The sequence below is a fragment of the Dromaius novaehollandiae genome, chromosome 1, assembly GCF_036370855.1.
Source record: "Dromaius novaehollandiae isolate bDroNov1 chromosome 1, bDroNov1.hap1, whole genome shotgun sequence".
NCBI classification, from domain to species: Eukaryota; Metazoa; Chordata; class Aves; order Casuariiformes; family Dromaiidae; genus Dromaius; species Dromaius novaehollandiae.
Window position 1 is genome coordinate 210208231 of NC_088098.1, and position 288358 is coordinate 210496588.

General features: G+C 40.5%; 2 protein-coding genes across 4 annotated transcripts; one reads left to right on the top strand and one right to left on the bottom strand.

Annotated features, from left to right (window-relative positions):
* Positions 1-40525: 40525 nt before the first annotated feature.
* On the bottom strand, positions 40526-225362 carry TMEM135 (transmembrane protein 135). 3 transcript variants are annotated; one of them, XM_064505156.1, is made up of 16 exons: positions 225091-225197; positions 223537-223631; positions 209764-209891; positions 202998-203090; positions 182132-182165; positions 149435-149500; positions 107282-107328; positions 61913-61954; positions 60227-60373; positions 56488-56557; positions 51262-51429; positions 48444-48507; positions 47645-47721; positions 45878-45976; positions 44246-44313; positions 40526-42818 (listed from the first exon to the last, which is right to left on the bottom strand). In XM_064505156.1, the coding sequence occupies exons 3-16, from the start codon at positions 209841-209843 to the stop codon at positions 42686-42688; spliced, it is 1188 nt and encodes a 395-aa protein (XP_064361226.1). In that variant the 5' UTR covers positions 209844-209891; positions 223537-223631; positions 225091-225197; the 3' UTR covers positions 40526-42685. The 3 variants fall into 3 exon arrangements, with proteins under 3 accessions (XP_064361226.1, XP_064361224.1, XP_064361225.1); XM_064505154.1 differs by lacking the exon at positions 223537-223631 and having other exon boundaries at positions 225091-225362; XM_064505155.1 differs by lacking the exons at positions 149435-149500; positions 223537-223631 and having other exon boundaries at positions 225091-225362.
* Positions 225363-244071: 18709 nt separating this feature from the next.
* Positions 244072-249741, top strand: FZD4 (frizzled class receptor 4). The gene is made up of 2 exons (XM_026106086.2): positions 244072-244427; positions 245128-249741. The coding sequence occupies exons 1-2, from the start codon at positions 244182-244184 to the stop codon at positions 246454-246456; spliced, it is 1575 nt and encodes a 524-aa protein (XP_025961871.2). The 5' UTR covers positions 244072-244181; the 3' UTR covers positions 246457-249741.
* Positions 249742-288358: the final 38617 nt, after the last annotated feature.

Below are 288358 nucleotides of genomic sequence, written 5' to 3' on the forward strand. Positions count from 1 at the left end.
TGGTCTAAGCAATCTGTTTTGTTCTACTTTGGAAAAGCTCTTTCCCTTCAGCAAACGCCCATTCACCCAGGCTCAGTTTCCCTTTCGTTAGACACTTCTGCAGTTCTCCAGGGCCTGGGAGATTTTCTTTGTTGTCTGTTTCAAAAGGTCTTTGTTATTCTTTCAAGTGTTCACAGCTTACCTACTAAAAAAGATTTTTTTCTTTGACAAAATTCAATTGATCTTGAACAACATTTACAAAATCTTTGTTTAAAATAAACCTGGTAAGTGTGCATTACTGGATTTCATAGGAGTGGAAGCTGCTAGACACTCAGCACTTTGTAAAAACAGTCACACCATCAGCTCAGTGTCCTGAATATGCACTCTGCAGTCTACTTGCAAGGCTCCTATTTCTTAGGTCAAGCCATCTCTTCTTATTCCCATAAAGATATGTAATAATTCTGCAGAAAGTAAAGCCCTAAGGATTCAAATATATTACTTTGCCAAAAAATAAGTTAGATGGTTTAGTCCCGGAGGTGATTTCATTTTAACTAAGGAGAAGTTTCTTGTAGTATGGCTGGAAAAGCTATGTACTATTATTTTTCAGTCCATAAAATTTAACTCTAAAAGCTTCAGTTATAGTCAAAAGGCAGAGCATTTAGTGCCTTCTGTAATCCAAAACCCAGATCTACTAAATGAAAGAAGCCAAGAGATTTTTCAGTTGTGCTCACTCCAGTTTTCGTGGTCTCTATTCTCACTTTCTCAGCCCAGAAAGAATTTTGTAAAGGTATAGAAGTGAAGACAGAGAAACCAGACACAGCTTCACTGCACTGGCCTCCCAGAAGACCAAACTAATAGAGATGGGAAAAGTATGAAGAGGAAGAGAATGACTCCTGCTGTTTCTGGGACCGGCTGAGCAAATAGGGACTCTTGGCTACTACACTTGGCTATGAGGAATGATTACTGAGCCAAGCGATTATTTATAGGGGAGAACATTGGCTTCATTCAGTCACCTTCTTAAATAGCTAATGGCTGGCAAATGCTTGCATCCTAACAGCGTGGAGGCTTCCCTCTGTGCTTTGATTGCTCTACGCAGAAATGATGGCCAGGGCTGGCTGAAGTGCGTGCTGGAGAAAGTGCCAGATGTGGTTCACAGCTGCATGCAGCAAGACGAGTTGAAGGTATTCAGTAGTTGCCGCAGTTGTGGAGGGTCCAGTGCTGTGGACCCTCCAGGTGGGACCCTCTAGGTGGGAGCGGGAGCCTCATGGCCACTGCCACTCAGGCAACAGCCCCGTCCTTCTGGAGTGGCGGTGGTTGTTTCTCCCTCAAGCACAGGGTGAAAGGAAGACCATTCCTCATGCACCTTGTGTCACGAGCTCCCGCATACCTCTGAGAGAAAACCATACGATAGGGACCCTGTTCTTTCCCTTTCTGTCTCAGTATTCAAACGACAGTCCATGGAGCACCACTTAGAAACCAGGCTGTGTCTGTTCCGTATTCTTGCCGTGTGTCAGAAAAGCACACACAGGCTCTCGCGAAGGTGGTCTGACTTGTTCAGTCCCCAAACCGCTGTTTACATAAGGAGTCAACATTGTTTAGTGCTGGCTTCAGCCTCATTGACATTCATTGGTTCCACTGTGGCCTCAGTCGATCTCCAGATTTCAGATAACAGCTTCAGTGTCTGGCCAATAGCTAATGCTCATGTGAAGCCAAGCAATACCACATTAATATTCATGTTACAGATAGACTCAAGACACAGAGCCAGATATCTGCTGATAGGACACCTGCTTGGGAACGGTGTACAACATCCTCTTGGGGAAAAACCCTCTCCTGTACTGGAGTAAAAAGCTCAGGAGGTGACTGAAGACTGTAACAAATATACAAATTGGCTTTGCATTGCTGCAAACTTTTTAAAACTTTATCCTATTTTATCAGTGCATCGATTTTTGACTGTATCAGTTATGAAGCAGTCCTACTACTAGAAAAAGAAAGACCCCCATCAAGTGAAGCTTCTTGCAAAATACACGTGATATTCCCTGGCATTGTGTACTGTCCATTGCATCACAGGGTTATACTCCGATATCCACCCATGAGCTGATGCTGATTTTCATTCTTGTTTTCACACTTATTTTCATTCTTTCCAACGCCCTTCTGAAGCACCTATGAAGCCATGTTTGCTTGTAAGTCATCCTTCTATGAAAAGCGATATAATGACAACACGTAGTTTTGGCAACCCATTAGGAATACCTAGAAGGAAAAAGCTTGTCTTGAACCTTTAATAAAACTGCACATAACCACAACAGACTGAACAGAAGCTATTTCCTGTATTTCAGCTTGCTTTCTTCAGCTATCAATCAGCCTTTGATACTTATGCTTCAAGGAAGCATTAGATAATCCAGGTAAGCCTCCTGTAAATCACTGGCTTATTGTACCTTCACTGGGGTGAATAACTTCTGTTTGATGAAAAGGTTCTTCAAGTTTGGCTAAAACATGTTTTCCAAGAAGACACCGGTACATAGATTAGATGGTGTATAATCCACCCTCACTGGGGAAAATTTTTTCCTTCTCTTTTAATGTTTTTGTTGCTTGAATTATCTTGCTTTCAATTCTGGTCCTTGTGTTCTCCTTTTCCCCTCTTTGTCCTCTTCCTGTGAAGGCATCTGCACACTGCAGTGAAGTCTTTCTTTAGTCTTTCTTTTCATAAATAGATTAAGCTGTGTAAGCCACACGGTCGATGGTATTTTCCTCAGCCTTCATGTGTTTTCCATGGGACTTTTTTTCTGCATCAGCCCTAAATAGTTCTACAGAGTCCTTCATGCTCCTTTTGGGAGGTCAATAATTATGACAAAGGTTATTTTTTGTTTAATGTTTTGCTGACAAGCAGATAACACAACAGAAAAAATTCCAGTATCATCAACATATCGTAGTAATTACCATGGCAGTTAAACACATAACCATGCCAGGAAAAGCCCTGAACTGTGTAAGAGAAGATTGCCATATATTGTTTGCCCTGACTGGAGAAAAATGATATGATTAAAACTAAAATATTCTATGTCATCTATGTCTGAGGGCTCTGTGAAGGGCAGACATAGAAGCACTGGTGTGCATCTCACTCTTTTCAGAGGCCAAATGATGTTGCCTTTGCACCAGCTATGAATTCGAGGGGAGAAGCTCAGACAGCAGATATCTGTTGTTCAGCAGAAGGAAGGAAGAAAAAAAAAAAAACCTATGAGATAATAAAAAGACCGGTTTTGGTCTGTAAGGGTAGGATTTACCTCATCTCACCTTAAGTCTCTCAGAGTTATAGTTCTAGTCTTGGGTGGCCTCAATCCACCCCTACTGTCACTGGAGAAAGATGGACTAGTCCAGAGGTAGGTTCATTCCATTCATCTTAGACATCGACTCTAGATTAACTAACTCGGGGTCTGCAGATTCCTGCCTTTCTTCTCATTGACTTAAGTCTAAAAGCAATAGTTTTGTACTGAATGCTAATTTTTATATAGCTTATGTTAAATGAAATGAAATGTCCACTCAGGCTCCAATCCTGCAAAATGACCTTATCACATTATCCCATTTCCAAGTGAAATTTTATTAACACCCATGTCACTGTGCTTGGCAGAGACCAAAAACATGAGTAGAAGGATCATGACTTTGCCTTGATTCAAATCAGGGCAAGATTTGTCTTCCTGCTCCCCCCTCCCCCCCCAAAAAAAAATAAAAGGGGGACAGGGATCTTCTTGATTGCTTTTGAAGAGGTTCCTAGAGCTCAGTCACTTGTGTCCTAGAAAAAAGAAATGTGTTGAGACTCAATTGATTTTTTTATTGTCTTCAGTCCCATTTGGCAAAGATTGATTTAAATGAAGCTGAGTTATTAAGTAGGAAGTCTAGCTTTAAATCAGTGATTTTAATTCTCTTTTGATTTTTTTTTTGCTTTTTTGAATTTTCTTTTACATGCTACGAGGTGGACATTAAACTCTGTTCATTAATAGAGCCTTTATTCTAAATTTGGCACTTTTTTGCTAGCCAGGAAGAGAGTATTTAGGTATGTTCATATGTGCAATTATGTAACCAGACTTAATTCAGACTCTTAATAGTTTACATTTTTAATCAGGTTTTCTACGGAAAGGAAATCTAGGTGATCACACTTCTTATGCATGTCCATCTTACTGTCTGTGACCATCTCTGATAACTTTTGAACCCACTAATTTCAACAAAATCTGACAGAGACTCAAGCACATTATAGTCCTGCAGATTTCAGCACATCCAGAAGAGATAAAGCTCCTATCATTGCTCTCATTGACTGAAAGGTGGCAGCAAGAATTCAAAACTGTTCTAAAGACACTGGGGAGTCTGCACAGGAGAAAAACACCATGAGTGCTCTGAGACCAAGAGAAAGATTTAGTTACAGTCACATTCTTTCAAATACCACGGAATCTAATCATGGATGTCATCCATTTTGCTGCTTCTGGAACAACTTGTTATTACATTCAAAAATGATTTTTTTCAAGTTAATATGGGAGATTCTTTTTTGTTGGTGAGGTATGTTGATTCTATTTGGACAAAATTGCAACTGAATTTAAAATGCACAAAAGCAGTCTGTTCCATCTTGCTTTATCAACTGGCCTCCTATGCCACTATATTTGAACGCAGATCTGGGATTCTCTGGTGGGAAGGGTCTCCACTGTGGTAGAGGTATAGTGTATCCAGTACGACACCTCTGTGCCTAAAGCAAGCACTGTGACTCACAGTAGTAACTCCATGATCCAAGAACAAAACAATTTCCTTCAGTACATCCAGCTTGGTCACCTCTTGTTAGGCAGCTGTGGACAGCAGTAAGGTCTCTCTCCCCTTCCTGTCTCCAGGCTGAACAAGCCCTGGTCCCTCAGCCTCTCCTCACAGGGCAAGGGCTCCAGCTGTGACTGTCTTGGGGGCCCTCTCCTGAACTCTCTCCAGTTTATCAGTCTTTCCCGTACTGGGGCCCAAAACTGGACAAAATTCCCTCAGATATGGTCTCACAAGAGCTGGACAGGGGGGAGAACTACTTCCCTGGACCTGCTGGCTCCACTCTTGCTGCTGCAGCCCAGTGTGTGGTTAGCCTTCATCACTGTTTCCTCTCTTTTGAGAAAAATGGTCCAGTGAAGAATAAGTAACGTTTACCCATATCAGACTATCATATAACACATTATAAATAGAGTAGCACTAAGATCCAAAGGCCCAGTGTTAGAACAATTTCTTTTCAGTCCAGTCCAGTCCTATGAGTAATTGCTATTAAAAAAAATTTTAAAAAAGAATTATGACAAACCATTCCTTGATTTATGCATTCTTCCAAGCTAGCCATAATCACCTAGGAGACAAATAAATAAACAAAGCTTCACACTTCGATGGTCTAGACTAGAAACCCACAGACCTCACACCAAAGTGTGAGACAGGAGTCTCAGAAATAACAGTAAAATGTGACTCTCTTCTTTTTTTTTTAATTATACTTAGTCGGGTTACAACCAACAGCAAAACTTTCCAGTATAAGATACAGAGTGTGCAAAATAAAACTTTGGGCCAAAATTATTGCTAAATATCTTTTGATATAGAACTAGAATTCTATGAAAACTCTGTAAGAGATTATAGAACTGGAGAGGAAAGCTGAAGAAATACTTCCATTTCGCCCTGCTTTTCTATTCTTCGTTCCAGTTTATGGACATTCTAGTTAGAGCCTGTCTTGAGAGAGCTGTTACCGATGGCTGCAGAACAGTGCTTCTGGGTGCCCAGGACACAGCTCCTCTGTCCCCCTCCGGTGGCCACAGACCTGTGGACTTTCCTTCACACAAGCCATTCAGATGGAGCTGCAGACCCTGCACAAGACTGAAGGGTTGCCAGGGCATCCAGCTTTCCAGGCATGAAAGCAAATGAGGTATATGAGGCTTCTGGACCTGATATGGCCCAGAGCAGCCCAGCTCAGCCCCATCTCCTACCAGAGCATGGGATCCTCTGAGGAGCTATGCTAACCCTTGTCTGTAACCTTCTTCTGCATACCTCTCTCCTTATTCCCTAGCCCTTGGAGATACAATATATGTGTCTTACTGCTCTGGAACATATGAATATTTTTGGCACATGGCTCACACTGCTAGAAAAGTCAGGGCATCCCTCGCTTTTCAGGTCAATTCATTTTTCATATATGCTGGTAATCCCCCCAGGCTGTTCTCCCTGAAGTCAAAAGCAGAGCACAGAATTTGTCTCTCTGTGGCTGAGAAGATCAAATAACAAGTTTTATAATTACATGCAATGAGGAAAGAATTACCACTTCGCAGAGGTGGCAACCCCAAGGAAGAACTCCTTAATACAAATGTAATTTGTTTTTTTTGAGAAAGAGGAGGAGCTTAAAGTCTTTTCTTATCTCATGCTTTTCTCCTCTCCCTTTCAACAGTTAATGTAACAGACACATCAGTGTCTGTATTTGGCACCTAAATCTCTGTAGGGTCCTTTAAACCTACATTAGGTCAAATATTGGCTCTGCTGAAATCAGGAGTCAAGGTTTCAATCTGGATTTCTAGGTAACTTTCTAAGTTATCCAAATAACTGTTTTTCCTTTCTAAGTACATACTCACATTTTGAAATTAAATGCCTAAATATACTTTGCACATGACAGCACTAATTGCTTTGCTACTACCACCTAGTGAGGCAGGGAGATTGAATAAGAAGCTAAGAAAATGGGCCCATACAACAGATAGTTACCCCAGTTTAGACAGGGAAATCTTCTTGACCTACACCCTGATTCTGAGTAGGACCAGAATAAAAAAGTGAATCTAATGAGACAGCTTTCTCTAAGGTGAATTGGGGCCAAATTATTTGGGTTGAGAGGGACAGGGCATCTGGGGTTTGCCTGCGCTGGAGGCCGTGTGCAGTAAGGCAAGTTTTGCCAGAATGGGTGTATTTAAATCCTGCAGAGAAGCAGTCCACCCAGATCACACCTATTTATGACATATAGCTTAGTCACATTGTCCATTCATCACCTGTCAACTTTCTGATGCCTATCAGAATTTGACCTAAAGTCAAATCCTGTGCTTGTGTATTTCGACACCACAACAAAAGTGATCTGAAATTCTTCAGGTTTCAAGACAATTCCACTTTGTCTTTTGCACCATTTGCCTTTGAAACTTCAAAGTCATGTATTTCACAGATATCCCCAGGGGCAATTTGAGACACCTTTATACAGTGCTAGAGTAAAATTTATCCTCTTCAATGTATCTGAGATTTTCTTTTAAATTTCACTACAAACAAAATGATGCAGGAAAAGGAAGAGAAATTGAATTAGAGATTTTTCTTTTTGAAGATGATAAGAGCTGAATAATGTCATATTTTGTTTTCTATCATTAACTGTCTTGCTTTTTATTAGTTAATCCTGAGGATTTGGGGTTCTTGAGTCTTAAAATGGGATGTATTTGGTTTAACCTGGGTATAGGAGATGTAAGTTTGTACCTCAGGAGCAGAGATGGCTTTTGTTTTCCCTATCTGTTCGACATTTACGGAAGCCTCAGCTGCAACCATTCCAGAAATGTTTCTCGACCGTTCAGCCTTTGCCGAAAGCTTCGCAGTTCGCAGGCGGGTCCCCAGAAAGGGTGCCCGTCCCGGTGCCGGGCGGATGCTCCCGCTCAGAGCTGTGCTGCCCGCGCAGCCTTTCCCAAGGCGAACCGCAGTCTCAGATCCCACCTGGTGGCAGAAGATCAGTGTTTCAGCTGCAGCTTATTTGTTTATCCCTTGCACTTGGATCCCAATTCAATGTCACCTGATATTATTTTGCTGTTGAAATTACACTGCATGATCTTCACAAGTGTGTTTATGCGCGACTTTGTGTGTTGGCATTCTGTCTGTGAAGATTTTGAAGGAACAGCAGCTTTGCACAGCTCAGTAGCCCTGTGCCTTGACCTTCTTAAGCAAACAGATCTCCTTCCCAAGCTCCAAATACTCCGTGTGCCTCCTCTTCATCCTGTCATTTATTGTGGTAGCAGAAAAGAGGATCTCTGCACCCATTCTGCAGGCAGGGAAGCTGAGGCAAGAGGACTGCCCAAAGCTAGATAGCAGGAGAGCAGCTGGCCCCAGAGGCAACCCTGCTCTCCTCGCTGCCACCACCCCCACTGGCCCTCTTTGCTCAGATGTGTGCTACGGTTTTGTAGATTTTCTAGTGAAGTTTTGCCACTTCGGCTAAAACACCACACCAGCAATGCCTCAAAAATCCAGACACCAGTATTGAATCAGTTCAGGCTTTAGCAAAACAGCTTCTGTGGTTTTCTTTTTTTAAAATTTTTTGTTTGAAATTTTGAAACCTTAGAGTACATTAACAGTAATTGAGACTACAGAAATCCATGTGGTTGTATGAACCCATGAGCTTGAAATACCAAAAACTTTGATGCTTTCAGTTTGTGAGGTGCTGAGATAAATATCAGACAACAATGACAACCAAATATGAGTGTGTCCAAGCAGTCCAAAAGGTTTAGGTGTGTGTACCTGCTCTTAGGTGCATGTATTTTGTTACATTTATGGTCTACAGAATGGATCTGGAAAGTGTATTTTGTAAAGCAGCGGTTTTCCCCATTTGCGCAGCGAAGCATTGCAACATTTTCCTCTAGCTCACAAATCGCTGTGAATGGGGAATCTCAGTATCTGGCATCTGTTAGGAACATGTTACATACATTGAGTAGCAAAGCTGATCCATGGGTAGTTCATTTATCTAATAAATAATGTAAAGACAAAGACTTTACTAAGTTCCTCCTGCTGTAGCACTAAAATGGCAACCTCACTGCAGAACTATCTCAGCAATGCTTTTAACTCTTAGTCCAGAGGCCAGCACGTAGGCATTGAATTTTCTGCTCAGCTGGCTCTGTAACAGTCTAACTGCATTGTAGAACATATTCCTCTTTGCGTTGCACCAAGTTATCTCTGTACATTGTGCTAATGTTCAGAGAATAATCTCATTAATAATAAATTATACTATTCTTAAGCCACCCTTCTGCATCATGCTCTTTGCACTGAGTTTCAGCTATTAAAAATAGCCCATTCAAAGAAGCATTTGTTTTTGAAATGGAAGAGGATGTATAATTCTGGGATACCTCACCTCAGACATGCAGAAGTTACTATTAAAGCTTGATTATTAAAGTGAAAAATATACTGTCCTGCTTTGGAAGTAATCCCATTTGTTTAAATTGCTGCACACATCCATTAGCCACTTCAGCCCACTGCGGAGTAGTAGACCCTGCAAAATCAATTACCCAGTCCTCACACCTGGTAAAAGGAACTGGTCTTAAAACTAGGGCAAAATCCTCCTGGAACAGACTGGGATCCAGCCACACAATTACATGCATATTCAACTTTAAAATTATGGTAGTACAGCTACTTATTAGCTGTAACTCTGTAGAGCTATCAGGGAGCCACGGTTTCCTTTTCAGGATATTTTGCTATGTTAGACCCATCCATACTCTGTTAAATAAATCAAGGGAGTATATTGCAAAGGCTGTTCTAGCATATGAGCAGAGAGATGCCAGACTCTGAACGGCTGCAACTTAACTGCTTAGTGTTTGGGAGGTGATTGCTGTTAGGCAGTCATTTACACTTCCCTAGCATGCTGCAATTGTAAAATAAAATGACTTTTAGTTTAAATCAGGGAAGCTTAGTAACTCATATACTCAACAGTAAGCCACGAAGCCACATTAAGCAATTTTGTTGCAGTCATATGTGCACGCTTTTACACCACGACTCTCTGAGAGCATGTCAAGAGCTGTGTAAGAATATAAATCTACCTCCAGAGGGAAAAAAACACAAAACATATGGAAAAAACAACCCTCCAACCTACACCATCAGCAATAGATAATAAGTAAACAGACATTTGGCAATATTTTAGAAAAACAAAACACCAGAATGAATAGAAATAAAGGCAAAATTTTGACAAAGGAACAAATAACCAGGTACGAAGGCAGTGCAGGATGGAAGAACTTCATGTTACTGGAGAACTGGCCTTAAGAAAAGTGTTTTCTGGCTTTTCTTATCCAAGGAACAGAAGACTGACACTCCTATCTCAAATGCTCTGATGAGATTTCCTGTGGAGGTGGGTGGAGAGGGGTTAAGGTAAACATTAAAAGGATGAAGTGATGTCCCATAGCGCACAGCTGGACATTACAAACTAAGGAAGGCTGACAAGCATTGCATGAGATAAATTATATCCCAGAGATCTGCAGGAAGCCACAAGGGACAACAGAAAGTCTTAGGAGGAGTCTTTTTGATATAATATTTTGCATGGAGAGGGAGGAATTAAGTAACGGAGCCAGGGACATAATTCATTGGGGATGTGTTAAATGCTCTGAGAAGAAGGTTGGAAAAGCATCTATAGACTTAGAGGAAGAACAAATACCATGTTGAAGAGGTTCATCTCGAATTAACTTTTGTTTCTTAGCCCATATTCTGCCTGTATGCTGAGTGAGGCATTCACAGTGGGCACTGTGAGTTTTCTGAGGAAAAATTGGATTTGAAGTATGCGCTACCTATTTATAAATAAAACACTTGCAGTTGTCAAAATGGCTGCCTCTGCTAAAGATGTGCATCTGAATTCTCTAAGCAGCAACATACTGAGGAGCACCTAGCAGGGAGGGAAGCTGCAGAAGCACCATATTTCATAGTGGCAACGACAAACAGTCGCAGTGTCAAACTTTAGAAGCTTCTCCACCTGAAAAGCTCCTTATCTAGAAGGAGAGCTTCCAGAAGATCCTGAAGAAGACCTCAGTGGCCTGGCAGACTATGCTGGAGGAAGCTATGAGTATCTAGTCTTTTGGCAGTCCCATAGATCATGTACAGATCTTTTGGACTTTATGATACACTAGGTGAAGCAGAACTTGTTCACGACAAAGGAGGACCATTTTTGGCAAGCTGTTAAAGCCATCAGGATTAAGATGGCCTCCCCATGCTGTCAGGACCTCATCAGGGCCTGTAATGAGTTTGAGAGGCTGCCAAGCGCTCCATGAGACAAGACAGGAACCTGGGAAATAACATACCCTGACTGCACAGGTAGTTATAGAGTCTGATACGGGAATGGTCTTTTCCAATCTGCGAGAGCAAAGCATACGCAACAACACTTGGCATAATCAAGCCGTGGGAGAAACTACTGCTCCAGTCTCTGTGTGTCCTCTGGCTGCCCCCAACACAATGCATACCAAATCGGGCAGAAAAATGTAGACAAATTCTGATGACTCTGAGGATAAATACCCTATGCCTCAGGTGGACACTGCAAGAGTTCCCAAGCAACACGATCCCAGCTGAAATGGAGCTAGTTTAAGAATTTACCTGTGTCATTCATTGCTCTATCTTCAATCATGTGTCTAATCAGAATTCAAGATGATTCAGTGCATACTGGGGGGCAGCCATTGTGAAAATGCTCTTAGTATTCTCAGTTTAAATTGAATTAGACATTGCTTTATCAGGAAAGCTACTAATTTCTCCTCAGAAAACCAAATACCTAATTTTTGTAATGCTAAAAATCTTTCTGGCTCATCTGTAAGTAGGTGAGAAAAACAGTTGGACTGAAACAAAAGAAAACATCCAGGGAATTTCAGGGAACTCTACTGATTATTCCTCTGACCTCCCATCTTCTAGCACATACATATGCCTTGTCAATCACACTTAGTGCACCGGGTGCAAAATTTTATGAGATTAGGCCAATTCTGCATGCACAGGTAAATTTTAGGATTAAATACCTGCCTTTTTCACAAATGGCAGAACAAGAAAATGACACTTTTAAGCTATCAGCTTAGCAGACACACTGTCCACTACTCTTAAAATACAGCTGGTTTATTCTAACTGTCTCTAAAAGACCAAAAAAGCGTTCTGCAGTCATCCGTTCTGCTCAGGTCAGCAGCAATGAAATCCCAGCTCCCTACAAATATCATTTTTCATCTTCTTTATAAAATCTGCCAAGTTCTGAAAGAATTAAGTTCCTGCTTGGCTCTGGTCTGATTGCAAACAGATAGGAACGAACATCAGCAGCCAGGAGACCCCATCTGTTTGCATCAAATGTTTTTGTGTGAGCACAGAATATCAAAAGGCTCCTTCACTCATCCGTGTAATCATGAGGGTCTGAAAGACAAACTCTGCTCAGACTGCAAGGACTGAGAAGGAGAATATTTTAGCAGCGACAAACTCTGTTGCCGCCTGCACCAGTGTGAAGCTGGAACAACTTTCTTTGGCGCTGGATATAATGAGGATATATGCATTATTGGCCAGAGCCTTTTAATGTCCTTCTCACACTGGCTTTCCACACAGACCTCCATTGCAATCAGGTGGATTCATTAAATATGTATAAGTAGCAACGAGGAAGACTAAAATCATTTTCTACTTTTGGGTTATATAGGTGAGAATGACATGTTGTCTGGATTTTGACTTTCTGAGGCAAAATTGTTGAGTAATCATCAAACGCATAGAGCCTCGGGAGAAAGAATTACAGTAATACATTGGTCTCCATTATAATAAAATTTCTTTTAAACTGTATCGTACCAGACACCTGGCAGATCACTTGGGAACTCCTTATCAGCGAAATCTCCCTTCACGCAGAGCAGTCTGACAGAAACAGAAAAATAGTTCGATGGGTTCATCCAACTTGTTTTGTCATTTTAGATTGTATTTATTAAAAGGGAACAGTGTTTCTGCCAAAGGTAATATTAACATAAATTTAACAGTGCTTCCCTGCAATTAAATCTCCCTGAGAATCATTGTTAAGGAACATCCTTCTTCAGCGGTTTTAACCCAAAGGCACAGCAATCTGAAAGCAAAGCTGATTGGAAAGGAGAAGGTGATAAACCACTTGATTTCCACTCCCCAAACACTGAGAATAGCAGTAAAATAATTAGGAAACTGGACCAGCTCAAAGGAATGTAAGTGAACAAATCTGAAATTCTCTTTCAGCAGTGATATACCCACTGGGAGGGTTTCGTAGCTCCTTAAGACAAGGGCAGGCTGCGCGCAGAGCTGCAGGAGGAGGCTCGTGCTCACCCACGTGCAACCAGCCCATGCCAGTGTTGCAGTTCAGAGAGAATATTGTTTATTTCGGGATAAGGCGATTCAGACCCCCATCTCCCAGTCAAGACGACTGTTTTTGCTTGCATCAAAATCAAATTATAAAAGAAAATCCCAGCCAAAGCCACAAAACTCACCCGGGTTTTATGTTACAACTGGATAAAGACACCACTCCACTTTACATGGTTTCCACGCACACACATACACAAAATTATCCTCAAGTCTGGCAATATGAAGAAGAAAATATTCCCTGTTCAGGGTTTAAAGTGAATGAAGTCTGTGTGTTTATGGGTTTCCTCACTAAGCTTTTCCACAGCTGTATCTGTTTTATAAATAGAATTGGCCAAATTAGTTGTAGACTAATATCTATCACAAAAGTGGCCCCTCTGTATTTTTCCACAAATTCATACTCATTTCTTACATAAAAATCTACTCTTTGTTTGAAAATTTTGTTAATATCTTCAGTGAACAATCGTGTAGAAGAAGCCAGGATTCTTTCCAAATGGGCAATGCGATTATTCATCCTTTTTTGTCAGTGACTACCAAAATCATAAAGAGTTGTCTCCACTCACTGAGGCATAACTGAAACTCTAGATGGTAAAGAGTACTAAACTATGAACTGCTTTCTGGGTAACTTTTTGGATGAACTAGTCATGCAAAAATACACAAAACTTGCAGGACTTGTAAATCTTTTGAAATGCACAGAGCAGTTTTCTCAGTATTTGCAAATAACAAATAATATTTTCTTAAGCCAGTCTTGGCCTCATTGTTTGGAAGAATACTAAGGCATTCTTTTTACTATCAGATTAATTCTGTATGCAAGTGTGTTTATCCCTTCAAGTCAAAAAATGCTGTACTGTATCCTCTGGCTGATCGGGTGTTACAAGTAAGGACAGTGTTCTTTTTAAGTATTTATTGTGCTCTCTTTCCAATTTGAATTGTAAATAGAGAAAATGAGGGAACAGGGCAATAGGGCTCTTTAGCCAAAACCAGCAAGATATTCAGCAAGCTGATCTAGAAACACAAACAACTACATTGCATTCAAGTTCAATAAGGCAAAGTAGATACTGCACAGATCTGAGAGTTTTGGTGGGACTTCACTTGTGCCCTTGTGCTCACCCTTTGCGCCCTTTGAGTGATAAGCAAGATATAAAAACCAGCTCACCAGCAAAGGCAACGAGCCAAAAGGCCAGATGGATGACTCTGGATCAAGTGGCAAGGCTGCCAGCACAGGGAGCTTCGCACTCGCTTGAGATGGGATATCAGTCCTTGAGATCCCTTTTGATCCCAGGCCATCTAAAAGGGACATAACAGCATAAAGGAGAGAAACCATCATCTACTGAGCAAAAAGACCTGAGTCTCAGAAGGGCTGCTTAGATCTGCTTCAACCCAACTAATTTACAGCACTTCCCTTCTCTACAGAGAGCAGCTGTAAATTAGCCTCTATGGGCAAAGACCAAAGGAGCTGCCCAAACGAAGCGACTGGAGAAGGCTGTTCCAAACGAGCCCAAAGCATCCTCCTTATTCCCGAGCGGTGGGGCAGGGAACAAATTGCTGTTGCCAAAAGAAGCAGGAGAGGGCAGTCGCTTCTGCTTACTCTAGGAAAAGGCTTGCAGAACCAACGTTTGATCTGCTCTCTGTACAGCTGAAGCTGTTTAGTAACCCAGGTTGCCACACTGCATATTCAACAGACACAGGCTGGTGGAGGCCTCTTTGCACAGGGCTGATTAAGTGCATTAGGAGTTAATAGTGACTAGCCTGGCTGAGAGAACTACTGTAATCTTGCAGGGTAGCAATTGCTGTGGAGATGATATCTGTGCATAAGTGCTTCTCTTATTACTATTTGAGGGGTAGGCAAAGACATTGCTACCATATGTTTACCAAAAAGTTTCTCTGAGCTCTAAGCCTCTACACAAAAGCTGGGTAGCTGCAAAAGTCAGGGCAACAGGGCCATGGTATCACCAGAAAGAGGAACTTTTCTTTCTTAATTTGGATCATGTGCTACACATATCATCTACTCTTGCTTTTTGCAGTCTCCTGCAGCAGAAAATGCCACCAGGGAGTCAAGGAAAAGTTGATTCCTGGAAGGAATATCTCCCCATCAAAAAAAGTGTTGTGAGGGTCCCAATGGTCAGATAAAGGACCACTGAGCCAACAAGGCATGGGTAGAGATGGCAGTATGCCGGGCGAGAAATCCTGGAGGGTAGGCACTTGGGTTAGAGCAGCAGGCAAAGACGACAGTATTCTGAGAGTATTGACTGAGGAAGGGCAAAAACAAAAGAGAAACTGGAGCAATCACAGCGTGAGGCAAGGGTTTAGCTGCACAGGCAAACTAGAGCCTCAGCAGGTGGAAGGTAGAAATGAGGGTCCACAAAAGTCCAATCGCATGCTCCTGAGGAAAGAAAAGACCATTCCTGATTAAGGGAGGGAAGAATACAGAAATAATTGGCTCATATTAATTATGAAATTAATTAGAGCAATACTTTAATTCAGTTTCCAGCCAAAACAGCAAACACCTTGCTAAGGCAACTGAGAGGTGCCCTCAGAGTCTGCTCACTTGTACTTGCTCTGTGGCCCAGATTTCACAAGGAATATGGGAAGACAGAAGGGAAGCACCTTCCACCCTACACAGTGGTTCCTGCTCAGTTTTTTTACCATGCCAGAGGGTGTTATCGTATTACATAAAGGACATAAATGACTTAAAGGAACAACCCATTTCCCCAAGATGGGACATGTCTGTACACCAAGTGCAATGGTATTAGAAAAGAGCCTGATCAGAGAACACCAACTCCAGTTACATCCTACCTGGGTGAAAAAGGACACTTACCAGTAGTTAGCACTACTCATACACAGCTTGTTAAGTGCACACAGAGGGTGTAACATCAAGCAGTTGTTCATAATGGGCTATGACTAATTATTTTCACTCACCAGCACATTTGGTGCCTTATTTCTTAAATAGGAATTTCTCCAGTGGTAATGAGACCCGAGGGTACTTACCACACCATTTATCTGTTATTAGAGCACACTCCTAAAGTGTCTGTGGGCAGATGAGTATTAACTGAAGGGCTGGAATAAAAGGTCAGTCAAAGGCCAAGAAAAATGAAATTAATTACGTAAAGGTATAAAACAGTGCTGAATCAATCAAACACCAGAACACTAATAGAGACAAGATAGGCAGGTCGGCTGAGACAGTTGCTGCCCTCAGAGCAAATCCTGGATTTAGGGAGCATAATTAAACTCCTGCTCCCTGAGGTCCTAGGGGCCTGGATCCTCTCTCACTTATCCCACATAACAGCATGGCCAGACGTGCTGTATTGCCTGCAGCTGATTTGGTTTAAGAGATTACAGTCCCCAGCCACTTGCTCGCACCTCTCCCTCCCACCACTTCTGATGCCAGTCACTATCCATTCCAGAACCACCAGCAAAACTGTGCTCGTTTCCAGGTTTAAAAAACAATTTTCAGTAGGTTTTGCTTTGTCATTTAAAGAGGACATTCGGGCAGACAAGGCAAGGAAAAAATTATGCCAGTAAATCTATGAAGGCCATGAATCCAAGGACAAAGTGAGGAAGAACAGTCACCAGGACGGTGGGCTGAGGACCACAGTCTTTCACACTCAGTCATGGCCAAAGCAGCACATGGGACTGCTCATGGAAACAAGAATAACTCCTCAGATAGTGAACTTAGAGCATCACCAAAGAAAGGCAACACGAGCATCTTGTTTTCAAGCTTTGAGCCTGATTCTGTCTAATCAAGAACTCAGATGTTTTTTACCATTACTGTATTTCAGAGCCCTGAATGTCAAAGCACTTCTCTGTCTACCACCAAAGGAAAGGCACAGAGTTTGAGCTTTATTCTTGTTTTTGTGAGTTGACATACAAGCAATAAGACATCAGTCTGGGAAATCCAGCTGAAGAAGCAGGTTTAATATATGATGTTGAATACTATAGATTTAAGAGAATCTGCCATGAATGTCCTTCACTAGTCAAAATTACCCATAGAAGATCCTGGCTGGGAAGCACCAAACCAGAGCAGGGACAGCATGACAAAGTTGTCAAAGTTGCTGCTGTTATAAGGGATGGGGCAGTCCTTGCGCTACAGCTGAATGGCATTCAGGCACTCTCTTGTATTGCACTTCACTCCAGCACATAAAAAATGAGAAACAAAACTAAGAGCGAGCAAAGTACACACAACATCAGAAATGACTTTTTGAGACCTACTGTGCCAGTACCCTTGGGAAAGGTAATTGTTCTGTCAGTCTGCTGGGAAAACCAGCCTCATGCAGAGTTCAGGGTGAACACAACAGCAGAACCAAAGCAGAACCCAAAATTCCCTTTCCTGCTGCAACGTGCCACCTAGAAGGTGGTGCTGCTATTCAGCAGTGGCTAGTTCAGTGCAGTGCACAGATTTATGTAAGCATTTGCATATCACACAACCCATAGAGGATCCTGGAAACTCTCTATTTTGCACAGTAGAAATGTTAAATATGTTCTCCATTATAACTGTCTTGCACTGCATGTGAAAGACAGCTTGCTATTTGATTTGAGGAATGATACCTTTAATAACTAAAAAATGACTACTCCTTATCAAATCAGACACACACGCGCGCGCGCAAACACACACACACACCAATGCTCGTACTGCTGTAAATTGGTGATGTGACCCCAAAAGCAAAAGAATAAAATGGAAATACAGCCCAGATCACTCACAACTCTGGCTTTATCTAGAAGTAGAAACTTGCTACAGTAAAGATTAAAGGTACATCTATATTTTGTCGTGCTTCATGATACCAAGCAGAGCTGGCCAGACATAACAATATTGTTGTTGACTAGTACTCTGTCATGGGCAATTCTTATTCCTCATCTCTCCTCATCCTCACTGAAAATTCATACACTCCCATTTTCTTAATCGACATCCACAGAAGGCAGATATCAGTGCTGTGAGCATGGAAGCAAGGTGCAAATGCATCCTCGCTGGATGTGGCTATACTGTCATCGGTCGCAGGGACAGTGTAGGCACCATGTGATTTCCTAGCCTGTCATTGCTAAGCCTAAGTAACACATAGCATTTCTAAAACACTTAATCCCTTCAGAACGTGGTTTGTATCCACAGGGGGACAGTATCATTGTCTCAATTTTTACACCCAGCAGAAAACAAGGCACTAAGAGATCTGGGATCGTGAGGAATACCTGAAAGGCCCAGCTCTGTCCAGAAACTGTTCATCTTTAGAAATTTCAACATCAGTCCTGAAAACAAGGTGGCTTGTTTTGTCTTGTAACTACCAAAGACAATTAATTTGAAATAAACAGTTAACAAAGTCATTGTTAAGTGTCATTGCCCGCTTCCCTTGCAAGAGCAATCCCTTAGAGGAATTCCCTTAGAGGAATCACTTAGAGAACCCAGGACCCCTCATTTCTGCTCAAAGTGCCCTGGGAGGTTCCTTCTATTTTTGTAAGAAAAGAATCAGATATTGCAGTTATGGACAGCAGTAGAAGGCCCTCAAAAAGATAGGCAGAATATCCTGCAGGCAGAAAGGAATCCAACTTTGTCATATAAATGATTTATTATGAATTTTTGGCTCAGCTCTGCAACTCAGATGATTGAAATTCACCCCACCAGGCACTTTCCATATGTCAGAAATTGTGTGACGCTCTTTCTTTTTGGTACAATGCAATAATCACTAACTGGCTAAATACTTTCCATAGCTGCAAAGAACAGATGTTGCACCATTCCCTCTGGCTATTAAAAATCAAAATAATCAGTCTTTGTGTTAATATACTGACTTCTATTGCCGCATGACATCAACACAATTTCATACCCTTACTCTCTCTTACGAAATAGGAACAACGACCCATTAACATAGTAAAACAGGCTAAAAGTACATAGACAGGCAAGCACAGGAAGCTTTTCCTAGGCCAGTTCAGTTATTAAGGTCTGTTAATCCTTTCAGCATTCATTCTCTCCAGAGAACTCATGGCTAAGTTAGGCTTTTAAAAAGTCATGAAACTATGCGTGTGGAGTAGATCGTGTTTTACTTAGTTCAGCTTGACCAGAATTTTGTTTTTCAAAACACTTTATTTATTTTTATTTTCATCTTATGAAAATTGTACTGTAGATCACTACCTACCAAAGCCATTCTTCTACAACCACTGAAATGCTTAAAGACTTTGCTTTGTTTTAAGCTAATTTATATACTTTGAAAATACTATGAATTACAATCATGACACAATATTTTTTAACAGAGAATTTTTTGGAGTTTTCAAAACATGCATTGAAAAGATAATAGAATTGATCAGGAGAAAGACAATTCCTATTAAAAAAAAAAGTAAAAAACCTGAACCAGTCCTATACCCTGAAAATGTCCAGACTTATGTCTCATTATGCCTTATTACGTCTTTTTTCCGTTGCCCATTTAAGCCTCCTCCCATCTGAGCAATGTCATTGAGATAGGTGGGTCTGCCTCCGTAGGTCCCCTAGGGTCAGCAAAGACGGCTTGCCCCTAACACACGTGTGCAAGCTGCAATCCACATGCTTGTTCGCTAAGGTCCTGTGGCTCTACATCCACATCATTAGGATGATTTCCAGACAGCCTGCTGACTAAATAATCTAAAGACAAATAAATTTCCCATGTTTAACAGCAGTACTACTAACGTGCCATGGCGGTTCAATTATCAGACATGCTGTGCGGTTAGCCATCAAACCTTAAAATATTTCTTGTGTGAAATCACCCTAGCATGAGAAGTTTCAGTCAAAATATCAAAAATGTATTGAAGACCTAAAGCCAAATTCTCCTCTTTCTTAGACACTCCAGCATGACCAAAGATCTATATGCTAGCCTACTGCAATAAACTTAGCTCTGGTCATAACTAGGCTTTTCCCAAAAATGAAACTGCACACATCTGCCACTCCTCTTCCTAAGCAACAGGACACTGGTTTGGAGGCAGTCCTAGAGGGCACGATCACTCTTTTCTGCTCCAGCAACATAATTACACATGCTCATGAAATTGGAGGTCTGAGCGACAGGCTCAAGCCTAACTAAGGCCAGTGGAGAGGTTGCTGTTCGCAGAATCAAAGAATCACAGAATAGTTGAGGCTGGAAGGGTCTTCTGGAGATCACCCAGTCCAACCCTCTGCTCATGGCAGGGTCAGCTGGAGCAGGCTGCCCAGGACAATGTTCAGTTCAGTTTTGAATATCTCCGAAGATGGAAGCTCCACAACCTCTTTGGGCAACCTGTTCCAGTGCTCAACCACCCTACAGCAAAAAAATGTTTCTTCTTATGTTTAAATGGAATTATCTGTATCTCAGTTAGTGCCCATTGCCTCTTACCCTCTCACTGGGCACCACTAAGAAGCATGTGGATCCAGCTTCTTTACCTGTAAAATACCCTATCAGGTAATTACCCGCACTGCTCAGACCCACCCTGAGCCTTCTCTTCTCCAGGTCAAACAATCCCAGATCTCTCAGCCTCTCCTCATATTACAGAAGCTCCAGTCCCTTAATCATCTTAGAGGCCTTTCGCTGGACTCTCTCCGGTAGCTCCATGTCTCTCTTGTCCTGGGGAGCCCAGAACCAGACACAGCACTCCAGATGTGGTCTCACCAGTGCTGAGTAGAGGGGAAGATCACCTCCCTCAACCTGCCAGCAACACTACTCCTAATACAGCCCAGGATACCATCAGCCTTCTAAACTGCAAGGGCACATTGCTGGCTCTTGTTCAGCTTACTGGTCACCAGCACCCAGAGGTCCTTCTCTGCAAAGCTGCTTTCCAGCAGGTCATCCCCCAGCATCTCCACCAGCCTGTGGCTATTCCTCGCCAGGTGCAGGACTTGGCATTTCTCCATGTTGAACTTAATAAGGTTCCCATCGGCCTGTTTCTTCAGCCTATAGAGCTCCCTCTGAAAGGCAGCACAACCAACTGCTCCATCAGTCACTCCTCCCAGTTATGTATCATCTGCAAACTTGCTGGGGATGCTGCCTGTCCCATCACCCAGATCACTGATGAAGCCGCTAAAGAGTATTTGCCTCAGTGTCAGCCCCTGGAGTTCACCACTAGTGACTGGCCTCCAGCTAGACTTCATGCCACTGATCACAACTCTCTGAGCCTGGCAGTTCAGCCAGTTTTCAATCCACCTCACTGTCCACTTATCTAGTTCTGTACTTCATCAGTTTGTGAATGAGGATGTTATGCGAGACAGTGTTGAAAACCTCACTAAAGTCAAGCTAAATAACATCCACTGCTCTTTTCCTCATCTACCCAGCCAGTTATTTCACTGAAAAAGCTTATCAAGTTGGTCAGGCATGATTTCCCCTTTGTGAATTCATGGTGATTACTCCCAATCACATTCTTGTCCTTCATATGTTTGGAAGTGGTTTCCAGGATTATTTTCTCCACCACCTTCTCAGGAATCAAGGTGATGTTGACCATCTGACAGTGCCTCTTTCTCTCTACTGACTTTAAAAGGAGACCACAGTGCTTCACTCAGAGATAGCCTTCCACATTGCAGACCTCCAAAGTTTAGTGAGTTGAATTCTACTTTCTTCAAATGAAAAAAAATAGTGACAAAAATAATTATTTGCAGCTTTTTAAGTGAACTGTGTTAGCCAACAGACAGCTTATTCGTTACTAGCTAACATTAGAAAGACATCTGAGATATGTCTCAAATACTGAAATAATACTGTCTCCATTCTTAATAAGAATTGCTATATACTGGGCAGTGGTAGGACACAAATCGGAAATGCGGACAGGAAAATCAGAAAGAGCAGGAGCAAGAATTTCAATGAGTCAGCCAGTTAGAGAGTGGGAGAACTGCAGATTAACACCTAAAGAGTGAGGAGGAAGAAACCCTCAACTTCAACATCATACCCCTCCCAGCAAAGGTTCAGGATGCTGGCAGCTCGCCATATCCACCCCAAAACTGAAGCCATTGACCTTAGGACCCAGAGGGGCAGTGGAAAAGTGAGCGTAGCACCAGAGAGAAAGGGAGAGATGCTAGTGAGTGTGGTATAACAACTTTAACTGTGTTGTTACTGAGACTTTTTCAAGTAAGTGTTAATCGCTCTGCAATGATGAGATCTGGACTAAAAATAATTCTTTGATTGCACTAAGAATAAATTTTTGGTTTTGCATATAAGATGGATTTCCTTTTGCCCATTGTAAGAAATTCAGTGTCATATTGGACCACAGAAGAGGAGGTAGATGCAAACCAGTGAAATCTGTAGGTGACACAGAGCTGAGAGGCACTGCACATCTTAGGTAACCTGCCAGAAAGAACTGGATGGTCTTGTAAATGGAAGGACTAGAAATAGGAAGAAATGCAATAATATCGAAATTGAAAAGCCTGGAAACCTAACGAAAGAGTTTTTTGCTACAAGTTTAAGGCTTTGGGCTGGTGAAGGAGGCCAGGAACAAGGGGTATTGATTGATCATGGGTGATTGTGTGTCACCAATGGGCCATTGATGAGAAACAGCTGAGTGTAAATCTGCAGTGCATCGAAGAGAGTGAATTGCACTGTGATGCTAAAACCTCAGAGGCACTCCATCTAGGGTAGTCCTTGCAGTCCTAGTCATTTCTAGACTACCTAGATAAGCAATATAAAAATTAACAAAATCTGAGAGGTGCAGAGAAGAGCTCACAGGGTGAGTCAGAGAACAGCAACTCCATCCAGTGAGAAACGACTGAGCGAGTTTGGTGTGTAGATTCAAACAAGCAGTGTCTGAGACAGGTTATGAATACAGATCAAACTGAACTATGATTAATCCTTTCTACAGGCAATATGTCTGCAGAGGTTCAAGACAGAAGCTGCTAAATTCCTGGAAAGGGGGGTTATGACAACTGAAATATCTACTAAGTGTGCTTACAACACCCCTTGCATTGTATTTTTAGGGTATTTAATTAATTAACAAACCCCATGCTATGGGGTGTCTGTGGATCATATCCAATGCAAAATTTATATTTAAAGTGTGAGGTATTTCACAATCTCCTGGGACGGCATAAAAGGTCTGTAGGTAGAGCGAGGATACGAGGAGACCTCTTCTTCACCTGTGTGACACACGTCTTGTTCTCCAGGTGTGAGGTCAGGAAGCAACTTCACTCCATATAAGGTTGGCAGAGACTGATGGGAAGTTTAGTGGATGTAGGTTTTGTTTTCTTTACTTTTCTGTCCATTCACTTCTGCACGTATTTCACCTAACAAACGTAGTGCTGGTCTCTAGATGGTTCTCTCCAGTCTTCTGCTTTCACATCACTTAGTCACCAGCTGTGGTTGGCCTTAACAGTAAACAGCAGCAAAGTCAACATCATGGAAGCTAAAGCACTGGAACATAAAGCAGGGATCATGGATCATGTCTGCTTATCCTTGCTGGTCTTAGCACAAAAGGCTGATGATAAATATATACAATGAGTTGTTACAGCTCAGTTTAGAGTGGAGAAAAAGTTTCAACACTTCTGGATGTATCTAAGTCTGTATTTTCAAACCTTGGTGCCTGAGCTGAGTCGCAGATCTGAAGGGAACAGTGTAGCTGTACATACAAGAAGCGTAAATAAAAGATGGTTTCTGTTTCCTGATCTTTTGACTTCTGTTTCACTGGCTGTTGGGATTGTCACTTCTTATCCTGGGCATTGATTTAACAAAGCTGTTAAACATATGCTTAACACTCAAGAGCACTAACTGAAATCAAAGCTTGAAGTCAACAGGACTGAAGCAGAAGTTTAAGTACTTTGCTGGATTGAATGGATGGTTTATATAAAACATCGCAGCTCTGCAAAGCTTAACATAGTTTTGCAGTTCCTTCCTGATGAAGTATCATTCCAAATACAAGAATTACACTCTCCAAATGTATGTACATTTATGGACAAAACTTTAAAATACTTTTTTTTATTTACTAGAAGAATGATCTGTCTACACAGTTACACTGCATGCTCTATACCTACTCAGAAAATTATGGTCTTAGTCTAAATGTTTATGGTTTAAAAATCAGATGCCTAAAATATATACTCCGTAGTGCCAAGGACAAGCTTGTGCCTTAGAGAAATTCAATATCAAACTAGCCTTTTTCTGAGGATTTATTTATTTATGTGGATTTCTTTTCCTTTTAAAAGTGGGCTTTTCTCTCCTCAAGTCACTGCATTAGGGTTGCGTAGTTCCATTAGGCTGAATCCTGCTGTTGTGCCAGGCACAATCCGGGTGAAATGCTACTGCATCAGTATCTAGTGGCGTGAAAGGCATTTAAATGAGGCACAAATATGACTGATTTCAGTAGTCCTGGTTCACTGAAATTGAAAGGGCAATTGCTAATTTCTAGATTTCTAAGCCTTGTGCTTGTGAAGACACCAACATCAGTCTGTCTCTCCATGTTCAGACTGTGGCGGACAGATGAGTGAACTTTTTCCTTAAACATTTCTTGGTACATAAGGCGCAAGCAAACCATAACCCCGAACAAGCCATCTGTCCCCAGCAGAAACAGGACTAAGCTGCTGCAACCCCCGAGATGGTCTCCCTGCGACCACCCGGGACACACTGAGCCTGCACTGAACCAGACCACGATCGGGCAGAGACTTTGGGACCTGGACTGTAAATTATTGTCCGTTTTAGCACAACTTCTATAAAACTTGCTTGGCATGAGTGGCTAAATTTGCTGAAGCCTTAGGCCGTACTCCCTAGTTCGGTGAGAAAGGGCCCCAGAGCTGGTGCAGACGGGAACGATAAGGGAGATACCAGCAATTTGCATTCCTGTGCACTGCTGAAACAGTGCTAATTGCTGGAGTTACCACCTCTTTCTCAAGACCTTGAGAGATGATGGTGGGACCCGAGGAAGGAAGACACACCTATAGGAAGGAAGACACACCTATAGGAAGGAAGACACACCTATAGGAAGGAAGACACACCTGTCGGCAGAAACTGCAACAGAAAAGAGAAGGGAGAAAAGAAACAGCCTGCCTAGGAATAACGATGAGACCCAATAAGGAGCAGGAGACCCCAGACCCCAAAATTCCTATTGGTCTGAACTACCACGTGGGGGGGGGGGGGAACTTAATTTGAAAAAGCTATAATTGCCCAGGGATCTCTTTGTTCAGGGTCCCTCTTTGGAGGCACCCAACTCGAGCTGTAACCACTGCACGCGTGTCATTACCGAGGGTCGGACCCTGCTCGAGTTGTAATTACTGCACGCGCATCGCCAAAACTTACACCCAGGGTGAAGAGGACCCACATACCACCAGACGGGACCCCCCACCGCCAAGACTCCCAAAGGAAGAGGACCAGCGGGACAACGCTGGATCCACGGGTGGTGATATCTTTTTCTCTCTCTCTCTCTCTTTTTCTCTCTCTTTTGTTGAATGTTGGTAAGATCTGTTCAAAACGTGTGGCACGGGACTTGTCTAGCTAGCTGAAGTAACCGCCACTGAACTATCCTATTTGACCACATGCCTTATTTTTTGTGTTAATAAATCATAAAACTGGTTGGCTGGTGTCGTTTCACCTTAATTCAGTCCAAGGGCATCACAAACTTGGTCGTTGGTCCCAGTGGGAGGGAGGTCGTCCTGAACAACTCCTTTCGGACCGCTACACAGACGTAGGAATAAACTTCATGCATCGAATCCTGCACTGGCACAGTCTGACACAACTGCATCAACACCCACAGACAGAGCTCTCCCAGTTCATACCTGCTGAGAACTGGGTCCGGAGGCACTAATTCTACCTTGATAACAAATGAGACATCAGGTCTGTTCAACTATTTCACTGCTGATCGTTTTAGCTGTAAATTCAGCTGTTACGGGATTGGGAAGGTAGTGGGTGGGGAGGGAGCAATATGTCACCCCTTTGGGCTTTTTCCTAGCTGTTAAATTGCTGCCATTTGTCATGTGAATGTAATTATGCAGTACTAACCTTTGAGCTGTGCCTATTAATCCTCTAAAACATCATTTAAAGAAATTTCCATTTTGGACACATCCTAATCTTCTGACATCCTGGGATGACCAGTCATCAGTGGGTTGATAATGAACAAAAAGTAGGGCAATCCATCTCTTTTAGGCCAAGCAGTGCGAAAGGGACAAATTCTGTATTGCTCATATTAAAAATAAGCAAACTCGATTAACACAGGGTTTAGGTCTGACTATGTCATTACTTGTGCTAAGATTCTTCTGCCACACTCAGAGAATAGGAATATCTATTTCTACCTGTAGATGTCAGCTGTATAAAATAAAGGAAAATCAAGCATGGAAAAATCTAATCAAAAACAAAGAGGATGATTTATTACTACTGGCAAAAATTCATGGCCATCAGATGAACTGCTCTGAGCAAGGAGATGGACAAGATGACCTCCCAAGGTCTCTTCCAATCTAAATTATTCCACTATTCCACAGCTCCAGAGCCTCCTTCTATTGTACAATTGCATTATAAATCATCTTTAATCCAAAGAACTCTCATTCTCTAATCCCACATGCTTAAAGCTAAAATGAAATATCCTTTTGAATGAACAGGGCTTGACAGAATGTGACAGGCAATGAATGAAAGAGGAAACAGAATAAAAAGACTGAATAGCTTTGCCCAACGACACACAAGAGACTGAAAGCAGAACTGGAAAGAAAATGCTATGCACAAGTCAGAATAAAGAAGGAAATGGGAGTTTTGAATCACTAGATCAAGGGAGATTAAGGAATATGGTCACCGAGGAGGCAAAGTTTCCAGAAGTAGCATTCTACATGTGACAGTTTTTCCCTAATGCCTCTTACCAGACATGTGTCCAAAATCCCCTTAAAATCCCCATCTGCCCTGGAACAAGAACTGCCTCGCCATGACTAGCCATGGCTTGAGACCTGGTCACGTGCTGTAGAAATTCTCAGACAAGCCTGACTATGGAAAAAACTCACCTGACAGCTTGTCACTCCACAAGTGGAGAAAGAGGCTGACATTTAGTTCATTTGAGGATGCGTACTGGAGGATTTGTTTTCTCTTTCTTTAAAGAAAATAAAGATTTTCAGCACATCAATTTAAAACAAATTTCCACATCTGGCTACATTGTTGTCCACATTGACCAGAGCCTGGGAGAGGCCTTGACATTTCATTGACATCTTCGCTTCCAACAGGAGATTTTACAGGTTTTGCATAAATGAAGTATGAATCCATTCTTTCACATTCACGGTGTTTGCATGTGGGAGAGCCAGAACAAGCTGGGGTGTTCCTAAGCTCACATCAACACACAGCTGGGTCTAGTGTCTATACATAACCTTCCTTGTGTGGGACAGCTTTGATTTGTAGAGTAAGGAGACATCTGAACAGCAAACATCAGTGCTGAGGACAACAGGAAGGACACCTTGGCTAGTTAGGTTTCCTCAGGTCCTTTTTGGTATCCCTCTCACCCAGCATAAATGTCTGAGGAGTAAAAGCTCCAGCAGGCTACTCAGGGGCTTTGGTCCAGGGGCCGGGTAGGTCATGTCCACACTGGCGAGGAAAGAAGGAGCAGTGTCCACTCCCCCCGTGCTCCTTTACCCAGTAGTATGGACATATCCAGGAAGGGCAGCAGGGCACCAGATTTCTCCCCCTTGTGCCTGTGGACATTTCCACAACATGTAAATGCCCAACAGCCTACATAAATAAGCTCTTCCCCACTGTTGCCCTGGGGAAACCCAGAGCCTCATGGTACCCACCAGTGACATGGAGCAGATTTAAAAAATGATGTGCCTCAAGAAGAATGGACATTTAAAAGCAGCTCAGTGTTCAGCCCTGCCTACTTGTCCAAAGACATAAGGAAGCCTATGGCGGGACAGGTGTCTCAGTCTCTCATCAAAAAGGCTACTTGACTGCCACTGCCCCATCCACTACTGCACTCCCTGGGGCACCTGCAGGCCTGCAGCTGCTGCTCACTGTGTCTCCAGGGGCACTACAATGTGGGTGACAGCTGGCCGTCACTCAGGTGTGCGTTGCAAAAGGTGACATGAGGCACTGTGTCACGGATGGACTCTGTCCCGGGGACACCAGGAGCCTGGCTGTGCTCTGCCTATGGGGCACACTGGAGCCTGAACCTCACACCATGGCCCGTCTTCCTCCTGGTCGCCTTTGAGGGAACCCCAGAGAAAAGCAGACCCTGGGGAAGAACAGGGCTAGGAATGATTAGCAAAGCTTAAGAGAAGCTGTAAGTGCAGCACTTGGGAGGATGTTAAGCAAAGGAGGGTGGCTTGCAGTGACTACACCCCAGCATTTGAAAGGAGTGAAAGACGCTTTTGTTTAAGCATTACACAGTAAATTAGGGCGGACAAAGTTTGGCATGAGCATTACCCAGAAAAAGCCCCCGGCACAGTGTCAGCGTGCCTCCCAGCCCAGTCTTCTCAGAACCATGACTCAGGCAGCTCCTCCCGGCGCCTGCGGGGCTCTTGCTCCCCTCCGCGACGAGGAGAGCTTTGCCATCTCTTCGACATGCCGGCCTTCCTGCCTTCTTCGCTCCCCTGCACCCCTGAAACCTCTCCACCTCATCCCACTTAGGGCACATCCCTCCAAGCTCTGACATGCAGCAGAAGCCAAGGGAGAACGAAACGCAAGGCTGAGCACATCACATGGAGAGCCATTGACTTGGGCAGCTTTGCTTCTCGAGGTAAACACACTGCCCAGGGGTCTTGATTGCGCGTCTCACTTCACATCCAGTTCCCATTGAATAGTACGGCTTGAATCATTGCTGTTTGCAATTCTTTCCCTGGTGAAAGCTGGCTGTTTGTCCAAAGCCCGGGTACCTACTGCAAATATCTAATTTAACCTGATTTAAAAAAAAAAGTCAGTGACCAAAACCTTACCAATTTCCGGTTTCCTGATGAAAATTTAACACTTTCTGTAAAAAAAATAGACAAATATGTCATACTTGAAAATTATTTCAACAGAAGAATAAAAGAACATCTGGAGCTCTTCCAAACAGGAATGGGAAACAGGGCAAGTCCAAGACCTTTATCCAGCCTCCGGAGGCCCAGCTACTCTGCAGAAGCAGCAGATCCTGCAGAAGTTCTGGGTTGTCCCTGTGAGCTGAGGACTGGTCTCCTCCATAGTCCTTTTTCACTCTCTCACCTGGCGAAGACCAAGAGGATTTCTTCCTTAAAGCTTTACACAGCTCAGTACATTAAGCACTTGCAAACAAAACCAACTCAACAAACAGTGATGCCCGTGCAGGAAAAACTCATACATCAAATTATGCCTGTCAAAGTTGTTCTGCTTGCTGGCAGGACGCAGCGTTTTATAAACACTGCAGGGTGTAACCGAGAGCACTCCCGTTCCACCTGAAGGCTATTGAAGAGAGTGAGAACTTCCATAATGGGCTGTTGCAGACGGCGGTTCAGCTGCTCCTGGAGCCCACGCTCTCAGGCCGTCAGGCCCTGGTTCCTGTAACTCGGTACTCAGAGTCTTCTCAGAATAGCTGACACTGACAGCAACTGGCACGGCGTGTCCCTGCTCACGTTCCCACGGGAACCAGGAAATAATATCTTTCCAATTATTTCCAGACCGTATTTGCTTTTAATCTGGCTACATAGTGATTAAAACAAGAAAAGTTCCACGTCAGGGTTTGATTTGTCTCAGTGTCTGGGTGCTGAACATTTGTCTGAGTTGATTAGCACCTAGGAAAAGAAAGTTCACCTCTGTTGCATCTCCCTCGTCTGAAAGATTGCTCGCTCCTGGCCTGTCTGGTCTTGCCCTCCAAACCCTGACAGCAAAGGGCTGTTCTATTTCTATTTTTTTCTATGAGCTATTTCCACTTCTCCTCCTCCCCAAATACTACAAAGAATCACCTAAGCATTTCCAACTGGGTATAACAATTTGGGGCACATCACTGGTCGGCTGCTCAACTTCAGACACCTTCAGGGAGTGTGATGTCTAAGACGCAACAAATCAGCATTAATTGCCCCATTCTTTTTTAAAAAAGATCAGCCTTGGATTTTGTAGGAATCCACAAAGGAATCTGACCAGAGGCTTGGGGAGGGAGTTCATTGCTTGTTGCTGTTTCTTAATGTAAGTTTAGCTCTAGGAAAGCCGTTTGCTTCCCAGCTGCCGAATTGCGAAGGAGGCAGAGACAGCACAGATTGCCACAAAACACTTCCAGTCTCTTTTCCCGCTTTACCTCCAGGTCTGCTCTGACTTAGAGGGTGCAGATGATTCTCCAGACCTAGTTTAGTCTTTGATCCTCCTGGCAAAAATTGTAAAAGAGCCTCCGCCCTCTGGGTCATTATCTAAATCCTGCCTGGTGCCTTTTAACCCAGAGGCATAGTCTCTGCCTCAAGGATTTTATAAGTTCTCTAACACAGAACAAGACAGGGCAGGAAGTGGCTCCAGGAACAGGACTGGAAAATCTGGGAATAAGTAGATTCAGCAAATGCAGAGATAAGATAGCTTTTGTACTGTATGCCTTTGGCAGATCAGCCATTCTGCTTGATCTGGTGCTGCGCACAGTGCAGGACTTTGGAAATTCTCGGCAGTACTCAAGATTCTCCTCTCCCATGCAAGAGCGGCATATATATATATATGTATGTACATGTATATGTATAACCCATTAGGTTATATGGACCCACGGCCATATACATGTCACTGCTCAGCAAGTCACGTCGCTCGGGCCATCTGCACCTGGTACCTAGTGGGATGGGTGAGACCACCACCCCGTCCTGCAAGGGCCTGGCTGAAGCAGAGAGCAGAAGGGAGGCCATGGTAGGGATCTCGACGTGGAGCCTCAGCCAGCTGAGCACAGGAGAGGCTGAGATATATAGACCACTGTTGATTTGACATACATAATGTGCTTTTAACTACTTGATCTGTATTTACTGTTGTTCATTTTTAATAAAAACTTGTATCTTTACCAAAAATGATTGATATCAACAGTCAGTGATACACACTTTTATAGGGTATAGGTGGAAAAGAATATGTGCACACTTTATCGCTATTAAAAATGCACTTATTTTTTAATTTTCCTTTGATTAAAAGAGGAAATCAAATGTCCCTTCACACTGTATCATCACCTTAAATGACATGAGGCAAAACTAAGCAAAGTCTCAACCCTTCTGTATCACACACTGTGGTAATCTGTGTGTGTGTATGTGCCTGTGCCTGTGTGTGTGTGTGTGTGTGTGTATATATATATATATATGTGTGCGTGTGCATATGTATGTATATATACACACACACACATATATATATATGTATGAATCATCAACAGCTTCAGGACAATTAGGGATGTGAAGGATTCCTAGATGAGGAATTTTGGAACCATGTCTATTGACACGTAGGTATTTCTCGCCTTGGCATCTGAGCACTGCATGTGGTAAAAAGCTATTGCCTTCCACAGAGGAAGCCCAAGCAGAAAGGACAGTTGGATCTGAGCGTTCATGACTTTTACACATTCAAGAGGGCTGTGACTGGAGACTGTGAGCAAGCAAATATGAAATATGAAACTGTATTTTTTCTGAGTCCTTTCAACTGGAGGAAACCCTTAAAAGGAGAAGAGAGGCCAAACTCCATGGCTGTTGCAGGCCAAGATCTGAAGGGCAGGTTTCAAAATGTCTGGCTGAGAGATGGGTGATTTCCCAGAAAGGGGCAATCGCTCGGAAACAGCCATGACATGAGTATGACGTGAGCTTCCCTGACCTGCTTGAGAGATTCCCCCCTCTCCGTACAGGGGCTGCACTGCTGGGATCCACGCTCGCCCCATAGACCTTGGTGCCAAGTCTCCACTTGCTCGTGCATGATTACAAAGCCAGTTGCAGAGATTAAGACCTAATCCATGGAGCAGCATTTCCTTTGCTTCACACACCCCTGCACAAGGAGGAACCCCAGCCAATTAACAAGAGAAATTAGAAATGGAAAAGACTTATTAGGTCATCTTGCCCACTCCCTGGCAAATGCGCACACGCAATCTGCAGTTGGAGACAGCCCTTCCCCTCGCCTCGATTCCCTTTCTCTGACTGGGCTGCAGGATTTATACTGCCTCATGTTTCTGTTAGTACAAAATGTACGATCTTCCCTGCAGAGTTGAGCAAAGGTCCACCCAACCCATCAGCAACTTTTGGAAACCTTATATGCATGGGGAAGGGCTGCTGAGACGGGAGGGTGCTTTCTCCCACACAGTAATAACTTCTTTTCCTCCTTAATTTCTTGAGCTTAAAAGCAAAAGTATTTTTATTTAAAGAAGAACCATGGAAAGAGGAGAGCAGAGAAGACTGCTTGGAAAATCTATGGAAGTCAAAATATCACCAGACCCAGACCCGAGTGATCAGCCATTGCAATTCTTCTTCTTGGTGGACTGAAGATTTCCCTCTGGAAGATTAAAATGCTCCTTCTGTTCTGCAGGAGACATCTCTGCCCTCTGGACTCGGTGCGATCGAGTCGCACGGTTAGAAAGGCCCCTCCGGCTGACAAGGGCAGGCGAAGATGCTGCTCTCCTGCCCCGGGACACCAGCTACAGACGTGCCCCCACCGCCCTGGCTGGCAGCCTGGCTCTGGGGACACTCGCTGCTGTTCCCTGCAGCCTGTGTGCAGTGGGGATTGCGATTAGCACAGCTCTGTTCGCAAAATAAATGTAAGTCTGTAAACTTCCCAGTCAATGAGCAGTGATTTTTCAGAGACCAGACCGAGGGGTGAAAGAGAGGAAATGGGCACATTCATCTTCTCTCTGCACACATCCGGTTTCCTCCCCTTCTTTGTCCATGTAATAAATTCTGGAGGTTAGAGCTATAAAATGTGTATCACCCTGTCTAATCCTGGCTCTTGACAAGGCAGCACTGCTCCCACCTAGAATGATTGCCCACAAGGGAAACATATTTATGTCCATTCAGGCAATTAATTTGTAGTTGTGCTAATGAATCTGAGAGCTCTTTGCCCCATTTCTCCCTCGCTGCCAGGCGCTTTGCTGTCTGGGCAGAGTCCCTCGCAAGTAATTTCTCTGCATATCTCATCAGGCCAATAGGAAACTCCATGACTCATTTTCCTCCTTTGCAACAGCAATAACTGATGACTGGGAATCAGAAACTTCCTGTGAAAACAAAGGGACAAAGCACTGCCGTGACAAGTCCCATCAGGAATTAAATCTCTAAATCAAAATAAAATCATTAGAGATCAGCTGGTTAACTCTGGCTTACTTTTCTGCTGAGCCTCTCTTGCTGCTTTGTGCTCTGCAGCGAATGCAGTGAGAGCTCCAGCAGCACCAGCAACGGCCCGGGAAGAGCTGGACGAGCACCATGAGACAGCGGCCACGCAGAGCTGGAGCCACCAGGCTCTGCTGCCCATCACAGGCACTGCAGCTCCCTGTACCGCAGCTCCCTGCGCTTCCCACCACAAAAATGAGGCACCTCCGAACACAAGACACACAAGACCTCCCTCTTTCCCTAATATAATAAAGCAAAATACTTTCAAAGTAAGTCAAGGAATCAAAAAATAATCCCATGCTGAACAGTATTATGGTTGCTGGACCATGCAATAACTCCTGTCCAGCATCTCTATGTACAGACCAAAACCAGTGTCATGGTCAAACCCCAAAGCTCATCCTTGGCTGAGAAACCCAGTCCTACTGCAGCTCTGCCTAGCTGAGCCCAAAGGCTGAGCTTGCACTTTTGCTCATGTTTGGATTTTACACTCCCTGGAGCAGGGATGTAGATTGCTTCAGAGCCTGTAGGTTACTGGTTACTGCTGGGGTTCAACGATAACCGTGAGGTTGAAGAGGGGGCAGACAGGTGACCAGAAACTCTGGCTGGGGTGAGTGAGTGCTCAGCATACGACTACTAGCAGAAGCCCTGGAAGTGTTTTGTTCGGCTCCCTGTTCCCTGGAGCTGCAGACCAGAGAACATGAAGCCCGAGCCTGTGCTCACAAAGCAGCTGATCAGCAGCGACTGCATGGAGCCAAGTTTTCGGGAAGACTAACATGTGAACAGCACTATCAAAGGGCGAGGTTTTTTTAATCAGTGCAGCTTTGTTCTAAATGTTGCAAATTGCATATTACAGGAGGTCATTAGCAAATCCTCTGATGTGTAGCTCTGAACACTAAGCAGGAAGAATTCTGGCTCACTCCAGTTTTCTAGGACTGATCTGATCAGCCTGGTCCTTGATTCACTACAGTGTCTCCTTGAGAAATGGGCTCCAAAATGTCAAAGAAAGCCTGAGGTGGTGAGTGGCCTTGTGCTTAATGATCCTGAGTTTGCTCTTCCGGGCCTCTCTGGTTTCCTGCCCTGATTTTAGCAGACGATTGATGGTCAAATATAGCTGTTTTGCTGCTGGTCCCATCTAGCCAAAATTGCATGAAAGTTGATGATTTGTGCTCCTTATAAGCTTGCAAGCATGAAGAGGAGTTATCAAGTCATGTATCATCTTTTTCACTTCCCTGGTACTCCTAGACGAGCAACACAAGCTGGCTTTCGGGACCAAGAAGTGGGTGGGTGCAGAGCTTAGACTCCTTGGAAGGCTGCAGGACAGCTCCACCTTTCTAAAGGGATTTGATCTCCAGGCCTCTGCTAGACACCTCCACGCTGGCAATGGGAGCCTGCAGAGGCTTCAGTTGAGCTGCTGTAGAAACACACCTGGATGCTTGCATCACCCGTTATGTTGTCTGAGAATTCAGGGCCATTTGCCTTCAAAGATGCGATCAATCCAAAAGTCGATAATACATCTCAGAACATGCAGCTATAGAGAATGGGTTGGCACAGCCCACAGCAGTCATGCAGCTGGAATGAGCAAGACAGAGCTTGCTCTTATCCCAGGTGCCAAATCAGAATGGGTTTGAGCAATGGCAGGAGCATCAAACCCTTGTTGCTGTATAGACATGGGAGGGGTAGGGGCGGACATGACTTCTAATAGAGGAAAAAATACCTTAAAACTGTGTCAGTCCTAGAAACTGATAGTCTCCTTCAAATACAGCCAAGCAAAGTCCCACCCCAAATCACCCTGACGACAGACAGACACCTTGGCTGATGTTAAATACTGGATAATGACATGGGGAAACGTCTATTAATAATTAATTTGGGCCTGGAGCCAAGAGGCCCGGATCAGCTATGCATAGAGGACCTGTGCACTCCTGTAGGAGGTGAAGGGCAATGACATGGACACTTACCAGAACTGCTGCACTCTTGGCCACACTTGGAGAAAACAACTCAGTGCTACAACTGGATGAGGCTGAGTAATCGGGGCACCTTGGGGCGTCAGCAGCCATCTCACTCCAAACGCTTCTCTCCAGCCATAGCTGAGCATCCTGAATAGGAAGGTAACTGAGCTGTCAGAAGGCACCTTTAAAAACCGAGCAACCCCCCACGAGGACTGCTGAAATTTCCTTCAACCTCAGGGAAATAATATTCCCAGCAGGACAGGGATAACTCACAGCACTCGTTGTTGGGGTTGGGTGGCAGAAACACACAGAGACGGGACAGGTTGCCCAGAGAGGTTGTGGAGTCTCCATCCTTGCAGACATTCAAAACCCAACTGGACATGCTCTAGGGCAACCTGTTCTAGATGACCCCCTTTCAGCAGAAGTTGGACCGTATGATCTCCAGACATCCCTTCCAACAGCAGCGATTCAGTGGTTCTGTAAATGTCCTTCATATGTCTCCACGGATTTTTCTTCCATAAATGCATTTAGTCCCTTTTTCAACTCCTGTAAACTTCCAGCAGCCATAGGTGAGGAGTTCCCCAGCTGAATTACACATCATACAGCGAAAAAAGAGTTTATTTTTGCTTGTTTTAGCTTAAGTTTCATTTGGTGTTGATAGTCCTGATAGTGGAAGAAATGGTGAACACTTGTTCCCTATTCAGCCCTTCTCTACCATTCACAATTTCATAGACCTATATTGCACCTAACTCAGTTGACTCTTTTATGGTCTGAATAGTCCAAGGCTGCTTAGTTTTTGTCATATAGAAACTGTTCCGCATTTTTGATCATCCTTCCCAGCTCTGCTTCACTCTTTTTGAGCTAGGGAAAGGAGAGGTTGTCCTGCACATGGTGTTGAGGCATGTGAGACCTGTGATGTGATGATAAAATGCAGTCCTCCGTTTCGTTTCCTACTCAAAAAGAATGGCAACAGAAAAATAAACACCACAGTGGCAGTAATCTAAGTCTGGTACAAATTTTCATATTTAACTATCTGTAATTGTCAGGGACGACCCAGCAGAAAGCTGAGGCACTGCATGATGTTATAAATGAGGCCAAACCTCGCCTTTGTATATACAAATCGTGCCGTCAGCCTTGCGTTATCCCTTCTGACGGGGCTGAGGGCACCACCCAAAAGATGTAACGGATGACTCAGGGTGTCAGCTTCTGTCTCAGCTTCAAAGTGTTTACAGAATATTATTTTTGGTGTCCAAGGAGACGCAAAAGTATCTCGGCACAAGCGAGTTAGGCAAGTTAATTCCCTTTGTGTAAATAATCACAACCAACCTGTTTTGAAGCTTCCTGCTTCTTTATGGCCAGCAGACAAGGAGCAAAACATTTCTGGGTTGCTCAGGCCTTCAGCCACGTACGTGTGCATTACAGATGGTGCAAGCAGCAGCACTTCACTGTTGCGCTCCCCCACACCAGGCTCACCTCAGCCCAGTCCACCTTTCCTTCCTTACGCTGAGGGCTTTCATTGTTTGCAATGGGAAAGTAGGGCTTAACTCTTTAAAACGATCAGGAAACAGCGCTTTCAAAATGCAGGGAAAAGTCTTCTGTCCTTGACCCGGCCTGATCAGGTCTTCTGTAACCTTCAAGCAGTCTCCAGAATTCTCCCACTGGCTCTCACGGCCACGGTGACATTTTTATGCCTCTGCCGTAGCAGCTGAGGGGAAAAAACATCGATCGGATTCCACCAGCTTGAGGAGATTAATCGTGTGCCTGGATTTTAAGCCAGCCCCTTCTACTGTAGGCAAAGCCTTGGCATTAATATTTAAAATTCTTTTGACCTCTTCATGTTTTAATTAGCAAGCGGAAAACTCTGTGGCCCGCGCCAGGAAAAAAAAAAAAAAAAACAAACCTTAAGATCAAAGCAGACTCTAATTCACATTTATGCTTGTTACGTTCAAAGGAGCCTGTTAGTAAAATGAGGCTCGGATTTGATGCAGATGTAAGGGCATAATCTATCAGTTACGAAAGGTGAGTGCTTTGTCCTGAGCAAAATAATCACATTTCTACGTGCGTAAAGGTAAGGGAGGTATCGCTGATTTTGCCAGTATGTCAGCAATGGCAGTTTTAGCTTCCTTATGGGAGGAAAAATACTTTCCCCCCAAATCTTACTAAAAATTTATCTAGAGGAAGCTAAAGTAAAACATTCAGTATCTTCTATTAAATAATAAGAAAAAAATGTGAAACTGTGATGTAGCCCAAGAAACAGAATCAAGTTCTTCTGTGATATTTTCAAAGGAGTGGAAGGAAACAGCTGTTTTGTAAAAAGAGGCAACTTGTAAAAGTGAGACCCCCAAGTTGACAGTAGCTTGCAAATACCCATATACACACACACGATTCACCTTGGTGCAGAGCAGAGGACAAAGCGAGGGAAATACTAGTCTCCTTTGTGCACTATTTAGAAGCACAAATCTGGAAATAGAAAGGTCCAAACCAATCTTAAGGCACAAGGTGATATCCACCAAAATGACTCCATTTGCTCCAATTCTGATGAAAGAGGTTGGTGCCCTGTCCTCGCTCTATGTTAAAAGTAGTTATGGAAGAAAATCCTGAACAACAAAATAAAGGCTCAATTTAGGTGTCACTGGATTGTCTTGCTCTCTGCCTTTTTGTACCTCACCAGTTTACACCCACCTGGGGTGTCCTGAATTTTTAATTCACCAGGCACAGGACAAACAAAACCCTGGCACACCTCTGCTTTGGATTTCACCAAGCATCTGGAATGAAACCCTTTCCTTTTCTTCAAACAAATGCAAAAGCATAGTGAGCTGGGCCAAAGGAAGGAAACTGGCAGGAGAATGGGAAATACCCCAAAAGTTTTCTCAAAATTTTTTTGATGCTTCACTGACAGGTGTCAGAAAGGTCTCATCTAGGATGGCTGTACCATTAGGGATAAAAGGCTCCCAGGTTGGCAGATGAGAGCTTGTGGGAAGCTACTGGGAAAACAGGTTGTCCATATTATGGAAGGTGTTTTAGACTGCTGTTTGAGACATGATATACAGGACTGGAGTTTCATAGGCCACACAACAGAAAATAGTATTTTCTGAGAGCAACCTCACTGGGGAGGATGCCTCCTGCAGAAGGCAGTCCTGCTGAGATTGTCCTGGAGACCTAGGTCTGCAAGAATATGGGGGAGCTTGAGCTTTTACCCTCAGCAGTGAAATCACTGTGATTTCACCAAAGTCGTTCTGATATTTTACTCATCTTCCTCCTGAACTGAGAGGGCTGTATCCACACAAGCTAGAAAGGGCAGGTCTACATAGGTAGATAGACCTGAGCTTTCCATTCCCAAGACTGATGTTGGCTGGGTGCTGGGTTCTAGCAAGAGTAAGGAGTCACTTTGCATGGGAGCACTGCCTGGACTAATGTACTTGTCTCTCAGTCCTTAGCAACCATGTCACTAACATCAAAAGCTGTTGTTGGCCTAAACATATCCACACAGGCTTCTGAACCACTTTCTGCTCACCTTGAATGGGAAGATACGTGATCTGGGCAAAGGCAAATTCTAGACAGCAAATGCACCTTTAAAGAGCCAGTATCATCTGATACCATTTTTGAACATGCATCATATATACAAAGCTGGCAGAAGGATACCAACAGCAACCTTTCTGGGGTAGACTTTAGGCATCTACATGAGCAACTGGACACACCTTGAGTTGCATCTGGAACCTACCCAGCTTCATTAGTATGACACTGAACCTCAGCTCTGGATTTCAGGTATTTATCTAGGGTCCGTGCTACCAAGGCAGCAGTCTATGAGATGAAAATTTACCAATCTAGAATAGCAGAAAATTTCAGAAAAAATGCCACAGAAGTATTGCAGTTCTGGTTGTGCTACTGTCATTTTAGGCAGTTTATACTTCCATTAAAAGTCAAAACTTGTTTATGTCTTCATGTGCTCCCTGGTGGAAGTATCTGTGACCCATGAATATAATGAATCTGCAATATTTTCAGCCTAGTGCTAGAAGTAAAATGGTTCAGTAAAAAAAAATGTTAACATTTCCATCTGGCATCTTCTCCTCCAGCAAGGACTGGGAATACGTGATGGAGGTCTGCAAAAGGAGCAATCTCATACAGCCTGAAAACCAGCTGAAAGACAGCAAGCAAAGCATGGCAATGAGTACCCATCTATCAAGTTAGTAAGTACAATGAGGGCAATTTCTCTGAAGTATATGTAACACAACATTAAATACCAGAGAAGTCATAAAACAACAAAGAATGACCATGACCTTCACTTTGGGATTTTGTTCATCTATGTTAGTCATGGTCAGAGAGTCTCAGGTCAGGAGGGGACAAATAAATCCAGCCTGCGGAATCCTGCTGCTCCCCGAGCACCTCCGTCAAACCCGAGTGCGAGCGGTTACACTGCCTGAGGGCCACGCGGTTGGCCCTGGCCTTGGCGCATGTGCTCACCCAAGGGAAGCTGCAAAAGCATGGGGATACCTGAGGGCATCTCCCTGCCTGGACTGCTTCTGCAGGGAAGACTGCGGTGGGTACAGGCGTGGGAGAGATGACGAACTAAGATGGGTCAGGAAGTGGGGCAAAAGGCTGGGATCTGCTGCAGTGAGCATGGGGGTCCAGGCACAAGAAGGACTTACGTATCCATGGCGGTCTACAGCAGGGAGAGAGCGAGACAGAGAAGAAGGGTGGTGCAGTAGAGCAGTGGGGATGGGGATGCTGGATAACTCCCCAGCAGAGCCCTGCAGGCAGACACCACACGTAATTTTTTTGCCTCTCCTTGAGGGAAAAACTGCACCACACAAGCAGATCCGTTCCTGACTTCTGCGGGGCATGGCTGAGGCAGCTGCTCTCGGTGCACGCTCCTGCGATGCCTGCAGGGAACTTTAAGTAAGCACAGCCTTGCTGTGCAGCCTCGGTAAGGCCTTTCAAAACCTCTATCTGAAAGCACTGCGATATTTCACTATTTGACCCGCTGCTTCTCTTTATCCCTCCAGTCTCCCCCAGGATTCTTCTCTGCAAAATGTAAGCAGAAGCTGGATGTGATTAGGCAGTTGTGATCAAAAAACAGCGATGCCACATCAGGTGATAGGGAACTCTTGCCATTTTAGTCACATGAGGCCCAATTACCCGGCCACATGGCAAGGGAGGGCTGGAGGCATGCGACTTTCCACTGCCGTAACGACCGGTTATGTGGTTTTCTCTGTTTAAAGAACACACTCTGTAGTGTACGCTGATATTGTACAATTACATGGAAAAGGGCAGAGCTGAAGTTGTCAACTCATCACATGTTTTGCATTATCTCTTCATTTACATTGTGCCAGGACTTTAGAAAATATGTACAACTTAAAGGCTCGGTCACACTCCAAGCATTCATTAACCACAGAATATTACTTCTTCCATTCCTCCGGAGAGCTTACTAACAACAACCACCACCACCAGAAAGTGATTATTTTTCAAGCAGCAACTGTTTATTATCGGGAAAGACATTAGGACTTTATCTTTTTCTTTCTTACATATACTTGATTTGAATAAAAATAATTTAAAACGTTTTATTTTTTTATATTACATGAAAATAACTGGAAACAAGGCTTTTGGAAACAAGAACACTTAGACAAAACTGTTGTTTAGCTGCTGAGATGTAGCACTTGCAGGTTTTACCTCAAACAGAGAAACAATCACAATTGTCATTCCAGTGAAGAAAATTAATCCATTTATAAAATATTTTGAAGTTTGAGAATGGTATATAGTTATACGAGAAAGTATTCATAATATAGTGTGTGAGTTCTAACATATTACCTAAAATATATACTTCTCAGACTTTACAAGGTCAAATATTTTAGACCATATTCCAGTGGAAAAACACTACAAACGTATTACAATCCTTTTAAGGTCCTTATGGAATTAACTTTTATTTCCTTTTGAGGAATTTTAATTTAATATCTCAAGCAATAAAATATTGCATATAAACTAGCTTGCAAAACTCTACTCGCACTAACTTGGACAACTGCTATTTTAACAAAGGATAAAGCACCTTTAGTAACAATGATAAAGCATCATTGTTACAGTAGCTGATGAAAAAGCAGATTTTGTGCACAGACTGGTATGATTTTCATGACATTTCTGTAAATCTGATAAAAATTACTGCCTGTTCAGTAATAAGAAATTAAACTAATAGGAATTAAAATATGCTTAAGGCTGGGGTAGGATTACAGTTACAAGACAAAGATTCCACTAAGTAATCCAATTCACATTATCTGATAAAAACTTCCAGTATATAGACCATTTTCTTCTTTTCCTTTTTAAAATCCATGCAACATACTGTAAGCTCCACTCCCAGGCTTACCAGGTGTCTTTTTAGTTGAATGTGAGTATAGTTGAGCTTTTCATTAAGATGCAAGGGTAACGAACATCATTCAGCATGGCCTGAATGGACTCTTTTAAAAAAACAAAAAACAAAACACAACAAAACCCCCAAAGGTAATCAGCATGTCAAGGTCTCACTTTAGTGCACAAACTATTATCTGCAGCCATACGCAATGTAAAAATTAGATGGAATCTGAGAAGGTGTTTATTTGCACTGAGTACCATATTAAATTTAATGTAATTGTCACAGTCATGGCTGTCTGACAGACCAACGGAAAAGGACAAGGAAAAAATACTATTAATACGACTGCCAAAACTGTCTTCTTGTGACAGTTGAACCTCAGGGGTCAGTTCCCTTTTAAAGGCCACTGGAAACGCCGGCTGGTATTGCAGCCTGACAAACAAGCCAATCCCATCTAAAAAGACACTGTCGAGCCCTTTAAAAATAAACATTTAATTTCAGTATATTTTGGGCTTTTTTGTTTCGTTCTTGGCTTCTTTTATTTTTGTAACTGTCTGCTGCTTCCAGCGCCATCTGGCAGATGCTACCTACCCCACCCTGCTGCTCCTTACGGCGCGCGAGGCACTGCCCTTGCCTTTTTATGCTTCCCTGTCCGTTATCCGTAACATCGGTGGGATTTCCAGCCCTGGAATGTGCTTTAGAAACTAATACGCATTTTCTTTTACTAAGCAATGCCTTCTTTTGCCACCGTAGCCAGGTGAAAGTATTGTCATTTTAAATAGAGCGGGCAGTGTCTCTTTTAAGAAAAATCAGTGATATGATTTAGAAAGCCGAGGAGACATTTTCATCGGAATGCAATAGTTTTAAGATCAGGTAAAATTCTGGACCTAAACTATGCAATATGTCTTCCTTTCTAAATTCAGAGTTATTTTTAGCTTGATGACGAAATATTCTACTGGTATGAGATACAGAATTATATCTTACATACGTTTTGCTTCTCTTCTCTAGATATATTACTCATTAATTTAATTCACTCAGGAATCTACCATACTGTCAACCAACTACAGTGATCCAGAAATATTTCTTACGTACGGAAGGGGCTTCATCACTAAGCTGCACCTTCCTACAAAGCTTCGGTGGTTTTGATTGGTAAAAAGCATTTCTCATTGAAATAATACTGAAGTGGAGCCCAAGCCCTCCTCCATATGTATGACTGTTAAGTTAATTAACTTTTCAGGACAAAACGTTGATCACACTTAATGACAAGATATACTATCATTTTCAAGACAGCTCAAGTGGTAGCTCTGGTGGGACAACGGTGTATCTTGGGTCAAGCCTAGGTGTGAAATCCTTGAACTTCTTAGAGGCTTCAGTACCAAATACATCTAAAACTTTCCTGTTCATGAGAGCAAACCTGAAAAGAAAACAGACATGAGAAAGTGAACAAATTATTCATTTATTTATAAATCAATAAAATTACTATTAGAATGATTTCACTACACAAAAGGCTATCCATATCTTCAAAATACAAGCTTCAGCTTGCACTGTTTAGAGACTAAGGTTTTTATCTTGGGCAATATAAATTAAAAAATGTATATTGTACAAATCTGATTAATAGTGATTTGTGTAGATAGGCTTCATATAATAAAACTTGTAGGAAAGGGGGAAAGGAGAGAGCCCCATTCTACTTGCAGTGCCATCAAAAAACTCCAAACAAAATATATTAAACTTCTTTCCCATCCCAGCACAGAGCAAACTCTGGCCATGCCTGCCTATGTCTGTATGACAATTTTATGGGTGTTAAAACTTCTTTCTATTTCTTTACTTTCCAAAATTGTTGAGTGAAAGCCCTATGAAATGCCCAAAGAAACTGACCTTGTGGAGAAAGTACTAACATTACTACTACAGAAATTTCTTTCAAATAAAATAAATGAGCGGCAAGTCATGGAATTTCTTTCTCCCCTTCTTTTTCAACTAAAGCAATCTTAGGATTAGCACGAGAGGGGAAAAAAGGCAGCCAGAACTGGACATCTGCACTGACGCCATCCCCCACGTCATGTCCGTACAGCCCCAGAGGTTGCCTGCTCATTGCCTCCAGACGTCCCACGGAAAGCTTCCCACTATGTCTAGTAACATATTAAGTCATCTAATGTCCAGCTAACAGTGTACTATGCCACAGGGTGTGTAGGTTCAGTATGCTTCAGGCCTCTGAGTTCACTTCTATTTTTATAGGCTGGACAGAGAGCGAATCTAGTCTTAAAACTGCCCTTCAAGGACTGAAAGGATCTCCCTGGCTTCCTGCAATGCACTTTATTCACACGCTGATCAAAGTCAAGACTTGGATGCCTTCTTCTGCCTTATTGTACATCAGTATAATAATGTACACTTTATTAAAATAAATCGATTACTGTAAAATCTAGTTTAAAAGGAAGCATTTTAGATTCCCACAGCAAATAAGAATAAAATATATTCAATAAGATAGGACAGCCTAAGTTTATGGTTATAATAAGTGACAATTTTTCACTAGTTTTCCAAGAAAAAAACTCCTCTCCCAATCAAAATAGATGTTCTATAAAAAAACACTGAATCAAAGGAATTTTATTTTCATGGGAAATACTCTGACATTTCTATTAATACTTTTAAATGCATAATAATATCATGTTGCAAACCACGATACAACACTGATTTCTTTGACTTGTCTATTTTTTACTTGATACTTCACATAACACTAAAATCTGAAAGTATTCTACCTTTCCAGGTGAACTGAAGAAAATGATTTAGAAAGTTGGATGTGACCAATGGTATGTTTAGACAAGCTGTAACATACCCTCGTTTACTTACCTGCCATTTGTTAGTCGTAAAAGAAATTTCCAGTATGAAGGTCGCAGGTTCTGAACTTCCATCACAGCCTGCAAGGAGGAAACTCTGTCAGCACCAGCTGCACAGGACTAGGCAAAAGGCCCATCTTGTGTAGCATCTTGCCTCAAATAGTGACCATTAAAGGATGGTTAGAGAAGAATATATATATTAAACAAAAAAAAAATCCTATCACAATTCATGGACTGAAAGCAACTGTGATCACTTGCCAATGTACAGCACTCTCAGTAAATAAACCAGTCACAGCTGAACTGAATGCTTTCTCTGACTACCACCAGCACAGAGCGGCATTTCCAGAAGACTGTCTTTCAAGAGTGGTGGTAACTAATTTAGATACCACCGTTGTGCAGAGAAAACAAAAATAATCCTTATTAATCCTATGGACCCTGTTCTGCAGTTCTGGATGCCAAACTTCTGCTATTTTATCCCTCACTCATTCTGCATTGTGTGATCTATCACTTTGTGTACTCGCCTTCACATTTTACTACACCAAATAACGTTAGATAACCAAACCCCTTGCCTTCTCTCCAAATCTCTTATGAATGTGATGAAGAACAAACACCTCAGCATAGATCCGCTTGACAGTTTCCCCTTCTTTCCTCTTTACTAAACCAAGTAATTTATTTCCAGTTTTGGATTCCTATGTTTCAACTGATTATTAAGTAATTAAAAAAACCCTTCCCACTCTTCTCACAATAACTTAATTTCCTTTTAAGTATCATGTGATGGACCCTGACAATAGCATTTTGGAGATCTCAGTATTGCAGTCCTTCATATATACAGGCACATCTCATCTACTAAAATATCAGTTCATTTTGGTGTTAGAATAAGAGATATTCCAAAATATGTGGGAACGATGAAGAGGAGGAATAGCGGAGCTGCTTTCTCTTAGGCAGAGGACAGCAGAAGTCTTGCTCAGGGTCATTTTATATTTTCTTTATTGAGGGATTAAAAAAAAATATTTCATTATGGAATAAAAAAGGTCCACAAAACATTTGATGGGACATTTAGGCAGAAGAACTAGAAAGGGTGGGATGTAGTGCAATAATGCAGAGGAATTTAGTTACCACTGTAAAGGAGCTTTTACAGCTGATACACCAGATGGGAAAGGAACTGAGGATGAGGACATGGAATGGACTTGGAAAGGGCAAAAGATGAAAACTACAGCTTATTTCAAATTTAAAACTTTAGATTTCCCTGCTAAGTTCTCCAGATTCTTTCAAATATGCAATCCAATTGATTAGAAAATCGTAACGTATTACAGTTCATTGTTGGTCTCCTTGAGGAAAAAAAAACAAAACCACAGTTATGAAAGTCTCTACATTTATATCCATATTTTGGGTCATTGCATTTTGAGCTCCTTTCCAAACAAGTCTATATTCAGTTGTAAGTCTATGAGAAATCTGAGTCGTAGAAATGACCTTCCCCACACAGTAACATTCAAAAACGGGATGCAGGAGTCCTGATTCACAGCATTTTGCTTGACTCACTACACCATACCATCATTTCTATATCATTGTATCCTTACAATCCTCACTTCATTCAACATATTAAACAGAAAGAACTGTATCTTCTGTTAGAAGGCAATATACTTACTGCCTGAAAGCATATTGATGTGGAAATGGCATAGATGATGCTGTCTGCATGAGGAAAATAGGGAACTTTCCCTGCTTCAATGCCTTTGAAGTATATAGTCTATGAAAGTAAACAAAACATGCTCAACAAAACAGAGAAACAAATTACAAGTACCTTTTACTTTTTATCATATTCCCACTCTCAAAGTAGCATATTAACAGTACTATCATACACTCATATGTTTCTGTGTTATGTCCACATTGCAAACGTGGTATTGATTGAGCTAGCTTAAAGAACTTATCCAAGATCCCAGAATAAATGCCTGTAAATGCACAGAAAAGGACTTGGCAAAAGCTTGAGTATTAAAAGGGTAGTATAGCTCTTCAAGATAAAAAAAGAGAAAGTTTGCCATGTTAAATTCTGCTTTTTAAAAAAGCAAAAGAATAATGCAGTAACTAGTCCAACAGAGTGAATATTCACTGTTCTTAAACAGCTTGAAATCACATACTTTTCTTTCTGAGAAAACATGTACAGTTTATTTTCCTGAGCACAGCTTGACCTTCCAAAGCAGCACACACCTCTTTGGTCAGTTACCCTTGGCTTGCGCATGATGATAAAAGTAGTTAAAAAAGAAAAAAAAAGAAAAAGAAAGAACACAGAGCACTTTTCTTATTTCACTGCAGCCACAATGTCTCAAAGTCCAGAAAAAACCATCAGCAATACAAGATAATATTTTTTTTTAACAACTGACATTCTAAAATTCAATAGGGATAACTCAGAGTTGCTTTTATATAACCATTACGGGAACTACCTTCAGAACTTCAACTAGGATTACAAAGAACAAGAAAAAATAGAGTATATATCCCCTTTTTTATGTCTATTTTTCTGGGTTTTTTTTTTAAACATTCTTTTTTTAACTTCTTTAAAATGAATTCAGTGCTGGTAGTACAGATGGGTAAATATCATGAAGGAATGAAGTCCTAGAGGCCAGTGGGAGAAAGCTTGGTGATTCTGGGATGAAGCATGAGAGAGCAGTGTCAACTTATTCCAGTGGTGCTGTTGTGGAAACAGTCAGGACTAAATCCTGATTTCATGGAAAAATCAGTGAGAAACCAGAATCTGGTTAGTGATATATAATCAACATATCCAAAATCTACATTCTTAAATTTTATTGTTTTCAGGGCTCCTAATTTTAACCAGTTCATAGAAATAAGGAAGAACAGATTTTCAAACCTGAAAGACTGGTAGTTTGATTGAAGTTTTCTTCAAAGCTGGGCACTCAATCAGTTGACAAACAACTGCAGCTATAGACTAAAACCTAAGCTATTTTGAGTTATCTTAGACGGCTGAACACCAAAATTAGGGAACAAAGGCAGGAAGTTAAGCTGTAGCTTTTGGCAATAAATCTGCAATTAAGGGCTAGTTCTGATTTATGTTTCTGGCAGAATGGACAAAATCCACATTCCTGGAACTTTCAGATTTAAAAATCTGCAAAAGCTACAAGGCAAAGGGCTACCAAAAAAGGAGATAGCGAAAATGCGATGGAGAATATGCATGGAGACCAATGGATAAAGGATTTTTAAAGGGAGTCACAGAAAGGGGGTTAAGAAAGAAATGAGGCCACAGAGTGGAACTGCTGCTTGGCACATGCCTGCTCAAATACACCACTATTACGCAATCTCACATTACATGGGAATGTTCCGACAAAGCCTGTGAAGTTCATTGTCTTTTTCTGTTTTGAAAAAAACACCTGAAATAAAGAACTCTGGTACCAGGGTAATATCTTACCTCTACTAATTTGGAAGCCAGGTACATAGAGATAGTAGTACTTTTGTAAAACATCATAGAAATTCCTGCTAGAGCCCCTGTAATGATTAGAAAACACACTGATTTATCGTGGCTGTTGCAGTGTTAGCACAAGAGATGCTGCACAAGATTATGATTTCTACTGCTACACCACAGTTCAGAAATGTTCCTCTGCTGCCTATCAAAGTATGGTTTATATCATTCAGAAGAAAAACAGAGTTTTGAAAACTTGAAACAAATCTGCTGTTCAGTGACCAGAAGCAGAGACTTAAATTTCCTCTCTCATCCCACAAACAAGTGAGAACTTTTCAAACGTTCCACAGTGTGACAGATGCACAAGTAGCAGGGAAGGACCTGCGACACCGCACAAGTTTTGTGGCAGGGAAGGACCTGCGACACTGCACAAGTTTTGTGGCAAAAGGATCCTTCTTTGGATGCACAAATGCATATTCTGTCACGTGTGGAAGAGCCAGTATTAGAACCTCACATGACTAGGGCTTGGAAAATAAAGGGCATTTGTGCATACAGTAATTTATCGTCCTTGAAGCTGAACATGACAGACATATCATTTGACTAAATTTTCCTTTACAATTTTAAATGCAACTCTTCATTTGAAACCACTTGGAACACTACTGTTACACTGAGGCAGCCTTACTATATACAGCCCTATTTTCAACACAGAAGTCTGAAACAGGAATTGCAGGACAGACATCCAACCGTGTGCTCAATAGAAATACTTGCAGAACCCAACAGAGTCAATATTCACTTCATATGGACTCACCAGCTACAAGTGCATGCAGCTCATCATCTAGGTTTCGTACCCAGCGCAGAAAGCAGCTAGTACCCTGTAGTGAACAGAGAGAAGCACAGCCCTTGTTATTGCTCTTCCAGAATACACAGACTGAAGATATTCCACTGTAAGGTAGTAATATAGCTCATAGCATGAATAAAGAATATAGTGTGATAATATCTATAATCCACAGTACCTTGAATTTAGAACATCTTTATTTGCTATAGTTGCCTAGACTCTTTCCCATGCCAGCCTGTTTTCAACTACACACCAAACACCTTGAGATTCTTCCATACATCCAATAAATTCTGGGATCAGGAAATCACATTAATCTAAAAAGTTAGAACTGCATATGATTAAAAGTCACACTAAAATGCAGAATAACCTGTTTGTTGACACAAACAACAATTCACAGCTGTTAAGGCCAGAATGGACGTAAGTAATTGTGGCTTTGGCTGTATTAAAATATATTTTGTTTGGATGACTGCAGGTTACCAAATGATCCAGATTGTTCCATGTCTGTCACATCCTCTGTATTGTTCTTTTTCAGCTGTTCTGGAAATCCACACCTTGTCTACAAATTTTACCCCGTTAAATTTCTCTTTGCTTCCAAATAGCTTGATACTTGCTAAGTCGGGTCAGACCCACTGCTGATGGCACTGGGACCACATTATGTAATTCAATATGACGGCCCACTGACGTTTGCTTTGAGATATGTTAGTTCATTGCTAATCCACCTAATGCATACTTTTCATAGAATCAAAGAATAGTTTAGGTTGGCAGGCACCTCTGGAGATCATCTGGTCCAATCTCGTGCTCGAAGCAGGTCCGGTTAAAGCAGGTTACCCAGGGACTTGACCAGCTGAGCTCTGAGTATCTCCAAAGGCAGAGATCACACAACCTCTCTGGGCTACTGGTTCCAGCGTTTGGCCACAGTCATATGAAAACATATTCCTTTATATCTAATCAGAAACTCCCATACTTCAAATAGTGTATTTTGCCTTTCAACCTATCACTGTGCACCTCCAAAAAGAGTCTGTCTCTGTTATCTCTATATCCTCCCATCAGATGCAGACAGCAATAAAACCTCCCCTGAGCCTTTTCTTCTCCAGCCGAAACAAACACAGTTCTCCCAGCTTCTCCATGTGTATCATGTTATCCAGTGCCCTGATCATCTCGGTGCCCTCTGCTGAACTCACTCCAGTATTTCAATGTCTTTCTTGTACAAGTGAGCCCCAAAATGGACACACTACAACAGATGTGGTCTCACTAGTTATTTTACAGCATATATTTTTAATAATCAAATATTCTACAATGCCATTAATACATTGCACTTCTGACAGTCAGCTTTATCACTCAAACTTGTAACCTTATATAAAAAAGGAAACGAGGATACCATCACTGACTTATTTTCCATAAAACGATGTTTGCTGGTGTTAATTAATAATAAAGGAGAACTCAAAATATTAGTAACTACAGCTACTACAATTCTACATAGGCACTTTAGACTGCTTTTGGGACAAGATGAATTTTTTTAAAGTGGTCCATAATGGAATTCCTCCAGGCCAGAGCTGTATCAAGTGTTTCATTTATCCACTGCATGATTAGAATCTCTGCAGCTCTATATGGTTATCTCAAACTGAATAAAAAATATAATGCAACCTAAATCCATGTAAGTTATGGAATGCAAACGATAACAGAATGTACATGCTTAATGAACTATAAATAAATGTCAGAGTACATGTCACCCTCGTAAAATGACTATCCATAGAACTACATCATATTTTGCAGTCAGAGTTTTTAAAAGACTTCAAGGTCACTCCCGTTTCAGCACTTACAATTTAAATATTATTTTCTTTACAGGCACTTTTCTTAAAGCTTGAAATCTAATTATTAAATAAACTCTGAATAGACTGTTTGCACATTGCCACCAAATATTTTAAGCTCAGTAACCTGGCAATTCTTGTGTCTCAATCTGACTGTAATTAAAGTGAAATTCTGTTTTGCTTATAAATAAGACCTGTGGTTTTTTTGCTTTTCAGTAGGCAGTATTTACCCTGAATAATAAATAATTACCCTAACTTTTCAGAGTAAGTAAAGTAGCAGTTGAAAAATATTGAGTTTGCTTAAGAATACAGAACTGCAACAGCTACTTCAGCACTGCAGTATAGAATGTAATCTCCCTTGGAATACGTGTTTGGTCAGGTTCTATTTTGACATAAATAAATATGATTCAATTAACTTTGACAAATGCTGTATTAATGTGCATCAGTTCACCAACTGTCATCTTATAATGGCAGAAGAGCAGATTTACAAGTGGTAAGTACAATGTCTCCTCAGTTGTACGTGATATATGTTCTGCAATCTCCTGCTATTTAGTGTCAAGTCAGAATTCCAGACATTTGAGCCAAAAAATCTGCAAACAGCTTCCCTGTGGCAATCCTGCTGCTACTGCAGTCACTAACTGTATCTGTGCTAAAACGTCTTTGTGCAACAGAAAGGCCTTTTGAAATCTGAGTTCACTTTCTCTGAAATACACCCTCTCTCTTCATCTTGATAACAGGCTGCAAAAACCATCTGATTGATTGAGAAATGATAAAAAAAAACAGAAGAATGCATCATGAAATGGAAGACCAGTTTGCTATTTGTGATACTACAGAATTTTTCAGTGATATTCTGTAGAATCCAGTAACAGTAGTATTAAGTGACTAAACCTTTTACCTCTTCTTGACACTCTGAAAATTAAAAAAAAAAAACAAATCGCCCAAACCCACATAGCATTCATCATTTCTGTATGTTATAAACTTACTTTGTATATACTAACAAAAGATCCCAGAAAAGCTCCAAGCTGAAAATTTTCCTTGTTGTAGAAGAGCGAAAGGAGCCGGGAAGGTTCAGTAAAGAGATGCCTGAAGGTGGAAGGGATCCGAAGGCAGCACTGGATCAGGTAACCGATGCTAAACATTCTAACGAAGCCCTAGGGAGAACCACAAGAAACCACATCTTCAGAAAAAGAGAAAGCAAGAACATCAGCCACGGAAGCACTGGTCACTTACTTTTGACCCCAAGCATTTTAAAACCCACCCTGCAGCCACTATGGAGAACATGTCCCCATCTTCAAACTCAAAACCAGATTTTTTCCCCAAATTTCCCTGTAAAATAGCAAAGGCAATAAAATCCGAGACAATTGACTCTCCTTTAATTTATATAAATATTTGAAAGGCCTCAAAGGACATAGTCTGTTTATCTTCTGCTCCAGAATTCCATCCTTCAAAATAACCCTGACGGCTTAATTTCCAGGTTACTGCCCTACCTTTTAACCACAAATGGGTATATAAAGGAAAGTAATGTGGTGAGGGGGGAAAAAAAAGAAAAAAAGAAAAAACACTCAAATGTCTGGAGGAAGCACTAAAGGAGGAAAAAGTCTACACAAAGCAAATTTCAGAAAGTGTGAGAATTAGGAACTGACACTGATGGCTTGGCATATACTCGCACACTTTCCCTCAACCAAACTGGGGGATTAGTGAAGTCTGTAGAAAGAAAAACAGCAAAACTGAAAGGGAGATTATGTGCAAGAACTACTGAAAAGGGATAACATGGCTTGCAATGAATTCTTCCTACTATTCCACCTTGGGTGCAGATCTGCTGTTTCATATCATCTCAAAGGACTACACTGACTTTTTCATTTCAAAGTATAGGTTCTTATAACTTCCCCCAAAGCTTCCTATCATTATTCCTCCCCTATGGCTGAACTCCTCTGAGAGGCCTGAATAAAATCTATCCATTTTTTGTTTGGAAGATACCTCATCTGAAAAGTATTTGAACACTGTGCACTCATCGTTGGCAAATAAGTGAATTTCACTCTGCAAATTTTTTGTAGTCAAAATTAAGATGAACCTATATTTATATCTAAAATGAAGAGGTAATCTCATGAGAGTTACACAGTCCTCATCTTCCCCCCGCAAAAAGTTATGATTATGAAACTGGTTTCGTTACTTTAGGGAAAAAAAAGGAAAAAAAACCCCTAAAAATAAGAGTTATAATCAAAGCCCAAACTAAGAGCATGAACAAGACATGCTGAATGTTTTACCCAGCTGTAGGAAAGGCTGTTTTGTCTGGGTGAGGAACACTACAGTAGGACATGGTTTAGTTCCAGCTGGCAAACACTCAAATATATCTGCAATTTTATTTATATCAGCAGCCCAGAAGTGCTGAACTGCGGGATTAAGGCCTTAGTTTTGATGCACAGCAAACAGCAGTAAGCAGTACATAAGTTTTTCCTATTTATCTCACTAGATCAGCTGGGGAATATGTATCACACATTTTACAAGTGTTCTTTAGAATCAGGAAAAGTATTAGAATATATAATCAATGTACCATAGTGTAACTTTTATCTTCCATAAAAAAGACCTCAAATAAAGGACGCAGAAAAAAATAAAGAATACACAGGATACCATAAAAAATACAAGTGAGAGAAGTAAACTCTGTATTTCATGTCTTCTAGGAGCCATTTCTCTACAGAAATTTTGAGTTAGGACTCAGATCAGCCAGACATAGCAGCACAACAGAATTACATATCTGCAAAACTCATTGATGTTTTTTCTTTTTTGTGGAGAAACACATTTCTCAAAAAGTTAATAATATTGTCAAGACACTGGCTACAACTCAGAAAAGCACGTGTGGGCAGAGTTTCAGCAACATACCAAAATACAGTCCTCCTGTTGTGATATATACAGACATCTTTAAGGTATTTACATTAATTCCCTTCACATCACACACAGAACTATTAAAATAAAACTTTGTACGGGGCGTACAAGAGCCCATGTTGCTTCAAGTGACAGAATACACAGGCTGCAACCATCAAAAAATTATCCCATATTCTTTTAGGTCATTCTAGCCATTAGCAGCATCGACGGGAAAAAAATGAACTTCGTCCCACTGGACAACTAACTCCTGGCTAATGTTTCTTCATTGTAATCACAACGGGAATCCCAAGAGAGAGGAAAAATATTGTTCGGCTGCTTCCGTTAGCTTGGAAAGTTCTTTTAAAACATTTATGAACCCAAAACATGTTAACTATTTAAAATTTGAAGGGAAGTTTATGAAATCAGGCGGTATGCCCAACTATTAGATGTTACATAAAAGGCTATCACGGATTGCATCAAGGAGGCTAACGTGCATTTAAATACGAAGGAGGAGGAAAAAAGCATGCAATGACAATTTAAGCACAGATATGATAATGGGAAAACGAGGTGTTCAAGGCTAAGGGGAAACACGGGACAGAAGGAAAACCCTGGCAATAAGCAGATCATCAGATCAATCCGAGATTAAAAAGCGCCCTTACAGGAAGGGAATTCCAAAAACACGCTCAAATTCTGTCAGCAGACAGTTATTACTGACTGGTTCCAGGGACAACCCTGGAGGGAACTGAAAATAGCCATGCTTTTCGAATTTTGGACCTTCAAAAATCCAAATACATCAGAATGAAACACAAGTCACAGAAAAGGTAGGAAATTCAAAGTTCTCACTGCTGCTCCATCAATATTTCCTTGATTATACTACTGCAGTCAAGAGTGATTTATACTAAAATATTATACCAAGACTGGTACAAGCACAAAGTGTTGTTCAAATGTACAACTGGTTTCTCTAAAGGGTAAGAGTGCTTTAGAGACTTCTTTGTCTTCATTTTTAGTTAGGTCAAGACTTAGTTCAGTTCCATTTCTGAGCCGGATCTTCTTTATAGCTTCCCCGTGCCCCAGGGGTGAACGAAACGTGAGCAAAATGAAGCCGGATAAACAACTGAAAAGGACAGAGATTCTTGGAAAAACCTCTTTTTGCTTTTTCCTGTTCTTCTCATCATTAACACATCTCCCTCCAAAAAAAGGAGAAAGAAAGAAGTGTGGGGCCACTCTGCTCTACTTTGAGGAACTCATAACCTGAAGTCAGATTTGGGTCACTCCACTATATTCAGCAAGGGTAATGCCTATTTCTTTTTCACCCTCATATTTTAAAGGCTCTTCAAACTCCTTATGTCCCATAATGGTAAAATCATCCTTCTCTCTACCTTTTCTCTACCTATAAAATAGCAAACACAATCCTTTTTTGAATTTCACTTTTTTTGAATTTCAACCTTTGTTTTGAATATAAACTTCATCATTTCATTCACTGACATTCAGTCTGACGGCCAGAAACTGATACACATAGGGAAAACACAGGACTCAAATGTTCACAGGGAATGTCTTCTCCCCAGAGGGTGCTGACGAACACAAGCTTTCAGAAAATGGGAGACAAAGGTGTCCAGAAGACACTGAAAAGCAAACTCACTGAGCTAGACACCGAACAAGCACAAAGCAAATGGAAAGTCTGCATCCCAAAGATGTCAGGCCCTGAAGAAAAGAACAGCCCAGGAATAAAAGAGCAAGTGGACTTAGCGCTGAGAAGTTGAAAACAAAAACTTGATGTGAAGCAGCAGTCAAAAAAGTTTCACCAGCATACCCAATTACCAAACCGGTATGAGTTTGTAGATATTATCATCATAACCAGGAACCAAAAGAACCTAGGACGCTGAGCACTATCTAATATATATATTTGCACATGCAATGCTGACTTACCATGATGGTTGTATGCATATGCCACCAACAGGAAATATAAATCTAATATAGTAAGTTATTACACAAAATTCATAGGGAAACTAAACCATGCAAGTCTCAAGTAATCTATACCTGCCTTCTGAACACTGTCTTCCTTTAGTCCCTGAACAGGCTCTTTCTATACTGAAATCATGCTAACTTTGCTGATATCTTGTGTCCCATTAAAAAAGAGATAAACTTCAAAGAGCTTTCAAAGTAGGCAAATTCTGAACAAAGTAACGGTAAATAAGGTGCTGGATGATTCCTCTCCCTGTCCCAATACAAAAATATTTTGTTATTTTAATCCTGATTCTGTTAAACATACATCATCATACTTGCAACAGAAAGGTGATATAATTATCCTGAACTTTTTGTGAACGTTGTATTATACATTCTCATCCTAATTCAGCAGAAGACTCAAGCACTCTCTCAAATACCATCAACCCCAGTGCAGTTTACATGCATGCTGCACACTGGCACGCTAATATACTGCAGTGCAAAAAGAGTGAAAATAACTCTAAGCAACACAACATGATACACTACATAAACATACAAAAATAACTATACCAGAAATAACTGCTAGATCTCTTCTGATGCTAAATCTTAACCATAGGACTCCTGGCATAACATAAAAACCCACATATAAGATTTTAATTTAAAAAGTTATTCGTCAAAGTAAAAAATATAAGAAGCATCTGAAAATCCTCAAATCCAGCTATCCATTTTTGCTGCTCCACAGCTAAACATGAGTAAAACATTAAGAGAGCAAGATCTTCTGGAGTTTCACCAGCTCCTAAAAAAAGCACAGCAGGTGGTACCACCTGCGCCAATCTAACGCTAGCCAAAACAATCTCCCCTACCCAGTACTCCTCCGAAAAAAATGCACCGATCATATTATAAAGGAGGCAGCCTATGCCACTGCACACAGACAGCTCTTCCTGCGCGCAGCAACTGTGACCGATCTCTCATTACCCTAGCCCCTTAAAATAAATTAGCAGAGGGGCAAGCGCAGAAGCTGGCCCCAGTGTGCCAGACGCACACAGCTGTATGGCCGCCGCTGCTGGTGCCTCTGCCAAAGCAGCACATTCCAGGTGCTTTATGTGGGGTGGAGGCGCAAGTGGCCTCAGTCGTCAAGTGCATCACATAGCTGAACAAGTTCCTCGCTCGCTAGGCCGTTTTCCCCACACGTCTTACGCTATTGGTTTTCTCCAGCTAAACTGAAAGGCGAGAAAACTCGAAACTCCCTCCTAAATTAGGAAAATCTGTTTTCAAACTTGCCACATTTTCAATAGAAAAAGAAGCAGTAACAGGCTCCTTTCTCATTTCCTAAGTATATGTTTTTTCAGACTAAAGACTTCTACCCTGCCTTTGCCAGAGCTTGTCAATCCAACATCTTTTGCACTTACTTTAATACAATATGAGATGCAATTATCTTCATAGTGTTTACAGCATCGATGCCTAGGGCCATGTTTGCACCTGCAAAAAGCACAATGAAACACATATTAACTTGTAGCTGTTTTCAGTGTAATCAACAGGAGACTTCATAAATTTTTCTTGCCTAAAAATGCATAAAATGCTATTTTCCCACTATTTATTTTTCACATTACATATTGAAGGGCACTGTGAACTTTTATGTTGCCATAAAAGCGCAATAAAAACAAACAATACTTTAGTTGTACTGCAGGAGTGTCTGCACACTTATTTTGATCCAACCTCTTTTTCTTGCGGTTTTGCACCTATACATACAAAATTAAACAACAAACTTTCTGCTGTGGCCAACAGGGAAATACCATGTCACATAACTCCAGCGGGACTACTCTTCTCAGTCCGTCTCCACTCCATGGTTCTGGAAGCGTATTTGAGCAAGCATCCATTACCTGTGTCCTTATACCATTCACACCACTTTAAGGTTTACTGGAAGGCAAGGCAGAAAATACAAATGCATAGAGATTCCCAGCGAACCTTCTCTCAATTATAATCATTTCACTTCTGGGCTAATACTCCTACCGTATAGATTTTTCTGTGGCTCTCAGTTGGGACTGAGAATTTGACCTTCAGCATATAGAAGAGATTGGTTTGCGCTGGTGGGATGTGTGGATTGTACAGTTGTTAGCCCCGCATTATGCAGAATTAAAAGGAAGTAATGACATACCAGGTCTGAACATAATATTTTGCTGTAGCCAAGTATTTAAGGTTTAATATAAAATAAATTACACAATTTACATACTGTGCCAAATATCTTAGAAGTTTTGAATCTTGTAGTATAAAGTCTAATAGCCATAAATCATCCGTGAGGTCAGTTTATGTAGCAAAAATTGTAATGAGAATGTGATCAGGTTACAGGCATTTAGACTCAATTATACTGAAAAGAACCATATGGAGGAAAAACCTGTGAGAGCGTGAGGCCTGAAAATCGGAAGTTTTCTGAATGTCTGAGTAGGGAGTTTCAAAATCTTAAAGGATGAATACTCTTCTCCACCCTTAGTCTCTTAGCTCCTTTAGGGTATTTAATGAATAGAGGGCTTATTAACTAACTCTAATGAACTGAATAATGCGTATTTAAGACAAACAAGGTATAAAGAACTCAGCTAAAGGAAACCGCATATAGTTGCAGCGGTCTTCTTCTGTTTGTAGGTCTTTTGCTGTCAAATTCCATCTTTCTCTGAAAAGCCAGTGCTAATTTCGCTCATATTTTTCGCTTTAAAAACACAGCACATCAGTGGAAGCAGCCATGCGATGCAGACCATTTCATGTTTGTTCAGTATCTGAGCAAGTAATATAAGCCACTACTTCGAGAACACAATGCACTTGAATGACTGACTTCTTTCCTGCATGTGAGTAGGTAAAGATCTGGTCATAAAACTGTTCCTGAAGAGGTCAATGGAAGTGAAGATTCACAGATGTGACATGATCAGACCCTTTTACTATTTGTTATCCCATCTTACCATATAATGAATGCTTCCTCATGGTACCCAACATGCTTGAAGCAGACAAATCAAGCATAGCAGATGTACATCATCTGAGCACATTAGACTGAATAGCTGTATGATGTCCCTTCTTTAAGATCATGCTAAAAGACAGTAAATTGGATTTGGCAGAAAGAGTGGAAACCTACCTTACCTAACTTTATATGACCTGAGTTAGTCACATTGGGCTCCTATAGTTAGTGCAGAGAAGTGGGGCACTATTAAGAAGCAAAAAATAATCATCTTACCAATTCAGGAGCTTACTGCAGAATAGCTATTCACTTCAAGAGTTTGTTTCTCTTCATGGATAATAAGGGGAGCCTACCGCAGATTCAAATACAGCAGTCTAGCGCAAATATATCTACACTGTAGATAATCAGTTAACTGGGTCAGATCCTATCAAAGGTCACTCTTGCTACAAAATAACCATGGACAGACAACGGAGGCTTGCAATGCCCCTTCTCAAAACCTTCGTCTTCAGGCAAAAAGTCAAGACTAGGTTTGCAGTTAGAATTAATGCGTTTTAGTTGACTGACTAGCTTCTCTAGTTAGAAAATTAGGGAAGCTTTCAAAAGCACAAGTGCCTCTTCATATTTAGCTAATCTTTGCTACTACACAGGGTATTACTCTGCTACAAATAACGTCCTATGTGCTCAGATATCATGCATACAGAAAAAATTCCACTGTGGAGGCAAAAAAAAAGATTAAGGTTCTTCAAACCCTATCCAATAAAGAGGAAGCAACTAAAGGCTGATCTACAATTGCAGTGTCAAAACAGAGATAGATGTTACTCCGGAACAGCTTCACTTACAATGGGACTAGAACCCAAGTCCTCACCACGTCAGACTCTCCAACTGCTCTTTTCCTCCAGCCATCTTGTCAAAGGCAGGACTGAACCACTAGCTTATACTCAGACACCTATGTATAGGAAATGATTTCTGGATCTGAACTTCAGGTTCTACAGAGTGTCTACCTCAGGGCTGCAGTTTGACATCTAAATCTAGAATATTAGACTTTTCTTAGTGGATCCTATTAGCTGCCCTGGCATCATCTAAACTGTGAAACAGGCACCTAAATTTCCCATTAAGGCAGGCATTCAACAAACCATTTACGCACTCATATTCTACCTTTAAGAACAATTTAATTGCCTAAGTTCAGGAGAACAATTAAGGAAAAGTCTATTTAACCTTTTAAAGATGCTCTGAATGCTCAACTCTTTCACGCAGAAAGTTATCTATATTCTAGGCCACACTCATTTGTATTTCAGTCATCAATGAGCTAATGAGTTGGCATCTGACCTTCTCTGGAGACACCAAGTTGGGTACTCAAGCCATCAAAAAGTTTTTTGGATCACAGCAGCATAAATGCTCATTTAAGCATACTCGTGATTTAGAGCATGCCCCCAACCAGAATTTTGATGCCTAGATTATTTGTTGTACCTTTCATCCAGTGATTCTCTTAGCTAAAACACATAAATGATCCCAAAACAGAAATGTGTCCTAGCACATAAGAAGAGGTATTAGGTTCTGACTGCCAGTTTCACAAGGAGGTCCACTTGATCTGGGCAAGTATCTGGGCTTGTGCAAAACAGACTCCCTCTTTACTCTGGAAGTTCCTATTGCCTGGGGGCTATTACCTATTACCTATTACCTATTACCTATTGCCTATTACCGTGGGGTGCAGGGCAGCTGCTACAGATTCTGTTCTTGGGCAGTTCTCCCTTATTTAGTACAGAGGTGTAAGTGCCTGCAAAGATGATGTAATGGTAACATAGGGTGACCGAAGCAAGGAGTGTTGCTGTGCAGTTTTCCTGCCTTAATACCACTGCTAGTGCCAGCGGAACCACCAGGCTGTGAGCCAGTTTTGCTGAAAACTGCAGAAGAATCAAACATCACTTTACCACTCAAAACTGATTGAACTTGCATCCTCTTGTTAGAGGACTGTGCAGTGCAAGTCATACTGCAGCCCTGCTACGACATACAGGTCTTAAACTTAGCTTTCGTTAGAGTTCATAATTTGTTATTGCCACCTATCCAGAAAAAAAAAAAAAGCAAATCTCTTAAATGCAAAGTGAAAGTGTCGCAAAACACTGTCACATACAGTGTAACAAACCATGAAAATGAGCTAAGTAAAAATGATTAATTAGGCTTTGTTTTTTCCTTGTTTTCCTTTGACTCACACTTTGTCCATGAGTTTTTTTGTTAGAGCCAGTATGTTCATTGGCTGTGATATTTTTTCACAATGCTCTATCTTTCTATCTATTCTTGAAAATGCTGCTTCTGGTGAAAATGAATGAGTGGGGATTTCTTCTTTCCCTACGATGAACCTGAAAGAAAAAACACCACAGAACATAACATCAGTTATATAAGTAACTCAAAAAGTACATAAAGATCAATACAAGTCTGCAAAGTCTTTAAGGCAAGCCTGAAGTTGCCCACAGCTCTGCAAAAGAAAATGCATCCTAAACAGCTGTCAGATCTTGTGGCTCTTCAAAAAGATCAATCCACCAACATATATTTAAACTTCAGATACGGCCAAAATTGCTGCCAGTATTTTTTTTCAACCAGGAAAAGAATGGTATTGGGGAAGTCCATCTCAAACAAAGGAAGAATACTGAATAAAAAAAAGCACATATCTCAAGTTACTTGCAGCAAAAGGGGTCACCTAAAGTTTGATAATCAATGTCATATTTTTATCTGTCTTGTAAAACCTTCAGAATGCCTTTTTTCCCCACCAACAGCATCAAGTTTGTTTTGCTTGGCTTCATCTTCAACCTTCTTTCCTCACCGGTTGATATTGTCTATGCACCAGTTTACCTTAACTAGTCTGTACGTCAAAGACAAAGAAGGTCACTATGGCAAGGTGTCCTGTTTCCTAACACTTTGCACTACAATCCAAGTTACACTGTACTGTGGTACTCTTGCTGATGGCTGGTGCAAACATAAATTTTTTGTCATTCAGCATTTGACAGAATCTCCCAGTAAACTGGTGGCTTCAGAAAGCACTGCTTATGCATGTTGTCATATGAGTGCTTCATGTCCAAGTTTCTAAACTGTGGACTGGCTTATTTAACTATCGGCACCTTTTATCAAATTCCACAGCTGCTTCATGGCTGCAACCTCTCTAAGACTTTCCACTCAGCAACAGCAACGCTGTTTTGCTTGACTTCAGCTTCAGCCCTTCTCTTCACCTGTGAGCTGACACTGTCCATGCACTGGACTATCTTAGTGATAGACAGGTGGGAGAATATGGTAAGGGAAAGACGAGAATAATGTGGGAAGATACACTACTGACACAAGACACTAAGCCAGGTGAACTCTGTGTTACTACACAAATGAGTGAGTGACACCAGAGAGTTCCACCACAAAGTAAATTCGAGGCTAGCCTGGATTACAGCAAGGCACACAAGGTTTAGTGGCACAGGGGATCTCGAATGAATACGGTCAAACTCCATGCCTGATTTTGGTGCTGGTCACAGAACTACTGCTGTTTTCATTCAACATTCTGCAAATATAGTAAATAAATTCCAGGTCAAAACACAGCAGCCATTTGCTCCCAGAAGAATACTGGGAATCAGGAACCCCAATTTTAGCAAATGGAAAGATTAATGTTCCTTCAAAAACATTTAACTGTATGTCTGCATTTCCTTTCTGTAATGGTCTCAAATATGAAGATCCTTTTCTTGCCAGCATATTATGCCTTCTTTAAAATATGCAGTATATCCCAAAAGTTGGAAAGGTTTTACAACAGCATGGCTTTTTCTTAAGAAAACTCTGTTTTCATGTCACACAACTTCCACTGTGCACAATTCCTCAAAATCATCACTTTGGGCTAAGTACTCAGAAAAACTATTTTCTTTACTTACTTTAGTGCAGAGTATGTAAATCCTTTCAAGCCATCTTTGCACCTGAAACATAAAAACAACAATCTTTTCTGTAATGGACTGCTTGCAATGTAAAGTGTTACACATTAAATATTATGTCGAAGGGCTCTGGAAAAACAGCAGTTTCTCATTACTGGAAAAAAGCAAGTCTGTAACAAGTCCGCAGCAATCCCCAACCTTCGAGTTGCCACCACAGCCTTGGAACATCTTAGGAACAAAAGGTACATACAGCATAGCAATGCCAGTGTTTCTCTCTTTTATCAAAGGCAAAGCGGAGAAATTTTGAAAGAGTGGTGACAGAATCATTGGGGTGGCAATGCAAAATTCCATGTGACAAAGAATTGCTACTTTATGGAAAAGAAGTCATGATGGGTTTTCTGAAACATAGGTGTTACTGCAAGGAGAGAAAGGAAGACTGGACCTAGATTTAAGAAAACACCCTATGTAGAGAACTGCAGGGAACAGTTACTCTGATTTTGAGAAAACCCATTCTACGTTATACCGTGCTCATCCCTGCAGGACCTCACTTCAAGAAAATTCTCAAGCTGAAAGTCACAGTTGTTCAATCATGTAGCAGTCATTCTGATTCTGAGCTTGATTATATTTTCCCCTTCCTATATACTATAGGGTTCCTCACATGAGTAACAACCACAGTAAAGAGTCTTTATTTGGCTGTGAAAGCTTTGGACTATTGACATTTTTTCTGCACAGGACACGATGAATGGGAGTGAAGCTTGCAGCTGCCGCAGATCCTTCCTGGAAGACTTCTCAGAGCACCAGTGGCATGTTGATAGGAAAGCAAAGAACAGACACTTTTCTTTTCCCCCCGCCCCTTTTTCTCTTTATAGGATTGCAAGGGGAACAGATCATGGCAAAAACTGCATTCCTCACACAATACATAAAGCACAAAATGGTAATTATCACCGTCATTGTTTCAAGAACATTGCACAACAGTCGCAAAAGCATCAGAAACAGGAGCGACCAAACTGAATCCTTTCCATCCTGCCTACAAAGACCAAGACGTCCCTGGAGAGCCCGTGCCTGCGCCCTCCCGAGAGCGCAGGGTATCGTCTCCCAAATGGCACCGCATGTGGCCAGCGCACGCTACCGAGGGCTCTACGTGTAAGAACAGCAGGAAGAATATAATGAGAGAGTGGCTTGTTTCCAGCTCAGGATTACTGATCACAGCGGCGCGGTATGAGGCTTCAGTGCTCTGGCTCTACCACGCAGACAGACTATCACTCAAACTGTTATCGGTGCGCTAACAAGGAGGCAGCGAGTCCCTGGGTTGTCCTCCCTTTCCACCTGAACGAGCCTCAGCGCGAGAAGCCAGAACGCACTCACGGCTTCGAGGTACCTTCTGCTGCCGGAAGAAACCCATCAAAATCAACCACATCTTGCTTTCTCCCAGCAGGTGAATGCCCCGTGTGCTCCTGGTAAAATGCCACAATATTAAATAAGGCCTTCAGCATGTATGTTTAAAAGGATTTATTTTTGCCACCACTTGCACAGTTCCAATTTAGTATCAGCCATAGTTATATGCAGCAATAGGAAATTCATCCTAAAACGAAAGTAAAATTACTGCACCTAAAACACCGATCATATTGTATGTACGATCCACAGGAGTTCAGTGTCACTTGCACAAATAAAATTGTTTGTTCTATCTTTAATTATTCCAGAACTTTGTAACCAAGGATCCATAAATACTTTATTTTCTAATGCTTCTTTACCCATGGAATACCGAAGCTGAAAATTACTGTACCACTTTTGCAGAAAGATGGACTTCAACTCCACATGAAATTAGCTTTACCAAAATCATAGAAGTCACTGGCAAAACTAGAAACAGAACCCAAATGCACAGGGCTTATATACACCCACCTCTACCCCCAGCACCTCAGTCCAGCACCATGATTCACTTTTTAAACCTATAATTGAATGCAAGTTAAACGCCCCTCTGAGTTCAGGGTGTTCTACACATCATTTCTGCAAGCCGTCAACTCAAGAATAGGTCCTCAGTTTCCACTTCTCTTTTTCACGGACCAGTAAATTAAAACCATACACCAAGAGAAGCATAAACTCACATGTGTTTCTAGAATAATATTGAAATAGAAGAGTAATTACAGTATAAGCATGATTATGTTTTTGCCTTAATCACTCCAAGGCAATTGCAGTTTTAGCTGTAAGTGTTCGAACAATTATTCCATTATTATACCACCAGATGTCCCTAATCAACTATTACTCAAAGGCTGACCCGCTGTGACAGAATTCACGACTGACAATGTCATACAACTCAAAAGTTCTCCTCAAAGACATCGTCGATCAGATCATTTCTTCACTAATACTGAAAACCACAAGACATCCAAGTTACTACAAGATAAAATAATATTCCAAGCATCTATTCATTCCTCCAAGAAACATGAGAAAGACTTCTAATATCTGTTCTAATTACATATTTGAAGTCATTTCCATGCAGTAAGTACTTGGTGTATGAAGACTTTATCAGTTATTCAGAGGCAGATCTACAAGTCCCTCTGCAAAACGCACCAAGGCTAAATATGTGATTCAATATAGAAGTAACACTAAAGACACAGTTCCAACTTTTTCATATTAACTTCCTAATTTTTAGTTATAACACAGTAAAATAGTGCTATTTAAATTCTTAAATATAACTTAAATTCGCGTTGCTGGCTTTCCAAAATTTCTGTTGTAAAGTCATTATGCAAACTAGGAAGTACATGAAAATACTGCACAAAAGAAGTCTCTGCAGTGACTCCAGGCACACTTCTCTTTTATTGGAAGGGGGGGGACAAAAGAATACGCCTAGGTAGCGGGGGGACGTCACGTAGCCAGCGATTGGCTTCAAGGGAGACTGCTGACGAAGGAAAGGTATAACGCTAGCCACATATGGTATGTTTCATGAACACCTGGCCGCTAATAACTGAACTAAGACTAATGATTTGCCTCATACAGGCCACTACTAATTGGTAATAATAGCTTTTACTTGATGCTTCATTGCTCAAGTAGTGAAAAGCCTGTACTCCACTGCTGACCCCCATGAGCCACGCAAGCTGCAAACCATGCACGTGCCAAACGGGTCAGATTCCCCCGAGAAGGGTAAAGCGCAGTAACACGTTATAGTGTTTAAGCTTTTTCAAATGATATTCAGACTGGAAAACCTGAGATGCTGGCTCAGTCGTGCGCCGTTACAAGCACTCGGTGCGCTTCACCTTTCCTACCAGTCTCACCGCCCTGAGCGTCCCGGGGACAGAAGCTCGAGCTCCAGGAAGGCACCGCTTTTTTGCCTAGTGAGCAGTAATTTAGAGAGCACATAATCTGCTTACAGCTGCCCGGCAGAGAATTTTCCCATCGCAGGGGAATTTGCACCTGGTACGGAGCCAGCAGAGGCAGCGACCAGGCCAGCTGTCCCCATCCAGCACGGGGTACCTGACAGCACAGCGGAAACCCTCGGCCGCCCTCCAGCTCCTAGCTGGATAAGGCCCCAGTTGGAAGGAGAAGAGCAGCAGAGAGCAAGGAGCCCCAGCAATAACTTGGGGTCCTCCAAATTCCCCTGCCGAGGCAATTCTGGCGTACAAGCAAACGGGCAATTTTAATCATGCGTGTTTGGAACGTAAATAGAACCTAAGGCCACACACAGATTTATCTTTTTTTCATAAAGAAAACAGCAAAAGTGGAATACAGCCAAAGCTTGATACTAATATACTTCCAACAAGGCATGAACTTGCTATAATTATTTGTGTTTGTGTGTGTACAGAGGTGCTGTACATGAGCTTATGCTGCTCTCCCTCTATCACATGGGAAAGAGAAGTTCCCACACTGAACTGCAAGGCTGAATGCCAGCAATTCTGTTTTGGGGGGTTTTATTAGTGTGCCTTGTCATAAGCCCTTCTAAAGATTTTCTCCGTGACCAATTGATGGACTTTGCACAAGCGGTCTTTTGAGGAAGCAAGCTGGTTTTCACCTCCAGAATTCATAAGGAGAAAGCAGCTCACAGCAACAGCACATGCCATGCTTAACAGCATTCCCATATTATTTATGTTATCCTTCGGGGTAAGAGTAAATTAGAAGCTCCTCTACAGAGCTCTCATTATGGCCATGTGGGAAGGAAAAGCCCTGCGAGCGCAGGCCGCGTCTGCCTATTCCCGCAGCACATCCTGCCCATTCGGACAGGGAGGAGGGGAGCAGGCTTCCGAGCTAAGGTGCCGTGCCTGATTGCCGAGATAATACGCCACCGTGTCTGAACACGCCAGCTACAACCCTCGCTGTCAGATCCCACGCTGTCAGGAACTAGGAGTTATCTGCTCGTCTCTGCGAGCTGCGGAGGATAATCCACTTTCTGTGTCAGGTTGCTGAAGGAGACTCCTGCCTTTGCTCTCCTATCCCTCATTCCCCGTTGTTAATGCTCAACAGCAACAAAGTCGTCATTTTTCTGAGCTGCTTTCTGTAGCCATTCCTCTTTTCCTTCTCTCATTTATATCTCCTCTTTACTCTTCTACCCTTTCATCTCTCCAAATCTAACCTCTATTTTTTTTTGCACTGACTTTTTTTTTCCCCATTTGTCATCTAAATGAAGACAAGAGCTCATTTCTCTCTCTCTTTTTTTCTTATAAATCCCTTTCAGTACCTTCTCCACTCCTCCTCTCATGGTCTGATACTTTTCACCTTACTGATCAAATGGATTGTGATTATGAGACTGAAAGGGCAGATTAAGCACCAGTAAAAAACAGGATTATAAAGAAAGTCAAGAATCCGCGACACAGGCACAATCACTACGAATGAGAGAAACGGAAGAATTATTAATTCAAGCTTAGCTCTAGATTTTTTGAGACTAACTTGCTGATGCGGTGACTCTGAAATAAAATCACATTTTGAAAATATTACTTTTTTAAAAGGCTCTGGGACTGAAACAACCAATCGCAAAGCTTTTTTAAAATGAAATACTTGAGCTCTCTGGGTAACGAAAGAGCTAACCCAGTCAAATGTGATAAGACAACGTAAACCAAAATCAAACATCTCTTACAAATGGGTACTTCTGGCATTTTTCACATGTTACTTTTTAAGCAGAAAACATGATTTCTAAAAACTATGATTGAACACTTCACTAAATCTATTTTTACTCTTCATTACTTTGTTGTAATGAACTTTCCAACTATCTGAACAATAATCAGACCCTTCTCAGGGACCTGAGAAGGACATTATCACTGTGCCAACAACAATACCAAATCCACCAACTTAATAGGACAAGGCTGCACAAAGGCATTTTGGCTCTCATTTAACCACATCTATGGGAAGCTGGATCCTAATAATTTTAATAAATTTGGTTATATGTGACTCTTTTGAGCTCAAGAGCTACTCTCAACTTTTATATCAGCTTAAAAAAAGAACACTCTGCTCAGATATTTTCCTAGCAGAGATAAAGAAGCTCAAATCTGAACTTGCAGCACCAACTTTGGAAGCAGGGAGGCATTTAGATGTGATTCTTTGGACCAAAACCCCTACTTGCAGTTGAGTAGCATCTAAACACAAAGGAGCTTCCTTTCTAGATCTACAACTGCACATGGCACAGGAGGTCAAAGTATAGGAAATTTGCCATTAAATTGCCAAGTTACTTTAACACAGAAGATTCAATCACATTTTCCTTCTTTTTTCTTTGATGATTTTTGCCATTTCATGGATACGTCTCCATTTGCACCTTATTAAATACATTAAAACTTGCATATCTCACAAAGATACCTTGCCCCTGAAAGAACAGACATATTTCAGACAAGTGTGCTCCCTTGGCCACATGCACAAACCTTTTTGTCAATCCAGATAGACTGTAACATATCTCTTAGAGACACCGAACAGTCGTCATATCAAGACATCTGGAAATGCTGCAAGAAAAAATAATCTGCCCCATTCACCAGCTGCTGTTAACATTAACATTTTCCCCCTCATACCAAATCTAAGCCCTTCCTGCCTTCATGCTCCTTCTCCACATCCTATCTTTTCCCAAGGCTGTGATTAGCCTCTCCGACCATTGTCTTCAAGGCGTTTTCACTGTCAGAGCGCTCTGAATACGCAGTCCCTGCAGAGGCACACTGCGGCTGACAAGCCTCCTTCAGAGGCACTGCTGGGATCGCTTCAGCAAAATAAAAAAAAAAACTGTGCAAAATGGTTAATACAGCCTGGCTGCATTATGCAGATTCCCTGAGCTGGCTCTCCTGCGCGTCCTGAGAAATACATGCGGGGGCTGCGTGTGGGCTTCCCAGATTATGCCGGAGCAGGAGTGATCACCTGCTCTCCTCTCTCCCGCCACTTTGCCAGGAATGAGGTGGAAAACCTGGCGGGACTCATTTGCTTCTTGAGAGTGAGAAAGGGCAATCCAGGCAAAACTGCCAAGAGAGAACCGGTGACAGTGACAGGCACAGCAACTTTTCTAACCGCCCTTGGAGCTGGCTGCTTTAAAGCCGATCGGGATCATGAGGCACAACTTGTGATTTGGGCAGCGGAAATCCACAGAGGCAAATTTAAGATGAAGAGAGGATTTACAATCCTACCTCCTCCTCTGTTGAATTAAACTTTTTCTGGATCAAACATTTATTCTCTTTCCGTCTTTACTCATAGGTCTTACCCATCCAGCCCGGGAGTAGGAGAAAAGGAGTAATTATTTAAGGTGACATTAACAAAAATATCTAATCTTGTATCTATGGACAACACGTAACTTGCAGAAGACATGTTACAAATTAAATTTAAAAATAAATTAAGTCAGAAAAGGTGTAGCTGAAACTCTTCTAAAAATTGTACTTCAAACTATTAAATGTGCAATGCAGCTGGGATCAAAACGCAATGAAAAGTCTCAGTGCCTGTGTTTCCAAACCAAACTGACAGTTTAATTTTCTGTATTTAAACAGAAAGTGAAAGAAAGTACCCAATGACATTTCCTTTAACTGTGCTCAATTTATAAAATGAACTTTTTAAAAGGTTACTTTTGTAAGTAGTACATGCATGGAAAGTAAAGCAATATTAAAAAAAAACAGATGACCAAAGAAAGAGAAAGTCAAGACAACATTCGGGGTGAAGGGGGAAAAAGTAGCAAGCAGAGCACACGCTCTTTTCTTCTAGACCTATACTGAATGCAGCATTTATAATATTTGGAAAAAAAGAGTGAATGAAGCTGGCAAACAGTACCATCAACAGCCAACTACAGTACCGTTACGCTTTTGCATAAAGCCAAGGAATGACATTTTTTAGAAAAATTCTGCAGTTCTGGCAAGAATGTGACATTGCAGTCGTAAAGGAAGCCGTTTACGTTAAAGTTAAATTACGATACCGGATTCAGAGCTGTGAACCAAAGCTGCTACTAATCAACACTTCATGTCTGATTGCTAATCAAGTTGTGTGTGCTACTGCCAAATCGGAAATCAGGTTTCTAGCGACGCTAATTACCCTGCCGCTTACAACTCTCCCATTCTACGGATTTCGTGAGGGGGATTACTACCTCCCGAAATGTGCATTTTTAAATAAATAAGGCTTCTCTCAGATTAAAAGAGCTTCCAAAACAAAACAAAAATTATTATTTTAGCTGTACGAAAGCCGCCTCTTTCGTTGTACAACAGCAATTAGGGCACCATGGTCTCAGCAGCTGGCAGATGCAGGGCGCAATTTTCTAAAGCAACCTAGGACTCAGGTGGCCACCCTCCATCTTCCAAATCCTTTCAGCAAGTCCCTGTCTCGCACGGCTAATAGAAGAAGCCGAGATTAATGATGGGACACGAACGAACGAGAAAGCTAGGGATTTATGTGGTTAGTTCAATTTGTTTGTTGCATTTTGGAAAGTGATGTCCTTTTTCCACTACCCAATTTTAACCTTTGTCTAAGAAAGTTTTACAAAACATTGGTAACTCCATGCTGTAACGAAACCCAAAAAGTCTCTCCAAAACAGGCAGAGAACAAAAACAGGAAACAAACAAAAAACCTGAAGGCAGGAAGATGAGACATCAAATGGCCTCTAGGGGCCAAAAGACACCGGAAAACGTATCTTCACGCATGCAGAGAAACACATTGTCTATCTCAGTTTTTGCAATGGCACTGATTCTGTGTTTTATTGTTGTTAAGAAAAACAATGATTTTACACTCATAGAGGGTTTGGCTTACAAATAGTTCAAATAGTTAGTTTAAATAATGGTGACATTTGCAGCAACTCTATGTTACCCCAAGAGCTTTGCTAACTTCACCTACTGCCAAGTCCTACTCTGGCTCCTTCTATTGCCTCTCTGCAATTGGAAAGAAAAAAAAATCTGTGAACATACTTCATGCTATTTACAGGTCATTCAAAATTGCAGTTAGCTAAGCCTACCACAGAGATTAATTCTAGCATCCAAATGAAACGGATACAACATTTGCTTTCCCCAAATGGGCCTCTAATTGGATTTGAGGGAAATATTTGGCTGTTTGCTTTGTTTCAATCCAGAAAAATGTGATTACAAGGAGACTATCCATTTATATTTTTAGTCTTCTATGGCCCATTACCCCGCTCGTTTATAACACAGTGTGGTGCAGAAATCACCAAGACGATTGCAGATAAACCAGATATCGAGCCATAAGCATTAGGGCAATGCCATTTGGGTGCTACAGTCAAGTTAAATGGCCACATTGCAAGGTTTGTTGGGACGTAAGCTTTTTATTTTTGCATATATAGTATTTCCTTGTCATCACTGCATCATGCAGATTTACCTGCTTACCTGGCATTAACACACAGATCTCTAGCATAGCGTTATGTTGTGCCATGCAGACACATCTCTGAGGTTCATAAGTATCATACGAAGTCTTGAAAATCCTGTCTGAGAAAACACTATTTTGAGAACCAAATTTCAATACTACCGCAGAATTTCACTCCTTAGTAACTCCCTTGTTGGCTTATACTGTAGAAAAGCACGGAGCCAAACTTTATCCTAACATATTTTTATTATTAAATTACCACAGTGCTGTGAAGAATAAACCATATTTTTAGTGCTGCACATCCAGTTGCAATATTTGAAATACTAAGCAGCATCACACACACACACACAAAAAGACTGCTGAGAAAGCTTTCAACAATATAACATAAAGGCCAAGCTTATAGCACACAGTCCCAGGGGGACTTTGATAAACTTCTGGTCCTTTTTAACTCTACAGGTTACATAAATGTGGCTTCTGAACAACACTAAACACAGTAATGCTTCCAACTAAGATTTTTAAAAATAAAGAAAGACTGATAAAAAAGAACTCTACACTTACCAGAAAATAAAACGTTCAAGAATATGTGCAATCACCAATGAAAACACAAAATGCTCCCAAAATTATGAAAAAAAATATTTTGTAATCATGCAACATGAAAAGCTTTCTGCAGTTAAGTAACTTAGTGAAAGAACATGGTATTTATGAAAATATCTTTCCAAAACAAAATTATTGCAGGGAAGTCAAACAGTGTTGGTACCATTGTTTAATTTTTATGACATCAATAAAATCTCAAACAATTATTATGTTCTGTAAATATACGAGTTTTGTGTTTAAAACTACTATGCAGTGAAGGCATCAAAGTGTTGCCAGTTCTCATAATTACACTGAGAGGGCCACCACGTTTGCAGCTCTTCACTGTGTCCCAGTTCTTGAGTTCACTAGGTTTCATGAAATTATCAACTTACTTTATTTTGCTTGCTAACAAGGTAATTTCTAGTCTCCCCAAGATGCAAAGAATGAACACATCAATTAAATACAATTAAGGAAATCAGAAGCCGTAAGTCCAACGCATATGTGCTGAGATCTCGCAATATTCAGCTAGTCAGACACTCTCTGGAGAATGCAGAGGCTCTGTATACAGAGCTCTGGACACCTGATAACCACTTTGGACTCACACATAGGAGAAAAAATAAAATCAGAATAAAGATTCAGCAAAGCTGAAAGAAATATCAGCCCCATTTTCCAAGCTGGGTAAGAAAGATGCTTCACATGGGTATTATAATAAGCATTTATTGCATTTCTTTCGGGGAACACTAAATTAAACCAGGCAGCTGGGAGGATGCATCTACTTCATACCACCAGTATCAACAGCATATACTGTTGCTATACTACTGAGAAGTAACATTAAGAAAAACTTTTGCTGCTTTTCTAACCCATTATATATATACAAATTATATTTTGTGGTTCTCCAGTGCCATGACAGCAATATGCTAAATATACACATAATTACATGGTTTTCCATTTCTGGACTGCTTCATCAAAATATACATCTACATGCTAGTGAAGCGCCTTTTCCTAAAACATATGATTAATCGTGTATTTAATGTCCACTGTTCAGGTTTCAGCACAGTGCCAGTGTTGCTAAGGACATTTAATACTGGGAATGGGGCTTTTGACTTTAAACTACACGTTGTTCTATCTCCACCCATTTTCACATAAAGGCCAAGATTTAAATGCAGAAAACTCAAAAGTTCACAAAACACACAAATCGTAACAGTTAAAGAGACTTAGGTAGACTCTGGGCTGTGTGAATCCGGGCTTTGGCCCTCCCATAAAAATCAATATCCATAAAAATCAAGCAGTTTAAAAAAAGACGCGCCTTGTTCCTTCCCAAAGTTACCCAGAAGTATAATGATATACCATGTTAATGCAACTTTAAGAGCTAGAGGTAATGTTCACTTAACAGGAATATGACATAAGCAGAGAAAGCAAAAGGTATCGTGTCAGGAGGGTTTGTCTGCAAGTAGGAAACATTTAAAGGGAATGATGAAGTTAGTCAGATGTCTGACAGGAAAGCAGTAAGTACAGCTTGGGGTATGGGTAAAATTAGAGGCTCTCTCAGGATTTCTTTAAGCCCTGTTATTCTATGTTAAAAGACAGCCTAGGCCCAGAAAAGTTTAAATGATGTTGAACTTGGATGCTCTCAAATACCCAAAGTTTAAAACAGCTACAAAACCAAAGCTGATTATTAAGGAAGGAAGGAAAAGTGGAGATCCTCTGCAGATCTATCTATATTCCCTAGCATCCTGATAATGGAGGCATATCACAGAGGCAAGCGAGGGTCCAGAAGGGACCCTCACTCACCCCCTGACATGCAGCGCTCTGAAGGTGCGTGTCTACTGAGCTCATCCTCTGACTCCCTCCGCTGAGAAAAGCCTCAAAGAAACACTAAATGACAGCGAGAAAAATAAAGGTGTGACAGTAGGGAGATATTAACTTCGAATTTTGTTGTTTCTTGCAAGAATCTGCTTTCACTTCTAACACCATAGTCACAAATGTAAACCTTTGTGCTCTTGGAATAAAATTTTTGATGTCCCCTTTTTTAATCTAGAAAGCATGAAGAGCAATGACAGACATCGCCAGCAAGCTCAGTGTACTTTGCTGTCCCTGAAAATATGAAGTCAAATAAAACGGTGCAGCAGATAAACCTTCGCGAGGGACTGCAGTCCCTAGCAAGCCTGGGAACTGAAGGCGTTGGATTACATTTCTCATCTAAAAATAAACCTTTTGGAGCTTAACTTCAAGTATGAAGACATGCAGAAAAAGTCTACCTAAGTGATACCCAGTGCCCCACAGTAATGGGCCAGCAGAAGACACACAACCAGTAAAATAAATCCAGATGATCCCAATACACACCTTGTGACTCAACTGACTCCTTCTGGATGCACAACAGAAGAACATACATAGGAGGACCAAAAGTATGTCTACCACTATTCTCATGCATTTGATAGAAATGCACAGCTAATAGGAATTAACTATTCTACTTGTTTGTACTAGGCACTTTTTCCAAAGTCAACATTTCATAAGAAATAATGTCAGCCGTGACTTACAGATCCAGGATTAAAGCACGACAATGTGGGCTGCCTTTGCATCCAGCCAGGTGAAGCAGGCCACCCTTCTGCTGTGAGCCATTTTGTTTGGAGCACTGCAGCAGGAATTTCATGCCCCAATCTGGCTTTTTATAAGGCTTCAGTAAAAACAAACAATAAACGAACAGACAAACAAACAGGAATTCCCAGTGACAAATCTCTTTAATTCCCCTAGAGGCAACAAGATGCAGCTAACTAGGGAGCGTGGAATATGCAAAGGCAAGTTTTGGTCCACTGTACCTGCTAATAACAACACATTTTAGTAGGAAAGGAAGAAAATCAATGGACAGAAGATTTGCACCAAGAACCGTTCTTTCACCTCTAACAGCTCTCCAGTGAAAAAGTATGTTCAGTTTATAGTAATATCCAGGACCTTTGGACTATTTTCTTCAGGGGATTATATTTTTCCATTCATCTGTCCCTCAGCCAGAACATGTCCTTTTTCTAACTGCACCTGATGTTGACTCACAGACCACTCTGGATGCTGCAAAGCCATGAAAACAGATTAGACAAGACTGCTTAATTTTCATTTTGCAGTAATTAGCTGGAGACAAATGCAAGTTTTCGTGACATTTCTTGGCCTCTTTTTACAACCTTAATGTACTCATCAATGTTATGTAAACAGTTTTACAAACTCATGTAGCAGATGCCGATTCTTGGACCTCTACCATTTCAAGTGTTTATCAGAAAGTTATAAAGTGTAATTCATGCAGAAGCCAACTGTGGAAAAAATTACTATGGCTTCAAAATATCACTTGTAATCCATCAAGAAACTACAGTGATAGCTGAACATTAGTACAGCAATCATAATTCAACAAAATTATGCTAAAAGCTATGTGAGTTACTATTAAGTATGCAAACCATGCAGTAACTAGCAGTTGCAAGGTCATTAGGTCTATCAGTTTAAGTTAAATTTTTATTCATTATTTACCACTGGCTACTGCTGTACAATATTTCTAAGGGTATCATTATACATCTTTCACACACAAGATATTAATAGTAGAAGGTAACAAATATATGAACCGGTGAAAGTGGAAGGAATTAAAGGTTTTACGAAATTAAGTAAATGTATGTATGTGCAGATTCGTGATAAATTTTAAATATATACTCACTCAGTTTTTAAATATTCATTTTTAAATAACTTCTAAAAAAATGCACTTCTGAAAAGAGTCTATTAGGACTTTAATTAACGAAGAGCTGACATTTTGAAAAAAAATGTGAAGAAGCCACGTTCTGAAATGATGTGTTTCAGCCCCAAATGCTGAGAATAAGGAGAGGATTCATGGAAAGGATTAGGATGTTACAAATCATACGGAACATATGAATAGGAGCCTGTTTCTGTGTATCAATAGGGGTTTAATTTCTGAATGAGCAGCTTAAGTTAGGGCACATTCTTTTGTGAAACATTCCAGGGGTTTCCTAGAATACCCGGACTTGGTAACATCCTGACGCTAACGCTACTCAATAGGTTCTTATAAACCTGCTACAAACACTTCAGTTAACGCTTAAAACAGTAAGAGATTGGAATCGATTTCGGAGGAAGATAACGGAAGTAGAAATGAAGTTAATATAGGATAAAAACGAAAGTCTCTCGTACTACAGAACAAAACAGTGTATCAAGAAGAACTGATTACAGCTTCTCAAGCTGTGAAATACACATCTTAACCACAATCACTTGCTGCTCGAGCTGCTATCTGAAACCAAGATTTTCCAAGGGAGGGGAAAAAAAAAAAATCCTTGAGCAGCTGGAGCCCATCCTAGAGATACAAAATAAATCACTTGCGAGCGAATTCCACACTCAAAAGCTCTAATCAGCCCTCTCTACAAGCAACAAGACAAACAAAAAGCAGAAAGGACATTACCATCGCTGCTAACTGGTGTATACTAATTGCACGGCATCGGGGCAATTTCAGTGGGAACGCAGGGACTGAATACCATTGCCTGATAAACCTACTCCCCTCACACACTCCTTGTGGTATTCCTACTCCTCTGAGGGCACAACCTTTTGCTCTCAAGTCATCCATGCAAAGGGGGATAAAGGGATTTACCTCATTCTGTTAAATCCTTGTAGTTATTTGTTACAGTTTTAAGAAATACCGCCTTACATTCACAGTGTTTTGGTGAACGATGCACGCCCCTTTCAAATGAAAATCGACAAAGATGGACAACATTGAAAAAGCAAACTGTACACCTTTAAGGCAGCCCCAAACTCTCTAAGTTTAATTACTCTTGTTTTTAGCTGGTAAGAATTCTGTGTAGCAGACAAATTAGATATAATATTCTTCCATAATTCTTAAACTAAACAAATGTGAACGATTTCACCACAGAAGAACATTAGAAACTTATCTAAAGCTTAACTCTACAACAAAGACGTGAAAAACACATAAGCACAACGAAGCATGAAAAACAGAGTGCTATCAGAAAGCAGCATAGTCAAAAATAAGTCTATTAACATTGTTTTTATTCTCAAGTTTCACAGGAAAAACAGTTTGCTGTCAAATGTAATATTTCTTTTATGGTGTAATTTGACTGAGATTTGCCAAATGCACTGTATAAAAATGATTACCTCACCTAATGAATCACTTTTCATCAACATACTTTTAAATACTGTGAAACTTTTGTCCTAGAGAAAAAATCAACTCTGCGTTGTTGATTTATCTGTGATGTAGCAAAGGGTGGAGTTTGGGGATTTAGGATGCTTTGGGTTTTTGCTTTTTTGCATTCATTTGCTATTTTAAGTATAAGCCTCCATAAATATATTTTAAAAACATGTGCATTTTTATCTTGCAGACAACATAACATGGCAACCAGCGATTAATGTATTTCATGATGTTCTTGCAACAGATTGAAAGATGGAACAAAGCCAAGTGAGTTTTGGGGAAAGAAGTCCCATCTCTAGTCCACAATATCAGAGCTCTGCACTTCCTGGGGAATATGTTTTGGTTGTATTTCTAGTCCTTATATTTTCAACTACTAATGGTGAGGTCTACACCCTTAGAGACATGTCCTTTCTTCAAGTGCCCTGTCTGGTAGCACAGGCAGAAGTATCTAAACTGACAGTTTGAGAGGATAAAATAACAAATGGCTTACTCATCCATGCCAAAGCCTGCTAGAGTATCTTCATTAATGCTGTCCTCCTTTTCAGAGTCATCCTCCATCTGAATATGCCCAAAAGATTATGCACAGGAAAGTGCAGCTGACAGGCAGAGCAGTAAGTTTATTGTAAGTCATTTGCACACGCAGAATGAGTAGCCTCAATACCTTCTGCACTGTTTCAGAAAAAGTCCTCGTAGCTTTTTAAGTTTATAATGTGGACACAATCATCCTGTTTACATGGTCTTCTCCAGAAGACATTCTCAAAAATGTTGTGCATTCCTATTTTCAGTGCACATATTCCAAAGTTCAGTGGCTTCTTGAGGTGGGAGTAATGCTGATGTCCAGCAGACTCACGGAGCCGCTCTGTGGAAACCTGAGTTTTACATTATACATTTAGCTCTTTCTTGATGGAGTTCTTTCATTTTCTCTTACCTAGACTATGTCCCAGACCCTCCTCCATCTAGCAAATGAGATACACTAGTTGCAGAACTCCCTTCCTCAGGTGCTCCCACGTAACAGCAAGGCAAGGGCATCAACGTGCAAGGGGGACTCTACAATTTGACACAGTCAAAGAAGAGCAGTGAGTAACTCTGTTCTGCTATATTAAACCTTCTGGTCTACTGTTACAGGTTCCCAACCATCAAGAAACTGCGAGGAATAGGAGAAAGTGCACTCAAGAGTTACTGGTCGTCTTGTATTACGCAGTTGTAGAGACAGACGAAGGAGAAAAAAGGTCCTTTACTTTCTCCTCTCAGTTTTATTTTGGACTCCAGAGGATTCCGGTTCTCTTTTAGCACAACAGTGCTGCCTAGGTTTTTTTGAAGTTTGCATACAAAGCTTTTTCACTGCCCCACTGATGAACTCCACTCTGTTTAGTTCATGGAATCTGCATGGTTGCAAGTAGTAACCTAACTGCAAAATTGATGCTGAAATTCTGTCTCAAATTAATTTCAAAATTAATATTAATCAACTCCATGCCCCAAAACATCATATTTATACCTCTGATGTATAAATGTATAAATATATATGTATTTATATCCCAAAATTTTTGATACCATGTATTTCCCTGTGAAATACCATTATTTATTCATTCCCTGATCAAAATCTGAGGGGGGAAAAAAAAAATCTGAGTTCAGTAAATGATACCTCCCACCCCTAAATACATCCACAGCATGTTTTCCTGATATTTAAACACAACTGAACTATATTCTTTTAAAGAAGATCACATCAGCATCACTGACGACAGCAAACAGGACTGCTCTCTTTTATCTCTCCCCTGTGTCGATACAGGGAAGACTGATTTGGAGCAACGACTTCTCAATCCCACCCCTCTTCTGCAACTGCTTAACTTAAACCCTGTATCTAATCAGGAGGCTGTAAGAAGTAAAGACAATCTCAGGTGCACTTTTAGGATTGGGTTCAATTTCAATTTAAGGAAGAAATATTTATTCATCAATGAAAATAAAAATAGAACAGCAATTTTTGTTCGTTTTTAACAAAGTTGAAGGTTTCTAATGAAAGGATGGGACACTGCTTGAATTAATCCATCACGCTGAGTCTGCTCTATGTTTTTATTTTCCTGAACAACTGAGATACTGATTATCTGCATACCAACAGCATTTTATTACTATTTAGTTAACTTGCTAGCATGTCAAAGCAACTGATTAATTTCTCCTCTCCATTTATCCTTCTTTATAAAGGAATTTTCCTGCTTCTATTTATAGGAAAAAAAAAGAAATATTGAAAAGGGTATGCATAGTTATGCCTTTTAAGAGACAAAAAAATCAAAAGTTTTTAAAAAATCAAGCATCTAAAATGGCATTTATTAACAATAAAACAAGTTCTAAGCCATTTTGCTAAGCCACATTCAACTTCTCTAGGTATGGACATACAATGGCAGAATGGCAGAACTGCTTAAACATGTTAACACTAAAGAAATAAGTTTTGCTTTTCTCATTAATAGTTACACCAGCACATTGTTCCAGGAGCAAACAAGTCTAGCAAGGCTGATTTCCCAGCAATTCGCATAAACACAGCCCACGAGTGTAACACCCTCGCGGGCTCTCTGCAGTCTAATAAGGACCGAGTTCCCCCCGGAGCCTGCAGTCACTAGCAGAGCTGTCTTGTCTACACAGCTGTTTTATTTCAAGAAAAATGCAGAACTTTCCATATCTTAGAGACCTTTACGCTTTTGCAAATACGACCAAAACAGGCTATCGGGTGCAAAGGTTATTAGGAAGGAGACTGGCAGGAACATAAGACAGTGCTGTTGCCCAAGTCTCTCTTCGTTAGGAAACCAGGCTAAAAACGGCTGCGAGTTTAGGATTTCACTTGACAAATATACATAAAGTTTTGCAGTTATCCTCTCTGACAGAAATTACATCTGTTAAAAGAGTAACGTGAAAAAGATACACTTAAGAAAAATGCACTCTCTCTGCATCTTATCTTTTTCACGTCTTGTCATCTGTTTTTTTGGAAAGTTTCTGTTAACATATGTTCACAATATGATTTTCAGAAGTTGCATATTAAATTCAATACATTATATTTTGAAATTGAGACTCCCATAAATCTTTTTTTACTCCTTTATTTCCCAGAGTGCCTCACCCTCTAGGCACAAAGCAGCTTAATTTTAAACCCAACAGTGAAACTGGAAATTATACTACTTGCCTCTTAAAATTCATTAAACGAACAGGCAGTCTTTTAAAACTTACACGACATTTTTTTTTATAAGCAGATATTCCACAACCACGGTGACCCTTCATAACAATGTGTCTCCTCTTTTCGGAAACATTCAAGCAAACACTACAAAATGACTATAACTAAGCAATACAAAATTGCAATAGCAATTGCAATAGCTTTTTTCACAAATTCCCAGATCAGCACGCTGCTTCAATGTATACAATAATTTGAGCTGAAAGTACTTTACCAAAAAAAAACCCACAAAAACCAAATACACTGTGTACTCAAAACACTAACTACGGACCTAAATATAAACTACCCACATTATATAAATCCTTCTGAAGTCCTTACCCTTCTCAGTTCCCAATGTTAGTTAAAAATCACAGCATTGCACTACCATGCTCATCAACATCTGCATGTATATGTTCATGTCTGCATATCCAGACAGAATGATTCACTTTACTGGCAAAGATGTACTTATTTCTACTGCTACTGGATTGCTCCCAAATAATGTTAGAAACTATGACAGAAAGGAAAATTTGCTACGTTTGATGCCACTCCTTGTCTACATTGATTGGAAACACATTCATTCAAGGTTAGATGAGCTGAGAAAGAGCACGTTAGTTACTGTAGCACTAACTACACAGTCCCAATATGAAAGGAAACATTTTAAAGAACATTTTCCAGATGTTCCATTGCAGATAATTGCACAATAAAATAGAAATCTAGGTAACACCATTAAGATTTGGGATATTCACATTTTCCTCATCTTTAAATGAGGTTGTTACATGACAGAAACGTACTCTTTTTCTTTTTCTGTCGATCCTTGAAAAGCAGCTTTTTAAATGGAGAATATATAATGTTTAATTCTATCGTCCCATATGGCATCTCAGACGGGTGTGGAGCTTGACTGAAAAATTCCTTCATGGACACTGACCACAATCACTTTTCTTCTTTGCAGAAAGGGACATGAAAAGATAAGGTCTTCCCTTTCTGAAAGCATTATATCCAGTTGGACGCAGGCAGGCAGTTCAAGACTATTTTGAATCTATTTAAGATTTAAGAGACATAAAGCATGACTTCAGATCTGGGTGGTCTGTGTAATATCCAAGAATATACGAACTAACTCATCTTCAAACTTTTTCTCTTTTCTTTTCCTCAGCTAATAAATTATGTCCATTTTTGCAATAAAATAACAGGGCAGTATCTGACAATAATGTTCCTATACATACAGTCCTAGTTACATCACCTATATCCATGTGTCTCTTCAATTCAAAACAGTGGTATCCCTTTATTAAAGACATTATGGTAACTTGAAGAGCTGATAAAAAGTTGGAAGGGCCTGTTTTTATACAACTTCATAAATTGATCCAAAAACTAATTTTAACCATGCCTTAAAAAAAGAAGTAAATGTTCTCAATTTGTGAAATTTGTGTTAGACGTGTAAATTCCATTTCTTGGCCAGAACTGTGCTGAAGCCAGGAGAAATCTGAAAACAACAATCTTCAAATCCTGCCCTGATTGGCATCGATAGCAAAAAAAGAGTGACTAACTTGAATTATAGATCTAAAAAGGGGTTCAGGGCTTAGCCAACTTAAAACCTGAGGCAGCACGAAGACCAAGAAAATTTTAATGTAAGCAAGCAGAAAACACCTATAAAACTGAATATTGCCATACATTGCTGAAGAAACCAATCTACTATCTTCTGGGGAAAAAAAAAAATCCTGTGACAAAATCAGGTTTTCAGTAAAATGAACACCGGTATAAACCTTTAAAGAACTTCACAGCACCTCTATCTTAATCAACACTCCATGAATTCTGCAACATATCATTAACATTCAGGCATTTCAGTTGCACCCAATCTTGATAAGTCATACAATACTTCTGATTGCACATCTCACAAATGCATCAATTGGTTTGAGTTTTTATTTTATATTCCCTAGCTCCCAATTATATCTGATTTTTACACAGGGATACATTAGTTCAGCACTGATGCAGTATTAATAGCATATTTTATTTTCCTATATTACTGAGTGATACAACTAAAAGATATTTGAATGCTAAATGTGCTACGTAAAGTAAATTTAACTTACTGAGACCAAAATCCATAGCACGTCAGCTTTAACTTTGTAGTAAGCATCCATATTATTCAACTAAAAACCATGCAACCCACGTGGGCCAAATAGTACATTTAAAGAAACTCTGTCACAGTCACCTATTTGGGGGAAAAAAATGGCATGGGGTGGGGGCAGAGTTAATCAAAAACCTTGTTTCTTCCCCAAGCCTGCAATCAACATACAGTTAACATTCAGTTAACCTGAATCTTTCCACCATTGGATGGAATCCTTCCACCAACTGGATACAACTTTGAGTGGTCAACTCAAATTGACCAGAACATCATTTGACATCCACAGTACCTATCAACAGATATCCACAATATATATCACGCAATAGTATTGCTAGATATCCAGAAATTCATGTGGTCGCCGCAGAGCAGAACGGGAAACATAAAATGTTCTGTCGCAAATGGGACTCCAATCCAGCCTAAATTCAGAACAACATTCGCTGACCACATTCATTTCTCCAACCCTGAGGAATTTCCCTGACCTGACACAACCAGGAGGGCCTATCTGCGGTTCCCCAGCACCAATACTTTCATCTGGTATTCTCTGTACTTTCTCAACCTACAACAGCTAGGTTTTTAAGCACTTTTAATGTTTCCTCCCAATCGTCTTTTCCCCACTCTTCTTTCCTTCCCTTGCTTTCCCCATTTCACAAGTCACACCTATGGACTACGGCAGCACATCAAATTGAAGATCTCTTTTACAGTTTTTCAAGAGAGGGTGACTCATATGTTCAATCAATGTGTACAAGTATCTGAAGGGAGGGTGTAAAGAGGATGGGGCCAGACTCTTCTCAGTGGTGCCCAGCGATAGGATGAGAGGCAACGGGCGCAAACTGAAACTGCCATCTGAACATGAGGAGAAACTTCTTTACTGTGAGGGTGACAGAGCACTGGAACAGGTTGCCCAGAGCAGTTTTGGATTCTCCTTCCTTGGAGATATTCAAAAGCTGTCTGGACACAATCCTGGGCAATGTGCTCTGGGTGACCCTGCTTGAGCCAGTGGGTTGGACTAGACGATCTCCAGAGGTCCCTTCCAACCTCAACCATTCTGTGATTCTAAACTCCTGACCAAAGCTGACCAGCCGTACCTCCACCCACACGTAGACTTGTTTACACATTATGGGGCCTCACTGTGTTGGAGAGAGGCCGACACATCTGAAGAATGTTCCTATTTCTTATATCTGTGTGGATTTGGTTTGCAACTTTACAAGGCTCACTGCACTTGGGAAGCATTTCTAAATTTCCCACCACAGTTCTGAGGTCCTTATTTAAGCAAGATTCCCATGCCCTTCTACAAGTACAGAGACAATCCCTTGTTAACTAGCAGAAACGAAGTACATAAGAACAATCATTTTAAAGAAAAAATGGCTTTTTTGAAATTATAGTTTATATGGTAGTTTGACATATGCTTCCCCTCCAACCTCCCTTTTTCCATACCATATCAAGATTTTGCATATGTGTGCGAAGAAAGTTGTAGGAGCTTGGTCTACCTTCCACGCTCTTGGGTGAGGGCAGGTAGGATGCAGAACATCTGCAGTGCAGGCATGACTCTGATGGGCACTACTGGCTCAACCATCCAATTTTACACGCATGCAGCCAGTGCTTACAAGCAGTGAGATCCCTGTGCTAAGCACAATGCAGAAAAGCATAGCTTCTTTAAGGATTTTTCTGGAAGCACCTTCTAGCACTGACAGTTTTTAAGTCAATGAAGGAACTAGACCTCTTGTGGGGGAGGAAGACGGAGGTAGGGGAGGTTAGTCACCCATGATTTGTACTCAGTTGCCAGGCCTCCAGCTGGGTTAAGCATTGCGTGACAGACTTGAAATCCCGATCAAGTCCTTGATTTACGTTTTGGCATCCTTTAACAGCATATCTCAGCAGGACTAGATGAATCATTGATCTGTTCCAGTACAATAATTTCTATGTGTGTTTATAACCTTGGAAGAATCTATATAAAATATGAACACACATTTAGTTAGCACAGTGTTCAGCCAGATAAATTTCACAGTCGTTAATAATGAATTTTATTTAGGCTGTGCAGTTACATTGATGATGTATGCTTTTGTGTGCATCTTCAAAATAAAATTCATTTTGGAAAAAAAAAAAAAAAGATTATCTCCTAGGTCTTGATTTAAGCTTTTCTTGAGATAAGTATTTCATTAACAAATTTTATTAGTCAATGGTACTCTTGAAAATCCTTGACTTCAGAAAAGCTTGATCTAAAGCAATGTATAAAATAAATGGAGCCATAGAGATAGCCCTTGAATATTTTTTTCTGAATTCTGCCTGAACCAAACTCCACTGCGCCAGACACAAACAGAAAGACAACTTGGATGCAAATGGAAATAACAACAACGGACAAAACCTGGAGCTCTTGAATAAATCTCTAACATTGCAGAGTCAGGAGTTCACTAACATCACCATTGTCTTAGTTTGAAAACCAAGGAGGAAAAAAAAAGACTTGAAATGAGCTAAAAAAATTTCCTTCTATCCTCCACAACAGAAACCCCCCATCTGGTGTTCTTCATGTATGGAAGAGACCTTTAGCACTTAAGAGGCTCAGGACAGACTGACTGACTATCTCCTTAATGAGTTTTACAGACAGTTTTCTGCGTTCAGAGCCCTGCCTCCCCCCTCCCAAAACTGCTGTTAACTCACGGGTCAAATCAGACTGAGTTTATTCTACTAAATGACAAGGAAACAAGTTGCTATCTCTGGAGACAGATGTAGAAAAATTAAGCAGTAAAGCATGCCTACCACATACTTTCATTATCTATCCAGTGCTCCTTTTACTCAGCCAATTCCTACTTACTCCCGGGAGCAGAAACCCACCCAGTCAGAAGGCCCCGTTCCTGGGCTTTGCTTCCCTTGAAATGGAATTTTAGGGTGAAATCCGTGAGTTTAGTTCCATTTCTGGAACCCGTTCATGTCTCATATACTAACTTAACCCCATTCTGAGCAATTTCAGCCAATTACTAGACGAGAACAGACAGACTTGTGGAGGCCTAACAATTAGCTGGCTATAGAAAATATTTTACACTAGTCAAATGTGTCTTTTTCCTGTATATATCTGAGCACATCTGAGCTTTTATAACATGTTACTTAAGAAATATTCATTATGCAATTATGTAAAAGAATATGTGACATTACTGAGCCTTGCTCGAAGTGGGAGACACTGATACATTATCAGTTCTTACTTGATAGTGAAAGATGAGCAATTTGTGAATTTTTGTTAGATATCTATATCTCTCTCTACATAGATATATATATATGTGTGTGTGTTTATCTGCTCTTCCTACAAATTACTGCGAAGACTACCTTAACTGAAAGGAAAAAGAAAATAACACTCATCTTTCCTCCCCCACTCCCCTTCTTTTTTTTGTTGTTAGCATAAGCAGTCAGACTGAAAAAAAATTCTTAAAAAATTAAGGAAACTTCTCTAAAGAGGCACAACATCAGGTATTCAAAAAAAGGAATCTCCTATTAATTCTTTAAAAAGTTAAATGAATTTTAAGTGGCAATGCCCTCTAAAGTACCCATGCGGTAATTAATTGAACTGTCCTTTATCTATCTTTATCTTTTATCTTGCAATTCTAACACAATGTGAAATAAACCATGAAAGTTGCCATTTAAAAATGACATTTCAATGCATATTTTAAAATATTTTAATAACAGTACTTAACAACTAATAGGAAAACATGATACTTATGGAAAACCTTCCCCAATGTGAAAATGCAGATAAGCTCTATCTTCTACCTGCCATGACAAGAAGCAAAACAAGATATGTGCACTGAATTAGATCTGACAAAAACCAAAAAAAACCCCAAACCATAAGCAATGGAAAAGATACGCCAAGCAGAACAGTTAAGTGGTTCAGTTCCTCAGATGAGTGACATGCTTGCCAAGTAATCTTTTCCAGCTAAGTGAAAAACAGTAGGTATTATCAAACAGATGGCTACCAAAACTATCATTTTCTGTAGGTAGCTCACTCTACATGGTCGTCAGACCTCTAAGAGGTATCTCTAAATATCATGCTGAGATTTACTTTGAGTTTAAAGTTACAGAGTATGACCCCCTCAAAAAAATTCAAGGAGTATTTACTCAAGTAAAAAATTACCCTTCATTATACACACCTCAAAGCACTTTGGCACTAAACCAATGTTACCCATATGTTATCAAGTTAAACAAAATAACTTCTGAAATGCTAAAGAAGTTTTTTCTTAGCTTCCTGCTTTTGCAAGTACAATCGAACGACAGAAAAAGCACAAGCCTGGGAGACCATCGCATTTCTGAATAGGAAACCTCTAGCACTGATCTAATAGAAATGTTAGCATAATTTGGTCAGGAGATCAGAGATCAAAACTTTTTCCTTGTGTAGATAATTTATTTGGTTTTTGGGTACAACAGAATACATTAAGCATTAGATGACTTTCGGATGATATATCAAGTTGCTAACTTGTTTGGACAATGCTGGAGATCTTGATGAAAAAATACTACAGATGATAACCTACCTGGCAAAACAGTATTTACATGGACAAATGCGAATATGCACTGCACACCGTAAGGTCAGCTACTTGTTTCTGACCAAAGCCTGACACGAAATCCCCCTCACCTTACTACCTCGTATGGTAACCTGGGAAGCGATTTAACATTGCCACTTGCCAAGCAGCCCAACGGAAGCCACCATAGCTCAAGTTAAGGACATGGTTTTGTCACCTCTAACTTTGACGCAGTTACCGCAAACACACGTGGAGAGCAGAGGACCTTCTGAGCGTGTAACAGTCAGCAACAAATTTGTCCCCTGGATTTCTATCAGGACAGGATTTGATCTCCTGTTAAGCAATATTTTAAGACTCTCTCTATAAACACTTTTGGGCTTAGATGCTGCCAGATCATGACTGCTACACTTGAGTGAAATGCTGGAATTTCTCACTTAGGACAGCCATGACTTAAGAACGGGTTCACCAGCTCAAAACCCTTCAGGTTTAATAGTCTTTGTTTCACTTTGGATAATAATCTTTTAATTTTCCAAATACAAGCAGAGATGGTTCATTCTGTTTTGGGAAACTGAGGTCTCATAAAGTTACAAGTAAAGCTCAGTCTTTTAACTTCTTTTTAAATATCTCCATGCAAAAACATAGCCCAAGATCTCAGTTACATTTAGACTGCTTTTCCAGACCACACAATGCCATTCAGAGCTCATTAAATTTACTCTGCATAAAACCAGGCAATTCTGGCAATTTTTTATACGTACAGAATCACTTCAGCTGACAGGAGCTTAGCCTTCCTGCTATTTTAAATCAGGATCAGCGTTACTATTTTAGCTGATGTCATGTGGAAATGAATACCGAACTTAGCAACTGCATAAACAGTAGTCCATTTGGAAAATGCCAAGAGAGCATGAAATGCAACATTGGTAGAAATCACTATGCTCCAATTATCATTTACATTTAGCATAACGCTGTAGTATCAAAACCTTGTTCCTGTAGTAGGACATAGGAATCAGGAGAAAAAGCATTGCCTATAGCCAGTATGTTGGATGTTCTAAAAGCTCTAAATAGACATCTTCTTTTACTATTAAAGTACAAAAGACAGCACAAAAGCTTGGAAAAAATAAGACCTTGCACTTATTTATTTGTGAATTTTAAGTTGATGCTATGACATCTTATGCACCATATCTTGTCTTATACAGGAACCCATGTTTCCTCAAGTAACATATGCTTATATAGAGAGTTCCTTTTCATAGCTTCATGTCAACTACCCTTTCTCCATCTAAAATTTCAGTGAGTAATCTGAGTTTACAGGCTTGCTCTACAGTCAACAAAAAAGAAGGAATTCCCACTGATTCAGCCCATTATAAAATATACACTGACCAACCCTAAATGACTGCTTATGATAGCCTAACTTTTAAATACCTGAAGTAGCTGCAATGAATCCCACTGCTTGTAGAGAAAAATAGTGCATCAGAGTCGTGTACAGGATAATAAATTACTAAGGCAGTGGTATGTTAACAGCGATGACATTTTGTGGAAAGCATAGGTCTTAAGGAAGTATTTAAATAAAGAGTAAATTTAGTCAGCTGTACAGAACCAAGTATAAAGGACAGACATACAGAGTAAAGTATAACAGTATAGCAGCAAATTAACACTCACCTATAATAGTAATTACAGATTCATAAATCAGAAAGCTGTCAATCAATTCATGTAATTTTTATATATACACATATATAAAATAGGATATTTATACACAGTAATATTTCTGCTCAAAGCCACAGTACAGTTTGGGCAGAAGTTGTTTTTCAGGAGGAGGAAAAGAAAGGCACCAACTAAAGAGCAAATTATATACATGCGCATTATTAATACAATTAAGGGAAAGATACCAATCAAATTGTTCCAGAAACCCAAAACATATCATTATGGCTTTAGTTGTTTTCCATAAATTCTTGTTGATTTTAAATTCAATTAAATTGATTACTTTCAAATCTTTAAAATGCAACATTTTAGATTCAATGACAGATGACTTCTTCAAAATTTGCATTGAAAAGGATCTGAAAGATGAGATGTTCTCACATTTGAGTGTACTGCTGAATGAGATCGCATTTTAGAGCTTTCCAAAAAAGCATTAACTTTCTATTAACTTTATCCTTCCTGAGCAATGCTGCATTTTGTTGTAATATCTTGCATTTAAGCCTATGCAACTGCTTTTCAATAGGTGCATGTGTCCACAAATGTGTGCATCAGTAGCAGTGCAATCAGTAACCTTGAACATGAGGTGGCATGATCAACTTCGATTAATTGTTGGTATGTTTTTTGATTGCAAGCACACTTTAAGAGGAGGATCGTGCATTGGATTTTGCCAAATACATGTTTTTTAATGTGAGTTTTTCACATTTTAAAATTAATATTAACTATGAATCAAATGAGTCTGAAATAAGGATATACGAGAGACTGAAAGTGAAAGTGTAGCAAAAAACCTACCAAACTGCATCACGATAAAAACTTACGGCTAACTCATAGCATGCTTCCCAAAGACAGTTAATACCACATATACAGACAACAAAAATATGGTAAATGGCCACATCTATAATTTCAGCTTACAATGCATGCATGTATGTTTCTTTTACACCCAAAGGAAAAAGCATGTATATTAAACAACGAAGAAACCTGAATATTTTATAGCTGTGTTTGCTCCTCATATTCATTAGTTATTAAAAGAAACTAAAGCATTTTGTAGCACACCCTAGCCCAGTTCTGATACCAGTCTAAAGTTAATGGACTTACATTAGGACAATAGCCTCAGGTCTTTCTAATAATATTAGTCAAGTGACTAGTGCTGCTTGGGGCGTTTGTGCCGATTTAACTCAAACTTGCACTGCTTTGTCAACGAATCACAGTGCATAGTGTAAAGTGAAAAGTTTTACCATTTTTTTAACAATATCACTTCAGCCAAAATTATGCTCCAGATATTTTAAAAGATTTGAAAGCCTAGCTTTCAAAATAAGGCTCTTTGTGCATATGGGATGAGGAATATCAGCAAGAAACTACTAGTAGCCTATGGGTTTGTATTACAGAGTAACAGATGGTGGGTTAAATTCAAATTTCCTTACGTCGCCTTTTGAAAATGATGACTGCTGAAAATGTAATAGTGATTCTTTACTACACCTTTCAGTTATAGCTAAAATTTTGCATGGGTGGCACACGGACAAATCAAATCACATTTTTGCGTTGTTTTATCAGCTATTCTTGAAAAAAATGAATAAGCAAATTTGAAATAGAATTTTATTAATTTGTTCTTTCCTCAAGTGTTACAGGCAGTTACCTATTCATGTAGATCTTCATGCAACAACAGGGAGAGAAAATAATTCTAAAGCAGTAAACAAAAAATTGGCAAAACCTTAAGCTACCTGGTATCTCTGTTTTACAAGTGACAAGGTTTCAAAATTGACAGGTTTTCAAACAGCTTTTCATAGCAGCTGTTAAAGAAGGATCAGGGCTACAATACTTTTTCTTTCTTATACAGGAGACCACGTGTGCTAATATTTCACTAAATCACAAAGATGCTGTGGCTACTGCTTGACATGCCTCCTCTCTCATATAACCCATCTTTATTGCCTCAGTGGTACATGACTTATTCTGCCAGCAGTCCTCCCAAACCTCTTCCATTCTACAGCTAAATATAATTTACTGTTTTCTGGCACCCAGGTGACACACGAAAAAAAGTAACATTTCCAACTGATGCTCTTTAAGGGAACAGCCGAAAAACTCCTACTGCAGGCAATGAAAATTGGATTGTTTTAAAATACCAAATACAAATACCTAAAGTTAAGTGTTATTTTGACTGCAAACAGTTAGCCTCCGTTTACCAATACTTGAACACTTGAGCAATCCTATTAAGCTCAAAATCAATATGCAGCCTCAGAGACATACTATAAAGTAACTACTCAAAAATTCAAGCTGTATCAGGAGTTATACAGAATGATGGCATAACATTACAGAAGGTAAGAACAGAAGGGATTTCTAAATCCATTCCCCATCAACAAGCAGGATCAAATGTAGATCTACCACTCGTCTGATCTGTTCTTTCATGACCAAATTATTGCTCCATATCCCTGAGCAAACTGTCCTACTGTTCAGCTACACTTAATATTAGAAAGTTTTTCCAACATACTTACTTCCAACCTGCATTTACCTTGCTTCAATTTTAATCTAGTATTTCTTCTACTCTTCACCAGAGAAAGAACACATTATTCTCTTCCTCTTTACAGAAGCATTGCATATATCTGAAAACCATTATCAGTCTTTTTCTTTTAGACTAAACAGACCATTTCAAGTAATTTCAAGTTCCTCAAAAATATGGTCTATAAATGTCTGATCATTTTCATTCTTCTCTGGCTTCTGTCCCATTTGACCACATACAGCTTTGAAGTTTGGTACTCCAGCTGAGGCTACCACAGCTAAGCAGTGCAGAATGATAACTTCACATGTGTGCTGTACTCCTATTTAGACACCTTATTACAAGTGCTTTTTCCCATATCGTGATACTTTTGACTCACGTTCAGGTTGTAATCTAGCTTCTAGGCCCTTAAGGAGCCTTCTAAAGTTCCATATTCTGTATTTATACAATTAAGGCTTTCTCCCAAAACCATTCATTTATCATTACTGAGTTACATCCTATTTGGAGGAACATTTCTCCAATTTGCCAAACTGTGTTCAATTAAAATCTTACTAAATCTCCAGATAAAACCAAACTTAGAAGATGAGACTGATTTGGCCTAACTGTTCAATAACTTCATTAATAACCTGGATAACCTTAGAACTGATTTATATCACATTTGTGGGTGTAACCAAGCATTCACAGAAGATAAAATCCTTCCACTCTGAGAGTGAACTCAGTATTCAGTTTTTTCAACCAGCTTTAGAACCACCTTGTGGGTTTTTCTTCTATGGCATACTTCAAGAGCTTGCTTATGAGACCATCACATAAGAATGGGTCTGAAGACCTACTGAAGCTGAGATGTGTGATATCCACTATTACTTCTGAATCAGCGAAGACTGTTATCCTCACAGAAGGAAGTCAGATTGGCTTGAAACAATTTATTCTTGACAAATAACTATGCAGGCTGTTTGTTTCTCCTAAGTGTCTTCAAAGAGTTCATTTGAGTAACCATCCCAGAGTGTTTTGGCATTTGCACGATACTGGGTCAAATGCTTGCTTAATTAATTGTTTCACTGAAACAAGTCAAACATATTTTCATTTAAGTTTGTATAGAAAATATCTCTCATAGTATACTGACATAGCGGAGAATTACTGAATAAAATTCCTAATGTATTCTTCCCACTTTTAAAAATATAGTTTTTAACCTTAAATACATTAATTCTTACTCTTTAAAGCAAAATATCAACAATGAATATGACTGATAAAATTTACTGTTTATTCAGGTTTTTCTCACTTAACTTATACAATTCTCTTATTCATACCATAAGTGAAATTCAAGCTTCCTAAAACTCAATTGAAAATTTGACATCTAATTTTTTTAACCACAGTTTCACCTGATGATTAGACCCTAGGTTTGGTATTAATGTTAATAAGAGCATAGTCAGTTTTTAAATTATTTTGATATTGTATTAATCAGATTTGGTTAGTCTGGGGCAATAACTATTTTGCTAAAAAATCCTACTAGAAAACTTTTCCCAATATGTTTTCTAATCATTGCATCACGTACATGAAAGAGAATAAAAAATATCTCATTCTTCAGAATATTGGAAATGGCCCGTAAAGTCTCAGTTTCACAGAAGAAGCTGGTTTTACGCTGAAGTTTCTTCTTTTGTGAAATTGAGACTTTATGAACTGAAAGCATGTCTGTGAAAATCATCTATGACATAATTTATACTCTTCTAACAAAAGAGTGTATAAGGAGAAGGTAGAATAAAGAGGCATGATGTAATTCAATGTTTATAAAGTACTAGATATTCCACAGGCTTAAAATTATGTCCAGGATACAATATTTGATACCATTATCCGTTAGCATGTTTTCCCTGACATTTTATCTCAGGGCCAAAAGCCAAAAGAAAGACCACAAACATCTAACCACAAAGTAGCTCTTATTTTCCTATTCTAGTCAGCAATTAGCTCATAGGAACAGAATTCCAAGTATGTCCAATGCCTATAGTTAAAAATATGCTTGCTCCTAAAATGAAATATAAATGTCATATGTTAAAAACCATATTTTTAAGACTGTGCTCTAGAAAAATTAGACTAGGAATATATTGAAGTTGCACAGTTGCTACACATAAAATATCTAATTGCATACAACTCTTACATAGACACTATTAATTTTATAAATAAGTACCAAAATATGCAGAATGTAATGTAATGTAATGTCATTGCCTTTTGCCTTTCATGAAATGGAGATTTTCTGCCCTGACTCCGATCAAATTAGAAACATGTGACCAGTATGAGTTACCAGTTTAGGACTTGTAGTTCATGGCCACGATGGTGTCTGCAAGAACTGCATCTCTTTTTTTCTTTTTCTATTTTCTTATTCACTTGTAGTTCTTTTTCAAGAACTACAGCCCAGTTTGTCTACAGAGAACTGTAACAGTCAAACACAGGTAACATTCATGTGACAGGCTGGGATTTCTGAAATCTAATCCTTCCACTGTCTTATCATTCATTCCTTAGAGTGACTCTGTTTTCCTAGATGCATTTTGCAAATAATCAGATTATTCTTCACAGTTTCATAACTGCAGCTCAACGGGATCTCTTCTTTCTTTAATGTCAGGATGATTTTTTCTAAATTAAATAAGCAACTATATATATACTCCTTAGCTCAGCAAAACTAGGTAACTATTTTTAATAGACCAGCAGCAAAAACAGGAAGAACAGACAGGAAACAGTTGGAAAAAAGAAATTAAGGCAAGGAGTCAGGAGTGTAAAGAAAACAAAAGAAATAAGAGTAAAAGCATTAAATCAACTTCACTTTCACCATATTACAAAAGCACATCTCTAAAACCTTAATCAGCATATAAAATTCTTCAGGAAAACATTCTATAAGGTAACTTCAAGAAGTATATAAGAAAACTCCTTTTCTTTTCTTTCACAGTCTGTTCGTTGTTCATCTTTTTCTCCCCTTCTTTTTTGAAATTGGTTAAAAAGGAGATATTAAGAAACTGAAATTGATGTTCCCACTCTCTCAGAAAGCCAAAATATAATAAAAGTATCCGATTCTGCTGAAAAAGAAAATAAAAAAAATAAATCTACCATGCTAGTGTTTATTTGGCTTAAAACTGCACGTTATCATACAGCTACTTTTATCCCACTTCCTACATTAATCCTCTCACAGTAATCCAGTATCACGCCCCAGTTCCTAACGGTAAGTTATGTGCTATAAGAGGAATACAGGGAAGACAGCCTGGTGACTTAGGACCTGGACTGCAAGCCTATGGCTCAAAGGCACTGTCACCACAGATTTCCTATCTGACCTTCAGCACATTACCTAATTTTTCTGCCTCAGTACTCCATCCATAAAACAAACATAGTGCCTCAAATACACATGAAACAATAAATCAATTGCCAAGTACATAGAAAACATGCAAAAGAAAGTTTACAGAAAAATAATTTTAAATTAAGGCAAAAACACTAACTTTCTATAGTGTTTGGCAATTAGTCATAAACATAGGCAGAATACACCTAACAGCTTTGAAACCACGCAAAAATCAAATGCAATCCTTACGCCCTATGAATGGATCTTTATAGCCAGAGGATTAAAGCAGCCGGAAGTCTTGTCTGCACTACGCTCCCACTTTGAGACCTTGACACTTCAATGCCAGGATCAAAGAGTGAAATCGAATCTGTGAAGCTCAATTGCTTGCTCATCGTCTGACTTGTAACGTCAGCCTCGCTCGAGCAGCGCCTTAGGCACGCCGCAGTGCGGGGCGAGGTACCGCGCGGGTCAGGATCAGACCCCGGCGGAAAGCGCTCCGGAGCAGCGGGGACACGGGGGTCCCCAGCAGCCACAAGCAATTTATCCTCCAAGCCTGAGAAACAGAAGCTATCTCCCCTCTTTTATTTTGCGTTTAAGGATGACAGGAACGTGATGGACAGCCAAAGCCGAGACACATCCATACTCCAGCCGGACAAAAGCCCTTTGTGATTGGCAGAGGAAACCTAAAAAAAGGGGAGGAGACACATTCTCCCTCTTCCTTTGGGGATGGCTCTCTGGACAGAGATGCCTGAAATTTTAGACCTCAAAAGCTTCTCCCGTTACTAGCAGCTCACCTTGCAGGTAAGCACCTCCCTGGTTCATTGAGTCACCGTCACATATCTGGAAAAGAATCTCCACTGAAAAGTGATAACGGTGGAAAAATGCTCCCTATTGTACAGCCATAATTTGTGCCCGGCTTGGCTGCAGGCAATGCGCTTCCTCTCTCGAGGGGTCTGTGCAATTGGATCCAGCTACACTCTGTTAAAAGTGGACAAGATCTACTGTTGGAAGGGACAGGTTTAAATAAATTCCCAGGGGTATACTTAACATACGTCTGAAAGCGACCAAACACGAAAATTAAATGCAATCTCTTCATATTGTATTCAAAAGTTAGTATTTTCTGTAAGAGAATAAACCTGTTGGTTTAGCAAGTGCAATGAACTGTTCACAATAACTGCTGTGTCTTTTTAACTTCTAAAGAAACTAATTATTTCTGGGAAGAATATTTAGTTACATTTTTAATAGTGAATGCACATACTAGACTCACTCTTTCAGTTGGTTTGTACCATGCATATTGGCACATGTGGCTATGGAAACACATACAGTGCTTTTATCAAAATGTATTCTTTTGTTCCCATTTACTGGTAAATCTTCTGCAGTCCTGAAAGCCCTTAATCCACAGCGAACAAAGACACCTGAGTTTAGTGCAGAACTATCTTTGTTCCTGTTTAAAAGCAGAGAAGCCCAAGGTAAGAGAAGTCACCAACTTTCACTATCAGATTATCTTCCCGACTTTTGAAAAGCATATTACTAAGGAAAGGGTGTATCAACACATCTCAAAATGAAAAGTTGTGACCGCAAAGAAGCTGGCTGGAGAAAGCTAGGAGAGACTGCAGCGGGAATTTTCTTCACTGATAATCGAGAGGCTGCTGTAAAGCCTTTCCACCCACAGCGGGATCAGAAGCAGCATAAGTGATCCCCAGTGCAAATCCTGCGACAGCCTTACTTTAGGTCACACAATTAAAATTCTTCCTTCAGATCTAGTCTAATGGTAACATATACCTTCAAGAACAGTGAAGGCTACATGGACTAGTTTGAGGATGAGAAGACCATACATCACTAATTTAGCTGCCCACCTATTTCACTCCACGATCACCTTCTCAACTTGAAGGACAGAGTGAAAAATAGTATGAACTGGGACTGGAAAACTTCCTTTAACAACAACAACAAATACAGTTCAAAGGATTCAAGGTGGTATCCCTCTTTTTAAAAAAAGCCAGAAGGACAACCGTCACTTTTATTCTGGGGATATAATTCAAGTGTCATTAAGGCTTAGGTGATATTTAGGTATATAAAAACAGAGTCAAAGCAGCAGAGCTCTGCAAGAGCATGTTTCTCTATTAGATCGGGGGAAAAAAAAGTAAAAATGACCTGGTAACTTGCAAATTAGGTACAGAGTCAGAGAGCGCAATTCAAAGCAGCCATAGAACAAAAAAAGCCCTCGAGAAGAGCATCTCGCTATCCGCCAGGCACAGAGCCTAGCAAGACTGTCCTCCTAACCAAGGTGGGACAAATCCCTGTCCCCCTCCCGCGGTTTCAACCACAACTGTCAACAAGTGACCGTGACACACGGAAACTGATACCAATAATCGGTGAGACTTTCCTTTCCTCCAACAATTACGGTGCTGATACTTAATACCTGAAGGGCATGGTACCGAACTCTGACTCTATTCTCCTGTCCTCTTGATTGCTTTTCAGGAGAAACATTGCAGTTACCTTGTGAGAAAGAGGAAGGGAGAAACTGGGATGATGGCTCGGCTCTGCAGGATAACGGGACTGAGGTACAGATCACCCCTAAATGTGATCCTTCATTGGCTCCTTCTGAAAGATGCTTCTCTCTTTCCAAAAGCTACTATCAGAAGGAGGGTTTGAGACCCGAGTTATTTACTGTAAACAACCAGACTACAGGTATTTATATTTATTTATCCCTTTGAATGCTTAAAACTTACAGTACAGACTGTAGGTAGAGGCACGCATTCTGTAACCTCTTACAAGCGATATATTTGGACTTCTTGATATTGGCTGGCTTGGCATGAGAGCCATAAGATAACTGGCAATAAAATTAGGAGTACAACAACTACTTGAAAGATGTGGCATTCCCATTACAGTGAAGAAACTGTAAATATCACAGATATCAAGCAGATGACAATCACGATCAAAGGCAAAAGTGTTTTTTTCTCTCAGTGTGTTTTCAAGAAAGCAGTCTGATAACTCCTGATCTCTCGAACAAAACAAGCACGCACCAACAATATTTTAAACCTGCAATCATCTACACCCAGAAGGTAAACATGAATATTAAATATGTCACAACATTTGAACCCTTTAAGCCTACTATATTACTGTCACGCTACTTTCTCCTGAAAATTTTTAAGGCATTAGAAAAAAACTTATTAAACTGAAAATTGTTGGGTATCCAATTTAAAGCAATAGTTTAAACGCTGTTACCAAATTTGAGGAAAAACGACACACATCTGGTGTATATTTCCGCCAATGTACGTAAAATTCACTAACAAGCCAACGATAACAAGGTCATGTACTCTTCCATAAATTTTTAAATAAAAAGTTATTAAAGGATTATTTCTTGGGAAATAAAAAGAAAAAACAGCAAATTTGAAATGCCTCCTCAAATCAAGAGGTGCATCTCTAATATGAATCAGAAGCATAAATGGTTTTGCTTTTTACCATTGATAAGTCTCTAAAAAGACTGCAAAATTTATTTTAGTTTTATACCTCATATTACTGTACAAGTTAAATTTGTTTTAAATTTGGAGGAAGGATTTCAAATATTTCATACTACTTTTTCAACTTAGGAAACTGTTTTGTGATACGATGTCTCTTTCCTGTCAGTCTCATCAAAGGAAACTCGTAATAACTGAGACAATCAATACTTAAATATATCTGTATTTCATTCTCCCCTTCCTTTCTTCCTTTTATTACCCTTTTACTTCATGAAAGGAAATAAAGTCATGTACGCAGTATAAATTAGAGAAACCATCCTCCATGCTCTCTTAGCATTTCACAAATGCTAAATGCTTACCCTTCCTCCTCAGGGATCTTTTAATATGATTTTTAGGTAACTAAGGAAAAAAAAAAACTGGCCTAGATTCATTCCACCTAGTTTTAGGCAATAATGTTTGGTGCACATTCACCTAGGCTCCCTATATCATGGATACATCCAAAACAGTGATTTTTTAAGTTTATGAATGCCATTATTGCCTCATTCCTTCTTGCACTAACCAAATGAATAGGTGAAAAATAGTGATTTGCACTTGCAATGTGAAAAGACAGAAATAGAAAAACTGGGATTTGCTTGTCCTCACAGGTTTCCTACAGCAGCCACCACAGATGATTCAAAGGAAGGTCCAAGTACACCATCAGGAGAGGCTCCCAAGCCAAGTGAAGATGTCCACCCTAATCCAGCTGGCATGTGAACACATGAGGCATTGGGAACTGCAACTTTGTACCCTAGTATATATTTTCTTTGTGAGAACTTAACCTCTTCTTACCGCTATTGAAAAAGTATCATCTCAAATTTTTGCACTTAAAAATTATGCTTAAGACCTATCTTTAACTCTACTGTATCTTATTTGAGACAGAGGTGGGTATACATTTTATACTGGGGAGATCAGGCTCCCCCTGCGGTGAATCAGCAGAGAGCTAAGATCACAGTTCTGCAAAACTCTGGAAGAACTTCTCTTCCAACCAAAAACAAAACCAGAATAATATTATATGGCATTATATGCTTTAAAAGAAGGAAAAAAAAAAAAAGTGAAATTCAGTGGAAGTCTGGTCACAGATTACGACAGAGAGAGAGGAGGAACGTACTCCATGCAAATGAAAAAGGTGAAATACTTTGCCAAGATTTATTCTATTGCTTATATAAAGTAAGATTATCTCACCTTTTTAAACACATTTGTATTTTAAGTAAGCGTATGCAACTCTAAATCCCATGTTCTGCCAAAGTGTCTGCCAACCTGTAAGGTTATCGTCTCATCCACAAATCACTATTGTAATACCATGCTTTACTTCTGCACACGCTAAAGAGAACTAACTGATAGTTATTTCTAAGCTGGCACTTCTTAAAACACTAAACATTTTCATCTATCCACCAGATCATCTAAAATACATCAGAAATCTGTTTTCACAGAAGTTACCAACACAATGGTTTAAACCATTAATTTTGAGCTACTTATATAAGGACAGTAACAAATATTTGTATGTGTGCGTGCATGCATATATATGTGTGTGTGTACGTACATAAAAACACGGGGAAACTATCTACTTTTTTCAAATGTTATCACCTCAGAATCCACTATCAAAGTGTTTTAATGTAACCCTGTAATTCTATAGCTTTTTATCTTCTCATTTATTATCTAATGTACTAAAAATCAGAAAATATAAGACTATGAAAAATAATCTTTATAAGAAAAGGAAACAGGATTTGATACAAATTCCACATATATAATCCAAGCGGTTTTAGTTTGCTCATATTACAGTAAAAAACAAGAGTAGAATTAAAAAGCAAAAATATTTCTTCAGTTATTTGCTTCTGTACAGAAGGGAGCCTAGCTGATGAAATGAAAGGGAGACTGATACGGCACTCATACCACACATTTTTAAAAGAAAATAGAGGCACTTTGAAATATCACATCAAAAATACTTAATAAATTACAGGATATACGTTTCACTGAGAAAGAAGAGTAAATAGCTGTAATTCAGGAGGCTAGAGTTTCATTAATGAGACAGCATAAAGGGCTCTACAAACAAAAGGACCTTTCTTAAAGGTTCTCAGTGAATTCATACAAGTTTCAATATTCGGTATGAACAACAGTATATGACAGTGCATCTCCATCTTTGGATGTACTTTTCTTTGTATTTTTCATTATTAATTTTTAATCAATATGCAACATAAATTACATTAAGAGATCAAGAGCTTTCTGCTCTGAAGTATGCAAAGACTGGGTTATGAAAAACACTACGTTATGCTTTGTGAAATCATAGCAATAACTTCTGCCTGTCTAAAATTAATGTCTCAGAAAATAACATTTTAAAATTTATCTCTATAGAAGAGACTTAATACCTCATCAATCATCAGAAACGTCTTATTTCCCATAATAGCTAGTTTCAGGCTTCTGCACGGAGCTTTACATTTCCTTTCCAGTGTTCAGAGTGGACAGATTAAGACATGTCTATGGTAAATTGGTAGTACATAGTCTAAAGATCAATTGCTACAGCAAGCAGTGCAGTAGTCTAACAACACACGTGCACACAAACTGCTGGATTTTCTAAGTTTACGTGGGCAGGATTTATATGCAGGTCTTCATTTATTGGGAAGAGACTGAAAGTTTTGTGGATTTCTTCAAACATGTAAAAAAGCACAGCCATTGCATCCTCTTGTAACGGTACTCTCACCCACACAAAACCACAGCTTAATATCCAAAATAAAACTGCTACTAAAACAATACTTATTGAATTATACTTAATAAATATTTTACACATTACATGATTCCTCCTGCTTATTCATTTTAATCTATCCAGTTATTCTAGAAAGCTATTCTTGACATCCAGTACCATGAACTATTCCAGTTGAAATAATCAAAATCTTTTCACCCATAACCTTATTCTGTGCAAACTGCATTTTTAAAAGAGAATAATTAAAAGAAATAGATAGAAGCACACTTCTGTTCCAAGATATTTTTTAAAAGAATGCACTTTAAAACAAATACGTGACAAGATATGATTCATGAGTAAGACATTTCTTGGAGTAAGCAGCAAGTGTTAAGTCCCAACAGAGTTTAATGACACGTGAAAATTAATTCCTAAATATATGGGAATGCTCCTCTCCCCACACATGCATCTATCTGTCTGTATGTCTGAGGAAAAAAAACGGGGGTGGGGGAAGAAGCCTGTTTCAGTTGTGATTAACTATATCTGTTAAATATATATATGATAGACTGCCCTATACAAATGACTGTGCATTACAGTAATAAAAAAATGAGTGGTGCATAATTTCATCACCTTCAGTAGAACTGAGTAGAAACATTTTGAGACAAAATAGAGATAAAAATTAGCATTAAAATACCATAAAAGGAAGACTGAAGAAAAAATATGACAATAACATATGCCTCCTCTGTCTGTAAACATAGCATTTCTGCTTATAAACCTATCATCTGTGTTTCAGCTGTTTTTTCCTAGTACACTCTTCTATTTTTTGTCCTTAGGACATCATCTTTTTTCCTCCCTTGCGTCATTCCTTCCTTCTTTTTCCTACTGTCTTCCTTTCCATATTGCTCTTCTGAATTTACCTTTCTTCCTGACTCCCTTCTCACTTTAACTGTTCCTGGAGTAATTCTTGCTTTTTCTTCTACTATTTTGGTTCTGCAACCTTACTGTTTTACTCTGAGATTTAGTACTTTCTTTTTCTTGTAGCCCTGTGGCAGATGCAATAATCCAACTGACTTTTGAGGAAACTCCAATAAAAAAACGCTGAGACTTTTTGGTGAATCCTTTAACTAGTGCAAAATACCTGCCTTAGGGAAGAGCTAGGAGGATAAGGGGATTGCAAGAGAGATGAAGGAATATTTTTGTGACCAGAGAATTTTAGCAATGAGACCTACTTATTTCCTAAAGCCCTCCGAAAGCCTTTACCACTTTCTTGAGTACGCAGCCGTTTTGACTTTTTGTTTGCTTTTCTGAGAAGAACAAGTAAACCACGAAACATATATTGCCTTACGTCTCTTTTGCTCTCTTTGGGGCTGAACGGTACTCAGGGCTGCAGCAAGACTGCCTGCTGAAGCCCGCGTTTTGGGGGAGGCATGGCGCGGGTGATGGCTGGACCATGCACCTATTGGTTCCCCCTTCCCACCCCACCACGAAGGGGCACAGCGAGCCCCCCGGGCCTGACCCTTACCGCAACTTGCTTTGCAAAACAGGTCTCCAGCCACCCATGGAGGCAGTGACAACTGGAAGTGCTGGCTCAGAAGTAAGAACTAGTGAAGAAAAGGTAAACAAGGGGCTTCTCTTTGTCTTCCCACGTAGTATGAGGACAAGGCCCTCCAAGGGAGTATTCCTTCTACAACTGATGAAAAGAAAAACCTTTTCCCTTTACAGATGATAGGAAAATTACCTGAATATTCCCATTTTCTTAATAGTAAACTTCCCAGACCTACTGCACAGTCTTCTGAACCTTTCTGCCACTTTGGAGGCAAAAGCCAGACATGAGTGTTGGCAGTTAGAGAGAACCATCAGCAAGTTGTAACTGCTTGTTCAAAGGACCAATATGCCATTTGTCTTGAAAATAATTCAAAATAGACATTATGAGATACTGAAGAACTTCATTATACTAGAAAAAGAAATATTCAAACAAACTGAGAACTTCCCTATTCTCTCATTTACCAAGATTCATATATCTGTTACAGTGATATTTTCTACTAATGTGTATCAAGGGAGAGGTATGAACATTTTACAGCTGTGTGGCAAATTGATTTTCTTCCCTTTTATCAAAAAACTATTAACTGGAGCACTTTCTTTCCAGAAGCAACATTAATTAAGCTCAATTTAATAGCCTGTTAACAAGGCTATCTAAAAGATATCTTGAAATGTGTATCATATATATAATATATCTTAAGCCTTTCATGAAGAAGACAGCTTCAAAGTTTGCAACTCAAATAACTGTTTTTATGTTATGGGCTCACCTTCGGCCCTGCTGATACGCAGTCACTTTAAAACGACAGAAGTCCACGCTAATGCTGAAAGGAGCACTTCTACCTCCCATATTCACCCCAACCCCTTAGTACCAGCAGCTGTAGTGTCAATGCTAGCTACTACACACGACATTACAAGCTAATGATCCACCTGGAGACCACACAGAACAAAAATAGTGGTTATTGGCAGGTAACCACATAACTACAAGGATGTTAGTGGTACAGGCAAGGCAACCTGAATGAGGGCCTGGGGGCAGCCATTGCTTTTAATTTCAGAGATCTTAATAGACTCGGCTAACACAATTTATATGAATTTATATTTAAAAAAATACATTTTAATTCAGTGCATCATTTTACTTCTGAGCATCAGTCATATTTCGATAGCATAGAGGTATATTTACATTAAGCCACTTTTTAGGAAGGTTTTAAAATTCAAGTTACACCATTTACATGTTAGGATTTTTACTTTAATTATGGAAGAGATATATGTGATTTTGGTGACCAAGTTTGCTACTGCTCTCAACACCTTTTTGGACATTTTGGTAGTGCAGGGGAAAAAAAAGGTCAAAAAACTACCCAGGAAATAAGAGGTTTTTCAAGATAAAGCAAAGTAGGGTTTTCTGTTTGTTTTTTGGTCCGTAAATGCCTTTTAGCAGTAAACAGCTTTTTATAGCCAGTGGGAAAATATTCTGCACAGCCAAGCAGATTTGGCTTTGAATAAGGTGCTCTTCTGAGACCGTTCTGAAAGTACTGTAATTCTAACACTATTTTATACCAGTTAGATCTGTTTATGATTAAGAAAAGGCTGAAGTAATTTTGAGTCATTACGCAGACGAAACGCAGTTTCATGACAATCCCAGTTCTTTTCTATTTTCGATGACAACAAAGATGGGAAGGCTCTCTTGCCCCAGGACTCATGAAGGATCCCTCTGAGTGCAGTCCAAAGTCTTATCTAAAGAGATCAATGAAGACTTCACATATTGGATAGACAATGACTAAGTCAGAGTCCCAGTCCAGACAAACGGGACAGCAATTCTGCAGACTGCTTGAATGACTTCTCTGTTGTCTCTCTTCTCACTGAGTAGCTGTTCTTCTATTGTATTTCTATGACTAGAAATCGTGGGAGAATTGTTTTTATCTGTGCGTGGCAGAGGCGTCGCATTTCTCCCTGTATTAATTTATGGACTTGACCCTGACCTCCTGCACTGCTCATGTGCTCTCTGTCATTGCTTTGCCTATCCATCCCCACTCCACACATTCCAAAAAATGCAGTGATTTCTACAGCGCAAAGCTGTAATTTGGGTTTTCTTTTTTCTAGGAGCATCTTTCATGTTGCTTTCAAAAAGCACAAGGTTATCTTTCTCCAAAGATTTTACTGGCCACTGCCAAAGTCAGCTTTACCCATTAATTGTTTCATAATATGACAAATATTAATGTGAATCAAAAAGTGGAAGAGATTCAAGAAGTCAGCTAGTCCATTCCTTTCCCTAAGTGGTAACACGCACGCTATCCAAAACCTGTTCTTACAGATCTCAAATGATACACAATCCATAACCCTGTCAGGAAGCCTTTTCCACTGCTTGTCATTCTTAAATTTTCTTACTCAGAATCTAAGCGAATTCATGCCTGCTGCAATTTCTTCTTGTAACAAGAAAGGTCTTGCTCTGTTATTTCTTGTCCTTTCTATCACAGTCAGAACGAACTACTCTCATCCTCTTCTCAGCAGTCTTTTACATACATGAAGACAATCATTGCCTTTCTTTTTTTTTAAAACAACCAAAATCAATCCCATTAAATAAATCATGTTTTCTAGACTCCAGATCATCATCTCTGAGCTCCTGACTGTTCCACAGTGTTCTTGGAGCATAATAATCAAGATACAAGAAAGCACTGAGAACTTAATTTTAAGTACAACAAAAAGATAATTTTATATACCTTGCAAGCTCTCATCCTACTTATGCATCCTGTTACGGTGTTTCCCTTTTTCATAGCAATGTTACATTATTGACTTCAGCTGGCAGTTTACAACTACTACTCTTATATATTTTTTAAGACAAATGCTCCCTAACCAGTGGCTTCCTCATAGCTGCATATGTCTCAAACTTGTCATTATTGAACAGCTTTCTATTTTTTTCAGCTCATATCTCCAGTTAATATTTATCTGAATTCCAGTTCCATTCTCCAAGGTAACTGCAGTTATATGAAGACACATAATAAGCATTTACTCTAATGTTATTACGTAAAAAAAAGAGTCATTACATGAAAATATTCAACCAAGGACCCAAGCAGGTGCTTGTCAACCCAGTCCCCTGCCTTTGATGGTGTAACTGTAGCCCTGTAATGTGATATTGCTATTGCTAGTAAGAGGTTGTAAGCTTTGAACCACGTTTGCAAGGCCTGAGAACTGAGACTCGTCAGGCTGGCTCTGTCCCAAATCTTCTTCACCCACCTGTAGCTCTGTTTTACTTGATTGAGCCGTGACAGCAATTTCTAATTGACCAGGTGTCTATGGCTAATTTGTTTTACTTCTATTTATCTTTGTACAGTACAACCATGGTTTTACACAGATACCAGTAACAAGCAATTATTCTGTGTAGAATGAAATATTTACAACGCTAACACAATGACGTAGTGCAGGGAAACGCAGGCCAGGTACGATAGCAGGGGCCTTGAGAAACGGCATAGAGGAGTACAGGCATGGGATGATAAGAGATGCACAGGCTGGCACCGTTAGAGCCCCCTCGGCTATAAACAACTCACTAACGGTCAGCTAAAAAATGCAGACCTGGAATTGGACAAAACTGGTTTTAACGGCAACACAGAAATAGTATCTACGTCTAAAGGTGCCTATATAGTGCACCATATGTAGTAAACTGTAACATGTAATTGCAGAAGATGTAAACTGGAGCTGTAGACCAATGAAGAAAGACAAAGGTGTAAATGTTTGTTGGCAAACATGTAAAAATGACCCAAGTGGATCTCAGGGGAAGACAAGAGAAACCATCAACACAAACATGATATTCTTCCCAGCAAAGAACTCAAAATGCTGTCTACTTGCTGTAACACCCCCTCACCTCCAACACCAGACTGAAACCACTAACCTTAGGGCCCAGAGGAGCAGTAGAAGAGTGGGCATAACACAGAGAAAGAGGTAGAAACTAAAAAGTGTGTGTCTGTTATAACTGTAATTGTATCATTACTATTATTGCACCTTTCTCTGTATATAAGTAATCTAACTGCATTATTATTCTTTGTTTGCAATAATTAGATTTAGAGTAATGAAGATTCTTGGATTAGACTGCTAAAATTTTCATTATACTACCAATAAATTGTTGGCTTTTAATATATGTGTGAATATACATATATATATGCATATATATACACACACACCCCTTATATAAGCAAGATTTTGAGTGTAGCAACATGACAGCACTTCTGTCAGATTATTATCCAGCCAGTTCTGTACCATTATCCAATGGCATCTGCACCCAGACAACGCATCTCTGATGTCTTTATGAGAATGTCGTATGAATCACTGTGAAGAACTTCTAATCGCAATACTCATTACACTCAGAAAAGAGGCAAATAAATTGGTCTAGACTAATTATTTGTTGATAAATCTATTCTGACTTATTCATCTTACTATTTTTGCCTGTGTTTGCAAAAAACATTTATTCCGTTATTTTTTTCTGAGTTAAAATGAGACTAATGGACCTATAATTACCTGGTTATGCATTTTAATTTCTCTGCTACAACACTAATGAGAAAGGAAGTAAACATTCCTGAAGATTGCTCTACAGGATATCTATCAATCCTGGCACGGAGGCACTAATTTTAGAAGAGAGAAAGTGGTTTGGAATCCATTCAGCTGTCAACTCCACGCTGTCAGGTTGGTAAGGAATTCACCAAATATTTCTGGGCTCTAGTCAGTTCTCATTTAACTTAGCACGTTGTCTTTAAAATGCTGAATAGATTTAACCATCTGAACGCTTTAAAACCAAAAACATAAAGAGAAGACAATTAGCTTCATCCAAAATTATACAGCATTTATAACTTTGACGAGCATTTTAGTGTTTCTGTTTTTTCTTTTCTTCTAAATCATCATTCACATAGACAGGTGTCTAACATCAACATTACAAGTAAAATTCTCAGAGGCTGTCATGCCGTAACTCTGGATAGTAGTACAAAATAAAACAGAGAGAAGATTGCCAATATAAGGGTATTAAGGGGTGGCTGATGAAAGAATGAAAGCTTTTTAGGAGCTTTTAAAATAATACCATTCCCCCATCCACAGACTGTTCTTGGCCAATATTCATAATTCCAAGGCCATGGAATTATGAAAAAACAAGCTAAAGCTTCTAAAGTTATTGCAATTATCAGGGGATCATATGGCTTGCAGAACCGTAAACAGCTACATGCCACAGAAATCTACCACCGAAAATTCAAAGGCAAAGGGTTGTAGTTAGAGGTTACACTAACAAGCATCCAAGCAACCATCCAACCAGAGTTACAATAAAATAATATAGGGGATCTGGTATTTAAAAGTGAAGCACTGAAGAGTTAAATACCTGTGTTACATATTTCTTGTAGACCAAGAAAAAAGAAGTTTTAAAATGTGTGTCTGTTTTAAAGAAGGAATATAACTGACAACTTGTGAAAAAGTATGTGAAAGAAGTTCAGTTTAAAATTAAAAGGCTTACATAAGCCTATGAAATCTGTTTCCTGTTCTCCTGAATTTACACTGAAAAAATCAAACATTATCCTCTGGGCAATAAACTATTTAAGAACTTACATGGAAATTAGAGATTTCTACAGTTTTCATGCTATGTAAACTTAGATATGCAGGGTCTTAAATATAAGGTGAGAGGAGGCTTCTTAAATTATCGGTAGACCCTCCAGGAGATTTAAGGCATTCAACTCAGCAATTACCTTTTTAGTCCAATTATGTTCCCAGCATTAGTTTTCTAATGCCAGAGAAGCACTCTACTCGATTCGAAAGGCTTGAATCAAGAACATAGAAAAGTTTTCATATGAATACCAAAGTCAATGAAGCTAATAGAACCATAAATAATGGTTTAAAATAATCTTTACAAACAAACATGTATACCAGCAACATACCTGAAAAAGAACATGAACAGAGCAGCTGTGATGCAGAACAAAAGGACCTACAAGAAGGAGAAAAAGTATTATTACCTAAAAGGTCACGCTGCTATTGCACATTCTGGATCATGACGATTTTAAAACTGTTACAGTACAAGTTAGACTTTATTATCTGTCCTTGATAGGGCAGAATTTAAATCTTCAAAAGAGATTCTCATTGATTCTTTGGGCTGACCCTGCATAAGTTAATAAAAGTATGAAATCCAAACCTGGGTAGTGGGATGACAGACACAGCAAAGAATACCACTTTAAATAGTCTAGAATCCTCTTTTTCTGCCCAAAGAAAATTTCACATTCCCCATGAGTAATGTATTTTTAAATATAATCAAGTAAAATATAAATAAATAGAAATATATCAAGTTTGCTCATAGTAAAGATTAGATATGTATCACAGTGTGGAGGAATGGAAACTTAAACATTATCTTTTCTCTCACTTTCCTTTTGATTTATTCAAACACATTTGATTCAAATATACTTTGATTGTATTTGATTCAAACTTTTATTTATTCAAATGTGAAAAGTAGTAAATTTAAGATGCCGATACAGACAGCTGCTCCTGCTTAACTGCTTCTAGGCAAGTTTGAAAGTAGACAGCTCTGTTTCCCAGCACAAGCATCCTTTCTGTTCAGTTTGCCTCAGAGGAATCACGTAACTCCCTTGCAATAATCCGCTCACACTCTGGCTGGACAACACGGCTCTATGAGAGTCCAGGAGCCAATTCAGCAGCTCCCACCACTGGAAGGGGAATGTCTCCCTTCTTCCTCCCATTCCCTCTGCTCCCAGCTCAGTGCTCTTACCTCCTCCTCATCACCTGCCCACTTTGGAGAGTTTTCTGACAATTTAGTGAGATAAGGAGAACACTGGACAGGCATAAAAGCACCAGAGCAGGCACAGGCAGGAGGAAGACCTCAGTGCCAGAAGCACAGAAAGAGGAGACGGAGGATGAAGATACTCTCCTTGAGAGGGCAACAAGTCATTACATTAACCCAGCTGCCTGTACAACTGTGGGCAGCAGCCGCATACAGCTTATTCAGGAACAACTGTGGAATATTGTGCTTTAAAATTATAATCTGCCTTAATCCATGCTAACTTTGCCAGATAAAGCTTGAGAAAGAAAATACCGTGTCATTCTAGATACAATGGCCCACATTCATACCAAAATTTAGGAGAAAACAGTTACAGACGAATTGCAAGTGTTTCAAAAAAACACTAGTAGTTGTCTTCAAGAGTTTGAGAAGTTTGAACATGACAGGATATGGATGACTTGAATAAAAGAAAAGCAAGGAAATGCTGGCAGGAGTGCATATTTGAAGGTTATAAACACACTTAGACCAATGGATTAGTTTGCTGCGTGTTGATATAGATCCAAAAGTGTGATAAAAACTTGAACAGGGAAAGTTTCAGGAAAAAAAAATTCTTACAATGAGACCACTTTGCCTTCCAAAGTCCTCAGGCATGTGACTTTAAATTAGGCCAGGCAAGACATTATAACATATACAGTTAAACTATCCATTGTTTTTTATTCCTTTTCCTTCTCTAATACATGTTTAAAAATCATGGTTTATTACTCAGCATCAAAAATGTGAACATCTGAAAATCATTTTATATGAAATCATTAGGGTAAAGTGAGGACAATGATATATTTCAGTTCAGACTAGAAGTGGAAGCAGACTTAGATTTAAATCCGAGATTTACCCAAAAACCCTCCACAGTTCAAAACATATTTAACCATTCAAAAAACAATTGTCACTTGCCTTGATGCCATTTTTGGAGGACAAGAGGGACAGGAATTCCTGACATTTTTCACAGCTCCAATTTCCCAATGATATTGAGAAATAAGTGAGAAATGGCAAAGAACCAGTTTCTTGAAGAAAAGAAGGCCTTTGCCAATTAAAACCACTTTCTTTACTAAATATTCTCTCTTGCTTTCTCTTCTTTTCCTTCTTCACCCTTTTTTATGAGTTTGATAGCAAGACCTAAAATACTCAAGCAAACAGAGGATGGAACAATGATTTCCATGACCAAAAAAAAAAGAGAGAGAGAGAAAAAAACAATGCTAATTAATTTGGCCACACTATGATGACAGGACGCTATGACAGTAGGAAAAAAAAAAAAAAAAAAAAAAAAGAAAGCAAAGTATTGACTCATTTCTTAAATAAGAAAACCTATGCAGAAAGATTAAAAAGGGCTCAAGTATTCAGTATCTAGTTTGCTTTTGATCTTTACAAGAAAAGATAAATTGTGATTAAATAAATGTAAGAGGGAAAGGGACAGGGAAAGTCTGAATCATAGAATCAGGTTGGAAGGGACCTACAGAGGTAGATTCACCCAACTAACTGCTCAAAGCAATTTCAGTTGGAGCAGACTGTTCAGTGACCTTCAGCAGTTGAGTTTTGAGCACCTCCAAGGATGGAGACTCCACAATCTGGAAGGCTGAATGCAGAGAGAAAAATTAAATCATATTCCTATAAATAATCAGAGAATTAGAGAATTGTTGAGGTTGGAAGGGACCTCTTGGGCCACTGTCCAACATAGTGTCAAATACAATGGTTGCCCACAGCCACGTTCAGTTGGGTTTTGAGTATCTGCATCACTGGGCAACCTGTTACAGTGTCTGGCCACTCCCTAAAGTTTTTTTTTTTTAAAAAAAAAGTTCTGTTTAAGTAGAATTTCTTGTGTCTCAATTTTTGCCCACTGCCTCTTGTCCTCTCGCTGGGCACCACCAGGAAGAGTCTGGCTCGATCTTCTTTATTCTCTCCCATCCGGTATTTACACACATTGCTAAGATCGCCCCTGAACCTTCTCTCCTCCAAGCTATGCAGTCCTAGCTTTCTCAGCTTCTCCTCGAATGACAGATCCTCCAATCCCTTAACCATCTTTGTGGCTCTTTGTTGGACTCACCCCAGCGGTTTCTATCTCTCTTGTATTGGGGAGCCCAGCACTGGACATAGCACTCCAGGTGTGGTCTCACTAGGGCTGAGTAAAGAGGCAGGATCTCCTCTGTCAACCTGCTGGCAACGCTCTTCCTAAAGCAGAAGAAGGTGGCTGTTAGCCGCCTAGGACACAAGGGCGCATTGATGGCTCACGTTCAACTTGGTGCACATCACAAGCCTCAGGACCTTTTCTGCCAAGCTGCTTTCCAGCCAGTTGGTCCACCCTCTCTACTGGTGCTAGGGGTTATTCCTCCCCAGGTGCAGGACTGGCATTTCTCTTTGCTGAACTTAATGAAGTTCCTGTCAACCCAAACCTCCAGCCTGTCAAGGTCCTTCTGAATGGCAGCAGAATCCTATGGTGTATCAAAGAGTCCTCCTAGTTTGTACTGTTTGCAAGCTTGCTGAAAGTGCAGCCTGTCCACTCATCCAGGTCATTAATGAAGATATTACTGGCCCCAGTATTGACTCCGGAGGTACACCACTGGCCTCTAGGTGAACTGTGTGCTGTTGACCACAACATCTTTTGAGTCCATCAGTTCAGCCCAGCCACCTTTCAATACACCTCACCAGCCACCTATCAATTTGTCTATCACCTGCATTCTATTTGGCAAAACCTTAGCATTTAATCTTAAAGTACTTAAAGAACTTGCTGAATCAGCCTCCACAGTTATCAGCTGTCTTCCAGAACTTAACAGGCTCTTTGAGAAAAATAAGACGTCAAAGACCTTGGCTAGAGGGTAAAGAACAAACTAGTATCTTTCTTTGTAAATGAGAAGTCCATGGCATATTAGATAGTCAGCCTGTCTAATATCCAGAACCATCCTAGAATAAATTATTTGAAAGAGTCAGTTTATAAACATCTAGATAACAACATGATAAGAAACAACCAACACAGCCAACAAATTACTTAAAACTATTCCAATTTTCTTCTTTGACAGACGTAGGGAAAGCAGACGGTGTAATATACCTGAACTTTAATGCACCTTTATGGCTAATATCTCATATGCTAATTAAGAAATTGGGCTAATAGAGCTGGTTGAAAAAGAGCACAAGAGAAAACTCTATGCATTAACAGTTCATTATCAAACTACAAATGCACTCTAACTGAGGGCACAGAAGAGGCTTCCCTAATCTTGTCTTTTCAGTAATGATTCTAATTATGGAATACAGAGTATGTTATAAAATTTACTGAAATCCTTTAGAGGTTAGGTCTGTGTGCAAAGGCATCAGATTGCCCAAAGTCAACAAGATAAAATTCAATAAAAATAAACACAAAGTACTTGGCAGGAGAAATCACATACATAAAAAACATACAAGGAAACAACTGCATAGGCAATATGAGAGTGTAAGAAATTCCACAGATCACAAATAAATACGTGTCAGCAATGTGATGCTGCAGAAAACACTGTAAAATAGCGTTGTGGACTGTGTTTAGGATTGAAGGAGGTAAGAATATATTACACTACATGCCCTGGTGCTAGTGACTTCTCCCCTGAAATACTAATGTTGGGCTACTGTTAAAGGAAAACGTAGACAAAACAAGACAGTTCAAAAAAGGACAGTAACAGTTGTGCAAAGAATCTAGAATTGCATTTGCTTAAACCAGAAGAGAGGTAACTAATGAGTGATGTGTGAACAGCCTTCCAATATGCACAACGTTATCATCATACACTGCTAAATTTCTCTCATTGTCCATCAACTACAGAAGGAGGAAAACTGAGCTAAATCTACAACAAAGACCATTCAGTTTAGATATTAGGAAGAGCCTTCTCTACAGGACATCGATATACTAGAATAAGTTGCCTAGGAGGTTGTGGAATGTCATTTATCAGAGGAGTTTAAAACCAGTAGAGACAAATATTTATTAGAAATGCTCTGGGTATGCTTGACACTTTCTCCATATGGAAGGCAACTCAAATCTCTCAAGTGTCGCTTCCAGCTCAACATTTATACAACTCAAAAAGAGTAAAACGTGCAGCTAAAATAGACTATTCAATACTGCATAGTTCAACATGGAAAGCCCAGTTATTGTGCTGTCTTCTTATCATAGTACAGAAGAGGAAGAAGGGTCACAGTGTTCCAAAATTAAGGTATGTACTGTCAAAATAAACCTTTTTTCAGCCAAACATGTACCTATTCTACATAATTTTTATGTAGCATCCTCAGTATTTACAATATACAATAGCTATTTTGCAGCAAAGGCTGAAATTTAAGAATGTCTATAATAAAAAAAAGAAAAAATACTAAACCCTACAGAAATGTAATTAGAATTTTTGAGTGAATTTAAGCCCCGAAATAGCATCCACTGAGCAGGAAGACTGCTTTGGGGTTTTTCTTGCACAGTCCATCCCTTTTTGATTTATGATACAAGGTCAACAAATCAAGCTTGGCAACATACAGACCTTGAAACTTTCCAGCTGCAGAAACAGTTATAACAAGCAGACAACCTAAATGTTTCTAATAAGAATGATATGCCCTAAATGTTTTAATACTTTTAATGAGATGCACACAGATTAAAAGGAAAAAAAACCCTATGCTACCTCATATTAGATGTGTTGTTTATACTAAACTTTATTAAAAAAGTGCAAAGTTGCCGACAAGACTCGGAGGCACATTTTCCAGAAGGGCTGACAAAGCCAATTTTTTTTCAAGACAGCTTAACCCCATATAAACAGTGTCGTGAGGCAATATTCAGCTGTTCCCAGTTCTGAGTACAAGAAAAACTTCTAGCTGAAAGCAGTTAGCAGTAGCTCCAATAGCATCGGCAGTAATGTACAGGCAGCTTCCCCTCACAGCCACATCCAGAGATAGAAGTCTTGGACCAGTGAAAGGAGAAGTAACATTGACAAAATTATTAAAACCACTCTCAAGTTTCATGTACTCTGGCACTTCACACGTACTACCTAATCCTAGGGTTACCTGTATTTTTATTAAGCCCAGGACATGAAATGATGAGGAGGGAAGAGCTACACAACAGTTAGGGTCAGGTAGAGGACGGCTGAATAATCTGGTAATTTCTCATTATTCTCTCTATCATATGGTTGCTCTTGCAGATGAGACTACCATGAGGTAGCTAATATTCAGAGTGGAATGAGCAGTGGAGATAACAGGCTGATAAGAGAATATTTTTTTCCCCTCTGATATTTGCAGAATGCAAGAAGCCCAACCTACTCACTCAGCTGCCGTGAAGGCTGAAAGTACTTGTTAGCATAGGGAGGTATAAGAATAAGATTTGAAAGGTAAAAATCAGCAAAGATAATCATGGTAGTCTTGTTGCAAGAACATCCACATGATAGAGAGAATAATGAGAAAACGTGAAGCCCTCTTTTTTTCTCCAGCCCTTTCAAAAGAAAGAGACATTCACCCTCATACTCATCTTGCAGCCCCTGAAACATGAAACGGATAACTGGCCATTAAATAATTCAACTCGGTACCAATCCCATTTTGCAATGTCCTCCAGAGTCTCGTTGCCAGGACTTCCCAAGCAGCAAAAAGCCTGGGGACTCAAGCCCCCTGCACAGAAAGAGTTCAAGATGACACACATTTTCTCGTAGCCAAGATGACTTTTACTCAGGTTTCCTGGACTTCATTGTACCCTGCTCCCTAACACACCCAGCACTTTGCATTCACAGATGTGCAGAAACTTTGCTGTGATGTGCCAAATAAGAAAGTTGCTCATGGGAGGTTGATGGGATCTCCTGTACAGTCAGAACATGAGCACGACAGAAGTCTGTGGTAAAGTAACATAAATTTTGTAATTAAAAAGAAGTATCACCAAAGATGCATGTAATCTGTATAAACGAAGACAGAAGGAGTGAAGAGGGACAAATCGGCGATATTAACTGGCAGAAGTATTCAGAATGTCAGAGCTACAATTCAACACTGAATAGCGTTAAAACAAACTAACAGAAGACAGGGCTGTTTCAACTACTGGCACATCAACACTTGACCTCAAGCGTATTTGTGAAATGCAAAAACAACACCTTCTTAATCAACCTCTTAGCAATTCATGTGAGAGCGATATCTACACTTAATGATAAGAAAAGGTTACTCTCCTACTTCTTGAAGGCTGTATGCTACAGAAAACAAGAACTGTCAGCTAACATCTGTCTGACGAAAATTTTATTGGTGAAAATGATGGAAAATGAACAACCTTGTTGACATTTGACCAAAAAAGAAAAGAAGACGGACTTGCTATTATGCATTTTTAATCAGTAACTAATGACTATGGCCACGTTTGTAGAAATATTATTAAGGATTTAATACTAATATTTGCTTTCTCATATTACGACTGTTTAATTTTCAGTTTTAAGAGTATTTTTGACCAATATACATGTAATTAGAAGTTTTGTAAAGTAGTCTCAAACTTTTACTCCTAAAATACATGCTTCCAGACAAAACAGCTATTTCATTTATTTTTTAATCCTTAAAACAAGCCACCTGCTGTTTATCCACATAAGAACAGCCTAGTACTTTCTCTGGTGAGAGAAACTATAAACACTCCATTGACCTTTATATATCCAGTTGAATAGTAGGAGGGTAGTTGCAATATCTTTTATTAGACCATCTAACACAGAGATGAAGGAAGACATTCCTTCACACTTTTCAGTCTGAATCCATTCACTTCTAGACATGAGGAAAGGTTTACGTGTCCAAAAAAGCCATTCTGTTTTTTCCATAAATATTACTTAGTCTAATAACAAAAATATTAGCTTTACCCATAAAGCAACAGAGCTACACAAACAGCACAATTACATTTTGGTGTAAATCATAGAAAGTTGTCAACTGCTGCTTGCAATTCCTATCTTTTATTTAAAGACACGATACTGCTTCAATAAAAAAGCTTTCTACTACTCATCACTAAGATTCTCTCTTAAACAAGCTTCCTTTTAATAAAAATCATAATAGAAACAGACATGCAGATTAACATAATGGCCTTTTACATCAAGATCAGGAAAAAAATGAGCACAGAATATCTCTTTTCTATCTGTGCATTAATGTAAACAGTAGTTTCTATTCAATGACTGTCTTTACAAAGTTGATATGCTGTTCTTTTCCAATAATAAGTATCTCGTAAAAAAGGTGTAAAATCATTCTATAATTGTATAGCAGTTAAAGGGGATGGAAATTATAGAATCACTGATTAATCAAATACACTAGAAGTTGTAGAAAAGAATTTATATGCAAATAGGCACCGAGTTTAATTATGTTCAGCTGTCTGCAATCTGATCTGACGATGAGTGCTGCTCATGTAAGTAGTTATTTTCTATTATTTTTTCATGCCCTAAGCAAGAAATTAGCATAATAATTATTTGATGGAATGATTCACCATTAGCTGACTACATAGGTCTGATGTGACGGTTACATTTTTACATATTAGGGACTAAAAACCAGAACTTCAGACCTAAAACCATGAGCTGCTAATAGTATCAACCACACCTTCGTAGTCCACTGCAATAAACAGCAGTTTCTCTCTGACATGGCACAGAGGACAACCGTAACAGAAACTTATTGCTAGACGAGAATAACAGTGGATTTGGAACGTGATTTTCCTGAGTACTGAACTAGTTTCTGTCTGTTCTCTCTGATTTAGTTCTCTATATGCTCTCCCAGTCGATTAAAAAACACAAAAGTTGTGAGGGTCTTATTGCCCCCCTCCCTCCTACTCTTTCCACCTCTTGCGCTGCTTGTCTCTTTGGGCTAAGACACTGGGTCCCCTAGAGAGGAACACTAGTAAAACTTCGTTCTTGGCAGTCAGAGAGCTAAAATACTAGGAGACACAGCTACGAAGAACAATTCAATACCTGGAATACATAACTTGCACTAAAACTAAAGAGGTCAGTATCTCAATACTTTTGGCTTATTCAAGAGAAGATGCAGAGGTGGCCTGAGCATCCCAACAAGAACCTCAGGGAGTAAAGACTTCTCTTTAATCTAGATGACAAAGACATATGAGGGCTATAACTTGAGGTCTGCCAAACTCTAGTAAGCAGGTGACTTTTTCTCCTACTAGTACCAAAAACTAGTAACCAAAAAGTAAATTAGTCTTCCTAATTAAAGTATTGCTTGTATCAAGAGATATACACTCAATGCAAAACAGTATAGTGAGACTCACTGGCCAGTGTTACCCAGTATCTGACTGGATGATTATAATGGTCTCCTGTGGTGTCACGATTCATAAAAATAGTCCTACTGAGGTGTGCCTTTAAGATGAATGCACTATAGGCTTTCAATATTATAAAGTGTATTTGTGCACGCTTCCACAAAAGTTTTCAAAATCGTTATTTAAATATAACAGTGTAGAACAAAATATGTACGTCAAGTCTGTCAAACTGCTCATCAAGGCTATAATGAAAATATAGCGAAGGCTATAGTGAAAATACACTCCCAAATCCTACAGCAGCTCTTGCGCTATTGCAGCCTTTCCATCTTCTCTGTCTCACAATCCCTTGTTCCATTCTCAACAGATGATGACAGACCTTTCTCAGAAATGACAGCTTAGAGAATAAAGCAGTTCAAAATTCACTTACATAGGCCAAGGTGTTTAGCATAATTTCACTTAAATGGTCCTGCCATTAACTAGTTTCTGCATAGTTTGTCCATAGCCACAGGCTCCTTAGATTTCAATCCAGCATGGAGATAAAAGACGACAACAGGGAATGCAAAAAAAAAGTACTGCAGGTTCCCTCAAGAACATACAGTTCTGTAAATTTGATACAGAAGTCCAAAATCTGGCAGAGAATTAACAAAACACATACACCATAATCAAATATTACCCTCAGAACTACTGAGCACACCTATGTAAATACGAAGTTTGGCATTGTTATTCTGGTTACTCTGAAGTCAAATACTAATTTTCCTTTCTCACACTAATCCAAAACTGTGATCTATGCATTAAACTTATTTTTAAAATAATAAGCTTTACAAAATGCTTTATTTTTATATTAATAACAGCTTTAAATTCCTAAGAACTGTAGTCAATAGCAAAAATAAGGTATTTGATTTTCACCATTGCCACTGCTTATTAAAAGTCACGTATTTCCCCTACAGAAACTTTGTTATTGAATTTTTTTAAAAAAGATATAAAGATATTTTACTTCAAAAATAATCACCATTTTTCATAAGTAGTTACGCTTTTATACAAAGTATCTGTTTTCACCAAGCTCAAATTTCTAGTAATCTCAAAAGACATATGCCCATTGAATTGGTATGCACCAATCATAAGATGGAATCACATCTGATATTTCAAGTTATGCCACATTTTTTCCTTCTTTGTACAGCAAGTCCTATTAAAATATAATATTTATAACTCTAAAAACATCTCATGCCCTTCTATACTTGAAATCCACCATATTTTTGGAGAGTTTCATGAGCTATCAAAAGTTTTGGTGTAAACTTTTCTCATAATCTTAGTCATCAGCATTATGATTTTTTTTTCTATTTAAATTAGGTAACTTATGAAGCAATTCAACATTGCTACTTCTTCTAAATTGACACGCTTTATGAAAACGTACAAAAACAATCTGTCAGGTGCTGGTTGGGCATTTTGCCAATTTAGCTACACCTACACCACTAAATCTGTTAGAGCCTCTTGAATTTTTCTGCCAGCAAGCCTCAAGCAATCTTAGACAGATAAGATCAAAAGAAAGCCTAATATGTGCTATTAAACATGAGATTATGTAGATCCGTGTTAAAGCACTGTTGTTTGATCACGATTAAACGATTACAACAGACAAATGTAAAACACAGCTGAGTCAAGACGGGGTGCACCTGCCAGTGCCAGAACACCAAGAAAGCACAGGAGAGAAAATTAACCCCCCCAATTTTCTAATTCACAAACTTTATGTGTGTGCGTGTATATACACATATAGATATGTATAGTTAAGCACTTCAGCAATCCTTCATTTTATTCTCAAAAGCACTTGTCAAGTCTCTCACTGCGCTTTTTATGTTAACTACTGCAACGGAAGCTATAACGTTGTAATGGAACAACTAAACAGCTTTTCTTAAAGACCTCTATGAGAGTTCACTGCTGTTCAAGGTACAACACTTACGAGACCGAAGTACCAAAAGTAACCATCAAATGAAACAGCAGGTTCATTATTTTTCTTTCCTAAAAGATCAAAAAACAACTCTCTCTCTGGGTTCAGAAGATATATGGCTGTTAAATTAGAGTCTAAACATGGAATGACCAGATAATTGCATGTCCAGAGTTACAAAGGTGGCATCGATTCTGCTTTTGGATGGGTAAATTGGCTTCCTGAGGTCACTTCCAGCTGTTTTTCCCCCCTCCATGAGCAGGCTTACGCTACCAAATACATTTGCTCCCCAGTTCACTCTGAGGTCCAAAACTAATCGTCCCCTTGAAACAAGCCCTGCCTGAAGCTCTGTGGACAACTGAATCACAGCACCGTCCACACTTGGCAACCTGGACACACCTCACCTGACTCCCTCCACCCACTTACGTCTCCCAACACTATTGCAGTCCTATTCTGCAACCTCTGGCACTCGTGTCTGTAAACCGCACCCCATGCTACATAACAACCCTTCAATTACCCGCTATAAACACACCGTTCTGGCAGGATGTCACATAGATACTGTTAGAAATAAGAAGGCTAACTAAAAAAACAAAAAACAAAATAAAATTACTTATAGTGCATCTATATATACATAGAGAAAATAAGCAGAACACCTTAGGGCTACAGTGATATCAACTGATTGGGGGGGCAAGGGGAGAAGGCAGGACGGTTGTTCTCCCACCATTGAAGAAATTAGTCTTGGTTACTAATGATTACAAGAGGGAGAAAACAGCAGTTTGCATTCAAACAGATGGATCACACAAACAAGAAACTACCTTCCTGATACAAAATATCCAGAATTAATCACAGCAAATACTCTAAAGACAAGTAATTTTAAAAAAATCAAGACCTTAATTTTTTTTGTAGTATAAGGCGCATTTATATTAAGCAAATTTGTTTTTTCCCCTGAGCAAATGGTTGGATAGCCCTATAGGCTCAGTTCAATAAACAGAGAGTTGCATGTGTAACTTGCAATTTAAAGGGAATAAATAGGCTCGAAAGACATTATGCCTCATTACAGACAGCTCATTTTGAAGTTATTATTACTCAGCAGCAGGACTAAAAAGAAACATCCCCAAAGTTCACTGAAGTCAATCAGCGTGTCTCCACTGGCCACTGAGACACTGCAGCAGAATCAAGGGGAGGATTGTGTAGGCATCATCTCTGCAATCTGAGGATAACACTCAGATGCATCTTCCTCAACACAAGCCTTTTGTCACAGCTTTTTTTTTTCTCCTCCTCTCATTTTGCATTTTCCAGAGGAAAAAAAGCACAAAAGCTGGATACTGATGCTGCTCATTATGGTGGAAAATGCTAAGCGTTTCTGTAACTCATCTGTACCAGGAGGTCTCTGTTCTGCTCACAGTGGCACACACATGCACACACACCCTGCCTTGCACGGTCAAGGACTCTTCCCCTAGAACTGTACCTCGACATATTGTCGCAGTACCTTCAAATACTAAATTAAATGCTATCAATTTAACTGCTGTTGAAAGATTACACCTGGAATTCTGAACAACAATAGAAAAATGAATGGCCTATGTAACTAGTCCCTAAAACAGAACATTTTTGCTTTGAGACATGTTTACACACCACAAGAAATGTATTAAATGTGACAGTGTCGTTATTTTCAGTTCACTTACCATTTCCTGACATAGCTCAGCTTTAAGCCCCCCAACCATGACTTTAATACTCAGAGAGTTGAAGAGTTGGGGGCTTTTGTTTTCTGGGTTTGCTTCATTTTTGGAGGCCTCTTGAGAGCAAACAGCATGCCTTCAGCAAGGTAAGTCTTGCTAAATTACATCTCCCTAGGTGGAGGTGAACTTTGATGACTTTTGAAACCCTGTTTTTATTATTCTGTTCTAATAAACTAACAGCCATTAGGCAGATTTTATAGTTCGTTTCTAATTACCAGAGAATATTTGCAGTTACGTTGATTGCATTTTTTTCAAAAGTCACAGAGGAACTTTTCAGAAAGAAAAATTCCCCTGCAACTTTGTGAGCCAAGAATTCCAGCAGTCAAAAACTTTTCATATGAGAATAGAATCACAGTTCAAAGAGAAATCCACTATCTCAAACATTTTCACAGTGCTTGTGAACTAAAAAGTCTCTTCAGATAAAGCTTTACACAGCAGAGAATATAGAAAATTCTCCATGAAATAAATACAAAACATTTTATAAATTACTAGAAGCGTATGTCCAGCTCAGTCTGAATACCAATGCTTCTTCTGTCCAAGAACCTGGTATGAGACAAACAAGCAGTAGCTCAGCATGTAAAAGCAACTCAATACCTTTGTACTGTGAACATGATTAGGAATGAAGTGGAGTCACACGGTCACATGTAATCCCTCACAATGCTCAGGCACTCGGAAACTGAAATGGTTCAAGTTTCTCTAGTTTTTAGATGTGAACAGTCACTAACTCATACAGGGCTAATTGTGGTGAAGACTGGTGCAAGAACCCATGGTATTTGATCAAATTCTTCAGAGATCTCCCGACAGATTAAAAAAAAAAATCCCAACAAAAGTGCTCTGAAACAATGGAGTTGAGCAAAAATTTGGAGAGCATGTTCTTGACAAACACCTTGCAAAAATACTGTTTACAAAAAGATTTAATATAGTGAACGTTTTAATAGGCAATATCCTTGAGAAGAACAAGGGGTTCTTGAAACTGGTTTAAGAGCTTCATGAGACTAAAAATTGTTACATGCATATATTACTTCTGTGTAACCAACTTGTGATTAATCATGCAAGATTTTTCAACTATAACTTTGTAGATGTTAGAAAATTGGGAGAAGTTGTTGATACACCAGAGGGTTGTGCTGCTATTCAGAACTTCGACAGGCTGGAGAATTGGGTTGACAGGAACCTCATGAAGTTCAGCAAAGGGAAATGCCAAGTCCTGCACCTGGGGAGGAACAACCCCAGGCACCAGCAGAGACAGCGAGCCAACTGGCTGGAAAGCAGCTTGGCAGAAAAGGACCTGAGCATTGTGGCGTACACCAAGCTGAACGTGAGCCAGCAATGTGGTCCTGCATCTCAGATGGCCAACAGCCTCCGTTTTCTGCATTAGAAAGAGCGTTGCAGGCAGGTCGAGAGAAGCGATCCTGCCCCTCTGCTCAGCCCTGGTGATGGCAAGCAATGGGCATGAATTGAAATATAGGAAATTCCATTAAAAAAAAAAACCTTTTTTTTTTTTTTTTTTTTTTTTTTTTTTTTTTTTTTTTAACACTCTGGGAGTGATTAAACACTGGAACAGGTTGCCTAGAGAGGTTCTGGAGTCTCCATCCCTGAAGATATCAAAACCCAACTGCAGAGCCTTAGCTGACCCTGCTTAATTTCTCATTGATCTAGAAAAATCACTTGGCAAAAAGATACATTTTTAATGATCATGTGAAAATCCTTTTCATAATGTAGTTCAGTATGCCGTATTTCAGTTACGGTCTAATTATATGCAGAATCTGTATGCAGATACAGTTTGCTAAGTAATTTTAGGAGTTAGTACTTCACAGAACTACAGAAATGTTGGAAGGGACCTCTGGAGATCATCTACTCCAATACTCCTGCCCAAAGCAGGGTTATATCACAGAATTTTAAATGTCATGTGTATATCCAAAAAGATGGTATATCTAAAATCTACCACACGCAAAGATTATCCAAAACTTCAGAGAGAAGTCGTTATTAGTATTAGTATTAATATTTTAGTATTAGTATTAATATTTTAAAAAACATATTTTATACTTGTAGCTTAGGCTTGTTGAAAAGAGAGACAAAATTACGTCAAATTATGCTCTACATAACATCCAGTGCTTCTGAATACAACAGCAAACCTCCTCTCATACACAACTTCAAACAGCAGAATTACGCTTTAGCATTTGTTCTACACATAACCCAGTTTTCTCCTTAATTATGCCAGTTACAGTCTTAAAACATATAATCTGCAAGGACTAAACCTTTCCACCTTCCTTCAAATTCATCATGTTATGTTGGAGTAAAACATGTCTGAAATGTTTTACCTGCAATGGGCCCATTTAATGTCCCCCAAAATCCTAAGTTGCGTACAGTTTTCTTTTCTTGATGTTTTGAGTATGCATCCATTTCAGAACCATGATCTGCCAAAGTACCAGCTTTTTAAAATTCCAGAGTTCTTTTTATATAGATGATAGGAGAATAGATATAGATACAGATCTTTAATATAAGCTACAGGGTACAAAAGAGATGACATGACAAGACATTCACAGACAACGCACGCAAGTGTTTCGTATTATACAGCCGAACCATGCTGAATCAAATTTAAAAACTGCATTTTAAATCTACATCTAAACTCTACGGTTGGGTCACTGCAATACTAGTGCAAACGAATGAGTTCTTCCTGATGGCTACACTTCTTGCTGCACAGCACAGCTTCGTCAGTAGGCCAGGCTCTCGGTCCAGGTCACAGTTTCATGAATTACTTTCAGACAATGTCAACTCCTGCAGTGAGTGCTCCTCCCTGCTGGCACCTTTATTTGCTGATTGCTACCACGTGTCTTCCGCTGGCACAGAGCTGCACAGGGAAGCGAAGCGCAGAACCCATCCATCTGACGGCAACTTTCCCCTGCACCCAAGGCTGAACGGGGCAGGCACAGGCAGCTGGGGTCATGCTGGCCTCAACCAGCGCAAACCACGCGGAGGCCAAATCAGAGCCAGCTACATGCTGCAAACGCCTAGCACTGCAGTCGGTTTGAGCAGCACGGTGTGAACCTCATAGCTGTGCAGCTTTGATGATAAATGTGAGGAGTTGTGCACTATTCAAATCAAGATACTTTTAAATGGTATGACTGGAGATCTACTTTAAATATGATGTTACAAATGTATACAACGAAAATGCTAACATCTCTAAATATTAAATCCATATGTAAGCTGAAGTTTAAATCTGGTTACTTATCCTATGAGAACATTACAAATGTAGCAAATACTAAAAAACCAATAAATTTTCTCAGCAGTCTGTGCAGATGTCTCATATTAGACTTCTGAACGTAACTCCATAGCTCATGTTACAGGTATCATCCAGGACTTCATTTCCACCGTGAGGATTTTTGCTTGCTTTTATTTATCCTGGAGCTCATAATCACTGAAGAATTACAAGGTTTGACATTACCTGAGTATCCAAAAAGGAACTGCAATAAATATTTGTCTTTAAAAGTTTACGGGTGTTGAAATGTTTTCATTACTGCAAAGCACATGTATAAAAATAATACACCAAGTACAATATTCTGTGCAAAGTAGTGTCATGAAAGCCACTGTATCTAGTAACAATTCATAGTGATGAAAAGTATGAATTATCTCAGAATCAGATGCAATTCTGATAAGCACTAAAAACTGGCAAATGCATATGTTTAAAGGAGTAGAAAAAAAATGTATTTTCATTCCAGGCAGAAATTAACAGTAATTTACCAAGTATTTTTTTCCAGTATTAAAACAGTCTAAGCTCTTCCAATATTAAAACAGCCTAGGCATTATTTTTAATTATTGAATATGTCTTAAAAGAGTAAATTGACAAATTTAAACTTAACTAGAAATTTTAGACTGCTCAAACTTACAGCAAGTTAGTTGCAAGGACTTCAGAAGGTTTAGGTAAGTGGGCAACTGGAGGTGGACATATGTAAATGAAGATTAATTCCAGTCAATGCCAAAAATGTTGTGGTATCATCATGTAAATGAAACTGATAGCTTCCCATCTCACCATCTCAAAAATATCATAAAAGGGAAAAAAAAGGAAAAAAAAAAGCAAAAAAAAGCAGCAGACTGGAGCCCAGTGTTCCGAAAACTACAACTTTTTGCAAACTGTTATATAAAGACACTTCAAAAGTCCACTCTGATAATAGTATTAAAATCAGTATGATGATTTTTTCAAAGTTGGAGTAGATAACATCAAGTACGTCCATATGCTATGTAAAAAAGAAAGCACAAAAAAAAAACCCAAAAAACCCAAATAACCCACCTTCTCCTGGAAAGCTAGACATCTACTTACTTCATATGTTAGTTCTTTAATAACCACTTAAATTTCACAGTATTTTAGGGGGGGGGGGGTTCCTCAGTGAGAAAAGGATATTAATAAGAAAGTTTACAATCAGCAAATAAAAATGTATATTGGAAGTTATGGATATAATAACGCAAAGAATATCACAGAGGACCACCCACCTGGGATCACAAATTCCCAGGGAAAAAAAAAAAGACTATGTACTTTAATACTTAAAAATTCAAGAAATGAAAATTAAGACTCAAGAATCAAGTTCCTTGTATCTTTAGGGGAATTCTTGGCTGGCAGACACAGCAAATGGGACAGGACACATCACTGCACGCTGAACAGTTTCCTGACGCACGCGCCTGAACCCGCAGCCGTTCTTTCTGTTTTGCTGGTAAAAATGGAGCAGCAGGAAGGACGGGAGTAAGCCCGTGCTGCAGCTAAAAGAGATGCACATTAAAGAATGTGCTTAGAAACTGTGTGGATTTCTTTTCTTAAAAACCATGTAAAACTAGCAACCCCTCTGATGAATTTTATTTATATATAAATAGGCCCAATATGTAGCATGAGATAACACTTTCTGAAAAGCTGGTGTCCAGGTTACGCTTGAGGAAGAATTAATCTTAGATAAAGCATTCCCATTTACTGTGAGAGATGATCTCTAACATCTCAGGGTTTTGTGTATATGTGGACAGAAGCATGTTGCAACAGTCAAATAAGTAATACCAAGTATAAAATGTAATAATTTAATCACTACAATTTTTATTTCCTTTTTTATCTGGATTTTGGAAATAGTGATACTTTGGTGTTTACTAATTAAAAAATATATTTTAAATTAATTATAGTTACTGTATTTATAAAGTGTACATATACAGCATGCATTACACAAGCAATCATATACATGAATAAACCCAGAAGGATTCATGTATTTTATACTCATATCAATATTCAACAAAATAAATTAATGAAGTAATAGGTTTACTCTTCTGGCAACATGTATTTTTGTCATTTAACATTAGCAGCTTTGTAGCTATCTACTACTTTGGCAGGGTTTTCATTAATACTATGAACTATAAGCATCTCTTTGCAAGTAAGAGCCTCCTGAGAATATGAGGAAGGGGCAATAGCATGCGAAGCACAGGCCTAACATCCCTCTCACATTTCCTGAGATGGGAGCCTCCTAATGCACAGCTGACACTAGTTGTCATCATACGATACAATTAACTCCGCAGGGTAATAAGGGCTCTTAATGATTACCATTACATACGACCACACTAGGCAAGACTTTTATGTAAATCAGGACTATTTGGAAGCAGGTGAAAGCAGAGATTATCTGCTGAATGAACAAGTCCGTGCTGCAACGGAGTTACTCTGCATTGAAGTTTCTTGGGCTGGCGTACATATTTCCAAGTTCTCGGAAAGGACCTCGGCGAGCTGAAGCAGCTCTAGCTGTCTGCTCTGCCCTGCCGCTGGAGGTGACCACTTCTCCCCTCCTCGCCCCGCCGCAGAGCGCCAGCTAAGCCCCCCCCGCCGGTGGCGGCTATTTAAAATAAACCGACTAATTTTGCTTGGAAGAGCTCTCGCTTGGTCCTTTTAACCATCTCCTACTTGGGAGCAAGGGGGAAGAGAAGATATCAATCGGCAGCCAAGAGAAGCAGTATGTGAAACCACTCTGGCTACATTCACAATGTCTTTTCTTAAGTTTTTATTAAGCTTTAAGATTCTTAGAGCTATTAAAACGAAACTCAAAATCGATACAGACATCGGGGGAAAAACAATGGTGCTTTACTGAAACACTCATTAATATGCTCTTAAAACAACACACACAACAATATGCACAACAGTGTAAAAGAATATACATTTTTCTTGTATTATAGAACTTCATTGCAACTACATTAGGATAAATTGTTTACATAAAGTTATACATCTCTTTCTCCCAACTGTTTTAACATTTTCTTGTTCATTTTACCAAGTACCATTTAAATGTTGGATTTGATGCCCACTTCTTAACATGTAAGCTATACATTCAGGAAAAAGCCTTGGCACTAGCAGAGACTACTACAGAGGAGCCAGAGTAATTTTCATTCCTTCTGCCAATGTTATTCTTCTCACAGTACAGAAAAAAATAAATTAAATCAACCAAATTAACATGAAATAAGGTTAATATAAGATTATGTCTTTCTGTGATTGAACTTAAATATTCCCTTGAATGTTTGAAAGCTGGTACAGAACTTAACAGATGTTTAGGCTTTACTCTATTGCACTAATACCACAGCAATATCCCAACTCTTACAGCAGAAAATATCAAATGATATCAAAATTATGCAACAAGATTACAAAAACGACTGCAATTTCCATAAATTTAAGCCAGGGCCCTATTGTGCTCTGCATCTTTTCAGCTGTTCTGCACCTCTACCCCTCTTGCCCCTTGTCCTTCCCCAAGAATTTGAGCTACCTGCAAAGCCTCTCTGCTTGAGGAACTGTAACGGGAAGGACTGCCAGAAGAAGAGTTGTCCCAGCCCCTTAAATGACATCTTGCACTGCAGCTTGTGGCATTGGGTGAAGTCCCCAATGACAAGTCGCAGCCATACAGTGGACTGAGACCAGCAGGAAAAGGTGGGGATGGGAAAGAGGGAGGAGAGAGGAACAGAGATTTCCCTGCTCTACCACATTTTACCAGTCTGTTCCTTGAGAATTAAAAGCTGATTTTTCTAAAACACCTGTGTAATCCACTGATATAACTGCAGAGAGCACCCACTACTAAGAGGATACTCCTGCCACCAAAAAAAAAAAAAAAAAAAAAATCTACTGGGAACATGACAGAATAATTTGCAGTAGATTATCTGCATTTATAATTGACTACACAATCAACCATGCAGTCAGGTTTAGTGAGTTCTTGACCATGAGTCCTTGACCATGCAGAGATTATACCACAAACTTGATCTCTCTGCCTGAACGCTCACACATCCATCCTGAAGCTGTTCAGTCTGAGATGCTGGAGTCTCAAATCTGGACAAAGCCTACAGAGGAGCTTCTATTCCTAAGCTTCTTCACTGGGCCCATGAGGGTGATGAGTTCACCCAGATAATCATTTTGAACCTGGCAGAGGTTGGATGAATAACTGGGTTTTACGATAAGGGACTGGAAAACTGAGTCTTGCACAGGTCAGCAAGTCAGCTACAACAAAGATGAAACCATTTCTATCAAGTCAGAATGTAACCACGCAAACGGAAAAGGACTCGGAAGTACTTCTTAGCATTTAATTACTCCTAAATGCCACCAGAGCCTACCTCGTATTAGCTTGACTGGTAAACCACATCAAAAGTATTTACATTGAAAAGACCTGTTCAATTTGGGCTATACCAATGGGTGAACAATTTCTAGTCAAGTGTACTAAGTCTAAAAAGACTTTTCATGATAATGAGAAAAAATGAAGGCAAGAAGAACGCAACCTGGAATCACTCAATACGCTGAACAGTGTAAAATGAGCTGATTTAACACAAACATCTTCAAATACAACAGCAAAGAGCTCAACCAATTCCTTTACGCTTCCCAGACTACATTCACTTTCCTTTTGAACTGTCTCATTAAGTATTGCTATGAACCAAACACAGACACTGAGCTTTATCTAGTGTAAATTATTGGGCTCCACACAGCACTGTTTCAGAAAACCTAATCTGATTCTGTATCTTCCAGCTCCACAGCACATGTACAGTACAGAAGACTGCATGATCTCTTTGCATAACAGTAGTTACAAGGCTTTTTGATTACCAGATAGAAACCTGGAAAGGAGTAAGCCCAAAAAGGTAAAGTGGACCCATAGCTGATCGTGAAATATTTGCTCCGTTAAACTAAAATTTTCTAACCTATCCCTGAGAAATTCTAAATTTCCCAGGGTGATGTGGGTGAACAGATTAACTCCACTGAATCTCAGAATTCACTTTAAAAGTTTCTACTCTCAAGGACATAAATGCCTTTTTAAGGCCACAAACACAGGCCTTATCATCTCTGTTTCTCCCCACTGGAGTTGAGACCACCTCATCAGACTAACCCTCTTCAATCTGTTTAATTTCTGTTAACTAATGAAGTAAAACGGAATTCAAAATGGGATTAGGCTAAGAAAATACTATTTAAACATCAAAGACTACCGATGATTGTAATACAGACCAAACCAGCCAAACATCCTTGCATACAGAGATGACCAGCTGAAAACATCTTTTCATCTCCCAGCTAGTCCTAGACAGTCTGCAAAAACAGTATTAAGAACAGTTTGTGAAGCCAGTCCCCTACTCAGCTAAGCTATGTTTTAGTTTGTTCCCATCAGCCTGATGCCACTTAATCAAAAAAATAATTAGTCTGTCCTAAGTTTGGTACACAGCTCTTTGCAATGCAACAAAGCCAGAATCCTGTCTTTTCAACAGTAAGTTTCTAAGTAAACTGGCCTTCCCATGCTCTTCTGTTGTAAAAGAATTTCTTTTTAGGCAAAACTCAGATTTAGCACTAAGGTATCATTAATTATGAAAACAAAATGTCACAGTTCACTATGCTACTGTATCAATGGGTTAACAAACTCAAGTCTGGACAAATGAAAAGTAAAGCTAAGTTTTCTTTCCTGAAAATTTTAGCATGATAATTGGAATTAAACTGTTTTTAGTTTAAATCCTGTTATCACCGGAAACTCTTCTCAAAAGTCAGCAGTGTTTGCATAATTACATTTCTGGTCTGTTTCCTGTCAATTCTCAGACAACTTTCCTGTAAAACACAGTCCAACTGCACATCCTATTCTGTAAAATGTCAAAGTGCATAAAATTATGGTCTCACTCACGTACTGAAGATGATTTTTTTTTATCCTAATGAAGGCCAAGTAGGAATCAAATAAACAAAAGCAGAAATCTCAGTGAAAATATCCTGAAACGAAAACTGTCTGCTAACATTTCTCAATAACAAAGACACCCGAGATAGAAAAGACATTATAGATAAACTCACCAAATTTAATTTTTCCATATTTACAGAAGGGTTTCCACAAATATTCCTGACACCTTTAAGAAATCAGTTACACCATGACTCCCAGGAATTTTAGCCATTCCTCTGAAATTCAGGAAAACTAACAAGATTTCCCGTGTATTCTGTTTCCATACTAGATGCCATAGGAACTCACCACGGCCTCACGCCACGGCCACCAGCACTGCCATTCGCACAGGCCAAAGCTATCACGGTGAGTCCACGAGCTCCTTACTTTCCATCGTTCGTAAGTACCAGCAAGCTGTGATCATCAGAGCATCAGCAGAAGCCTTTGATTTTACATTTTAGAAGGGGCTTCTGAAGAAGAGAGAGTGTTGTTGTTATTCTGAACAGGAAATGTTTTCCTACTACCTTTTACCACTTTGTTACAAATAATTTTTGTTACTTAACACAGGCTCAAGGAGACAGAATACCCTCTGAGCTCACAACCACCCACGTCTATACATTACTCCCTACTTTCCAAAAGGTGTTTTCACCCCAGTCATCTCTTCTTCTTCAAACCCCTAAAGAAAATATTTTGTCTTCTCTCTACGGGCTCTCAGTGGTCACTAATGACAGAAATTATCCCTTAGCTGGACCAGTTTCCTTTTCGCACCATTGAGTTCAGGTGGTGGTTAAACAGAAACAGCTTTGTTAAGCTACATCCATGAAAAACACTGAAACAAAACATCTGCCAAACCCGAAAAAGGCAAAACCTGCGCGAGAGCATCGCCCAAGCACGCTCCTTCCACCGGAAGCATTCGAACAATGGCAAACAAAAGGACGTCGGGAAGGGGAGACTATTCGGGGACTCACATCTGAACCCAGAAACAACCTGAACTATGTGCATCCTTGCAGACAGCTCACAAACCACTGCCCTATAGATAACATACAGGAAACACCATGCGACCCTCCCATATCCATCATTATTTGCACTATGGCCGCTGTTTGCAAGGTATGGTTGACCTCACACAGACCTTAATGTTCACGGACCACAGGGAATCATTACAAAAGTGAAAACAACTGAGACAAAACAAGCACAGAGCAGGACAGGCAGCACATGACCTGGTACAGCTGAAACTCAGACGCACAGCTCAGATTACACATACTCAAGCAAGTATGCATCAGGGTAAAACACAGACTGATATTTTTAGCTATCAAATTACAGAAAAACCTTGTAGAATTACACCACCATTATGTACAAAGTTTTTTCTCTGGACAGTGCTTTAATAGATCAGTCCTGCTATAGACATTTGGCTGAAAGTTTGAAAATAAATATAATAGTTTTGGTGAAGAAACGAACTATTGGGCTCACAAAAGCCTTCTTCTAATAAACATCTTACAAATAATACTGTAGGACATTTATTCAGACAAAGAAAATGATCCTGTCACAAAATAACAGAAAAAAATACTTTGCATGAGAAGCATTAATAGCTTTAACACTTTAGATTACCTAACTCAGCATCAGTTACAGCCCCTTTTGAAGACAAAAGAAATATTCAAAGAAATGCAACATATTGTTCAAAGAATGAGCAACTAAGACCCTTACTTATTTTCTTTGAAGAACAGATGAATAAAGAAGATACTGTCAGCAAACAGATAAAGGGATTTATGCAGAGGGCAGGGATCAAGTAAAGTAAAAGCAAGAGCTATAAATTTTCAGCGTAGGCTTAGAAAACTACTTTGTTTCCAGCACTGGGAAGTACTCAACCTTCTGTAGTGCCTGGGCTATTTAAAAGAAAAAAAATTAGCTTTCAGTGTTATGAAGATATTTCAAATGTAAACCAATGGGAAAATAATACTATATTGTTTGAGTTCAAAAAAAGGTTTCAAATATAAATCATAAACTTCTGTCTTTCAGGTGTTCTCTCCTGCAGTACTTGAAGTGCAACCACATGTTGTATTAGGCTGTGGCGGAGGGTCTGAACACCAAAATGGCACTTCTTTGAGCAAATGGGTATCTTCAGATAAACTTTTGTAATTTTTCCCCTCTAATCTTATGTAGCAGCAGAGCTTTCAAGTACGAGGCAGCCTGTTTCACAGCATCTGCAGCTCCAGGTGGGTCCAGAACGCATGTGAGCCTGTGGCTTTGCGCACTCACCTGCGCTGCTGTGCTTCTGCACAGCTGGTGGCAGCTGCTCCAGAGAAGATGTGGCTCAGAATAAAAACGCTGCTTAATGTGAGACAAGTTCATGTAGACTCAACACAATATCTCAACTATGCTGACCAATGGACTACCCTGCTTTGTTCCCCATTGTACAGATTTCTTCCCCACTTACCCACCCAGGATTTTTTTAGCCAGGAATCTTGCTCTCCTTTGCTCTACCTCCCTGTCACTTTTCCTAAACCAAACTCTACTGGGGAATTACGATATTCAGAATCCCTGGAAAAAGCAAAATTGATAATCAGCTGCTTTTCACATGCTTTCAGCGATAACTGAGTAGACCAGAAAACCAACAGACATTATTCATCAGATAACACGAATCATAAAGGAGCGAGTAGGCTACAACAGCATAGCCCTTGTAACGTGTGAAACCCTAAAGGCGGCACAAGGTTCACAGGGAGGCAGAAAGGGAGTACAGTTGTTCTGGCAACTAGAAAAGTGGGTGGTTTCAGTTGGGTTTGGTCTTTACGTAATCTCACTTCTTAGACTAAGACTGATAAAAAGATGAACTTCCTGAAGCAAAAGGGAAAAAAGAAATGATGATGACGACCTTGATGAAGCTAACGTAGAAAATTTCACCGTGTTGAGTTAGTTTAGGTTAAGAAAAAAAAATGTAAGGAATCAAAAAAAAAATATTAGAAGAGGGAGAAAATTTTAGGGTTTTTTTTTGTTTTTTTTCCAACATGTTAGATGGGAAGTTACAGGACAACATAAAGGGGAAGTATTGCACTCAGTAAAATTGACATAAACCCTCTAAACTGCTGCCAGTATAACCACAAATGAATTGAAAGAAGACCCACCAGATCCAAAGAAAATGTCTGAATGACTTATATACAATGAAGTAAAATACAAGCTACATGATGAAGAATACTTCACTAGTATGTCTTACAGAAAATGAAACAAAATGGCAAGAACAGTTTTACCACTGCTCCATCACGAATGGAGCTAGGAATAATTAAAACTGTCAAGACAGGGAAGAGGAATAAATTAGTACACCCATTGAAAGTCCCTTCCGACCCTAATTACAAGCTGCCTTGCTTTTGTGAAAAACAACATGTTGGGGGTTTTGTTTGTGTTGCTTTGTTTTAAAGAGGTTCAGTAAAAATTGCAAAAAGTAGAAAGTAAAGCCAAGGTCCTTAACTTGGTATAACCACGTACAAATATTATAACATCAAAGCAACTCTGAGATTGCTTCCAGAGCTCCTGGTAGCACGGAAGAACTATTTGAAGAACATATACTTCACTACTGGGGCAATGAAACACTTCTTCAGAACTGGTAATACTGTGGCACATCACAAGGGAGAAACACATTCAAAAATATTGTTCTGGGAGAAGTCACAGAACATTATTACCATTTCATTTCTTAAAACAAAACCCAAACTCACAACACAGACATGCCATAAGAAAACAGAAAAAAAGGGCATAAAACTAGCAGATTTAATATTAAAAGTCTAAATGAAACTGACTCTAAGGATCTTCTGCTTTTAAGCGTAAATAAATCCAAACAAAATAGCCAAGATTAAGCAAATTTTAAAAAGTGTTTCCTCAGAAATATTTTAGAATTTAATTCAGTTCTGTCTTGAAAATGGTTCTTCAATTCTGAGATAAAAGTCAGGAGCTGTCTGGACACAATCCTGGGGAATGTGCTCTAGGTGACCCTGCTTGAGCAGGAGGTTGGACTAAAGATCTCCAGAGGTCCCTTCTGACCTCAACTGTGTCACCCTGCCAATTCTATAGAAAAAGAAACAGTGAAGGAGTATCTAAAATAAAATCCTTAGATCTTTTCTGTACCTCATAATGATGGCACTGGTTTTATCTGCTTGTTAGGTCACCTGAGCAGAAACTACTCTAGAATAGAAGAAAATATTACAAATCAGGTCTTATCTTCAAAGGTGGTTGCGGTGGGGCTAGCCAAAGGAATTTCAAATCACTGATATATCAACACAAAACTTAATTACGAAGTGATTTACCACAGTATTTTGATACTATAACCTGTAAGCCGACAATGCAGGAATAGGTCAAAGAAAAAATTCATTTAACTGTGGTTCGCTAGTATATATACAAAAGTTTAATATGTGTATTTTCAAATATTTAATATAATGCTAGATAACAATTTCAGAGAGAAAACACAATTAATTTTTCTTACAAGATGTTGAATAAAATTCCTTAAGATACCCTGAGGAAACTAATACAGACAAATCTGAACACTCATCTATACTTGGAAAATGGCTGAATTAGGCATTCCAGCGAGAACAGCAGCTTTGTCTACTTTTAGCTTCTACCTAGAACCTCTACTCAAGGAAACATCCACATTCAGCACTGTGGGACTGGAGACATCACAATAGCAGACAGCACAGAAAACGAGCTATAACTCACAGAGCAGACACTCTTTCCCGGCGTCTTTTCCTGGTATCAGTTTGGTGGTTAGATCAGTTCAAAGAGTCCCCCTTCCTTGCGCCGCAAGGCGCAAGCCTTGTGCTCCCGCACCATCCCTCTCTGCCCACAGCGCCCACTCTTGTCCTAACGCTACAAAAGCGCCAATCTGCTGGAGTGTTTGCATTCATCATAAGGAAAGGCATGTTCTTGACAGAACCTTAAAAAAAAAAAGTTGAAATATTGGAGAATAAAAAGGAGGACAAGAACCAAAGACGCCAGGTCCTTGCAGTGACCAAGCTACTGAAAGTCAGGGATGGAGATTTCATGACTGCAAGACTCTGCCTGACCACCCACAGAGACACAGCAGGGTTTCTCCCTGCTAAGGGGTACAAGTACAGGTCTGAGCACGACCACTTGAAACTACAAAAACACCCAAATGTAAAAAAAATCTTAATATAAGACATTTCCACAATACAGTTAACTGTTGGAAAGACATGCTTGCAATACAGTTATTTAACCAACTAACTATACACACTCAAATCATTTCTTGATAAGCGCTGCCTGTACTAGGCCATATCGTTTATCAGCTGTGACTTCTGAATGGCTCTTTTCTATCTGAGATGAAACAAGAGAATGAACTGCAAGACTTTGATTAATATAGGTTTCCATGTTTGTCATATTCACTCAATCTCTTTCATTTACATTCCATCCCTACCACTCAAATAAAAATAAATGAAGGACACTTTCTTTAGTTCTGATAAACTGTTCCACGGTCAGATCTGATTACAAAAATTTGCAACAGGAATGCTCCGAGTTTCAGCAACTTAAAAGAGGTTTGTTTTTTTTTTAACATAGGTTTTATTAAACATATGTATGCACTTCCAAACTTCTGGAATTCAAAGCACTTTTCTCATGATGTTCTAAACCTTCTGGAAAATGGGACCCACTGAAGTTCTCTTGCACAGTCTTTGTGAAGTAAATGAATCGGGTTCAAGGGCACACAGATGACACGGGAAATTTTAACTAAGTTCTTCTCCTGAATCTACACAAAGTCCAAAGAGCTGTAAGAAATTTCTTTCACGGGAAAGGAATACATTGTGTACAAAATACAGTTACTGAAAACAAATATTTCCACATCTGTCTCTGTTCACTTCCATTGTGCAAAGTCTAAATGACACAGCTGAGATGGAGTAAATTCAGTAAGTTAAAAATAACTGTTGAACCCCTCTTACAAACAAGTTAATGCAGAAGTAAAACCCAACACATATATGGGAGTCAAAGAGCCTGTCTTATAAAATTATAAAACCAGAGAGGAGCTTTGTAAATAAAACAGTTCATCTCCCACTGATCTTACAAACACTTAGATCACGTATGAAAGGGGACAGCAATGCTGTTAGCATTAGCCAAGTAAACAGCAGATACAGCACCAGGCTTTTCTTCTACAGAATGAAGCTCAGTTTCCAAGTTTCAATGAAATTTGGGAAGCAGGTAAAGTGATATGATTTATCTAACATCCCAACGATATTATTTGTCACAAAATTCATAGCATGACATTTATAGGACTGGTCTGAGCGCTATCTCACCATTGCATGGTTTCAAAGACTGGAGATAGCTAAGCCATAGGAAGCCAAGTGCACTGGAACCAAAAACTGCAAGAGACTTCTTGTGTTTATCAAGCCCAGTGCTCTTTCACTGCACGTAACCCTGCTAGGTTATGAAGAGAATTAAATAAAGTTACTGTATGACCTACTGTAAAAACAATCAGTGCCATTTTGCCCATACAGCTGAACAGTTGAGAACAGAAGTCTACTATCCACTTTTACATGTATGGCTGAGTTAGTCGCTTATTTATCCACATCTCCCATGGGGATGTTAATACTACATTTTTCAACCCTTTTTTCAGATTTATTTAGGTAGTTAACTGTTTGGAGCAGGAATCATCCCTTATTAAGGTTGTGTGGCTCTTGACACAAGTTGCTGGTGCCTCTAATTGAGTTCTCTGAGTACATGTGTCTTTAATTAAGTCTCACAGTGTGTTTTTTTTTTTTTCCCCCTAAAAAGACCTCAGCCTCATTCATGAAAAGAGGTGAATCAAGACCACAAAGCGAAGAAACTTATTTGAGGGACTGTGGCCTCATTTCTTTCCGAAAATTTCATCCTGAGCAGTTCAAAGCTGGTAGAAGTATGTACAACTGAAAATAGTCTTATAAAGGGACAGACTAAACAACTCCGGTTGACTGGTGGTGATACAAGCCAATCTATAAACCACATTATTGAAAGATGTACTTACTCATCTAAAGGTGAAACCTTTAAAATGGTTGTTTACTACAAAGATATCAGATGTTCTTCTTTTCATTGTAATGAGAAATACCACAAATATACCATTTTTATTTCTAAGAATGATAATATTTCCCTAAAGATAGGGGTAATTCCAAGTCCTTCAAAGCCACAATTAAAACACAACAAAACCAAAACAAACAAACCAAGAAAAAACCCCACACTGAAATACACGCTCAAATTATTTCCTGTCAAGCAAAAAGTTTAAGTCATCTATGTGGTTAAATACTGTTGAAATCAAGCGGACAGATATTCATACTTAAATTCACTCTGTACTGAGTAAAGCACTAGAGCATGTGCTAAATGTGCCTTTGGGAATGAGAGTCTTATGCTGCACACTCTTCCAAATATTCAGGAACATGCTTAATTTTGTTACTATGAATATTTCCACGGATAAACACGTCCATAACTGTTAGCAAGAACTAGACTGAGTACAACTGAGAAGGCGATTATATTCAACAAGTTGCAACTGCAATATTGCTTCTCTTTGTAAATGAAAATTCCCACAGAGGTGAATGAGAGATTTATCCACATAAAGAGATAAGAGTAAGGGAGTCAAAGTCTTTCAAGGGGAAAATATACTGTAAAAGTAAAGCAAATCATCACAGCAGGCAAACAGAAAAGTTCATTTTCTTTGCTCTTCCTCAACATCCACATTTCTTCCTGAACTCGGTGTACCACAAGGGTATATAAATCAACAACAATACAGTATTTACATTTTTAATTCTGCATAATTAACGAATAGTTTCATTGCAATCAAAACCTCCATATAGGAAAATACAAGCCAATTGATGCCATATGTCCTCCTGAATTGTTTTTCCAGATGTATTCCTTGGAGTCTCAAAATTGAAGTTCCTGTTTCCTTTAAATAACACATTCCTAAAAACTCAAATGAAGCAATTTTATTCCAAGTACAAACTAGATTATTTATATGACTGAAATGATTTCTTTTTATTTTAGTTCCTTTATCTTTTTTTCCTATAACCTGAGCAGAGAATTAAAAACCTGTTTAACTGTAACACACTAAATTGTGAAGAAGCACAAATGCCCCCAGGCTTTAGGTTTTAGCCTCAGATTTCTATGGCCAGAGTGGTGACCTTACACTTTCAGGCATTTGAGAATTAATTTTTAAGTTTTATTTTTCAGTAGCACAGAACTTCACCTATACACTGAAATAGTTTAACTATCACTTGCTTTTAAGAAGCTGCTAAGTTTTATCTTTTCCTTTGCCTTTAGTCATGAAAAAAAGAAGAAATAACAGAAAGCACTTTTTTTTGGGGGGGGGGGGGGAAATAGTTGCTTAATTGAAGGTTAACACTGCTAAGCACTGCTAAAAGAAAATCAGGAATGGGGAAGGGAGTTTCAGCAACAGCTTTCCCACATTGCCCTGCCAACAACCTCAGCCTCGTTGGGGCATTTTCTCTAAGGGCTAGAAGTAATTAAGTTTCATTGCTAAATCAGTCTTGAGCCTGTCTTGAGCAGAAAAATCACTTATGCTTAATTGCATGGGGTGATGTGGTGAGCAGTCTATTAGGTAGACTGCAGATACAAGTTCACTTTTTGCAGCTCTGCAGGGTACTTAAAAATGAAAGGTCATTATTTAATTCAGGCAGTCATTTATATAATACGTATTTCCTACAGAAAACAGTGCCACTTCAAGAAATGCTCATTACTTGAGTCTATTTCTATTTCTACAAATTTGTACTAACTACTATTTTAAGAGATGTTTAGTTTAAGACCAGTTTCTGAAACTTAGGAACTACTAAATTAAAACTGCCCATCATTTTCAATACATACCGATGCATATGGATGTATAATTACACACACACATGCCTGCAAGCACACATCCAGGGGAAGGTTCTCCATGGGCTTAAGAGGCCGCGCATATTGTTTGCTAATCAGGACCACATATTTTCACCTGATTCCATCAACAAAGAATTAGTTTCCATAAAATTGTAACTGACAGGAACAGATTGGTTTCATGCTTCAGAGCGGGAGAATCATTCCACCAGTTTATTCATGCTAATATTCCAGCTCCCAGCAGATCAGATCTTCAGCTATCGTCACTATCTCACACTCTAAGATACTAGTCAAGAGAAACAACTTAGGTTTTTATGAGATGAGGAGACAGTGATTTGAAACTGTAGAAATATTACAATAAACCAGTACAAGCAGTTACTATATACCTTTACCAACCTACAGCTCAAGGAGCAGCCAGCTGCTGAGTTTTGACGTACCCACAATGCACATGCTCGAGCACTGAACAATGGCACTTCACCTTCTTCATAACAAAGGCTTGCTTTACATTTGTAGAGAGATTCAAGCATCTGAGGCTACGCTGTTCTCCTATATAAGCTATACATAGGCATAGGGTTGGCCTATCACTCTTAAGTTTTTCATTTAGAAGAAATAAGATCAAAACTTTTAAGGATGAACTGATTTTATATCCACAGAGTGGAGTGAGGTGTCCATAGGAGCCACAGCTGTTCTCACCAGTCGTCCAACGAGGAATATGTCCTGCCATATGATGGACCCTGCAGAGCCTCCTCCCTCCCTCCATCATTATTAGGATTACGCCTTGTTTTGGGTATCAGTTCCCAGTTGTAGCACTCAAACTCCCTGCAAACTTGAGAAAACAAATGGCATTTTCCCAGGCCCTTTTTAATTTTTTTAAGATTCTGTATTATTCTATCCATGACCGAGACACTAAAACCCTGAGCCTTTACTAATTGCAAGTGCTTGCCCTAGATTCAGTACTTCGATTATTATACAGCTTAAAAGAAGTTTATATAAAGACTTAAATCTTAAATTTTGTATAATGTTAATCAAATATTATACATGATAGAAGTGCCATTATTCTCGTTTTACCTATATAGAACAATACGCAAAGTTTGAAAATTCAGCTCTTTATACACAAGCAATATGCTAAATATTCCTCGTTACTATTTATTCTATTCATTCTGCTCAAACCCCTCCTAGTCTTACTTTTCACCAATTTCACTTTTTATCACTTTGCCAATTACAACCTAAAGTTACTCATTAATAAGGAAATATGAACTGTTTTGCATTATTTTCCCCCAGACTTTGACCCAACAGGAAAGAGAAGGAGCTTGCTTGTTCACTGCAGCATATTCACCCTCCGCTTGGACAACTGAAGAAAAGTATTTCAATTTGCATTTAAATTTATGCGACCGATTTATATACAGGGCAATTAAAAATATTTTAAAAACACTAAGCTTTTTGTTTGTGCGTGATCCATGATATTTTAAATTTCTTACGTAAGGATAAGGTCATAAAATAATGTGAATTGGGAGAACAAAAAGAATAAAAACATTAAAAAATATGTAACTAGACATGAAGTGGTACAGTGATTTCCTTCCCCCCCCACCCCCAGTCACTTGACCAGAGGAAAAAGCCTTTGATGCAAAGTACAAAACTGTTCTTCACTCCTCAATCATTCCAATCTATCTCGGTATTTGTTTCTTGTCAAACTGATTTGTCCCGTCAACTGGACTCTGAAGAAGGGTCATGAGCCACCCCTAGACCTACCATAGAAATGGGAGGACACTATTTAAATAATAGAATTAAATAATAATTCTAAAGAGCAAGCAGGAAATGCCAAATTAATCATTTCTTAAAAGATTTTCTGCATTTGCATTATTTTCCTAAAAGAAAATTAATTTTCATCGCTTGGTAACCGCTGAATGCGAGCAACATTTACACTGAAGCTAAAATACCACCTCTTCAAAGTGAATAGTGCAAGTAATGGATAGATTGACATACATGTATCTTTACTGCCATATACTAGAGAAAATGGCAAACAGTGCATTCATACATTGGCAAGACTTTCTCTAATAAAAGCCAAACAACTTGCACAGAAGCGAAAGGTCGACTGCTGTGTGTGCTTAATTACACCTTGAGCATGCATTCAGCATTCTTATATACAGGAATGTGAACACATTCTGAGCTTTATCAGTTTAAATAGCTTTTTATAGTTTCCTATTTCTTCTACTTTATTTTTTAACATAACATTAGCATCAACAATCCTGAAGTGAGAAAAGACACATACATCAAGTACCAATCTTCGGCAATACCTACTGTGCCCTTCCTAACGCATGGAAGCGAGCTCTCTCCCCGCAGATTATCTTTGCTCCACCAGAAGAATGGAGGTGCCAGGCCCTGTCTTTGGAGGCTTTAAGTATAAAACAAGATGACAGTTTCAATCCAAGGCCGTGACATATGAGACCACAATTTGAATATTTATAAAACGAATGCTGTCACATTACAGAGAAGTCTATATTTGAAGTGACAATCCCTAATTACCGCTTTTTGATGAAAAAGGGATTAAGAAAAACAATTATCTTAGCAAAACAAACAGTTTCATGTACTTCCCAGTACTGTATTTCTTGATCGCCAGAAGCCATGTTAAACAAAAACTGGACTCGGAAGTAAATATATTTTCTTAAATTCAACTATGTTTTGTGGCCACAATTTTCTGTTGTCTGTATTTGCCATGTGTGGTTTTGCTGACGGAAAAGAAATCTGGAATGTACAGGCAATATATCAGAATTTTTTTTAAAAGAGATAAATCTTTAAAATATAAGTAAATGCCTCCTAACTTAGCTGCTTCCCAGAAATATCTTGGTGGGAGATACATAACAAATATTCCTGTGCATAATTCGATTTTCATTTGAGCTTTGGATTTCACTTCACAAATAAAGAGGGAAATACAATTATCATGAAATAAACACATATTATCAGTCTGCATTGAAAAAAAAATCCACCATATCATGATAAGCATTATTTTTGTACATCAACCATTTAAGTCCTAAATAGCACAAAATGTAAAAAAGTGACAATAGTACAAAGCATTAGTCTACCAGATGACTTCCAAGACAAAAAAAAAATGAAATCATATTAGAGATATAAAAGTTCTCTAAATATTCAAACTTATCTTTTTCTAGTTTTAATTCTCCATATTATGGAATATGTACCCACTATCCTATTTGCATTCAATTTTACCTTCAATTCACACCATACAACTCGTATAATGTATGCATTCTCCACGTTCTCTTCACCTATGAATCCTACCACTCTGTTTTAAAATTATTTGGAAAATCAGAATTTTTACAATGCTCATCATGATTTTTTGACAATAAGATATAAAATCACTTTAGGTAAAATGCAGAGCACATGTTTAGGTAAAATGGACAGAAAAGTACTTCACATTCAACTGAGGTTTCAAGACAAATTTACTTTCCTCTTCATGATTAAAAATGACCTCTCAACACCGGATAATCCAGGACAATCCGGTACTGGAGACTAAAGATCTGGCAATGCTGACAAGTAACAACTTCACACGACTGAATAAACTGTGAAGGCAACACTCAACCAGCCACACAACTTGGAAGCCAACATGGTCATTCTCCTCTCCAGGGATCTACAGTGCTCCCTTCCCCTCCAAGGATTAAGCTGGATCAAACTTTTAGTTTCCACTAGACTTATAGGAAGCATCATGTACTTTGAATTTACTGCCTGATATCACGAAGGTATGCCAGCCTTCAGCAACTAAATTACCTTTGAACTGTTACTCGTTGTGACCTGTCAGGAGGATTTTCCAGATACCAATATTATTTTTAAATAGTTCTGACATGTATTCCAAACCTAAACCTTAAGTAGGTATACTATAAAACAGCTCTATTCTTATGGATATGTTTTATCCATTTGCTGCTCCTTTTACAAGGAGTTATAAAAGACAGGCTCAATCCTATTTCCAAAAAAGGCTTCTCTAATGTAAAGGGCAACTCTCCATGTGAACATATAGCTATATAAGCCCCGAATGCAAAAGCAGTTTCTACTGATGTTTCAGAACACTCATCCAGGGTATCTTTTTTCTGAATAAATTTCTTAAAAAAAAATAAATAAATAAAAATCAAGGTACAGATTATTTTCTCAGGGCCAGTGAAAAGGTGACCTCCCATCAGAGGAAAAGTGACTCAGATCTGCCTGGAAGCAATTCTTTCCTTATCCTTTTGCAAAGTAATACCCTTCAAAAATAAATAAGTGGGAAAATATAAGAGAAACGAACTCTGAAACATCCTGGCTCTTCAGACCTTATACCCACATTTTCTGAAAATATGGTTTTGTTTCATTAAATTAAACTGACATTGTTTTGCAACATACTAAATTAAAAAAAAATACACATTTTTCTGTGCGCTAACAACCCTCAGCCAGGAGGAAGAAAACACAGGATAAGATCCAAGGGAGCAGGATAAGATCCAAGGGACTGACAATCTTATTTTGAAGGCAAAGTCCATGAGTGTTATGACATGGCCTTTTCAAAGATTTAAGCTCCACTGAACTAAGCCAAATTCCTTATATATATGTTAAATACAGCTTGATAGGAGACATAATTTAAGTGGGAATAATTGAGACTCCTTTTAAGAACAGCACTTCCAAGAAGAAAAGCATCTGTAGTTAAAGACAGCAGGCTTAGAAAGCAGAGTGCCTTCAGGACTACAACTACAGTGTCTCTAAATGCTGTAAGATTTATGTAAGTCTGAGAAAACATCTTTCCTCACATATTAACATGACAGTAACAAAGCATTTGAGACAAAGGAATGGAAAGCAGAGATGTCCGCTGGTCTGTGAGAGCAGAACTTTTGAACCCCGGTAATACTGACATCTTTGTGATAGGAAGGCAAGAGGGCTAGGGATCAGATGTCTAGTATCATGTTGCCCCTCGGTTTCTGATGTGCCTGTAAGTGATTAGGCCTGGTATGCCCTTGGGCTGAAATCACAGGAAGCACAGTGTGCCCAAAACAATTTTACTTAAATGAAAAATAATCCTAAATGAGTCACAATACTTTTCACAATCTAAAATGTTATCATTTAGGAAGCCTTCCTGCATTTCATGTCTTGACACACGCGTACTTCTGAAGATGGACAGAAATACAATCAAAACATCACTGTGACAAAATCCAAAATTTAAAAATTGAGTGTAGAATTCAGTAATGTCTATAATAAATCCCTTCATGCAGAAAAGAGATCATTTAAAGGAATGCAGTTTACCATGTCTTCTTCATGGTTTTAAAAATCTCTTTCAAATTGCTCTAATGGCAAGTGGTTAAGTCAGAAATAGTCAAATCTCATTAAAAAAATTATTACAGTTCTTGCTGTTAATAGAACAAGGCCATTCTTCACATAACTTAATTACATAGTTGAAATTTCCAGGATTCTGCTCCCGAATCTGCTCGGACACGTGGGGACAGGGAACTAAGAAAGAGGGCAGGGAATCTAGAGCAAGCAACGGCACTACAACATTGTCCCCTCCTTTCCTAGGAGGGAGTTCTACCTTAAAATCAACACAAAATGTAACTTTACAATGAAAAAGAACCTATGTGTACGTGCGTGCATACATACAGATTAAAGACAGACAACTGTTTTAGAAATATAACTTCAGTGATTTACAAATGGACGCTGTAAGTTAGTACAACCCACAAATGCAGAAAAATGAATGTTTCACAATGTCTTCAGCTTTTTATAACATTTTAAAAATTTATTATTACCTTAATAACATTATTCTAAAATACATGTTCTTCCTCTCACATACCAAAGCTACTTACCGTTTTGATTTCTAAAGAAAGAACACTATTCAACAGCGGTGGTCAAACAAACATTGTATCACAAAAATATAAAGATTACTCATTTAGAAATAACTGCATTATTGTTACAAAAGTTCTTATACAAGGACCAAAACAGATGTTACCTTAAAAATCATTCCAGTGATTTTTTTTAAAAAAAAGCTTAAATCCAAGTCACACAGGTGGACCTGCAGCACTTGTACCATGTCTGCTATGTCATCTTACATCTATCATGACTGCAAACAATAACGTAGAAAACAAATTTTGCGGAACTAACAGTAGAACCGTTGCATAAAGAAGTCTTTCATATTGCTGTTTTCAGTCTTATATGTATGCTTACAAATATAAAATAAACCCCATTCTAAAGATCCTCACTCATCACCTTGATTAACTCTTAACTAAAAATTTAAATCACAAGTGCTTTCTGGGTATTTGCTTTGAATATAAAAACCCATGGAAATTGCCATTTACAGATTACTGCGCTAAATTCATAAAGCTTTGCACTTCATATTATTTACTCTACAGAGAACAAAGAATTAAAAATTTTGTTCTGAAATCCAAGAAATATACTTACGAAAGTAAAGCAGTGTCTTACAACACTGTATATTTTCAGCCATGGATATCTATTGTTATTGCAACACATAAAATTAAATTTCTTATTTAGCTCTTAGGAAAGGGCTTGCATTGTAAGATCATAAACCCTTTGAGGGTGGAAAGTACAATAATTATTCTATATTTCTGTGTATATTTATACTTCAATTTTGGTTGACAGTGGCATTTTTATAGCTCAGAATGCTCCAGCCTCATTAGCTATGAGGATTGGCGCTGGTTTGACAACTGCCCTTAGGCTACATTGCTGGTACACCTCCAAGACAGAAAGGCTACACACATATATGGGTGGGCATTCCTTGGAGATCACCTAATCTTTCCCTGTGGACAGCGTAACTGATAATTCTGACCTAGGAATAGGAACCAGAACGAGCAAATTGACACATGCTGTAGTTCATGGCTGTTCAATAATTCATCAGGAAATAAACAGTCTGGGAAGCAGAGAGACCACGCTATTCAGCCTCCTCTTGTTTTGTGTATTGCTACTTTCATCAGAGCCTTAGAGACCTTTGGATAGTTCTCTCTTGAGGCACCATGGCTTAATCTAGCCACTATTGGGAACTGGACCTCTTGGAAACTTATGGCCACAGTCTGGAAATCCCTTTTTATGATTGGTTTTCCCACATGCACAACACAGTCAACAGCTTTTGTATAACTGGCAGACAAAACACATTCCCTACATTAATGACATTCTCCAGTAAGGCTACAAGACTGGAGATTCGGTTTCTTTCTTTTCCATTTTTCTTCAAAATGTCGCATCTCTGCTGTTGCAGATATAAAATGGAGCACACCAACTCTTTTCTTTCTCTGACATTCCCCTGAAAGTTTTTCTCCTGCAAAACTAAATCTCCCAACACAAGACATCACACGAAGATTTTGGAAGTTCCATCATATTGAAAGTTCTGCATATACCATAATATTTCAGACGGAAGACGAAAATTCATGGCGCCCTCCTCTTCTTCAGTTCTGAGGCAGCAATGCTTTGTTCTGACAGACATAAAGAACTACACAGACATTAGCCCAGATTCCTCCACCCAGAGGTCCTAGAATTTTTTGGATCAAAAGAGATAAGACAGTTTGCGAATTCATAAAGATGCTACAAGAAATGAGCCAACACCCCCCCAGTACAAGCTGTTATAAACCTAGCTCTCTAGGAATCCTGTCCCATTATCTCTGCAGTCCATGCAAGCCCACACATTTCACAGGATTTCTTCCATAAAGGGTTCCATCCTCTCTATCATCCCACTTCTTCTTTGGAGAGGTTGCGTGCATTTCTATCTCCCTCCTCTGCTGAGACTGCCGACAAAACATGAGTCCTGTAAGTTAGCTACCATAATCAGATCCCTTCTCCTTATGCAGTACCTCCATGCTCCGTACAAATCTTATTTGTTGCAACATGCTTCCCTGTCTTCAGCAGATCACTACTTTGTTATGCCAGGAGAATAAGCTGGTCACTTCCAATTACAAATTACGGAAGAATTCTCCTTCTATCTGTAGTCAAAGATGATCAACTTAGCCCATGGCTATCATGCTTCTAACAGCCTTCTCAGCCACTGCTGCCAATCCTTACTCCTCCAGCAGCCTCCCTGGAGGTGGCTGAGCCCACAGCAGCCGACGTTCTAGGGGACACAGAGCCGAGCAGCAGAACTGGTAGGGAAGCATGAAGCGCCCACCCCTAAGCACCAACCTCCCCTAAGCACCAACCTCCCCGTACCCCCTTTCTTATCCTCTCCAGCAGGCAGGCTGCAGTCACTCTAGTTTTACCACAGCTCTAACTCTACCACCGCAGCCAGCCCAGCCGCAGCCCAAGAAGAGGCCAGCTCTCACTGTCCGGCAGAGGTCCAAGGAACAGACGATGGCAGATCTCCAGCTGTCTTTCTGCTTCTGCTCCTTGTGCAGCAGGCTAAGAAGTTCACTTGGTGGTGTCAGGTGTAGGCACCATGAACAGATAGCTCTCTGCTATGGCTATCGTTCTGATTCTAAACTTTAAGTTAATGAAATGCACCCTAAAACTTCTGTACACAAGTGCAGCCGCAGATTTGGTGTGATCACATCTGCTCATACAATTTTTGGATTATCTTAGAATAAGCAAAAGTGCTAACAAAAAGGAACAAACTCTACATAGCTCTGTCTCACTTTCCATCTTCTAAAACAAAGCAACTGCAGAAATAATTAACAGACAAGAAAAATGACATATTGGATCCCCAAAATGAATTACGCTTCTGGGTTTGATTACTTCCCATGGATGCTATCACAGTTCAGTCAAAGCAAAAGCAAGGCCACTGTTCAGAAAATTATTCAGGAACCTTTACATTCTACATCCTGCAGTTAAATAATTATTAGCATCATGTATCAAAAATTTGATAATTCCTGTAGGCAGCACAATTTTCCAAACTCTCAATAGTAAATTTACAAACCATATGTAAAAGCCAAATAACCAGTGTAACCAGTTTAACATCTTCGATGATAATAAATGAAAAATTAAAAAAATCCATATGCATGAAGACTTGAAAAGAGGAATGCAAAGGAATGAGGAAAAGTTGGAAGCAGGAGAAAAAGATTTCCTCTAGACATTCAACATCGTAAATTATAAATACACCTGGTGACATCAATTGGATTACACTAGTCCTTCATGCACTCTGTTTTGTCTGCACAGAAGAAATGTTTGCCGACTAATCTGTTCAGCAGTGAAGACAGACTAAAGTAATGTAAATAACTCTGTTTATGTATTTATAACAAATAAGTATTTCCATTAATTTTTCTGCCTAGTTTTGAATAGTTTTACCCTCTCCTAAATGTTAAATGACGTTACATTTTAAACATTGTTATGAAAGCCCAACAACACTTCTGCACATTTGGACTGCTGCCTCCTTAGTTTGGAATTTCCAATAAACAAGTTGCTCTGCTTTGATTTTCGCTGCCAAGTTCACACTTCTCAAACAGAATACAGTCAACTCAAACTTCAATTCATATTCAACTTTTTTCTGGCTCAATTTCTACTTACACACTGTGCAAAAATTCAGCAATTTCTTGGAAGAGGAAAAAAAAGACTTATGACTCTTAGTAATTATATGTTTCTTCTGGAAAAATTAATTTCATTTTATTAATGTCATTCCCCATTTTCAGACTGAATAAAATATAATTCCACAATGGAATTTAATGAAAACATCTTCCTTGAGTCATCAAGAAAATTCCCTCCCTCCCTATATATAGCCCAATTAAAGAAAAAAAAAAAAAAAGAAAAAAGTGTTTTTATTTCTCCCTTTGCCTTGTTATACAAGAAAGCTAACCTCATATACTTACATGCTTTGTCTCTCTTAGAACTAAATTATCTAACTCTGCAATAACAGCATTTATCTTGAAGACCAAAATATCTAGGCCACAGTGTCACAAGATCCAGCAAGCCAACATAACAGTTCACCATAATCAAATAGGGGAGATGGTACTTTCACCCAGTTCCTTTCTTCCTGATCACAGCTGCATCCTCTCACCACTTATCTTGCTGTTTTTCTGGTTCTCTCTAGCCTTAAGGCAGTTTAACTTGATAAAAGAACAGAACAATATCTGAAGAAAAAAGTGAAACATATTCTACCATTTCAGGGAGCTCAACTGGCTCAAAACAAGATGCATCAGACACAGAAATTACCAAAATATTGCTCACAAAAGGTGTTATTATTCTTCTGATTGCACCAGTATTTTACATTGCATGATACCATTAATAACATTTAAAAAAAAAAATCATTTGACTTTTCCATAATTCACATGGTTCACCAAGCATCTATAAGGATGGGGATCCTACCTCCACTCTGGGCAACCTGCTCATTAACACAGAGAATATTAAGTACCCGTGATTGAAAAACCTAAACAGAGAAAATCTGGAAGGGCTGCATATTTTTCAAAATTATCACAACTGGATAATACTGTACTAAACTCTGCTGTAGAAAAGAATGAAAGGCAGTACACAGAAAGCATAAAGAATCCATATCCAGAAAAGATAAAACTATGGGCAATAGCAGGGTAGGGAATCTCACATTATACACCTCAGACAGTGGCAGAAGTGAAACAAAATCTTTAAAGAAATAAAACACAAGGACACGCTACTTTATTTCAAAAGAGAGAAATTAAGGCAATTTCATCAGCACAAGGAACGTTTTAGAGCACAGCCAGGATTCCAGACTAAGTGCTCAGTCTATATTCCAGACTAAATGCTACATCTACTATATAGACTTTTCATAAAGTTATCTAAGAATTTTATTTAAATCAGATTGCTGTGAAAAAAAAACACTAAAATTTCTACATTAAAACTCCTAGATATTGTAGCTTCCAGCAGTGCCAATACCCAGATCAGTTCATTTCCATAATGTAACCTTTTCATTTTTTAATGAAACTCAACCAAAGCATAAACTGCTTCCCCTAATGTTGGAGACATTTAATCAGCAGTGTTGGGAATAATGTTAATGTGACATAAAACAACACAAAAGAAGGAAACAAACACTCGTCATCTGCATGAGCAACGTAATATTCAAATTTATTTATACCTTCAAATGCCACATGAAGTTATTGACTTCTGGAGAGGAACAGCCAAGTAACCTGTCTATAGCTACCCAATAACAAAGCTCAACCTCATGTGAATTTCTACAGATTTTACAATTTTTAATGCAGAAAATCCAATGAAAAAAGTACCTATTCTAAGTCACTTATATTACAACATTGAATTATGATTTAGGCAAAGAGAAAATCGGAGTGCTTTTTCAAGAATATTTAATCTTCCACTGGACTGGATTTCATTTCTCTGTTCTCTTATTAGAAAGAAAAAACACTACAACGCAGGTATACAAGTTATATTTAGTGCAGCCCTCTTCACTTACCTGAAGACAATATGCCTCCCAGGAATTTATAAAGTATTTTACATTAACTAATAAAACTTTGTACCACATGTGCAAAAAACATATATTTAGCCTTACTTCTCCGTGTCTTAAAGGTGTAATAGCTCCTCTTGCAACTGCCATTCGAAACAATGTTTCTGTGGCCTGCATCAACAAACATACATAAGAATTAGTTATTAAAAAAAAAAAAGACAATACAGCCCATGATTTGTTTAATTTTTTTTGTTTTGTTAACATTTTTAAAATGTCAGCTACATTTAGCATCCCTTTTGCAATCGAATCACTTCAATGAGGTCATTTAGAAAAGCCTGCATGGGTTAGGAAAAGGTTCGCTGCAAGGTGAGATTTTGAGGATTTTGGTCCCTACACCTAAAGGGCACGTTCCCGTGACACCACAGTGGTCGCTAGCCTTTCCAGTGAGGCTGGAGAAGTGCTCAGCCCCACGCAATGCTCCTCCACAGGTCGTCACCTAGAAGCAGGATACTATGGGAAAAAATGGCTATGCAATATTTTACAATTCACAAAACTCATTTCTTTTAAAAATTACTGTTTAATATATGCCTAAAGTAATGAACAAGAATCAGACTGATATGACTGCAACATGCACAAGAGAGTTTCTATAACTGGCCAATATTTCCATTCATTTGGTTTTAAGCATAGAGACCCCAGATTGCCAGTTTCTTCTATTTACAAGTTGGTTGCAAAAAGCAGGAAAGAAGTTCACTGGTTACATAAAAACATGGACTGGCACATCAGCACACACAAAAACAGATCAGTTTTAAAGGCAGACTTCCTTGTTCTTGTAAGAAGTAGTGAAGTGGAAGGAAAAGAATAGGTTTTAATATCTGTTTCTGATAAAAACTGTTCCAACATTAAAAGATTATGTTAAAAAGTAATTAGCAGGCTGTCTGAAAATAAGTATTTAGAAAGTTTACAAATAAAAATAGTTTGTAGTTAGCAACTACTACTGTAATTGATTAATAGCAATATATAAAACAAGGAGCTCAATGCTCATACGGTAATAAGATTTGCTGGGTTCATGCTACACTGCTTCAAGATAACTCTATCTCAACAAATGCAATATCAAAGACATCCATGGAGATTAGTTCCCCAGTCTTCCTAAAGGCAGATTAAGCAGCTTTTAGTGTACAGTGGGTTTTTTCCCTTTTCTTTTCTAAATAATTGCCCACAAAAGAAAATTTTGTGAAAGAGCTTTTAATTGCCTTACAAATCCCGCCACCCCTAATCCATAAATGAACGTGTAAGCCCCCAAAAGCTCGGCCGCAAAATGTGTTACTTCGTTTACACCCCCGACAACACAGAGCACTCCCAAAGTGGGATTCTCCTCCACCTCCCAAGCAATATAGGCTTAAGCAAACCTCACACAACCTTTTGTATTCCTCCAAATTGGCTGCTTTCATCAGCTCTTCCCACCAACGTTTTCAAGGATGTTTCAACCGAATTGAGCATTCTTGTCCACACAGCTCAGCTCCTTTTGTTTCTTTTGAAAACCACTGGTGTGTGTGACTCTCTTTTCACATCCACCAGTAAAAGATCTCTCTTAATACACTTGTACTCGTGTAGTTAGTGTCAGATGTCAAAACCATCCGGCAACACGGAAAATTCACAGCAACAGCGACGCTGGCACCATCGCTCTCCCCATCTGAGCACCACTCTCCATGTGCCAAGGATCGCTAAGAAGATTAGCCCTGCAGCCGCAGCCTCCTACCCCGAGCGCGGGAGGTGAGGCCACCTATGGCCATTCACACGCTGACAATGATGCGGCCGGAGGGAGAGCGTGCTGCGGGGTTTCTAAGCATGCAAAATCATGACAAAAACATGAAAACAAACATTTGGAAAATACTTCAAAAACTTTGAAAAGATTGAAACAACACACAGACTAGCAACACAAGTGATCAGGTTAGGAAAATTTTGCCACACTTACAACATTTAGCCTGAACTTCTCTGTAATATTGCTGTTTCAGACACCCTCCCACACTGTCCTCCAGCTTTCAGCTTTCTCCCTTCTGCCCCACAGCTAGAGGCACAGGCACGGACCACAGGAGTTCAGCTTGGAAGAGACCACTGGCAGCCATCTGCTCCTACCCCTGCTCTGTGCAGGGACACTTGGAGCAGGTCTCTCAGGGCTTCGTCCGGCCACGCTCTGAGCACCTCCAAGGATGGAGGTCCCACAGCCTCTCTGGGCGACCTGTTCCAATACTTGACAACCCAGTTTCCAGTTAAAAGTCTCTGAAAAACTGCAGTTTACAGAAGATTTGTAGAGTCTTCCTAAAGAAGCACGGCTTAATTTCCCAAATTCTCCATCAGCAGTGGCAATGCTTCACACCAGCTAAATGAAAGACCTTCCTTCCTTCCTTTTGTGGTTTCCAGCTCTGCCAAGAGAAGCCACATGTAAACACCGAAACCCTGAGTGCAGAGCGTCCTACTAACAGGCAGGCAGCATGGGGCAGGGAGAAGCAGCATGGGTTGAATATGGAGGAATAAGGATGAAGGAAGGGAAAAGCAGACTTGGACAAGAGCAAGGAGTGAAGGGACATTGGTGCAAAGGAGCTCCTAAACCCAACAGCTACACTGGAAACTGGAATTCAAAAGGGTTAAAAAAAAAAAAAAAAAAAAAAAAAAAAGAGGTACAAAAACACAGGTAAACAAGGTGTCACAGCTGGGCTTGGAAATGTCTGTGAAGGAGCCTGAAGATGCTGAACTGAGTGAAGCAGATAAACATTAAAAACACCCATTCAATTGCACAAAGACAACTGCAGGACATCCACTTTTTCCAAGCCTTTAGCATTACGGACATATGTCATTTAGAAAGCCTCTATATCATGCTTGAACATTATCCCACTACATATACTTAAATTTTAAGTCTGTAAGAAAAAACTTTATTTTTTGAAATGATAAAGGCAAACTCCATCACAATACTCCATATGCAATAACAAGAAAAGCTAAATGAATGAAGAAACCTGCAATAGTGATAAGAAAAGAAAAAAAGGAACAATATGCTCATATACCAGCCTCATACACTTTCTGAAGTTCTGCATACAGTACTATCTTACTGGTATTAAAAGCATCCTTATAAGATACTAAGCATACTTTGACTAAAACTCCGGTTATTGAATACAAATGAATTTTCCCCTGGTATGTTTTTACTTTGTAATTTCAGTTATTATGATAATAGCTAATATTCATGCTGCATAATATTCCGACACAAATTGTTTCAGTTTTGATGAAGTTTAAATCCATTGAACACAAATGTCACGTCTTTAAATACAAGGACTTTCCATTTGAATATACTTAGTATTTTTTCTTTAAAATTAAGATTATATCCAATAAAAACATGCAGAGTGCTGCCCTGCCACAAATTCATCTGTCTTTCAACACAGAATTCCTCATAAAATAACTTGGACTTCTAAAGCAGTGGATTTCTATTGGAAAAGTTTAGCATACTTTTAGACATCAGGTCAAAACTCCCCTTCTGTCACCAAAGAACAGCTGTCGCAGCTTTCTGGGTGTACAATTCACATTATCCTTATACAAAGACACCCGGAGTGGGTCATATACCATTCAGAATAAGTTTGATTAACTGGTTATAGTGTCAGTCCTTCTAAATTCTTAAGATATCTTCTAAAATTCTTGCATATTTTTACATTAGACATCTTCCAAAGAATGCTGATCTTTTTCATACAATTGCATTTGTTGTTTCCTAAATGAAACATACTTCATAAGTTATGCCAATTTTTAAACACTGAAAATATTAAAATAATCTTTTTTTTTGTTGTTAGGATGTATAACTATGACTATGAAATACAACTGATCAGCTGATGTGTAACATTTATCATCATAGCAGCATAACTGATTGAAAAGGTAAAACTGGTCATTTAAGAAAAAAAATACTGTTCCAAAGAAATAGCCAACTAGGAATGCATATACTTTTAACTGCCTCTACCTCTGTTAACATTAAACATTTCACTGTAATCAGACTTTTATGAAGCCGTTAAAAGTTAACATTTATTTTCATTCAATTCACTGGGAATAAGTCTTAAATAAGAAGCATTACAGGTTTAGGCAATCACTTTAGGTATCCTGAATTCACATCTCTGAAGAGAATTATACAAGAAAGCAAATTATCAACAGATGGTTTTAGTGATCTCAGTGTAAAATCAATCTGCTGCCAAGCTAATAATCACTGAATCTAAAACAGTGTGTTTGATTTTAAGACACGTATATTGTGTTATATGTGAGGTGAAATGGCAGTACACTGTATCTTACCACTCTACACTGTCCTGCAAATTCATGTCATCTACAGACAGAGGCAACCAACGGGTGTTTCTGCCCCTCACAGAAAGCAGTCATTTCTGTCCAAATTTCTTGCAAGAGAATAAGACAGAAGGAGAAACCACTTGTATGAACCACATCACTTTAGACACCTAGGTTAAACAGTTAATGCCCGCCATCAAAACTGAAGTGGAAAGTAATTGTGTGCTATTGATGGAAATTGTAGGAAAAACAGCAAGAAAAACAGTACTTTAGATTCCAGATGTTTTGAATTTTCTAGGCACATACAAAAATAAAATGGTCTTCTAATGCTTCATCAAAAATAGCTACCATTTTACCAAAGTTAAAGTTGCAAATACAAACAGTGCAGGGGACTGCTAAAGCAAATTAATCTTAAAAATGCATGCTTTTTCATGACCTGAAACCATTACAGATAGGTAATGAAAGGCACAGATTTTTTGAAGTTATTCACAGCAATTGAGGGATTTTAATAAAATGAAGAAGTAGTCTGTCATAAGAGTAAAACAGGGTGAAGAGTAACTAAAGACTTTCACTCCTACTCAGTTTACTTATCACGGATGCAATACCTGGCTGAAGGCTCTGCCCTGTAAAGTTGGCGCATGTCCACCTATTGTTGACATTTTCAAGTGTTCCCAACACTGAAATCATCAATAACGTTTTCAATGTATTCTTCTATTTGAGTGGATATTGCATATGATCTATTGTTATAGTTCTTTTCAGCAATCCATCACACAGCTTTTGAAAACTGTGCTAAAACATGATAAAAACAAAAAACAGAGAGACAGACAGACTACGGAGTTGGTGAGGTTCAGAAGGGACAATGATTAGAGGCATTTATTTACAAAGTGTCCCTGAAATCAGAAAGTTTTGTAACTTACATCCACAAAATTTCAAACGTAAAGTGATCCTCTCCATCTTTACCCTATTCTAGGTGACAGATGTCTATTTAACTAAGAGCTTTTCTCTAAAACCAAGCTTTACTAAACACAAAGTCCCCTTAACTGATGAGCTATTTATTGTTACAACTTTTGATGAAACTACTGCAATACCAACACAGGATTTATTTCCATGTTATATCTTTTATGAATTTAAAATATAGCTAAATATTTTAGAATACAGTACTGAAGTTAAACTGATGCTTTTAAAAGAATAAATGTTTAAATTCTAACTTTCCTGAAAAACTCAGGAAAATTTCAGCTTATTGCATTGTACCAGTGTGAATTCCACTCCCTCTGTAAGCATTTGGGTTTTTTGGTTGGTTGGGTTTTGGGGGGGGGGCTTTTTTTTTTTTTTTTAGAGCAAACATCTCTGCCTTCAGCGTTGAACCATTTATACCTTGCTTATACAATGACTATATCATTACATATATGGTATCTGTCAGATGCAAGTTTTCTGTTTTGTCACTAGCAGGTGAAAATCACTTCTTACCTTTATCTTCTGTAGCAGTAGCTTACACTATAAACTAAAGACTGAACAGTTTATATCCTATGATAAAGCACAACTTACAGAGCTTGTGACAACCTCACATGTTTTCTGAAACTTTCCTAATTTTTTCATTTGCAGCTTTTAGAATGTGAACACCCACAGAGAAACCATTATTTCCTATGCCCATCTTTTCATTCCACAATACTTTATCTTTCTTTCCTCTGCTTGCGTACACAATACTGCCTTGTTAAAATGAATTTAATTTGTGCAGCTTTAACTAAGACAACATCATAACATATAATCACATGAATATTGCCTGCCCCAAATAGAAGCAAAGATGCACGTAAGGGGTGGAGACTGCAACATTCACAAGCCCCAGCAATTATCAGCCCCTGGGACGATCTTGGGGGAGCTCTGGACAGCTTTACACTAGGAGAAAAGGGCCAAATCTGCTCTAATTTATGGGGGGAGATAAAGGCCAGCCTGAAGATTAGAGGGCAGAAAGCAAACAAAGGACAGCCTTAGCCATTTATCTTATACAACAAACATGCCTTTCTAAAAAAAACAATAATTTGTAGCATTTTATTAACATAGAACAAATATTCCAGTGCTAAAACTAATGAGACCATTAGGGTAAATAGCTCTTTTTGGAGTTAGGAAGTTTTACTCCTCCCTTGGAATATCCACAGATCTGTGGTCTAAATTTAGAGTCAAATTTACAACCAAATATTTGATCAGTTCAGTGCAATTTCTAGTATGTTAACAAATTCCATTTGCTCACCAAACTAAATCTGTATTTTAAGGGCTAATCAACTTCCTTATCAATTAATTTACCTTACTGACTCTATCCTACTACCTACCCAAACTTCCTAACTCCCAGAAGATAATAAACATCAAGGTGAGGGCACATCAAGGCAGATCCACTGCGAATGTGGCAGTTGTACTTCAGCGTAGCCTCTAAGAGAGATACCACTCTTGAGGTCTTTCACCAAAAACTCATTTCTCCCTTTCAAACTGACCACGCGCACATTTGCACCTCGCGAGCGTGATGGTACAGAGAAAAGGAGACAGACGCAAGCCCGAGAGCAGAGCACACTGCAAGATCCACTTTGCGGTTAGCCTTTGTGATGTCCCCTTGCTGCAGACCGGCTCGAGAAATCCCAGCCTCCTCTTAAAAAAAGGGTTTTACCTTACAGCTGCAGAACTCGCAGTGAACAAATGAACCAAGTGCAAAAATAATAAAGCATTACCATGTAAGCCTGCCAAAAGTATGAAATAGAAGCATTAGCATTTATTTATCTTAATCTGAACCCAGTAGTCTGCAGTTGCGGTAATTGTAACTTTTTCCAAGATGATGATTTTTTTCTTCTCTTGACTTCTTCTCTACTACTTTTTCTCCCTTTCCTTTCCCCCACTACCCCCTCCCAAAATGCAGTACTGCTTTGTATATCATCTGGATTCTTGGCCTATAGCTGCCTTTTACCTTTCTCTAGTTTTCTCCACCCAAGGGAGTTAACTGCTTGATTATGTCGAACTCTGCAACCAACTGAATATCAGGAAGCCATGGGGGAAAAAAAAGGAAAAAAGAAAAAAAACACAGCAGTATAATGCTCATGAACTGAATTACCCACAGAACAGGCCAGCAGCCAGCATGGGAAACCGGAGAAATCAGCCCGTTCAGCTCCTCCGCGGGGACAGCAGCGCCAGAGGGAGGCCGTCCAAGGGAGGCTGCCTCCCAACCAGCGTCTCTGCGTTGGAGAAATAAACCCCTGAGGCCAGCTAAAAGCTTCCTCCTTTCCAATCGCGTATCAGGAAGGCAGAAAATAGCTGCAAGCCAGCCTGCAAAGAGCACACTGCAACAACTTTTGATTAATAGCAGCGTATCTCAGAGCTCTTCAACTACTTTTAATGCTGCCAGATAGAGCAAAAGGTAAGAACTGAAAGACCACTCTGGGCAGCCCAGGAAGAGGTGCGCGTGCTTGCGCACAACCAGTGCTCCCACTGCCCCTCAAGACTCAGCTCTGCTCTTCACATTTGTGGCTCCAAAACGGATAGAAGAAGCATATGCACCCATTCATCTACCCGTCACTGTCCGTACAACAGGAATACATCCAGACTGCCTCCATCTCCTGTTAGGAACTGATTTATGGAGGAACATCTCTGCTCCCTGGTCAGTCAGCAGGAATGATACAGCCCACAAGCACTTGGCCTGTCCAGGCTTGAGGCAGCCACCAAAAGCTGCACCGGAGGCAGGACAACACCACCCTGAACCACCTCAAGCGCCAACACCGCGTACCTAACCACAGCCCTGCCCACCACTCTGGCTCCTCACGGTACCTTCCTGCGTGAGCTGCTGGGCTGAAGAGCACTGGTGAACATCTTAACAAGAGAAAGGAAGGAAATGGGGGCTGGGGATGTTGAATTAGTTCCCACTCTGTCATAAACAGGTGAAGTCCAAGTCTTCTACGATACAAGTAAAAGTCGACGAAGGTGAGCTTGCATGGTCTGCCCACAGTTCCTCAATGAGTTACGGGGACAGTTGAGAGCAACCCCAAAGAGCCCTGAATCCTTATGCTGCTCTAAACCCCGGAAAACATCAGACGAAGCTTTAAACGCTTAATGACACTAGCAAGTTATTCCAGCACCCTTGGATCTTGTAACACAGACGTTTTAAGGTTTTGCTATGACCATTAAATTAATCAAAAGATGCAATTTTAGAAGACTTAATTTCATACTATCCAAGCACATATTCTGGAATTTCAGATTAACGTAAATAGAATCATCTGTGGTTCCTTCATCTGCCTTCATTGACCAGAAACTTCTTGTTCATGTGAACCGAGCAGGTTCAGATCATTTGGTTCATTCACTGCAAGCTTCACAAGATTTATGTTTAATGCGTTTCACAACCATAGTCCTTTTTCTTTAGAGGATTACCTCATCCTTCACGTTTCCCAATGGCAGCAGTTTAAGTAGTACGTCTTAGTACTTGCACATGGAACAAAAATTTTGTTGTCCCAATTAGTTTGTTTCTATGTATTGTAATTTACCCACAAAGTTAACTTAAAATAATACAAATCTAATATAAGAAACATTTGCAAACTAGTGATTTATCATCACCATGCTGTAAACAATAAGTAGAACAGACTACATCTCCTTCAGATCAGACATTGGACTCATTTACCAATCGTATTATTTAAACATGTGTACACCATACAACCATCCCGAACTAATTAGAAGCAGAATGCATAGGTTAATGCTGTTTCATTCTTGGTGCAGTTTATAAAAATGCCTCCCCTCTGCCTAGAAAAGTTTAACTGATGTTTGACAACAGCTAGATTGTTTTCAGTGAAGGATATATATCTTCTGGAGATGACCTAACAAAAAATTAATTGCTGAGATATTTATGACAGGCGGTCGTCCATTTAAAAAATAAAATGCTGAGAGTAACTGATTAAAACTACTTAAAACAACTGGTGCTAAAATTCAGAAAGTCAATATTGGTATGTATTTTATGGGGAATGGTAGCTAACATTTTATTAACATCATTAAGTACTCTGCATTATTAAAAAAAAAAAAAAAAAAAAAAAAAAAAGAGCTTTTTTTCCCTTTAAGGTGAGCTGAAAATTTCGGGACTTGGAACGATACTTTGCGAGCTGGCAGGAGCACCAGACAGCCTCTTCCTGTTCTTGAGAAAACTGTCCTTATTTCGCTAACTAATGAGCTAAAAGCAATTTTCATTTACAGGCTGCAAAATGCTCAGTGCTTGCTAGGAGTTTGCAACTGAAGTGATTTCAGATGAACCGAACAAACAAGATTGCTTCTTCCTGAGCATCTTTCCCCAAAAATCAAACAGCAACAGTGCCTACGGGATTTTAGAATAGCATTCTCTCATCAGTAGCGCTGGGCCTAAAGCAGACTACACTGTAGTTACAACTGCACGGCATTTTCTCCTTTTAAGAAAGGACGGAAGTTTTTATCATAGGACTAATCTTAGAAGGAAGTCGAACTTCTCCTTTACATACAGCAGCAGAAGGGCCGTGCATATTCTGAACATTAAGGCTGTGGACAGAAGCTGCAGTGGAACTGTACTCCAACAGCCTAGCTTCTTAATAACCAAGTTCTTGACATAACAGAGACCAACCATCTTTGAAACATTACACAAACACAGAACAGCAAAAAGTAGTAAAGCCTGTCAAATCAGCTCAGACAAAAAAATTATGAGAAGTATAAATTTCCCAGCTCTAATGCTGTGGCTTAAGAATTGTGAATTTCCAAAAGTCTGCAGAATTCACCAGAGGAGGGATAATACTTTCCACTTACCTCCCAAAGTAACAAAGAAAATTAAATTATCTATGTCCATCTATACTGCTTTAAGTACACTCAGAACAATTAAAATGCCAACAGTCTGAAAAACATACATCAACAAACTTGGAAAGAGTGAGGGGCGAATGTCTCAGGTCTATAACAACCATTGAAGCACATGAAGTTATCGAACGCTCTCTGAATACCATCAGAATGGGTAATTCTAGGCAACTATTTCTCATACGTAAAATGGTTACCATATTTGCCCATTTTATGTGTGATTCGTGAGGATACATTTGTAATCATCTGGGAAGCATTTAGACTACAGCTGATGACCATCACAGAGAAGCCCATGAAGGAACTGATAACCTGCATTTTAAAGAAGTTTTACACACACACCCTCCCAATGGCTACAGTTAAAATGTTGAGCAGCTGCTAATTCAGAAGACGCCTTCAATCATTTACTAGGAACAAGCAGGATTCTGCAGGAAAAGACATTATGCAGTCGCATAGTTAAAGACTACTTTAAAGCATCTTTGAAGAGAGGCAAAAATTAAGTTCAACAAGCACCTCATCAGTGCAACACCTGACCTCACAATCCTATGAATATCATTCAAGCACATTTTCTACACATAATTTTAAAATAATAGGAAAAAAAAAAAAAGTGATGCTCACTTTAGAGCAATAACAGTCTTTCACTTTGGCCTGTTCTTAAACATAACCTTCCCACTTGTATAAATGAACCATACGACTGTAACATAATATTTTGTAGTGCAAGTTTAATTCCTCTCCTGATGACAAGAACTGTATTGTTCAGTAAAAACAGTGCAAGATATGTAATCTTAAGGCTGAAACACCATGTAAGTAACAAAACCATGAAACCTTGTAAGAATACTATCAATTATCCCTGAAACTAGCTTTAGGAATCTAAAAACCTAAAAGGAAATATAAACTACTTTATATACAGAAATGTCATGCTAAGGACAGGTCTCCACTACTGACAGCTTTTAGATAAGGACTAAGATTTGTTACAAATGTGGTTATTAGAACAACATTTAGTCTTAAATTTCAAATCTTATCTTTCAGTGATATATCAAATTTTCTGTATCCTCCAGTAAGAATCTATTAAAGAACAAAAAGCACCAACATTCAAAATAACTCATGGGCTGTTTAAGAAGCAAACCTTTTGCACATTCAGGTTAACAAATTTTACAATGCACTTAAATAGGAGAAACGTGACTCCAAAACAAGCTAACAAACAAAATTAATCACAAGCAAAATGCTTTTCTAAAATTAGTATTTCATGCATAATGAACTCACACTACTAATGTAAATATCTGTCATACTATCCAATTATTTTCATGTAGAAAAGGATGAGAGTATTAAAATCTCGTTAAAAGAAAGTTTGAAAAACACTTATGTGGAAAACCTTGCTTTCATTTTTGTAGCACCTGGCCAAAACCTACTGAATTATTACAAGAGTCAGCAGATGAATGGCTGGTGGTATGTTAAATGCAGCCTAGCATATTCTGCTGTAATAGTCTGCTCTGGTCTTAAAATGTATTATTTATGAAATTAGGAAATCTGCATGTCCCAACGGACAACACAGGACGCTCGCAAAGGGCAAAGACAAAATGAGAGACTTTTAAGCCTGCGGTTTATATGTCCCATAGGATAATACAAGAACCACCACCAGTAAATCCTCTGGTAGATTTACCACATCCAGAAGCTACACTATGGTCCAAAGCTACTCCAGATAACGTAGAGTTGTATCACAGTACTGGGAGGACTAAGGAAGGCAACGAGAGGACAGCTTAAACTTTAAATTAAGTTTAAACTTAAATTCCTGTTCACCATCTCAAGAAGAGGCAAACCACAGAAACCCACTCTCACACCACTTTATTCACCCTAAGTTTATCCATTCTCTTTAATATAAAAGCAAGTAAGGAACCTGAAAAAACTAGGGAATTTTGAGTTTGACAAAAAATACTTTAAACAAGTAGAAAGTAACAAGAAAGAGATTTTTGAACAAAAGGTAGAATTATTCCTGGCTAAATTTAAAGGTAACAAATACATGTAGTACACGTAGTGGGGCTGTTGCATAAACCGCACTGGATTGCCCGGATAAGCATGTTCATCTGAACATCCTGTACGTTAGTACAGCCAAATAATAGCTCATACCTCTCGGGGAAAACGAGCTTCAATCACCCTTAGAGAAGAAGGAACTGTGTAAGGAATGTAGCAATACTAAAAACAATTTAGAGACCATGGCAGACAATCAACTGAGCATAAAACATGCTGTGCTGCCCATCAAATGAGCAAATTATTTCTGATAACTGCAGAAACTTCAAAGGGTCTCATAAATCAGACTGTTCCTGTGTCTTTATCTGGGCTCACACTTTAGAAAGCTTTCAAAACACAGCTAAAGAAATGATGCAGTGTTTGCAAAACTGATAAGAAGAGTAGTTAAGAAAAGGTTAAACTATCATGTATCAGGCCAGGCCTTCACTACAAGCTCTTCCATCTTATCTATCGGATGTTGTTAGAAGTCTTGCCTTTTTCACTGACATAAGATACAGAAAAACCCATGGTGTCAATGCTGCTACAACAGACAGGTTTCATCAGCAGACAACATGCCATTTACAGGAGCTGCATAATCACAACATCAGAAAAACCATCAGCACTAAGATGTTCTCCAGATATAGCTACACTAGAGGCTTTGTACTAACACAAGCATCCATATGGGAAAACTTGCTGGTAGTAGTCAGTTCTTGCACATGGCAGAAAGGAGGGGGGAAGAATTAACATTTCACAAAAGCCTCTGGATAACAGATAAAACTAGAGACGTGACGTGCATTTTCTTTGTTGTTTACCCTACCAAAGGAAGCAGTAGGTGCTCACCTGTTTTCAGTCTTGGTTTAAAGGTCCAGTAGCTGTAAAAAATACATTATCAATCAAAAGTCTGCAATAAAGGCTTTTGGGAGAGGTTTGTCTTCAAGCTGGGAGAGGTCTGCCATCAAACCGGCCATCAAATTACAGTGGCTGCTACAAACTACAAGTAAATCCTATTCCAGAATTAATCCGTTTTCACAAAGCCCTGATCTTCTCTTCCTCCCAAAACGGGTGGCATTTTGCCTTTTTTTTTTTTTTTTTTTTTTTTTTTTTAAACTATTCTGAACCCTATCATTGAAGTCATTCTCAATTTATCCATACGCTCCAAGCCTTCACTTCCGCAACACGCTGCAGACGGGAGGCACAGCAACACATGATCGCAAGCAGCCAGACCACATCAGGGCTTCCCAACTGCACGTGCCACCGAAAGGCGGAGGCACAAATCAGGATTAGGCTTCAGAGGCGGCTGGAGTCTCTGTGGCTGGCACCCAGGGAGCCAAAAAGCCCAGAATGAATGGATCCCTTAGTGTTTTAATTAGGCACATTTCTGAAACTGGCACTTCGACCGCTTCATCTGCGCTAATTGAGCACAACGCACCACGCTGCTCCGCAGCGCCAAACTACAAGTTTAACAACCATATAAAGGAGCCGGCAATATAGAATTCTTTTCCTTCTTAAAGGGGAAAAAAATAGCACTGGCCTAACTTGTCACTACACAAAACGGCGCTGGAAGGCTTCCAACGTTGCTCTGTAAGTGTTGGTTTATTAGCCCGAGACTGTTAATAAATAAATTGTAAATGAACTTATACTTGCTTGGGTGGATATCAAGAAACAATTGTATCACTGTTCTTACAGTGTTTACAATTTATTCTCATTCTTCACTTTTGTTTTGTCCTAGTTGCCCTGTTTCCTAAGCTATTTACCTTAGCAACTGACATTTATTTGGTCCATAAATTACTCTAATGCAGTTTAATGTTCTTACATAAATTTTACAAACACAACACTTGCAGAACATAGACTTTTATTAATTAAAACCATGCCACCACAAATGTAATATTTCTTTTATGTTTTTACTTATTGATAATTCTGGAAAACAAAGACAGACAGAGGGTTTCTCCTCCCTTCCACTGGCTGCGTTTGTGAAGTTTATATATAAACACACACGCGTATATGTATGTATCTTATTACCAGAGTGCCACAGCTGATAATATACAATCTTTGAAAGGAAAGAGACTCCATTCCAAACACTCAGCATGTCGACCTAGAAGCGAGACCCTTTCATTAAGAGAAACATAATTAAGTTTAAAACTTAGAATCCCCACTTTTGACTTTACCTTTGCAAGACTTCCATGATTTACTTCTAAATCTTGATGTTATTTCTAACAAGTAAGCAGAAATGGCTAAAGTCAAAACTATTTAAAGACTAAAAACTGACATCCAAAATAAAAGTTCAGGAAATCTGAAAAAGTGGTTGTTTTTTACAGTAACATGAAAGGTTTAAGGTGTCTACTGACAGACAGGTAAGGCACATATTAAAGATAATTCTGACTGGCTTTAGATTTTTCATGTCTCAATTTGGTTTAAAAAGGGAAAAACAAAACTATTTAGGAGTACAGCAAATAACGAAAAAAGATGTTACACAAGAGTGGCATAAGAATATTTAATAAGCAGAGCAATTAAAGCATACTGCATGAAAATACACACCTAAGCTACCGGAAGACTACGAATGAGAACACATACAGTATGCTTTTAAAATGCTATTTACCACATTTAACTTATTTGCAAATATACTAACATCTGGTATATTTTCTACAGAAAATATAGTGTGTATTTGCAGTAATTCATAAAGAGACCTCCAAACGCTGTGCACGCTGCCCTGGGCTCACCTGGCTTCTCTCGTACAAAGGGACCAGGCTCCCAACACATGCAGCTTAAATGGAGCAACGAGCATCCCAGCACTAACCAGCCTCTACCTAAGACCTAACCAACGCCTGCCACCCCCAAACCGCGTGGTCCCAGCGAGACTGCTCTCTAGGCATCTGATACCTGAGGCCGAAAGGGCAGGTTTCGCTGCGGCCGGCGGGTGCCCGCGCCGAGCCGAGGCCTCCTCGCCAGCCCCAGCAGCACAGGCCGCTCGCGGGCACGCATCAACTCCACGCGGACCTTTCGTCTGACGTGACATCTCTGTGAGCAATTTGAGCTAACCCAGCAGCACTTTCGCCACAGTAAAACCTTAGAGATATGACAAATAATTTACAAAAGCAGCGCCGTAACTGCTCGTGTTTGTTTTCTCAGTGCTCTTTATTAAACCGAGGCACTGGGACTAGAGCTACTACAATAAAAACTGGAGTCAGACATGAGTGGGTTGACAACTCTTCTGTTTGTTTAAAACCGGCCGGACGGAGAAGACGCAAGTTAAATATGAGCAGAAATAAATTTGTCATAATACAACTTCAATTTTCAAATATCTGGAACCTATTAACTTTGGGAGAGTTTCAAAAAGGCCACCCAGTAATAAACACACAATAATTTGTGTCTGCTGTCTTGTTTGTGATAATTTTTTTTATTGCTACCGCAGTTTCAGATGTCAGAGTAATGAATTCCACATTCTGATTAAAATGTGAATTGAATCCATATGGAAGAGATGCTCAGACCCATCAAAATCAAAAGAACTCCCTTATTTCTAACTTCTTATACAGTGAAGTTAGAAAGCCTAACATTTTGACCATACTTCGCTGAGCAGCTTTTAATACTATTACCAACAGAACTAGATGACTAATAGAAAAACATATTTATGACTTCAGGGCAATGATTATGTAATCAATTCTAATCAAAAGTCTTTAGTGAAAACACTATTTAATCCTTTGAGTGATGTAACAGCCATAATTTCCCAAATGATTTCAGTTCCTGTTATAAATATTTAGGGGGTACACTTTTTCATGATTAAGTATAAATAACATTCTAGACTTCAGATATTTACATCACAGAATTTAAGAATGTCTTTTCCATATACAGCACATTTGTCTTGCTATTTTAAAAGTACATCGAGAGATTTGCTCAGACTCAAAAGCACTTTAACAAGATGCTATCTCCTCCTTTCTTCAGCCACAAAGCCATCTTTCTTTCCATCCCTCCAGCCTGGAAAATGTAAAATAAGTCATCTGAAGATTTGCTTCTAACTAGGTAACAGAGAATAAAGCTTTCCAGTATTTCTTTATATTTCTTGAAAATTTTTTACTATTTCTGTCCACATTTGCTATGGTAATGAATCAAGCCAAGAGTTTCTAAACTACAAAGGGGGAGAGATCTGCTTTGCCTGAAAGCCAGGGTAAGCAAACATACAACACCAGTGTTACAAAGGCTTTAGTAAACACGTTGCTAAAAAGCCAATACCGGTGCTACAAAGGTTTTGCTAAGCCTACTGCTAAAAAGCTCTACCAACCTTGGGAGAGCTACCTTGCCACAAAGATTTCAAGCTTGGCAGGGGCAGATAAGCTCAGCTGAAGAGAGCACTTCCCACTCTCTGAGTACAATCCGCACATGGACATCGGTGCACGCTAACAGAGGCTTCGGGAGGAGACGCGGCCGCTCTCCTGGGCGCATCTGAGCTCTGCCCCAGAAGCGGACACGTACCGCAAGTCCAGAGCCAAGCCGCCGAGCCCGTGCCGAACCAGCGAGTGCCACGGGGCTTCCTCGCTGCTGCTCTCGCTGCCTAGCACAAAGCAGCTCCGTCACTTTACAGAGGGTAAAAGAATTAAGCACATGGGAAATCCTATGTATGCTCTGTTAATTCGCACACAAGGAAATGAGAAGCTAGGACAATAAGGAACAAATACACAGATAACAGGGCATCCCAGACGCAGCAGGAAGCACAGCGCGAGATACCTCCTTGCTGTCCGCTCCCTGCAAGCGATGTGGCACAGACTGCCAGGGCAAAGGATTTTTGCATTTCATAGCCTTTAATGAAATTTTCTTTCCCGATCTGTCCAGCATTTTGGTTGCACTTAGGTCAGCTCCACAACACCCTGTGGCAGGGAGCTCCTTACTTTGTCTTTGCACTGTGCGTGCAGCAGTTTGCTTCGAACACCTTTTCTGATCATTTCAGTTGGTATGCCTTACTCCTTGCATTCAGAGTAAATACGCCATTCCTATTCACCGCCTCCGTACCAACCGTGATTTTACACCTGCTAAGTGACTCTCCCTCCTCCCTAGCTTTCCCTGCCAGCTACAGACTGCTACTGTGCTCAGCTGCTCCACTGAAATGTTCCTCAACACTTCTGAACATCTTCGTTTCTTCTCTAGGTGCCTTTCGCTACTTCTATTACACCTCAGAAAGGACCAGCGCTGCGGACAGTACTTGTCGGCACTACAGACAAAGCTGTCGGCACACAGCGATTTACATAGCAGCACGATAAAGATTTTTCCATTTTGTCCTCTAGTCCTTTCCCAATAACCCCCAACATTAAACTTTTGGAGGGGACAGGGATTACCAGGTACCAAGTGTTGAACTGGCATGGTCATTATAACCCCAACTTTTTTCCCCTCAGAGTAACAGTGCAGAGGTCAACATCACGTATAGAAAATAAGGATTTTTCTCCCCACGTGCAATGCGTGTTGCTGCTGTTTTAATCAATCCCACGATACTGTGAGGCTCTCCCGCAAGTCTCCAGCATCAGCTCGCACTTTTACAATTCTAGGTAAGTTATAAATAGTGCAACCATCACCTCAGTTTCCTCTCTTTGCTAGGTCATTTGTGGCTACGTCAATGGGCGCTCTTCCCCGTTACCTAATGTTTTGCCATAATTGCGCGCTCCTCGTTTTCGCAGTGCCAGCCTGAAAGTCCATGACTGAACTCAGAGAATTACAACCGGGGCTGGTGAAAATGCTTCTGTGAAAGTATTTTCCATGAAAAAATCCAGTCCGGGTATATTGTTCACCAACAAGTATTCCTCTTTTTCTGATGAATCTATTTTCCACAGTTTTCTTCAGCTGCAACATCTTACAAGGGTTCTTCTCAGCTTTTCAGGCTACTGTATTATATAAAAGAATCTATCCCTAATGAGAATCCCTACAGCCAGCTTTCTTTAACTATATATTTCACTTTTTACACATCACGGAAGGGCAGTACGATGGAGCGCGGGGCAGAGGCAGGCTTCTCTCAGCCCCGCAGGCACCCTCTGAGCGCACCCCAGGCCCACCCCAACTCCACGCCGGGAGCGGACGAGCCAACACACCTTGCCACCGGGTGCACCTAGGAGGGGAAACTAGGCAACCTGAACACATGGGCAACGAGGAAACTGGACTGCATTCCAGCAACTCCTAAGAGTACATGAATAACGGTAGCAGGTCTTATTTCGATGACAGATCACACCCTCGCTGCAGTCAGGACACGGATGGTAGGGCCACCGCTGAACCTAGGTCAAGTGGCACAAATGGCCAAGACCCTGGCCTGTAGGGCAGACTCAGCTATTCAGTATTCACATTGGAAGCTAAGCCTCCCATCTACAACATATAGGTCATTCTACATCCATAGAAATATCTAACCATAACTTCCAGAAATTTCAGATGATCAATAACTATTCTCAGTGCTCACAACTGTTGTAGCATGCATTAAAAACTTAAAGGCATTAGTCTGAACAGACCAATTCATAAGCTGAAACCTCAATTTCATGTTCTGACGGTATTTTTCTTAAAATTAAGAACTTGCAAGAAAACCCAAATTTTTGAGATAAACACACAAAGCATGATATTCTTCTCCCTTTCTCCTTATTCTCACCTTCCATTTTCTTTCTCAGTCTATATTCACAGAATACTCAGGAAAACTCATAAGCTTCCCCTTCTGCTCATTTTTGCCCCTCTACCACCTACGCCATGCCATTGCTCACCAACCCAATGACAAAATCGGGTGACAAAACTGACTGCCAGCTTCATTCAGTGATGGTAACTATTGCCACAGAAGAGCAATGTGGCCGTGCTATTTATAGTCCCATTGCTTCCAGCAGTGCCCACAACCTCAGCCTACGTTTGCATCAAGATGCATCTTTATGGGAGACATAGCTTGTTTTATCCTACAAAACTACTCTTTAAGAGTTGAATGTGGTCCCTGAGGCTCACCAGACATGCTTACTCAAACATCTGTCAATATAATCACAACTGCTGCTCTAAGAACATTTCAAGAGACAGAAAAGAAATGGTATAGAGGCTGTCAAGACTACTCGTGTTTTAATGAGATATAAATTTCTTCTCAGTACTCACTTCATCAATCCAGTAGATGATTATTAAACCTAGTAGGTGATTATTAAATAATATACATCTCCAAGAGTTCCCTGGGCTCTTTCTCCTCAACTAAAATCAGCTGAAGCACTGATACTAAACCTAAGAAATACTTTTCTCCAAATGACCTGTTCAGGTTACCTGTACCTCTTGCTCATTCATTTCCACCCGTCTTCTCTTTAAAAAATAAGCTATACAAACAAACGCTACTCGTGTTCATCATGATGTTATCTCGTTAAAGTTTAACATAAATACACTTCACAAATATGTTTTTATTCACAAAATAAAGAAAATCTCTGTAATTGGGGAGCACCCCTGTTTTAAGATTTTGGGGACAGGAATAAAATTGTTCTAGTTCTTCTAAAGCGCAAATATTTTTTTTTGTTGTTCCTTTTTAAATCAACAGTTTTACGAATTCTCTGCATTTAGAAGCAACTCAATCTTTATAGCAATGTTTTGAACATTGCTGCAAGATCAATGGCACACAGACTACAAAGCAACAGTAACTACAGATGAAACTAGAATAATTAAATATAAAAATATTTACTGCAGTGCACTGAAGCCAGTAAAGTAGAATGGGTAAGTTGAAGGGAGTGAAAACAACCCTGTCTACACTACATCCCAAAAAAAGATGCCTGGTCCTACACTGCATTTTGAAATGTCTGTAGTATGGGACTCAATAAAGACTAGTGATGATTATGCACACCAAATGATCCATGAACTGAAAAAAAATTATACAAATAATGCAAAAATGAAAACTGCTATTTTTATTTATGAGGGTACTGTAAAATACTATCCACCTGGTTTCCTTCTTTTTATAGGAAACCTAATAGTTTCTCTGACCTACAACTCTAAGTAAATCCCAAGCAACTCATCTTCTGCTTTGATAAATGTCTCCGTGTTCAACTATAGACTGCTGATCTCACCTCTCTTCTTAACACAGCGGAGAAATTCGTGTAGTATATTTTCCTAATACTGCTCATTACAGACTGCTGTTTCCAGTTAGTAGCAAAATTGCTACTAGTTTCTTCAATTGAAGGTTTTCCACCCAGATCTGTTCTTGAGGCTTCTCTCCAATCTCCCTTCCACATGAGATAAGATGCTGGTTAACACAAATCATTCATGACTGTCTTAAATTGCATCTCAAATCTGAGTCTGCAATAACTTTATTCAGTAAGAGTTCCAAAAATAATATTATTAGTTCTATGTATATTCTTTGAGTCTCCACATGCACAATATACAGGCTACATTAAAAACAGGGCAGATTTCAAAAAAAAAAAGACAGAATTTGACCCATTAGTAAAAATGTCCTGACAAATCAGTGAGAGGTCTTAGTCTAAAATCTAAGCAGAATAGAAATATCTTCAACTTCTGGATTAATCCGATTCATAAACTGAACATAAGCAGGCAGTCAGGCAATTCAATAAAAATCCTATGTAGTCTTTTTTTTTCCTTTTTTTTTTTTTGTTTTTTGGTTTTTTTTTTTTTGGGAGAGGGGTTGGAGAGCTTTGTTATTTATGACCGTGGCAAAGTTGTGCAGCAAGCTTATTTACATCACTGAATCCCCATTACCTTGTTTTGCCTAAGGCTGCTAACTTACTATGATTTGCAGGCGTTATCAAACAATGCCCATATTCAAGTTTAGGATGCCCATTTCAACACAAAACAGTGTATATTGTAGGCAAGAGCTGCGGCTCAGGACTCAAGGGGCTAGTTTGTACGGCTTAACACATTCAAGAACCCAGTGCAGCTCCCAGCAGTCTTAATTAGGCTAAGAATAAGAGACATGGTGAACACCAAGTTTTTAAAGTAAAGCAAAAGGGTTATTCAAAAAGTCGTTTCTTGAGCAGCAGAGCATTTCAGTGTGTTGAAAGAACTCCATCACCAAAGATAGCTGCATATTTTTATATGAAGGAATGACCATAATTTGTAAAGCTCCTGCTGGCTAGTAAAAACATCCGTAAAGGCAGAGTGAGTGAGTGAGTGGAAAGGGGGTGAGGGGTGTTTTTTAAAAAATATAGGGTTTTTTCTATATAAATATCTACAATATTTAAACTTTCAAATATTCAAAGCAAATAGATTTTTTAATAAATATTTCTAAACAGCTAAGGGGAGAAGAGCACACATATACATGGAGTGGATATGGTATTTCTAAACTCTGTTATTCTGGTCCAACTGTACGGGTGCTCTGAAAATTTTTGCAAGGTGACGTATTTAAATACCTTCTTATCAACACTCTGATATGCATAACATCTAAAATCATGTAAAGAAATACTGCAAAGCAGCATTTTGACTCAGGCTTGTCAAGTAAACTTGAATGAAAAAGACTGAAATCACTAGTTATTTAACCCAGGCTACCGACAAAAATGATTTTAAACAAATGAAGCATATATTTTCGAAAAAAGAAAAATAATTACAAACAAAAAAGAGTGCAGTTATTACTATTTTCAGCTATTCAAAGGTGACAGTTTATTGGGTTTGATTGGGGGGGTAAAACAAATTCATGATATTTTCTAATGAAATTGTTTAAAATTTATGGAAAGTCAATCAAACACTTCTCATTAAAACAGACACTTTTTTAAAAAAAAAACACAAGTTTTGGCTGAAATTCTCAACAAAATTCAGAAACATTGTATATCCATCAATGCATCAACAAAATAAATTCCATTAGTGGAATTTCAATTGACAAGGTTTTTAATACACAGTATTCTACTCCGCTTCCCAATTCCCACTTTGCATCATTCTTCTCCCTAGAAACTTTGAACATGGCATCCAGACTTATTCAAACAAAGTCCACAAAAATCTCCCGAGATCCTCAAGATTAATTACAGGACTGGAGAAGAACAGCAGCTATTGAAGCACACTATTGCTCCTGAGCAGCCAAAGATTACTGAACCATAAAGAAACTCCTCAAAGAGTCACACCGCTCAAATTACACTAACATTAAAGACTAGTTGCAAAATCCCTGTGAAAACTTGCAGCTACCAAAGGACGTAGAATTGACCATATGAGACCAACCCCAAATGATACAGCTCCTCTGAAATAACCTATTCAGCAGGACGTTGTAGTAAGATACGGTGACTGATACAGCACAAACTTCCATACTGACTAATGGTCTGATTTGCTGATCGCTGTTGCAAAGTCTGAGAAGGGTGGAAGTAATAGAAGAGGAGATTCAAAAAAAGATCCTACTGCCATACTCATCGCTAAGTATTTTCCTAGAATAATTCTATTTAAGTCAGGTTGACTTCCAAAGTCAGAATAGTCTTAAAGAAATAACATGAATTGGAAAGTTTCACATGTGAACAGGGCTCAAACCAGCATTAAAAACTGCACTAAGTAAACCAATCTGCTTTCGATGTAGCTAAAATAAGTTTCATTCTTTGTCTTCCATTTTACTTACTATATGTAGTTTAATACTTTGTAATTACTTCCTTCTGCTTTAGCAAAAATGATCATAATCCCACATTTTCTTAACACAAATTTCCTCCTAGGAGACCAGTTCTGAGAAAGTATTTTTTCCCTTTCACTTTTCCAGCACCACTATTGTTTTCAGGCTCGACTGTCTTCCATCCGGACTGACATTTACAAGCTGTGCTAGAAGTTGTCCTCCTCCACTTTTCTAACCTTATTAAAGGCATAAGGAGCATATCACCGAGACAAGATTTTAAATGAACCACCTCCCCCTGAATGCCAAACCAATGACTGTTTACACAATTAAAACTTAGTCTCAGCACTGTTTAAAATCTACATATCCTGCAACAGCATAATATAAAGAAGGTCAACCATGTTTTAACATCTGCAAGTCTACACAAGCTCATGGTTGTATACCAGCCCATCTATTGCATTGGATCATAAACATAAGTAAAAATTTTTACTTATTTACAGAATCAATACGACTTTCATACATAGCCCAGAGACATGCTTTATAGCGCAGAAAATACTTCCTCCTCAAAATGAAAATATAAAAGTGATTATTTCAGGCTGTATATGCAAAGACATGTCTTGTTTTATAGCACAGAAAGAAGAATCTAACTAATATATTTTCCAGAGCAACTCCCTGATTATTGACTTTCTATGGAAAAAGTTGTTTATAATTTTTAGACAAAACATCTTTTTTTTTTTTTTTGCTCCAAAACTTTCCATGGAACTAGCATCTAAGCACTGCATGCATACAACTGACCTATTTTGAAAGCTTAAAATGTCAGAAGCAACAAAATTATTTCAGAGCCAAAATTGCTCTGTTTAACTATTATCCTATAAACGACATCAGGAACAATATCAGACTAGAACTGGCAGTAATATACCAACAGTGAATACAAATAATTAAAAGCATGAAGGAGTCTGAATTTCAGCACACACATTGGGAGCACAGAACATAAATTAAATACTCTGATTAATCAGCAACAATGCATATTTATTCCATCAGCCACTTCTACAGTAAGATTTACATAGTACAAGAAAACCCACGAAGCAGCAGGATGAGCTTACACTTTGCAAAGTCCTTTCCTCTTAGAAATGCTTCTACTGTGCGTATTTTGAATGCAGAATTAAAGTTTTCTTCTAAATAAATGCAATACAGTACTCTAAGACTAGTTTGCATAATACTTTATCAAATCCAGAAACAGCAGTATAAAGAAATGGCTCGACAACAAATATCATCCCCACAATAACTGTTCAATTTTACGTAGAACTGCCAAAACTTCAAAAAATAAAAGATTCCAAAACTGCACCATTAAAGCTTCCCAGTTTTGTTAAAAGGCAGTGGAGAGAAATAGCTAAAGCAGGCATTTAGGAGAGTTAGTAGTTCGCAGTTTCTGCCAATGATCCACAGACCTCTCCAAATCAGGCTATTTTTGACTATGCACAAATGCCTTTGCCCACTCCCTTTGGGCTCAAATAAGACAAAGCTAATTAAATTTAGGTGTTCCTGATAAATGTGATATCCAAAAAAAAGCCATTTAAAACACTCCCCAAAGCTTCGGAGGTAAGGGATGGAGTGAAGAAACGCTGACAGCGGCTCGCCCACTTCACCCCATGCCTGCGGCATTTCCCTCCTACCAGCAGGACCCTGGAGGTGCAGGGGGCAAATATTGCTGGAAACGGGGGGAAAAAAAAAGACCTCTTTGCAGCTCTGTGCTGAAGGAAACTTCATTGCCACACCTTTAGTATCACATTCAAAAGGAGAAAGCATTGCTTGGTCCCAACGCCATCTTCTTCAATCCCAAGACTGCTTGGTTTTTCACTTCTCCCAGAGCAGGGATTGCTAGGTAGCAGGGCCTGCTGCTGAAGGAGGAGAATGACAGCTATGTTTCCTCAAGGGTTGAGAAGTAAAATGGGACTGTCAGAGCAAGCGTAAAAATCTGAGTGTCCCAAGAAGGGAAGAGGACTGCTGAGATAGTTATGAAGTGGGAAGAGCAAGAGACTCCTGCTCTCCAAAGCCTCCCAGAGGACCTCTGAAACCCCTTCCTTCCACACCATGGAAGCCCTTATCTTTCTCGAAACTCTACTGGAATTCAATTTTGCCCACTAGGAAGCCTGAACCATCTTTTTTTCAATCTATCAAACCACTGTCCACAATAATTCTAATTATCAGAAATGCTATTTGTGCAGGACATGGGTTTCTGATAGCCCTTAATAACCTGCACTTAAGTGTTTGTCTAATCTGAATTACTAACTAGTGAAAAGTTTAGCATCCACAAAAGCCAACTGGCTTTTTTTTTTTTTTTTTTTTTAGCACATAGCACATTCCTGATGTAAAGTTTTTTGTAAATTATGAAAGTTGAAAACCTTTCTCTGAAAGCAGAATTTCAAAACTTATTTGTAATATTGACATTTTTGCTAATTCTAGAAAGTGGTATTTATTCACTGTAGAAGATAAAGTTAAGGGAGCATAAAATTCATACAAATTAAGTATTACATCAAGCTTCTGAGGAGCTACACTAGCAAGTTCAAAAATGCAAGGAAGCTTTGCACAGAAAGCAGGAGACAAAGTATTAAATGTTTTCTCTGACTCTTGCCAAACTTCCTGCTCTGAAGTGATGGATAAGGTTTCCTCAGGCTAAGATGCCAAAACCAATTAGCCATGTCAATCCCCAAGAACACCAGCTGCCAGGAGCTAACTTTTACTGTATGACTTAAAAGTGAAGACATCAGCAATGTTTAAGTTCACATGACTCCTAATTTTAAAACCAATCTTTTAAAGATTTAGTGTGGGGGTAGTGACAGTGACCTTAAGTTTCAACCTTTTAAAATCATCACAGAATGCCATGAATTATCTATAATTTGACTATGCAAAGTATTCTGTTAATTGAATTAGTTCACATTATGCTCCACTCAAAAGAAAGTAAGACGTCAGCTTACTTCCCTTCTGAATTTTATGTAATGTTTATAGTTAAAAAGTAGTAATTTATTTCAATATTGCCTCTTTCAGTTGCCAAACAGCCAATCCCACAAAACATGATATGTGTAAAGTATATAGCTTACCCATTTATGGCATCCAATCCCGAATTCCAAGATAAAATTTTTGGAAAGTGTCTTGAGGATTTATCAACTAGAGTAAAAAATGCTTAAGTCTGATTATTTTAAAACATCTGCATTTAATTTCTAAGTAAGGAGTATAGAAACGCTGATCACAGAATACACTTCCCTGCAAAGTCACCACAATAAGTTCAAGGTAAATTTTTTCTTCTACTTATGTGCTTGTGGAATCTATCTGAACATTATTGTCATACATTAAAAGTACCTATTTTTTTCTGAGTAATTTCCATAGTCCTCCTAACTACTCAAAAATTTGCTCCTTTTTAAGTAGGCTACATAACTTATTAGTATCTTAATAGAAGCCATTTTGGTTTTACTACTACTACTTTAACACTTCATCTATTATACCACTCCAGTATGCAGCTGGCATGTGGTATTAACAGCATCACCTCTTGAGCTGTTCTCTACCCTGCAGACACTGAAAGAATGAGACATAAATGAGAATATCAATGTACTTGTGTTTTTCCTACAATAACTTACAAAATAGAGAAAATAAGAAAACAAGAAAACTTTTAATCTATTCTAACAAAGCTAGCCTGGTGCCTAATTTTTTTTGCCTCTAAGAAGGAACTAACCAATGGTTCTTCTTAAACTGAAACCCTGTATCAGCTCAAAAGGTGACACTGCAAGGGATGAAAAGGACATCTAGCTGGACACCATTCAGGAATAAAAATACCTGGCTACTGCCAGCTGCTGCCATAACCAAAGCCACTGTCACCCAACAAGAGGGACCGCAGATAAGAGTAACAAAGTGTGGAAGAGTTGGTGGCAGGAGGACAGAGGTCCTGGGCGACAAGTTTCTCAAGCATTTACCAGACTCATTCAGCTTATGGAGATCACTTTTGAAACACTAGAAATCCATGAAACTTCTGGGCATTCCTATCTTGGCTAGCTTGCTAAAAGAAAAGGTAAGCTTCACCTCCCTAGCTGTATATGCATAACATTAATACTAACATGAGAACAAACAAGACAATTTTGATTACTCATAGAAGAGAAAGTGAGGGGTCAAATCCATTTTCCTGGAATCTAGCATGTCTAAAATATATATCAGGTAAATCTACCTGCCTTCCTCGGCTCCTCATTGCCTCCATCTTTTAACAAAAACTGAGCTGTTCCCAATGGAGAAGAAAAGGAGCTGGTGCCACATCTTTTAAATATCACTTTGCTAAGGTTAAACAGAAAACATTTTCTTGTGTTACAATAATCAGCTTTGTAACCAAATACATTGGTTTGTCAAAGCAACAGCAACATATTAAATACCTATGATTCCACAGTACTGTCAATGAAAGAGTGCCAGTGATAAACTTCTTTTGTATTTTAAAGGATAGCTCTGAACAGCTACAAAATGTTCTATAGCTTATGACAACATTAGTGCTAATTTCTCAAAAAAGTTACATAACAAAACAGAAACACGATTTTATAGACAAACAGCACATTACTCAAGAAAAAAACCCTTCAATCTGTATTCTTCATAATATCCTCCTCCATTTAATTCCAGCAAGCACAAGGGATTTCTTGAAACATTCGTAACAACTCAAACACGTTTGTAAGTTTGTACAGAAAATCCTTGATAAACTGGTGAGAAAGAAATCACTCAGGAATGTTCAGCGTCAGTGTTTCTGGTGTGCATACATCTTCCTTTACAATATTAATAGTTTCCCTCCAGCAAAAAGACTGCAGGATCAACAAAAGCATAGCTTAAAAGCGGGTTTCTGTTGTTGCTTCTTCTCCTGTCATAGCAAGTCTCATTGCTCTTTCTTCCATCCCTCCCTCCCTATACCTCACCCGCAAAGCATGAAACAACAGTAACGAATTTACTGTTTATGGAAAGTGATACTGGAGGGCCCTTGGACTCAAATACTTAAACCATGTTTTACATTCCACTAGACTTCTCAAGCTTGGTGTCTACTTTGCTGCTATATCACTAGTGGTTTTGATTTTTTAAATATTGGAAAGCATGAAGATTTAGAAATCACAAGAACTTCCACCCTGTAAAAAAGACACAAATACCTGGAGTGAAAGCTGTAACTGAAATGCACTGGATACTCATTTCTCCATTGGATCTTGAGAGATTTCTTTTTAAATATATGCTAGAATTCTGAAATACACTTTTGGAACAAGTATTTCAAGCCTTAAAAGCGTAATTAACACCCCTCCTTTGCATTGAATAGTTGGAATAAACAAAGGAAGGGCCAAAGTGAACCTAGATTTGTTCTGCTTATTTAACTGAAGAACAATTCAAGAGTGAAATTACTTGGACTACTTTAAAAGAGCAAGAAGTTTTCTGTTCAATTATATTACTTGTGCTCTATAATATAAAGAAGCAGGACATCACCACTGGAATGTATCCGATCAACTTGTTCAGTATTTGCTTAATGCGAACAGCAATTTTAAGCAGCTTTAACTATTTCTTACCTGGATCTGAAATATTAAGAAACAGTATTTCTATAATAACAGACATAGGAAAAGGAAGAAGTTGCTATGTCCACCTTAGCCACAGCAGCTCTCAGAGATTTTACAAGAAATGTCACATTTGGACGTACAAGATTTGAAAGACCTCCCTTCTCACACCCCTAACCTGTTGTCACAGCACTTCTCTTAATTATTATCTATATTTAATGTGTGTGAGCTTTTTTTTTATTTTTTTAACACTACTGAAAGGGAAAATATGGCTGCATATTCCTTATTTTAAGGCAATAGCTCTTCTTTGGTTTACAACGTCCTACATACAATGTTCCATCAACAATAGATGCACTGACAACCTAACACTAGCACGGTAGTAAATAAAACGCAAACTATTCAGACTTCTGTGTAAACTTTATCCAGATGCAACTGCTGACAACAACTTTTTCAACTCCCACATTCAGAACATTAGTAACACCATATCTCTCTATATATAGGCTCTTTCCAAATTTCTCATGTTAATTGCAGCAAAATTCATCCCCTCCTTTCCTTGCAAACCCATCATTTTCTTTGCCGTCTTCTCTCTGCTTTAGCTAGAATAGACTATACCTTCTCCGCATCTCATCTTTCTTCCATTCATTACACCTGCAGCACTCCCACATTCCAGGTCCCATTACATCACCCCACATCCAACCCCTTCATGTCTTTCGCCACAAGATATTTTATCTTCTCATCTTTAGTTCTTACTTGTGTTTTGCTGCCTTTTTCTTCCTGCCTTTCTCATCTTATTTTTTGAGCCTGTATCTTTCCACTCCCTAAATCTCTCCATCTGACTGCAGCAGATTCCTACCCCTCTTCTTTCCAGCGCGCTCAAGAGACCAGTCTCCAGCAACGCTGCTCTGTCTTTTCCATTCAGCTGCCTTACCTCATGCTTGACCCTTATATTGCTTAACCTGCAGCCTTCAAGATCAACTTATTAACATCTCCAATTCTGTAAGTGCAACTCCGTACAGTCAAACTCATAGTACAAAACATAGAAAATCTTTGATAAATGATGCAGTTTAAATTTCAAATATAACACGTACAGAAACTTTCTTTTTCTCTGATAAAGGAAATGAATGCACTTTATAGTTCAGCATACAGTAAGATAACTGCCTCTTTGGCATAGCATTTCAGTGACACAAAGTATCAAATTTCCCAAAATTTGTATTTCTCATTTTATCAAATTGGTTCTAGATAAGATTAGTCTCTTCCTACCTTGCACTTCTCTCTATATTAAAGGCAGCCATTCATCCTGCATGTAACTTTGTTTTATTCTGACCACAAAAAGCCCTTATTCAAAGACGTGATTTCCTCAGCTTGAAAAGCAAAAACGCAAGTGTTGAGCAGTTCACAATGAAGTATGACATAACTGTTTTGAAACATAAGAGCTATATTTCTTATTTATGGGCACTCATATGTTAATATCATCACCTATTCAGATAGGAATAACTTGAGGGATTGCATTTCATTTTCCACCTCTGCTGGAATCTTGGAGTTCCTTTTGATCTCAAATTATCCATGAAGGATCGTCTTATATGTTCATCACCAATGCACCACTTTTGATTTTAGAAATTTCTTGACTTTAACATGTGCTATCTAAAATAGAACTTAAAAGGCTCTACATTTCTGTCTGATCTACAAGATTGACTACCGTAACTCTGCTCCTTGGTATTACGGAAGGTCAGTTCTCAGACCGCAACTGGTTAAAAATTTCCAAACCCACATTCTCAACAATGTTAGAGCTCAGGAGTATTAACTTACTTCTGAAAAACTTTGACTATCTTTCAGTGAGCTCAGAAGTTGATTTTAGATGCTGCATATCAAAACTAAGACTCTACAGATCCTTCACTGCTATATTTATTTCTAGTTCTAATTCATCTCAAAAAAGTGTATTGCTGTAGTAGCCTCAGTTTAGCAGCAAGCCAGTTTAAGAAAGCACTTTCATTCAGTTTTTCCATACAGTGTAAACAACTTATTTTTAATCTGTCATTTTATTGTGTAAGCAGTAAGAAAACGCAACCAGGGAGCTCAGCTTCACATAAATCTATAATCACTGCCTTCAGATCAGCCCATACATTTCTATTAAGCACCAGAGTAAAATCATTAAAGACATCACCCTTCAGAACAAGAGTAAAGCTCAGACCTCCTGGCTTTAACATTCTGCTGCATTTCCTTTATCGTGAAAGAGCAACCCTACACAAAGAGACTAATATGTCTATGCCCATTTCACAGAGTAAATTCACCCCAGAGCACAAGTTGTCCAGAACTGCTAACAGGACAGTAGAAATAGTTTTCCAATTTTAAAAGCCCTAACGTGGCTATAAAAATTCACTGCAGCAATAGTCAATAAACATGTTTACAGTTACCTCCTGTCTAATAGGACAAATGCACATACGAAGAATCATACAAAAAGCCTCAATTACTGCTCAGGCTGCAAAGCCTACTTTAGCAAAATCTGAAACATAAAAACAGAACATACTTTGTTCAAAGAACATATGAACAGGTCCTGACACTAGTTTTATAGAGTGCAAGAAAAACAGTGTAATTTCACACCTCACTTCCATTCTGTATTTTCATTATGTAACAACTATCTTAAGTCAGATTATATTCTAGGCCTAAAATCTAGGTATCATCACTAAAAATTAAAGCTTGACAGCTTTCAGAATGGGGCACAGTGCAATCTACAGGTCACAGAAATAAATATTTTAAAGGCACAGTAAATTTATGAGTAAATCTTATCAAAGCATATAAAGCTCCACATCAAAGGAGAGCAACACAAACAGGGAAGCATTTCCAGCAGCTACACACTTTGCAAGCAAGGAAAGTACATCACGATGAGCAAAGTTTATCAAGCAAACCCTCTGCGGTTCTGGATTCACCAAAGATTCATGATGAAAATAAGCCATTATGCTGAAGAGCACGCTCATGGCATCAAATGGCTTCCACAAAACATAACAACATTAGCAGACTTTTCTCTTCTGACCCTGCCCAACATCATGTGATGCAGAACTTAGGAGCTGTGAACATAACAGCTCAGCGTAAACCGAAGTCCTTGCCAAATAATTCAATGTTAGCTTTCTCAGAACTGAGATACTCAAAGGTGTTTCTTTTAAGCACACCTAATTCACCCCTATCTTGAAAACCCCACTCCAAATGGATGATGACATGTCCAACTAACTATCACCATCTTTATAACCTATGCTTCCTTCCACTAATAGTTGCTGTGCAGTTGCTCTTCTGAATTCAAGGAAAACTTCACACTTTCCAAAGTTAAGCTATTCTTCTAGAAATTCAACTTTGTTCCTTTGTGTTATTGAGGGTCTGAACATCTAATTAATTAGAGAAAAGGATTTATCAGCTTCTCAAATTAGGAAAAAGAAAAAGAACTTTAGAAAGAAAAGTCCCGAAGTACAGGCTGTGAAGTATCCAAGTCCAGTAGCTACAAAAAGTTTAAAAAGTACTTAACATCAATAAAATTTAAGGTGAAAATTAATTTCTTTACTTCTGAAGTCTATACAGACACTCATGAGTAGAGCTTAATGACAGGCAGTGAACACAGAATAAACCAAGAAACAGTTCCAAGAAATTATTAAATGCCAGAACTTGAGAAAAAACTGTTAACTGGTACTGCAGATGCTGACAGGGAGTTTCCAGAATATTTACCTGTTAGCATACATAAAATATCACCTCCAAAAGTCTCCCCACCCTCCAAATCCTTAAAATTGTAATGGTCACCAACAATGGCCTTACAAGGATGGAAGTGAAGGTATGAACTTCATCTTCCGTTTTATTACCTTAATCTGTACTGTAATGCATTGCCTTTGTACCATCACCTTTACTCATGAATCCTGAAGGAGCTCTAAGTTTCCATTATTCTTGTGGGACCCCAAAAAATTTATACGGTATTCTAGAACACATGCTCTAAGTTCTTTCTTTCTTTTTTTAATGGTTTCTATGACTCTTTACACAACTCAAACTTTATAAAAACTTAAGATAACTCTTTTGGAATAATAATATAATTCCTCAACAAGTATGATCATGTAATATAAGTACTACATATTCAGAAAAAGGTATCGCAGAAAGCACCATTTATATAAATTCATTACTCATTTATTGGAATGAGATTGTAAGGAATATACCAAAAGTTTTAAACTGACATAACCACACTGTAGAAAAATGTTTGCATGCACAGTATTTGATATCAGCTGGAAAAAAAATTAACTGCAAAATTAAAGCATACAGTGTTGGATACTCATCCACAAAACAGTGATCATCAAATACCAGATGCTATTCTACTACTGAGAGGACATATAAAATTATCCATTTTCTTGGGGCTGTGATACAAGAAATTTCGAGCACAGTGCAATGAACTACATTTCATCCTTTGCTTCGAAGCTACTTCTGAAACACCTACTGTCAAAATTTGCTCTTAAGATAACTCTAGTTATCTAATAACACAGAGTTCTTAAAGAAAACTCCTGGAAGGATTAAAAAGGCAAAAAATCTCAGTATCAATCCGTTTTAAACAAGATACATTTCCAATGATCTTATATATTTTTATTCTTGAAATAAAGGACTACTTACCTGATTGGCCATGTAAATTGTGAGCAGACCTCTCCTATAAACAGAAATGATAAAGTTAGTAACTGAATTAAACATTTCTTGCATACTGAAAGAAGGCCACTTTAAGCATCACAGTATTGTATTAAAGAGGAGAGTTTAGGAAATAGTGTATTGACAGAAGATGAATCATTACCACTCTGTAAAAAAAAAGAAGTATGATACCAAAATAGCACCTTGATAGCACAGTATCCAAAGCAGCAAGGAACTGCATGAACAAGCTACATATAGTAACATGCTCCTGCACGTGAGCTGGGCAGCCATCACGGAGGGGTCAGGCACCTTGACTGACACAGCACTTACCACAGAATAAAAGCCCACACACCAAGTGAGCCAACCAAGGTTTCTGCTCAGCACTCTCAGCTGAAAACACTTTTCGTGATAATGGTAGCCTACAAACAGTGGCTATGGGTTAAGTCAGGTTGTGAACACACAGAAAGCTGCTGGTGCGTAGGCTTTTATTTTGTGATAAGTGCTATGCAGTTCAGGGTGCCTTACCTATTTTGTGATAAGTGCTATGCAGTTCAGGGTGCCTTACCCCTTCTGCTTGCATTATCATGAAAGATGCTTTATACTAAGAGCACTGAAGCAAAAATCTTGGCTCAAATCAGCGTGGCCTTTTTCTAGTCGAGAGTCACTATGCCAACAATGGCCTGGCATAGCTGCCACTGTTTTCTAACTTTCACTCAAGTATTTTGGGTCCCCCCCTCACTTTTTTTTTTTTTTTTTTAAGGTGTTCTCTATATAGCTCACCAACTGTCACTGTGCTATCATATATCTAAGCATTAAGGTTATTCAATATGGAAACAAGTTTATAACCTGAACTTATATTTGTCTTCATATCATTCACAATTTTTGGACTAGTACATGAATAGTATTTTATACTATATATATATATTTATAGTATAAAAACACTATTTAGCAAAAAATACTATCACATGATGGACCATTCCAGGTTTCTATGTTCCACTTGGTCATAAGACTAAGTTTCTAAATTTCTAAGCATTCTTAGAGTGCTTACGAGAACTGTACATTAACAGAACTTATCTTGGAATCACTTCAGTCCTACAAGCAAGCAAAACAAAATCAAAGGTAGTAGGAAATAGCAGAATTCCTACTGTGTAGTTCCCAGGCATCAATCAGCCAACCCCTCACCCCCCCCCCAAAAAAAAAAACAATAAAAAAAACTCTCTACTCAGTATTCTCTGATATATGACCCCCATGCTCAGGTGTAACAGCCATGCAAAACATCCAGATCAAGGTTTTTCACACAAGATATCTAAGGCAAAGGGATATATTCCACTTAGAAGCGTTAGTGCTTTCACAGCACTTTGAATTACGGAGCCCCTCTTCATATACCTTCTCCACCGAGTACCAGTCGTGCCAGGCACTACAACCCAGATTCTAGTATGGAGACCTAGGAAAAACAAGCCTGAATCTAAAGACCTGGTGAGGACAGGGCACACAAGAGACCTCTACAACTTGTAACAAAGCACCAGGATACGGCATTCTGCTGCTGACCAGAAGCAGTAACAACTCACCTTGCGTGAACCCAACTCTCAAGCTGGTCCACAAATGTTAATGATTAATCTTGCAACCAATTAGTTCGGATGACAAAAGAATAGTTGTCCTGAGCCTTCTGATTACCAAAGAGGCAGCCAATACATTTCTACATAATGTAAGTTCTATTTTAGTTTATCCTCATGAGAAAAAGAAATGGATGTCTAATGTCTCTTGGAGTTTTTCCTGCAATAGTGTTAGAAATTTAGGTTAAATATCCAAATACTCAGCTGTCTAGAAACACCAGAATTCAGTTTTCTCATGTGAGTTAAACCATTAACTCAATGCATTTTGAATATTCTGCAAAACATTAGAACTTCAATAACATCCTGCAGTAACACACTTAACTGAAAGAAGCTACCACCAGCTGCTGAATGACAGAATAGGCAGATACAGCTTTAATATAATGTGTATATTTACAATTATTTTGTGTTACATAACAGGATTATTATATGTACACATAATTTACGTAGTGGATTCTCCCCTGCATTCTGACATGCACGCAGGGTGTGACAGCCTCCCACTGAAATTGGGCTACCCCACATTGTAAGTACTAAAAATGTAAACTAGGAACTTGCTCTAACAAAGTTTCAGCTGAAAGGGCCCAAAATAAGAGCTAAGCATAAAATGTGACCTGCCAACTGCAAAGACAAAGAAAGGAAAAGGGGCTAGAGAAGAGGAAGGAAAAAAATTAGAAGCTACAATGCAGCTGCAGCAAGACTGATATGAGAAGTGCTCAGAAGGAGGGAAAATGTTCAGACATCTAGTGCGCACAAGGAAACAGCTTCCGGAGTTGAAAATACAGAAAGCAGCTAGATGACATCATCTGAAAGTGCCTGCAGCAAGTCTGTCTGTGTTTGCTGCTGGATGAGGTCTTGTCTAACTCCATGCAAATACAGCTTTCTTCCTCCAAATTCATTTTGGGACAGATTTAAAAATAAATAGTCCTGTGTTTCTGAAAAAAGGACTCTTCCCAGCCCGCTGCAAATGTGAACCAGCAAGCCTAACCTAACTGTGAACTCAACTGTTCGGAAAGTAGGTAGAAGTTCAGAAAACGTTGCACTATTTTGTAACGATGACAGCTGACGGAAAACAGGACAGTAAGATGGAGTTAGTCCAAACAAAAGGGTCACTGATACAACCCAAAGACTGCATTAAACGTGCAGCTGGTAAATAAGAGAAGAGTATAACTGAGGAATAGTATTACAAAAGTAAGAAATAATTAAATAACAAAAGTAATCACTCAACCATGATATCTGCTGTGGGGATTTTTACAGATACTGAGAAAAAGCTGACATTTCACCCCAACAGTCCAAGAACCAGGGTGGACATTAACCACTGCAGTGTCTGCATCAGCAGGTAGTTTCACCAGGGATGGTCTGGCAAGGTCACGAAGGAAAAGCTCAAGGTAATGCACACAAATCCTTATCATCGTTCATTCCTCCATGCTTTCTTCTTTAACTCATGCCATTTGCTTTCAGAAGGAACTCTAAGATTTTTATCTCATCTTAGCACAACAGTACAAGGTAACAGTGTGCTCTATTAAAACTACTGAGAAGGAACTTATCTCACCATCAAGTAAGACAAAGTGTGTTAGACTTCAGAGGTTCACCAAAGGAGCTGAAGATGCTAAACAAGCAAATTTTATATGCAGCTTCGTGTGCCAAGTTATAATATTCTGAGAAAGGCAATGATGGAAGATAGGACATCCCAGTCCTTGCCTCTCACTGCTTCCCTCTCACCTCCTCAGCTGGCAACATCTCCCACATCTTGCTCATTTTCTAATGACATATGCAATCTTTAATTTCGGAAAGAAAAATGCAAGTTCAGGGCACAATTCATGAAAGGCTGACCGACACTGAACTAGAACAGGGAAGTAAATCAGCATCCCAAAGAGCTGCATCTGTGGGAGGAGAGACATAACAGCATGCCCTGTTCCGTTCTGCCAATCTATTTTGGTAACTTAAAGAGCAGAATGCTTTTTCAAAAAGGCTTGTTTTAACAAGCCTGATATCTTCTACCTGAAAGGGGAGATTGGATGGAAGCAATTAAATTTCTGAAGTAATGTTTAAAGTATCAAAATGCTGTAAGTGCTTATCACTTTTCCTTTTGTTTGTCCTATTTCCTCTTCACACTCTGGCATGAATTTTCTTGTGTCAGAGGACTAAGCAAGCCATGTCTCAGAATTTACTTAACAGATGTCATGTCATCTGTTACAATTCCAATTTTGTGGATTCACTTTTTCTATTTAAATTGCAACAGATCACATGTTTCCAGAAAAAAAGTTCCCTTGTTCATTTATAACCTTCCTCAAAGAAAGGTTCTACTCGACAAAATTTTCTTTTCTGACAATTTGGTGATATTCAGACCAAAATACAAAAGCAACAGCTCTCAAATTATGGCCTACAAAGCTCAACAGAGAACCATACATTCTTGTGATTGTACTGCCCAGAGGAAAGAGTCTAAAACAACTCTGTCAAGGAAAAAAAAAAAAAAAAAAAAAAAAAAAAAAAAAAAAAAAAAAGCTTTAGCAAGGAAGCCTAGCAGCATACTGGGCTGTATTAATAGAAGTGTAGGCAGGAGGTCAAGGGAAGTGATTAATCCCCTTTACTTGGCAGTCATTAGACCACACGTGGAAAACTGCGTCCAGTGTCAGCTCCCCAATACAAGGAAGTTGTGGATGAATTGGAGCGAGGTCAGCAGAGGGCCACCAGGATGGCGGGGCAGGAGCACCTGCCCCATGAGGACAGCAGCCCTCCGATACCCATGATGGGGTCATTGAGACAACAGAGCCAGGCTCTTATTGAGATGCCCCATGGAAGAATGGGAAACAACCACCATTACCTAACAGATGGGAGAGTTCAACTTGATTTGAGGAAACATTAAGGACAGTCAAGCTTTGAACAGAGAGGTTGGGGGCCCTCCGTCCTCAGAGCTTTACAAGACCTGCTTGGACACGTCCCTGGTCTGAATTCAGTGTGGATCCTGATGTGAGCAGGGAGCTGGACAAGATGCCTTCCCAAGGTCCCTTCCAACCTGAATAAGTCTATGATTCTATGGAAAAAAAAAAGGTGAAAAGCCACTTTAAAAATATTACCACATGATTTCTTCTCAGATTATAAAATCAGAAGAGACCACTGTGATAAATAATCTCATCTGGCTTCCTGAATAAAATAAGACATACATTTTTCTGTAACAAATTAATTGGAACTAAATCATCTTTTCTAAAATATACATATATATATATGTATGTATAAAGATATAAACAGGAAGAAAAAAACAAATTTGTTTGTAAGTATTTCCAATGGAGTCACCACAGTCATTGATAAATTACTCTAATGCTACTTACCTTACTAATTTGCATCCTACTTCTAGACAAGAACCTGCCCAGGCACTGAAACTACCTATATCTTTGCCTCCATTGTAAGACGACCGAGAGTCCATCCAAGATACCCACATACCATTTCTTAATTTAAAACGGAGCTCCTTCAGTTTTTCCACAATGACAATGTTTTCTAAGGTTTTAATCATACTCACAGCTTTTTTCTGAAACTGTCCCAACTTTTTCAGAACTCATCTTGACCTGCAGACAACTCAAGGACACAACAGTCCAACAAAACTTGCACCATGATCAGATACACGGTAGCATGTATCACTCAGCTCCTCAGTATTTGCCTCATCGTATGTCATAAGATAACATTACATCTTTTAAGATAGTGGAATAAACATTTCAGGAGACTCCTGGAAGCAAAACAGCCTAAGACTTGCCATCCAGCACTTTATTTAATTAACATTTTACATTTCAATCATGATATTTGTTTCAAACTAACCCTGGTGTTTCAAAATACTTTCTTCTGATTCACGAACACACTTACATGTGTTAGAGGACTTCAAGAAAAAGTTTCAGTGTTAGAAATCATCAAATGATCAAAATCTTTATTAAATTGTATAAAAAAAATCCAACATGGACTTGAAATGAAAACACAGGAAATAAAAAGCAAATTAAATATTTACTGCTCTCTGTTTAATCAATAGTATTTCAAAGTCAAAGAAACCAGTAAGTACCACACTCAGTGGCGCTTTGAATTTATCTCGCTGGGACCAGGATATTTCTATTTTGAAATAAATGCTGTAAATTCTGGAAGCATATTTGCTTGAGGCCACCTGCTGACTCCCCGTACAAGTAAGGTAAAAATCTGATTCACTTCAATAGGAGCAAGTCCAAGTCTACACGACAACACGTTGTTTATGTAGCGGTTTGCTAAAGAATGTTTTCTTGCTTAGTTTGACACATTATAAAAATTCAAAGAATAGCTTTGCTCTCACAACTAGTGATGGCTTTGGCTCAAAGTAATAGGAAACCATACAAAATATTAATTTTAAAAACCACAACCAAGGTGTGTTTTTCCTACTCACTGCCCTGGTATTTCGTTGGAGATGAGAATGACACTCTTTCTAATGTCAGTCCTCTTCCTTATTTACCACGATCATTTATGGTTTTCCTTAAAAACACTTATGGTTTACCTTAAATACAAAGCTGTTATTTAGCTAAAAAAGACACCTTTGCCTGAAGGTGGGATGAACTCTTAGAGCATGCTTATGTGAATATCATGTTTAACACAAGTTAACCATATTTGTTTACTTCACGCTGAAGGAACTTAAGATACTTCAAACAGCATCTGTATGGAAGGCGGCACTTCAGAAGATTTCCAACAAAAAGCAAAACGCATCATACATAGAGCATATTTATCACCTAACTCTTTCTCTCAACAGCCACAGAAGAGAGGTAAAAACCTGTAATTTTTAATCTATTTACCTCTCAATATTCACTCCTCTGTTTGAATTTTTATTTACACATTTTGCCTTGTTCGTTATATATGCCTAACACACAGCTCTCCAGTCCCCATGGTTTTCGCACCAACTTTCCTGGCAATCAGAGGTTTAAAACATTGTTTTCTCTATTGCCTTGTTTCAATTAAACTACAAACTTTTCAGAGGAGATGACTTGAAATCTAAACATTTAGTATGACTACACATGCTGGAATTATTACACCTGCATTTCTTTCATCAGTCTTTTGTGCTTTTTATGATCCTATTTTTCCTGGTCAAAACGAAAAGGTGAACAAGTCACAAATACCAGCAAACGACTACAGCAAGATGAATACGATCATGCACTTGACCTGCATAAACTGTGTGAACAGGCACCTCTTTCAGTTGGAATAGCTCTAGGTGTTAGCTGTAGCTATAAGCCAGTAAAATCACAGAGAAGGAGAGAGGTACACATTGGGGCCGTTATATCCGGGCCCCCAAACCTGCTACCACACTGCCGACCCAGCACACAGCAGCAGTCAGCAGCAGAGATGGCTGGAAGCAACACGAAGATGGACAAAGAAGCATCTTTATGCATGAAATTAAGAGAACAGGTTCTCTGTTTAAACAGCCTTCAGTTAAGAGGAAAAACATAAACTAAAAAAAAAAAAAAAAAACTTACTAATAAAAGTATAGTGTTAGCTTTGCTATAAAGCTTTCTAACTGAACTCTCAGTCCAAAATGCCACCTTCCTATTATCCCAGTGTTAAGTTTCACTTGGGAAAAAATTCTTACAGGTCTGACAACACTAGATCTGACACGAGAGCAAATAGGTCCTAGAATGAGACAAGTCAAACTTATTTTTCTTGTGACTTATATGACAAGATTTGAACTACCTATGGCTTAATACAGTGATGTCGCCTTTACGAAAAAATATTCATCTGTCAAGTTTCCTACAAATTCAAGTTTGAATCTCTACATATACCACTATTTATTGGGTCTGTTGCATATTCTAATAGTTATCATCTTGGATTAAATGATAATTGTTTTTCTTATTCTCTAAAAGTCTAAGAAATCCCAAATAAAAGCACTTTCAAAAGAATCAGCAGATTCAAAGGCAGATATGGAGGGCGAGTTTACTTTTTAGTAAAAAGACACAACTTCTGTCATCCTGATTTACTACAGCAAAATTTGAAAACATTTTTTTAAAAAGCGAAGAAAGGAGGAGTTAACTCCGGCTTTAATTTCTGAACATAAACTAAGAAGCTAACATAATAGCTTGTAATGGCTCCCCAGACAGGATTTGTGGTCTGCAAAAACAGGAAGAATCCCTCCCCTCCCCAAAACACACTGTAAAACACACCACTTTATAACCTGCAGAACTAAATCAAACACACAAATCACAGGTTTCTCAAAAAAGGGGGGGGGGGGCAGAATTAAGGGTTTTTTTCTGCTCTGTAGCAGCTTGACACCACAAACTAGCCAACTATAGATCTGAAGCTGCGATTGCATCCCTGTAATAACAAAAGTACTACAGATTATGTTTAGGGTATCGTTAATCTCTCACACCCACCAATTTCCTACTGACAGCTGGAGGCCAGCAGTGAAATCCTGGTGCAAAAGTTCACTTAAAATCAGCAGGAACAGATAAGCTTTCAAAATAATACAGAAAATTATGAAAACAGACCGAAGAAATGAGTTTTCGAAAGAAGAAAACGACTATTTTTTGAGCTTAGTAAATACCAGTAGCAAGTCTTTTACACAAAGATAATGTTCAAGCACATATCTTCATGTCAAAAGGCACAGTTTAAGGATCCACAGCCCTTTTTAAAAAAAAAAATAAAAATTTCTGTTTCAAAATTTTTGTTTAAAGGAGGAAAAAGACATTTCACAGTTTGGGAAAACAGGAAAGCAAAGCTGCTCAAAACTAAGTGTTTGCTTTGAACATGTTACATGTTAAGCAAAATGGTTTTTTCGTCTTCCAGATACTCAGAATTTGTTATTCTGAAAAGGAAAGAAATTAAACTCAACATGATCTATGATTTGAACATACGCCAAAGAAAGGGTATGAGAAAGCTAGTAAGGGACAGAAGCCAAGAAGAAAATATATTTACAGTAATACATTCCAGTTAAATTAGCACCAATAATTCTTACTCAGTTTTCAGCTAGCACACCACAAGATAACATCTATAGTTTAATTTTTGATCTGTTTTATACAGTTTTCTTTCACTATTCCTTTCCTCCTCCTCTCCCATTTTTCTCTAGTGTTTACAGAGCCGGAGTCAAAACAAAGGCTGACCTACACAGGGAAAACAAAACCTCTTAATTAGAGCATGATTTAACCTCACAAGATTTCATGAAGAGATAAAATTCAGATTCCAGAAACGTTATTAGTCTCATAAGGAATGACTAGCAGATAACAGAAGGATAACAAATTAAATCTCAGGAGAAGAAATGAAGAATTTCAAGTAATTTTTCCAAATATGAATGTTACTTGGTATGGAAGGCCTATATAGCATTAAATAGGATCGAAAAAAATCCACAATTTTTTGGACTGTTGATTGTAATACAGAATTATCATCATCAGCTCAGTCAACCAAATAGAAAACACCCAATTCTTTCCTGGGCACCCTGTCAGGCACAACACAACGTAGGCTGCTTGGCCACTCTACCTGGAAGATATGCACAGAGGTTAAAAAAAGCAAACACACTTTTCGAGCAAAATTGTTTTGGGGATCCTCAGCAAGAGAGGGCAATTACTTCTATGTATTTTGCACTAGCAGTCACTACTGCTTCATGGTAAATAGAGGCCATAAGAGGATGAATTTTTAATGAAAATTAGGAAGAAAGGCAAGACAGCATGGAAATTGCAATGCTGCAGAGATGCGGGATCTTCCCTGGCTTTGCACACGTACCCCATCATGGGCTATCAGGGCTCCCCAATGTCAGCCCCCAGCAGCTCCGGAGACGCAGCTCCAGGAGCTTCCACCAGCCACTTTCCGCTCCCCACCTCCTGCCCCAACACTTTCTGCACTGCAGGCTGAGAAGTACAAGTTTTTCAATAAGCTCCTCAAATCATCAGGTCTTCATCTATTTTGAAAGACTTAAGCAGCCTAATGTTCTTATTCTAGTCTGTTAAATTAGGAGCTACTGTTTTGTTTGCATGTTTGGAGCTAACGTTCTCCTTAGAGGGGTACCGTTACAATGATATGTGACCGGATAAAGCCCTTTCCAAAATACCTGAAGCAACAAATACAGTTTGCTTAACATATTAAATTTTAAAAAAAAACCAACATTGATCAACAACACAGCCAGAGCACTAACCGTGCAACAGAGTTTTGGCAAGAGAGTGCAGCTGCAAGTTTGCAAAAGTGATGTTCTACTACCAGAGTTTGCAAATTGTTTCAGCCTTCTGCCAAAGCAGGACCAGTCTGGATTACAATGACAAGTACCAGCCCAAATTCAAGAGACTTGTTTTATGCTTGCCCTCAATTCTGTAGAATCTGCTTCTCCTGCTTTTCAGACAGGCCATTTCTAGGGGTTATTTTAACAGTACATGCTTACTTTATCAAAAAGTTTCAATCTGGAATGGAGGTCATCTGATCAGAAGAAACAATATGCAATTCATAGGAGTTAGAGGAAATAAAATCTGTCTTGTTACTGTCCTGGGGCAAGGGGAGCAAGATATCTAACCACAGTGCACTTCAGTAATCTTCACTACAGAAAACCCTTGCGTTGTTAGATACAGAAAGACATTGCCATTCCAGGTTTCTACCTCCCCGCTTCTCCTGCCACAGGAGCTCAGAACAACATAAACTCCCCGGGAGTGATTAGGCTTTAGGCAAGAGTCACCGCAGTTACAGAGGACTCGCAGATGAACTCAGAGGTCTGACAGTGATATGCTAATTGTCTAAGGCTATTATGAAATTAGAGGAGGTTGATCAGTTTGCTTTTGTTTGTTAATGTTATGCTCTGACCAGAAACAGGATCCATGTGCATTTCATATGGTGGAACAAAGATTTTAAAGCTCCTCTCATCTGCACTACCTAAAAATAATATCCTAGCGGCAGAGCTGAGGAACCTACGATAGAGAGTTCCCTCAGGGACTTATGGCCACAGTACCAGAGGCACAGCAGGCATGGATGTTATCTCTCAAGGTAAATGTCAAGCTCTTCATTGCTACATCAGCCAGCACTATTGCCAGTTCACCTGAGCAGCATTTGAAGTTTATTCCATACTAACAAAATACCTATTATTCCCCCTCTGGGAGCTGCATGTTACATCTAAGCAATCAGACACTGAAGATGTACTAAGCATTTGCTTAAGTCAAGGGAGGCCAAATGAGCGTCTCCTGTATGCTAGTGTTGAGCATACAGAACAGAGCAACTAGTTCAGTTTGTATTGTTTTAATCCAAGTCAGTCTTGCAGAAACTTTTAATCTTCAGCAGCATTCTGAATTTTCACATTTTATCTGGAGGCATTTCAATAACACCTGAGAAAAGACTGCAACAGCGTATTTTGTTATATAATGAGAAAACAGAGTTAAAAAAAACCATGCTAATACTCAGATGGTAAAATCACTTTTTAATTCTCAGCCTACGAAGCGAAAATTCCAAAACCAAATTTGCCAAAAGTGGTCTTTAGAATAGAAAAAGGATTAAACTTAAACCATAATGAAGTCTCAATTACTCCTGGTCATACTATTAAGAATATAGATTCAGACTCAGGCACATCAATACAAATTGCTTTTGATTGTGGTCTGGCCCTAGAAACAGAGTACCACATTCAGGCCGCTTTTTCATCTTATCACAGAACCCAGGAAAAACTCTGCCTCAATCTTTTTACTGGCACCAAAACCAGATATAATGGGGAACAGTGCAAAAAGAGCTAACTACACAGAATCACCTGGGATCTATCAGAGTTTCCGCCTGACCTTAGCACTGACCTTTGTCCATCCAGGCTAGCTCTGTGTGAAGCTGCTAGAAATAGCCCCGAGCCTAATAGATGCTGCCTGTGATGTCTTTACATCATTCTCCATGAAGTAACCTCACATCTGGTGCTGTGCTGAGCTGGTAGGTCCTCCTGAAAAGCAAGGAACTGGAGACCACCGAGTACACACACTTGAAGAGTCCTGCATGATCCAGCTCAGCCCTGACTGTAACAGCAGTAAGAAAAAGTCAGCTAAACCAAGTCTGTGCAGACCCACCCACGTTTGTAAAACGTTCTCCAACATCTTGAGTATTACACATATTATATCAGTTCTTCCAGTACTCTCACTCTCCCTGCCTCTGTTATCCCACATAGTAGATCATTGACTATAAAGCTGTAGCTGCTCTCCTGCTCTTCCACCCTGGGCAAGACTTCAGGGACCACACAGCACGTTTGGACAAATTTTTCCAATGCTCCAATGCTACGGACTGGAAATTCTAGCAACCTGATTGCCAAACACTTCAGCAGACATGGGCACACTTCTTCAGAGGTCTCATTAGTTTGTAATCTGAACTGATTGACTATATATGCACAGGACTCAGATCACTAATCCCCAATATTCCTTCTGGTTTGGTTCATAAATACAAGATTCACCTTGCCTAACTTCTGCCATCTGAAATGGATGAAATATAGTTTAAGTTACCCAGACTGCCTTTAGAACCAAGAGGCATAATGGTGATTCACTCCACTGATAATGAAGTAGAAACACAAATTTTAGATGGCTAGAAAAGTTTAAGTGTTGAACTCTGAGCCCTTCCTTTTGAAAGGCTTATAAAAGGATAAGGAACCTACCTACATCTTATGTGCATCTACACACCCACCCAGAGTAAAGGGCAGGGGTGAAGAATGGACTGATTGTAGGATTAATGAACAGCACAGCCTGGGATAGAAGATCTTTCTTTTCCTCTCCAATCTTCCAACTCCTGAGCTTCCTGATACCTATAGCTTCCATCTACTTCTGACATTCACAGAATATTCCAAGATCTTAAAACATTAAAAAACAAAAAAAAAAAAAGGGGGGGGGGAAGCACACTCCTCCCTATCATCAAGACTCTAGAAGTGATGGCCTTATCTCAAGAACCTTCATACAAAGTCACCAGCATTTACTAGTCGGCTTCTGAATTTGGTAGTCTGAAACATAAGGATTCCTCTTTAAAAGGAGGCAACCAATATTTCAGTCACTACTAGACTGATTACCAAGGATAGAAATTCCTCTCTCCTACCTGTGGCCCCCTAAATATTACCCATTCAGTTAGACAGACTTCCTGTATAACCCCTGGAGAGAAGGAAATTCCCCACATTTTGAAAGGGATGGAATGAATCTCTTCTTGGAGAGAATCGAGCCTTTTTTTTGCCTCAGTGTCATCTGGGTTTTAGTACATCTAACCTATGTCTTGCTCATCAAGAGCTTTTTTTTACGATCCTTTTTCTGTTTCACAGTAGAACGCCTGGTGGTATTCTTTGTTCAAATACTTTATTTCAGGTAGTTCACAGACTTATTTTCTGAATTCCAGTTAGGAATTATTTCTTGTTATGTATGAGCAGTACAGTAATAAAAAGGAAAAAAAAACACACACACAAGTCCAAAACAATAATATTAAGGAAAACTTTGCACAGCTAGGCATCAAATACTGCAGTATATATCTGTTTCTCCTGAAGGCAGAGGTGCAACCCAATTTTGTCATTCCATGTAACATTTTGATGTTTTCAGCAGAAGGAAATCAAAATATTTTATGTGAATTGAACACTGCTTAAAAGAAGTTGTTATTATTCACAATACGAAAAAAATGATTCTGCTGACATCTCTACTGATCAACTTAAAATAGCACAACTAATGTTTACCTATTTGGGGGGGGGGGGGAAATATTTTATGTTCTACTTCTCATTTAAATAGCAAAGCAAGTTGAACATATGGATAAACCAGAAATGGGTAAGTCTAAGACTTAATGCTGAGAGATGGAAATATTAATTTGCGTATTATTAAATTATGCATGTTAAGCATAATTTTCAAGTGCAAGCTAATTTCACATAAGGTCTGTAAACCCATTCACAAAATATAATGTCCTCATGGCCCAAAGCAAAGGAAGATTAATAATAAAATAGGAAACAATCCAAATATACTCATCATAGCAACGAACCTAATCTGCATAATGTGGCAGTGTCATGTCTTCCTACATCAGACTCGCCCATTCAAATTTATGTTCGAGAAACACGGCCATCTTCTAATGAACCTGCTGCAAAAAGACTTCCTCATAACTCCAAAGATTTTAAATACATGCCATGTCATTTGTTGCTGTTCCCTAGGGTAATTTTTTGACTATTATCAGCTGAAATTTAGAACACCACAAAAACCATTAAAGTGATCTATTAGCATTTTTGAGGCTGACTAAGCAGCCCATAACACTTACCTGTGTAAAAGCAATACAGGCCTCTCAAAGAAAGTCTTTAGTAGAGAAATTACTGGACAAAACAGTGTCTTTTCATATCGTTCACTAGACACGATAGAAGATGAATCATGAAACAGCAAAAGGATTTCACAGTTGCTTTCCAATACGAAATGTTTTATTTCACGTATTGATGCAATGCAGACACCTATGGTAGTAGGGCAATTTTACACCATAATTAATCTGTATCAGGTATTTATGGAAAGACAAGCTCCTTCCCTAAGAGCGTTTGCAATTTAACGAGAAAGTAAAGCAGCCAGTGAGGAAGGACTACCGCCACGACAAAACCAGAGGCACCCGGGTAACAGGCACAGCAGCTCTAAGGAGGCTACATTCAGCCACAGACTGCACATTTCCCTCCAAGACACATAAAGGTTTGCATGCACAACCAAAAAGCCAAGTCCTTGTTCCCCACTAGTTAAGCATTCACATAAAAATTCGAGACTTGTAAAACTGCCTAAGTGGCAAAAGGTACATAAACTCACATATTCATAAAATGCATAAAGAACAAAATGGTTTCCACAGTTCATTAAACGAAGCAGTTTTAACTCTGCAGCTACTTCTGGAGTAGAGTGGAGTGAATAGCTTACATCTTGCCAGTAACACAGCATCTTTTTACGACCTACAAAGAACATCCTTTTCCTTTGCCACGGGACTGCTTCATAATCCTGCTATAAACTTAAGTGACAGCTGCAGTCCGTAAGGCATTTTGGAGATAAGTGACAGGCAAGTATCATAATTAAACTGCATTAGCCAACACACTTTTTTTTATCTGTACTATCTGATGTATGTTTTGTCAAACTTCTCTATCACAATTTATCATTTTGCAATTCAGATATGGAATTTGTATTGGCCCCCACCTTTTCATTCCTTCATCCTAATTATAGATATAAATAATCACAACACATACAAATCTCTCAGCCTGTTTTAGGCTTCAAGGAAATTTGGCCCCCATAGTCAAACTTTTTTCTACTTAAATGAATGCAGATGATAGTTACTTTTGCTTTTAAGAAGAAAAATTTGAGACACCCAATAAAATTTAACCAAAAAAAAAGTTTCATCTGTATAAAATCCCAAAAGATAAGTAAACTTCATAACAATTAGCCAAAAAGTTGCAAAAATCAACTACTCGGAATAGGGATTTATTGAAATACTACAGGGTAGATTAAAAACACCAGAATACTCAGACCAGAGATTAGCAATCAAAGCTAACATTATTTCATTACAGCACAATTTGTTCAAAGTTTAAATGCTCTGGAATTCTTCCCTTCCAAAAAATAAGACTACAGTCGTCACTGGTTTTCTCACTCACTTCTAAACCATATACAAGGGACACTTCTGTGCAGATAAAAATGAAATTTAGACTACTTGCACTCTGGGGAGAAAGTGAAGCATTTCTTCTTTGTGTAATACTTAGCAGAATCCTAGATTTACAGCTTGAGGTCTGTTTACCATGCTGATTTAACTCGACACAATTCATCACATTGGTTGTACACTGACCCTGCTTGAGCAGGGGGGTTGGACTAGATGATCTCCAAAGGTCCCTTCCAACCTCAACCATTCTGCGATTCTGTGAAACTCAGGAATTTTCTCCAGAATTAACATGCAATGCTATAACAGTAGGTAAAAATAGAAATCTGTTTAAAAAAAAAAAAAAATTATGACTGTCAGGGAAATGCACTACAGAGGCTTTCAATCTTTCAAGTGTAAAACATCAGACGCTGGGGGTGGTTCCTGAACTGGAGACTGAGTATGTCAGGAAAAACGCAGCAGAAGCCAGGCGATCCCATTTCTCAAAAAAGAGAAATTGCACAAATAATTACCAGAAGTATTTTAGTCCTGTGCTGGGCAAGAGCTCCCAGCCTTGAGGTCCCACTAAGACCCAAAGTCAGCAGGAACCAAGAGATGCTGCTTCCCATGAAAGACACCAAGAGCTGCCGGCCCTGAACTACCTGTCGGGCACAACCTCCCCACAGCCACGTATGCTCCACAGACCAACTCCTGCACTGCCAGGCAACCTCGAAAATCCGAGTTTTCCCTCTCTCTACTAACCATGTAGCAGATAGCACAGGTTTGAGACATTGCACTGAGGTTATATTTGGATGGCACTGAAGACTATGGCTGTAGCAGCTCCCAAAGCACACAGCAAAACATTTTCAAATGCCCCAAAACACATCTCTCTCAGTTGTTATCCCTCACCAAAGCAGTTGCTGAAGTGCAATGCATTTGAACATACTTCGTTTTGGAAACAAAAAGTGTTTCTTTTTACTTCACTGCTACAGCTTGGCTCCATATATCAGAGTAACAAACAATCTACAGGAGTAAAACGCCAAAATAATTTGTTTCCCTACTAGCTCTGCGTACCAGATCACAACACAAAATGCTCGCGTGAGTGGTAAAAGCTTGGGTTTCTTCACTCCAGTGCACACAACAGCCACAAGGGAAAAGTTATCCCACAACACAGCTTGCTCTCTCAATTCCTTACCTGTAGGAAGCAAGACTGAAGTTTGCAAAACAAGCTGCTGTGGCAAAAGATTTTTGTTTGCCTGTTTTGTTTCCCTCCCTTCCTTCCCCCAGTGATTTACAGGCTTCCTTGCAATACAATGTCAATCTAAATAACTATAAAACCTTTTGAGAAAGGTGAATTGTCATCTCAAGTCTAAATACACCATACAACCATAAAAAAACAACAAATTTGTATTTAAATGCACAAATCTACAGAAACCACAAAAAGACTGTTTATTTACAGCATATACAATACGTATTACCACTACTGTGTTGCCACATTCTTCCTTTGCAATGTATTTAGACTAAAGACTTAGGCATTTACAGCAAGCAAAGAATCCTAAACGGCAACTGAATGTGCTGTCAGAAGAAGAAATACGCAAATATTTGCAAAAATGCAAAAAATTCCACATTGTTCTTAAATGTATGTTCCGGTCACTTTTCTAAGCAATATATGGTAACACATTTCTGTTTCCAAGGACACTAAATATACATATATAGATGTTCTCTATTAGCATGCACTGTTGTACTGTATCACTTTTAAAATGCAGGCAGATGCTTTAAATATTTTTCTAAGAGTCCAGTATACTAAACTTTTTTTTTTTTTTTTTGATGAAAAGCACCCAAACTTTTCAACTAAAAACATGCTCCCAATAGTAGCCCAGAGCAAGATTTTACAACCAAATTATAAAAGCCCTAAATCTCAGGTTTTATAATACCATCAGTGACACAACTTTATATGTAGCGACGAGACAGGCGCCGCTATAATGTTAACAGCCAGTATGTAAACATTAATTCAGCCTAAGGCGGGGGGAGTCCCAGAAGGTCCCTACAGCGCTTTTCAGTAGCTGCAGTTAAGACTTCTTTGGCTTAATTACTTACATAGGGCACAAATGGCAAAATGGTTAGCCAGGCAGTAAGACAATTAATTTCATTAAAGGCCTAATTGTGTCTCCTTTTAAAGCTTTATTTATAGTTTCTGAAATTCATTAATACATTATATTTTAAACAAGGACCCAACTAAGTGAAGTTTGCCATTTAGGTATTAGCAAAATACAGCTTAAATGCTTTTGAAGCATTAGTAAGTCTGCAAAATACTTGGAGAACATCATCCTTTTCTTCGAGATTAAATAATCACAGACATCTTAAATACTGGCTCCTAACTGAACTACCAAACTTCTTTGTCTTAGAAATCACTCAGGTACAATCGATTTAGTAAGATATCCAATAATACATCGGCTTCAAAGCCTCAAATCACATTTCAGCAGCTTCACTCACAACAGTTTTAACAAATATATTCAGTTATTCCCTTGCCTTCTAACAGTCTCAGCGCTTCTGTAACAAGGCAACACTGTCTTTCATTCTAAGCCTCAGCTTTCCTCCTCGTCTATAGGCTCAATTCCTCTTGATGCCATTTAATAGCTGTTAAAAAAAGATAAACTAACTTTGAATTTCAAAAAGAAGCCAAAAGATAGACACAAAATATCCATTTTGCAAAGTTATAAACAGCACAAAAAGAACTGCTCCTCAAACAGCTTGAAACAACATCTATAGGAGTAAGGAAGAAGCACACTGGTAAAATAATCCCAGACAAACCTTAATAAAATTAATGAAACCATCTACTAAGGAAGCTTAGTAAAATGGATAACAGTCATTTCTACACTTTTAAAGAGATAGTAAGACAATGTTTAATGTCAAATGCTAAAAAGAAAATGTAAATTCTGTGACAAAAGAATTGCTCATTATTCTTTAACATGACGTAAAAAAGTGAAACTCTACAGCAAACTTTTTTTAAAAAAAGACTTAAGCAAGTGCACCTATCAGGAGGTTATTTATAAAATAGCCATTCTTATTATGGTAGCATACACATGAAGAGTAATTAAAATGCTGAGGCTACTGCCAAACCATCAAAAGGAATTAGAAAAATGTATATTCTGATGAACTGCATACACTTCTCCAGGAAAAGGCAGTACTTTCCTCTATTTACAAGAACATTTTCTTTTCATGTGAAAAATATAACATACCAGTAACACACCTATAATTTTTTTTGTTTCATTTTTCATTTTTTTTAAACATCTCTCTCAAATTGGAGCTTTGTCAGAGCAACAAATGTAGGGAAAATAAATAAGATGGTAGGAGTAATACCTGCATAAAAAGAACGGTATCTTTTGATATAATCAGCAGCCAAAAATTGGCTGCGATTTAACCCTGTGCCTTCTTAGCATTTATGAGAACATCAAACAGCCATACCAGCAATGCAACTAACTGATGTCATACTGTAATTTCTAATTTCTACATTGGCCAGTTGACCAGTAAGGATGCTTCCTCATCATCCTAACAGACAACCCACAACGCTTGCAAATACCAGAAAAAGGCAAAATTTTAGTTTCTCCTACAACAGAAAGGGGTTAGGATACGATTCCACATTTTATGAACACAAATGAAAATCTCGATGTTTGTTTCTGAATTCAATTATTATCTAAGAAATCATTCATATCAAAACATTATTAAATCACAATAATGTGACTTGTGCTCTTCTACTCATATCACAGAAGATTCATATAAGCTGATTTTCTTGAGCAAAAACCCCAAGTGCATAAAAAAATAAGTTATGTGTTTTCATTCCTCTGCCCTTTCCACAGACCCCAAAGAACTAGTCTCCATAGACAGAATAACCGTAATTTATAATCACAAAATAGATTATATATGGACATACTGATGTGCAATTTATATCTTTATAGAAAAGCAGCTGCATAATACAGTGCAGATCACTGAGTTTGTTTGCAGTTTTTATTCAATGCCATTTTTCTTTCTCATGGTGGATTATTATGCAGTGCCATGCAAATTTACAGTTATACTACAAATTATAATCCGATTAGTTTGGTAAAATATTAGAAAAGATGTTCCTCTTTAGAACTATACAGCATCTAACTGGTCTTTGAAAGACTAACTGCATATCTCTTTTTTCCCATTTTTCCTCTTAAGAATTACAAAAGGTACAAATCTGCCACACATGAGCAGCAACACTCAGAGGAAAATCTGATTCACAAGCATGTTGTTCCAGAGTTTAGGACTGACAGGGATGCTGTGCAAGCAAATGCCTGTGAGGAACTTAAAATAGGGTATCCACTTGGGGAGAGATTAAGTGATTAAGTTTGATGTTCCTGCCAGCTGCTAGTTGCAGTTTAAAGGACTACAGATACGTTTATGAACTAAAACCAGGACTTTTTCCCCACCTCCTTGATTTTTCAGTACACTTCTTGGTAAGGTATTCAGCAGATAACTGTACATGCCACTATGTCTCCATGTATCCACCCTCAGTCGGCTAGAACAAACTTCAAAACAAAAACAAAACACACTTACTTTAGAAACTAACTTTATTACTTTAATATTTTTCTCTGTAGTTACATTTAACAACCTGATTTAGAAGTGCTCCCAATTTTCCAGAACTTCTTACACAAAGAAACATACCTTGATCTGCAAAAACTATGGCTAAGGTATTCTTTTCAAAAGGGAGAACTTTGACCATCTTATTTGAAAATCAGCCTGGGCTCTGCTTACTTCACATCTGAATTCTAGGAATGGGGGTCAGGCAGGCAGATGATAACACGATGTATATGCATTGCAGCCATTCTGAAATGACTGCATAAGGACATTTGATCAAAAGCATATCCACGCCATCTCTAGTCCTAAAACTCCCTCTTTTAAGCTAAACAGTAATTCCTTATCTTACCCTTCTGTTGCCCTCTGTACTCTGACTAAAGTATACTAACTAGATGACTAAAGCACCATAATAAAGTAATTCAGCATTATATTTTGCATGTTGATATAAGCTACCAATACGAGCTGCATCTCAAAACATGAACACCCTACAACCCAAGACTCAGTCTGCCACTTTTCACTGCCACATCACAAATGGCAGCTTTCAGTTATCCTTGGATCACTCCAGGCTTTTTTCCCCAACACTCCATTCTTCTTAATTAACGACCTTCCTGTTGATAGCTAAACTTTGGCATTGCTCCTTACGGAAAAAGTTTTGGTTTTTGTATCATCACATTTCATCCTATTTCCATTACTTCAGCTCTTCCAATTCAGTTTTTCCTCACACAAAATCCAATTACTCCTCTGTATTAACTAATATCATGTTGTCAGTTCACGTCATCAGTAACTTTCATTAGCAAATTCCTTTTCTGTGACTAATTGCAAAGACTGTTTGAGAAAATTAAAAAAAAAAAAAAAGTACATACACATATTGCCTAATTAGGCAACAACAACAACCAGTCTAGACATTAAACAAGGAAAAAAATCAAACCCACAAAAAAAGAAATTGTACATTTGTAAAGTGTTTTTTCTACTGCATCTTCTTAGACTTCAGTTTAGGGTTACAAAATACGCTATTTCAAATGAACTACATTTCTAGCATTCTGAAACAAAAATGACTGAATTGTCAAATGACAACTGTCAAATGAATGAAAGAAGAAATATATTATATAAAATTGAAAATTAACAAACACAAGCTGTACCTGCTTTTCCTTTCGATGAGAATAGCCATATAAGAAGCTGGCAAAGCAGCACCAAAGCCAGGAGACCAAAAGTAGAATTTCCCAAGCAGCTTCCTGAAAATGTAATTTATATACATATTACATACAAAGCAACAGAGCAATTGACGTACAACATAGTCTATTTTATCATAAAATTAAGCCTATTTACATTAATATCAATTATATCCCTTTACATTAATCTGTACTTCCAAATAAATGCTAATCGTGGTATATTTTTACAGTTGGGTAGTTCTCAGAGCGGTTTCCCAGGTGCTTCATAAACATTACAGACCTGAAATACTTCACTAACATATACCTTTCATTTAAGGGATTACTTTAGTTTAAAGAAAACAGTACTTCCAAGAGATGTTTCTGAAAAGTTGTAGACGTTAGTTATAGAAAAATCTTTTAAAAGATTGTAGTTGCTACTTGTCCAAATATAGCTGCGGGAAGATGCGACTTCTGTGGAATGTAATAAAATCAGTTGAACCAGAAATCAAATTATTATGATATACATTATGCTCTGAAGATAGATAGAGTAACTGATACTAAAAAGGCTAAGTCACTCATTGACAATAACCCAGGCAATCTCTTTGCTCTGCCACTAGAACCAACAGGGAAATCCCAGTTCTGTTAAGGTCAGTTGAAAAAAAACTCATTTTTTGCAGCAAGATGAGGGTTTCACTTAAGAGTCCATGCAATTTCAACTATCAAAATTCTTCCAATCTTTTTAAATATTGAAAAAAAAGTTACACAATACACAATAATGACTACATGTACAAAAATATTTGTATAAATTGGCCACTCTGAAAGTAGAAAAAACAAAATACATGCTAGCCAGCCAATGGTGCCAACCATACTGAATCTGTTCAGAATATCTGCACCTTCAAATTAATGCAAATTAGTATTTCAAGTATCCTGATGCTGCTCAACCAATCGGGACTATCAGTCGAGTAGCACACAGTGTCACAAGGTAGTCTATCCCCCCCCCCCCCCCCCCCCCCAAAAAACAGCAAACAAAATAAAACAAACAAAATGCCAGACACAAAGGATAGGAAAAGGAAGCCTTCTTAAATGACAATTCACCTTAAGAGCATAAAAGAGTGAACTAAGATAACTAATCAACACCATCTGGATTAGCCTACTTTTACCCTCACTGTACAAGGCATAATTAGCTTCATTCCACACTCCTTCTGCAAAAATAACATCACTAGTGAGCAATGCCGGCTTATGTTCATGAGTGAAAAGAGAGCCAGTGTATCAGCACCAAGTGATGTAATGGCAATTATACACACTGCTCATTCCCACGGCTGCAAAAGGATAATTTCTCAGGATGACAATGCCAAATGCTGAAGGAGCTAAAGTTCATTATTAGGATTCTCTTGGAAAGCAATTACTGTATGAAGTTTCAGAGAGGCCATTTTAAACTTCTTATTAAGTATGAACACATCTCACTAGACACACCTGTTAAACAACATAACAAATGCCTCCTCTGTGGGAAAGAAACAGGAATTTGACTTTTTGCATGGCTTTGTATCCCTCTACTAATGCTTACGTGTTTAATTTGATAAGATTTCAGAAAAAAAAAAAAGGTAGATATTTTACACCATGTGAAAATTAACATGTCCAATCAGTAAGTGAAAAATATTTAAACTCTTGCTAGAATAAATACAAATGTTTTTTATTATATACATGGTTATTATTACATGGTCTATGGTTAGAGGTTGGAACGAGGAATATGAGTTCTCTTTCAGATTATGTATCTAACTCTTCATTGTGCGACAGGCAAGGCTGAATTTAATTAAGCAAGCTAGTGTCAACCTGTACGTGAACAAACTGAGTTAGTTTAGGTGTTACACTAACAGAATCATGTCTTCATGGGGTTTTGCACTTGTTTAATAAAACCAAACACCTAAAAATCGCACCTTTTTATTTAACAGCGCTTGTCAACACAGGAGCCTAGCACTTCTGTCTGAAGCCTAGACAGATGCAGTCTTCTGGATCTCACTAGTGGAAGAGATTACAACCCCCAGCTGGCCTGTCACACATCCTTAACAGAGATTATCACCCCCCACTCGTCTGCCAACAGAGCAGTCTGTGTACAACCCTATTTCACTTGAAGCAAAAATAAAAAATTAAAAAAAAAAAAATCAGCCAAGTCAGCTTAAGCAGTTTAAGTTGTTGGTCCCAGTGAACATGACTATTTTTGCCTAAAGGAAGTTAGGAAAAGCTAATAAAAACCACTTGCAGGAGAGCAATGACAAGTAACTGCAATGGTAACCCCTTCCAGAACGAGAACACCTATCCAAAGCTTAAGTCATTACAGCAATTGGATTGAGATTCTTCTGAAATTTTACCCACCTATGAAATGGAGAGAATATTAAACAATTCTTGAAATTACTTAAATTGCAGTTTCTTGCCTAAAATATTACATCCTTGAAAATATTTGCAGTTGTTTCAATTTTGGTGGGCCTTCCTAGTGGAAAGCGAGCAAATACTACAAAAGCATCAAAAAGACATGTTAGCACAAGCCAGACTTCTCATTGACAATTAAATTTCATATTTAGGTCTTAATTGAGACTTCAGACAGACATGCACAAAAGCAACCGGAAAACTTCTTCCATTAATTCTTGGAAGACTAGAAGTATTTTCTATGGAACGCCTCATCAGACAGTGACTGACGATTTACTCAGACTTTGGAAAAGGCGTGAACAGATGAAGTGGTCACTTTACCTAGGAGACCCTTTATGTCCACCAACAGATCTCCTCCTTGGTGTTACAGAAGAAGCAAATAGGCAAGTGCTTCCAAATCAGCAACTGTGGGGGAAAATACAGGTTACGCTGTCCAGGCAAGAACCCTTGACTATGCTGCTTTGGCCTAGAACCCCAGGCAGGTAAGATCAGCTAAGCGCGTGCAGCTTGCCAGACAATTTTGCTTCCGAGTTACTGCTGCTCCCGCTTTCTGGAAACTCTCCTGCCCAGAGGACAAAGTTTGCTGGAAACTTTCTACCAGCTCAAAGCTCTGAGCAGGCTAGAACACCACAGAACATATATACATCTGCACACTAGGACTTGGACCAAGATGGTCTTATCCAAAAAGGCCAGAATATACTTTCCAGCTAAAGGAGATGCAAAAACTGCAGCATGCATCATCAGATCACACAAATCTATTATATCTAATCTCTCACCACTGTGCAGAATCAGCTCGAGGATCTGTATGTCCACAGTCTCATAGCATCCCTGCACAGTTACAACCCCATTTCAAAAATACTCAGGCCACAGTTATGCAAAACACCATAGGATTAGTGATATTTCTTCAATAGTTTAAAACATGTGACATCAAATAGCAGTCTGGACTGAAAAATGAGATACAGCTACATCCACTCTCAGGGGCTACCGAAAGAAGTCAAAAATCTCTAACACTGCATCACACAGCAATTGATTCAAGGGATCACACAAGTCCCTCCCTCAACCACAAAGTGGCTGAAGAAAAAAAAAAAAAAAAAAAAAAAAAAGCAGCAAAGTCTCACATGCATGTTGCGATCCCATCCTCTGTCAGCTCAAGCTGCAAGGCAATGTAGACATTGAGTACATTCCAAGTGAAGGACTTATCAATGTTATGAGCTCAGAAGCAGCTCTTAAAGAATAAATATAAAGCATACAGTAACAATACGTAAACATATCATGCATTTTTACAGTTTATAAAATGTTTTATGGCTTGTTCTCACTTTCTTTTCAAGTAACGCTCTTTGACCACATTTAAGTACTAAACTGACTTCTTCAAAGAACTTACCCAATATGGCTCTCAAACATCTTCCTGATTAACAGCAGCTAATTTAAAGCCCACCATCGTGTAACGATAGAACTGTTCTTTTTCTCAACATGCATTTCTTTGCACTTTTCAATATGAATTTAATAAACCATTTTAATTGCCAGATCTTTCTGAAATGGCTGACAGACAGTTTTAGATTTTAACATCCTGAATAATCTTATATAAGCAAATATTCACACTATTCTTCATTCATTTTTCCAGATTTTTTTAGGTCTATGCAGAACAAAGCACATAGCAGGAACACTACTCGCAACCTCTTTCTATTACGAAAACTGATTATTTATTCCTCTTTTCGTTTCACATATTTTATCCAGTTATTAACAATTTAGTAATTCCTGGAAGTTAAGCAATCTTGTCAAAAGCCATGTGGGAATCTACACAATGTAACAATCAGATCAGTCAGTTATATACTTATTCTTCAGAGAACACGAGTGAATTTGGGAGGTGTGTCTTTCTTAATAATCATGTTGCCCAATGTTTATTTTTCTGAAAAGTCATTTATTGCCTCCTACATTTCATATTCACTTAATCACTGAGGCCCTGGATTGTATTCTCATCACAAAAGCTCCAAAATAGTCCTCCTTTATAGTTGGACTTCCATATACTCCAAATATAAGCATAAGCCTTCCTAAATACTTTCTTCTTCTGTCTCTATTAGTGACTTCAGCTTATTAGAGCTGTTTATCTCCCCAGACAACAGGCTGACATCTTTTGTTTGCAAGTCCTGCAATTGCATGGGACAGGGAGCCTGCAGAGACTCTACCAGCAGAGATTCTGCCAGAGATGAGAACTCTTCACAGAAGTCACTTTGCAACAGAGAGATCACATACAGCTCTCGAGGTTGGCTTGCTACATTGCTGCAGAGTTTTAAGAACAGCAGTTCAAGCATTTGCATGTATCCAAATAAACAGGACCCAACATTTTCCTTTTTCTGCTTTCCATAACCAGGGGAATGAGGAAATGTCAAAACTATAATGTTCATCTACACCATAACCATCTTTCAATTCCCCATCAGTTCTTCATTTCTGAAGCTGTCAGCTGGCCAGCTTAATACTGATGCCAACAGGCCTTCACACATAGCATACTGTGCGACACTCAACGGCCCAAGCACTGACACACAGCTGCTTGTCGTATTAAATTGTTAGCGTTGTCGTTTGCGTAGTTTCGGCCTGGATCAATCCCAACAATGCTTCGGTGCGACTTGGAAGGGCACACAGGCTAAGTACCATTCCCATCACTTAGGCTGCATCTGGCCATGCTGATTTGGAGGTCAAGAGAACCTGGACAGCTCTGCTCCATACGGGTAAAAGCCATGCCACATCAACTGGCTTCAGAGCCAGAGACAGGCTTCATTTACTAACAGAAGTAAGGCATACTCACAGATCTGCTGTATAGCTAGTAACCTCCATTAGAGGAACAGCTGAAAACAATAAAACTTAAAACGACCTCAGCTAAATTTAGAGGGTAACATCTAACTACAGCACTAGAAGTCAGGCACTGCAGTTTTAGAGGCAACCGCATGGTAGAACAAGGAAGACCACTGTACAGCTCAGAGGAGCAAAGATAAATCAGTATGAATAAAATTTGGATTGCCTGAAAAATTCAAATTCCCTAGAGTCTGTTACTTAAATTTAAAACTTCACTTCAAACTTCCCAAATAATTGATTTTAAAAAGCTATCCATGCCTCCTCAGCCAGCTCTTCTTTTTGTTAGGCTTCTCTCTCACCTTTAGAGGTGCTTGAGGCAAAGTTTAGAGGCCTCACTGCAGATGCAGAAGTAGGGCATAATTGGTTTGATTAAATTTTTAAAGGGGCTGCTGAGTTTGCTGTCAGATAACTTTCAAAAATTCATAGCTACTGTAGGCTTTATGTGTCTATGCATAACATCCCTTACAATAACTTACTTCACTCTTAAAATGCTATATAATTCAGACCTAGAACATTATCATGTTCATAAACAGAAAAGAAGCTTCATTTCTAACTATCCTGATAATGACTTGCAACATACACCAGAAGCAGCTCTGGATGCAGAAGTGCCATTTACCCTCATTTTTCAAAGCAAGACTGCACCTTAAAGAAAGCAGTTTAAACTAGAAACATGCAACTTAGAAGAAGAGTGACTGGCCATTGACAACTATTCCAAAATAATGACTCTGATAAGTAGAGATATTTGGGATTAGGGAAAGAGGGAAAGTGAACCACATATACAACTCTATCTGAACAAACTACTCCAGAACACAGTAAATTACGCTTCTGTATAAGTCATTCACTTTGTGGGCAGAGTATGCTATTTCAAGATAAAGCCACCTTTCAAGAAGGGAGCCAGTTGCTATTCTCATCATAACAACTACAAACATGGGCCATTATAAGGACTCAAATTAAAACAATCACTTTCTACTAGCCCATGAGGAAACCCCAGGAGCTATACTGGGATTTCCTTCATTTATGACCACAATTAAGAAAAGTATAAACTCAGAAGGCTACATTAAGTTTAGGATAATTAAAACTCATCACAGCCCCTGCATCTGGAAACCAGAAAAAAAAAAAAATCAAATAAAAATCAATTTACATCAAGTCTTTCCAGAAGAAAAAGATCAGGCCTCCTTGGGTACTCACCAGCATACAGTTGCACTTCCTGCAAATATATTTTTTGAATTGGGAAAAAGGAGAAAAGGAAACAAAATGAATGCACTGACTTGTTTACTAACTTAAAAGATTTTACAAAAGGGGAAAATAAAGGAATGTGTGTATTAAATTCGTAAGACCAGAAAGCAAGATGATGGCACAGTTGTTGCTTATCTTACTCCTATTCATTGCAAACATGCCTATTTTCAGAAAAGAAACTATTAGATAAATTAAAAAGTTACATTAAAAACAGCTTTCCTATCACATGTAATTTTTATGACAGTATACCAACCTTAGAATGCAAAAGCAAGCAATATACAAGGTCCCATTTGCTGTCAGAAAGGAAGTTGATTGCAAGATCTCAGGTAGCATTTTGTGCAAATAATAGTCAAGTTTTCGTTTCCTGAGAATAGCTGCAATCTGAGGGAGGAGGGAAGAAAAAAGGGGGGACAAACTTTAATCCCATTAGTGGTTTTTTGCATATTGTAAAGAAAAAAAAAAAAGGAGACATGCCCATTTAAGTAGTAAATCAAAGCCTCTTAAATATGTTGGTTTTATGAAAGATATTACAAAGGTTTCCTTTGAACTTATTCCAGCTGTTGCAATATTTATACCAGGAAATACACCAGGCAATCCTAAATTGAAAATATAGGAGGAGGAATTTTATTAACTTTTCTGACTATTACTGCCAATGGTAACAAGGTATCTGTTAGATATAGGAAGATTAAAATATGATAAATTTACACAGTATTTTGTTTTCCAGGCAACTGGACAATAATACTAAAATGAAGGTCAGAATACACTAAGTAATCCAACTACTGGCCTTATACAGTGCCTACAAAATGATGAAGTATTTCTAAAAATTTTCTACTCCAATTAATTAGCTGCAAGTCCTCCAGAAAATTTCACCATCCACTGGAAGAACAGCATATTCCTGACACATTTTATAGAATCTCTATGCTATCTCTACAATATAATAGGAAGCAGGCAAGACCTAAAATATGAGTGTCCTTTTTGGTAAGGTTAATACCTATTCTGTGTTTCATAAAAAAAAGTTACATAATGACTCAAATCCTGCAGTTTCTCAAAATTTTTTTTGTCCACACAAATTCTACAACTACCTAATAGGGAGCTGTAGAGAAAAAGAAGTCAGGCTCTTCCCAGAGATGCACAGGGATAAGACGAGAGGCAACACACACAAGTTCAAACATGAGAAATTCTATCAGACATAAAGAAGAAAAATTTTCAATTCGCACTGGTTGGATACTGGAAGAGTTTGCTCAAAGAGGTGGTGGAATCTCCATGACTGGAGATGCTCAAAACTCAATTGGGCAAGACTCCAAGCGACCTCCTCCAACGGGCCTTGCCTTGAGCAGCAGCTTGGGACCACATGGCCTCCAGAGGTCCCTCCAACCTCCAGGGTCCTGTGATTCTATGAAATTAGATTTCGGGTCCACCATGAGACAGACTGTTGTTGGGTTTGGGGCGGGAGGGAGGGTTGTTAGTTTTTTAATTGCAACATAATTTTTATCTGCACTGATCTCCCATGGGTTCTCAACACTGGCAGGAAGTACAAAGGATGGTGCAAATTCAGCCAACACTTAGAATTAGAAAAGCTCTAAATACACAGGGCTTCAAACTGTCAGTATTAGTAACAATAGGTGTGCTATGCAGTCCGTAGTGGTAACACCTCTCAAAGACTCGATTCCTCGATGTAAAAACGTGGGGGGAGCAAACTGTTCTTCTGCAACTGTTTGCTCAAACTGGAGAGCAAGCAGCTGTTCTAGATACAGAGATAGGACAAGGAGTCTGCTACGACTAACTGTAGAAGAGCTCTGCCAAAATTAGTATCCGAAAAAATGAAGCTTGAACTACGGATTAAGGAGAAATACACACATGAACAGACTTCTACAAAACTATTTTACACATTACTTAATCAAGTGTCAAGACTAGTTAAACCATAATGGATTAGGCAATAATTCAACCCAGAGAATCCTTTTGTTGAACTAAAGTCACTACGCAGATCACTAGTTTCTACCTCATGAGGTTTTTGATGACAGACATGAACATTTGGGACAGAGTAGGAACTTTTTGTGCTAAGTAAAAGAACACTGCCCTTGCATCTGAACCATGATGTCTTCCTCAGACTTAAGTGTCAGAAGTATAGAAGAAAAAGACTGTGACTGGAATAGATTAAATTATTTGATTTTTAATATAAATTAACATCAAATCAAAGGTCAAAAATTTATTCCTGTAGCGTTCCCTGAACATATTTATAGTACTACTATATATTTCTGCTTTCCCTTCTTTTTACTATTCCACTCCCAATTGAAAGAAAGAAAAGAATCGGAACAATGACACACAAAGTAGTCTGAAGAAATACTACTCATGATAAAAAGCAGCTAAATGTAAGATCAATGCAACTTGATGCATGCCCACCAAAAAAAAAAATCATTATTTTCAAAGTGCTTTATAAACATCAGCTAAATCAAATATTGTCTACAGCTGAATAAAGACTGCAGAATACTTCATCTCCTGTGCAGTAGGCTTCTTTTTCTCCCCCACTAGCAATGATGTGATTACAGGGAACACACAGTAGATATACTTTTAGATTCTACCTCATGCTCCCTTTCAGTTCCCCGTACTTCAGGGAAGTACTAAAGTTGACACTGGCAGGAGAGAAAGATCCTCAAATCCATCAGCCTGCAGCGGTTCCTTATTCCCACTGGGATAAACTCCACTCAAGTGAGTCTGGAGGACATGGTGTTGAGGGCCCAAGTCCTGCAGTAAGAGCATTGATCAAGCATCAGTCCAAACCCAGACACAGTCCTGCCTCTCCTCAGTTTCATACTGCCCATGCTGCCTCACCTACCCTACAAACCCAAAGGCTACAGCTGTAATCCAGAGGATGGAACCAATACACCCCTCATTCAAAACCATGACTTCATGTGAAGGAAAAGAAAAGCACAATCCACTTTCAGTGGAATCAAACACAAACTGAAGGCATAGCACTTCTCCTGCACATTATCCTTTACAGGAAGAAGGCTGCCCAAAAAACACCTGTAATCAAAAGGGAGGAGACTCCACCAAATCTGTGTGGATCATGAGCTAATTTAATTTGTTCATGACTTCTCAAGCAAGGCCATAGCAACACAGCCTTACCTAAGTCACAGCGAAGAATGCTGTGGCATTTCCTTTGAGTAACATCAGCCACTAGAAACAAATCAGATCTCCTGCCACTTCCTACTCTGGCTTTCCATAAAACACAGAGCCACACTTAAAATCTTTTTTTCTCAAGGCACCCAATGACCTGGCCTTAGGATAGTCAGAAGGACTACACAACTCTCTAGGATAAAGACTGTCATTGACAACTCCCCCCTTCAATGGAGCTTACATTAGGCCAATACAACGCAGCTCTGTACAGCACAGCCTTCACTTTTTCTAAAAAAAGATCTGTAAGACTGTGGAATGAAGGCGCACAGATACTAACAGCTATCGCAAACTGTGCTGCTTTCCATTCCAGCAAGAAGGCACACATCTTCTGCTCCTTATTTACACATGTACCACAGAGCACTCGTTAAAATACACATGCACATGACAAAACTATCAAATCATAATGCCACCCTGTAGAAACAACTCTCGGGGAAGAGATTAAAAACAGAATAAAAAAGAACTAATAACCAATATCCACCATATATCCATTATACTACATGAACCCTCTCACATAAACTTGCACGCTTGTTACTGACACTTAAAGTAGCAATTGGATACTAACGCTCTCTCAAGCGGATTTGCTCCCTGCAGGTAAAGAATATCCAGGTTTGAAATACTTACGGAACATTACGCATTTATTTAATCATCACGAAAAATTTCAAACCCTGCAAGAATCAAGCACTTGTGCCAGGGCAGAACATAACCACTTCTTATAACTTAATTTGTAAGAATTCCAAGATACCAAGTAATAAAGAAAACCCTGATTTCAAAGCTAGAAATAGAAAGCTGACACTTTCCTCTCCCCACAATTTAAGTTTTCTTACACTATGAAGTTTTATGCACTAAAATGAGATTTTAAATTTAAGCAGTAGCACAGTCCACAGATGCAGCCCTTGGCCTATATAAGCATTAAAAAAAAGACTTAAGTTCATTATCCACAGGCTAAACTGACAGCTGAGCTGTTTGCCAGCAGCCTTTCTTGCAGTATAACTCCACTTTCTTCTCTTTCAAATCCACAAGCAAGCAGGACTCTACACACAGGATAAAAAGCCCAGCTTTGCTATGTATTTACAGTCTTATCTTGAATACAACAACTAATAAATCTTATCTTTCCGATTCTCTTATGAGAAGTACTTTTCTAGATGCCCAAAAACCTCAACAACTAAGAGCAAAGTGGAATTTACACAAATCAGGCACTGGACAGGGCAGCCAGCCTACAAATGTCCAAAGCTTTCGGGACTTTAGCTTTCTAATTTCCTTCTATTTGTATCCACAATTTACAGCTCTTGATCTCCTTTTGTCTTTTCAGTCCAACAGAGTGTGCAGAAGATTCAGAAACACTGCAGAAGAAGAAACAAATGACTCTCAGTTAGGAGAAAGAAAAGGATCAAGGGGCAGGGGTGGGGGAAGGGAGTTGGGAGATGAAGCAGGAAAAAGAATGCTAAATACTTCATGAGTAAAAAGAGAAACAGCAGAGCTATGAATACAATATAAGAGAGAGTTTCAGGAAAAAAAGCTAAAAATAAACAGATTGGATTCTAAAGAAAAACTCAAGATATATTACAATATAAGAAATAAGGAGTCAGAATAATTTCAAGCACTCAAATATTATAGTACAGCAGTTAAAAGATTTTTTTAATATTTTAAATGGCCATTGTTACTTTTTCTGTGATTTACAAACCCAAAAGACAAAATTTCAAGCTGCTCCCAAAGCAAGAGCAGACATTTATCACTTAAAAGGCAGCGAGTAACACATATGTAACTGTACGCTGAAATTTTAGGAAAGCAAAAATCTCATAGCAATGGAAACATAAATGGAGATACACTAATAAAATTGTAAACATGCTATTTTATTTGCTTTATCTATGCAGAAGTTTTATTTCACAATTAAAAGCCAGAAAGCCTAGCCACTTATCTGGTCAATGTATCACTAGAATTTAAATTATCAGGGCAAGTATACATGCACCTGGATGAAACTTAGATCACAATACTTCAATCCACAGACAACTAAACTTTTGCACGCTACAATCTGACAAGACAAATACGTTAGTCTTTAATAGCAGTGCCACGACAGTAAGAGGTTGATTTGATGAAATATGTCCTGATTAAGTGTGTAATCTGTGCTCTATGCACAGGAAGAAGGTGCAGAAAAAAATAATAATAATGAAGCATCTGCCAGTGTGACTTCCAGAGAAAATATTTCTGTCCCTAAATAGGATGATTTGTTTGAAACTGCGAATGTCATCAGGAAAAGCCTCTTGAGTAAGGTAAATCAAACATGTGGGAAAGATGATTTCCTTTCTACCTCAGAAGACTGATCCAAGACTGATCCAGCATCCCACTGCCTTCTGTGGCCAGTTTCAGAGGAAAACTGAAAACAGAAAGCCTCTGGCCTATTTCTAAGCAAAATAGCCGCTCTCCTCATTTCTGCAGGCAACTGACTAAAACTTGAAACACAAAATTCAATTATGCTTTAATGCAGCCTGGCAGTGTTAGAAGACTTTTAAAGGCAATCCCATACACTTGCTATTTAGAAATGAAAGGAATAAACAGAAGGATTAATAGATCACAGATACCACAGCAAAAGACACGGTCACAAACCAGTGCTCCAGAATCCGTGGACCCAAGCACCACGAAGCTTCCCTGAACAGCCGAATCTCTTTTATGCACCTACTCCAGACTGGAAGATTTCTCTTCCTCCTCCTGTTTATCAACCCAACTCTGAAAATTCAACACAGATATTCTCCAATAGTCATCATCCCACTTTCTCTACAGTTCAAAGCAAGTTCTGATGCAACTTTAACTAGAATGCTTTGACCATTTCAGGTTTTTTCCCCCAAGGTTGTAAAGTTTCATATATATGAAAACTAGTTAATGTGCTCTAGCCAGGCCTGAAAGTTCTTGCTACAAAATTAGTTTTAGCATAGGTGGAAAGAACAGGAGAGACATGCTACTACATCTTTAAGACTGTTTCCATGTGAAAATAAATGAGGGTAGAAAAAAGGTAAGTACTTTTTATAATTTTATGTACAGTAAAAATTGGGAGGACGAGAAGGGGTAAAGGAAGAGAAAGAACTTAAAGTAATGCATTGGTCAGTTTAAGGAAAAAAAGACTTTTAATGACAATTTGAACTCTAGGACCTAATGCATTTTAGGTCTGAAGTATTAAAAAACTGAAAAAAAAAATATTTCACCGATTACTCCTGTATCATTAACTACAGAACTCATACAATTGCATTTTGATCCTCCAACACAAAAAAATAATTATGAAAACAGTCAACCAGATTCAGGACAGTATCAGCTCGCAGAAGAGGATCACTGACACTTTTAAATAATGTTTATAGATTTAGGTTTCATATATAAACCTTAAGCCCTGTAGAACTAAGAAATCAGAACTGGTTTGATCTGTCTTAATTGTTGAAAAACACATCCATTCCCAACACAGTTGTAGCCTGCCCATTATTAAAACACAATTATATACTCTAGTGCAAGAAAAAAAATTGAGCTAGGCTATCCGTGTGTCCCAGTGGAAAATGATGACTAGGATGAAAAACAAGTTTTTCCATGATTAGAGGCACCAGTCAGGCTTCATTATTTTAAGGATGTGTCCTACATATTACATCATCCAACCACAATAGCCAAGTTCTCACCTCCAGCATCCTCAACTTTCACTTACGTCTCTTAACTATGAATTATACAGGAGGCGTTATGCAAAAGGTCTGTTGAACTTTACGCAGGTACTAACTGGCTGACCCATATTCACAGCCTGATGGGTCACACGGCAGGCTCAAACAACCCCACAGAACTTGCACTGATTCTGCAGCGAATACACTACTTCATCCCCTCCATCAAGTCAGCATTCTCCATGTTTGTACAAACTTGGTGTCTTAAGAACGCTCAAGAAGGATGTTCAATGCCTCTGTCAAATTTCAGAGAAAATAGCCAACACTGGTGGAAACCAAAAACAAAGTACAATCGTTGCTCTCATTCCTTCAGAATATTCAGCTAAAAATAAGTGCATTATAACAAACATATAAAGGAAAAAAACAAACAAACAGCGCTACGGAAATATTCAGACACCTACGCAAATCTACAAAAATGCAGAGTTCAACAATGTTTATAAGAGTGTCTATCTGGCATGTTTAGGCACCTTTAAAATGCAAATTTAGAGGCTATCAATAATGCTGCATACTTTATACCCTGCAAGTCATCACAAAGCCATGGAAAATTTTACACTCTTATGTCACAGGTGCATGGTAAAAGATTAGCACTCCCCAGTATTCAAACCAGTTAAAAAACTACCTCAGATTAGTTTAAGTGACAGGTAGAAACACTGATGTCAGATTTCTTCCAAAGTTATGTTTACTTATTTGTATGTTATTTTATAACTGCTTCCGATTTTGTAAGAATTTTACAAGAACTTTACTCCCGTAATTGTAAAAATTATTTTTGAGCATTTGGGGATTATTTAGGCTCGAAATGTACTCAGGTACATGGAAAGACACTGTTATCCAAATCAGTGTCTCATTTCTCCTGGTTCCTCTTAAACATACAGATTTACTATTCCCCAATAAACTCGTCCCATCCTCATTTCACAGATTACCAGACGTGGCTTCCAGATTTTGAATTATTGCATTTCCTGCAATATTCTGAGGAAGACTCTGTGTTTCCTCCACTCTGACTCCCTCTGTCCCCTCTGAGAGATGTTATATGAAGACTAACTACCATTAGGAATTTTGGGGCAGGGAGGTTGGAGTGGGGGAGCAGCATATTCCGTATCATCCACTAAAAATAATGAACAAGAGTACTCATATACTCTCTGAATGACATCTAAATCACATTCAACTTTGACATCCTTCTCATTGCATAGCGGCCTAAGTCATTTCTTTCACTTATATGCGTAAAGGGCCATTTTTCATTCCCCTTGAAATGCTTAACTCAGCATAATTTTCAGCAATTTTTCTTTTAACTCTGAAATTCTTGCACTATACTATACAGCTGAGCCAACAGATTGATGTTTCCTTGATAAACAGTCCCTTTAACTGGTTCTGCTGTTTTCTAGTATTTATAGTGTCCTTATTAGGATGTCTGTTGAGTCAGTCAAAGATGGGGCCTTCCCTGTTTTACCCATGCTTATGATGCAAGCTGCAGGTTATTCCTTGCATCTTTGAGCATAAATTCTTTAGTCCAGCTAAATTAATTGATTCTTTTAAAATTTTCAAATTTTTCCCTTTTGAAATATAAACAGCTTAATAAAAGACCATTTTTTGTTTATTTTTCAATTTCTAAGGAACTACAAAGAATTTTACTGGTCTGCCTTCAAAGCCATCTGCACAGAACAGGACGATTACAGCCTGGAACGGAGATGTGGCAAACAAGTTCATACCTTAATCACATTTAGGCTGATCATAGTCATATTTAAGCTGACTTCCGGAAGAATCTGAAGACAAGGAACACACTGACCTGTATGCCATTCATAACACAGCACAGAGATGTGGGACACCACACGGTACGAAGATGATCAGATACCCCAGCACAACACAGCTACAGCAACCCTACATACCAGGTCCTGACAGAAGAGATTCATGTTTCTTGACGGTCTACCTCAGAGATCCAAGCCGACATAAAGAAGAACATTCAAGGACTAAGAAGGATGTTAGTCTCCCTACCCTTCCTCCAAATACATAATGGCTCACGGCACAATCAAAAAATTCTGATCAGGTTTTACTATAACCAGCAATTCTATACCATTTCAGAATATAATCTGCATAGCACGGCCTTCTCACCCATCTTAGAAAGCTGACGACACGTTGTGACTATGCTGCCTATGCTGACAGATAAAACAGGATTTGTTTCAGTGTTAGCTTACTCCCTTATCTTGCTCAGACCAATCCAAATAGCGCGCTCTCAGAGAAACTGCTTATAGAAGAAGCCAGCCAGCCTGAAAGAGCAGAGACAAGGGCCAGTACATACCACTTGGCCTTGGGGCTGATCTCTGCACCTATTATTTAACAATGTAGATAGAGCTAATATAATTAAGTGACACTAGTCAAGTTACAAGTCGCACTTTAGTTCTGTCCCACCTTGATCTTTGGAAAATGATACATAAATCATCCATCCAGTAACTTTCAAAATTATGCATTAGCTCAATATTTACGGCTCGTTGTTATTGCCTCTTGCTGATCAGTGACTACTCTGCAAAAAGACCAGTCAGCTACCATGTGCAAGACTATCTGGCCCATGCTATTACTACTATCAATTTCCCTGCCATGTTTATACAGGAAGAAAAAACACCTTATACAGTTGTAGGACTGTATCCTTAACAATATTATATAAAATGCTGCTTAGAGGACTTACAAAATAAGTAATATGGCTTAAGAGAGCGAATGTGCACACTTAACATCTCAGTGCTGATACCTTCTTTGGCACTGTTTGACCGTTAAGTAGAAAAAAGCTTTTGAAATGATTGGCATATAAGAAACTGAAAGTTATTACAAGCACAGGAGTAAACAGACATGGCATGAGCTTGAAAAAAAAATGTCAAAAATGAGAATGAAATGAGTATGAAGGAAATAAAGTGAAAGGAATCAGTAAAATAAAGTGAGCCCTGAGGATCACTAAAAAACAGTGGAATAGCAAACTCAGATTTTGACTACACTACCAAATAGCTGATGGAGCAATCCCTGCTCCAGAAGACAAGTCAAACAGACCAGCTGGCATCCATGCTGCTATAAAGCTAATGCTTCTCTCCCTCCCTGCCAGCAGATCAGTCTCAGAGAAAGATATCTGGATTCAAAGCCAGAAGTAAGCTAACAGTTAATCAACATGAACCACTAAGGGGCCGAAGCTCGAGGCTGTTTCCTCATTCTCTTTTTACTTAGCAGTATAGACAAATCACACAAAGGAAGGGCATGAGATGTTGGGTGGGAAGGAGAACAGCATGAGGGATGATGGTGAGGACAGAGAAGACTGTGCTTGAGAAGGGAAGGCCAGAACAGAAGTTGGCTTGCAGGGGCGGGGAGGAGAGCCTGGCTTAAATTAAGTGAGGAAGACAGATGACCAGGCTCGAAAAAGAAAAGGTGCAAGATTTCGTTTCACTGATTAAGCAAATTCATCTACATGAAAGATAGGCACCATCACTGAACAAGTGACTAAAACCTACAGATCACCAAGAAACAGAGCACTTTGCTCTAACTCATTTGATTAACACCCGATTTCCCATGTGAAATCAATCGAATATCATAAGAAACAGACCAATTAATGCTTTAACCTTAGCAGCAGAGCAAGGGATACCAATCTCATCCAGTTTCATACTGGCCACTTTCAGCAATTATTAATTCATGAAACAAAAATAATTTTTTCCCTCAACTTGAAAAAAGTATTTATACTCCATTAAGTGGAGGGGAAAAAAAGAATTAAAGGCTCAATTTGTGATAAAAAAACAGTATCTGCCAGATAGGAAAGAACTGGATAAGGAAAGACATTAAGATAGGTAAAACTTAATACACATACCAAGATAGTTAATGTAAATTTGTGTGTGTGTGTGTGCGCGCGCGTGTGTGTGTGCGAAGGTGAAGGGAGTCTTTGGAAGTCTAAACTCTACTATTAGTGTGTGTGTGTGTGTGTGTGTGTGTGTGTGAAGGTGAAGGGAGTCTTTGGAAGTCTAAACTCTACTATTAGTGTGTGTGTGTCTGTGTGTGTGTGTGTCTGTGTGTGTGTGTGTCTGTGTGTGTGTGTGTCTGTGTGTGAAGGGAGTCTTTGGAAGTCTAAACTCTACTATTAGTATGAGCCCCTTCCTTCTTCTGCAGACTGGTATCTAAGAAGTGGAACACTTACTGAAGCAAGCTAGACTGAGAGTTAAAAACAGCCAGGCTCTTGCACTGCATGATTCTCCCCATTGCCCAAGGAACTGATTGTTCACTTGATACTTTGCTGCCCAAGTGGTGATGATTCCAGTATAATATATTCCCTGATTCCTTAAGAACTGGAGCTGAAGTTTGCTTTGGCCTGATTCAGGTTGGTTATCAGGACGGACGACACACCAAGCAATGAGCGGCAGTCATCATCTCCAGCAGTACAGATTTCTTAGCCAAAACATCAGACATTAAGTACTGAACCTCGCCCTCAAAGAAAATATCATCCCTGAGTAATACAACTAAGGAAATTTTTATGAAGATCACAACCAGATTTTGCTCCGCAAACCTTTCCATAAGAAAATCCTAGTTTTGCTTCTTGTGTTTTGGGGTTTTTTTTTTTTTTTTAAACTCATCTATACCTTAGAATATTTCAGCCAAGAGTTCACCCACAGTCCCCTCTTTTTTGGGCTTCTTGTAGACTTTAGTTTTGCTAAGCATCAGGCTGTTCTCAGTGCTGCAATACCTGGGGAATTAGGAGCTGCAGGTGCAAATCGTAAAAGACACCTAAGTAACAAGAGGTTACTTCCAGCGCTTCCGAGACTGCAAGAATGAAACATGGTTTTCCTTCCTTCAACTTAGTGACATAGCATTGCCAGAGCCTCATAGACTCAGACCTTTGAGATGGTCACGTTAAGCATTCTAGAGCAGTAGTCAGCGGCCAGCTCTGAAGGATTAAATGCTGTCTTCTTCACATCATATACGTAGGAAAGCTGGACAAAAATGCATCGTGGTTCACAAACTGGCCTGTCCTTTTATTGCAGGTTCCCTAGAATACTAGTACTTATCTGAAGCAGTTGATAGCATTTGCTGTTCTTGAGGTTTTACAGATAGGAACATCTGATTCAGAATGGGAACTAATTCAGAAATTCCTTCAGTATCTTTCTTATAAGAGGATCCTTATCCATTATAAAATGAATACACAATCTGAGAGAAGTAGACGGATCTCAAAATTTAGTTTCAAAGCCTAAGGTACTTAACCAAGGTACTGTCTTCTTTTAGGAAAAGGCAGCACATATGTCATATATCAAATATGTTTTTAAAAAGAATAATCCAGGTATTCACAGGAAACAAAGTCAGAACTCCTAACGGGCATTTTTAGGTCTATTAACAACTTCATTTGACTAAGAGTTTAGGTCGCTCTGTGATGTTACTAGCTTCCCCTCAACTAAGGCATTATCTTACTGAAGTTACCATTTTAGTTTCCATGGTTACCAATTTATTCTCATCTATTGATTCTAATTTATCTCCACAAAAGCTTCTGTGAAAGGAAACTGTTTTTATCCACTTTCCTTCGTTATCAGCTTGTGGCAATGGGAGTAACAAACAAGCAGAAGCCATTTCACATGGTTGGCAGAGAAAAATGAAGTGTAATTTTTTGATGTTGTGCTTAAAAATGACCAGGACTAAGTAGTACTAGAAACATTCTGAACCTCCATTGATGACTACAAATACAAAATAATTTAGATTCATCCCATTACATGAATCTAAGAATATACAAAACGACTGAAGGTTTGTGCTATCCAACTGTGAAATTCCATTCACAAATTGAAGTCTTTCAAACACAGCTTTAAGTCCTATACAGAACTGCATTAGTGACTCTCTTAATTTAGGAGTGTTCTTTCCCTGCCAAGCTACTTAATGTGTAAGGCTTCCCACTTCCTCCTCTGCTGTCCCTATTGCACCCTCTCTCTCTTTACCTTATGCTGGCTCTGGCACTCATCAAATCCCTCTTAAAACTCAATTCAGTTCATTAATGCAGCTGAAAATTAACCCAGCTGAAAAAAGAACTGTGTAGTAACCTCTTCTGCATTAATAAATTAATTGAATCTGCTCAAGAAGAGTTATGACAAGGTCCAAGACTACCACAAAGTACAGTTACGTGGCTCTGAGAAAAGGAAGGTGAGTGTTTTCTCCCTCTTTAGGGGGCAGCAAGATTTTAGAGCACCTCAGCTATTTGTGAAATCAGACTTAAACTACTCAAATAAATTGAACATGGTCAACAAAACCTTATGAAAATTAAACACTGTAAACAAGACAGCATAAAAATGTATGCAGACATTATCCAGGATAGCATGACACTGACTGGTTAAAAAGGTTCCCACTCTACCTTGGATCTAATTGTTTACAGGGCCACAATATAAAACAGATCAAAAATATACTTTTTTTTGGAAAGAAATAAAAAGAGGGAACTTTCTTCCTAACCTACAACTTCATAACTGAGTGAATTTTAACTAAGGTAAGAAAAGGAATCTGTTAACAGGCTTGACTACTGAGAAAAATGCATTCAGTAACACCTTAATTTTGATTTAATTACAGTACTGTTTAAGCTGTTTAAACTTCAGCCAGATCTGACAGACCACCATCACCCTGGTAGCTCATTGCATGCTCATTCTCTCTGGTACAAGCATTTACGCACCTGCACAGTAGACTGAATTGGTAATTAGATCCAAAGGAAAAATAAGTTGGGGGGGGTGAAGAAGGGGAATGTTCTTTCCAGTTTTATTTGTTCCCTGATCCAGCTCACTGTGTGCTCATACAAACAGCTGCCACTTCTGTTTGTGCCAGTTCATTGTAGAAAAGTTCACTGTCAAACATGACAACTGCAAAGTCCACACTGCCACAAAAAAGTTATTAATCTACTTTTTAGTATACGTTTTGATATTGTCACAGTTCTCACTCAAGGTACACTTCAATAGGAGCCTTAACTATGTCAGGACTGCTGCAGTCCCCCTCCTTCCCTGGCCCTTTGTTACATGCCTTGATAATTCTGTTGCACTGGTGCAAAGTTGAACAGTACAAACCCAAGGACTTTTTTCTTTTCTTTTCTCTCACACTTCGTTTGCAGCCAGCTCAGTATCCAGGGCCCTACTCAGTCTTCCAAGCACCAGTACAATCACAGGAGAAACACACAGGTGGGGATGGAAGGAAGTGCTTACCTGCAGCACTTCCAGCTTACATCAGCTTTCAGGATATGTTTACATGGATGTTCCTCTACCTACACCCTCGTTTGCTGGAAGCAAGCCATCTGCAACTGAGGTAATATAACCAAGTCTAACTGCATGCTCAAACTAAGATACCTCACCTGTAGGATACTCTCACACTACTTAGCCTCCCTCAGCCTTAAAATATTTTTTCAGCCTAGTTTCTTCATTCTACGATGCAGTCTCCCTTGATCCTTGGTAATCCACTGATTACCAAGATTTTTATTTTCCAGGTGACACCAGTAGTAGAACATATATGCATTATTCTTGCTCCTACTAAAGGATACAGTGCTAGCCTCCCAGGCAAATATTTAATAAGTCTTTTTTTAGGCCTCATAGGTACTGGCAAATGATGACAATATAATGATCAGACTGTCCCAATGCTCTCCACCTCAATCAGATTCATTCCCCCCCCCCCGCTCCCGCCTCGGTATCTGTCAGGCCAGCAACCCTCTAACAACCCTCACGCCCTTCTTCCCCCTCCTAGGATCCGGTTACATGTGTGCACATACACACACACACCTTGTGTCCCTTCCCCCTCAAGCACCAGGTCCTGCCCCAACCAATCATGCCCTCCTCCCCAAACCATGTTCTCCTACCCCAATGTCTCCCACGCCCAACTTCCCCAGGACCAGGCTCTCCCAAAAACATCTTTTTTGCACTTCTTCCCTCCCATCTGAGTCAAGCTGCCCCTTGACATCCCTCCTGCCCTTCCTCTCTCAACATCCCTCGCACCCTCTTCCTCAACCTCAACACTCCTCATACCCTTCTCCCCACACCCCAGCAACCCTCATGCCCTTCCTCACCAACCCAAGCCAGGCTCCCCCAGTTTGATATCCCCTGTGCCTTTCCCCATCCTTGATATCCCTCCTGCCATCCCAGGCCAGGCCAGCCCTGCCACCTTTGATATCCTCCTGCCTTTTCACCTTGCCAAACCCAAACCAGGCTCCCCCCCCCCCCCCCCCCGGCCAACCCTCATGCCCTGCCCCCTACTCCAGGCCAGGCTCCCCCTTCATAGTCCTCCTGCCCTTCTACCACCCCAGGCCAGACTCCCCCCACTGCAGGTATCCCTCCTGCCCTTCCCCCACCCCACTAGTCCCCCCATGCCCCTCCTGCCCTTCCCCCACTCCACTAGTCCCCCCCACATCCCTCCTGCCCTTCCCCCACCCCATCCACCTCCCCCGTTTCCCTCCTGCCCTTCCCCCACTCCACCAGTCCCCCCCACATCCCTCCTGCCCTTCCCCCACCCCATCCACCTCCCCCGTTTCCCCCCTGCCCTTCCCCCACTCCACCAGTCCCCCCCACATCCCTCCTGCCCTTCCCCCACCCCATCCACCTCCCCCGTTTCCCCCCTGCGCTTCCCCCACCCCACCAGCCCCCCACGTTCCTCCTGCGCTTCCCCCACCCCACCAACCGCCCCCCATGTCCCCCCCCCGGCCACCCCGCCAGCCCCCCCCATCCCTCCCGCCCCCGGCTCTGCCCGCTGACACGCCAGCCGCCCCGACCCACCAGGTAGAGGGTGCCGTAGATGCGCAGCGACTCGGCCAGCGCCCCCTGCGTGACGTGCAGCACGGCCCAGGAGCAGCGCGGGTGCCAGGTGTGCCCGATCTCGTAGCAGCTGTGGGGGATGGACTTGCTCAGCGCCGCCATCTTGCCGCGCTCGGGGAGGGGGCGCGCGCGGCCGCCGCGTCACCGCCGATGCAGGAGAAAGGTCGCGCGGGGAGCTCGCGGCGGCGGGGTTACTCGCGGGCAACCGCCTTCTCCCTCCCCCTCCCTCCCTCCGCGCGGCTCGCGTGAGGCGCGCAGCCAATCCGCGGCCGCCGGGGGGCGGGAAGCGGGGCGGGCGGCGTGGCGCGGGGGGCGCGCGGCATGTGGGCGGGGGGGGCGCGCGCGGATCGGGGAGGCGGCGGCCGCTCGTGCCGGGCCGTTGGGGCCGTTAGAGCTGTTGGAGCTCGCGGGCGGCGGCGGCGGCGGGGCGGCTCGCCCACTCGCGGCGCTGCGGATCGGGGGTTTCTTCATCGCCGCCCTTAATTATCCCCGTAACAGGTTGCGCCGCGTTTCCCGGCCTGGGGCTCGGGGCCTTTCCTGGAGATTTCGACACCTCTCGCCGGCTGGTGAACCCGGAACGGCGCCGCCGAGCCAGCGGCGTGAGGAGGCACACGGGGCCGCGGCGCGGGGCTTGGGCAGGCGCCGGCCGGCTCCCGAGGGGTCTCGGACACCCGAGCGGGCCGAGAGATGCAAATGGGCCTCAGTAAGCGCCAGGTGACGCACGCAGGGAAAAGCCTGAGCCCGGAGTAACCCGGTAACGCTGAGTTAACGCTGAACTCGGAGCCGGCAGCTGCGAGCCGGGAAGGGGATCGCGGAGCCGGCAGTGACAGTTCCCCAGAGCGTTCAGCTCCGTGTGCCTCAGCAGCGAGGAGAGTCAACCAAGTGCCTTCTGCCAGCAGGAAGGCTTGAGGGGGCAGAGGGCATCGTTGTGCTGATGCATACGTAACACCTTGGGGCACCCGCATCTTGTGTGCAGTATGCAGTCCTGATTCCTGCATAGAGGAGCTAGAGAAAGGCAGAGAAAAAGATCGAGGGGGTGGGAGTGGCTGCCCTAGTCTAGAAACTAGAGAAGTTGATTCTTTTTGGTTTGGGGGGGGGGGGTGGAATGTGATGGCAGCTTACAAAATCGTGAAGGCAGTGATTGATTACATGATTATAGTTCAGCTGCTCTCAAGGAGCCAGTTGCAAAACTGGCATCGGGTTCCAGCTTGAGATTTTTATTATTTTGGGACCAAAAGGGCTGGGTGTGCCTGGACCTGGGATTTTTACATTATGTCTCTTTTGAGTAGCAGTTGCAAATGCTCAGTTCAGAAGGAGCAAGTATGCTCTGTGCAGAAGTCAAGCCAGGAAAGGTTATTTCAAGAACTAGACTAGAGGCACATCCCAAGACAAAGAGGAATTAAACCAAATGATCAGCAAACTAACCTGCAGACAAATATGGACTTGGAATAGTTCCTTTCCCTTACAGGCTGCCTCCAAATTTTTCTCCAACAGAGACTATAGAGTTTGTCTTGTATTTCAGACTTGTAGGGAGTGGTATAAACTGGTCACAAGTCTGAGGAAAATTTGTCATCAATTTTGCAAAAACCTATTCCATTTCTTCAAAGAATCCTGCCATGGGTGCAAGAGCATACTTACACTTCAAATTTAACAGCCCATAGATTAGTAAGCTGGACAGTTCACAGAACTCAAAGCCACTGAGAAACTACTCGCAGACTCCCAGCAAATCTGCACTAGGCGATTTTGGACTAAAGAGTTTAATTATGCTAACTCAGTAAAGCATGCTTGACCAACCAGTGTGTTTTGCAGAACTCTCTCTGTGGGAGTCTGTATCTAAAATCTAGTGGCCCTGGCTGTGGGACTAGGGATGACTTTAAATTCCGCTTTAGTGCAGAGGTACCACTTTCCTGCAGCTGTGGTTGGGTGGCTAAGAGAGTGAATATTGTTGTGTGCTGACCCCAGTGGGAAAGCAGGGTTGGCAAGATAACCTGCTGCAAGATTGTCTGGACTTTGGCTCTGACCCAGTACATTGCTTGCTGATTTTGTAGTACTCTGTTAGAGAGTACTATGTGGGCAGAAAAGGCAATCATTGCCTAAGATAAGGGTTCTGGCTCTCTTGTTTGCATGTTTTGGCTTTGATACTTCTCTGGGCTTAAAGCTTGCTTGCTGCCTTGTATTTGTGGGCAGGGAACTATGGCAAGCACAGTACTAATAATTGCACAAGCTAATAATTTCTCTTCTGGCACACTTTTCCACACGTGGTCCTAATGCTGGAGGGCATGCCATGCACTATGTGGAAATGCCCACTGATAAAGGAGGACCCAACTGGATATTCAGTTCATTGGTCCAGCAACCCTGATTTGACTGAATAGCTGCCTGCTCAGAACTGGGAGTTTCAGATCTCTGTTGCTGGGCCAGCCAAGGGAGACTGACTATGCACCAGCGAAGAAAGAGGCACAGTCCCGACCTTAGTCCAAGCACTTGTCCTGGAGTGTTGCAACACCCTGTTCTGGGAAGAAGCCCCGGAGTAAAGCAGCATGGGAATGCAGCTGGTAGCCCAGTTGGGATTGGATGCCATCCCAGGGTACTCTGTTGTGGAAGAAACTTACCCTTGATTGGAACACAGATAAAACAGTCTTGCAGTAGGAAAGAGTCACTTGAACTAAGAAAGTGTTGAGTACCTTTACTTTTACCTCCTTAAATACCTGATATTTTTCAGGAGCTGTCTGGGTCACATGAATAAGGCTGCATACTGGGAATAGCAGGCTAGATAGAAGGCGGCCAGTGATCAGTCCCTCTGTCTAAAGCCGAGTGATGTGGTTTAGGATGCTGTTCAGGACTAGCCTCGTTAATATCTGGTTAGCCTTGGATAGAGTTACTCAGAGTAGTCCCAAAAACAAAGCCAGAGAGTGAGCTACTTGCTAAGCAGCATGAATGATCCAGCAGTTGTGTGCTCAAGCTTACTTCCCGCTCCTCACTTATATTGACAGATATACCAATGTCTCTGAATAAAAATTTAGGCTCTCAAAAACTTCAAAGATATATATGAGCCTCATTAAGCTAACACAGCTAAGATATCCCAGTTTCTGTAGCTCATGCCACAGAAAGGAGTGATGTGGCCAGCATCTCCTCTGACTACATTAGACTTCTTGCTCCAATTGACCACATGCCCATTTGCAGCTGGATTGACAAGAATGCAGCTTTCAGCACAAGTCCCTGGCAAGACTCAAATTCTTACTTGGTCTTGAGCGAGAGACCTTAACTGTCTGGCAGCACAGTCTGCCAGCTTATCTACACTGATGATAATAGATCATATTGGGGATCAGGTGGCTGTGGGACAGGACCTCAGTGAAGAAAAGCAGTGCCTGCTTTTCCAGGTTTCAGTGGATCTGACGGTCTGAGAGCAGTCTCTAATATCTTCAGCATCTGCCAAATCTGATATCTACAAGTGAAGTTGCACATCTCATCTCAGCCTATGCTAGTAGCTGGAGGTGGGAAGAATTCTTCCTACCTTCTCGGTGTGCAGGTCGTAGTGTTAGGAAGTGGTCTAGCTGGGAATCCAAGGTAGAGTATATAGCTAATTGGAACAAAATTAGACAGAAGAAAAGAGACAGTGGAAACAGGCCAAACAGGGAACTTCACATTGCAGAAGGTTTTGCATTCCAACTGCACTGGGATCTGGGAATTCTTCTGTCTAAACTTTTTTAAATATCTCATCAATCTGGAAACATTTTAACTTGGAAAAAATGTAATGCTTTGCCCTCTGTGTTTTCTCATACTGCTTTCAAACCGGTGTGCTTTTTTTGCCATGTATTTGTTTTCTCCCTTGGGATAGGTGATCCAGCTTTTCACTGCTACTGATGCTGTTCTAAGTGCCTGAACCACACTTCTGGAAGTAACTGCTCTTGTCTGATAAGAACTGCACTTTCCAGAAGAATGCTTTTGCAATCACTTCTTTTCCTTCTTTTCTCATTCTTTTATTCTCATTGCTTTTCTCCTTCTGTTTGTTGTCTTACCATCTGTGTGATTGTCCCATCCCTCTATTACAAAGTTGTGTGAAATCCTGGCAGAAAGTTATTGCATCACTAAAAATGTTAGGAATTAAATTAATTTTTATTTTATTCTGCTCAGGTACTGTGTGCACATGCAGCCTTATGCTTCCTTCAGTAAGCAGCATAGGAACTTAAAGATGTTGCTATGCTATATGCTGTACAGGGAATTTTCAGAATATGTCCAGGAAATCTATAAAAAAAATAGCACATTTCAGGAGAGAGCTGAAGGCCTTTGATAAAGGAGGTCTGGAGTGGTGTATCTCGGGATAGATCAGAATCTCCATTTCTTCTCAAGATCAGGGACAAATAGGTTCAGCATGTTATTGGCTTTATAGAAGTAAACCAGGAGTTTACAACACAAACAGTTTCCCTTTGTGTATATCACTAGTGCTTGAGAGGGCTGTCTAGAATGGCAGTGAATGGCCATAAACTGAACTGTTTGATTCTTTGGGGGTTTGTTTTGTCTTGTTGGTTTTACTTTCATCCAAGCAAAGAAGGACCCTTTAACAACTACTTTTCATTATATGAAGAGGGATTTTTTTTATGGCTTACAATCATGGATGTTACTAGTTCATTTTTTAGCAGGGAATAATCTTAAAATACCCTTGTGTTTGCTGATATTTCAAGGTAAGGGAATTAGCTGGAAGGTTTCCCATTTTCCAGATATAATAATTTCCAAAATAATGAGATGAGGGATGAGGGATGAGATGTGGGATAATGCCATGTGAACGCTTTGATTCACACAGTAATATTCTCCAGTTTATGATTTGTAGTCTTAGAGAGGGACCAAGACTTACACCAAGAAAACAAAATCATAATGCTCACCACATTGATTCTGCAACCCAAACTAACATGATACTGAGACATACTTAGGCTACTAGCTTCAGGAGAATTGCACCTTAACTGTATTTGGCCTATGGTACTGTTGTTTCTGGAGACAGCGATTTATCCTTTCTAAATCGAGTGATAGAATTGTCCACTAAAGGCTAAACTGAGCCTCTGGATTCAACACTAAAAAAAAGGAGTAAGGAATAGTGTATGTGGACACCATCCCAAGAGCAGCCCAAAACAGGAACTGTGATCCAGAGGAAGTAGCTGCTGCTCCATTTCTTCTTGCTTTTCAGGTAAATGTGTTCTGCAGTTCTGCAAAAATGCAAGATCACATCTTGCATGATAAGGGTGTGTCAGCCTACTCCCACGCTCAAAACTCCCCTACGCAGATAATAAAGGCTAGTTCTCTACCTTTACTTGATTGAGATCTCTACAACCCACCTTTATACCACCACCATGGAAAAATATATTTTATGGTGGAAAAATTGTGTGCTGTCAAAATGTATGCCTGCCCATCCTCCCAACAACTGCAGTGCTGCCTCTGCAACTCCTGTCCTTCCTCCACCATCCCTCCTTCTTGGTGTTTACCCAGTTCAGCAGTCAGAAATGACCTGTCCCGCATAGCTTCAGCATCCTTCATCGCTGTATGCCAGGTGGGGGCAGCAGCCTTCGCACACGCGGATGATGTTCACCTGTCTGAATATGAGTGGGAAGGCACAGAGGGTAGGCTGGGCTTGCTTTCTCCCACAGCCTTTCAGCCAGCACGGCCACCACAGCACACCGCTGTGCCCATGGGACTCTGAGGCAGCGTTAGCTGTGTCCTAACAGAAGTAAATTAGAGCTCCGGACTTCTGTTGTCTGTGCTGTTGAACTGCTCATTCACTCTCCAGCTACTTTTTGAGCCTTTTGAAGGAGTTCTGAGACAAATATGCTATAGCGGGGTCTGCCTCTAAGTAGGATACAAGCCAGTCATTGCCATTTGCCTTCAGGAGCAGGGATCTGTTCCTGGCTGTTCTATTAGCAGAATAGACATTGCCACTGATGCAAAGGCTCTTTCCTAATGCAAGAGAGAAAAAGGAGGCAGGAATGAATGAGGAAATCCTGAAATAAAAAACTTGTTTGTCCTCCTCCTTCACCCACTCCCATCTTATTCGAGGTCATTACTGCAACATTATTTATGCTTCTAATATAGGGATTATTTCAAATAGCTGTGAACTTAAAGAAAAGACTCCAAAGGAGCTATCTTTTCCATGTTTGAGGTGCCCAGCGCATTAAAAGTTCTTGTGACAAAACTGTCCGTCTATAAATTTGGGCTGCTAAGACTGAGCACCCAACACCTCCTTTAAAAAGTAACAGTAGCTTCTAGGAACTTAGCACTTTTGGAAAGGCTTTCAGCTTAAGGCTGGTTTTTTCCAGGATAGTGAATAGAAAGTTTCAACAATTTAATTTACAGATGCCCGTGTTGAAATAGCCTGAAGACACTGATCACTCCTGCTGCCAGCTCTTAGATGTCACAGCGGTAGAACGCAACAGCACATGTACAGCTGCTGAATCGCTGCATTGTACAGATCCATATTTTCAAGCAAACTGACAGTGATTTTACGTTATCCTGTAATGCTGGGTCCTTCCACAGGACTCTGGACTTCCTAAGCTGTGAGCAGGGCGAATGGCTGGGAGGGGGCTCTTTCAGGCAGGCTGCACTCTGCCCTTGCTTTCAGAGAAGGCTGAGCAGCCACCCTTTGCAGAGGTTTCTTGAGAGTGTTGCACATTGCAGATGAAAAAAGTAATGCACCCATGATTACTAATTGCTTTTGAAATACTGAGTTTAGACAGACACATGTGACTCTAGACATCCATTTTTGAACTTCCTGTCAAAGATCAAGGTACTGTATAAAAATCAGTTGTGGATTTGATGGGACCATACGGTTGCTGATCATACCAGCAGGGTCTGCTTTTGGTTTCTCTCTGCTGGACTGAGTTGTGAGTGTATGTGAAAAAGAATCAAGGAAAGAAGTAGAAGCAAGCTAGTGAAAACTCTCAAAAGAACCATTTTTAGACATAGAAGCATTCAGAGAACAAAAACTCCTTTTCAGCACCCCTGGCTTATTCCTAGGGGCCATTTCTTACATTTCTGCTAAATCAGTTGAGAAAGTCACTAAAGCATAGCAACATCGCAGTGTTCCGATGAAAAAAAGCACCAAAGATCCTTGAGAAAACTCTGAATAGCACAGAAAGCAAGAACAAATGTTTTATATATGTGGTATTGTTAAAACTCCCAAGTGGCATAAATATAATAAACAATAGTGAAGAATGGGATATTTCTGTTTGTTTCCACACACTTGAGATGACCTAACCTACCTCAGGCATGGTTCCACTTTGTGACTTGTGAGTTATTTGATAGTTCCAAACTTGTGAAAATAAACACTATTATTCAACTGTTCTACATTGTGCATTCTTTTGTTCTCTGTAAATAGACTGAAAACTATCAAATGAAAGTAAATTATAGTAAAATACAGATCAAAATGAAAATGGAGATAAAACAAAAACAGCACATGGAAATATGTAGTAAAGATGAAAATAATGAAATGGTGTACTCATCACTGAACACAGCTTTTTATGTTCCAAATGACTATGTCAGCATTTTATGGTTGAGTTCTGATCTCATTTACAGAAGCCTCCCACAGAGACTTCCCTCATACTAACTGTGGTGTAGCTGAGAAGAAAATCTAGTATTTTACAGTTGGTATTTTCAAGGAACCCTACAAAGACAAGGTGATCAGATCCCATTGGATTTCAGTGCAGGTTGGTCACGTAACTATGTCTCTTTTAAAAATCCCGTCTTTAAAGTAATAGGTTATTTCTCTGGCCCTCCTAGTATTGCATGCCAGAGGATAGTTTCCAGTGTTTTGTCTTGTTGTAGATAAAACTCAATTACAGCATTATCGTCGTGTCTGAGTACCCAGCTGGAAGAGATGAATTTGAGAGCGTTAATTCTTGATTGGCTATAGATTTGCTATTCGGGCTTAGCTAAACCCAGGAACCCATCTAGGGTTTTGTGTCTGCGTAGCAGTAATATCTCAAAAACATGTTTTGAAGATTATTTAATATTTGTCCAGCTTTGTGCATGTCATATGTTAAGAATTACTATTGTTTATAACACAAATGAAAGCACTTTCACCACTCCCTGGAATAAGTTATTTTACAGCCTGATATATGTCACTGTCAGAAAGCCTCCCTTGATATTTTTATAGTATTTCTTAGCATTGGAAGACTTGAAAGATAGGGAGCAGAAAACTTACTGCTTTGGCCAGAGTTCAGTGTGCATGTGCATATGCATAATGATGAGGTAACTGGTCAAACATGGTATCATTTTACATTTCCCTCCCACACCAGGAAAGCACCTTCCTTTTATATTCTATTATGTGGGATTTTGCTTGATATCTTTGCAGAAGAGGAGTAATGGTAATATTCTGTACAGATCTCTTCCGCCAAAAACCCAGGCGGGATATTTTGATGCAGCCCTGGTTGGGAAAACATACTACCATTGATAGCAAGACACTAAGGATGGCAAATGCCATGATATCCATGTATGTGCAGTTTATGTCTCAGGATCAAGAAGCAGGATTAACCCAGATGATATACTTCAAGGAAGTGGCCTGATACCAGAACTTCACTAAACTTTACATAGGAGATCGTGATATATCCAAGAAATTGTACCTCCTCCTGCCACTCCTGTCCCCACTGAACTGCATCCACTTCTCTTTTGGGAGACAGATTTTACACAGCAATAGAAAGATAAGAGATACGGGTTTACAGTACATCTCACCAGATGCTCCCTGTCTCAAAACAAATGTCTTTTAACATCCACCATTTGTTCTGGCTGAAGAGAAATGAGTTCTACCCAAAGACCATCTCTTCCCAGTACCGCTTTCCAGAGGACTTCTACAAAATCTTTTTCTCCATGTGTCTGCCTAACAAAGGATTTCTTGAAATGCTATCCTTATATTCACTGAAATCATGGGACTGGCACCCAATGCATCCCTTCATCTGTCTGAGGCCAGAATGGCATGGCATTACACTCTGTGTGTGAGCCTTAGATTAAAGGCATTAAAATGATCATCCAGTCAGGCTGACATCAAGAAACCATCACCATACAGTGCTGCATTGTTGGCCAAGGGTTCTTGGATAAAATCTGCCTTAACTCCCACGTTCTCATTACTCTGGGGCCTGTGTCATTTCCTCTTAACTTTACACAGATACCTGGAGCAGCTAAAGAATGAGATAGACATCCTAAAGCTCCTCCGTTAGTCAAGGGAGAGGGACACCGCCAGCACAGCCAGCATAAAAGCTGAACTGAACTCCAGAGCAGCTTCTGTTTCTGCCTGAACTACACAGGATTCAATGGCAAACCAAAAATTACTAACAAATCTACTGACCCTGTGGCTGCACAGTGGCTACATCAGATGTGTCAGAAGGAGATGGAAGGTGTGGGGCAGTGTGGAGAGCCTGACTGGCCTCTTCAGTGGCTGTTCTCTACCATGGTGGCCTTGGTGCGGTGATAAAGTGCACCCTTCAAAGCCTTTCCTGGAGGATTAAAGTAAGGAGAGATCTATCTAGGTCTCAGGACCTGGCTGCATCTTAGGAGCAGATATAGTGGCCTGTGTGCAGCCTGAGAGCCCGACTCTTCATTGCTTTGCACCCTGCACTTCAAAGCAAAAGGCCTGGCGTGCTGGCCGTCTTTCTGACCGAATCCTCCATATTTGGAGTGATTTTATGTCCAGCCAGTCACAAATTTGAGTGACTTGCTTCACTACCTCTCAGTGCAGCTCCATGCCCAGCAGTGCCCAGAAGTTTTCATATTTGGGAAATAATTGGCTTTAGTTTTGCTCATGGAACATTTGGGTTAAAGGACAGCTTTCTTAGTTTTTTTCTTCACATTTTTAGGAGTTTTCTTTTTATATTTTTCATAGTTCCCCAAGGATATGTGTATAGTGTCAACAGCAATGAATGACATGAACTTCTACCATTAGGAATTGAAATATCATGGTAATCTAGTTTTCATGGTAATTTGGACCCATGGAAGTCTCTCTGAGGAATTAAAAATGCCTGAGAAAAACAGAATTCACATAAACTCTCCTTATTTTCTAACTTCATCTATCTGTCTATGGGGAACTAGATGAGTTGTCAGCCTCCAAATACAAATTACACTGCTCAAGAATGAAAGATCACTTCATACTCAAATGTTCCATCCAATAATAATAAAAATAAAATTCAGCATTTGTTCCATTGATAACAAAACCTCTTTGCAGTGCTAACATACCACCGTGATCAGCCCTGTAGCAAAGAATAAGGGTGCGGTCCCAGGACAGTTGAAGCCAATCTAAGCTGACCTGTTTTCTTCCACGGTCACCGCTTCTGCTCACAACAGGACTATTTATTTTATTTTGCTTAGTTAGCTATTTGACAATTTAGTACCTGAACCAACCCTGCCAAGGAGTCAGAGGAACAGTGACATGTGCACATAGGACTGCATGGGACAGTAGCAACAATATTTCTGATCAATTTAAATGGTCATGAAATCGCTGCCTTGGATGGATAAAGAACTGTGTAGAGAGACAGATCTGATTTGTAGGTCTGTTTCTTAATTGCTTTGCACTCCATGTAATCACCTGTACATATGCAAAGAATACAAGGTGATTATAAAGTGACAGCAAAGCTTTCTGGACCAGACTGAACAATATTATTTATGCTCAGACTAATTTTGAAAGTCCTTCAACATGTGTAACAGTAATCCATGTGATTAATTTGCCAGCTTGGATGGAAATTAAGAAACCTGATTGCCCAAGACTTGCCAAACCAGTCCTTCTCACTGTCTGGAATGAAGTTTATGTGTCTGTCTTCATATAAAAGAAGTGCTGCTTTACCTGTACTAGAATAGATTAAAAAAAGGAAAAACATGAATATTATATAGAAATGCTCTACAGCAAAGCAGCTCTGTCTATGTAAGAAAGGGGGAAAAACTATAATGGAATAGAAAATAGAATAAAGCAGATATCTTTTGCTAAGGTCCATCCTAAGTATCCATGCTAAGCACTCTGTATAAATCTATCAGCAAAAAAATCACATCCTTAAGAGGAATAATTATTCTAGTTCCCAGACTGAGTGTATACTGTGACCATCTAAAGAGAGAACAACTGTGAATAAATCCAAAAATTAGAGTTTCAGGGGTAAATGGAATTTGGAAATAGTTAGTGGTCAAAGACTAAGTGGCTCACAAGGTAAAGAGTAGTGCTGCTGTAAAGTGGGCAGTCTCCCTAGAATTGGAAAAGTCAGGTATTACCGACCACTTAAACTACTCTGGGACCTGAAGGCAGATGTAAGTATAACTTAGCGCTACTTTATTGTACCCAAAGCATGTGAAGGGGCTTTCAATGAGCATCATGCCAATAGTCCCTGTCAGCAAGGGGACAGATTTCAGTGTTGTATCCAGTCACCCTTTGTGTATTCACAGACCCTACAAAAGCAGCGTGAATAAAACTAACTTCAGCTGCTGGCAGACCTAGAATTTTTTTCCCAAGAGAATGACCCACCGCCTGCCTAACATAATACAAAGAAGTTGTTTTTTTCAGCCATGCCCTGCAAGTCAATACTTGCTGTTATGTAATTAAACACAGCATATCAACTCACATGGGCTTTTTAATGGAAAAAAGAGTACATTTTAAGATTTGTGGCCAGATTCATCAGCCTGCTCTGACAGCTCTGTGCTGCTCCAGTGACACAGAACAACCTTAAGCCTGAAGTAACTGGCTGATTAAACTAGCCTGTGGCCGTATCACTGGAGCCACGCAAAACAGCTGAAGCATATGGGCAAACCTGACTTCTAAGCTACTATTCTGTGGGATTTATATTTCAGCCTAACTTAATTTCCAGGGTCTAATTACGTTTAAAAGGTTGGTCATGACTTCTCGGGTAATACATCTGAGGAGAAAGCACTATATGATGCTTTCAAGGAATCTGTAACACCTATATCCATACGCAGGCATGTACGATGTGAGCGATAACTGGATTTCTGGAGCAGGATGGTGCAGCCTAGGTGGTTAAGGTGTGATATAACCCAGCACCCATGCTAGGCAGTGCCGTGGCGTAGGGGAGAGGCAGAAGGAGTACCTCTTAAATCACATCCAGTGACACTTGTGTAATCGGATGTGCAAAAAGCCACAGAAAGCCAAGTACAGTCTAGCTTATGGAGGGCAAATATCCCGTAAGTAACATCTGATGCTGCAAAAGAATTAAACCAAAACAGGATGCAGAAAGATTCAGTGGGAAAGATGACTTTGCAAAAAGGAAACTAAGCCATATTTATAAAGCGAGACTCGTGACCTCGCTGAGAATTATAACTCAGTCTGTCATTTTCCACCATGGTTAAATAACGTCTTGTGAATGATCAGGCTGTTATTTCCAAACTTCCAGACTATTTTGCTATTGTGAAATGAAATTTCTTCAAACAAGATGAAAAGTGCATTCGTCCTTCAGGAGTGCACTCTGCACGTGCCAAATCTAAAGTTATAAAACCAAGCTGTTTCAGAGTTATCTGAGCATAAAAAAGGGTCTCTGAACAATTTTCTAAGAAGAAAACTGTTTATCATTTTCCAGAAAAAAAAAATCTCTTGGGCTGACATCAAGTGTGGGAAATTTTAAGCCAAATGTGACTCTGAGCATTGTAGAAGCAAATAAGAGTAGCAATTTAAAGTGAAGGTCATCTTGCGAGGCAGTAGCAGTGATTCCAAAGTTCAGGCTGGATGTTGCTCCCACTGTGAGGCTGATTTTCAAACCGCGGTCTACTGATTTTGCCTGAAAGGAACAGATTTTCTTGAAATTTGTCATACTGTATTTCTGCAGCAGAGCATTCCTGGGAAGTCTGGCAAAATCAGGTGAGGGAGGGGGTTGGTTGTTTTGGTTGGTTTTGTTTTTCAATACAGCATTTTATAAATGTAGCTACACTCTGAAAAAAGTGTGCAAATGTTTTTTGCCTTACCAGATCCTGCAAGTTACTGGTCTAGTAACTTCTTATCTGTTCTGTTAATCTGGCTGAGGATATGAACCTCTCATTATTAGAGAAAAGGTGTTTGGAAAAAGCTGTGAGAAAAGAATTAAAGTTATTCTTAAGCCTAGGAAGAGAAATACCTCTGTGAAAAATACTAGCACATATATAAACTGTGTAATCTCATATAGATGAGATTATTCTTATTATTTCATATAGAGGAAGAAATCCTCTCGTGTTGTCAAACATTTTAGTGATTGCTAAATGCAAATGATTTCTCAAAATGATGCATATTAAAGAGCACTGAAATTTCCTGCTTACACTGATAAAAGACCCAATTCTCAGGTCTCTGTACCAACTTAATTACTAATGACATCCAGGGCTCCAGTAGCAACTATTGCCCCATGTCAGCACACAAGAAGTTGCACATGTGAATCCACATGATGCATATGTTGTTGTTTAACTACACCGAAGTATGCTAAAGTAGGCTACATTCATGTCTGCACTGAAGCAGATACTAGCAGCACGTTAGCTGAATTGCCCTGTAGGCTCCATCGATTGAGCTCTCCCTAGAGGACCTCCCATGCAGAGCTGAGTCCCACCCCTTGTGCTTGGGGTCCAGACCATCTCTCACTGACCCAGCTGCAAACTCAGGTAGGAGCCGGATCGGGCCAGGGCAGGGTTCTTCCCACCTGCGGGAGAAAGACGTCGATCCCATGAGGAGCTGGTGCCAGACAGCCGAGCCGCTCGGAATCCGTCTGGTGAGACTGATGCACAACCAGAAGCTCTCTGCTGCAGTGCATCATGGCACATAAATTTGCACATGCTATACACTTCATTTCAAGGTCCGGGACACATCCTGCCCCATCAAAATAAACAGGAGCTCTGCCACTCTGCGCCCTAGCTTGTGCACAGAGTTGGGTTTGCATCCTTACTCTGGCGCTCCCATTCAGATTATATGGGAATATTATATACACATACATATATTTTATATATATATACACACACACACACACACGTATATATATACACACACACATACATACATACATATATACATATACATACATATATATATATATATATATGCATAAATACCAATTCAGCTCACTGTCCTGGTCATTGGAAGTGTCATAACAAAACAAAACATTCCTCCTGTGATTATTACTGGATAATTCAAATGTGGATTATAATTGATAAATGCAAATCGAGGAATAGATGTACTTCCTGCTTTATGAAGACCTCGCAAACTACAGAAATAAGTATGGGAGAGAATTTATATTAAACATGTGAATAGCAATTAGGAATCAATTTTAAATATTTTACTAGATGCTCGGAAAGCCATCTCTTGACAAAGGAAGTGATCCGCCTTGATTAAAAAAAATCTAACTTTATAGATGGAAAAATGAAAAAGAAAAGTTTAATACAATTTTTTTTAAGTGATAAAATTCAGAAAAGCATAAATAGCAAAGTAGAAAGGGGAGGTTGATCTTAATGAATATAAATCAAAAAGGAATTACAAAAATGTGGCAAAATAAAGGAAAGAAAAGATCTATGGACAGAAGTTCAAAGACAATAGAGTTTCGTGTATACTGAGACAAAGAGAAACTCACTGATTAGGTTTCTTGATGGAAGTTGTGGATTTGTCAATAAACGATGGAGGTGACACAAATGTCCAACATATTTTTTGTCGTATATTGGGAAAACTTATATGGATTAAGGGTTATATGACATGATAGAGATAACTGACTAATAGTTATCCTACCACTTCAGTGGTAATATAAGAAAATGTCCCAAAATAGCTATAAAAGTCACACATTTTTAAGAAACAGCATGTTTAAATAACTTGCAGCCAAGAACTTTAGAAGAAATCTCTGGGCTGGCAAGGTCCATCTCCTTGCTCACAGACTGGCAGGAAGCAGGGGCTGCTCCTGTCCAGCGCTAGACACCTCTTCGGGGAACCTTCGCTTGGGGGCTGCTCCTTCGCCATTCTCCTTAAAGTCGATCGAGAGAAAGAGGCATTTTTAGAATGAAATTCATCTGACCGAAAGTGGACTTCTGTATTTGGTTTAAAGAACCTCATCCTAATGTGGTATCCACAAGGCAAGCAAGGTGCCTTACGTTTCTTAGGACGGCCCTTGAGGCATCAGTCCTGGCTCCCAGTGTGATGCGACGGTCCAAAGGGTAGATGGTATCCTTGGATGTATAAGCAGGGTGATCTTCAGTGGGAATGAAGTTGTTATTTGACCTCCACATTTGGCATTCGTCTCTCTCATACTAGAAGGTCAAGTCATATTCCAATACCTACAATTCAGGAAAGTGTTGCTGCATTGAAAATGTTCAGAGAAGAGTTATGAACCTTCTCAGATTTCCTGCAAGACAGTGTAAGAGTTTGGGAGACATAGGTGAACATGATTTGGTTTTGTAACGTAAAATATGTTCACAACTCTAATAAATATGCAGACAAATAAATACAAACTTAAGGGGAGAATAGGAAAAACAGCAAGGTAATAATAAATTAGGATTTTCAGTTCTTGTAGTTTGTGTTATCTGAATTGCCCTCTGGAAGCCTCTGTCTATCCTAGTCAACTCTAAAGCGACTGAAGGTGATTAGGCTGCTTATTCAGACATTTCTGATAAGACTCGGCAGGATGGGTTTGGGCAAAAGCGCTTTTCAAATGGCAGGGCCAAATCTTCCTCCCTTAAAATCAAAAGGATGATTAAAGCATTGGAAAAGATGCCTTACAGTAAGAAGCTCAGGAAATTCAATCTGTTTTGCTTACTGTGGAAAGGTCAAAGGGTGGCTTAATCACAGTCCCACGTTACCTACTGGGATAATCCCTGTAATGACTTCTCAGCCTAGCTGCTAAAATATAATAAAAGCCAGTGGCTGGAAGCTGAAGGTAACTCAGACTAGAAACCACATATAATTGTTGGCAGCCACAATAAATAAAAATTAGAGCTTTTTAGCAGGCTGGCTGCTGCTCCTTTAGCAAAGGCAGCCGTTAAATCGAAACAAGATTTTTTAAAAAACCTATATACTGTAATTCAAATGATGCTCAAAGAAGTAACATGGGTTGTGCTGCGCAGGATTCGGGCCAGAATCTCACAACTGTCCAGTAATCTAAGAATCTGTAAACCCACTGTCCCGGAGGTTTCTTACTTTGATCTCTGTAAAGAAACTGTTATGCACATGCTTATCATGTTGACATTTAATCACTCTTAATATATGCATAAGGTTCAAAGCAGGGTAATTACCATTTTTTCCAGCTCCGCCCTCTGGTATGATTTGCCACTGCCTCTCCCAGCACTGTTGTTTTGAAAACCAATTCCCATTATCTAAAGGGCCTTCCAAAGCAAACAGAGCAGTGTAGCACTTTCTAATATTTATTTTGCGTTCTCAAAGAAAAAACAACAGTGGTAGTTCGGGGGGGAGGGGGTTATTTTTCTGAAAAGATGCTTGTATTGACGGCGGTTTTAAATGGCCCCCTGCCCCGTCACCCAGGCAAGGGACCAGCTCCGGAGCAGAGGGTTTTGCTGCGCAATCCGCTGGATCCGCAGCGGGTGAATGGCTTCGCGGGAATCAGTGCCCAGCTGCGGCAAGAGCCTGCAAACGGAGAGGGTTTTCACCGCCATCCTCCCTCGCCTCCCGGGAAGGCGGCCTCGCCGGCGGCGGCCCCGCGCTGTGCCCGCTCCCGGCATCACCGGCGGCCGGGATGAGCCGCGGAGCACGGCCGGCTGCCCAAGGCAGCGCTCACGAGCGGACGCGCGAGGTACGAGCCGGGCTCCCGGCTCCGCCGCAGCCTCCTTGCGTGACCTTGGCGCCGTAGACCCGTCTGCCGCTGTGTTTAAGAAGTTAAGATAATATGACTTGTCTGCCTCACACGGATATCGTGAGGTTACGGTCGCCGTTCGTCGGCGGGGCCCTGGGGGCGGAAGGGAGGCGCGGCGTGCGGACACCGATGCCCGGCGTTGGACGGACCCGCCTGGGAACGGGCACACGCCACGCGTTACGCTCGCAGAGACACACGCACAATCGCAGGCCGTTTAAACGGGCCTTTACAAACAGTTTCGAAGTGCTCTGCAAACAGTTCATTAATAGATGACATATTTTCGCTGAAGGCACAACCCGCTCAACCAGATTTCATTACAGGTGTAAATAACGCTGGGAGAAGTTGAGTGTGAGCCTCAGCTGTCTGCTCTTAACCCCTGCTCCGGCCGACACGTCGGAGGCCGGTTCAACCATCCAGCCCGGTTCCCTCCAAATTCACGAGCGCTTCCTTCACATATACTTGCTTTATCAAGGCCTAGTGGTTCCCCCCGGGTTTCTCAGCCCCAGCGAAGAGCAAACAGCAACGTAACTGCTCAGGAAGAAGAGGTGGCGGCTCGGAGGCTCGCGGCCCTCCCGAAACCCCTAAAAACGCGGGAAGTGGGCTTGGGCGCCGCGGGGCACCAAACCCGGCGGCCTCTGCCGGCTCGACGCCTCCCTGAGGGCATTTCCCGGGGAGGGGGATGCGGCCCCCCGGGGAGAGGAGGGGGCGAACCGCGGGGATGAGGGTGCCAGGAGGGGGTCTCCAAGGGGGGCGTTTGGTGGGAGGGGGAGGCAGGTAGGGGACCGCATGGAGGTGGAGGGGACGTTTCTCAGAGACGTGGGAGACCACAGGCAGGGACCCCCCGGAGAGGGAGGCCATTTGTCGGGGTGCGGGGGGATGCGCTGCAGCGTCCCCGTGGAGGGGAGGACACTTCTCGGGGGTGTGGGGGCTGCAGGTAGGAGCTCCCCACGGAGGGGGATGGTGGTTTGGGGGGGACATGGGGGGGCACAGGCAGGAGCTCCTCACAGAGGGGGATGGTGGTTTGAGGGGGGACATGGGGGGGGGCCCATGCAGGAGCTCCTCACAGAGGGGGATGGTGGTTTGAGGGGGGACATGGGGGGGGCGCAGGCAGGAGCTCCTCACAGAGGGGGAGGACACTTTCGGGGACATGGGGGTGCGGGAGGGGCTCCTTCCGGAGCAGGAGGAGGTTCCTCTGGGCCGTGAGGGGACACAGGGGCTCTGCACGGAGGGGGAGGACACTTCTCGGGGGCTGCAGGTAGGAGCTCCCTATGGAGGGGGATGGTGGTTTGGGGGGACATGGGGGGGGCGCAGGCAGGAGCTCCTCACAGAGGGGGAGGACACTTTCGGGGACGTGGGGGTGCGGGCAGGGGCTCCTCCTGGAGAGGAGGACACTTTGGGGGATGTGGGGGTGCAGGCAAGGGCTCCCCTCGGAGCAAAGGAGATTCCTCCGGGCTGTGGGGGGACACGGGGGGTCTCCATGGAGGGGGAGGACACTTCTCAGGGGCTGCAGGCAGGACCCCTATGGAGGGGGATGGCGATTTGGGGGGTACATGAGGGGTGCGCAGGCAGGAGCTCCTCACAGAGAGGGAGGACACTCCTGGGGGAGGTGGGGGTGCGGGCAGGGGCTCCCCCGGAGGTTCCTCCGGGCCGTGGGGGGACGGGGGGGAGGTTTTCCACGGAGGAGAAGGACACTTCTCAGGGGAGTGGGGGCTGCAGGTAGGAGCCCTACGGAGGGGGACGGTGGTTCGGGGGGGACGTGGGGGTGCGGGCAGGGGCTCCTCGCAGAGGGGGAGGACACTTCTGGGGACATGGGGGTGCGGGAGGGGCTCCCCTCGGAGCGAAGGAGGTTCCTCTGGGCTGTGGGGGGACACGGGGGGTCTGCACAGAGGGGGACGACACTTCTCGGGGGTCTGCGGGCTGCAGGTAGGAGCCCTTCGGAGGGGGGCGGCGGTCTGGGGGGCCGTGGGGGGGCAGGCGGGGGCTCCCCCCGGGGGGCCGCGGCGGCGGGGGTGGGGGGGGGACGCGGGGCTCCCCCCGGGGGGCCGGACCGCTCCGGCGGCCAGGGCGGGCGGGCGGCGTCGCGGTGAGCGGAGGGGAGGGCCGGGGGCGGCGGTGCGGGGAGGCGCCGTCCCTCCCCTGGGCCGTTTCTCGGCGAGGCCGTTTAATAGCCGGCGGCCGCGGCCCCTCCCCGTTGGAGCCGGCCCGTGCGGCGCGGCCGGCGGCGGCGGCGGCGGCGGCGGGGCCGGGGCCGGGGCCGGGGCCGGGGCCGGGCAGGTGGGCGGCGGCGGCGGGGCCATGGCGCGGCGCGGCGCGGGGCGGCTGCGGGCGCTGCTGCTGGCGGCGGTGCTGGGCGCCGCGCGGGGCTTCGGCGACGAGGAGGAGCGGCGCTGCGACGCCATCCGCATCGCCATGTGCCAGAACCTGGGCTACAACGTCACCAAGATGCCCAACCTGGTGGGCCACGAGCTGCAGGCGGACGCCGAGCTGCAGCTCACCACCTTCACCCCGCTCATCCAGTACGGCTGCTCCAGCCAGCTCCAGGTGGGTCCTGCGCGCCCCGCCCGCCGCGGGAGCCTTGTCCCCGCGACGCGGCTCCCCGCCAGCGAACACGCAGGGCAGCCCCCCCGCGCCCTGCCCGGGGCAGAGTTGCCCCCTCGGCACGCAGTCCCCCTTGCCTTGTCACCTCCCAGAAATGCAGTCGCTCAAAACGGCAGCGTTTTGTTATTGTTGCAGATACATTCTTGACCTTACAGCGAAAGCAAAGCTCGCTCTTCTAGCAGAGCCGTGAGCCGAAGCAGTTCAATAAACGCCTTCTCTCCTGCTTGTTTGCTAGCCGTAAAACCCAGGCAGTGCCTTGGACAAATGTATGCATTTGTTTAAACCGCTGCTTCGGTCCGTTTCTCGCTTTCCTAAATTGCACCCCTGAGGTTTCGATCTGGCTAAACCCCGCTCGCTGTCTTGCAATTGATGGACTGAATTTACATTGAGCCAATCCAGGGAGCGAAATGTTCGTTCGGGCTTTGGCTTCGGACCGTTTCTGAGCCAAAAGACGACAACGTTTTGAGGGTTTTTTTCTCCTTTGTTTTTATTGTTCTTGCTTTATTTATTTTATGCTGCCTCCTGTTTTTCAAGGCAAAGGACCAAATATTACTGCTAAAAAGACAAAAAGAGAACTTGTTATATGTTGACCTGTTCAATTTTCTTCCGACACAGTCATGATTTGGGGTTTTTTCTCTTCCAGTTCTTCCTTTGTTCGGTCTATGTTCCTATGTGCACCGAGAAGATTAACATCCCCATAGGGCCCTGTGGTGGCATGTGTCTCTCCGTCAAAAGGAGATGTGAACCTGTTTTAAAAGAATTTGGATTTGCCTGGCCAGACAGCCTGAACTGCAGCAAATTCCCACCCCAGAATGATCACAACCACATGTGCATGGAGGGCCCGGGAGACGAAGAGGTTCCCCTGCATAGCAAGACGTCCTTGCAGCCCGGAGAAGAGTGCCACAGCATGGGCTCTAATTCAGACCAGTACATCTGGGTCAAAAGAAGCTTGAACTGTGTCCTGAAGTGTGGCTACGATGCTGGGCTCTACAGCAGGTCGGCTAAGGAATTCACAGATATCTGGATGGCCGTGTGGGCTAGTCTTTGCTTCATATCAACGGCATTCACAGTCCTGACCTTCCTGATTGATTCATCCAGATTTTCCTACCCGGAGCGCCCAATCATATTTTTGAGCATGTGCTACAATATTTATAGCATTGCTTATATTGTGAGGCTAACTGTGGGCCGGGAAAGGATATCCTGTGATTTTGAAGAGGCAGCAGAACCTGTTCTTATCCAAGAAGGTCTTAAGAACACAGGATGTGCTATAATTTTCTTGCTGATGTATTTTTTTGGGATGGCTAGCTCCATCTGGTGGGTTATTCTCACATTGACGTGGTTTCTGGCAGCAGGACTTAAGTGGGGCCACGAAGCTATAGAAATGCACAGCTCCTATTTCCACATTGCAGCCTGGGCCATCCCTGCAGTGAAGACCATAGTCATCTTGATTATGAGACTAGTAGATGCAGATGAGCTCACTGGTCTGTGTTACGTTGGCAACCAGAACCTAGATGCGCTCACGGGCTTTGTTGTTGCACCACTTTTTACCTACCTGGTTATTGGAACTTTATTCATTGCAGCCGGATTGGTGGCCTTATTTAAAATCCGGTCTAACCTTCAGAAGGATGGAACTAAAACTGACAAACTGGAAAGACTGATGGTCAAAATCGGTGTCTTTTCAGTGCTGTACACCGTCCCAGCAACGTGTGTCATTGCGTGTTATTTTTACGAAATCTCCAACTGGGCTGTTTTCCGCTATTCGGCAGACGATTCCAATATGGCTGTGGAGATGCTCAAAATCTTCATGTCCCTCCTGGTGGGTATCACGTCAGGTATGTGGATTTGGTCAGCCAAAACTCTGCACACGTGGCAGAAGTGCTCGAACAGACTGGTGAACTCAGGGAAAGTGAAACGGCAGAAGAGAGCAGATGGTTGGGTGAAACCGGGGAAAGGGAACGAGACTGTGGTATGAGAGAACAAGGACACCCCGGTGCTCTCCGACCGTCGTCACGTGAAGGACTGATGCTGTGTAAGCACTGCGGTGGAAGTGTTGCTGAGCGTAGAGTAGGGAGACGGGTACCAAACCTGTCTCTGAGGGGCAGGGGGAAAAAAAGCCTTAAAGAATAAGCAACAAAAAGATCATGCTGCAAATACAATAGCCATAAACCATGCTGCCCAAAATAGGAAAGCCCAGGGAGGCTTTAAAAGCTGTGAAAAAAACTAATCACATTATCTCTTTTTTTTTTTTTTTTTTTTCCTTTTTTTTTCCTGAAGGAGGATGCAGTATACTTCAGTCTTTAGAAGCTGTGGGACTGTAGCCATCCTAGTGATATGGGATGGTGTTTTCTTTCAATCGTCTTACAGCTGACGGTGGAAAGGCAGGCTGGGGCCAAATTCTGGGCTGATTTAGGGTCTAGTTATCAGAAGGTGGCGTTTGCACGAGCTCGGTTAACTGTCTTTCTTCTTTCTGAGTTAAGCATCGTGAAAGAAGTTCTCGCTGAGGATTGTGTCTTTCCACCCTGGGAAGTCCTATTGCTCCCAATAGTGTTGCACGCTGCGCGAATCAGCCAAGGATCAGGTTCCCCAACAAACGCCAGCTCCGAGATTTACCTGTAAAGAGTAGCATTTAGTGAGGTATTATCAGGGATGATTCTTTAACTCATCTGATGATCTAATAATAATTTTGACACATATTCCTTTTACCTCCTTAACCTGGCCCAAATTCAGTTTTGGCCCAGCTTTGATCAGGAATTTAGACCTCCCAGGTCTCTTCCAACCTGAGTTACTTTACGATTCTATCAGTATTTCCTATTTTTTAAAAAATCTTTACTCAAGGCCATTATCAGAAGCAGAGGAATAAGTGAGAGCTTGGAAACACTGCATCGATTACCATTATCCACCTGCCTCTGTTCCTGTCCTTTCAGGTGCTCCTGCTGTTTCCAGCTGACTACTTTATTCCCCTGCATTTAATAGCTTTAAATAAAGTCTTATGTTATAGTATTCCCTCCTACAGCAAAGAGAAAAATGAGTGGAGGGTCTCTTCAGAGCAATGTCAGTCTTCTCCAAGTAAACTGATCTGTGTCTCTCTGGAGATCCACTGCACAAAGCAATTAAGTCTTAATATATTTCGTTCAGTGCGATGGTATCTCTGCCGACGCCAGGCTGGGAGAAGCGAAACATTCGGTTCCTTGGCAGCCTCATGTTTGCACAGATCAGTTGTATAATTATGTGTGTCAGTTGCAATTAAAAGAGCATTCTCAGCCCGTGACATAGCAGTACAGCTGACTGCCTCAGAGCGATGCTCCGATCGCTCGCTGACGGCTCCAGAGAGTTTTGTTGCCATATAGATACATATAGGAGAGCAGGCGTTCATTCAGTCGTCAGGAACGAGAGACATTTTCAGGTTTTGTAAAGGGAGCCAAAGACAAGAGATCCAGCTTCCTGAGGGATAGCACTATTTCATACCCAACATCAAGTTCTCTTATCCTCTTAGTTGAAGAGGCATTGGCCCGTTGTGCTCACGGGGAGCTTGAACCTTGCATGTGGGGCTTGTTTGGCTAGCAAGAAGCATGATGCAAACGTAAGTAGCCCACAAGCACTTAGGAGGACACTGTTTCAATGCTCTATCCCTCTGAAGGACCTTCGGTTTCATCTGAATTTTTACTTCATTTGTTTGTGTGGACCCTGGTCAGCTGCCGAGCGTCCCCGTGGTGCCCCAACTCGCGTGGCCTTCGGGGCGGCTGAGGCTGGGTGCTGCTTTATTACAGCCCTCACTTTACGTATAGGTGCCCCATGTGCTTCCCAAACCACAGTTCATTGCAGCTCTGGCCGTGAGCGCTAATCTGTCCCAGAAGCGTGTATTGTTTCAATGTCAATGTTGAAACGTGCTAGAGCACATCTGAAAAAAAAAATAACCAAACAAACCCTAATTGCAGTTTTTGCGGTTGGGCTCCCTCTCTAGCAGAACAAGTGACAACTTGACACATTCTGCTCCAAACGCACGAGCATTGTTTTGGCCAGCTCCACATACCAGCTGAGCCTTTTGATCCTCTCTATAAAGTCTCTCGCTATTAGTGTTGTGTTTGGATCTGGCTGTTCCTCTGTGAAGAAGAAGTTCTGCGCGTACGAGAGCTTCAGATGGCTGAGCTTCTCCATGACGCGAGCTTTCTGCTGACACAGCAAGGGCCAGAGTGTCAGCAGCTATATTCTGACTTGCAGGGGATGAAGGCACCGTATGAGCTTTGTCTTCTAACTCATATTGGCCAGTGCCAGGGTGCCACATTCATTCAGGTGTCCTTCAATCTAAAATGGTTTGGATTTTCTCCTGGCTAATATGATTCATGTTTGACCTGACCGATTCAGTAAGTGGCATTTTTAGCCATGCTATGTACACAGAAGTGATAAGCAGTGCCCCTTTTATCAGATCCCTGCATCTCAGATTATAACCCTCTGGACTCCAGACAGATGTCCCTGGCGATTTATGACATTGGAAATGAGTCGGCCAAGGATACCACCGCGTTGCCTTACGAGAGAGCTGGGGGGATATATCATTAACAGGTGTCAGGCACTCAACTACTGTGGCCAGGAGGTGGGGTGGGGAGAGACACCAGCTGCTCCTGAAGGAACATCTTTCCCAGGCTTTCTGGGGGCACCGTGCCAGCCCGAAGCAAGACTAGCTGGCTGCCTTCTGCTGCAGCAACAAAATCGCTCCACGGATTTATGCAGCCATGTGCATTTACCTTGTTCTGCTTCGGGGATTTGCAAGTGGGAAGTCACGGCAGATAGTCAAAAAGTCAGCAGTTAGGAAGAGTGGGTATCTGCAACTCCTATGTTCTCTCATTTCAACACTGTTATGAATTTCAAGCCAAAAAAATGTGTGACTAATCCCGTCTTGGAAGTGCAGTTGCTGTGGTTATGGAACAAGAAACGTTGCAGCAGTCACCTTCCTTGCAGGATCCCTGCTCCCTCCCTCGAGCTCCATCTGCCTCGCTCCCCCCACCCCAGCACCTTCGTCTGGCCACAGGTCCCCGACGTGCCTGCAGAGAGGTACAAGCTTAGCTCATATGTTAAACAGAGAAGTTAGCTTCTTTTTCCAAACTTTGGAGGCAATAGACACTGATTATTTGGGGGCATGCAGAAAACATAGCTACTTTGATGTATGTACTGTAAATTTCTAATTTATCACTGTAAAAAAAACCAAAACTTTGCTATTTAATTTTTATATCGAAATAAAATTTTACCCTCTGTGGAGAACTAAGGTATCCCTGCCAGCCCTGATGTTTTCGGTGACTTTCTTTCTTGCATTGGCTGCATTGCCGTGGCGAACGCTTGCTTTTCTCCCCGAAGGAGGAAGGGCTGGCGTGCTCACGTTGCGGAGAGAGATGGTGCCAGAGGGTTACAACAGCGCGGCTGGGCTCTAAACGCAGGCTCCGGGAACACCTTTGCCAAATGGAAATAGCTGAGGGCAATAACATTGCTGGGCACTGGCGAGAGGAGGTGCACGCTTCCATGCTTGCACGCTAAGGCGAAGGAAATCATTTCGGAGGTGCCGTCATCTGGGCCGAGCAGGGGAGCGGGGCCACGACCGTGCACAGCCGCCACTCCTGGGAAACGCAGGGCCCTGCAGAAGGCTCCTCTTTGCCTTAAGTGTGACAGCGTCTGCATCCAAATATGCATTCAGCTCCGAGAGTTACAGTGGAGAACGGCTGCATAAATGCTGGCCTGTGAGGGATACCAGAACTATGAGCAGCTTTTGGAAAGGGAAATCCCGTTCTTACTAACATGCTTGAAACCCGTTCGCTCCTCAGGGTATTTTCAGCCCTTTGGAGCGGAAGTTTAATTTATTCTCTACATTTTATTGCAATTTGTTTTTAATTAAGCTCATTAATGCTCCACTTATTTTTATTCCTTTTTGTCATACCTGTTCATCAGTTACAATGTACAGTGACAGCTGAGTTCCTTCTTTTTGCAGATGGCCTTCACCAGTTCCTTTGACACTGATATTACAGTTTATGGTATTAGCTATTATCTTAATCATCTACATCATGAAGCATTCCGTATGCAGGATTACTTGGATTAGCATAATGTTATTCTAATAAGGACCTAAATCAGACTAGAGTGGATAATACTGAGTATGTGCTATAAAGAAGACTACAAATTATCACCTGGGTATCTGTACCTAATCAGGTTTTGAAGAACCGCATCTAAACCTGGTAATTAGAGTGATTTGCTCATGCCTTTGAGATTAATGATATCTCTGACTTGAAACTTGTAATTTGGAGTCTTTAATATAGCTACAGTTAAATGCAACAAGCATCAAAGAAAAGAGCATCTGGGGTAGGGAGAGGGATCTCTGGAGCTCTTAACACCAACAAAGAGCCTCAGACATGAGGTTCAAGATGTCGTTGCCTACTCCAGGCCTCTCTGATGGCCCTTTGCCCTTACACAAGTCACCCCAAATCCAGTGTCTCAGAGTTACCTGTGGAGTGGCAGTGGGCTGCTCCAGTTGCTGCAGACTGGGGGTAACCCCCATGAACTGCTATGATGACACATCAGCCAAGGTTTGACTACAGAGGGGAGAAAAACTAGCCGTTATGAGGATTTTTTTTAGTTGTTCTGCTGTTTTGTTTTTTTGGAGTTTTTTTGTCTTGTTCGTGCTCTTTAAAGAGAGAGTCAATGTTAAGGAGTTAGTGGCAAAGGAGACTCGAGTTCTGCAGCCAAAAGTCGAAAATGGCCTAAGTGCCAGTGATGTGGAAATGTATCATGAGACACTGGCTCCAGTAGTGAAGTTTCCACCACACCCCCTCCACCCTCAGCTACTTTTTCCCATAATTGCGCTGTCATTCATCTCTTCCTTAGTTTTGTCAGTACAACTATTTGTGGGGCTGAGCTGTAATCCAGATCAGCAAAAAGATCTGGGTTAAAAACAGTCTTCAGGGTTTTTGCTTGTTTTCATTTTGAAGGATATTTTAAACCTGGAGCATGTCAGTGATTTGGTTGACGTGACAGCCCCACAAACAATTGCCCTGGGACAAATGAGGCTGTTTGAACTGCTGGGACAGTCTTATATTGTGCTGGTTACCGAGGCCAGCACCCCATTGAGCTGATCCCCTGAATTTCCCCCACTGGCAGCCCCGCGAGGCCAAAGCTAGGCCTGCCTAGACAGATCCAGGAGTGGGCAGAGACGAGCTGCATCTACCAAAGCAGGTTCCAGCATCCATGGCCACTACTATAACAACAGGTTCTTCAGTAAGGCCAGTGGTAACTCTGTAAGACTGATACCTAGACTTGGAGGATCAGGCCTAGCTTTGAACTGCTCACCCATAGGTGAAAGCTTCATTGCACATCCCTACAGCAGTTGTGTCTCCGATGCTCGTTAGTGCTTTTTTGGCCACACTTGGACTAATTGGCTCATAAAATACATGCCAAGACTTTGCACCTCCTGCCTTAATCTAGGATGGGTCAACCAGACGGCCAAATATGAGCTGAGTTTGAGCACAGAGCATCTTTCCATGCTTGCAAAGCCTGTGCTGGCTGCGACAGCGATGAGGCAGAGCGCGGCCCTGAGCTGAGCTGTGTGATGGTGTGCTCCCATTTCACCTTGCAGATACAGAGGACAAGAGGATCATTACTAATCAGGCAGCTCCTGGCTGATGCCACGCTGCTACAGCAGACCACGTATCACTATTATTTCCTGCAGCTGGGAAAGGATTTCTGGCTGGAGGTCCACTGCATCCTGGCAAACTCCAGCTGTTGTAACAGCTTTTTGTTGTTAACCGCCAGATGTTTTGATTTATGCTCTGGGAACAGCTTACCAAGCAGTCAGGCACCACAGGGCTGGAGGAGCACAAAGGTGGCTCAAAGGGCAGCAAACGAGGGATCGTTTGATAAGGTATCGCTGGGACACTGCTCTGTTTTTGTAGGTTTTTTGGAGCACGGAGGCTGTCCATTTTTCAGATATTAGGTGCAACGCCAGAGGAAACAGGTTAAATTCCAGACAAAAATATTGTTGCACTACACAGTTTACTGTAATTTATAACTTTTTGATTCTACTTCTTGCTGTTTTTGCTTGCCAAAAGTTAAGGAGCTGATTAATTAGATGCATTTTGGAGGGGTAGGGAGAGGGAGACTTAGTATTTTCAATTATATAATTGTTAGTTTAAAACATTACAAAAAAATCACCTGTAGCTTGTTGATAAACTGGTGAGATACAGATCTTCATTTTGTATTTGTGTCAGTATTGAGCTAGTTTTCTGACTGTTTTGCCCATTTCCTGAGCTTCCTCTGTGGAAGGGAAACCATCCTGAAAAATGAACCCGAAACATTTGACAATCTGCTTCCGAAAAAAAAAGAAAACCACTCTAACATTAAATGTTTCAGACTGATGGGTAACTGCAAAAGTAAAGAATTTTCTTCTGTGACTGAAGCAGCTGCAATTCACTCAGAGCTGCATTTACTCAAGCCCTTCAGAGGTGATTATAAACTGAGCTCCACAGAAAGGCAGGAATTAAGTCTTTTCAGGTTTTTCTGCGTTTGCAGGCTGCTGCTTTGCAGCAATGAGTGGGTGACATCTAGCGGCTGCTGCGCCCCAGCCCAGGTCCCAGCCCCAGCCCAGGTCCCAGCCCAAGCCCCAAGTCCCAACCCCATGTCCCACCTCCGGGTCCCAACCCCACCTCCAAGTCCCAACCCCAGCCCCAGGTCCTGGCCCCAGCACCAGGTCCCAGCACCAGGTCCCAGCTCCAGCCCTAGCTCCAGGTCCCAGCCCCACCTCCAAGTCCCAACCCCATGTCCCACCTCCGGGTCCCAACCCTCGCTCCAAGTCCCAACCACAGCCCCAGGTCCCAGCCCCAGCCCAGGTCCCAGCCCAAGCCCCAAGTCCCAACCCCATGTCCCACCTCCGGGTCCCAACCCTCGCTCCAAGTCCCAGCCCCAGGTCCTGGCCCCAGCACCAGGTCCCAGCTCCAGCCCTAGCTCCAGGTCCCAACCCCACCTCCAAGTCCCAACCCCAGCCCCAGGTCCTGGCCCCAGCACCAGGTCCCAGCCCCAGCCCTAGCTCCAGGTCCCAACCCCACGTCCGAGCCCCAGCCCCAGGCCTCAGCCCCACGGCCCAGCCCCAGCCCTGGGTCCCAGCCCCAGACCACAGCCCCTGCTCAGGCCCTCGCTCCTTCCGGGGCCAGGCCACTGTGCGTGACGGTTTGCACCAAGTGCAATAACCAAGGAAATCTGCCCTCCGCCTGGATGTAGGTACTGCAGCTTGCTAACATTGCTCACTGAGCTGGAGTCATCTGAAGAAAAAAAATGACCTGATGCCTTGGTAGCATCCGTCCGCTGGCCAGAGGGGCATCTTTCACCTGGTTACAGCGAGGAAGGTGGCCGTAGCGAACACCAGCAGCGCATGGACTCCAGAAAGGCCGGTAGGAAGACTTAATGCAATCTCTTCCTTTTGCTCGCACTAGTTATACTTAAAAAAAGAGATGGGGAAAACAGAGCAGAAAGGGAAGTCTCCTGCCTCAGATGACAGCCTCTATTCGTTCTGCTGCCATTTGGCAGCGGTGGGAAAAAGCTGACAAGCCCCAGGCAGAAAGCAAAAAGCAGAGTCACATGCTAGAGAACCACAATAAAAGATGTAGCATCTTTTTGACAGGTAGGGAGTGCGGGTGAGGCCTCGAAATGGGAAAGAGTGATTCTCGGGGGAGGAGGCAATATATATATAAAATGCTGAAAATCAGCTACACGGGCCCCAGTGTATGAAAATATGACAAACAATAATACCATTCCGCTCACAAAAGAATTATGTTGCTACAGCTGTGGCCTGACCAGAGCCAAAAGAAGTTAAGAGCCATCCTCGCTTCCCCGGAGAACAGTTTTATAACTGAAGGAGGGAAAGGGGCAGGTCTCATCCTGAAATACTGGCAATTCATCCTGTTGGCATGGACAAAGACATCTCTTGGTTTGGCACGTAGCAATCGGGGTTTCGCTTCTGCGAGACCTCGAGATTCCTCCCGTTCAGATGATGTCGGCGAGTGGAGTCCTCGTCTGAGCAGCTACCAGGTTCAGGATGCCTCAGGATGCTCCACACCAAGCCTCATCCCTTCCTCCCCCTCTCTCTTCAGGGTACAGGGCACTGGGCCTTTTTTATTTATTTTTTTATTTTTGGCTGAAAAGAGCTAAGTATGGCAGACAGGAACACCAGCGCAGCGCTTGCCTTGCTTGTGTGGTCTTTCCAGCAGCAGTGCACTCTGGCCTCATGACCACCTCCTGCAGCGTGGGCACCGGTGAGGAGTCCAGTCTGCAGCGCTCTTCCCAAGCCTGCTACCAAGCTACAGCCTCGTGCCACGTAGCGGGTGGCCCAGCCGTGGTGGACTAGCTAGAGAGACCGGGATCCGAGAGCTGCGACGGCTGTTGGGACACGAGTGGTGACCTCGGCGTTGGTGTAGGCAGAGGAAAGCCTTGTAAGAGTAAGCTGGGAGTACCTGGGCCCCATCGGTTTGGTGAGACGACTGATCTAAAGAGGCACAAATTTGTGAAATGCAGTCTCTGGAGTCAGCTTTGAACATTTATTTCCCTACAGTCACAGAAGAAGCCCATTAACCTCCCAGCAACAAAAGGAAGACCAAGAGGTTTGAGGATCAGTTGGCCAAAGAGACACAGAGAGTGGGGTGATCAGGAGAAAAATCCCCGTTTGAATTCATTCAGAGCAAAACTAGAAGATGACTTCTGATCCCATTCCTTGCTGTACCCCTTGGCTCATCTCCACCAATTCCAGGAGTGAAAGGGATTTCTTTCACGGGGAGGGGGAAGAGACTGCGTTATTGAAACAAAATGCCGCAGAGTCTTGTCTCCATCTAGTTTCCATAGTTCTTAGATCCAGACCTAGTCACAAACTTGCACTGGCACACCAAGGGTGTTTTTTAACTAAAGCAAGCATGCACATGGAGAGAGCCTTTATAAATCTGAACCACAAGAACTGCAGAGTCATATTCTTAATCAAGACAATGTTCAGACGGTTAAATGATTTACCTCGTGTTACAGAGGAAGTGAGATTGCTGAGCCTGGGATTAGAAGGCCAGGGTTTACGGTTCTCAGACTGCAGCTCTCTTGGAAAACCTGCCCCACGTTCTTAACTGATGTGCAGCCCGAAAACATGGCTGCCACCCCGCAGTCACCGAAGGGGATGGAGCTGCTCCGCCGCGGGTGGTTGTCCACAGCGAGGAGCAGCTCTGAGCCAAGGGGCCTTCAGACCGGCTTTGGAGCAGGAATACAGATGTGACCGCCAAACCCAGGGTTACCTCATGTACCCTTTCTTGGGATAACACATTTATTCCCCTAGATGTAGAAGAAAAAAAAAAATCTCTCCAGAAAGACAGCAGAAGTTGGAAAACAAACTGGACTCGAGCCCTGTAGAGTAGAAAAAAGAGGACCGAGACGCAGACATGGACGTCCCCGCGGGGGAGCCTCCGAGGCACCCCAGAGCACGGGCAGAAAGCTGTCCCAGGGCCGGCCGGAGCTGCGCGTCACCACCGCAGGGCGGGCTGCGGGGGGGGGGCACCAGCCATCCCCAAACCATGCTGTGCTTAAACTAATCTGGCCACCGTCACGCGAAGCGTCCAGGTAGCTAGTGCTCCAAGCGCTTGGCACAGTTGAAGAGTCAGCAGCTGCCGAGAGAGGGGCAAGTCCAAAAACCGAGAGCGAACAATTTTCAATAAACGCAGCTATTTGCAGAGGGCGTGTCTGTCCACAGCTGAAATCTTTAGCACTTTCTTGTTCGTGGCTTAAACTGCTCTGATTGCAGCCTTACGTTAACAGGACACTTAAAGCTGACATTTGAACAGAACGAAACTAACCTTTCGCTACATCCGATATCGGTTCGGCGGTATTTGCCAGCTTTCAGCTATGAACCCAGTTTCCTGTTTGGTATTTTAAACTGCCTAACATCTGCTAGAGGTGAGCGAAAGTGGTTTTGGCTGTGACTACAAGGTAACATTTTATATTTGTGGAGGTAAAAATATATTTGTGGAGGCAATATATTTGCAGAGGTAATTCACCATTTGTCTGGTGAATAAACAGAAGAAATAATTACCATCCTTCTTGGCTGGGTTCTGTAACCACTGACTTGGCCATAAGGATTAGTTATGATAGGTCTTATAAATTAAATCCCATATAAATTAAATTCCCTGAGGGCTAGGCTTGGTTCTGGCAACTCTGCCTGCAATTCAGCAGGGTCCCATGAATCTAGATTTCTTCATTACCACTCATGATGGAAGAATTCAGTTCAGTGTGCATTTTATTAAAAAAAAGAGAGAGAGCTCAAAAACAAAGAGGAGCTTTTTAAGAAGTGCCAAACTCTCAGGGATGAGGCCTGATGGAGGAGGGACTGGAAGAAGCATTTGCCTAGGACACGTGTAGCAACACAGGCAAATTCTATTTCTTCTTGAAATGGGAAGGTAGGAGGACAGGCATATATTCATTTCTGTCATTCCATTACAAATCACAATTTGTGAAAAATAATTCTTCCATACCATGTGAGTATAACTTTAGTTGCTTGGATCTCTTCTCACCAACTTCACTGAACAACACATCAGCAGGGAAAAAATGGAGTTATCGTCAAAAAGATTGATTTTAACTCTTAACTCAAAGCATTTCAGGCTAAATTTTGTGGGAACAAATACTAGTTGATTGATTACTTCCAAAACATTGTCTCTGATCTAGGGTGTTTGTTCAGCGAGCAGCCTCAGAGCACTCTGAAATCACGGGGGTATTGTTTACTCCCCTGACGGATGCTAGACTGGCGAGCAGGAGGAAGGCTTCAATAAATCATTCTGACATTAACCTTGCACAAACACATTCCCACAAGTGTTTGTGTTAGTTCTGCCACCAGTGCTTGTGCAAACATTGCAGCACAAATTCACACTGCTATCTTTTTGTGACTAGCTTTGCAAACAAAAGTTCCTTGTCGGCATTTCCAGGTGAAGTCAATGAAAGAGGCACGGATGAAGCAAAATGCACTTCGTTTGTTCAATCCACTGTTAGGGTGTCATTAGCAAATAAACATGAATATTTCATAACAGACTTTGGTTGTGGTAAAAAAAAAAAAAAAAAGAAAAGAAAGCATGAATTGGATTAAGTAATAAAATATAACTTTCTTTCTGTAAACAAGCAGAATATTCCAAATATCTGGCATCTGACATCTGTACGTTTTTGTATGAACTATTTTTAGTGTACTGTCCATCTTTTTTACAAAGGTTACCCCACAGCTTATTGTTTATCATACCGTCAGTACTAATGTGATTAAGATGGTATAGGTCAGACTTCCTTCTTCATCTCTCATGAGAAATGGCTGGATACAGAAACCTGTTTCCAAGGACAGTAAGTTGGCAAGTACTATCTATGAATTACGTATGTGCACTTATATTCATTTGTATTTTGTAATTTAGAAGTTCTCCTAATTATAACCTTGTGTGGAATTGCAATATCTTCCACGACAGCTTCAGCAAAAACTCTGTCTGTCAAAGCTGTCATGGAACAGAGATCAGCAAAGACAAGGACCCGCTCGCGTTTGCAGTGCAGAGAAGCGTGGCTGTTCGGCTGAGCAGCGCTGTCTGAGGTCTACCAGCGCGTGGGGATACCAAAGCACCACCACAAAGGCTGTGACCTGAAACCCCGTGGACGTTCACTGATTTCACATATAGCTCAGAGCCGGGCTTTAAATGCCGTCTTTGCTCAGTTCCTAAACAGAAAGTCTTTTCTAACTGTGGGCCCTGAAAACTCATTTTCAGATCTAAGGGTGGAGCTGAGCTTTGAAGGCTCAGCTGTGTCATCCCCTTCAGATGATACAGAGACCAGACATGGAGCTCAGCCACATCGTTTCTGTCGAGAACCAACAGGACAGTCTTGCTTCTATCAGTGAATTAAGCAGCTCAAGCTCTGAACTCCTCCCAGGAGCAGGATTTCCGCTCCTTACAGAAAACTGTGGATTAGATCCTGCTGACGAGGAATGTGAGTGTGCTGGTCAGTCCACCCCTGTGCTGAGAGGGTGTCCAGGGGCAAGGACATTCCTGCTCCGACAACGTTACACTCTAACATTACTGCCACGTGGTTCTGCCGGGCACAGCTCACGTACGAGCACGGTCACCTGGGGTTTCTGCCTCCTGGTTCACTCTGCCCATGGACCCAGAGGGGTGTCCAAGGCAGCAAGAACCCTCGTCTGGGCTGAAGGAAGAACTTTCCAGGTTGGGTTGTCCAGCTGCTGTACCCAACACCACTAAATAACACCAGGTTGGACAACCTGGGATGAACTTTTCTGTCAAATATACCTCAGAGCCAGGGAAAGCTTTGTTTCTCTATAACCCTGCCCCACAAACATCAGTCCCTCTGAGTGAGAGAGAAGAACATCTCTAACCTCAGCTGAGGCCTGTAAGGACTGCCACAGGCATTAGTAAAACATCGCACTTCCCTGACTGCTCCTGTAACTTTTGCCACGTGCTAAGTCCCTCAGCCAGGGGTTGGTTCAATGATTTCAGGGTTCCTCTTTCTACAAAGATAAATAAAATTCTGCCTTTGACAAATTAATAGGAAACTTCCCTGCCGCTTTTGAGCAGGTGGTTCTTTCCACATCACAGGACTCGAAATCCCTTGGAAACACATTATTTTTACTTGGCAGAAAGGGGAAAACAACTGAACGAAACGTGGGAACCCAGCATGTGGGCTTGGCAGAGCACAGTGCCCACTAGCCCGCCACCGCTCACGCACGCAGGCAGTTGCAGTGAGAGGGAAGGGAATGCTTTTTCCCCTCCAGCAAACACTAGTCTGGAGAGAACGACCCCTCTGAGTCCACATCCACCACTACGTTGTTTGGCTCGGGGAAGCCAGCTCCGCCTCGGTTCAGCAGCTGAGCCAAGGCAGCCCTGCGCTGCCAGCCACCACTCCTGGGGGACTCCCTCCAAAGACAAGTCTGCAGCTCTGGTAGTGGGAGAAATCTCCTAGCTACACTCTGGAAGCTGATTTTCCCTGTGGCTAACACAGCGCTAAACAAGACGCTCAGACAGTGCTTCTGCTTCTGAGGCTGTTTACCCCTATCCCCAAGTCAATCTTCCCACCCTGCTGAAACCGAGTTTACTCACCAAATCAAAAGTGCAATAGTTGCAGAGAGGAGCCACTCCCTTTTGAGCAGGAGCTTTCACTCTGTGGGCCACAGACTGCTGTGTTTCCATGTAGAACCTCCAAAAGTGCCTGTAAGAGCAAGCCTAGAAAAGCCAGGCTGTTGTCAAGACTGCATCTAGTCTTGAAAATTTGCCGGGCCTGCAAACTGAGAAAAGGTTAAAAGCCAGAGTTCCAGTTAGCATCTTTCGTGATTCATTTGTCCTTATATTACTCCAGGAATGAGCAATAATCAACAAGTTATACCATCAGTTTAGCTGTGACTGAGCAGTGTCATCGTACATGCAGATGACGCTGCACAGAGCTAACTTGTCCCATCTCCTCTTCAGAGGAGGGAAGCAAGATGCCATTTTCTGCAAGTCTTAGGATGCTCAGGCTTTAATGATAGCTGTAAATCTTCAGTGTGATGTGTTGTGTGTTGGATGGAGAAAGCTGACATCTCAGAATTGACTGGAGAGGAGACCTCTTTTCTCCCTGAATTAGTGCTATTTTTCAGTTGAAACAATTGAAGAGGTTGCTTTCAGGAATGAAAGGAAAGCCTTACCCTAAAGCACAAGCCTGGCCACGTGGAAGCCATGTTAAATGTTAAAATGAAGTATTAATGCCCAGAATTTCATCTGCTGTTGATGTTTTCAGGATATCTAAGTGGAGTCTGCAAGCAGGGAGTGGCTGCTCAGAGATGCCACCCCCTTCCCCATCTGCCTCTCTGCTTTCCACGTTCCCTGCTGGCAGGTGTTCAGGTCCAGTCACCCTTTAGGACCTTTTTCTCTTGACACTTTGAAGTGGCATATGCACTTTATACTAATTAGAAGTAAAAATATTTTCATATTCTGATCTGGAAAGTGCTTTTAAACCTTAAGGGTGGGCACAACAATATTCAAGAGAAGCCTCCTGACACAGCTAAAAGAAAACAGTCTTTGAAGAATAAGAATCTCTGTCATCTCTGGATTAATAGTAGAACCAGTACCTCTTAAATAGGGGAAATCATTTTTATCTTTGTGCAAGCCTATGACTGAACAGTTGGTTGATTTGTCCTGCTAATGCCTGGCCAAGACACACAGAAGGTCACCTGCATTCTGGTCAGTCAAAGAAAAAAGCATGCTTGACTCTAAAACCTGTGTCAGCTCCATTGACTTAACTGAGACTAACTGAAAAATAAGCTGACATTTATTTCTCTACCTGTTCCATTACAGCAGCAGAAGTCCAGCCGCTGTCTTGGCTCCAGGCAGACAAAGCAGCTTTGATAAAGGGTCCGGTGTGTCATCTGCACATGGCACATATTGACAAGCTGCCGTGCTCGCAACGAATGCATTTTGTTTGCTTTTCACTCTTGGTGGTTCAGCAGGGTGAATTACGCGCCAGGACTGTTGCCTCACACTCCCTGGGGAGCTGTTGCAGCTCTTTCCTCCAAAAGCTGCAGCCAGATGGAGGCTTACAGGGCTGCAGGGAGGTTTGGTTGGCTACCGAGTCGCTGCTCCTTTCCTTTGCTGGCATTTTCACAATGCTCCTGTGAAACTTTGTAGCCCAGTCCAAGCAAGCTCGGCTGCCTTCCTGTGTCACTCATGTCTGGACTGTATTTTTTACTCATTCAGATTTTTTAATGTTGTTACTGTAAATGTCTTCTGTGTCTGTCAAGAGAAGGTTTTGAAATCGCAGCACTAGCGACATGGAGAGCTAAAGTAAGATGCCATAAGGATTATTTGACTGTTAGCCTGTGACAACAAGGCTCCCTTGAATCATCACAACTGGGGCTCCTAAAGGCACCAGTCACTTCTGAAAATGGAGACCTACATCTTTTTCTTTGCTTTTGAGAAGCTGTCCGGGTTGCTCATCTCCTGCCAATATGTAACTCAACTTTTATACTGCTCTAAATTTTGGCTCTCCTTTCCCTTCCTACTCAGGCCTTGTAAATGTTTCACCAAATTAACTCAGATTCTACAGCATGTTTACAAAGGTTTGTGACCTTTCACTGTAGTCAATCATTCCCCATGGTCTAATTTGTCTCTCTGCCCCCTCAGCTCCTTCATCACCCTACTGTTGCCTGCAAATGATTTACCCAGCTCTTGCAGAGCATGCCCTGAGACACACACAGTTCACCCACCATCCTGCTCCATTTTAGACTTCCCAGATTTTCTGGTGTCTCTTTGTGTTTCTTTGCCTCGAGTTACCTGAGCACTTGCTCACCACCTTCAACACAGAGGTTATTGGTTGCACTAGGACATGAACTGTGGTAGATAGAAGTGGAAGGTGGGGAGCAGCTCATTTGGGTGGAAGAACGTAGATCACTGCGGGGTGGTTCTGTGAGTGTGCCTCGTATTTACACACATATATATATAGTCACAATATTTGTATGCGTTATTAGTCCTTTGGTGCAGTTTGCATACGAAGTTCAGCATCAGTGATCTGGGGAAACTCAGCTCTATCTCACATCCTCTGTGAAAGTCTATCAGCACATTCTTTAAGTGTTCAAACAATTCTGAAAGTGAATTAACAAAAATTAAATTGAGGTTTATAATTAAATATTAATATTTAAGTCTAAATATGTAATACTATTAATAAAGAGAATTTAAAGAAAAAGAATATTTGAAATAGGCCTCTTGAAAAACACAGATAGCCCCAGAAAGAATGTCTTTTCTTTATGCAGTGAACATTCGCAGCTGTTCATAACAGCCATCATCACTGGGGCCAGGGCATGATCCCCAGAGCATCTGCACCTAAAGCAGGGCTTTAAACACCACTCTGGAGGCCTGGGAACTAAAAGTTAGATGCTACAGTTCTCAGCATTGCTGCATCCAAGCAACTTCTTATCTTAGGTTTTTTTTCCTGTCTTTTAAATAGCAGCATGAGGTTGCCAACAGGAATACCTACTACTGCCCTCTTCAATGAAGTTTTGAATATAAAAATTCATATCTTAGGAGGCAAATCAAGACCAGCAGTTCATCTTGCTGCTGGGAGAATTAGTAAGATAGGAAAGATAATCCTTTGAAAAGCAAACCACTGGGCTAAACAGATAAAGTTTGCCTCATCAACAAAACTTAGCAGTAGAGGCTGATGCATTTATTGGCCATACTCGCTGCGCTACAGGTCAAGCTGCAAGTTAGCAGTGCTACCGCAGCAGCCACTGCCCAGCAGAGCTGCAGGTGGCCTACAGAGACTTGAAGGCGCCCGGACACAGGAGCTGGGAGGCTGGCAGTGTCCCGAAACAAGCCTGCTTGTTTGGACAGCGTCTGAGCATGAGGTTTTTGAACCCCTTATTGTTGTATGTGACATGAAGGCCACAGGTCATTGCACACACAGACACACACACACAGACAAATGTGGATTTCAAAACCAAACCCAGCAACTATCGTTATTTAAACTGATTTGGGAAGCCCAGTTTCAGCACGTTTGCAGCGTGCCCACTGCAGCGTACCTGGTTCACAGAGGCCAAAGTCAGACGGGCACTTCTAGAGCAAAATCCATCGTTGTCAAGAAGGGTGGGTAACACAAGGAAAAGGGATTTCTCAAAATACACGGAGGGAAACCCCACAGGAAGCTGAGCAGAAGAAGAAGATCTTCCTTAAATACATGGAAATCCTGTGAAAACATGTTCTGAAGCTCCCAGGGGTGCTCTTGCAGAAAATCATGCCTGTTTTCTGTGCCTGGTGGGCGCTGAGGGCCTGCAGGGTGGCTTCCAAGGGCAGGGGACCAGCTCCCTGCTGCCAAGGACCTCGTGCGCGTGACCACTAGGTGTCGCGGTTGTCCCACGGAAGTCGCACTGTCCAAGCTGCCCCAGCACTCTGGAAAACGCGGGATGGTCCAGTTCTCTCGCCAGCTGCCAGGAGCTGGATCATCGTGACAAAACCGAGCAGAAGAGGCAAAACCAGTGTCTGGCTCTACCCTGCCTCCCTGGGAGGGGGAGCAGAGATCGGTGGACTGCACAGGGCTGTAGCATGACCTCGCTGGCATAGGACACCGAGGGCAGGGAACTGGAAGTGCATAACCGATTTTTCAGTTCAGCTTGTAAATGGATTCATAAGACAAAATGTCTCATAAGACAGGTCCTACATTCCCCGCGTATTTCAGTTTGCAACCTGTGCATACGCTCCATTAAAATGTACTCTTTCTTTAACGTGTCTGACCAGAACTGCAGCTAGTATTTCAGGCGACGTTTCGCACGTGCCTTCTACAATGGCATTACGAAGGGTCCTTTCTGTGGTGCGGTCTCTCAGAATGAGTTTCCCCAGCTTGTTTTTTAGCTCGGCTTTTCCACAAAAGGAAAAGCAGCACACACTTCACGTTCCGCAATTTCCACCCAGATCATAAATCAGGTGTGTCAGAGAAACTAGACGGCTTTCTTCCTAGTCCTAAATCGCAGCATGATAAGAGATTTAGCTAATCCTTTTCTCCACTGTGTTCAGCACCAAGTGTTCAAACAGGTCTGTGCTGGAGATTTTATACAGTTAGACTGTGAGAAAGGACACGGTTTAGACATTTTCTCTCAAGCACCCGCTTCCTTGTTAACAGGCATCCTGCAGGCCTCCTGCTCGCTTTTAGCAGAGAGCAGGTATCTGCATCCAGCCCCCCTTTACTTTTCAGCCCCTGGAGTTTACTCTCACGAGGAGGCTGTATGGATGAGTTGGTCCCCAATGTGATCTACTTAATTATTAAAATTTCTGGGGGGGGGGGGGGGGTGTCTATTTTCAAGATGACATGTGGGAAATGTGCAAGAGCTTCCAGTAATGTAAATTAATAATAATCGAGCTATGTGACAGATATTCTGCAAGCTGCTTCGAAAATATGCTCCTGCAGCATATGTCTGGAGCTGTTAACGCATCAGCTGCAGGACATCCAACTCTCTGAAAAAGATTTAGGAGGGACTAATCCCGCTGGTGGCAGAGCTCTGTTGGCCTTTGACAGAGCTACGTCATGGGTGAATTTAGCCTCCATTGTCCAACAGCAGACAGGCTTCTCACCAGAGGAATCACGACTACAATAGCAGAGGCAATGCTTGGCATGGCTGAGTATCGCCCATCCCCATCCTCTCGCTGCTCCAGGAGAAATTCCTGAGCCCATTCGGTTATCACACACACACGTTCAGAAAATCGAAGTCGGCACACGGAGCTCCCAACGGGGCGCCTCACAGCATCAGCCTTTGGGCACGCTAATCGCTTTTCTGTCTTCTGATTACATACATCATTTCTAATGACAACTGCATGAAAAGAAACATAATTTTTCATTTTCTCTCTGGGAGTCACTAATTGAGTTGATTGTTAGGATTCGCCACGATTTGGCGTACAAGAATAGGAAGTGTGGAATGAAACAGAGAGGAAGCTGTCATTTCGTGATGCAAGCACAGACCATACTCAGTTCCAGTAATCTGTGCTTTCATTGGTGATATTTTGTCAGGAGTTTTGGGTAGACATGAGCAGAAGTCTGGTGCCTTAATTACAGACGAGATGGAATTGGACACGCAGGTTTGGATTTGAATCACACTCCTGTCGAAGGGGGACCATAGGCCGGTCATTTATCTCTCTGCACCTCTGAGCGTCACTCTTCCTTTCCACCACCTTCTACCTGACGGTCTTTCTCCTTTCTGCCTGTGCACTGCCTGGTACAACAGGACACTGTCTCAGCCGAGGGTGCTAAGCGTGTCAGCAGTCTGATAACGAGTACAGCAGGCTTGCTGCCCTGATTCAGCAGCACTGACGGATGTTTGCCCCATGTAGGTGCCAGCATCTCCGGGCAGTATCTTTGTGTGAAATCAAGAGAGTTTGCAAATGTAGTTGGATGACTTCACACGGGAAATGCACTGAAGTCAGCTTTGAAAGGATATGAGAAGCAAGCAGAGCTGGCTGTACTCCACTTTGGGACTAATTTGCCAGAAGTTTGTAGCCAAATCTGGCAGACAGGAAGCCTTCTGGACTAGGGTTTCAACACAGAGTGCTTGACAGTTAAAACTGAAGTCTGCTGAACTTTGCTACGTAAATATACCCACATTCCTGTCTTTTTACTTATGAGTCATAATAGTCCATTTTACTTATTTATATAAGACGAAGTTTGAAGAAAAGATTTAAAAAACAGAAGTGTGATCACTGATGATGCTAACATATCTGTTTAAAGAAAATTCAGGAAGATGTTTTTGAAAGAATGATTTTTGCATGTGGACTGTGCTTATTCATTCTATGACAATGTAACTGAAATAGCATAGCCTTACATTTTCAGAAATGATTTTTGAAATTTAGAAGGCAGCCGGTCCTAACACTAAGCAAACATGATGGGAAGTGCAGAATACAAATAATGTCCTAGCTCTCTGCAAATGTCCTAGCTCTCTGCAGGGCGTTGTATTCCTGTGCGGGCAGCCAGTCATCTCATGAATATTTTTCATAACCAGTCTTGTGTCCCTGTAGTATTTGCAGCCTGCAAGAACCTCTCTGACAAGATTCAGTGCTAAATATCACTAAGCACAAGCAAAGCCATTTGTTTAAAGGCTCAGGAACCCTCCAGATTAGCACAGAGAACACAGAGAAATATATAATAGACTATTACTCTTCATGGAGTTCAGCTGTACATTGCTGATACTACCACTTAGCTGATTTAACAACAGCTGGCTTAGAAAGCTGGATCTTATTTCCCAAACTGAGGATATGAAGCGAGCAAAACAAAGATTTCTTTAGTCTGAGGACAACTGGTCAGTACACAGGAACAGAACAAGTCAGCAATTTCCCAGTGGCTTTTAAGCTGAGGACTAGTAAAAGCTGTTTATATGGCCTTTTTTATATGTGTGGGAATGAATCCCGCAAACGTCTCAACAATTTCTGCAAACTTCTTCTCAACTTCAGCATGGGATCCCCGGTCAGAATGGAGTGGCTTTGACCCAGAACGACCAATTGATTAGACCATTAATCTGGGATGTGAAAGAGTATCTTGAAAGTCCCAGCTCTGCCATAGTCAGACCAAGAACTTGAATTTAGGTCTCCTACATTTCTGATTCCTTCCACTGTGAGGACAGTGCCCCCAGCCCCAATTGACTATTTTGATGATGTCTCACATTTTTCATTACACACTGCAGAGGATGTTCATTTTCTCTCTGATGCAGAATACTAAACATTTTCCATCTTCAGAATTCATAGGATGGAAATGTAGTTGAGATGCTAACTCTGTGAATTTTTACTATAGAGTTCAAATATGTAAAAAAATTGCTGCAAAGTGTATTTGCTGGAAATACATGCTGCGAAATGCAAGCTCCTGTAGCTCCCACTAGCTATAGCAAACCATGCAGAAGAGTTTCACGCACATAGCAGACATCTGCCAGTCCTTGCCAGCGTTTGCACAAGCCAGCCTGAGCTGGCCTTATCAATACACTTCAATCTCTCCAGAAGGAAAAACAGTACTACTGGAATTAGACAATTATTATTCTATTCTGGAATTAGTAAGAAGAAAAGCCTCAGAGAGAACTCCGAGGACCAACTCAATTCAGCATGAGTAAGTATTAATTATGATTGTAAAGACCATAATCCAGTACTGATTCTGAAGTAAACATTTCCAGTCCTTGACCGTTGTGCACTGTAACAATTGAAACACAACAAACTACCATACAATTTCCCTCAGTCCTGTTTATACCCCACATATTTACCACAAATAGCTCTGTAGAATGCAACTAGTTCCCATCCACTTACCACAAAAGCAAACATACCAGAATACCAAAGTACCAGACACACAGACCGTCATAACTGTCACCCACTCACAATGTTAAAAGCAGAAACAAAAAAATGCAGCCTAAATAAATCATCCCAAAATGTGTGAAAAGCAAAACTGAATTTTGCAAAGCTATAACCATACAATGTTTGGCTAGGGCCTCTTGACACAAGGATGCAAACATCTGCAGAGTCTGCTTCGTGGCATAGCATAACACAGATAGACCACACTCACTGCAAACATAAGAGTCAGAGTTGATACCTGAACATCCACTGCTGCTGAGCGCAAAACACCCTGGCAGATCATGTCCATGGTATTTGGTAGGGCTGTTGGGATGGGACAAACTCTGCCAAGAGAAGAAGGCAAGGTCTGAAATAGAGTACAACAGATACAATTCTTAGGAGCTTCCTGGGAGAAGAGTAGCTCAAAGACACATTTAATGAGATGTTTGAAGTCAGAACTGGAGGACAGAGGTGGGTGAGAGAGAGGGCAGGTAGCTGCAGAGGTTTTACACCAGAGTGGCAACACTGGTGGGGAATCTTCCCGTTTCCTGAAGGTCTTAGTTGCGTGTAGCTCCAGAACACCTGAACCTGTAGCCGTTTCAGCCCCTGGGATCATAGCAGTGCTGGCCAGCTGTAACTGAGCTCATGCTCTCGTTGCTCACAAGCCTGGCACATGGACCCGCCAGGCCGTTCCCTGCCAGCGTTCACATGGCAGCTGCAGCAGCACAGCCCGCCAGCGCTGGCAGAGGCAGCAGGGAGCGACACCCTTGCTGCTGCCGCCTCCTTCAACCCACTCATGGCCGCAGCTTGCACTCAGTCAGATGTCTTCCCATTCCCAGCCCCACTACCATCCCACTTAGAGTGTACGAGCCATTTTTTCACCCCCCACTACCAGACCCACTTGTAGTCACTTGAACTGCTGCTGTCTCCTCCTGGTGCCTCCATGGGGTAATTTAATTAGCTTTAACCAAGGCGTATGCTCTTTTGGAGGGCCAGGGACAGAAAGTCAGCAGAGCCTAGCTTCTCACCTGGGTTATACCTTGCCCACGGCACCCATGACCATGGAGGAGGCTGGACAGAAACATCCTCTCCCAGTCGGTTCAGGCAGTGGTGCTAGATACCTGCCAGTAATGCAGATGTGAAATCAAAGCCTTTGACAGGGCAGCTTCCTTCCATGGTAACTGTGTTTTTATTAATTTGTTCCCAGCTTATTTGCAGGATTTGCCACAATGCTGATAAGAAAGCACATAAAAGGCACAAGGACCATCAAAGCCTATTCAAGGTGTAATGTACTCAGAGCAAAACTCCCTAATACCAGCCCTTGGAAATTCATTGCAACAGAATTTCATATAGAAGCACATTCAGTGCTCACTAAAATAGCAGGTTTTTCTATCCTTCAGCCTTTAGAAGAAGCAAATATTTTTGGAAGAAAGCAGTTAGCACAAAAGAGCATGGGACAAAATTAATCTCTGGTGTAATTTCAAGGGAATTTCATGAGAGATAAATCTTTCTATACACTATTCTGGAGAGATGAAAAAAGTTCAGAGAGAACATTTGCATCCAGAGGTGACACTCTCAAAACAGCCTTAGGTTTAGATACTAACATCCCTGCAATTGTAACTTCAGCCATGTTGAGAAGAAGAGTTAGGTTTATATACACACATAAATACATGTTTTCTCCATATATATGAAATGAGGCAGAAAGGGTTCCCACATGTCCCGTAACAGACCCAGGGAGTTCAAAGCTTTCCATGGCAGCTGCTTTTATTTATTTATTAGATGTTGGTTTCATCCTGATGAGAAATGGGAACATGGGTGACACTGTGAACATTTCTGTAAGTTGAAAAAAACTCTTTCCTGTCTGTCTTTAAATATAGCTCCTCGCCCACGCACTTACTCATGCTATCCATTGCAAGGAGCACGTTGGTACAGGGAGGCTCTGGAGCGGGATTTACGCTCGTACTTTGACTGTCACAGGCATAGCCATGCTACACTTCAGGGGCAGGTATGAGGCCAGCTGTAAGCACAGTCACCCAGCAGCTTCCCCATCTGCTGCCCGTGGGATGGCTGACTGACATGTGTCTGCTGACACGTTAACCCACCAGACAGGCTGGAGCACACTCCAGCTGTTCTCTGTGGGATCTGGGGCAGCCTACCAAAGTCCGGAGCAGCCTACAAAGTGCTGCACAGACATGTATCGCGGGAAAGTTGTTCAAAATCTGCACCTGTTTGTCACCTGAAAAATGGGAACAAAAGCACTTGTTTTCTCCATTCTTTATGTTTGCAGACTAGAGGATTTTTGAGTCAGAGTTCACCTCTAACTCTGGGGTATATTTAGGGCTAGCCAGGAAATGTTTTTCCTGCTCTGTGAAAATATTCACAGTTCACAAATGTTTCCAATCTCTCATCCAGGCAAAACAAACACCTTTGAAATAGGAGGGGGACCTTGACTGCAACTGCAGCCTCAAGGCTCTGCAATGCAGATCACGCAGAACACAAATGAGAACTTCTGCCTCCTGGGATCATCATTTCTGTATGCAGCATGCAGGCAAGGGAGACCCCTGAAAACACTTGCTCAGCTCCAGGAGAGTCTAGTGAGAGGTGTGTTATTTATCAGTGCCTCCTGCTGCTCTCCATCAGAAGAGGGAAGGAGCTGCACATCATAAGCACTCCATGCTTTTGCCATTCATATGCCACTTCCCTTCAAACCCTGGAGCAAGTTGGTTTCATAGGAAGACTTGGGGCTTTTGCTCTACAGTGTTTCAGGCATCATGGTGCCAGCAGCGGTGACAAGCTTGAGGAGCTTCATGCTGCAGCTCTTCTCCTTACGTTTGTCTCACAAGTACTTGAGTACACGACATACCTTCCTTCTCTTGCCTGGGAGAAAAATCTGCCTATGAAAACATTAGTAACCAATCTTCTTGCAGGGCTAAACTCAGGCTGATTAATAGAAGAGAGACTGCTGGCTCAGAAGCATGGTCAGACTGTCTCGGCATGTTGGACATTTTTCATTCAGTCTCATCTGTACTATGCTATAGCGTGCATACTATCCCCAGCTAAGACCTATTCTTCAGCCTCGTAAGGATGGGGTCTTGGCAGAGACGGTATTAGGGGGGTAGTGAATGAGACAACAAAGGAGCATGATACACTTATCTTTCCAGTAATACTTTCCTCCATGCAGTATTTGCTGGCCTCTCTGAGACCTGGAGTTCACCTGAAATTAAAAATTACATGCAGATACTCCTGATGTTTAATGAAGTCAGATCCTAATCTGACTCAAATTTTTAATCAAGTTTTGACTATTCAGAAAAGATTGAGTAATATTGTTTCTACGTTTTCTTTCCTTGGTCCATCATCTGCAGCCCAAGTTACCCATCTGCATTTTATTTGAACAAAGAGACAGAACCAAGATAATCTACTGTCAGCCAAAGTCAATGACCCTGACAAATACAGTCCTGTCCACCAGCTTAGTCACCCTGCATGTTGCCCATTTGCTTGGGTTGAGAGCAAAACAAAGAACTGAAAAGAATAGCGTGTGTTGCATTAGGATCTGTACCAAAGTCTGTGAGGGAAGCCAGAGAAAAAATGACTCACACACTGGGAAGGATTCCACCTGTTCCCATCCAAATAGCTTTTCCCTGTCAGGCTAGAAACAGCTGATGTGCTGGTTCCCATGGGAATGTTTTCACCTTGAACAAAATGCACATTTAAAACAACTTCCCAAGTTTGTCCTCTTTATGTATATGTATATTAAATGGTGTCTTCTAACAAGCGTAAAGCCTGTTGCCCAGACTGCAGGACATTTCCCCCCAGACCTCAGACATGTTCCGACTTTTGGTGGAAGTTAAGGGTAACTAATGTGAGAAAGGTGGTACTATCACCAGGACTGGGAAAGCCATTTAAAGCCCCCTGTGAAAGGGGTTTTGTTGTGAAACAGAAACAGGGAGAAAGACATGAATTTGCTTGAAGGAAGACATGCTAAAAGACATGAAATTCAGAACAAATCCATGTCGCATAAGAAAGGCTCACAGGATGCTACAGTAATGGCTTAAAATGCCCTACCTCAAGATATTTTACAACTGTTTCTTCCAGTAATAAAGAATCCACTATCAAAAAGCTAGTTAATTAAGCATAAAAGAGTATATCAGCAGTTAAATATCACACAACCATTGGATCCCAATGCCGACTTCAAGTCTCTCCTCCTATGCTGCATGTCCAGAAAAAGAAACAGATATGGAGATAGGAACTGATCACAAACAGGCAGATTTACAGGCACCTTTCCAGGTTTCAGAACTGTTCTTCCAGATGCTTGAACGTCACAGTTCTGTAGATGAGTATCAGACTCGAACATAGGGAGCAAACAAAACTTGCTGCATGGGATTCCTTCAAAGCCTCGGTGTCCGAGAGATGGTGAACAATGATACAGTAACTCGTTTCTGCGTCATTCTGGATGAAGCAGCATGAGTTAGAGAATTAGGCATGAGACTGGAATTTATGGATATGTCTACACAGACACGTACAGGCAGACATAAGCTTGTTCTGCTATGCGCTGAACTAGCCAAATACCAACTAGCTGGAGAGTTGCAAAGCTCTCTTAAGAGCCGCATGCTAATGTGGTTTTACTGGGCAGATCTGCATCCATCTGCATAAACATCTCTGATCATCTTCCAAGCACTAGTCCTGATGCTCCCTGATGCTCAAATTATAATTTGTCTGTGACTGTGATGATCATTTCTGCATTTCAAACTACGTTCTACTTCAGAGATTTTTCAAGAATGAGGATATGTTAAGGGACAAGTCCTCAGTTCTTGAATCCGTTTTTATAGAGATGTTGGGCTGGCTCTGAAGAGTTCGTTCCTTAGCACTGCTAATACTACTGCCTCTTTGCTGTTAGTCATGCCATTTATTCCTCTAGCCTCTAGTTTTTCTATTTTTGAACAATGCAAAATAGCGCTATACTCTATTATTCCTGGATTTGCCAGTGATGGGTGGAAGGCATTCTGCTCCCCAACCATAGCACCAAGAGCCTTGCAGAACATTCCTAAGTGGTTGACCATTAAAGAAAAGTTGTCTTCTTTAGAAGTAAACCCGGTGAGCCTTCAGGTTGAGGTCATGAATTTCTCCATAGCATGTTCATAGCATAGATTTTGGCCAGATGTTTTACATTTTTCTTGTCTGAGTCAGGAGCAGAATGTGTGACTATTGACCTAAGTTCTGGAATAGAAATGTCAAGAAATCCTTTGTGGTAAATGTAGTTTCCTGTCAGCTGGAAAAATGTTGGAAACCCTTTCTCATGAACTTCTGTCCCTTACTGGCTGTATTTCCTGTCCAAGCTCATTCTAAGTGGGTTGGCATGGTGACAAGCTTTTTGTCAATCTAATACGCAACCACTGATTGGAGAAAAAGTGACAGTGACAGAAAAAAATGACATATTAGAGAAGAAGACAGACAGGGTAAGTGACAGCGTAGACAGACTGTCAGGAAACTATTGCTCCTAATGCGGTTAGTTTTTCAGGACATGCACATGACACAAGAATATTATAATTGCAATTTGTGTATCACCCAGTTTAGCACTTTCAGAGCAATTACTAGTTAATATTCACTATTTTATTTGTACATAGCAACAAAGACATTTCATAATAGTGGCAAACGGGGGAAAAAAAAGAAAAAAACATAATGAGAGCTTGAAAAACTGGGAGGTAGAATGTTTATACTATCAGGACCTGACATGACCTTCACCAAAACCTGTAGAAAGAATGGAATTGAGTTCAATATGTGATGAATCAGGACCACAGGTGTTTTCTGTACTACTTTGTTTTCAATTGTGAGGCAAAAAAGGACAGAGAGAATCTGGGAGCCCAAGGTTGTGGCAGTGTTTGCCTGAAATCTCCTGCCCCATCAGCATTTGTTGACCATGCTTGATAAAGAGATAAGAAGTGAGTTAATCTGATCTGCTGAGGCTGAAGCCTTCTTAACTTACTGAATATGGCAAGCTTTTTGAAAAGAGGAGATAGAGACTGATGATTTAGCCTCCCTGATGGATACCCTAGAAGCAGCTAAATCAGACTTAGAGATTTGGTGGCAAGTTGATTGATTACATTGCCTTTCTGTTGATATTTGGGGCAGCCGGAGGGGAGGGATGGAGTTAATGAGAATCAGCTCCAGGAAGGGGTAAGTCTGCAGTTCTGTGAGGTGTGTTTGCACAGGAAGCTGCAATATGAACCTACTCACAAAGTTCATTTATGATCCCAGATTTAATGACAAATGAAGGCTTCTTGGGCTCCATGCTGATGACTCTTATGATAAGAATTTAGATCGCTAGTTTCTGCAGTTGTTTTTCAGGAAAACTTTGAATTTAGCTTCCTGAATGAGGCACACTAGATCAGACTCTGTGACATTAGTATGTAATGGTCACAGTTTGAATTGGTCTCCTATGAGCACTGTTTGTCTCCAAAAAGCACCCCTGAAAGGAAAAGTGCTGCCAGAATGTATTTTGCTTTCATATGAGGCATTTAATCCAAGTTCTGTCCTGTGCTAAACAGTAGACCTTAGAGTGATGGTATAATGATTTCAAATCTAAATGAGTCCCAGAAGGATCCCTCGGTGCTTCCTTTCACCTTAAAACATTTAGGCAAAATAAAAGGGCTATCCACTTGGAATGATCTTTCTGATTTCTTATCATTAGACTGACATTTCCTAAGCGTGATGTGTACAGAACAAGACTTAGCCTATACAATGAGGGATAATTAAAAAGAAATCTGCCACCCTGCCATCCAAATGGCTGCCATTCAGAGCACATATTTCTCAAGATGCTGATAGTAATACAGCAAACTTTTTTATTCTGAAATGTTTAAGATACCCAAGCAGAGACAATCTTTTCAAGGGACTTATCTTTTATATATCTAGTCCCAATGTTGTTGTAGACTCCTGTTTTCTTTCTGCCTTAGTCTTCGAGCTAGAGAAAATCTGTCAGTGGGTACTGCTGATTTTATTAGTTGTTAATGGAAGTGCAAGCTTTCAAATTGGACTGTGTCTGAAAGGTTAGGCAGCTTCATGGAAAAAACTACTAAATGTGAGGTGACTGAGACCAGATGCCAAAGCCAAATGCATAACTGGCCATCGCAGTTTGTGCATCCATTCCATGTCTGGAGGAACATGCACATGATGAGCTAGACTCCTCTTATTCCAGTTTTTATTGGAGGTGATGAAGTTATTAAAGTAGTATAAATAAGAGGAGATGCAACATGACTAATTTTAGTGAGATGAAATGAATTCTTGCCTGACTTGAAAAGCTACATGCAAAGTGAAGTGCCACAGTTAGATGTAAAGTGAGGCATCAGGAACACCAGAGAAATCATTGCCAATATCACAACTATACTGTCAGTGCTGGAAAAACACAAAAACCAAAGCAATATCATTGTAACTTACCAGCATTAGGTATGAAGTGGAAAGGAGGATCAAAAAATTCCAGCCTTTAGTCTACAGTTCTTTGCATCTTTGAAAACTCATTTACAGCTTCTGCAAAGCCAAATGACAATAAAATGCCACTGTGATAATTCGCATTGATCACTCAGACCATAACTGCCTCTTGGTTAACTCACTTGCTAGCCTAGTTCCTCCAGTTACCTGCTGTCTCCTTTACATGGCTATGGACATACAGTGTTGAAGCTTAAGGCATAAAACTGGAATATATCATGCGGTGGAGCTAGCTAAGGATGCTAGGCACTGCAAAGCTGGAGAAAACAGGCCCTCGTTTGTCAAGTGATAAATTTGCCACTTCGGGGCACATTCAGGCTTCTGGAAGATGTTTTAAGGTCTCTTGAATTTGGACAAGTTGATTGTCACCCCTTAACTGCTTCTGCATGCATGGCCAGACTGCAGACTATTTGGGCCAGGAACAGTATCTTTCAGTTAGGAATTGTGCAAAGCCTAGCACAATAGATTAAGGCACAAGCACAGTACAAATAATAAGAATAAAGTTGTAAAGAATAAATCAACACACAAGGCACAAGGCAGTAGAACAGAAAGCCTCCTATTTTCAAAAACATTCACTAAGATGATAAAAATATGTGGGCAGGGAAAAGGTTTTATAGAATAAGACATCATTTGTATCATCAAGCAAAATTAGACTATTCTTGTGAAACTGAAAGAACAAGTGAATCATAATTAATTCTGTATCACAGACCCTTTCCCCACAAATCTACTCAATGAAATTTCTTTTGCCAACTTATGTAAAAATATTTCAATGCCTAAATGATCTAGCAAGAGACATTTCCCTTTATGAAAAGCTTTTCCCTTCTCCCATCTGAGATGGGAGAGTTTTAACAGATGATAATACAGAGAAACTCTTGCTTCAAAGGTGCTCTGAGCCCAATCATGAAATGTAAAATGCATTTTTCAGTAAAAGTCTCAAGCACTGCACCCTTCAGGTGGTCTAAGACAGAAGTTGTCCACTAGCTCTCACATACCATGTGTGTTCCTAAAAATATGAAGACAATTTTGCAGATAATAAACTTGTCTGTCATGTGGCAAGATTTTTTACTTCTGTTAGTGATACATTATTCTGTGTAAACAAAAAACACTTCTTTTGCTGCACACATACAGCTTTCCAGTTTTCTCTGTTGAGATGTACTTAGAGCCTTACACGCACAATGTATCTATCCCCTCCCCATCCACCATACATCAGGTTGTTCTCATAAATCCAGATACATGGACTTCATTAGCTTAAAGACTGCTAGACCATACAAAAAGTTTTGCTGTCATTTTAATAGCATTAGCAGGCTCGATTCAACCCTATTCCAAGCTCCAGCTCAGAGCAAAAGAGACCAAACAATTCTGGAGGTACAGAGGGAAACTGCGATTGTCGGTGTGGAGAGCTGGTGTTGGGGGAGAAGGGGTAAGAGCTTTCAGATCACAAGAGTTTGGCTGACCCTTTGCTGGTGTGGAGTCAGATCTCTGACCGTACATGTATTCGTTTCTCATGCCGCCCAAAGCAGGGTGGTGACAGTGCAGGTAGGAAGGTGAAGTAGAAGAAGGGAGGGGAACTAGAACACCTCTAAAAAACACCTCTAGAAGGTGGGACCACAGTCCTGCCTTTTGTAACATTTATCGTATAGCATTTGTCAACAAAGCAAAAATGATCTGGCAATAATGTCCTTTTCAATGCAAGGAACATACCTGCAAAAAGAGGATTTGGTACCAATGCATTAGCTGTACGCAAAGAGTAGAATTAGCAACAGAGGACATCTAGTGGTGTCTGGCTGTAAATTGTAAGAATAAACAGGAGCCTGTGCATTACTCCATTGGCGATGCTGGCTCCCAGGATAAGGTGCACAGATGTGTAAGGATAAGGTACAGATGTGTACCTTCAGAAAGTATTTGTGTGCCTGTTCTTTGCAACTCAACAATATATATCGGCATTGCACAAAAATCATGTATTCGTGTTCACAGTCTAAAAGTGCAGTTACCCTTTATATACCTACTGCAGGCTTGTCTTTTAATGCAGCTCTGTTCTAAGCTTATTCAAGTGTGTGAAAATGGTCATTTATAGCCTTTACTTACAAAAATGTAATGTTGAGAGGTAATAGAAAAATCTGAACTTAAACTAAGCAGCTGCTAGCATCACATAAAATGGTGTTAACCCTTGGAATAAGACACTGCTGTAAAAAATCAGCCCATAGTCACACTTTCAGGAACATCACTGTAGCCCATCTTTCCTTTATTAGCCAGTCCATGTGGTATTGCATGTTTACTTAAGGTCAACACAGAGAAAGCTTTTCACAATGTTTTTGCCAAATAGCTGGAGAAAAATGCTGGGTAATTTTATTTATTTACTTACTTATTAAGAAATGCAGTTGAAAAGGGAGGTAAGGACAGCCTTTGAGAAAGCTGCCTTTTCTGCTTACCTACACAACAGACATACCTCTGGGATGGATTTTCAGCATAGTACTCTCTCTGGCCCTGATCCAGAGAAGCACTGAAGTCTAAGTTTGAGGTTAAACACATACTTCTGTGTTTTGCTGGAACTGGGACAGAATGCTGAGTATTTTGCACAGGCAAATCTCAGGAGCATTTGTACAGTAAACCCCAAAAAACCACCAAAAAGTCTCAAAAGGCTCCAGAAGTTCCAACTGTGCTCTAAGAATTTGTTTATGTCTATATTCCTGGAAAATTAACTTGAATGCTGAGCAGAAACCAATCAATAGGATGAAAACTAATGCATGTGCAGACTGTTGGGTGAACCTAGTATTCTGAGAGTTTGTCTGCAGTTTGGTATGGAACTTCCAGGCTGGTAAACGAGAACTTTTTTAATTGCCCTATTCCAGAAGACAAGGGCAATTTGACAATTATGTGATTGCCCCAGTTGTCAAAACTCATATAAAAACATTGTTCTGGGAGTCACTCATTTTTCTTTTGTTTGTTACTTTTGGAAAAAGAAGAAGGAAAGAGGAAGGAAAGAGGAAGGAAAGAGGAAGGAAAGAAAAGCCCGCAATCCAAGTTGCATGTTCCAGTGCTGTGTCTTGAATGCCCTGGGCAACTCTTCGTTTGGGCTGAAATATTGGCATATAACATTAACAGAATTTCCCACCCAGGATAAAAGTAAGGGTCAAATGTCAGAAAACCCAGACCTGAATATTTAAGATACAGGAATAAATGCTCTACCAGATCATTCTTTAAAGAGTCCATTCTAGTGAAGCAGCAAAGTTTCCAGTTGCAGAGTAAGGGTGGGATTCAGCTCCAGACATTTAGAGATGTGACACAGCTACCTAAGCCTAGCCATCCTGGGCATCTGATGGTATCTGAGATGTCTAAAGTATCTTTCTTGAGCACTAGCTGCCACTCCAGAAAAGCTGTCACTGTTTGCAGGCATGTGCACTTTTAAACAGTATGTAGTTTGCCTTGAAGCAGGGTCATCTCTATATGCATGAAATGGTGTAGCAAGTAATGACAGACAAGTGAATCTTTAGGAGTTTCTAGTGAACTAAGCATGTCCCAGTATTTTGAGTTTGGGCAGAATATCAAATAGTGCAAAAAAACTGGTGCAGTACAATGTACATTCCTTGTTCTACCAAGGCTGCATTTTTACAATAATATAGCTATAGGAAAAAAGTATTTCCTCTCATCCTGTCGAGCTACTAAGCAACTCTCTTCCCATGATGCTTCTCTGGAAAAATACGTGAATACCAGTGACCCTGGCCATAGTGCATATTGACATTAAGAATAAAAATACGATTTTCTCTTGGGGCACAAAGATCTTCCTTAGCTGGAAATGTTTGCTGCAATTGCAAATGACACATTTTTTTAACGATGTCTTTATTTATCCTTTTCATACTGTAACTAGGTGTATTTTCTAATCTCTTTTCTTGTAGTAAATAAGTATAAAAATTTTCATGTGGTGCTTTTTATATCTAGATCTTAGAAGTGGGAGAAAGAAAAGCAACTCACTGGGAGGACAGTCAATATTTACTAGTTGTCCCAGCTGTAACATGAACAGGCAAGAGCAGAGCAAAATAACAAGCGTTTTAATTTTCAAAGATTATTGCATGCTGTTTAGCTTCATTACACAGATGATTTTCCTCTGCTGTAGGGTCATGACTTAGTACATTTATTTATACGGATTTTGTGTTCCAGCCAGTAGCTCTAAGGCAGACAGGACAATCTTCCATATACAATATTACACTACATTTCCATTTGTTCACCTCAATTCTCCTAATTATTATGACTCTGGGATATTAGTATTATTGGTAACAAAATGAGGAGAGACATTGTTTTAATAGATCCACAGAGCAAAAGGTTAGAAAGCAGAGGAAAAGAAGTTTAGAGGGATTGGAAAGATGATCAAATGGAAAAAACAGTAGGAAAATGGCAAATGCTCTTTTTTCTATGAATATATTCATTGTTGTACAGTCTCCACATGGGCTCAGTTACCATTATTGGCACTAGCCAAAGCCTGTTGACGTTAGCTGGAAAGGCTTGGAATCACGATTTTGTAGCAGCAGGACCAGATAACCTGCACTTTAAAGAACAGAAGAACTTATCGAGTCTCTTTCTAAAGCACTATTATTTCTTTTATACCAGAGGAACAAAGGACCAAGCCAAAACTAATGATGGCTAATATCTAAAAAAGATGATCAGATGATTAGGAGATCTACTTCAGAGAATGGTCAGAGATAATTGGGTCACAATCTACAAGGGCCTGTGCGACGAAAAAATTCCTGACATTAGTTAGATCTTTAATTTTGAGAGAGGAGGGGAGATGATGACATGATGGCTCTCACAAGCAGAGACTGATGGTAAAGAAAAGAAAAAAGAAATACAAATACTAGAAATAAGAAGCGACTCCTAACAGCAGTAGCAACTTAACCACTGCATCAGCATGCACAGCAGTGACCAACTTTTATATCAAGGTGGGAAGTTCTTCTTAAAGACATATAATAGCTCAGTCAGAAGTTAAGACTTTGCAGATCTTTGGCCTGTGCTATACAGCAGGTTATAATGATCTGTCATGGTCTCAAAATCTATTACACACACAAAAATAAAGTCTGTTCCCAGAAGGGAAGGAGTAAAAGGTGGGATTTCTTTACTTCCTTAGAAAACAGGTTAGAGGTCTTTTGGTTTGGGTTTGTTTTTTTTTTGAGGGGGAGTGGCTTTTCTTCCTTGTCCCCCCCCACCCCCCACCCCTTTTGATTCCTCTGTCAGGAAACCAGCACTCTCTGAAGCATTTTGCTCTGAATTAACCTCTATCTAGTTTAGGAAGAGGTACCCCATGTATAAATATATAGTTTGGGCAGTGAAAGAGCTATTGCTGATGACTATGAATACTTAAAGTTTTTGAAATCATAGAATCATAGAATGACTCAGATTGAGGGAGACCTTGGGAGATCTCTACTCCATTCTCTTGCTCAAAGCACAGCCAACAGTGAATTCAGACCAGGGTGCTCAGAGCTATTGGGCCTTGAAAACCTCCAAGGTCCACGGTCTCTCTAGGCAATCTGTTTCACTCCTTGCCTGTATTCCTGGTGAGAAAATGTTTCCTTATATCAAGTTGGACCCCCTCTTGTTTCAGCTGGTGTCCACTGTCTTTCACCCTACCACCAAAAACCACTGTGAAGAGCTCTGTCTTCTTGATGACCTCCTCATAGATATGGGAAGGCTGCTCCTAGGTCCCCCAAAACCCTCTCTTCTCCAGGCCCATTTCCCTCAGCCTTCCTTAACAGAGCATGTCCTCCATACCCCTGACCATTTTGGTTGCCCTTCATTAGACTTGCTCAAGTTTATCAACATTTTTATTTTACTGTGGGCCCCAAAACTGGTCACAGTATTCCATGTATGGTCTAACAGATGCTGAGTAAAGGAGAATAATCTCTTCCCTCAAGCTTCTAAGTACACTTCTGTTAATACAGCCTAGTAAGCTGTTAATTTTCATCACTGCCAGAGTACACTACTGGGTTCATGTTCAGGTTGTTGTCTATCAGGACCTCCCAGGACCTTTTCCGCTGAGCTGCTCCACAGCCAGTCAGTACCATTGCAATGGGTTCTTCCCAAGGTGCAGATGCAGGTGCAGGACTTTGTGTTTGCCTCTGTTGAATTTTACACGGTTCGTGTTGGCCCTTTCCTCCAGCCTCTCTAGGTCATTCTGAATGGCAGCCCTGACCTCAAGTGTATCAACTGCTCTTCATCTTCCGTCCTCCAGTTTAATGTCACCTGCAAACTTGATGAGGTGCATTCTGTCTCCTCCTCATTGACAGAGCTATTAAACAGTGTACATCCCACAATAGACCTCTGACAAACTCCACTTATAACCAGCTTCCAAGTAGAGTACAAATCATTAACCAAAACCTTTTGAGCCTGACAACCAAACTAGCTTTTCAGCCACCTAGTAATCTACCTATGCAGACCTTATTGACCTAACTTGGAGACCAGAATGCTATGCGACACCATGTCGAAAGCCTTGCTAAAGTCAGGGTAGATGACATCCATCACTTTTCCCTCACCCATCGATTTAGGTATGTCATCTTAGAAGTCAAACATGGTTTACCCTCGGTAAATCCATGCTGTCTATAAAATATATGTGACCTTACTCTACTCTCCTACTGCAGGTCAAGTAAAGCCACTTATATCAACAAAGCAGTATTAAAATACACTGCGTTCATCGTTTTCTTGCTGTGATCTGGGTACACATGGAAAGAAGTGACACAGTGTAAGACAGTGGTGGGAGTGAGACACTATTTCACTTAGACCATCCTGAAGCATGGCTACAATCTCTTCAGCTACATTATCATCATCTCTGGGTCTCATCAGCGCTGCTTTTTAATAGATCAGATATCATGTGATGTGAGGCATTAATTTATAGTTTCCCTTCCCTTTTATGAAAATAAAGGAGATAAATGGAAGCTCAGTGGGGGGAAACAAGAGTTGATTTTTACAAGATGAAATAAACTGATGGTCATTCCTTTTATGTTTCTTGAGAGAGAGAGAGAGGGAGAGAGAGGGAGAAAGACTGTTTGTTTGCTTCCTAGCATAACTTCTGCACAAGAAGATTGAACGTAGGCATTGAGAGCCCCACTGCTGCCTGAAATATCTTCCTGTCACTCATGCACTCTCCCATGAGAAGAATTTGGCATGATATACATAAAAGTAGTTAATTTTACCAAGCCAGCACCAGTATCTGACTTGGGAAAAAAACCCTATTACCATTCCTGCCTTTCTGTCTTACACATAGAAAGTTTCTGCTCCCTTAGCTGCAGCACAGGTTCACAAGCAGTAAATCTGGCATAAATGTGAGAGCAGAAACGTCTACTCTGTGCTAGGGTAAGGTGAGAATGAAAAAATGGGGACTGGGACAAGATTCTCTTAATACAGATATGCTGCTGACTGGAAAAAATTTCTCTTTCCCCAAGATACGAGCTACAGTTAGATTTTCCCTTCACTTGCCCTTTTGTTCTGGCCTCCTCACCAGAACGAGACCCTCATTAATAGTGCAGAGGGCTGGCAGAAATGGCTGCGCTCTGGGGTGACAGAAAGCTTTAGGAGGTCTGAAATGAAAACAAGGAACAGAGAAGGGGGGGAAAAAACCCTGAAAAAAAAAGGTTAAAAAAAGATAAACTGATTCTTGTTTGTGAATACCACAACCAGTAAATTTGCCATGGCCTAAGGGCATCCTTCGAAACTGCAGAACAAGCTGCACAGTCCGTCAGTACCCCAGGCAGCACCTGCGGCCCTTCACGGGTGTCCTGCACCACAGTCACACCTGCATGGCCACCGGCTCTGCTGGTGGCTCTCTGCGCCGGAGTTGTGCTTCTGCGGAGAACGCGTCTTTCCGGGGCTGGAAATAGGCTCTCTGCGTAGGAATCAGGGCTTTGAGAAGGGAACAAGAGTGCACACCGCTCTGTGTAAGGCAAAACTTCTTTAGTCTCTTCTGCAAAATCTGCATGAGCACTGGCATTTCAATAAAGGGTGGCAGGGGACTTAAACGTGTCTCTTTATGTGCCTGGGCTACACTTTGTGTGCTGGGCTAGACATGCTATTCACCTGTTTGAGCATTAATACTTGATTGAACCAGCTGTAAAGAGAGCTAGAGTCTCTAGCCACAGCGGTTTGTTTGTATTAAAAGTGCCTGAAAACAAAACTCTTAGGAAAAGTCAGGTTACTTTGCTATGACATTTCAGACTTCTTTCTTCTTCACTTCAGCCAACAGTGAGTTATTACTGCTTGCAATGCTTTGAAAAAGAAAAAATATATCCATGAGCAAAGCAGTGGTGGACTTCTTAAGATGCAAGTGTAAAGAGATGTTAGGGACTCGCGACCTCCCAGCCCGTTACACACTGTAAAATGGGAGAGGATGAGAGGAAAGGGGAAGAGAAAGGTCTGCAATATGGAAACCGTTAGGGCTGCCAAAGGTCTAGCTTGTTAAGTTTGTAGGCGTACAGCCCTCTCCGGCAGTTTCCCACCTGGTGGTGTCCATTAGGTCTCAGATCCAGATGCCCACTGCATCCTTCAGCCCCTGCAAGATGTTTTCTTTTATTGAGTTCCTCAAGGAGTTTAGTGCTTTCTCTTTAGACGCTCCTTGCTCTGACGGCTGGGTGACACCTGCGGCTGCCACCTGTGCTCACTAGCAGAGCCGGGGTGTCCTGTCCCCTTGATACTGTCTGAAAACCTCCAGCGCCGATGCCACGGGCTGACGCAGGGCCTTCATCCCTCAGCTGCTTCACAGACCACCTCATGGAGACGTGTCTTTCCCTGGAAAAGACCACCCGTTCATTGTCCCCTGGGGTCCCCCATGAACTCACGTTCCCTGGTCCTTCCTGTGCTATCCCAGCCTGTCTGCCTTTCCCGGACACCATCCCTTGGCCTCCTCCTTAGCCCAGACACGCTTCGACCTCTCGGAGACTCCCCAGGCGGGAGGGGAGAGGATGGCACCGCAGCTGCACCCGCCCCACACACACACACCAGCCACTGTGGGGCAAAGGTGGAAAAACACCGCTCATCCCGACATGGGGGGCAGGAGGGAGCTAACAGCCTGCCTACCTCACCTGTGGGGCAGGGATGGCAGCGACATCCCCCCTCCCTCACCCCACCTGTGCGGGACAGGGTGGAAATAACCCACCCGCCTCGTCTGCTGCCGGAGGGGGAGCAATGGAGACACCACCCACCACCCCCCTCCGCGGTACCCGTGGGGCTGGAGTAGAGGTAACAGCCCTGCCACCGCACCCCATCTCTGCCCGTGGGGTGGGAGTGGTGACAGCACCCCCAGCACCTGTGGGGCACGGGCAGCGATAACGCGCCTCCCCCCACGCGGTACCTGTGGGGTCACAGCCGTCGTGGGGGGGGACGCAGCCTCCTGAGAGAGGACCTGGGGCAGGAGCCAGTCGGTCTGGATTTGCTCGCTTTGCCTTTGGCAGGATCGGGACGCCTCATATCCAGTCCCCCCCTTTCGCTCGTTGTGCTTCGAGATAGGTGAACGAGTCACTGAAATGCTGCTTTCACGTAAGCTTGACGCTCCTCCGACCGCGTTTGCCATCCTCTCCCTCCGCCGTTTCATTCCAGCACCACAGTTGTATCGTTAACATTATTTAGGAAACATATAGAAAGGTAAAAGAGCCACATACTTATTTCCAGGGCTGACTGCGTATGGTTGCAGCGGCCTGGAAAGAGAAACCTCTCCCTAGTATGCTGCATTATGGACTCGCAGCGCAAGTCTTTACAGCTGCCTTTCCAGCTGGGAAAGAACATAAAAATATATGCAACACGTCTACTGTAAGAAATTAGGAGTATTGCGCCGAGGCCTGTTGTGTTAACGGTGTTAATGATGATGGAAAGAAGAGAACGAAGGGAAAAGAGAGCAACCCGTTTTGTCCGTCCTGCTACCTGTTGCACCAGTGGCCGTGGACCAGAGGTGTTTCTACTGAAGGGGAGAGCAGGGTCTGCTGGACCACTGCGTCAAATCAACGGCGGTCTCCAAGCACTCCTCAGTGACATAATAAAATATAGAAGAAACAGTGAAAAGACCAGAAAAAAGAAGTACATTCCCATACACCACATTGCCATGGAGATCTCTCATGCTTTAAAGTAACAATCCAACTTTGTGTATGCTTGTGGGCTTATTTTCAGTTGATCGTATTCTAAATTAATGTTCTTTTGCCAAGAACTTGAACGTGATAGATGTGCTGATGATTGTATTGTTAACAGATGTTGCGAGCATGGAACAGACATAAGTAGCATCTGTTATACACAGTTATCAGCCTATCAAGATACGATTTTATACAATCATAAGTCCACTGTACTCAATAACTACTCAGTGCAATTCCACTAACAAACCCGATGTAACAAAGTATCAGTTTAGCCTTTTTACCATTCTCTCTACTGCCTGTCATAAAAAAGTATTCTGTGTTTTCCATATTCTGGGGCCAGTGAGAGCATGCTGATTTGGGTAGGAAGAAATCAACTGATACCTGAAAGGATTTAGAAAGCCCTTTTAGAAGAAAAGTCACAAAAGGGAGACCTATTCCACTACCAATGGAGAAAAATATTTTGGACCTTGTGGCCTGTATCTGTCGGGGCAAATTTCCTTTTTGTTACAAGCTGTTCGAATTGTTAGACTGTCCAAGGGAAAGGCACGGAGGAGTTCCTGGTGCCCCATGAGCCCTTCACGTACCCAGAGACTTGTGCCTGTGACTGAAGATGCTTTCCGTAGGATCCGAGAGCTGAGGTTCAGGACACCTACTTGTGAAAGCATCACTGTTCAGTGCTACTTGCAGGACAAACCTGCTCCAACGAAAAAAGATCTTTTTTGTACTAATTTTTGCTGGAGGTGGCCAGAGCTCACTCATGTGGGGAACTGGAATCCTGGTGTTCATTTGGCAGCAGGTTAAAGGCTCTTAATACTTACTGCCTGTTCACTATTTCTAACCTCCGAGAAGCAATCACTGGGAACCTCTGCTCCAGCAGAGTCATTGGAGGAGCCAGATGTCCTGCAAGCAAGCATCTTGTGGGTATGCAGTGCTTTTTTTTAAATACCATCTCTCCAGGATCCCAAGCACAGGGAAGCTTGTTTTGTGCAAAGCAGCTCAGGGACATGCACACAAGAAGGAATCTTGCTACACTCAGCCTGAACCAAGAAGACCATTTTCCTGCATTGGAGCAGACTGAAATCTAGATCTTAAACTGAAGGTATGGCACTGTAGGCCTGTCCCAGGTTATGGGGAAAGGTTGAGGGACTACAGTCTCCATAGGACCTCTGCGCTGTGCTCCATGGTGGTACTATCTCTTCCCATTTCATTCCCTAGTTTGGCTCAGACTGGATATGCCCCTGTGGCATCGATGAAACTGGGATGGAGGACTCCAGAAACTCCTTTTCCCCATTCAACTTTGAAATGCCAAAGGAAGAATCAATTCTGAGATATTACAATATTTCCTGCCTCACCCGGAAACCAGATATAAACAAGTAGTTCCACAAGCAGCAGAAGTGATGGCGCCTGGTTTCCCGTGACCTTCTGTCCCCTGTCTGGGTTATCCTGTGTCTGTGAACGTGGGCACTCTTCCAAGCATTTCCCGCAGTGTGGATTCAGTAGTATTTCTCCTGCCATAGAAGAGCCCTTCCATCAGTATGTGAAGAGGTTAAACATGTACATAGGCTCATGCAGACAGAAGACAGCAGAGGATCAGACTCTCAGTAGTCACCAAATAAGCAACGATGCAATAGATATTCCAACATACGCAAGCTGTGACAGTAACTGTTCAGATATTCTGCTGCAACTGATTCCCTGCAGGAGCAAAGGGACCCTTCGCTTCATTTTTTTCTTCCTTCATTTGTATTTACATAGGTGAGTCTGTGGTTAGACTAGACATGCAACAGCTCTAATCCTGTTTGGCAAATTTTCAATTTCTGTCTGGAACTGGACCTGGAAAGAATAGTTTTGAAGCAGCACGTGAAAGGAAATATTTAGAAATAGAGATTATTGGAAAAAAAGTGTATCTTTGTTTAGGGTTTGGGTAAAGATGGGTGACAGATGTTAAGAATGACATATTGCACCAGATGTTTTATGCATGTTAGGAAAAGGAAGCATTAAGGTTATAGCACAGTGAATCTATTTATTAACCTTGCTGGCAGGTGTTGAAGGGAGGACTTATACATGAAAATGGAGTGTGTAAGAAAGATTAATCACCCTGGGAGCTTGGGTCAGATCCTCAGTTGATGTAAATTGATGTAATTCCAGTAGACTCAGTGCAATTATGCTGATTTATACCAGCTGAGGATATCATACCTACCCCAAAATTTAATTTGTTTTCCTACTTAGAGTTGAGATCAGAACATAAGCAGTGCTCATCACTCCTGCAGGAGATATTCCATTATTTTAATTGGTAGTAGAAGGAAATACCATAACTCTCACATCATAAATTGAAATGCAGTATGTAATTGTACACAAAATCTGAATGGCTGAGGGTTTATTCTTGAGAATCTAAGTTTGTAATTTTTATTCTCAGTCTTTCGGGGAATTAAAATCAATTATTAACTGTCCAAATGGCTCCAAATCCAATAATAGGCAAAGATACAGCTTGAAGTAGGTTGGATAGGATGAACATGATAATAACTTTCTCTAGCTCTTGAAAATTTAATTAAAAGGTTAGAAGTAACTTACAAATAATTTTCAGTCTCTAAATCAAATCCAATCCCTTTGAAGTGTGTTACCTAGTGAGCTTCTAAATTCCTATGACTTGCAAACAATCTTAAAAGTAGTTTTATAAATATTCAAGGCTTTCAAAGCAGCCCATAAAATACACAGAGAAAAAGCAAAACTTTGTAAAGCACCTAGGTAACTTCATGTTCCAAGTTATACTTTCAAAAGAGGTTGAGTACACAGAAGCCTAAAACAGATAGAAATTAGTGGAGTTTCTGTTGCTTAGCAATTAGCTGCATCTCAGCTGAGCCTAGAAAGTGCCCGTGCACTTGACCTATCTGCAAAAGAATACACTGACTTAAACCACCAAGGGCAGAATAACTTGATTGATTAGGACTGTGTGACCATGCACTGACTTCCACAGAGGTCTCAGTGACATACTCCTAAGGCTGTGATTTTAAAGTCAGATGGGCATTTATAAAGAAAAATGTCCCCAGACTTTGCAAAGGCTGTTGCAGGTGTGCTCTGGAGTCTGCGCTCCTGGCGGAAAATCGCTCTGAGCCATGCCAGAGGGTGAAGGCACAGCAGCAGAAATACATGTTACCACAAATGGGAATAAGAAGAAAATGTTTATATCTCCCTGGTGTTGGAAGTCAGCTGCTAAGAAAGCAGCAGACAGAAACCAGTTGTTCTGGGAAGAGGAAAGAATTGCACTGAGGGGGGGTATCACTAGGAGGGCTGCAAAGGGGCTGGGAGCTGTTGCTGCCACTTCACCTTCTGGTATCAGAGTGAGACAGGAAGGGCTCACTCAGCTGTAGCTACTGAAGTTTGTCCAGGGAGCCTCAGTGCCCTCGTTAAATGCTATAATTTAGAGATAGTCTTTGAGGACAGCTAAAGGAAGAAAGTAAAGCCTCCTCTAATC

Excerpts from the sequence above, each read along its gene's own strand:
- TMEM135 (XM_064505154.1), bottom strand. The coding sequence starts at position 225,231 with ATGGCGGCGCTGAGCAAGTCCATCCCCCACAGCTGCTACGAGATCGGG. Across the intron at positions 149,501-182,131 it reads CAATTTACATGGCCAATCAG|GCCACAGAAACATTGTTTCG; the intron begins GTAAGTAGTCCT and ends TTGTTGATGCAG. Across the intron at positions 60,374-61,912 it reads TTTACATACTCTGCACTAAA|GTTCATCGTAGGGAAAGAAG; the intron begins GTAAGTAAAGAA and ends TTTTTCTTTCAG.
- FZD4 (XM_026106086.2), top strand. The coding sequence starts at position 244,182 with ATGGCGCGGCGCGGCGCGGGGCGGCTGCGGGCGCTGCTGCTGGCGGCG. Across the intron at positions 244,428-245,127 it reads GCTGCTCCAGCCAGCTCCAG|TTCTTCCTTTGTTCGGTCTA; the intron begins GTGGGTCCTGCG and ends TTTCTCTTCCAG.